The sequence below is a fragment of the Microtus oregoni genome, unplaced genomic scaffold (assembly GCF_018167655.1).
Source record: "Microtus oregoni isolate MIOR12 unplaced genomic scaffold, Mior012 000012F_ref0000307, whole genome shotgun sequence".
Classification (NCBI taxonomy): Eukaryota; Metazoa; Chordata; class Mammalia; order Rodentia; family Cricetidae; genus Microtus; species Microtus oregoni.
Genome location: NW_024543071.1, coordinates 5,380,724 through 5,667,938, shown reverse-complemented (window position 1 = coordinate 5,667,938; position 287,215 = coordinate 5,380,724). Strand labels below are relative to the sequence as shown.

At 47.4% G+C, this 287,215-nt stretch overlaps 1 protein-coding gene and 1 non-coding gene across 48 annotated transcripts; one reads left to right on the top strand and one right to left on the bottom strand.

The window, feature by feature from the left end:
* Nucleotides 1-60,113: 60,113 nt before the first annotated feature.
* Trnaa-agc lies at nt 60,114-60,185 on the bottom strand. Its single transcript has one exon. It is a non-coding gene; the product is annotated as a tRNA-Ala (tRNA).
* A 3,936-nt stretch (nt 60,186-64,121) lies between these two features.
* Nucleotides 64,122-252,043, top strand: Tcf7l2 (transcription factor 7 like 2). 47 transcript variants are annotated; one of them, XR_005975092.1, is made up of 17 exons: nt 64,122-64,866; nt 65,113-65,179; nt 65,410-65,534; nt 77,292-77,360; nt 139,269-139,370; nt 227,603-227,735; nt 229,800-229,902; nt 231,800-231,886; nt 236,998-237,138; nt 237,685-237,844; nt 238,220-238,327; nt 242,502-242,550; nt 243,123-243,173; nt 244,452-244,524; nt 245,176-245,248; nt 246,183-246,207; nt 249,876-249,918. XR_005975092.1 is itself a non-coding variant. In XM_041660827.1 (16 exons), exons 1-15 carry the CDS (start codon nt 64,678-64,680, stop codon nt 245,216-245,218), a joined length of 1,500 nt encoding a protein of 499 aa, XP_041516761.1. In that variant the 5' UTR covers nt 64,122-64,677; the 3' UTR covers nt 245,219-245,248; nt 249,876-250,012. The 47 variants fall into 47 exon arrangements, 42 of the variants coding, with proteins under 42 accessions (XP_041516761.1, XP_041516766.1, XP_041516763.1 ...); XR_005975094.1 differs by lacking the exon at nt 243,123-243,173 and having other exon boundaries at nt 249,876-249,919; XR_005975095.1 differs by lacking the exon at nt 77,292-77,360 and having other exon boundaries at nt 249,876-249,915.
* Nucleotides 252,044-287,215: the final 35,172 nt, after the last annotated feature.

The following is a 287,215-nucleotide window of genomic DNA, read 5'->3' as shown; positions in this document are numbered from 1 at the left end:
AATGTCCCCTCGTGTAAAGTCATCAAGTACACAGGACCAAATATGAAAGATCCTGAAACAAAAAAGAATCAAACCTGAGCCTGATCGTATGGCCAAGCCTGATCACTAATTAGGAAAAAGTACAAGGAACTGAGGACAGATATTCAGCAAAATTCAGATGTGGGAACCCACTGGGGAGGATGACTCAATTCGCTCAACAAAGGGAAGTCAATAAAAGGAAAAGGAGGAAGAGAAGTGTGTGTGTGTGTGTGTGTGTGTGTGTGTACATGTATATGTATATATATAAAGAGAATAGGCAAATTCTTAAAGACAAAAAGACTAAGGGTGGCCAGGGCTGGTAGGAGAGATTAAGAGGGCAGAGTGCCTACAGGTACTTTCTAGAATGCTAACAGTTTTCAGACTCTCTAGTCGGAAATTAGCTGCTCACCCAATCAGATCCTTTAAATGATGATTGCAGTTGGCTGTGATGAAGCACGCCTGTCCTCCCATCACTCATGAGTCTGAGGCTGGAGAATCACAATGTCTGGTCTAACCTAGGCTACATAAAGAGTTCATAACCAGCCTGAGCTACATAGTGAAACCCTGACCCAAAAGCTCAGGGATGAGAATGTAGTCAGTGATCGAGAGGTTGCCCAGTGGGAGCAGGAGGCCTGAGTTCCAGACAAACCTAGGACAGAGCAAGACCCTATCCCAAGCAAGCAAGGACTCTGAAGATGGCAATGACGTGAGTTTCACCTCATCACAAAAGAAAGGGAAGGGGCCAAAGAGAAGAAGGGAAACTACAGAGATATAGCAATCACAGGCAAATGTGTGGACTTCGTGCAGATTCTAATTCAAGTACATCAGCTGTAGAAAAGGAAAATGAAAACCACGTGGGCTGGAGGCCTAGCTCCATGATAGAAGATGTGATTAGCATAGGCTGGACTCTGGCTTCAATCCCCAGCACCAAAAAGAAAGAGAGAGAAACAGAGAGAAAGAGAAACAGAGAGAGAGAGAGAGAGAGAGAGAGAGAGAGAGAGAGTCAGATAAACACTGACTAGATTCCTATGGTATTTTAACAAATTACTGCTATATTTTTAAATTTGATAACATTATGGTTACTTTTTTAAAGAAAACTCTTGATTTTTTTTTTCAAAATACACGCTGAAGCAGGCATGGGGACACATGCCTATATTCCCATTACTCAGCAAACTGAAGCCAGAAGATCAAAAGCCCAGACTAAGCTACACAAAGTCAAAGCCAACCCAAGCCATGAAATAAAATCTATATGGAAAATATGCAATGGCTATGATGTCTGAGATTTGTCTTAAGGTATTCTGATGTATTGATGTTTGTGAGGAATTTGCAGGGCCAGATAAATGGAACAGACTGACCATTGCTTTGTAAACATTGAGACTGGATTGCTACTACACAGTTTTTTCTGCTCTAGTGCTTTTGAAATCCTCGCTAACAGAGTTAAAACTAAATCTGCAGGATTGATCAACCAACATTTAAAACATATTTAGCTTCCCTGGTGCTGAAAGGAATGCAAGGGAAAATGACAAGATGTGGTTTTCTTTCTCTCTCAGACCCACAAGGACAGTATGGCTGCTTGAACTCAGGACCGGGGAGCTTCAGAGTAATGGGAACTCACGGAGTCTTGGTCTGGTTTTCTTATGGTATGAATAAACGCTGGTCTGGGAATCATGAATGAAAAGGTCTTAAGTACGTGAGTACCCTGAGAATTCTACCAATGGCAACCTAACCAAAGAAAAGTAATCAAAAGTGATGTAATATGTCTAGTTAAGGACTGTTCATTTTGATAAAAATTATAACTTGTAACTCGAAGATAAAAATAAAAGTCAATACACATCAGCTAGAAAATGGTTTAAGATAAGGCTTTGTCTACAGATGAATATGAACAGTGTTATTAAGAGCTGATGTGGGAGTGATTTCTTATTAATAAAGAAACTGCCTAGACCCATTTGATAGGCCAACCCTTAGGTAAGCGGAGTAAACAGAACGGAATGCTGGGAGAAAGAAGCTGAGTCAGGGAGTCTCCATGATTCTCCCAATCCAGACAGACGCAGGTTAAGATCATTCCTGGTAAGCCAGCTCGTGGGCTACAGCAGATTATTAGAAATGGGCTAGTCCAGGTGCAAGAGCTAGCCTAGAAGAGGCTAGATATAATGGGCCAAGCGGTGTTTAAAAGAATACAGTTTCCGTGTAATTATTTTGGGTAAAGCTAGCCGGGTGGCGGGACATAGCCCGCCGCTCCGTATTTCAACAAAGAGCTTCGATGTAGGTGTGTGTTTATTAGCCTGGAAAGATGTGTCTGAGATGCAGGAACAGGAGGAGGTTGTCCTGACAAGGGGGTATGCTTTGTTTTTAAATATGTGAGAAAAGTTTGACAACCACTCTTCCTGGAGTGAGAGCATGCGTGTCCTCTGATGACTCCTAGGTTTCTCTCCGTGTTCCTACAGCTCCAGTGTGAGAAAAGGGGGTCTTCTGCACATGTGAATTTGGGGTTCTTTTTTCTTTCATCCCCAAGGATGTGATCCAGGTCAGGGAAAAGTAATTTAAAAACTACCTGGGCGGGGCTGGAGAGATGGCTCAGTGGTTAAGAGCATTGCCTGCTCTTCCAAAGGTTCTGAGTTCAATTCCCAGCAACCACATGGTGGCTCACAACCATCTGTAATGAGATCTGGTGCCCTCTTCTGGCCTGCAGACATACACACAGACAGAATATTGTATACATAATAAATAAATAAATATTTAAAAAAAAAAACTACCTGGGCATGGGAGAGCTGGCTAAATGCCCATTGCTATGGCCGAGGACCCGGGTCATAGTCAGCACCCACATGTGGAGTCCTAACTGTGTGTAATGCCAGTTCCCAGGAATCCAGTGGTATTCTCTGGCCTCTATGGGCTCCTACATGCATGCAGTACACACAACTCACACAGCCACACACACATACACACATATGTAAATATGTAGGGGCTGGAGAGATGCTCAGTAGTTAATAACACTTAATACTCTTATAGAGGACCACGTTGAGTTCCCAGCACCCAGGTCAGGCATCTCTCAACTGCCTGCTAACACCACCCTCCTCTGTCCGCTGCAGGCCCTGCACTCACTTGCACATACACACAGACAGTCACACATAAGCACAATAAAAGATTGAGAATTGAGTTTTTTTAAGTTTTACAAAATAAGTAAATATTTTTAATACCATTAACAAGAAGTCAGATATAAAGAGAAAAATGGGGGTAAATACAGACAGGAGGATTTTGTGTTATTCTAACATTTTTTGTGTGTTTTATCATAATTTTCTTTTACGTAGAAGGGTGTTTTGCCTACACGTGTGTTTGTGCATGTTGGGTGACTGTGGAGGCCAGAAGAGGGTGTCACACTGCCTGGAACTTGTATTATAGATGGCTGTGAGGTGCTCTGTGAGTGCTGGAAACCAAACCCAGGTCCTCTGCAAGCACAGCCAGTGCTCTTCGCGCTGAGCTATTGTTCTAGCCCAACTCTAATTTTCTAAAAATAAGTTTTGAGTAGTTCAAGAACTCTAAATGATGAGTTTTTATTTAACCGCAGTCGCATTGGCCACAAACACCACAAAATGGAACAAAGCGGAAAGCTGGGAGTATGAGCTCCGGGCATGCACAGCGTGTCTAGGAGCTGCGTGTGTGAGCCGCGGGGCACAAGCGTCATACCTAGTCATGTTAGCACTGTCCCGCAGTTTCATTCCTAGAGAGCCTTACCCGCTCTGTGGTAGTAAGGTGTTGGGTCTAAACTGGCCCAGTCCAGAGCATGTCTGTCTGTATGTCATTTTGTGTTAGCACTTAGTCATTCTGACTCTGTGCCAGCTGCGAAGCCACTGCTCCTGCCACACCTGGTCAGACTGCCTCCTGTGCCAGCTGCGATGCCATGCCACACCTGGTCAGACTGACTCTGTTCCAGCTGCGATGCCATGCCACACCTGGTCAGACTGACTCCTGTGCCAGCTGCAATGCCATGCCACACCTGGTCAGACTGACTCCTGTGCCAGCTGCAGTGCCATGCCACACCTGGTCAGACTGACTCCTGTGCAGCTGCGAAGCCACTGCTCCTGCCACACCTAGGTAGACTAACTCTGTTCCAGCTGCGAAGCCACTGCTCCTGCCACACCTGGTCAGACTGCCTCCTGTGCCAGCTGCGATGCCATACCGCACCACACCCATTGCCTTTCTTCCAGGAAGGAAGCAATGATTGGTTACTGCACTTAGCATTTTGAACTACAGTGTTTCCTTTCCATCAGCTGCTGCCTGACACCTTCTCATCCAGTCACTATGAGACCAGTTGGCTGTGTCTAGAATGCAGTTGGAGTGTCTGGAATGCAGAAACAACCATGAATACTCATGAAGTCATATTATGAATAGTACTTCTTTGAAAAATGAATAGTTTCTGGCTATCTGCCTGGAAATTGAATTCCTCCCCCACACTTCGAGTCACTTGGAGGTTGTCAAGAGCAGTGTTCTACCAACTACAGCCCGCAAGTGAAACCTAGGTCCTTGAGAAAGAGCAGCAAGTGCTCTTAACCACTGAGCCATCTCTCCAGCCATGGGTGGCTTTTGTTCGCTTGTTCGTTTTGTTTTTAAAACGATTCATTTAATTTTACAGAGTGTTTTACCTCTGTGTGTGTGTTGTGTGTGCAATGCCTACAGAGGTCAGAAGAGGGCAACACATTTTCTTGTGCTCGAGTTAGGGACAGTTGTGGGTACTGGGAACTAAGCCAGGGTCCTCTGTAGTAGCAACAAGTGCTCTTAATCACTGGGTCATCTCTCCAGCCCCTAAGTTTTCTATTTGTAAGTGGTGGAAAATATGGGAAGGAGAAGCCAACTTGTGACCTGAGACCTGAACTTCAGAGCCCAATGATGGCTTTATGTGCACAACCAAGCCTGTGTACAGGTTGTCAGTGATGGTTTTATGTGCACAGACAGGCCTGTGCACAGCCAGGCCTGTGCACAACCAAGCCTGTGCACAACCAAGCCTGTGCACAACCAAGGTTGTCACAGGTTGTACAGGTTGTCAGTGATGGTTTTATGTGCACAGCCAGGCCTGTGCACAGGTGATTACCAGTGATGACTTTATGTGCTCAGCCAGGCCTGTGCACATGTTGCCAGCGGCTGCCGCTACGCTACGCTGGCAGAGCTGAGTGGCTGTGACAGAGAGTGTGCCCCTCACATGGTCTAAAGTACTGTTCTAACCTCCTGTCTAGAAGTCGGAGATCTTTAGTCTAACAGAGCTGGTACACTATGTCACACGTTGCCTGGAAAGGAACTGTTCACCCAGCAGAAGCCTGAAACCATCAGCTGTGGGGCTTTGAGTCCTAGAACCCTCATTCCTTCATCCAGCAGAGTTTAGAGGGTGACAATCTACGGCACCAATTTTAAGACCTGGATTTATAGCAGTGTGTTTTTAAAATAAAACTCTGCTTCCTTTGAGGTGAGTTTCTATAGATAGAAAATGGACCCAAATAAGATGAAATAAGATTACTGCACATATGATATGCACTAATAAGGGAGAAGAAGGAAAATTTACCAAGACAGACACAGAGGGTCAAGGAGGGAGGGGTTAGCAATTTAAAGTTGGGCCAGGATAGGTGTATTGACATGACAGTATTCAAAGTAGAGCTGATAAAGATGAGAACATCGTAGAAATATCTACAAGAACATTCCAGAAACCGGAGAGATGACCCAGTGGGGAGGGACACTTGCTGTTCTTCCGGAGGACCAGAGTTCAATTCTCAGTGCCCATGTAACTACAGCTGCAGCAGAGCCAATGCCCTCCTCTCCCCTCCTCAGGCACCTGTATTCGCATGGCATGCACACAGAGACACACATACATATGCATGAATGAAAAAAATTTTAAAAATAAAAATAACATTCCAGGCACCAACAGTAAACAGAAACACAGGCCCTGCGGTAGCCCATGCCCACTGTAGTCAGTGAGCCATAAACTGAGGTCAGGGAAGCAAAAGGTGAGAATCCATTGTAGCGTTCTAGGCCATTTATTCTGAATGATTTCCACGTTTTTATTTAATATACACCTGAAATATTATATAACTACTTTCCAGAAAAGAGACACATCTGCATTCTTATTTTGATTTAAGGTTAAATAACTGAAATTCATAAGCATATACCTAAAAGTTGAGTAACAGAAAAAAAATATACAATGAGTGTTCAGCTAGCCATTAGTGTAACAAATCAGCCAAAAGCTCTAACCCTACTTCTGTGTGCGTTTATCACAATCAGCAGAACGCTGCTTCTGCTGTGGTTTGCCCTGTCATTTTGGTAACAGCAGAGACACTCATCAGCTAAGCTGGGCCTGGGAGGCACACACACAAAGCTCCATCCTTTCTCTATGTGATGTCTCCTTGTGGCTCTCAGTGTCTCTGACAACATGACCGTCCCGGATCGCAGAGTAGCAGGATCTATGAAAACTGGTTTAAGAGGGATTACAGAAGCTGCTAGAACTCTGAGATGCTGGATGCAGAACTGCCAGAGCATTGCCATCTGCCACACTGGAGAGATCAAAGCAAATCAAGAGGCTGGCCACTTTTCAATGCAAGAGCAACAGCATGGTGACCACAGATGGGCCAGGCAGCATCTCCGTACTTGGGGGAAAGTTGCTGGTGGCCATACCTGGAGATCATCAGTGTCAGCAAGAGCAGCCACTTCCCATACAGGCTCTCTAGGTTCCCTCCTCTCCTTCTGGCCATAGTATGTGCCAGGTATCAGACAGTTTGACTTGTGGGCAATTATTGATTAACTTTATATTCTTTGATCATGAGCTTCCCAAAGTTCTGTGAGCAGTTTTGAGGAGCTAGCCAGGCTAGCTATGTACAGCTCCCCACAGCCAGGGGCATCTTCCTCCCTGGATTTGTGATGCAGCTGCCTACTGAGTCCCCCTTGACACCCCCATCAGCAGCACCCTTATAGTCTAGAGGGAAGCTGGATTCACAATCTCAGCAAAGGAGATGAGAGGTGTATTCTGTGGGATCTTGGAAACAAGGAAGGCTCCTTCCACGAAAGAAGCTAACCTGACTGGTCAAATGTTCCCCCACCCATGCTGCTCCCCCAACTCCCCAAAATAACGAGAGTAGAGGTACCTGTGTTGGCTTCAGAAGCAAGCATTTCTTTCTGGAAATATTTCTGAAGCATTTACAGAGGAGTTCAAGATGAAGACAGTAGGAAGAATTCTCATCTGTCCGTCACCTACAGCCACAGTCCTCTTGTCAAAACGAAGATATTGCTGCTCTAACTATAAAAGTTCATTGAAGTTTATCAACTTTGGATCTGGTTAATTTTGGTGTGTGATCCTTATCTTCCTTCCAAGGATTTTTTTTATAATAAAATTTTCAAAAAGACATCATCATTAGCAGAAAACACATTTCCCTTTCCACTGCCCCCCCCCCGAATATCCCTCTGTTCTCCCAAGGTCCCCCTCCAGGATGCCACTGACATTTAGCTGTCATATCCTCAGTATCCCTAGTCTGTGGCTTTGGTCTTTCATGACCTTAATAGCTTGTGTAGGGCAGTTGCCAGGTGTTCTGTAGAGTGACTCTCAACTGTGGTGACTGGTATTTCTCAGAATTCCACTAAGGAATGGGAGCTGCTAGGACACTACAGAGCTGGTGCGCACTCTTTTGGCACTTGGTATCAATCTGTCATTTTATGAGTATTATATCATATTATGAGTATGATTGCATGTAGAATTTGGAGAACGTCCTCAGGTTCTGCTCTGACTAGTTTTTGTCACGGTGACACAAACTTCACCCAGGGAAGAGAAAATCTCAGCTGAGGAACTGCTTCCACCAGACTGGCCCATGGGCACATCTGTGGGGCATCTTCTTAATTAACGACAGGTGTGGGAGCCCAGCCCAGTGTGAGTGGTACCAGCCCTGGGCAGGTGGGCCTGTGTTATATGAGGAAGCCAACAGAGCAAGTCACAACAGTAAGCAGCCTTCCTCTGCAGTCCTTTCTCCAGTTCCTGTTTCCACGTTCCTGCTTTGGCTTCCCTCAGGTTGGACTGAAACCTGTAAGTCAGGTAAATCCTTTCCTTTCCCAAGTTGCTCTTGGATGAGGTGTTTACCACAGCAATAGACAGGAAACCAGACAGGTGTCATCCATCTTGTGTTTTGAGGCAGGATCTCTCACCGGCCTGGAACTCCCTAAGGCTAAGGTAGCTGACCCAGGGTCCTGCCTGTCTCTGCCTCCCAAACACTGTGATTACGAGCACACGTCATCATGCCAACCTTTGTTTTCACGAGGGTATTGGACTTGAACTCCGGTCCTGGGGCTTGCAAGGCAAGCCCTTTGTAATCACACCATCTCCCGAACCCTCAACCGATTTCCATCGCTGGTGATAAGAACCTCAACACTAATCTTCGTTAAGGTGTTATTTGTGGGTCTCTCCTGTGAGAGTAACTGTATTTCTATTTTCTCTGTGTTAGGGGAAAGTCACTAAGTCACATTCAAGAAAATGAAAGGAAGGAACCTCCAGGCCTTAAAAAACCCACCGTTTATTGGGCCCAGCTGTTAGAGCAGGGCGGGCGTGGGTCTGCCTTCTGACTTGCCGGTGACTTTGGGTGAGTCACTCAGTCCCCTAGAGGCAGGGTTTACTTTCCTCTTGTGAAATCCACCATGGTAGCCCTGCCCCACAGCCATCTCCCTGGGCTTTCGATGCACATGTCTAGAAACGCCCAGAGCGGCCAGAACCTGTCCAGTGAGCCATATTGATGACAGCAGAGGCCTCGGGCTTCTCGCATCACCAAGCCATGAGTGCCCCCACAGCAATAAGGCCATCGCTATTCTCATAGAAGGACCTCATGTTATAAACATGCTAGCAAGGATGCCGTGTAAGAGGGCACCGCAGGGGAACGGTTTGCAAAGTGAGGCACTGTTTTGCAAAGTGGATAATTCCCCTGAATTAGCCTTTTTGTACAAAGTCAGCTTTTTGCTTATTGGATTTGCTTAAACCAAAGGGGTTCTAGGAATTCCTTCCAAAGTACACACTGTTTTGGTGGCGACGGATCTGAGCAGACAAGCCTTCTCCTATAGAGGTGTTCTGTTTCCACTTATAGCAGTGGACTACGTCAGACTTGTCCATTACAGTCATGATGTCACAGCCCGGACGTTGGCTCTTCTAGTGGAGAACTCCAGTCAGTTTGTGTTTCTGACAACTCGATGTTTTCAAGAGTAGAACTCTGCTGTTTGGGGGCTCGAACAGAGACGGCGCGGGGGGGGGGCGGGGGGGGGGAGCTATGTATGTTTGCTTGGCTGGCCGTGAGCTTGTGATGCAGCCAAGAATGACCTTGAACTTTCTCCCTTTTTGAAAAAGGATTTCCTTTTTATTGTTTTTAATTTTATTTTTTAATTAAAATTTTTTCATCAAATATGTTTTGATCATATTCTTTCCCTCCCCAACTCCCCCCAGATCCTCCCCACCTCCCTACCAACCTCATGTTTTCTTTTCTTTCTTCTTTCTTTCTTTCTTTCTTTCTCTCTCAGAAAAATACAGCCCTCAGAAAATGAAAATAAAAACAAACAAAAACCAGTAAGACAAGAAATACCAAAATGAAACACCCCCCCGCCACACACACACACACAAACCATACAAAAGAAAACATGGAGTTTGTTTTGCATTGGCCTGTTACTCATGGACGTGGGCCTGCCTCCCAGTAGAGTTGATAAACCCAGGTCATGTGCCCCTCAGTCATGTCTGGAAGATGCTATGAAACACGACTTCCTATAGCCCAGGCTGGCCTTGAACTCTAAACCCCGCTGCCCCTGCTAGCCAAGTACGGGGATTTCGTCCACACCATCGCTCCTGGTTCATGCTATTTAGGAATTTACACCCAGAGTTTTTGCATGCTAGGCAGCTCTTTAGCAGCTGAGCTCCATCCTCAGCCCCTGGTAGTGTTTTTCTGGGGCCTGCCTCCTGGGGCTGGCTGTTTCTCTCCAAGCTTTGGGAACTCAAACCCATCTACATGGACCATGGCCCTGGGCAAGTGGCTCTGCTCTGGTACGACTCAAGGCTCTGTTCCAGGGATGCCGTGAGGATGGTAGTCCCTGGATCTCAGCACCGTGGAGGCACTGTCTCCTATAGTGATAGTTCATTTGTATTTTAATAAAGAAAGCTTGTCTGAAGATCAGGGACTAAAACAGCCCCACTGATCAGCCTTACAGACCAGGCAGTGGTGACACACACCTTTAATCCCAGTAGCCACACTGGTTTGCCATAGAAACCAGGCGGTAGCCGGGCGGTGGTGGCGCACGCCTTTAATCCCAGCACTCGGGAGGCAGAGGCAGGCGGATCTCTGTGAGTTCGAGGCCAGCCTGGTCTACAAGAGCTAGTTCCAGGACAGGAACCAAAAGCTACGGAGAAACCCTGTCTCGAAAAATAAAAAAAAAAAAAAAAGAAACCAGGCGGTAGTGGTACATGCCTTTAATTCCAGCCCTAGACATGGAATATAAGACGGGAGGAGACAGCTCTCACACACAGTCTCATTCTGAGGATTTCTGGAGGCAGGATCGCCATTTCAGACTGAGGTAGAGATAAGAACCAGTGGCTGGCTGCTTTGCTTCAGGTTGAACACTAATATCTGTCTCTGGATTTTTATTAATTGTGCTACAGTCTCCCACCCTGAGGAGCCCACTGCTAAGTCCTTGCCTTCACCCAGGGCCGAGAACTGACAAGCCTGGAATGGGCTGGTACAGAGCAAGAAAGCTATGAGGTCAAACCTTCACTGTCATCTCTGGAGACAGTTTCAGAGGCCTTTTGCAAGGTGACAGAGAACATTCATTCTCTATACAGCCTACACAGTAGGTATCATGTTTGTATTCTCTAGATGTCTGAAGATGGCCCAATTGTTTGACTGGGGTTGTGGGAAGGATTAAGTGTTTGTGAAATGTAAAGATTTTGAGAAGTCAAAAATTTTTAGTAACCACTTGACGTTGCTTTATTGGGGCATGAGAGGGGCGGAGTCAGTACCGGTACATCTGTGTATCTACGTAGTAGTCATAGATCTACACTTGACCAACAACTATTTCACTGTAGCTGTTTTATTTACTCTTTGAGAGTCTGCCGGACAACTCCCAAATAAATACACAGAGACTTATTTTTACTTGTTTCTAGCCAACATTTTTAACTTAAATTATTCCTTTTACCTTTTGCCTCTGGGCTTTTACCTTTCTCTAATCTGTATCCCTTTCCTTCCTTCATATTCCAAGGCTGGCTATGGGGCTGTGTACCTGTGTGTCTGTGCACCTGTGTGTCTGTGTACCTGTGTGTCTGTGTAGTTGTGTGACTGTGTGGCTGTGTGCCTGTGTGTCTGTGCACCTGTGTGTCTGTGTACCTGTGTGTCTGTGTGTCTGTGTAGTTGTGTGACTGTGTACCTGTGTGGCTGTGTACTTGTATGCCTGTGTGTCTGTGTACCTGTGTGACTATGTACCTGTGTGTCTATGTGACTGTGTACCTGTATGGCTGTGTGACTGTGTACCTGTGTGGCTGTGTGACTATGTACCTGTGTGCCTGTGTGACTGTATACCTGTGTGACTGTGTGTCTGTGTACCTGTGTGGCTGTGTGACTGTGTACCTGTGTGGCTGTGTGACTGTGTACCTGTGTGCCTGTGTGACTATGTGTCTGTGTACCTGTGTGGCTATGTACTTGTGTGCCTGTGTGTCTGTGTACATGTATGCCTGTGTACCTGTATGGTTGTGTGACTGTGTACCTGTGTGACTGTGTACCTGTGTAGTTGTGTAGCTGTGTGACTGTGTACCTGTGTGACTGTGTGACTGTGTACCTGTGTGACTGTGTACCTGTCTAGCTGTGTGGCTGTGTGACTGTGTACCTGTGTGGCTGTGTAGCCGGCTCCTGGCATCCTCTCTCCTCCTTTTATTATTCCTTCTCCTAGTTCTTCTCTTGAACCTAGATTTCTCTTCCTATTTATTCTCCCTACCTGGCAGCCTGGGCTATCCCTCTCCTGCCTTGCTATTGGTCATTCAGCTCTTTATTAGACCAATCAGGTGTTTTAGACAGGCAAAGTAACACGGCTTCACAGAGTTCAACAAATGCAACATAAAAGAATGGGACACATATGTTTTTCTTTGGGTTCTCCTTATTTAGCTTCTTTAGGATCACTAACTATAGGCTCAATGTCCTTTGTTTATGGCTAGAAACCAAATATGAGTGAGTACATCCCATGCTCCTCTTTTTGGGTCTGGCTTACCTCACTCAGGATAGTGTTTTCTATTTCCATCCATTTGCATGCAAAATTCAAGAAGCCCTTGTTTTTTACTGCTAGAGAAGCTAAATAAGGAGAACCCAAAGAAAAACATATAGGCATCCTCCTGAATATTAACCTTCATCAGGTGATGAAAGGAGACAGAGACAGAGACCCACATTGGAGCACCGGACAGAAATCTCAAGGTCCAAATCAGGAGCAGAAGGAGAGAGAGCACGAGCAAGGAACTCAGGACCACGAGGGGTGCACCCACACACTGAGACAATGGGGATGTTCTATCGGGAACTCACCAAGGCCAGCTGGCCTGAGTCTGAAAAAGCCTGGGATGAAACCGGACTCGCTGAACATAGCGGACAATGAGGACTACTGAGAACTCAAGAACAATGGCAATGGGTTTTTGATCCTACTGCACGTACTGGCTTTGTGGGAGCCTAGGCAGTTTGGATGCTCACCTTACTAGACCTGGATGGAGGTGGGTGGTCCTTGGACTTCCCACAGGGCAGGGAACCCTGATTGCTCTTTGGGCTGATGAGGGAGGGGGACTTGATTGGGGGACGGGGAGGGAAATGGGAGGCGGTGGCAGGGAAGAGACAGAAATCTTTAATAAATAAATAAATTTAAAAAAAAGAATGGGACACATCTTTGCATCATTAAATGAATATTCCACAGCATTAAAAAATAACACATTTTAACTAATATTCCATGACATCCCTCCTTTCCCAGATTGCTTCATTTTCTTTTATTATACAAAGAGGTTTAAAGATGGAAGCAGGGACTAGTGAGATGGCTCAGAAGTTAGGAGAACTGATCCTGCAAAGAACCCAAGCTTGATTCCAAACACCCACGCTGGGTGTCTACAAGCACCTCTCATGGCAAAGGGCACCTGCGCTCACATACACAGACCACCCTACACACACTCACACACTCATGCACGCACACACACACACACACAATTATAAAAGTAATAAGAATAGGTGGCCCATGCCTTTAATCTCAGATACAGACAGATCTCTGTGAGTTCAAAGCCAGCCTAGCCTACATAGTTCCGGGGCAACCAAGGCTACATAGAGAGACCCTGTCTCAAAAAACAAAAACAAAATACTAGTAAATTAAAAAAAAAATGGAGGTAACTCAATTTCCCAATCTCTCTCCCCTTTGTGAAGGACCAACAAATGCACCTCATCTCTGTTCTTCCTATTCCTTTACTTTCTCTGTCCCTCTGCTCATCCAAGCCTTGCCTCTACCTACCCCTACCTGGAAGTCTGCCCTCTTCTCTGAGTATCCAGCTGGTACTTACTTCAAGCCTCCAGTGGTCTCACGACTCATAGAAGACCCTTTAATAGCTGCTTTCACCCCAAATGCCACTTGCATCTCCTCAAGATGTGCCCCTTTGAATGGGAGAACATGGTATCTGCTTGTGATGACATGTTCTTTTCTCTGCGTCCTCTCTTGTCCAGTGCAGGGCAATGGTGTGCAGATACTTTATGGGACAGACCATCTACTCCTTTTCCCTCTGGCAAAGGATTTGATTTTTCTTCTTGCTGCCACCTCCTGTGCTCTCCTCTCCTGCCTCCAACCATCCTTTTAGGGCCAAGCTCACCCTCCTGAAAGGTCACCGTCTAGCTCAGAAGAGTGTCTGTGACCCGTAGCATCAGTGTCTTCTGCTTCTCTGACAGATGTTTGCTTTGAGGCCATCAGGACTGACACAGGGAGATGGTTTTCCCATGAGTGAGGCCGTGTACGAGGCCATCGGAGGGAGGGACGAGCCGGAGTGAGATGACAAGACCAGGAATCATGGGCAGATCTGAGCTCCTGGCTTCCTCTGTGTCTGAGGCAAGATGCACCTCTTTGGGATCTCCCAAGACCTCGTTCTCCGCTCACCACACCAAGCTCTTTGGATTGACCTTAATGTTTCCCTCAGGAGAGATGTTTTCTCCTGCATAAGCTATAGCAAGTGCTTCATAAATAGAGATTGCTGAGATGGGAGCAATATTTTAAAACAGCCAGTTCAAAAGGTAATAGTTTATTTTATGATAAAACCCACACAAACCAGAGTGGTTTTTCTTTTTCTTTCTTTTCTTTGTTTTGTTTTTTGAGATAAGATTTCTCTGTGTAACCATCCTAGAACTAGCTCTTGTAGACCAGGCTGACCAGAACTTACAGCGATCTGCCTGCCTCTGCCTCCCAAGTGCTGGAATTAAAGGTGTGTGCCACCACCGCCCGGCCAGAGTCCAGAGTGGTTTTTCACCTTGTTACCAAGTGATAAAACGTCAGAGAGGGATAGAAAAAGAGACAGGATGATGATTCTCTCTGGTTTCTTGCTCTTATCCCATGGACTATGGTCAGTCTGTTCTAACACACACTCACTCATACACACTACACACGCACTCACATACACACACTCACACACACCATGAATACATACTCACACAGGCACTCACCACACACCACACACACACCACACACACTACACACCACATACACACATACCACACACATACTCACACCACACACAGACCACATAAACACATACCACAGACACACACACCACACACACTCACACCACACACACTCACACCACACACACTCGTACCACCATCCCCCACCCCCATTTCCTGGTAAAGATCTAGGGAGTGAGCTCAGGGCCTCTCCCATACTCATTCAGAACCCTGTGCTGCATCCCTAGCTCCACCTTAAGATGAAGTGTCACTGGGTTGCCCAGACTGACCTCAAATTGTCCTTCTAAGCCTATAGCTGTGTGTCACCAGGCCTGGGTGAGTGGTGGTGGCAGCTCCTACCATCCCCTTTCTCTTTCCCTTTTTTTTCACTTTTGTTTTTGAAATGCTTTATAACTCAAGCTGAACTTCAACTCCAAATCCTCCTGTCTCAGCCTCCCGAATACTGGGATCACAGGTGTGCAAGGCCACACCTGGATGAATTATGGCTTTTTGACTGGACCTTGAACTCTAAGTTGAGGCCACCTGGATTCAGGTCAGTATTTTCATGCTTAAAACCTCTTTCTGAGATAAAGTATTTAGTCTTTCTAATCCCCACCTTCTTCAAAAAGAAAAAGTGCTATCTCTTGGGTTGTCATGAAGACTGAATGAAGCACACCTTTCTATAGAAAAACCTGGCTTTACCAGTCGGTAGTGGCTCCTTTACTTCTAGTGCTTGGGAGGCAGAGGCAGACAGGTCTCTGTAAATGCAGCCTGGAATACAGAGAGAGGTCCAGGATAACCAGGGATACTCAGAGAAAACCTGTCTCGGAAAACAAAAAGGAAGAAGGAGGAAGAGGAGGAGGAGAAGGAAGAAAAAGAAAAGGAAGGAAGAAAGAAAGGAAGGAAGGAGGAAGGAAGGAAGGAGAAGGGAAGGGAAGGGAAGAGAAGAGAAGAGAAGAGAAGAGAAGAGAAGAGAAGAGAAGAGAAGATTAGCTTAGCTTCATGGTGCTATCATTGCTAAAATGCTGGTATCACCTCCAAACCCTTTGTCCTTGGACATCCCATAAACTGTCATCTTCTGCTATAAGATGGGAACAATGTGAGTTAGGACAGAGCTACCCTGGTCAGAAAGAAGCCCTTCTCCATGCACATGAACCTCTGGTTCCCATCACTGCAACCAGCCTCTCCCAGGGATGGTGTAGCCTGTCTTTCTCTATGGACAGGGCAAGAGTAGAAGAACATACTTCCTGGAGTGAGACCGGTGGTTCAAACATCAGCTTGTCCCTCACAAGCTCCATTTGTTCCTATGGTATGAACAAGTGGGGGCTGTACCAGTACTGGTAAAGAAATCACGGACATTTTAGTAGGCCATTGGCCAACACAGCCAGGCTGTTTACTGAATCCCGGTTACGGTAGTCTTTCTGATACAGAACTTGCTGAACGTCAACTCGTGCACTTTGTACTCATGGACCTTAGACTAAGGAGGAAGAGAGCTACCATTTGACAAGTTCTAATAAAGCATGGTGAGTAATTCGACAGAGGAGAAGTGAGGAACTCGGACACTCACCGTGGAAGGCTCCATCACAGATTAGGTATTTGGAAAATGAGTTGACGGACTGATAGGAAGTCAAAGGGAAAGATAAAGAGCTGTGTAGCATCACGACCATCTTTTCTTTCATATCAATTGACTGAGAGTGCAGACCTAAGACAATCTGCCTGTGACCTTGCTCCAAACACAGCAGTTGGTTTAGGTTGGGGACTTCAGTAGCCTACGAGTTTATAATTGAATGAATAATTTGGTTTAGGATGTCTCAAGGAGAGCAGAGGTAAAAGACCCTTTCTTCCCCTACCCCCACCCCAATCTGACATAAAAAAAAAAGCGTTGATGTTGCTAGCATCTTCCTAGCTTTTTACCCATTTGGAAACCCAGAGTGTAGACAGAGCCAGTCCCACCTGGAGACCAAAGAAGGAAAACTGTAGAACCCAATATTATCACCCACTGACCTTTTGACTGAAGCACAAGTCAATGGGTCCCTATGGTTGTTTAAACCAGCTAGAGCTGAGCTCTCTGTTGTGCCAGTGAAACACACCAACCGATACGCAAGAGAAGAACAGTTTAAGAAAGGCTGAAGGGGACCGGAGGCATCCATTGTCTTTAACAACATGGAGGCTACAAGACCTGGCAAAGTCAATATTGGCGGCAGGAGCCTGAGAACAGGGAGAACCTGCTTCTACAGAACAGCAAAATGGGTAGAAGACCCCTTTAAGACATGAATGCTTGACTGTGCTTCAGGAGCCCACTCTAAGGTCTGGTCTCACAGACAGCTGGGATTCTCTAAGATTCCAAACACTCGTTGTCCCCCTAGCCACCCAAACACGTCCCACAAATCCTTTTCCCTATGTGGGTTCTCTGGTCACTGTAAATGGAACAACTGGAATAGGTTAGGATAAGCTAAATTTCCATCATAGGGGGCTAGTCAGATCAATGTTTGGCTCCTTTCTCTCCAAGACACTCACTGCTGCTTACTTGAGCCATTCCTGCTCATAGTCCTTGGAGAAAAAGATTCAATGGACAAGGTTCTGAGTTCAGCCTCCCATTTCTGAAACAACTGAGCAAACAAAGTCCTACACATTCTTGGTTCAGCAGATAAATGAACGCACACTAATGATCCCAACTCAATCCCCAGAACCCATAGGGTGGAAAGAGAGAATTGACTCCCACAGGTGTCCTCTGACCTCCACAGGAGTGCTATAACGTGTGCAACCCCCACACAAATAAACTTAATAAAATAACAGATCTGTGTGCACCCTGCCTAAGAAGGAGAACGCAAGGAGGCTCAGCGTTGAAGCTTAGGCAGGGCGCTGCACAAACATTCCACCCTTTACAAGCTCTAGTGGGTTCAGGTTTCCTTAACCGGGGTCTCTTCCAGTAAGTAAAGGATTCCAACCCACTAAAGTAACTATCACTCCCCGCCAGTAACTCCAGGAGCCCCGGCACTCTCTTCTTCAAGAAATGGCTCGTTCATCAGCTCTGCTTGTCACTGACACCCTTCAGTCTCTCCTTCCATGAGCTCCAGTGTCTGCCCTGGCTTCCAAGCACCAATATCTACCCTGGCTTTAGTGAGGGCTTTGGACTTCCGAGGTGTCTATGGCTAGCACTCACTAGTCCTGGCACTCCTACTGCACAGAAGGGCAGACTACAACATTAACCAGAGGAGCACAAGTCCAGGCTGCTACTCTGGGAATACAGCTAGCCACACTCCATGCTGCCCCCTTCATTACACCCCAAAGGACCACCTATTACTAGCTTACTTAGATGTTTGTGAACTTTCTGTTTGGAATAGATTTGCATTTATAGAAAAGTTGCAAAATAATCCTCTTATATCCCGCAACAAGCCCCAACCTAAACACTAACATTTTTTATAATCACCAACTAGCCAAAACTGGAAACACTGGACTGAAGATGTAGGGCTAATGCTAGCTAGCATGCCCAAGACTCTGGGTTTGAGCCTGGCACCACGCGAACAGGTGTGGCAGCTCATGCCTGCAATCCTGGTATTTGGGAGGTAGAGGCAGCAGGATCAGGAGTTCAAGGTTATCCTGGGCTCTGCAGAGAGTTCAAGGCCAGCCTGGGATACATGTGACCTGGTCTCAAAATTAAAGAATCAGTTAATTAATTAACATAGAAACAAAGCTTAGTTAATCTAGAGAACACACAGCTAAGCGAGCAGGCACATTGGCACACGTCTGTGATCCCGGAACTCTGAAGGCAGAGACGGGGCATCTGGCGTTTGGCCTAGAAAACATCTCTAGTTTCCTTTGAGATGATTTGAAGAGGGAGTACTGGCCAGTTTGCAATTCACAGGATAAGCTTTCCACTTGAATGTGTCCGATGTTCCCTCAAGATTAGGTTCAGGTTACATGTTTCGGGAAAGAATATCACCATGCCCTTTCCAGAGCATAGATTGAGTGGTGCATGATGTCAATTTATGTCATTACTGGGAATGTCAACTCTGATTATTTGATGCCAGTGGCGCTTGCCAGCTCCCCTCTCTGCAATGCCACTCTTCGTCCCTTTGCAGCAGATAAATGGGTGACTGGTAGGAAGAATCTCTGGCCCAGGAAAGCAGCTGCAGCTTCACTCTGGTTTTCTGTTCTTCTTTTGCTTCTTCATTTGAGACAGGTTGTCGTATAGCCCAGGCTACCCTTGTATTCATTTATGGAGGCAAGGATGACTTAGAACTTAGGCAAGGGTGACCTAGAGCTTCTGACCCTCCTGCTCTAACTTTTCAAGATATAAGGACTGCAGGTGTGCACACCACACTCAGTTCACAGTGTGGACCACAGATGTGCACACCACAGATGTGCATACCACAGATGTGCACACCACCACACACAGTAAACACTATGTGGATCAAAGGTGTGCACAACCACACTCAGTTCACAGTGTGGACCACAGATGTGCACACCACAGATGTGCACACCACCACACACAGTAAACACAATGTGGATCACAGGTGTGCACACCACACTCAGTTCACAGTGTGGGATCACAGGTGTGCACAACCACACTCAGTTCACAGTGTGGACCACAGATGTGCACACCACACACAGTTAACACAATGTGGATCAGAGGTGTGCACACCACACTCAGTTCACACACTGTGGACCACAGGTGTGCACACCACACTCAGCTCACAGTGTGAGATCAGAGGTATGCACACCACACTCAGTTCACAGTGTGGTGAAAACTGTTAGAGAAGGAACCCAGAGTCACAAACCAAGGTGAGGGAGGACCAGGCCTAGTCTTGGGCCACCTGTGTCCTTATCTGATGTTACTTTCCAGTCATTCTGGAGGCTGAAGCACGAGGATGGCTAACCCAGAGCTCACTGGGGCAGCGTGCTGAGTAAAAAGAAGTCCGGCTCAGCTCTGTGGCAGAACGCTCGCTTGCTTTGCGAGGACCCAGCTTCCATCCCTAGCCCGCTAAATTAACCTGAGACTATTCATCTGTATCTTGACCCGGTTCCCCCCTCCTTGACAACTGAGAAGTCCCAGTGGTAACAAATGTAATGACAGCACCTTCAGCAACATTGCCATCCTCACCACATCCTTCTGCTGCTGTGCTCCAGTTCTTTCTCATCCCCATGCTGGGTTTGCTTTTTAAAAGATCAACTTGCACCCTCTCTGATACCAGCGGTGGTGGTCCTCCTTTGAAGCCTTAGCAGGCAGGAGGCTGAGATAGACGCATCGTGGGTCCCAGGCCAAACTGGACAGCATAACAAGACACTGTTTCAGACAAAACCAGCAAAATGTAGCAAGTGGACAAATTCACTTAAATACAGAACATTCAGAAATACACACTAGCTCTCTGTGACTGCCAGTCAAGCAATGTGTCCAGCTGTAGTTAGCAGAGGACATGGCTGTGATAATCAAGTACCAAATGCCTTATGTTTTTATATATGGAGGGAGGAGCCACTTTAAGGCAGGCCCCAGGTCTGTAGCCCTACTACAGTCAGGGTCTGAGCTGATGCCTGAGGGCCCTGTTATTACAAGGGCCATGAGGATTCCTAGGGTCTGGGCTGCCGCCTGCGTCTGTGTTGTTGTCTGAGGGCCATGCTACAACTGGGGTCGTGCCAGTCTGGGTGGCCTACGCAGACATCAGAGACCACGGTGACACCCAGACCAGGTTGCTACCGAGGACCATGTCTGGGTCGGCGGTGCTGCTGTAGCCCGGGTCTGTGTTAAAATCCATGGCCCACCATGCCACCAAGGGGCATGCTGCAGCCAGAGCCATGCAGATCTGAGCGTCCTGCGCTGCTACCTAATGCCATGGTGATGTCCCCTGCAGAACTGCAGCTGAAGCCCATGTCTGGGTGCGTGACCCTACTACAGCAGGGCTCTGTGTTGATGCCCAAGGTTCCTGTTGCCATCGAAGACTACGTGGATGCTCAGAATCTGGTGCCATGTTGGTGTCTGAGGGTCACGCTGCCATTGGAGTCTTCCTGACCTGTGTTTCCACCCGGAACTAGGATGTTGTCCTGGCACAAGCTGCTGCTGAGGACCAGGTCTGGGTCCATGGTCTTGCTGCAGCTAGAGTTTGTGTTGTTTTGTCTGTGACCTGCGTCACCTTAGGGGGCTGAGGGCCATGCTGAGCTGGCCCTGCCCTTCACTGGCCCTGGGAAAGCTGGTTCTGACCCTCACAGGGTCAGCAGCAGCAGCAAGAGAGCTGGCCCTGACTCTCATGGGAGACCAGGCTCCCAGCACTCGGGAGAGATGTCCCTACCCCTCACTATGGCAACAGAGAGCTGGGCCTGATGGAATGGGCCTAGAGGAGCTGGCTTGACCCCTTGCCTGAGTGGGGGTGCCTACTGACCAGCTCAGCTACCACCTAGCTCACAGGTGGGTAATAAACTCAGGACCAAAGAGGCAAGATGGCCAACTCAGAACCTTCCCAAGGAGACATTGCACCTGCTTTTCCCACTGATGGGCACCATGGCAGCCATCTAGCTATCTGGAGAGTCAGTCTGAGAGAAGAGGGAGCCGGGAGGTGGGAATGCCTGGGCTGTGTCTTCCTCCCTTGGCAGTTAAGCTATCTCCTGGACTGTTCACTACAAGAACCGAGCTCGTTAAACAGTTTGGGTTAATAGTAGAAAGACTCCGCACAAATGGGGCAGTCTGTGGTCTCCTCACCTCCTGTGCACACGCATCCAGTCACTAATTTCTGCTCTCATGGGGGGACATCTGGTCCCAGGAGGTCCCAGAGCCTCCCTTCTGCTCCCTAAGCCAGGTGAGACCTCAGGGAAGCAGCCTGGCCGTAGCACCCAGGCTTCTGCGCGGTCTATTTATATGTGAAACCACTTGCGTTCTCCTAGTTAGTGGCAGATCTGCCTGTTTGATGTTAATGAGTTTGTGAACCCAACAAAAACATAAAAGAGGAGGCTCTTGCAAAGAGGGAAAATAGAAAATAAAGTGCCATCGAGATGGGATGGGCTCGAGATCTGCCTTGAAGCTCACCAGCCCCCTTTCTCTGGCTTCCCAACGGGGCCCCTTTCATCCAATGGAAGGAATCGAGATAAAATGCCAGTCTGGTGAATATCCCGCAAAACCAAACCACACTGATTAGTCTGGACAAAGAAAATGAAGAATTTGGCTGATCAAAGTGAGCTCGGCTCCCCCTTGAGCCTCACCCACCCCATTAGGCCTCCTGTGGACAAGAGAGACAGGTCTCTCCCCATCAGGAGTGCTGCCATGTTCAAGCAGCCCCTTGCGCGTGGTGAGAGTCTTAGCTGTCTCGTAATAACCCACTTTAGGACACAGACGTTCTGATCTGATATTACTAAATGAAAGTGGCTGCTTTCTAATCTGGGGAGAGTGGGGGCATTTGTAACAGCCAGAATCAAAGGCTGGGGCCCTTTCTGTTCCTAATTATCAATAGTATTTTATAATCTTATTAATATTGATACGCAGTATACTGAAGATCTGTTAAGGAGTAATGTATGTGGAAGATAATTAACAAGACCCGAGTCAGATCAATCGCTGATTTGACAGCCAACGGTGTGTGGCTTATAAATTATACATATTCTAGGTATTGCTCAAAATGTTTAAAGTTTCAGTCCAATCCTTCCGATCCAGCGCTCAGGGAAGACTTGAACCTAAAGGTACTGTCCCCAGCCTACTACAGCCTCCTCTGCATACACAGGACTTGCCTCCTTACTTAAAAAAATCAAAGGGTTCCCTTTCCTGCCAACTCCACACAAGGCATAAAAACACACCTCTCCCTTGTAAGGTGCAGAAAAACAAAAGGTGGGATCTTGTAAGGAAAGAGAGGATTAATAAAAGCAAGGCAATTTGCCTTTTGATTTCCAGAGGAAGGTAGCAGCTCAGTGCTTCAGGTGGCGGAATTCACGTTCTCCTGGATGCTGTTGGGACCGACATGAGATACTGGGCTACGGCGACGAATAACCTCAATTAACGTATCTGTTTCGGTTGACTCAGGAGCCCACACTATATTCCTGTATGTGTGCGCCTGGGGGTGCACACGTGTCCGCAAAGTTATCATAAAGGTCATAAGCAGCCCCAAGGACAACCCACCTATAACAGAAATGCCTTCGCTGCACCTGTATTCCCGAGGCAGGAGAATTACCACGAGTTGGAAGCCAACCTGTGTTACACAGGAGCTCCAAAGTAGCCCGAGTTACAGAGTGAGGCTCCACCTTAAAGAAAAAGAAAAGAAAAGCCATACCTGTGTTGCTCGCCCCTGGCAGCGAGGAGATGCTAGCTCCCACTGAAGAAGAGCTAGCTGACTCTGAAGAGGCCCTAAAGAGCTTTGAACTCTTCTCGCGGGTTTTGCAGAGGGAATTGTCTAGTCTGTGGCACAGAGACAGGCAGCCGTCTGTGAGCAGTTCCCCGCTTACCTCTGCCATCCGACGCTGTCTCCCCCACCTCTGCAGGCTGTGGTGAGGATGAAATGACAGCCTTCAGGAAGTTTGTCCAGTATCCAGTCACGCCGCCCCTAAGCCAGTGCTGGCTCCCAGTATACACAGAACAAAGCCAGCCTTGCTCACCGCACTCAGTCTCCCTTGCTGGTTCCTGTTGGCTTTCCCAGTTTGCTCAGTGCTCCAGGTGAGCCATTTGTCCTTCCCATCTGTCCCTGCCCTACCCTCTCAGGCTGTCCCTTCCCCTTTTCCCCAGGCCTCACCTTTTGGAAGCATCACAGTGAAGCCAGGTGTCACGTTCTCCAAATGGCTTCCCTGGTCTTCAAAGTAAAAGCTGCTTCTGGCTGCTAATCACGTTTTACCTGCAGTGGAAGCACTGGAACCTAGTCCACTCCCAGTGGGAAAATCCAGCTAGGGGTGAACGAAGACCCGCCCCCCTTCTCTCTCTCTCTGTTCTTGAGAGACTCGTGTATCCCAGGCTTGTCATAGATGATTGAGAACATCCTTGACTTCTGCCCCTCTGGCCCCATCTAGGCCAGAGCTGGGGGCCTGACCCAGGGCTTTGGTGCAGGCCTAGGCAAGCACACACTGCCCACTGAGCTACATCCCCAGTCTTTCATTTGGTTTCTGAGTAAGAATCTCACTACATATCCCTGGTTGGCCTGGAACTACTTCTTAGACCAGGCAGGCCTCAAACTCAGCAATCCTCAGCCTCTTTGGCGGCCTGGGTTATCGGCATGTATCACCTTATCTGGCTCACTGGTTTGTTTTCATCCCTTGTGGGATCCCACTCAATGTCTGAGGGTTGTTGCTGTTGTTTTGGTTTGGTTTTTTTTTGGCAGTGGGGGTTGGGGGCGGGATCCTAGCTCAAGAAACTGTCCCTCACACTGTGCTGGCATACTCTGTTGGCCTCTACAGTAGGTAGAGAACCGTTGTGACACACATGGCCACAATGACCAGAGGAGCTGTTGGGAGCCCAGATCCTGGGGTAGGATCTACGGACTGAATGTACTGTCTTGTTTTGTTTTGTTTTTGTTTGGGTTTTCGAAATAGGGTTTCTCAGTGTAGCCTTGGCTGTACTGGAACTTGCTCTGTAAACCAGACTGGCCTCAAACTCACAGAGATCTGCCTGCCTCTGCCTCCCATGTACTGGGATTACGGTGTGGATCAGCACAGCCCGGCCCTGAATGTACTGTTTAATTGAACTCTCCCAGAAGCCTCTTGGCATGGGTCTAAGATGTGCTTTGTCTTCTGATAACACACTGCAGACTGCCACGCCCCGTCTCCATCCTCCAAGCGTCCAGCTGCACCATGCTTCCCAGGCACCCTTGCAGTCAGGTGTAACCATGTGACTGGCTTCTGCTCAGTGAACTAAAGAGAACATTCGTCACTTTCGGACAAAACTTGCAGTACTTCATTCTCCAGTCGTGGTGGTCGGTGTGAAAGGTCCAGCCAGTGGTCCTGAAGGACCATAGGGCCACATGGAAGGCCACCTTCTGTAGACTCCTGTCGGGAACTGAACCCTGCTTTGTTAGTGCTGAGATTTAAGCTTCTCATTTGCACGAAGAGACCTAAACCTGCTTATTTGACTTCAGGAGAAAGATTATCAGGTGGGGATTGGAGGCTGGGACTTTAACTGGCACCTAGATGTCTCTGACTCCTGTGACCTCAACTACTATCCTATTCTGAGTCTCTGCTAAGAAAAAATCCAAACTTCCTACGTGTGTGTGGGGGGGGGGGGGGCGGGAACCAAGGTCTTCCAAGCAAGTCCAAGGTTTGGACTCTCCATACCTCTGAAAGAACTCTGCGCTGGGGGCTTTGCACAAGTGCTGACTTGTCACCCACAGGAGTGGAACGCACTCATGCGCCAGTCCTTGCCATCTGTGCTGTCTGTTGTAGAGAATTAGTTAAAGATGAACCACATTTGTTTAATGATGCAGAGATGTGTCGCATTCTTTTATGTTGCATTTGTTTAACTCTGTGAAGCTGTGTTATTTTGTCTGTCTAAAACACCTGATTGGTTTAATAAAGAGCTGAATGGCCAATAGCAAGGGAGGAGAAAGGATAGGTGGGGCTGTCAGGCAGAGAGGTTAAATAGGAGGAGAAATCTGGGAGGAGGATCAAGAGCAAGAATATTAGGGGCCAACCACCCAGGTAAGCAGCAAGCCATGGGATAAAGAAGGTATATAGAATAGAGAAAGAGAAAAGTCCACACTCAAAAGGTAGAAGGGATAATTTAAGTTAATAAGAGCTAGCTAGAAGCAAGCCAAGTGAAGGCCGGGCATTTATAAGTAAGAATAGGCCTCTGCCTCTGTGTGATTTATTTGGGAGCTAGGTGGTGGGCCCCCAAAGAAAAAAGAATAAAAATGTTTTTTTTTTTAAAAAAAAGCCAGGCAGTGGTGGCACACACCTTTAATCCCAGCACTCAAGAGGCAGAGGCAGGCAGATCTCTGTGAGTTTAAGGCCAGCCTGGTCTAGAAGCGAATTTCAGGACAGCCAGAGTTATTACACAGAGAAACCTTGTCTTGAAAAACCCAAAACAAACAAGAACAACAAAGGAAAACCAACAACTATACATCCCTTACTTTTCAACCAAGTCTGTAGGATGCTTTCACTGCTGTGGGCTTAGAGAAGGTAAGGACCTTGCACATGAGGAACAGTGGTGGCTCTCACATCTGGTTCCATCTGCTTCCAAACGGAGCAGTTAACCGTTCCACCCCATCCCAAGAAGGGAATACCGCTCAGGTCTGTTTCATTATCTATGGAGAAACACTCCGAGGAGATCCCAGCTGCTGTTGTAGGTCTGCCCTCCTTAGAGATGAATGTGACTCTGCAGTCATCCAGGTTGGGGCTGTGGCTATGGGATCACAGCAGGAGTCTCACCTGCTTGGGGCTGGGTCCCAGGAGGTGGGGTCCAAAAGGAAGCACAAGAGAGCGAGGGGGTGGAGTCAAGAGGCTTCGTTTATGTCATATCCTGTGAGTCAAAACAGTCCTTCACTTGCTCAGAAAGACGGAATATCAAAATAGTGTTCTTTAAAAAATCTTTACAATGGCAAATAAAATTCACAAGATTCTTCCATAGTAGAAAAAAGGCTGTTTAACAGGGCAACGGTGGGTAACAGATAATTCTGGAGGAACTGAGCTAGTAACAGCAAATAGGCATTCATTCATTCAATTACCATCTCCTGAGAAGACACAAGGCACTAGGCCCTCAGCAGAGGTAGTAGCCACTAGATAGCCCCAGGAAGAGCAGACCTTTCTGGTAGGGCCACAGGTCTGCTCTTGGTTTTGTCTGCCCTGCCATGTGGAGAGGCGTTGCTGACCTATGACCCTAACTCTGATCTGATGCGGATATGAATCAGTTCCCAGGCCCTGTACCTGTGCTGGCTCAGGAAGGAGTGGATGGTATCACAAGAGATACGGTTCTCCTACCTGGAGAAATTGCTTTACAGTGAATATCACCATCATCACTTTTGTTAAGGGAAGAGGGGTAGTCTATGTTACCAGGGTGTCCTTACCAGCCTCTTGCATTTGTAGAATGTAATGGTCTGCTCAGGCAAAGGAAGGAGGAGGGGTTAAATACAGGAGAGGGAGGAAAGAAGCCGGGTATAGGAAGGAACAGAATGAAGTTGCACCATATGATTACAGGGGCCCAGAAATCTCCCCATCTGTCCATCTGAAAACTGGAGAACCAGGGACGCTAACATAACATCAACAAGTCTGCATTCAAGACCTGAGAACTGGAGAACAAGTATGTAACTAACTTCTGGTCTAAGGTGGAAAGCCTGAGAGCCAACAGATCCCATCTCAGCCACAAGAGAAACGGGACACCACAGCACCGAAGGGAGCAGCTATGCCCTTCCTCCGTGCCGCTGACCTCTGGCCCTCAGTAGATTGGAAGAGACCGTAGTCGTTCCTAATCCTCTGACTCATGCTAGGCTGCTCTGGAAACACCTTCGGACACACCCAAAGCTCTCTGGGCACCTTTTAGCCCTATGGTGCTGACAACTGAATTAGTCTTCACATAAAGAGATTATGAGTTCCAAAGTTCTCCCGCTCTAGGTTCTCAGGAAACTTGCCTGCAGTACCCAGGACAGGGGCGTAAGAAATCCAGAACTTAATCCAAGGGCTAGCCCAAGCCACACCACTGGTGGGGGCTTCTAGACTCCCCGTTTGTGTGTGTGTGTGTGTGTTTAATTTGCAGTTTTATTTCTCTTCTCCCTGAGATTTTATCATCCTTATTTCTGTTTAGGGCATTCCCTTAGAAATGTTTGGATGACATTGTGGAAAGCATTGTATATATGGATGAAAATATCACATTGTACTCATAAATATGTAAGATAGTATATCAATTAATTTTTAGGAAGAGTTATCATAGCCTGGGCTGGCCTCAAACGCAATATGAAGCCAAAGATGACCTTTTGTGTCTGAAGCTTCATTACGTATATGTATGAGTGTTTGCCCGAATGTATGCTTGTAGACCCCATGAGAGCCTGGTGCCCACAGAGGTCAGAAGATCCCCTGAAGTGGGAGTTGTGGGTGGTTGTGAGCTGCCATGTGGATTCTGGGAATGGGACCTAGGTCCTCTGCAAAAGCAGTGAACACTTTTAACCCCTGAAGCCATGTTAATTTCTGATTCTCCTGCCTCTGCCTCCTGTGTGTACCACCTCGCGTGGTTTACATGGTACACGGGACCGATATCCAGGGTTCTCTGCAAGCCAGGCAAGAACTCTGCGGACTGAGCCGCATCACTACCCAAGTGAACATATTTTAATTAAAAATTTTGCTGAAAGACCTTTGTACTTCATGTAGTAGCTCACAATTTTCCTAACGCCCCCAAACAGATGGGTCTGTCACAGCCCTCTCCCACAGTGCTCGCTGAGGAAGGTAGAGCGACTATTTCAAGGTTACACGGCAGCGCAAGAGACTCTGACAAAGAAACCTGACCCCCAGTAGTCTACTGGGAACCAGCATGGGTGTCACTGCCCAGAACAGTCATGGCTACCTGTCTTTTACTACTGGTTCCTGCGGTGGACACTGTCTCCTCATGTTCTGAAAGGGATGTTCAGTGAATGACCCAGCCTAGGATGCTGAGCTCTGGCCTCCTGTGGGATGTCCCCTCATTATTGGCATGGGGGACCGGGTGTAGATGAGGCTGATGTTATCAATTATACATGATCCAAGGCTATAAGCCCCTGTGTCCAGGGAGTTGGTGGGGAGGGGCCTTAACTCCTTCTCTGCTGCCCAGAACTGCTAGCGGGTTTAGTTTAGAGCTGTGTTGGATGCCTCTGTCCTGGGGCTTGCTGGAAGTCTCTGTGGTAGACTCAGCTCCCTAGCCTTGAGCACTAGAAAGTGGCTCTTGGCTTTACACAGGTGTAAATCAGGCCATTAGCACCTCCCGCTTTGGCTGGGAGGTGTGCCCAAAAGGGGATTTAAAGGCGACAGGGTGGGGGCGGGGAGGAAACCAGCTCAATTTAATGTTTAACCTCTGTGACAATGGGATTGGTGTCTTCCCCACCCCCACCCCCACCCCCACCCAAGTAGCTTCTGTGGTGAGAGAGTCCATAAAATACCTCAGATAACAGAGGAACTGAACGGGAGGAACTGGGTGGCTAAATTATAGATCAGATTCGCTGCAGCTGGGAGAAAGCAACTCTTTAGTGGCCTTTGCCACCAGTCCTGTCCCTAGTCACACCCACCCTCCTTGGTCTGAGAGGAAGAAACCCCTGACAGTTCTGCACACAGCGTTAACCGACTGGGAGGTGGGAAATTGAAGGGAACATAACCTGGTTGGGGCATGAGAGAGGAGAGCCATTTCTGGTAAATAATTAACAGCAAAACATGTTTCCCTTGGAAAAAAAAAAGTACCCAGAAGAACTTTCAACTTCTCTAATTTGGAAAGTCAAAAGTTTAACTGGGCGCCAGGAAGCTGATGGGCAAACCCTACTTCTTGCCCCGTCATCCTGGCAGCGTGGGAGCTGTCACTCGGTTTGACCACCTCCCTCTCTGTAAGATATGAAGCCTAGGTGGCAGCCGCTGAAGGCATCCGGCATTTCTGGGGTATCCCAGGAAAGGAGATGGGGCCCTCAAGTCTCATCCTGAGTGCCAAAGACCTGCTCTGGTGGGTGTCGTAGAACCACCAAGTGTGCTCTCCAACTCCTGGCGAACCTTGGGGCCTGGGGCCTTTATTTTAGAATTCAGTCCACATGGGTTTAGGTCACTATCTGCTATGTAAGCTCACGCAAGTGGCTTACCCAGTCGGAGCCAATTGGCTTCATTATCGATCAGAGTTGAAACTGTTTTTACAGAATCGCAGCCTGAGTATCGTGTGCTTGCTGTGGGGGTGGGGCGGGATGGCAGATGAAGGCTCCTGGGCCACATTTTTCTGACACCTGTTTTTCTTTAATTAACTAATTTATTTATTTATTATTTTTAACTACAGCTCCAAGTTCGATTAGGGAACATTAACACCTGAAGCCACGTTAATCTCTGATTCTCCTGCCTCTGCCTCCAAGGCGCTGAAATTCTCTGTACTACCTCGCGTGATTTACGTGGTTTACGTGGTTTACATGGTACACGGGACCGAGATCCAGGCTTCTCTGCATGCCAGGCAAGAACTCTGCGGACTGAGCCGCATCACTAACCAAGTGAAAATATTTTAATTAAAAAATGACTTATTGTCTGTGACTGCTTCCCTGCTACAGTAGTGGACTTGCCCAGTGGAGATTCTGGGGCAGCAAAGCCCAAAATAAATAAATACTACAGATGATGTTACTAACCTCTGAGCTCAGTGAAGACATAACGTGGGGCTGGCTTAAGCACTTCCTGTCACGCCAGGCGTTCTCACTCTCACCTTGGTTCTTGGAAGGGTGCTGTTGACCCGCAGTGATGCTGAAACTCGTAGCCCCTGCCTCCACCTACAGTCTAATCCCCAGTGATGACCTCAGGTACAGTCCTCTCTTTGCTGTCGAGGAGGAGAGACTTGGTGGGCTCTGACGTTGGTGGACACCAAATCACTTGACAGATGTCAACCTGAGGTTGAGAAAGAAGCAAGCAGAGGTGTGAGTGGTAACTGGAGAGGCCTGAAGGCACAACTGTGGCCTCATCTCACCACAAACAGCTCTTCTCAGAGCCAGCCTTTGCCTGTGGATAAGGGATGCTAAGGAGAAAAGCCAGCTCCTTTCTTCCCCAGGCTGCCATCAGCTAGGCTGTGCAGGGGAGGAAGGGGAAACCTCCCAGCAAAGAGTAAGGAATCTCAAAACCCTCCCCTCCTGCGTTCTTGGACACAGTACTGGTGGCAACACTCAGTAAAGTTTCCCAAAGCCGGCCAACGTGACCTGTTGGATTTGGCAAGGCACATATTAAACCGCATTGGCTGATAGTGTCCTTCCTGTTGTCCAGTTTTGCGTTCTCATCAAGGAGAAGCTCACTCAATTCACGCGGCCACTCTTCTCTACACAGAGAATTGGGGAGAACATGTCTGTTCTTGCATCTAGGCAGCTGGAGTCGCCCAGAAGGCCTCCACACCCGATGGGCACCTCTCTTTCTTCCCTCCTGTGCACGGCCTCCCGTGCTCTCCAACAACTGGATTCCAGTGCAAAGCAGCTACAGGAACTTACAAGGGAGCACAGCCAGTCCTGGCTACTGATACCTCTGCTTGCCCTCCCTGGTGGCATCCTGGTCTCAGGCACTCTCTTCCTGGCATTTGTCTATCAGCTTTAAGACCACAATGCCCACACATCAGTCCCACAACACAGCCAGGATTACCAATCCAGGTTCTGTTCCCAGCACCCACACTAAGTGGCTCATGACTGCTTCTCACTTCGGTTTCAGAAGCTCCGATATCTTCTTCTGACTGCTGAGAGCACCTATGCACATCTGCACACATCTGCACACACATACAAAAGAAGATACACAAAGATAAAAAATTAAAAATAACTCTTTAAAAAGAAAAGCAAGAAAGCTTTTGGTACTGCGAGCTAATGTCTACCATGTGAAGGCTCTCCATGCATTAGTGCAGGGTTTCCCAAAGTCCAGGGATGGAGGTGGGATGGGTGGGAGTATTCTACAGGGTTAAACCTTTTCTTAGTACCTCATACTACAGAGCATTCTCTCTGTCTCTGTCTCTTTTTTCCCCACTCCTCTCTCCCTTCTCCCTCCCTCCCTCCCTCCCTCCCTCCCTCCCTCCCTCCCTCCCTCTCTCTGTGAATTGAACCCGTGAAGTTATTCATGCCAGCAAGCCTCTACCTGTACCCTAAGTATAAAATAGAATTTTTCATAGGAGCTATATGATAGTTGGTAGCTAATGGGATATACTTTGTAGGATTTTCTGGGGTCTTTGGTATGCTCCATGATTTTTATAAACAGAAAGTGTCCTGCGATGAAAAGCTTTTAATTCTGACTTTTCTACATTCAATTAATTTCTGCATTAAATTCTGACCGCTTCTACATTCTGACTTTTGGGACCACTCATAACCCAAGAGGCAGATAGTGTCTCACCTAGGTCACAGTGAAGAAACTGAGGCTCATATTGGTATAGAGATGTATGTTAGTTCTCAACTAGGAAATGCCCTGCCTGGTACTAGAAGCTGGTGCAAGGGTCAGCTCTTTGCCTCCATGTTTTTGTTTACTCAGGGTTAAGAGCTCTATAGAGTCCCCTGGGTGAGCTCTGTGGGCCTGTCACCTGCTCATTCAAACAAGACAAGGGGAGTGTTGCCCATTCTGAGATCTCCTCCAGGAGGGCTTCCCAGCTAGGACCTCAAAGGACCAACTTGCAACCACAGGAGAGAGTGGAGGAGGACAATGACAGAGGGGTCATCAGGGCAAGGAGGTCAAAGGGGCCAAAGGGCCTTGCCACATCTGTTCGTTGCTTTCCCCAGATTCCAATTCTCTCCCTCCCTCCCTTTCTCTTTCTCTCTCTCCACCTCTCTCTCTCCCACTCCCCCCTTCTCTCTCTCCCACCCCCTCCCAAATTTGGATTTGGAGACTAGTCATATTTCAACCCAGCAGCTCTGCCAAGAAGAAATTACGTTGAGAAAAGGAAGAAACAAAACAAGACCCTTTCCACATTGAAAGGTTGGCCCACACTCCTTCCCTCCTTCTCCCGCTAATGGCTGTCCCCGTGGCCTAGGCCAGGGCTCTGCTTTGTTCCCTGTGAAAGACACTGAAGAGCACCTGCTCAGCCCTTAAGCAAACAGTGCCATTTAAACCGCCGGCATCATCATCAGCTAAGGAGCCCCGAGAAACATAGTCCCTGGCTTCTGTTGGTTTTTGTGCATGTGTTTTGTTTTGTTTTGTTTTGTTTTGGGTATTTTGTTATTCTGCACACTTCAAAAGAGGTTTGGGTGGCCTGGGGGAAGGTCTGTCTTCTGAGTTCATTTCCATCCCATGTGTGGCTTTTGTGGACTTGCTGCTTCTGCCGGCTTATTGTTCTAGCTTCTGGTTTTAGGCTTCAAAATAAAGAGACTGGGTTTTAAAAAAGAAACGAATGTGGCTAGAACAGAGGTGCCTTGGGCAGCTAAATTACACCTGCAAGCATGAAGTCACCACAGCCATAGGGGTTAGGGATGCTTTCTTCAACCACGGCTGGGCTGAACGTTGACCACCAAATCCAATCATGGCAAGGCACAGGGCTTGGTGCTGACCCTTGACCCCTGCTCTTCCTCTCCAGGAAGGAAGTGGTATTGGTATGAAATAGACAAGTGTTTGAATCCCACTTAGGCTCCTCCTAGCCTTACCAGGACCTTGGGCATAAAATGTGACCTGGACAAGCATGCCCATATATATTGCCTTGGTTCACCTTCAAGTTCACCCGAAATTCTTTGTAACTGTGGACACTCCCCTCAGTCCAGCACTGAGGGGCTCTCTCTATTTCAAGACATAAATTTTCTCTCTGGTATCAAAAGAGCTTGCCCAGTCCTTGAGTCAGGTGTTCAGAGTGTCCTGGATTTGACCTGCCAGAGAAAGGTTCCTCAAAGAGCGTCAGTGACTGGCGGGGGAAAATCTCAGTCTTTTGGGGTGACACGCTGATCCTGAGATGATAGTTCTTCACTGGGTCCCCTGAAGAACCCTTTAAGGCCCGGGTGTCCATGCAGTGCCTAAAGTCTCCCTTCCCTCTTCACCTGTCTCCCCCAAGTCCTTGGCACGGTACCTGTATAGCTGATTATTTAACCCCAACAAACTTCAGTCCTCTTGTTGGCTGAAAGAGGGCAGCAAATGCCCCCTTACCAGGGTTACTTGGCAGTGGCACTGTGTAAACCTCACGATGGGAAAAGGTGGGCATGCCCATGCCCACTCTGTGTTCAATGGGAGGAGCGGGCATTTATGACTCTCACTAGTCCATGATCGTAGCGTTTCACGGCTAATATCTTATGATTAAGTTTCAGTATACACAGGCTAGCTTGGAAGCACATTCTATGCTTGTATCAACAGTCTTACGCTCCCATTTGGACCCCTATGACTCCCATAAAAAACAAGGGAAATGGCGGTCCCTAGGTGAGGAGACCAGCTCACTATTTGTCTCTCCTTACCTGTCCTTTCCAAGGTAGTACAGAAGAGCAGAGAGAGCTTGAATCCTGGCTCCTTCACTTAATAGCCATGCAAGTTTGAACAGTTTACTTGAAAATGCTGAGACACCAGTGTGCTGCCCTGAAGAACTGTAGTGAGATTAAAAGTGATATCCTTAGCTAGGCCCAGTGGCACATGCCTTTAATCCCAGCCTCCAGGAGGCAGAGGCAGGCGGAGCTCTGTGAGTTCAAGGCCAGCCTGGTCTATGTAATGAGTTCTAGGATAGCCAGGGCTATGTAGAAAGACCCTGTCTAACCTGGTCTATGTAGTGAGTTGTAGGACAGCCAGGGCTTTGTAGAAAAACCCTGTCTAAAAACAAACAAACAAACAAAAAACTCATAACTGGATTCAGACCAGCAACACGGATGACTGCTTTTCTCTCTCCCTAAGCACCTCCTGGATATGACAATAGAGTTCCTTCTATGTGTGGCCTCAGAACAGTCTCTCTCCACCAGTACCCATTTTTAACTTTTATTTATTTATTTGGATGGGGGGTGGCATGGGACAAAGTCTTGTGTGTAGACTTGGCTAGATAAACTGGAATTTGCTATGTGTACCAGGTTGACCTCAAACTCAGAGATCTGTCTGCCTTTGCCTCCCAGTGCTGTGATGAAATGTGTGTGCCTACCACACCCTACTCATACACATCTTACAATCCCCTTCCCTCCCTTCCTTCTTTCCTCCTCCCTCCCTTCTTCCTTCCTTTCTTCCCTCCCTCCCTCCCTTTCTTCCTTTCTGTCTTACTCTTAGTCCCCCGCCCCCTGCTTTCTCTTCCATCCATATTCCTTCAGCCCCGGCTGCTCACATTCGTTTTGCCCTCTCATCCTGCAGCACCATGCTCCTCAGACCAGTGTCACTGGACCCCTGAGAGTAGGTCCAGGAGACACCACACCCTGTAAACCCCATCTTTCATGGAGTATAAATTGGTGAGCTTGGATGGAGGCAGGAACAAGACCACAACTGAATTCACAATTTGTCTCTGAGTTTTACTCATGCTGGTTTATCAGGTTCATTTATTAAACTATAGGCATTTTGTCACACTGACCAGTTAAAATCAGCCTTGATGGGGTGTTGACACTACAGAAATTGGTAAACACTACAGTCCCCCTGAGAGCCATTTATTTTAAGCAAATGTTAGCATACCACTGCCTAAAATGTAGATAATACAATATAAGGGAGGAAGCCTTCCAGAAGTAGACATGCCCACAAGGGGTTCACTGCAGGGGGTGATGATGTCGTACCAAATGGCACTGATCTACAGTCAGGAATAAAATTTCCACAGAGGCTGAAAACTTCCCTGGGTACCATAGGCTAGTCTCAAACCCACGATCCTTCCACATCTGCCCGAGTTCCTGAGTTATATGTGTTATCCCTTACAGATCAATGTGTAGAGTGATCAGCCACAGATGCGTCATTTCTATCAAACCTGACCCCACAAGGCTCAGAGACCATTAAGGAAGAGGGGGCTGGAGCCCTAGGTCATGGAGAATGTGTGTGAGTGTGTGTGTGTGTGTGTGTGTGTGAGAGAGAGAGAGAGAGAGAGAGAGAGACCAGTGAGGTAGTTTAATTTTAACTTTAATTTTCTCTTCAATAGTGTCTCTGGACATGACCAGACCAGTGCACACACGAACTCATAGCACCTGTGGGTGCCAGCATGAGACCTGTTCAGGGTCAAGAGCAGTCCAGCGTGGATGGGGGAGGGGCTCATGAGGCACCACCACTGGTTGAGGAACCATTAACAGATGATGGTTTGGGGCGGGGGAGAAGAGTCAGTTTTCCTTAAGGGTGTAGCCCCTCATAGGTCAACCACACTCTAGTTGACACCCCATACCCATGAGTATAAGAGACACACTTTGGACTTGGTAGGTTATGGAAGAAAGAAAATGAGGAGAAGAAGGAGGAGCGGTGTAGGAACTGGAAGAGGAGGACAAGGAAGACCATGGTACAAAGTGGTGGTAGTAGGGGAGGGAAGAGGTGAGGAGTGGATTCTAGAGGAGTTAAGGGTGAGGTATGGGGTAAATATGGTCAAATACACTGTAAGAAATTCATAAGAGAATTAATAGACACACATTATTAAAAGCTAAGCCACAGGTGCTTGCCACCATGCCCAGCTTTGAGCTTAGTTTTCTGTCGGCTTTATGGGATTGATGGTGAGAAACTCCCCATGCCTGACTCACTGGGCTTGGGAGAACGACACAGAGGCTAGAAGACCCACTGGGCTCTATACGGGTCTGTCCTAATCGCTGTGGAAACATCTGGAAATCACAAGAGTGTGCTGTTTAGTGACCTGAGTGGATTTAATGCCACAGAGGATCTGCCTGAGAAAGGGAAGCCACACCAAGCAGTCATGGCGGGGCTAGACACCAAGCAGTACGGCAGTTCTGTCTATCCGTGTTTTTTATGACATCTAACCCAGGACCATGAGCTCAGAGAACTGACCAAAGTCATCACTGTGCCTTAGGTATCACCACAGAGAGTCACATCTCTTCTCTCCACCATTTGGGATGTTGTTTAAGACAGGATCTCACGAAGTAGCCCCAGCGGGCCTAGAACTCTATGTAGATCACACTGGCCTCGAACTCACAGCAAGCTGCCCACCTACTCTGCCTCCTGACTGCTGGGGATTAAAGGAATGCACCATCATAACTGCTAGGATCTTTTAAAAGTTCTGCTCTAGATTTCTTGGTGATTAAAGGTGTTTGCTATCAAGCCTGAGGATCTGAGTTTGATCCCTGGGACTTACAGGATAGAAGAGACTAGATTCTGAGGCTCGGGCTCTGACCTTCATGTACCCACACCTACGTGAGGAGGTGAGGACCTCCCTAAGAGTTTCTCCTTGGACCACTGGCTGAGTATCATTTTTAACGTCACCTCATCAACCAATTGTCCCTGTCACCTTCTCCAGCACCCAGCGCCACCCTGTCTTTTACCTGCTCGCCTGTGACCCTCTCAGGCTGCAGCATGTGGGTTAGAAGCCTCCCACTCCATGGCTTAATTGCAGGAAACTATGTGTATCATTTTCTCTAATGATTTAATAGTCTGTCTTCCCAAGTGAATGCTAATTCCCTGGAGGGTATGGAATGCGGTCAACTCACTGTTTCTCGGTGCAGCCCTGAAGCAGTCACGGAGAGAGAACTGGCCAGACTGAGACTCCATTGTCCACAGTGCACACAGTACCTCAGGACAACCAGGAGGGCAGACCACTAGTATGTGCCTGCTGGCTTCTTATAAGGATCCCTAGGCAGGAGGTGTAGACTGAGGAAACTGAGGCACAGCCGAGGGACCTGAGGCTAAGAGGGGTCAGCAACACACTTGCCCCAAGGCATGAAACAGGCAGCAAAATGTGATGTCAGACTTGGCCTCCTGCAAACCTGTGTCTAAAGTACCACAGGGTTAGAAAAAACAGAAATAAACCTGCAAGACTAATCAACATCACAGGGGTTTCTTCCAAGTAAGAAATTGAGAAACTGAGGCAGTAGGTAGCCAGTTCCTTCCAGGACGGTGTCAGGAGTTAGGTCCCAGTGAATTGCAAAGTCAGGAGAAGGGGAAGGGCCCTGCACAGTGCTAATAGAGCCTCAGAGGACACACTGGCTAGAAGACACTGGCAGCCATTGTTGGGAAATCTGGGTTCTGCTGACTCCTTGGTCCACTGGATAGGTTTGTCTTTCTCCACTCAGTAACTCAGTCCAAGACTCTACTTCATGGAGATTCTAGGGTAGTTGGGAATCTTGCTCTTACGCTGAATGACAGTGGCAAAATATTCCAGTTATAGCTAGCCAGAGAGTGGTCACTGCACTCGAAGGCCTGGCTACATGGACCCATGTGGGAGGTCCTTCTGTCTATGTGCTGCTTTTATTGGTTATTGAATAAAGAACTCCTTTGAGCCTATGGCAAGGGCAGAACAGAATTAGGTGGGAAAAGCTAAGCTGAATGCTGGGAGGAAAAAAGGGCGGAGTCAGGGAGATGCCATGGAACCACCACTGGAGATAGACGTACTGAAACTTTGCTGGCAGGCCATGACCTCATGGTGATATACAGGTTAATAGAAATGATTTAAATTAATATGTAAGAGTTAGCCAATAAGAAGCTAGAGCTAATGGACCAAGCAGTGTTTTTAAACAATATAGTTTCTGTGTGATTATTTTGGGCCTAAGCTAGTTGGCGGCTGGGAAGAACAAATGACCCTTTTTCCCAACAATGGACTATTAATGTGGTGGCAAGTCCTGCCTCCCAGGTGTGGAAGGAGCTAAGTGGGGTGTAAGTTCCTCCGTGCAGCTCGAAGGCCTTGGGGATACATGGGGTTCAAGGGACACGTGGATGTTGTAAATCCAAAGAAAGGACCAGAACTGAGTAATGCTGGAAGTCACTCTGAGACTGTCATCCCCCGCCCACCCCCGGCCTGCGGCTGTTCCCAGCATCTCCTTGGTTTCAGAAACAGCCACTGAGATCTAGATCAACCCTGGGAACTCAGAGTTCTTCTTGCTTCCTACTCCTCTCAGGCCCCGGATCCAGCTCAGTTGGCAGAGTGATTGTTTAACATGCTCAGAACTCTGACTTCTGTACCCAGCATGGCAGCAGCATCGAGCCTGTTGGCATGGGCCTGGAATCTCCACAGCGATGCAGGGAAAAGCAGAGAGAGCAAAGGTACAAGGTCACCTTCCACTAACAAGGAAGCTGGAGGCCACCCTAGGATATATGAGACCCTGTCTAAAAAATGAAAAGGGAAAAGATCTGGTATACAGCAGCATGTTTGAAGGCATCCTGGACCGCCAACCCTAAGAAGGAAGAGGGGTCTCCATCAAGCAGTTGGTCACTGTGGGAGGGGCCTGCTCCCTGGCACCCGCCCTCCTGCTCTGAGAGCAGTGACATTTCTTCTTCCTTCCCACAGACATCTTCCTGGCCTGCTCTGCTCCTTAAATCAAGCTCCAGACTGATTTGTGTGCTGTCCGGCGATTCGCACAGTCTGGCTATAACCAGATCCAAACGCCAAATAGTGAACTCGCTTGAGAAAGTGCAGTTTGTGGGCAACCGGAGAAGGGAAGATGCTAAGAGAGGTCAGGCTACCGAGCAGAGGTTAAATACTTTCATACTTCTGTGCTGCTCCAGAAACTTCCTTGAATTCTCATTAAAAAAAAAAAAAGAATCTCTGTAATCTGATGTTTTACCTCATTAAACGCTGCAATTTGAGAAGCAAGGAAAGTCCTGGGCTGGGAGCGGGCACCTGGCATAGGTCACTGTGCTGTGTTGCTGAGTCTGCTTTGCCTCCCCCCCCCCCCTCCCTGCTCTCTTCATGGGGAGGCTCAACCGAGGGACAGGGGCAGAGCAGGGTTTGCTCTGGCCTCCCAGGAGCCTTTTCGTCTCCTAACCTCACACCATAAAGCCCACTTCGGTTCTTTCTTCCATTCCTGCCCTTTACCGATAGGCCACCATATTGTTTTGTTTTGTTTTTTTAAATCTGGAAGCCATCTTTGTTTTGTCCCTCTCGCTGTCCAGGAGGATCCTGGGAGTTCACTTGCTAGCCAGGTTAGGCTAGGCAACTGGTGAACTCTAGGTTCAGTGAGAGACCCCTTCTCATGGAAATAATGTCAAGAGAGAGATAGGAGATATCCAGTGTCAATCTCTAGCCTTCACACACACACACACACACACACACACACACACACACACACACACACACACGGTGTGTGCAAACATACACAGGTGCACACATACATACACATTAGTTAAAAATAAAACTAAGCTAAATTAATAGCCACTGAACAATGCATTCTCTTAGCTTGGAGCCATCATTGTCCTTTTCCTAATCTTCCAACAGCCAAAATGGATAAGTTCAAGGTCACTGCCAAAATGTGGATATTGGTGTCCAGGGTGTATTTTTCTGTGGATAGGAAACTTTCCACCACCCTAATTCTCCAAGTACTGCGGTTCTTGGAATCTCAGCATCTCAACTCTGTGGCAATGGCGGCCTTTACTCAGGTGAGGCCGCTTACGTGTGACACACGCCTGTTGGAAACAGTTGGCCTTCCTCTGGTCTTCTTGCTTCCTATCACTTCTTCCTCTCTTCGTTTTCCAGATGCTGCTAGGGATTCAGACATCCAGACCTAGCTGTTGACCCAAAAGTGACTCCTAGTCTCTCCTGTGGCTCAGTGGCCATAATCAAACTCCCCCAAACCCCTTCATCCTCCACACACCACCTGCCCAACTCCCTCCCAGTTCTACCTAGGAAAGGTTTCCGCTTGGGCCTCAGACAAAAGCGTCTTTCTGAATAGACACGCAGCCATCAAACATCCTTGCGCTGCGGGTCTTAAATATCAGCCCTGCTTCCTTGACGGAGAGGGCCTATTTCCCACAATATGCTCACACGAATAGCAAGGACCCTAATGTGTCTTAATGAGGTGTTAATGAGGCAAAAAATGCTCTGGTTTGCAAGGGGGTTGGGCTGACCTTCACTCTGGTCTCAAAATAGGTTTAGTCCCACATCAGACACCATGCAATGCAGTGGGAAGGCCACAGAGCTGGGGGTGAAGATGACAGAAAGGTGGGGGTGTGCGTGTGTATGTGTATGTTCATACATGTGCCTGGAAAGGGTTTGGAACTTTTTTCTCATTTCTGAGACAGGGTCCCTTGCAGTCTACCCTGATGGAAAACTCAAAACATAGCCAAGGATGACCTTAATCTTCGGATCCTGCTTCTGCCTCTCTGGGATTTTACAGGAGAGCACCACCATGCCAGGTTTGGGTGGTGCTGGGGATCAAATGTGGCTTTGTTCACACCAGGCAAGCACTCCGCCAAGGGAGCTGCAGCCCCAGCCCTGTTTGGAACGGTCTCAGTCTGCCTCTTGTTGCTCTTGAAGACTTGCCTGTCAGCATGTCACGAGGCTCCCCATTGATACAAGTCACCCATATCCTAGCCCAAGACCGGCCACCACAAGGAGCTTCCTTCTGGCACTGTGGTCCTCTCTGTGCCCTTTCGCGGTACTTAGGCTGCCTGCCTGGTCGTGTTATGATGTCACTGCTGGCTTTGTTCTCTGAGATGCCCCGTGTTGCTCTTGAAGACCTGCCATGTTTCAAAACCTTTCTCTCTTTGTCCAAACCATGGTGGGGCAATAGGGAGAGAGCACTTCCGACCTCAGTGCACAGATGCTCTTTATGTTACCTTCCGCCTTCTTTCCTTTCAGATACGTGGAACAATCAGCTGCTTGGGCAGGTTCTTCTAAATGAAAAGTGATGAGCTTGTCTTCACGGGGTGGTTTAATCCTTCGAGGAAAAGAATTATATAAAACCAAGGCGGGGGGCTGGGGCACAGTTCCTTCCGTGAGCAGAATGCACGAATTGAGAGGTGGAGGCAGGAGGACCAGAAGTCTAAGATCTTCCCTGGCAGAGTATATCAAGTTCACGGCTGGTCTTGGCTACACAAGACCATGTATCAAAACAAACAAACCATTCAAAGTAGTATTGTTGTGACTGTTGTCTCATAATAGGGCATGAGCCACCATTAATTTGTGGGTAACCTGATGGCTCCCTTAGGGACATCAGAGGTCTCATGAATATTTACACCGTAAGTTGTGCTTGCCATCGGTCTTCATTCACGTTCTAGCAGGAGCCCACAGTGCGCTAAGTAATTCTCCTTTTCTAAGAAGTCTACATGTTCTAGTCACAGTCTCAGTTTTGTTGTTTTGGTTCCCACCTGATGAATTCAGTCTATGGCCATTCATCCACCTCTCCTGTTTGCTGATCCACCAATCCACTCGCCGGTGTTTGCGCCATCCAGCCAGTTCACACAGAGATACTTGGTGAGTCTAAGTTAGGTGCCTAACTAGGTGAGAGAAGACACAGCCTTATGAGGAATGTAGACGGAGAAACATAGGCTTACATCACAGTGCAGGGAAGGAATGCCCCTTCAGAAATATGGAGACCCCAGAGAATACGACGGAGAGCGGTAGAAGAGGGTGAGAGACAAACACAGCTGCTCCTAGCATTTCAAAACAAAACAAAACATGTCACTTAATTTTTTGTCATGGGTTCTGAGAATTCGAACTCGAATCTTTGGTAGCAAGTAGCACTGTTACCCACTGCACCATCCCCCAAGCCCCCTGCTCACCACACCCCCCCCAACACACCTTTTTTCCTACATAGTGACCAAACTAGGTTCTTTTTTTTTTTTTAATATTTATTTATTTATACAATGTTCTGTCTGTATGCCTGCAGGCCAGAAGAGGGCGCCAGACCTCATTACAGATGGTTGTGAGCCACCATGTGGTTGCTGGGAATTGAACTCAGGACCTTTGGAAGAGCAGGCAATGCTCTTAACCACTGAGCCATCTCTCCAGCCCCCCAAACTAGGTTCTTGTGCCTGCAAAACAAGCAGTGACTGGCTGGGCCCTCTCCCCAGCACTCCGTGGAAGCTTTCTGTTGTTGTTGTTTTAAATAGAAGTGAGCCTGTATGAGTTCACGAGCCAAATCAGGACCAAAAACACAGAGAAAGAAGACAGGCCAGGCAGTGGTGACACACGCCTTTAATCCCAGCACTCAGGAGACAAAAGCAGGTGAATTTTTGTGAGTTCAGAGTCACCTGGTTTCCAGAGAAGTTCCAGGACAGCCAGGGACACACAGTGAAACCCTGTCTTGAAAAACCAACCAAACGAATGAATGAATGAATGAATGAATGAGATGGACACTGACCCAGCTCTACCACCTACCCACTGTGTGATCAAAGGCGATTCTTGTTGCTCACACTCTTCTTCCTCTTCCACAGGACAGATGGTTCTAGCTCTCACTGTTCAGAGGGTGCAGGGAAGCATGCCTGTTAGCCAGTGACTGCTTCCAGCGCAGGCAATGACAAAGAGTTTGACCTCTTAGTGACCTGAAGGTCACACACATTGTATTTGTGAGCGAAAGGGTTAATGCCCTGAAAGGTGCCTCCTGACTTCTACTTCCGGGTATAACAATCCCAGAGAGCCGGGTCAAATGACACCAGGGTTTTCCTTTCCAAGCCTGTGGTTAGGGGCTGGCTCAGCCTGCCCCCACCTCCTCCTGCACACGAGAGTGGGACCCTTTAAGAAGGAGCCGGGTGGGACTGGATTTCTACCCCACTGCCTTAGCCCACTGTAGTCTTAATCCTTTGTTCTGCCCAACAAAGCTAGGAGGAACCTTGTGAATACAAGGACTGAACCCAGAGAGACTCCCCTAGAAGGATGCGGGTTTCTCCCCTTACAGTGGCATCACCTGGCTCTCAGGAGTTTGCTGGGAAATGTTGCTGAACAAATGAATGGAATGAATGAATGGCAGTCAAGCAGGAGGAATGTGAGGTCCCTGTCAGTCCAGACCACCACTTCATTCTCCTTCTTCCTTCTTCCGGTTCTCTTTCTGCTCTTCCTTTCTGCTCTTTCTAGGGGCCTGGGAAGGGGTGCTGCAGAAGTCTGGCATCCGTGACTACCTGCCCTAGGCCTGGAGAACAGGCACTGGCAGGATTATACCAGAGACACAGCACTGAAGATACGCCAGGTATCTAGATATGAGTGGCTGCAGACAGGCCTACCGAATGCAGGGCCCCATTTATCTGTTGGAAACAGCAAGGAATGTATCTTCGGAAGTAGGCAGCCTCCTCTTGCAGACCAAACCTCAGATGGATCACCAAAGGAGGAGAATGAAGGCCTCTTCCATATCCACCAAGTCCTCACGTCTCTGAGTGCCCTTGTCTGGGGCCTGAGGGATTAAAATATTAGGGAAGATTTGTTATGAAATGCATCAGATGAGCTTGTTCTACAGCCTGATGTTTTTCTCCCCCGACACAGGAAAAATAAAAGCACCTCAGGCAAGCAGGCAGAGATAGTGGACTTTGGTGGCTGAAAATACTGTAGCCGGCCCAGCTTCCTGGCTGTGGGTGGACATAGTAAGCTTTGGCGAGCCTACTGGGCTGCCTCCCTTACTCCTCCTTAGCTGCTGAAGATGTGAATCATACAGAGCTCAGATGTGCCAAGCAGTTTCATGACCACCGTCTGATGCTTCACCATATCTGAGTGGTCTTATTTACACTTAGGGCTCAATGGCCCATTGTGTACAGAAGCACCTGCCTCTCTGGGATTGAAAATCAAAACAACAGCAACATGACACCCACACAGTTCATCAGGAGAAAAACTAGTTGGGACTTTCGAATCCGCCATCCTTCATCTGGAAATGACCGCTGTGACAAAGATGGATACTTTTAGTTTCCAAATACGATTTCACATTGTTTTCTCATCCTTAAGGTGAGGTGGGCAGGGACGTTAACCCCCTTTCAGTGGTGGAGAGACTTACTAGGGCTGGGGCAGTGGGCTCTGGCGTCTTGCTCAGCTCCCAGCACTCTTCAGAGACAGTACCAAGTAATGCTGCTTGTGGCTGCCATTCAGGGAAAGGAATACGGAAGCTAGAGAGGATTTGTCCACAGGCTTCGCAAAAGAAAAGAGACAAAACAGGGAGGTTCCCCCCTCCCTGTCATCTCCCCCCTTTCTCTTCCTCCCTTCCTTCTCTAAATGAAGAAATAGAATTCCATTACGATAAAACAAGATCGTACTAAAAAAGTGGACTAAAAAAGCAACACACACATACATACACACATCAGCATGGTATTCCACACATCATCTAAGCGCTCAGGAAGCCGAAGCAAGAGGATTCTGAGTTTCAGGTTTGCCTGGGCTAATTAGTATGTTTAAAAACAATCAAACAAACAAAACAAATGCCTGATATGGTAGCTCACACCTGTAATCCAGCACTTAGGAGGCAGAGGCAGGAGGATTGCCACAAAGTTTGAGACCACCCTTGATTAGTTAGTTCTAAACTGGCTTAGGCTACTGTATGAGAGCCTACTTCAGCTTTCCTTTTTTGGAGAGGGTACGCTTCAAGAAAAATTAACCAGTAAATTCGGGCTGACCCAGGTGATCCTCAGCCAGGCTCTGTGAACAAAATTTGAAGAACCAGATAGTAGGTTCTATCTTTTCTTTATTTCTTATTCTGTTCTCTCTCTCTCTCTCTCTCTTTTTTTTTTTTTTTTGCGGGGCGGGGGCGGGAATTCGGACCAAATTGTTTTTATTCTGTCTCCAAAGCGACAGAGCCACTTCTGAAAATTAAAGCTTATTCATTCCTGACCTCAAGCCCCTCGGCCCAACATTTCCCAGCTGTGGTATCCCCCAAAGCCTTAGTGGGCCTGCACTCCAGTTTACTGTTGATTGGCAGGGAGGGCATGAATGAGCTGCAGACAGCCTGGACTCACCAACAGCACTTCTCCACACTCAGGGCACACTCAGGAATCCCACCCCAGCAACTGCACTTTCTGACTGCAGAGCCACACGCGGGCAAACGCCTGTCTGAGTTCTTTACCGCTTCTGCCAGAAATGCTATGGCCAGATGTCTGTCCCCAGTAAGCCACTCTATGGCACGTTACTAATTTACTAGATCAGTTACCAGAAGGTTAGGATGGTCACTCACGAGAAGTATGACAACAGGGTCCCAGGCTGACGCCAGCCAGACATCACTACAGGCATCACTCTTAAGAGTCTGAGAACTTCTGGAAGGGCCATGATCAGCACCCTTGTCAGTCAATCATCAAGGGAGGAGCTTGCTGATGGACAACATCTGTCCAGCCTTTAACGACTACTTTTCACCATGTCCACTGGGTTCTCAGTTGAGGTTTCACTACACACAAAGTGTCAGCTCTATTCATGCACATAGATGCCCAGCATGGCGGGGTTGATGGATAATTCACAGCTATGGCTAAGATCAAAATCACCTAGAAATGGAGCTTGTAGGAGATGGAAGAGGTTCCCGTCATCCTGTGCCTCAGGCTCTCCTGGGATGCAGCCTGGGTCTAAAGGGAGTTGTTTGGGAGTGTAAGTGGGCATGCGCGCACAGATGGTCTGTGTTGCCTGATTTTCTGGGTCCTCTGCAGAAGTGCGGGAAGGAATAAGGGAATCATGAGCTCAAGGAACCTCCTGGTCAGAGTTTAGAGGCTACCCAACGTCCAGCTCGTCCGCCAGCCCTTCTGAGTCACAGGCTACACAATTCAGGGTAAGACAGGCAGTGGATGGTACAGGGCTGAGGGAAGACAGGAACATAAGAGGAAGCAAAAGGAATCTCAAAAGGGCCAAGAGCCGGGCAGAGTCCCATGCTGCCAGCCCCACTTCTCTGGCTTGGCTCTGGGGCAAACAAGGCTGGAAAATTAGGTAGCAAGTCAAGAATGTGGAACTGCTACGGGAGCTCCTTCCGCTCCTTCAGCCAGGCAGCGAGATGTCTTTGTCATTTCTAGAGTTTGAAGTTTCTTAGTTCTTGTTTACTTAGGTAATATTATATCTTTTTGGAGTCTTTGATGGAGTTAAGAATAGTTAGTTATAGTTATAGTTTTCCTTAGTTATGATAAAGATTATTGTAACTTTTACTTGATAACTGTTTTGTTATATGTAATTTTGCTATGTTAAAGCCTTTTTTTGTTGTTTAAACCGAAAAAGGGGAAATGATGGAGGAAGGTCATTGGCTAATAAAGGCACTGCCCTGGCCCATTTTATTGGTTAGAGGATAGGTGGGAGGAGAAAGCAGAACAGGATACTGGGAGGAAGAGGAAGTGAGCTCAGAGTCTCGACAGCTTTCCTCTCAGGAGCAGACGCCTGAGAGAGACGCCATGCCCCGCTCCCGGCATGAAGCTCCGACCCAGGATGGACTAGGCTAGAATCTTCCCGGTAAGACCGGTTCTCACAGATTATTAGAGATGGGTTGATCGGGATGTGAGAATTAGCCAGTAAGGGCTAGGGCTAAAGGGCCAAGCAGTGATTAAAAGAATACAGTGTCTGTGTAATTATTTTGGGCATAAGCTAGTCGGGCAGGCGGCGGGGGGGTGCTGAGAACGCAGCCCTGCCGCCCTTATTACTTCATATGGCCTTTAAGATACCAGCCCACTGGGGCGTGGTCTCTTATACTTTAAAAAGCAAGGGGAACATGGCGATCTTTCTCTTGCTTCTGGTTCGCTTTCCAGCGGCTAGACTCTGTTTCCTGTTTGCGACGAGAGGACTGTTGTTTGGGACGGTGATCTGTAAATTTTTCCCCTCAAATAAATAACCTTTTTATTATCCCTAATTCTTAAGTGGTGTGGGATTGTTTTGCAGCTTCATGGAACTGTGCAGACACGGGAGAAAACAGGGAGGCCAGGAGCATACATACGCATGTGGAAGGCTGGCCCGGGTTGTACAGTAAGTACTTTCTTAAAACAATAAATAGAAATAAGCAGAATGGTATTTTCATGTACTCACACAATTCTCTCATGACTCTCGTTGGGGCAGTAGGATCCCAGGCTTCTGAGGGTGAGGAGCAGCCCAGCGTTCCTGGAAAGCTGTGATCCTGGAAAGCTCAGGCACGTGAACCGAGCTGGATTATTTGGAGATAAAGGAGACGATGGGAGTACACGGTCTCCACAGTCTGTACCATCACTTTCTAGCCTGGATAACTAACTTCACAGTATAGGAGGGTACCAGCCAGAGACCAGGGACTGGGCGTGTTCCTGGTGTCTAGCAAAATCTGTTCTCTTAGAGACCACGAACAGAGGATGGGGGCAGGGTGGGGTGGGGGAGAAGATAAAACGATTACAAATTTACACCCAAAATGTCCTGAACATTGGGTCAAAAACAAGCCACCACATTAAGACCTTGAAAAGGTAAAGACACTGCCATTTTGGAAAATAGTATGAAAGTCCCTCAGAAAAGTCAATGCGGGATCATTGTGGGATCCGCCAACCCTAGTTTTGAGCCTAGAAGAAGGCGATTGGAGCCAGTTAAAGAGGGATCTCCGGCTCTGTTGGCGATAAACAGTCATGATAGAGAACACTGGAATGATTCCTCTTCATTGTCAACTTGACTGGACCTGAAATCACCACGGAAACACACCTCTGAGCGTGTAGGTGAGGGCGTTTCCAGAAAGAAATAACTGCGGTAGAAAGGCCCAACCTGAAGGTAGGCACTGCAGGCCCATGGGCCAGGGTCCAAAGGACACGTGCCCAGAACACCAGCTCCCTGCTTCCCGACGGCAAATGGGACCAGCTGCAGGCCGTCCTGCCGCCATTACCCACCCCCACCTCCCACCAACACACTGGGCCACACCCTCAAAGCCTAGCTAAACACCACTCTCTCCTTAAGCGATGTTAGTAGGGTGTCTGGGCACAGTAATGTAGCAACGGCAAGCATGATTCACAACAGCCAAGATGCAGAATCAGTCAGACTGATTCTTCTACGAAAAGTGATATTCCCAAATAGTGGCTTATGTACGTAATAGAACACTGTTCAGCCTTGAGAAGAAAAACGAAAAGATTTTGTTACTTGGAAAAAACCGGATACAGCTAGAGAATTTCATTATGCGGGAGCTGGGGTGTGTGTCTCAACAGCAGAGACCTCATCTTGCACGCCTAAGGCCTCAGGCGCTGTCGCCAGCACCATGCGCAAGAGAACGTGGTGAGAAGCGAAAGGCTAGAAAGATAAACGCTGAACCGTCTCAGCTATATATGGAAGCTGAAGCAGACAAAGTCCTGGGAGAAGAATGGGGGAGGAGCTCAGAGTGGGTGGGGACCGGGCTCAGGGGGCGTGGCCGTCTTGGCGCCGAGCTTCTGGGCAGTGCCATGCTGCCAGGTGGCTGGAATTCAAGGCGGTGTGTCGCATGCTTCTTTATAGTTTTATATTTCGTTTATTTATTTTGTTGGGGGATGTGTGGGTGCTTGTTATGGTGTACACATGAACGTCAGAGGACAACTCGTAGGAATCAGTTCTCTCCTTCTACCGGGAGTCCCAGGAACTGAGCTCTGAGGTTCAGGCTTGGCAGCAAGCGTGTACCCACTAAGCCGTCTGTCTCACTTGCCTCTGTATAATGTATTTCAAAATGTAGGATTATAAAGAGTCTCATCATGAGGAAATGACAAATACCAGATTGCTTGGCTTGTTGACTAGATTCATTTGATCATTTCACAATGTATACGTTCATGAAAAGACCACACGGCGGCTGCTGGGGTGGGCTCAGCAGAAACATGCCAAGTAGGTTCGAGTCGGCACTGCTGAAAACACCTCATTGTGTTGCATAGGTTTATATACACAAAATTATTTGTCAATTAAAAATAATAAAGTAGAAAGAAAGCAGAGAGGAAAGGAGGGCGGGCCAAGCCTGGAGCTGCCTTCTCTGTTGGCTCTTCTGGGCCAGTGTGGTGGTTGCAGGGCTAAGCCTGTGTGTGGCAGGATTTGTCCTTACCTTGGTAAGAAAAACATTGCAGAAGCCCGGCTTTCTGGCCAGTGCTCTGCCTTGGGAATGAACCTGAAGTGAGGAGTGTCCTGGGGGCCTCTGATCCCACAGTGAGCGTCTCTTCTGTGGTTCCTCTCCAGGCTCATTGCTCCCAGAATGAAGACTGAGGCCGTGTGGTCTAGATGGCCGCTGAGCACCGTGTGCCCTGGGCAGGACCTCTTCTGGCGTTGCTGGGTTTTGCAGCACGCTCTGGGTCAGCCCTGGCCCTCTCTCCTTCCTCAGCCACGGGGTCATCCTCCAAGTGTCTTGTGTCATTTCCCACCGGCCTCCTTCATGTCCCATGTGCAGTTATCTGCAGCTGCGGAGCAAATCCTGCCAACACTTAATGGCTTAATATGACGATGGCATTATTCTGTTTGCAGATCTGCAACTTGGACCTGGCCCATTCTCTTGGCATCTGCTGTAGTGGCAGAAAGGCTGGAACCACCCGAAGCAGCTCTCTTTGTCAGGCCTGCCGTTAGCTGGAGGATTTCCATGTGGCAGTGAGGCTGCTGCCCAGCATGGAGGCTGGACTGCAAGAAAACGAGATCGAAGGGACTCGTGCTTAGCATGATGTCTGCTATGGTCACAGACCTGCTCACCTTGAAAGGAAGAAAGTGTGTCCCTTACCTTTCGATGGATGAGTAGAATGTTACTTCTGTAAGAAAAGCCATGGCTCACAGCGAGGCAGCCGTCTTTGGAAAATGCACTCTGCCCCACACAGCCGCTCTCTCAGGCCACAGGCCCTTTGCACATTCTGTGTCTGGTGCCTGGAACGGTCCTTCTTGTCTTCCTCTGACAGGAACTCATCCAGTTCCGCACTTCTCAACTGAGTCATTTCACCTGTGAAGAATTTCCTCAACTCAATGATCAGGTCAGCGCCTCTCAGTACTCAGAGGAAAGTTTTATGTATGTATATGTGCATATTGTATGTATATAAGTATGTGCATATATGTCTGTATATACACATGCACATTAATTATGTGTATGTGTGTATATGTGTATGTTGTATGTATGCGTATAAGTATATGCACACATGTGTGTGTGCATATTTGTATACCACATATGTATGTTATGTGCATATAGCATACATATGGTAAGCACTCAGGACAGCTGAGCCATCTCTCCAGCCCTGGTTCTGTGCTATTTTGTTCATATAAACACATACATCAGACCCAGATCCTCATGAGTGAGCCAGCTCTTGCTCCCACCCTGTTCTCCTTCCTACACAAAAGTACATGAGACATACTGTATGTCCATCCATGAGGAGGGACTGAGGGGGGTGCTGGGCAGAACCAAACACGGTCCAGTGTACTTAGGAGGCTTACAACCTAGGAGCTACAACTGTGTGTGTGTGTGTGTGCTTGTGTGTGTATATGTGTTTGTGTGCATAGTGTTTATGTATGCGTGTGTGTGATTGTGTGTGCATACAAAAGCGCACAGAACTGGGCTAGAAGAGAGTGCAGCAGCTGAGAGCACTTACTCTCGCAGAGGACGTGAACTCCGTTCCTAGTATTACACAGCCACCCGGAACTCCAGCTTCAGGAATTCCTCTTCCGGCCTCCTGGGGCTGTACTCATGTGCACACATCCATATGCACACACACATAAACACACTATGAAAAGTAAAATAAATCTTTTTAAAAAAGAGATAGGATGATTAATAGAGGAAGACACAGAGTGACTGGCCTCTGTGTGCACACTTACATGCATGTGTGTACATACATAAACAAGTGCACACATATACTGCACACATGTGTACACACATGTATGTCTACCTCTCACACGCACACACATACAAACCCAGGGCACTGAAATGCGTGGACAGCCATGTCTGCTTGTGGCGGCTGCGTCAAACCCCGCAGAGATCCGGAGAAAGAAATTCTGAACTTTGGACCAGAGTGGCCATGGTGAGACTGTGGCCCAATGCCCGGCCTCAGACCACTTGCAAACGCTGATGGTTTCCTCTCATTGGTCCCAGCCCAGCCGCCATAGGAGCTTGGGTGGAATTGGAGCGCTGGGGTTGACTGGGCCAACACACAGCTTTCAGGCGGAGTCAGAGGCAGCCCCCTGTCGTGACGTCACACCAGGATTTGCCCACATACTCTGCTGGGGCCCCAAGGTCCTGCCTGAGTGGGCAGACGTTCCACTTCAGGAAGTGAGAGCTTTAATTACGGAGAGGGGAAAAGGGCGGAGTCTAGCGGGGATGGGAAGTGTTTCCAGGAAGGACCCCGAGAAAGGAACAAAAGGTTAATAAGCAGGTCTGCTGTGAGATTAAAACCCCAGGCAGTTTGGGCAAAGCCAGCAGAGGATCTGCAGCCCTTCCCACCAGAAGCGGCTGAGGGCAGCCCAGAAGGGCGAGAAAGCTAGAGATGGGGTAACAACCGGCCAACCTGCCAGAGTTCCTCATCGGCCCAGACTCCTTCAGAGCGAGGGGACACAAGGGCTTGCTCCTTCTGCCCCTGGGAATGCTGGGAGGCTCCAGAAGAGTGAGGTGCTGAGCAAGAATTCTAACCTTTGGTTTGTGTGTCATGGTCCACTCTGGCAACCTACTGAAGGGAATGGATACCCCATGACCCTTATCTTGTTTCAAGGTCATTACATAAAACATGTAGACTTTCACCACCGAAAAACAAGGGCAAGCAAGGGATGACATATTAAACTTATTTTTCTGTCCCAACAACTGGATAACCAGAGGCTACAAAACATTGTCCTCGGAGAGAGGAGGAACAAGCTCAGTCAGTACCATGACACCTGCCGCTACTGCCTGGAGGGGAGAAGGAAGGTGGTTGTAAGGCCCTGAGGTGAGGCCTAAAACCGGGCAGAAGGACAGGTCCAGGGGGGCTGGAATTTGTGAAACAGAATACCAAAGAGGAGAGGCCTGTCCCAGAGGGAACCCTAGGGGGCCACAGGGTTTCCTTTAACTGAGACCCAATCACTGTGTGAGTGTGCTTGTGTTCATATGTGCATGTATGTGTGTGTGACTGACTATATGTGCATGTATGTAAGTGTGTGTGTCCCCATGTGTGTGCACTTTGAAAAGTCAGAGAATCTACACCTTAAAGGGTGCCGGATTCCTGGAGCTCCCCTGCAGGCAGAGCAGGAATGGGGAGCTCCACTGCTGGGATCTGAGGGGTCTTCTGCACAAGGCTCTCCCCAACTCCTGGGAGGCAAAAGTTAGTGGAAGGCTAACGATTTAATCAAGGCTGGCCCTAAGGAGAGTAGCAGACTTCTCAAGTGTCCGTCTTTGAGGAAGAGCTCCAGAACGGCTTTAAGGACATCTGATGGAGGAGCAGGCAGGCTAAAGGAATCCCCATGCTGGGTGGGTTTTCTGTGTAGGGCAGACATCTCCTTTTCTTCTTTATCCAAACCATTCTAGAGGCAGGTGTGGTGGCACATGACTGTGATCCCAGCACTCAAGAAGTCCAGACAGTAAGATCCTGAGTTCAGGGTCAGCCTGGACGACATACAATACCCAAGTTAAAAAAAAAAAAGAAAAGAAAAGAAAAAAAAGGAAACTCTTATTCAATGCTTGTAGCAGCTTTGATAAAAATTGGGAAAACTTGAAAGCAATAGAACGCCCTTTAGAAGGCAAAGGGGTAAACAAACTATGGTGCCTTCCTCCACATGATAGAATAGAAAAGGAACATAAAAGATAGAATAGAAAGAAAAGAACAGAGTTAGAAAAAAGGCTCAGAAGTGAAGAGCACTCACTAACTGCTCTTCCGGAGCACCTGTGTTTGATTCCCAGCACTCACATGGTAGCTCACAAACATCTGTATCTCCAGTCAAGGGATCAGACACCCTCTTCTGGCCTCTGCAGACACTGTACACATGCAGTGCACAGATATACATGCAGTCAAAACACCCATGCACATAAAATAAGTAAAAATCTTAAATAGAGTTATGGGGCCATGAAAAGAGATGGAAGAAACCTAAGTGCATACTCCTAAGTGAAGGAAGCCAGCAGAGAAAGGGTACACGTTATACAATTCCAGCTGTTTGATTTGATAAGAAGCCAGCAGATAAAAGGTACCTGTTATACAATTCCAGCTGTTTTTTAAGAAGCCCGCAGGGAAGGGTACACGTTATACAATCCCAGCTGTTTGATAAGAAGCCGGTGGAAGAAAAGTATGCCTTCTATGATCCCAGCTGTTTGATATCCAGGAAAAGGTGTGATAATGGACATAGTGAAAGAACTAACAGCTGCCAGAGCTTGGGAGAGAAGGAAGGAGAAGCAGAAGGAGCTTAGATTTTTAGAGTGATGAAGTTACTGTTTTTGAAATTATAATGTTGGAGGTGTGTCATTACCCATTTCTCCGTAGCCATAGAATGAATCCCACCACTTGGGAAGCTGAGGCAGGAGGACCATGAAGTAGAAGGTATCACGGGTTATACAGTAAGACTGTAAGATGGGCCAGGGAGAACCTTGCTGTGAAGTTATAGAGAGTAAGCTTGGGTGGAAGCAGGCTGCCTGGACAGATGTCTCAGATGTAGTACATACACCACTGTGGAAGAAGGTGTGTGTGTATAGGGTGAGGGAGGTATGGAAAAGGCTTGCATCCTCAGCTCCGTGCCCTCTGTTCTCCTTTATCAATGCTGGGGTCACAGATGCTTCCATACAGATGCTGATGCTGTGATAACTGTACCAATAAACTGTACCCTCTCCCTGTCCCTAAGGACTGTACGTGTGTGTTTGCATGTGCGTTCTTGTGCTTGAACACAACCTGGAATGCCATTGCTTGGGCATCATCTACCTTGTTTTCTGAGACAGGGTCTCTGCATGTCCTGGGATTCACCAAGCAGGCTAGGTTAGCTGGCCACTGAGACACAGGCCTCTGCCTGCCTCCGATTCGCTTGCACTGGGATTATAAGAATGAATATACTATTATTTTTTGTTTGACCTGGGTTCTGGGAATCCAGCTTAGAGCCTCATGCTTATAAGTGAAGCAAAAACTTTTAAAAGCCAATGCTGCAAGAAATATGAAAACAGAAGAAAAATTTTATTAGTTTATATTAGTTGTAAATTCACAACTACCGAAAGAAGAAATATATCACCAGATTTTCCTTGGGTAAATATATTTCAGAAATACTTGACTATTTTATGTTAAACTACAAACAATGCATTGGGCTCATAAAATTGGTTCCATATCAAATTTACAAATTACATAATAATGACAAAAGACTGAGTAAGAAGAAATAGAAACGCATCACTGTGAGGTTCTTATATGGATAGAAGGATGTGATTGTTTTATTTGATAATGATAAAGTTAACCATAAAACAATATCAAATGGCACAACAAAGAATTATTAGCTAACAAGCCAACAAAGGTAACAAAATGAAAACATAAAAATGCTCAAATAATTGAAAGGAAGAAGAAAATTAAGGAAAAAGGAACAAAGGAAACATAAAACAAATAAAACAAGCAAGATGAAAGACTTAAACCCAAACAGTTGATACTCACATTAAATATAAGTGATCAAAACTCCAAGTTAAAAGGCAGAGACTATCAGACTGAATTTTTAAGAAGCCAATTTTGTCAACAAATGCCTTCAAAACATAAATACCTACAACAGTAAAGACATAAAGAGATTAAAATCAAAAGTATTAAAAATATATTGTCCATGTTGGGGTCTGAGGGATGAGGAAGGATTGGGATGCATGATGCAAAATTCCCAAAGAACCAATAAAAAAATTATGTTTTAAAAAAAAGTATGCTAGGCAGTCGTACTAAAAAAAATATAATAAGTGTAAGATAAACATTAACAAAAGCGATCATTTAGAAATAGTGCAAGGCTGAGGATTGCTGCAGTTGGTAGAGCGCTTACCTAGTGTTCTGGTTTATCCCCAGCATCCCTTAACACCAGCTGTGGACTAGCCCTGGGCAAGCAGAGGAAGGCATATTAGAAGCTTAGTGTTATCCTTGCTGCCTACATAGTGAGTGTGGAGTCAGTTCAGTCTGTCTACATGAGACCCTGTCTCGTCCCAACTTGCCTTAAAGAATTGTAAGTCTTACATATGTTGAGTTTGCTTCTTGTTTCTGTTTTATTGTTTTAGAGACAGTTTCTTGTTATATCATCCAGGGCATTGAACTTGCCATTCAGTCTGCTGAGTGCAGGTGCATGCTACCACACCCAACATAAAACAGATTTAAATAAAAATCTAGAGATTTGATATGGGTCAAATCTTGCTTCATTTTTTTTCCTTTTTTTTTTTTTTCTCTTCCTAAGAGTAGCAATATCACAAGAGCCTGGATCTGAAGACCTTGAGACCAGAGAAGCCAGGAGCCACCTGGACAGGGCACTTGGACTTGGGCTGGCTTCTTCCTTTTTGACCCAGACTTCCTCCTTTCTCACCCATGTGGCTGGAGCCAGTGTTTCTCGGTGGCCTCCCTTTGAGAGCTGAGGCCGGATGGGAGTGTAGCAGCCTCCCTCCTTAGAGCTGGCAGTCTTTGCTGAAGGCTGAGCATTCTTCAATGGCTAGCCAATTGAGAGGGAGCCTTGGGGACTTTGGAAAGTTGTCCACTGCTCTAACTGGGTGGGAGGGACTTAGCTGGAGACACCTCTGAGGGACTGTCCCCTTCCTGAAGTCCAGCCCTTCAAAGGGAGGCTATCAGGCTCCTGCAGCCAGGGCCTGCTTGTCTTTGGAGGTCCACAGTTTAGCTCAGGGGGAGCTAGAGTTCTCTTGTTATCAAGTAGCTGCATCTGGACAAAGTTACCAGGAAGGTATGAGCAGGGATGAGAACGCAGGCCTCCCAGGTGCCAGGACTTGGGTAGTCCTGGCATTCCATGCCCTCTGGAGAGGCGAGGAAGGGAAAGGGAGACCGCCCTAGGAAACGCCACAGTCTACAGTAATCAAGGCTATTAATTTTACGTGCTCATTCCCTGAGTCATGATAACCCTCCAACGCAGTTATTGTACCTTCGCTTTATAGGCAAGGGAGGAGTCGGGTGATTTATGGGCGGGCCCAAGGTCACAGGTTTCCGGTCCTGCTGGTGAGGCCCCTTCTGCTGAGTGTGGGTTCTCAGCATGAGTGATGGGGTCTTGTTGAAGGAAAAAAAAAACCCAAACCCTCCCAGACCATTCTGCTACTGCCCTCCACTCCCAACCAGTGGGGGAAGGAGGGCCGGAGAGCCCCTTCCAGATAGAAAACCAATTTAGTAAGTTGAGTATGGTGGCGTTGGGGGTGCCGTACCAACAGCTGGGAGGCAGAGGGAAGGGGGATCAGGATTCAAGGCCAGCCTTTGCTACATAGTAGGTCTGAGGCAGCTAGGGCTTCCCCAGACCCTGACTGGAACGTGAACCATATACCAGGCTGTTGTCCACTAACTGCCTCGCCTGAGACCAGAGGGACCCCAAAAGGCTCTCAAAGGCATGTGGCAATCTCTTCCAAGGCCCCTAGCCTGGAAGAACACTGGTAAAAAGGAAGGCGGGACCGTGGCAAGGGGAGATGAGCTAACCAGAGGCTAAAGAGCTCACATTTCCCCAGAAACTTCTGGGCAGAGCAGCTGTTTCCCACATAGGGGAATGCCACCTCCAACCTCTGCAGTTTTGTTTGTTTATTTATTGAGACAGGATCTCTCATAGCCCAGGCTGGCCCCAACCTTTAGCTGTAGCTGAGGTTGTCCTTGAACTCCTGATTCTCTGATTGTAAAATGTGTCACCATGGTCTGCTTGTGTGGGGCTGGAAATGCAACCCAGGGCCTCGTGCATGCGGGCAAGTACTTCACTCAGTGATTGACATCCTAAGCTCTGCATGTCTTCTGACCACCAAAGGGAGTTACTACTGACCACTGTGGTAGGGGTTTCAAATACGGGTCAGTTTCAGCAGGTGCAGAGAAGGACAGCCCACTTCCCCACCGACTCCTTCCATCCCTGAAGTTTCCAAGGCTGGCAAGGCAGAGAAACTTCAGTGTCTAGTACACAATGATATTATAGGGTAAAACAGGGATTTGCTGGGGAGAGAACTCTGGACACCTCAGGAAAAAGGATAAAGGGAGGAGCAAATGCCTTTGAAAGAATAGATTTCTCTTTTTGTTGATATCCTCTTTATTATTTATTTATTTTTATTTTAAAAATGTATTTGCTGTGTATGAGTGTTTTTTTTTTGTTTGTTTGTTTGTTTTTTTGTTTTTTCGAGATAGGTTTTCTCTGTGGTTTTGGAGCCTGTCCTGGAACTAGCTCTTGTAGACCAGGCTGGTCTCGAACTCACAGAGATCCGCCTGCCTCTGCCTCTCGAGTGCTGGGATTAAAGGCGTGCGCCACCACCGCCCGGCTATGAGTGTTTTGGAAACATTTGTTTGTGTGCCATGCTTGTGCCCAGTGCCTGCAGAGGCCAGAAGAGGGCATCAGCTCTACCGAAACTGGAGTTACAGACAATTGAGAGCCATCACCTGGATGCTGGACACTAATCCTGGGTCCTCAGCAAGAGCAGCCCATCCTCTTAATCATTGAGTCATCTCTCCAGTATCAGAAAAATCCTGGGGACGATTCTGCTGTTGACTTGACCGGGTTCCAGGAACAAAGCAGGGCTCGGCTCAGGGCCAGGAAACTGGAGTTCAACTCCTGGCCTGGCCACTCAGTGGCTGCATGACACCTGGGTCTCTTGGAACCTGTTTCCTTACTGGTAAAATGTAATGAGTTTGTTTGTTCTCTGCCTCTGTTGGCCTTGTGGACAAGCCCCTTCTAGACAGCCATTCTTGCCTTTGGGAAGCTTGGGTACAGTGGTACTGGGGAAATTCATCACATATTTGTTACTTTGTTTCTTTTGTTACATTGTGTTGAGCTTGGGATAGAAACCACGCATCCTTAGTAGGCTTTGCCCCGTGACTGACCCTATCATTTACTTTTAAATTAAAAGAGTAAAATTGAGTATTTTGTCATGTATGTGCCGTGTGTGTGTGTGTGTGTGTGTGTGTGTGTGTGCGCGCGCGTGCAATTAGAAACACTCAGTTTCTCTGGCTCTCTGGGAACCTTTAAGGAATAACGATTAATGCTTTCTCGCCTGCTCAGGGTATTTACAGTGTGCCCTCAGGCTATGAAGAAGCCGAGTTTGCTCAAGATGACAGCCAACTGCAAGCTCTGTCATTGCTGAACCCTGTGCTGCAGGCTGCTGTCTGTACTGAGATCCAAAGTCACTCCGGACCGGGAACTCATTTCACTCTCTCCTCTCCCCCAGCCAGAAGGATGTTTCATTAGGAAACATGATCCACCCCCCCTCCCCAATGAACAGAGATAACTGAGATTTTACAGTAGAGAAAGGTGTTTATTTTGATCCACACTCCAGCGATTAAATCAACATGATTTTATCCTTCCTCTGAACACACGGGCTCGACGGTGCATGAATTCCTACGGGGCTCAAGCCCCAGACCTTCCCAGTCTGAGTCTAGGAGTCTCTTTTGTTCCAGCACCTCTTCTATCCCATGATGCTCTTGGCCAAAGGCAGGTGTGTCAGCCTACACCTAGATAAATTACAAGTAAACAATAGTATTGTCTTCTGAAATTTCACCTGCTCTGTCCCTTGAACATGTGTAAACCACCTTATGAGATTGCTCAACGCTGCCTGATGGTGTGTCTGACTCAATTTAAAGTGCCCACATTTTTTTTTTTTTTGTGGTAGTTGCTTTGGTTTGCAAGACACTTTTAAACATGGCACTGGGTCAGAGGGGGCAAAGATGCTCAGTGATACAGGATGGGATCATTGAAGCATTCATTTACTTATTTATTTAAAGAGGAAAGGAAAAGGAAATGCATGGGAGATGGGTATGATGGCTTCATCTGGAAACGAGGACCTGAGTCTGGGTTCCCAGCACCTGCATAAACACTGGGGTATGGTGATGCATGCTGGTTATCCCAGTGCAGGGGAAGTAGAGAAGAACAGGGATCCCTAGAGTTTATTCAAAAGCCAGCCCAGCCTAGCGGGCAAGCTATACTTCAATGAGAGACCCTGTCTCAAAAAAAACAAGGTGGATGGAGCCTGAGGAATGACCCTTAAGGTTGACCTTTGGCTCCCACATACACATCCCTGCACTGACACAAACACACACCCAACTCATACAAAGAAAATGAAAAGAAAACATTGGCATTTTCACATGTTAAACACACAAGCGATTATTCATTCTGAAGCCATCCGCAAGATCAACTTACATGGAACTTTTTCACCTTTTCCCCATCTTTTTTTGCTGCTCAGAAACATTTAGACCTACCCTATGGCAATGACTGCAAGGAAGGCTCTGCCCTGTATACCAGGCAAGCACAAATAATTTGGTACAAAAGCAGCCTGGCTCCTGTAGCCTGGCATTAGGGTAAGTATATCTTAAGGAAGCTCTTATGCAGACTTGGCTCCAGGCGATGAAACGTCACGGCCGTGTAACTGTAGCAAGTGAGATTTCTAGGGAGCAAATTAGTGAACAAACGTTTGCTAGCGATGGCAAGAAAGGAATCATACGCCACCCCAAAATAAAGCAAGTATTTCATTTATTGGCCTTCTTCTAATGCTATTAGGGTTAAAAGGCATCCTGTTGATAAAAGGGGTCTCTTTAGAGAGGACCGATGTCTTCTGGCTGCTGCTCTCATCACAGATACCTATAGCGGCCATGATCAGTTTACAAATGTGGGGGACACAGTATTTAACAAGTGTATACACTTCCCACTGGTCTCTGGGACATGGGACACCATTGTCCCTTTATTACCTGGATGGACGTCAATTGCTTTGGAAGTTGGTAGAACTCAGGGGAGGGCATGGGCAACTCACAGGAGTTGGTTTTCTCAATTTACCACGTAGGCTCTGGAATCTGAACTTGGGTTGTCAGGTTTGGCTAATCTAGTCTATTATCTATGTCTGTCTGTCTGTATGCATGTATGTATGTAGCTGTCTATCTATCTAATCTTAGGTAAGGTCTCCTGTATCTCTCACGCTGATTTAAACTCTGGAATCTGAACTCAGGTTGTCAGGCTTGGCTAATCTAGTCTATCATCTATGTCTGTCTGTATGCACGTATGCATGTATGTATGTAAGGTCACTGATTTAAACTCACTATTTAGCAGAAGATGACCTTGAACTTCTGATCTGCCTTCTACTTCCTGATGTTAGGGTTACAGGCAGGCGTCACCATTCCTCGCTGATGCAGCGCTGGGAGTTGAACCCAGGTCTCTTGCACGCTAGGCAAGCACTCTACCAACTGAGCTACACCCCAGCCCAGATGTCTGCTCCTATGTTGGCTAAGGGAGGAGCCTTCCTTTCCTGAACTTCCAGATGAATGCTCATCACCCACATGGGACAAAAGCAAACAAAAAGATCTCTCAGTGGAATCAGGACTTTGGCTTCTAAACAACCCCTCCCCCGCTCACCTTTATAGCTTCCTTGTACTTCTAAATGCTTTTTTTTCTTCCCTCAGTCAGCACACTCCCTGCCAAGATAAGCCCAACACAGTGGGTGACAGATCACCCATGTTACAGCTAGATCTGCAAGGGGAAATCGAACAAGAACAGAAACACACACATATACATGCGCGCACAAACACACACACAAATACACACGCATTCACACACATGCGGTCTCATGCACGCATAGGCTGATGTCAAAGGTCCTTGAATAGACTCTCATCTAGTGATTGGAGGAGCAGAGGGTTGCCTTCATTATGAAACCCCCGCTTCTAGATGATGCAAGCCAACCACCCTGGTAACCCCAGTATCACAAAGCCAGCCTCTTACTATGGCTTCTCTTTGCTGGGGTGCTGAGAAAATTTTGGTAATGACTGTAGTCTGGGAGAAAATGATAGACTCATGGGCTCTTTTGAACATAAAAAATGTAACAGAAAATATCTATACCTCATCCCCAAGGTGATGCAGGACAGAGAGGCCACAGGTAACACGGCTTGGTTTAAAGTCAATCTATTATTCCAGTTGCTAACCCCCTCCCTCCCCCCAGTGCCAAGAGGATGACTGGTGTAAACAACAGCCACCATCTCACTCCCATGGTTAGAAATCACACCCTACTCTCCTTGGCAACCTGGTCTTTTAGGGCGTATTTATTTATGTAACACACTTCATAAGTGAGGCTCTTCATACACAAACCTAGCTCTTCTGTCACTTACTCCGTAGACCAGGCTTCCGCCTCCTGAACGCTAGGTTTTCAGACTTGAGTCACATAGGGCTAGTTCAGTACTTAGGTTTTAAGGCAATATACAAATTAAAAAATTTAAAACCACAAAGAGAGAGCCAATAAAAGGAAGGCCTAGGCAAGATCAAGAAGACAGGCATGGAATAAAGAGGACAAAGGGTGGATGTAGGACAGCTTGGCACTTGGGGACCTGGGCTGGCCCAGGAAGAGACACCAAATGCTAAGAACAACATCTTCATCTATTCTGCCTACTCCCACATGCAAGGACCAGGATGTCCAAACGCCATGCAAGGCTCAAGCGACCATTAGAACCATTTTGATGTCCCTCTTGCATTTTTGTTATCTTTGCCAATTGGTCAGAATTAGGTCATTTAAACCAAGAGTCATCAGGGCTTAGAGAGATGGTCCCTCAGTGCTTGGACATGAACCAGCTGGAGTCTAAAGAGTCCTTGTCAAATCTATAAACCGCAGGTCCGCATGATGGGCTAACCTGGCTTTTCCTTTTTGAGTATTGTTTTACCTTGCTGCCGGCCAGTGGCAAGCCTTACCCTGATCTCCCCCGCCCCCCCCCCCCCCCCCCACTGCCGCCTTTCTGTGAACCACTATAAGCAGCAACAGGGACTGGAGGTCAATCAAGACCTTGAGGCTTTCTCTCCCCCAAGTCTTTTTATAGCATCATGCAATGAGATTAAATGTGGCACAAGACTTGTTATGGAATAACTTTTAATTGCTTAATTAAGTTGGAGATTGAAGGGACGATTCAAAGGTTTCCTATGAGTGAGAAAAATAAGGCTGTGCCAAACTAGATGATGGTATTGGTCACCGGAGAAAGTCCTTAGTGTTGACGCATGACGAAAATGCAGTATGTTAAAAACAATGACACTTTAACAACTTCAAGTATATTCATAAGCTTTTATTGTACAATCAACCCCCTAAGGAACACAGAAGACCTCCCTACTCAACCTGATTCAGGTCAGGGTTTGATTAAAATCCAAAAAGAACCCATCCTACAGGACAGACTTGTTCATTAAACGCAGACTCACTGTAGAAGTGTTCCATTTATGTCAACAAGCTCCAAACAGACTTGGCATAGTCTATACGGTACACGTTGTATACAGTTAGCAAGTGGGGAAAGCTGCAGCTGTATTGGCTGGATGTGGACTCTAAAGGTATCCAGAGGAAAGATCCAGAAAGGGCATCAGCCATCTGTACGTGGATTCAAGACAGGGCTGTGCTTCATGCTTAGCGTCTGTACTTGGTGTCTTGAAATATTCCCCTTTCTGTCTCCACTTTCCTCTTAGACTGCGCCCGCCGTCTGTCTTATTTAGTTAGGAAGTCTGAAGGTTAGTCCTACCTGCTGAGACTAATTAGCCCTCCACTCTGTGTCCCACGCAATCTGCCCAATGAAACGTACACATTTGTCTTGTTTTATTATTTTTTTTCCCGGGTTCTTTCTCCCTCCACTTCTGGTTTTCTGATGAATATGGAGGTTGGGAGCTGGTGGGATAGTGATCTCACTGTCTGCCTCCCCCATCCCATCCTTATTTTGCCTGCATCTTCCGCTTTAGTGTGCTAATGTGCCTGGGATTTTTTTCTTTCCGGTGCAGGGGAATTCGCCGGTCTTGTCAATCTCAGTATCATTATTTTCAGTTGTCTTCTTTCTGAGGCCTGAGCCCGTAGAACAGTTTCGTTGAAACCCCAAACTCTCTAGATATTACACGGCAAATTGGTTACTTTTGGAAATCTACAACAGATGCGCTTTTTAAAGGGGGAGGGTGGGCTAATTTAATGCTTTGTGGACCCCGGAGTAACATCACACCTAATAGTAAATTGACAATTCCTATTCTTTCTTTCTTTGGGGGTGGGAGGGATGGGGGCTTCTCTTTCACCTTGGAATTCCCAGTTCACTTCTCACTGTATACTTACAAGAAAAAGGACCTTCTCACTCTACCATCCAGGAACACTGTTTGGGAATCCGCCTTTCTCCTTTAACATAATTTTCTTCCCCATTTCATAGCAAATCAGTTTGCCCTCCCCGAGCCTAATAACCAACAGATACCTGTCTCAGAATTCTGGGCCTCCTCCCGCCTCCCCAAGGGCTTCTAGGCCAGCTTTGGTGACTGTCTCAGCTTCTGGGCATTTCCTCTCAGACCCTCTTGGAGAAAAACTGCAGTCCCACTCATCCCAGGGCTTGGTGAACTTTCACTTTTATTTTCCCTGGCGCTGTTAACGCCCAAACTTTTCACCTCCAAAGTCAGAACGGACTTTGGATTCTACATCACTTCCTACTTCCAACGTCAGTTAAAAAAAAAAAAAAAAAGAAAGAAGAAAACCCAAAACCAACAACTTTACATTTCCCTTAAGGATATTTTTAGTTACCCCAGACAAACCTAAAGTATTTGTTTTTTTGGATAAAACGCCTTCTTGGCATATTTAACCGAGTGGGTCCTTACATTTAATGACGTGACTCACTGTCATTAAAGAAAAAAGGGAGGGGAGCCCTTGTGGGTTAACCTCCTTGAATGTTCGTGGCCCAGCCCCTCTGCTTCCCCAGGTTTTCTCAGAGCAGAAGGGTGAGCTTTTTGGACCAGTTGTGTCTTATCCCGCCCCAGGGCGTCCGACTTCTCTGCGGGATTAACCATTGAGCACCCTGTCCCTACGTCCCACAGTCCTTCCCTATTGGTCCCCATCCTAGAGACTTCTGGCTAATACTTTTTCTGGGCCTCTCCCCCATCCCCGCCCCCCAAGTGGGCTTTCCTTCCGCCTTCACCGGCTCAGATTCCGGACTCGGTTGCCACCCCCTTCCCCTCCTCTCCCGGTCCGCATTGTCTTTCGGAACCCGCCCCCTCCAGGAGCGGGGGCCCGCACCGTCTGGGCGCCCAGCTCGCGCAGCGCGCACAGGCCGCACCCCGCTCGCCTCCCGCCGCCCGGCCCGCCCCGCTCGCTCTCCCGGCGCCCAAAGGATCATTGTTGGCCGCCCCCGCCCCGCCCACCCCGGCTGTTTATTTATGCACACGTCACCCGGCTCGCCCCGCCCCCTGGCATCTCATTAAGGCGAGTGTGTTCCTCTCGCCCTGTCAATAATCTCCGCTCCCAGACTACTCCGTTCCTCCGGATTTCGATCCCCCTTTTTCTATCTGTCAATCAGCGCCGCCTTTGAACTGAAAAGCTCAGTCTAACTTCAACTCACTCAAATCCGAGCGGCACGAGCTCCTTCGGTGTCTTCGGCTTCCCCCCCCTTTGCTCTTATATCTGACTTGTTGTTGTTGTTTTTTTTTAACCCCCGTTTTTTATTTATTATTTTTTTGCACATTGATCGGATCCTTGGGAACGAGAGAAAAAAGAAATCCAAACTCACGCGTGCAGAAGATCTCCCCCTTCCCCTCCCCTCCTCCCTCTTTTCCCCTCCCCAGGAGAGAAAGACCCCAAAGAAGGAAAAAAAAGTTAACCTTGGACTCGTCTTTTTCTTGCAATATTTTTTGGGGGGCTCGCAAAACTTTTTTTTTTTTTTGCTTTTCTTCCTCCTTCATTTTTCTTCCAAAATTGCTGCTGGTGGGTGAAAAAAAATGCCGCAGCTGAACGGCGGTGGAGGAGATGACCTAGGCGCTAACGACGAACTGATCTCCTTCAAAGACGAGGGCGAGCAGGAGGAGAAGAACTCGGAAAACTCCTCGGCGGAGAGGGATTTAGCCGATGTCAAGTCGTCGCTGGTCAATGAATCAGAGACGAATCAAAACAGCTCCTCCGATTCCGAGGTAGGAAGAGCCCCTCGGGCTGGCGAGGTTGTTCTTGCCGGTTCCCGGGCTCGGAGACTGGGGCTGGAAGGCGAGGCGGGTCGGGGTTGCGGGCGGCGGGCGGCACGGACGGTTGCCGGGGCTGCTGACTGCAAAAACTTGTAACCGTGTTTTTTCTGCACCCCTTTCCCCGCCGACCCTCCCTCCTCCGCACCCCCTCGGCGCGGCGATTGCCCCTCGCCCTCTCCACTTCGCCACTCCGGGAAGGCGGAAAGACGGCCTCCGCCTCGCTCCGAAAGTTTCCGAGATAAATCCCGGGAAAGTTTGGAAGAAGGTGAGTGTGCCCCGCGCGCCCCCAAACCGCGCGATCGCGTTGCCCCCCTCCCCGGGGTCGGCCTGGTGGGTACCCTCGCCCCTCTCCCTACCCACCCTACCCGAGTTCCCGCGCCGGCCGGGCCCCGGGGACGCGCGGGCCCTCCGGGGGGACACTTGCTAAAAAGTTTCTCCCGCTCTCTCCCGCGCCGCGCGGCCGCCGCCGTCCCCTCCGCCGCCCCGCCATGTTAGCGGCCAAGAGGCAAGATGGAGGGCTCTTTAAGGGGCCACCGTATCCCGGCTACCCCTTCATCATGATCCCCGACCTGACGAGCCCCTACCTCCCCAACGGATCGCTCTCGCCCACCGCCCGAACCGTAAGTGCCACCGCGTTCCCCGCCCTGCCCGCCCTGCTCGCCCGCCCGCCTGCCGGCCCCGCATGCCCTGCCCCTCCCCCGCCCCGCCCCTCCCCCCTCCCCTCCCCCCCTTCGCGGCCCGAACTCTCCAAACTTTTTCTCTGCCTTTTGTGGACTGGGTTTGTTTGCGCTTCGCCATGTTCTGGCTTTTCTTGTGCTTGCCTTGCGATTCGGGGAGCCTTTTCTTTCCCAGGCAGGGCTCTGTTGGGGTGGTGGGATGCCAATCTAAACTTTTAGTTTTCTTTCTCCTTTTTTCCTTTTCTTTTTCTTTTTCCTACTCCTTTCTTTTCTCTCTCTTTTTTTTTAAGCTCTGACTCCCCCTCCCCCTCCCCTTGCTTAGTGGTGTTTGTTTCTTGTCCCTGGGAAGAGGACTGTGTGGCTCTTTCTTCTCCCTCTCTTCCTTCCCTCTTCTGTGCGTCTTGGGCTTTCCCCAGGTTAACCCCTTGGTTGCTGGCTGGGAGGCCGGTCCCGGGCCGCGCAGTGCGGATTCCCGGTGCCTTTGGCTCCAGGCGCTGCTATGCCTTGCGCGCAGCCTTGACCCTGCGGAAGCGCCCGGCGCTGTCCCCAGCCTGTCGTTTTTGTAGCTTTCTAGTGGTGATCGCAGGCTCGCGGGCCTCCTAGCCCCTTCTTCCACGGGAAGGTCACACTTGCCAGGCTTGGTCCCCTTGCAGGCCCGGGGTTCCTGGGCGTGCTTTTCTCTGCAGACCCGGCAGGGCTTGGCTGCCCCACGCTACCTATCTGCGAGCTGTGCGTGTTGGGAAGGCCGATTTGAAGGGCTTCTGGGTTTGTGTGTAGTCAGGATGGCCTGTTTTAAGTAGACTTTTGTGTCAAGGGAAACTCGGTGTCTTCGGATGGGGTGTAGAGGCCTTCTTTTCCCTGACCAGCTAGTTCACCGTGGGCCCCTGGGAAGGGGGCAGAGGCCAGGGTGAGCGCTTTCAAGGAGGTGTAGGAGACTTGGGGATGCCTTCCTGTCTGGGGAATCGGCTTCCCAACTTTGAGGGGCCCAGGGCAGCGCGGGGTGCCATGCTCCTCGGGAGCTCTCTGCGGCGTACCTCTGTCACCCACCGTAGACATTTGTTCCTATTCTCCCGGGGCCTCTGCCCCCTGCCCTCACACCGTCCTCTGCTCCCCCACCCCAGAAAAAAAAAAGAAAAGAAAAAAGAAAAACCTGGATTGCGGAGCTCTAGACACATTAGCCCGGTTTGTGCCTGTCTTCCCGGGGTTGTCACTTTGCACCTCTGGCCGCGGTCCCTACCTCGTGTTTACACACACTGGTTTTGTTTTTCCTCTTTCGCTCATTCAAGGTGGCAGTCTGGAATAATGTGCTCACTATTGAGCAGAGCTGGGATTGGAGTCAGCCAAATCTACAAGTGTTTTTAAGCATTAAAATATTAACTATCAAGTTTAACTTGTTTTTTTTTTTCTGTTTTTTTTCCCCCTTTCCCTTTGGCTCTGGCAGAATAGCAAGAGCACGCTAGACCGGTAATTTTTTTTTTAGTGCCTAGGAAAGAGAAACAATCACCGCCCCTAGCCCCCCCAGCGCCCGTGCCTTCCTTGGAAGCCGGGACAGAGGTACAGCCTGACCTCGGCCAGGAGGGCCCGCGCTTTCCGGAGGCTGCTCGGCGGCCTCGGAAGCAGCGCCTGGTATTTTTCTTGGTAGCTGACGGGATCTTAAAGAATCGGAGTGTTAGCAAACGAGACCCACAACATTCCAAAGTAATCCTGGGAATTTCCTCCTCCCCCTTCTCCTCTCCTCCTTAGGATACAGACCTCTTTGGTTTTATTTTAAAATCCACTTAGCCACCCGAAAGGCCATCAGAATATTGAGCTTTGATGGCAGGCTTGTTGGCTTTCTTGACCCTTTTCAAACTGCACGTCCGTGACCGCTGGCGATCTGGCCACACCATCGCTTCAAACCCACACAGTTGTGCTGTGCTGTAATTAGGAAACAGGGAAATTGTTAAAGGCAAATAAATGATTTCCCGGGGAGACAAGGAAGGCTCCCAACCCACGGCCCCCTTTGTGGGCTTTGTAGGAATAGACAGCGTCTAGTTATTTTAATTGTGGACATAGCGGGTGGCCCTGTGCTGTGACATCAGACTGACTCGGAGAAGGCATTTCTGAACCCAGTAGGCTGTTAGTATTTGCATGTCAGACACCAGACATCTTTGTGCACACTGCCTCTGCTTCTTTGCTTTCCCTTACCTGGATAAGCTTGTATGCTACAAAATTGAAGTTATTTATTTAGGCTGCTGAGCAGAGCGTTGGCAAGGAGCTGCAAGGCGGTTGTATGTCCCTCTAGTGCCTTTGAACGCTTGGGCCAGCTTGCAATTCCAGATTCGATACAGCCCCGGGTGTAACACACAGGCCAGCCAGCAGTCCCGGGTCTGAAATTCTCAGGGTTTCCTAGGGTCTGGTTTTGTGTACGAGTTGTAAGCACAAATTCAGGATAAGCTCATTCATTCTCCTTCCTCCTGGCCAGGGCTCTTTTTGGTACATTTTCTGTAACTTGTGAGCAAGTACCAGCCAAAGGGCCGAATCCTTTAAAAAACAGATTCTCTGGAACCCCGGCTTCTGCTTTTCTGTTTAAGAATGTGAAGAATTAAGGAGTATCATTAGATTGGCTTTTGATGAATAATAGATCATCTCTAGAACAATCTTTTAATTACCAAAGAAGCCGTAAAGCCTGGTAGTAATGATTTTACTTTAAAACGACAAAGATTTCCTCAGAACGTTAATTTTATCTTTGCTACAGCAGTGGAAACGGCTTATGAAGAGGATACATTCAGATAGAAACACACATTAAGGAGAACTCTAAGTACAGGGGAAGGGCTGGAAGTGCCAATATTCTGATTCGGGTACCATTGTGTTCTGGAGAATACTGTTACAGGATTGAGGTCCATTGGTAGGGCAAGCTTAACTTTTCTGTTTTTCCTCCTGGCTTGCAAGAAATGGTCCTGCAGTGCTGGGGACTGCGACAGGCGTGAGGTGGCATTTCAGGGTATTCTCACAGCGCTTCATCTACCCAAAGCATTGGCTTTTCAGCACAACTGTTTGCTACTAGGTTGAGCAGATAAGTAACAGCATCTTGAATTCATTTTGGAGCATTTCAAGGAAATCGTGAGGGAGCCTGTTCATTGAGGAGGTTTTATATAGCCCGGCAATTTTTTCCCCCCGGCTTGTGGAAAAATGGATGTTTTCGACTTTCTCAAACAACATAATCCTTCCTGACACAAAAGATTGAGACCCTGGAGTGTGAGGGGTTAATGTTGGACCTTTCCTGTTGTCTTCCCACCCCCCACCTTCACCCCTGATTGTTTTGACAACACTTTTCAAAGTGTGACATTCCAAGCCCCTCCATAACAATGCAATATTACTGTGATTACACAGGTCGTTACATTTTAAATAGAGAACAATAAAATGCTTATCGCCTTGAAAAAGAACAGGTGCTCTCAGCCTCCTTTCGTATTTATGCTAATTGTTTTCATCTCCTTCAGAAATATTTATGACAGACATGTTTAGATTTTAATCTCAATGCAGCAAGTCTTCTATGCTAATCTTGTAAGTTAGGGTTTAATGTCTAGGCTCAGCGTTCACTCAGTAAGCATATGATTATAAATCTAGTATGTTTGTGCTTTGCAGTTTGGCTTCCTGAAACCCCAGAAACAAATGTGGGGTTTGGGAGTCTGAAAGTCTTCTCCAGGAAAACCATTTTGGGGAGATCTTTGCTACCATTTAGGGGACGCCAGCGTTGACTGCTGCCTTTATCTCAGATGTCGAAAAGATCTGGAGACTAACCATGCTGTTTCTTGCTTGGAGTTCTCCGCCTGAATTTTCTGTTTCCTGAGAGAGATTGCCTTTGGAGTTGCTGCTGGCTGTTGGCTAGCTTTCTGTTCTGTAGCCAGCTATGAAAAAGTTACAGGAAGGTTTCCTAGAGTGACATCTAGAACGCTGCTGCATTCTCTGTTAGTGGCACGGGGTGGCTGCAATTCTACATGCCATTTAAAGGGGGGGGGGCATTTAATGATTATACCAGAGGCTATGCTTTTCCAGATTAGGGTAGAAGTCTTTTCAAGATCTGAGCACCTTCTCCTGTCTCACAAGGTTCCCGGGTGCATAGGGAAAGTGTCTTCAGAGACCATCCATCAGAGAAGTGCTGGCCTGCTCTCTCCCATGCACATAGGGGAGAGGAGAGGAAGGATTTGTGTTTTTTTCAGATGTCACACAACGGGGGCTCCCGAATCACGTTAACAATGCACTGTAGAGAAAGGACAGCTGCAAATTTTTGTGTGGACTCGTGTTTAGGACCGTGACTAAAAACTCCCGAGGACCTTTCCCCCAGCTGTCTGGAAGTTATGTGGAAGTTGGTTTATTGGCAGTTAAGTATGGGACAACCTGGATTTAGCAGATGCTTTCTCCTGCACAGGAAGTAGATGACATTGTACTGGGGGCAGGGAGGAGACGAGGCAGGGAATGATTTACTCCCTTAAAAAAAAAAAATCTCGGCGTTGCCAAATAAATAAGCTTCCAAGGAAGTAGGTGCTAGCTAGATTTTTAGTCTTGGTGGGAGTGGAATTTGATGATATCTTTGGCTGCTTTTATAGCTTTGCCGACTCATTTCAACGTTTTGAAAAGGAGAGCTGACCAAGATTCTCTAGGGTTTTGTTTTGTGTGTGTGTGTGTGTGTGTGTGTGTGTGTGTGTGTGGTGGGTATCTGAGTTTCTTTAGGGAGTAGAAATTGGCAACCTTGTAAGTAAATCTTCAGCTTGGATTTATAATTTATAATTGAGCACATTTGTGAAGGAAATGGTTAATTTTACAACCAAAGGCGTGCTTGCGCCCCGACAGGGCCCTGCTGAAAGACATGTGCCCCAGTCCTTTGCTGGCAAGCTCCCCGAGTCATAAATCCACGGGCTTTATTTGCAGCCCATAACACTTATGAATGTTGAGATATTTGACGCCACGTTGCCCTTATGATATTCAAGGTCTGCAGACATTGGCAGTGGCTCAGATTTCTCTCACTAATTATAAGCAATGAGATGGGGGGGGGGGTGCATCGCAAGAGCTGTTCTCCCCTCTCCTCCACCCACCCCATACCTCTTCAGCCCCCGTTGACTTAGACAGGCATCCCCTTCTTTTGGCAGCAGACCTGTTCTTTGCTCTAAGCTATTGTTATATAGGTTTATAAAGAGCACTCTGAGGGCTGGGAATTCAGGGGACTCCACTCTAATGCTCTTTTCAAAAGCAAAGTTGCTTGGGGTGTTTGCTTCTTTCTCCTTTTCTTCTGCATTCCCCCTCTTTACTCTCTTAATCCCTCACTTTTCCTGGAGTCCACTTTGACTCTCCTGTGCATGTTTCCCACAATACTTAAGGAAACCTGATATGGGAGAATGGACTTTCATTTAAAAGATGTTCCGCTAGGCTAGAAGGGGAAATACACATTGTATAGTGTTCTGGTTGATACGAAGGCTTAGGAAGAAGTGAGGTACAGTGAGAAAAGCCTGTGAGAAGAATTTAATAGACAAGCAAGCAAAACAAAACAGAAACAGTTTATGGTGGGATGGGGGGTGGCACGCTGCTCTGTGGAAACTGTATCCAGCCAGAGGTGCAGAGGAAATGATTGAGAAGTATTGAAGAGCAGGGGGTGGACAGAATGGGCCTTGTGTGGGACAGGAGGACAGTGGGTGGAACCCTGCAGAGCTATGTGGCTTTTGCTCTGGGGTGAGAGACCGGCTGCAATCCTGTCTTTACCCATGCTGTTCTATCTGGCAACCAATATGTTTCCTATCAGTTACCCCCAAACATCTGGAGGTGGAGAGTCTGGCTGGAGAATTATCTGAGGTTCAGATCCAGCTGTGAGAGAAGGTTTAACTAAGTTTTAAAGAGTCAATTGTTTTGGCGAACATTGGGCGAAGTGGGCCACATAGTGCTGTTGTTGCTGCTGCCGCCGCCGCTGCTGTGTGTGTTTGTGTATGTGTGTGTGTAAGCAAGTGTGGGGACCGCTGAATGGTACAACCATTTCTAGGCAAATGCTTTCCCTCCAATCCAACTCAAGTTTAAAGACCCAGGCTGAAAGGTTTTATTTTCTAATCAATGGAATGCAGAAACTTACTAGCCCTTAGGGATCTGTGAATCCCTTAACAGCTCATTACAAGGACTGGGCTGTGGGATCTTTGAAGGGTTATCAGGCACGGTGTTTTTCCGCTTTTCCCAGGGTAGGTTTTTCTTCCTTAGGCACATCTGATTTTGTGTGGGTAATTCAGTTGTGATATATATATATATATATATATATATATATATATATATATATATGAATGAAGTGGCCCTAGATAGTTCATGCTGCAGTGGTAATGTCAGTTCTGAAGGAGTTAACAATGGCCTGCCCAAGTTTGGCATCATGAAAATAGATGTGAGGCCTGGTAGGCATTAGCAGGGCCCGGCACATTTACAGAGCCTAATTAGTACGCACTGTAATTGTTCATGGTCTGCCAGAAGAAGTAATACTCAGGAAAGCGGAGTCCCTCTCTTGCAGTCTCCAGTTTAAAACCGATAAATCACTTGCATATTTGTGTAGTGATTCAAATGGAGCTAAGACCTCTCCCATCCCAACATGTGGTAAATTGTAAAGTCAATGAATTGCAGATGTAGGGCTACAGTGAGATCCTCCACGAAATTCACGATGAATGGTAAAGAGTGACGCTATAAATATTTACTGAGAAGATAACTAGATTCCCCCGTACTGGGCCAATTATGATGTACTAAATATATTAGCAAAAATGCTTGAAAAAAATTGCGAGGATCCGTGTGGGTCTTTGGGTGGGTTTGTTTGTTTTAGAAAGTGAAATAGAGGCGCTGAGTTACTGTCCTGTCAGTGTGAGTGAGCCGGGGACGCCCATGGCATACCCAGGGAAGGACGCAGGAGAGCCACATTAATGCCAATTAATTCATTATGAGTTCTAACTCTGGAACGACAGCGCATCGTTCTGCGGGTGTTCTGTAGCAAATGTTAATGAAAGCTGCTGCGTTAAGAACATGCTTCAGCACTTCAGCCCACGTGCCCCTGTGTGCTGGAACTGTGGCTTCAGCTTCCCTCCCAGATGAAGAACTTTAATTATGTTTTGATGTTTAAAGCACACCAACTAGTCTCTCCTCAACCCAGGAGAGCCTACAGCTATCTGCACCAAGCTCAGCCCCTGCCTTTCTTTGCCAGGGATTCTAGCTCCAGGAGAAAAACAATGAAGGGAGCATCCCCGGTAGAGGCGCGGAGAAAACTTTCTTGAAGCGATTCTCCCGACCCCTCCCCCTTGTTTCCTTTTAGAGGATTTTGGTCTCAGGCAATGTTGCTAGTCAATACTTCTTTCCCCAAATGTGAGTAGGTGGGTGTGTATGAAAGCTGTAAAAGTTAATGACCCACGTCTGACTCATAGCTCAGGGTTTCAAGTTGAGGAGAAGTGGGGAATGAAAAGAAAGAAAGAAATTAATGAGGGTAAAGAGACATGCGCTGGAACCATCAATGGGACAGTGGGAGAGCCCGTTCTAAGGTCTGAGGGCGCGTTCTGTGGCGTGTGTTTTCCTGTGGTAGAATACCAGGAAGTGAGGAGGCACTGCCTTTGTTAGACGGTGGTTTTAGGGTGTTGCAAAGATTCTCTGTCTGGATCTCTGCAGGGATTGTAAACCCAGGAATCTACTAGCCATCCCCGTTTGCACCCCCCCCCCCCCAAGTGTGAGACTTCTCTGGCACTTTTTAAGCAGACAGCATCAGAATGTCAGGATGGGTGGAAGTCACCCAAGTCCTGGGCAAGAGTCTATTTTCCATTGAGTGAAAAGCCCCAGTTATTGTGGTGGGGTGGGGCGTGTTTATTTCTGCCTCGGTCTCCCCAAAAGGATGAGGACCTAAGACAAGGTCTCAGATAAACTATTAAAAACCATTTAAAAACTGGTGATGTGGAAATTACAGTTCAAGTGAGAAAAAGGCAGAAGGAAAATAGACCAAGACCCCAAGAAAACCCAAGCTGCTTAGGAAATGGATGAGTGAGTGCATACGTGCATGCGTGTGTGTGTGTGCGCGCGTGTGTGTGCTCGCGTGTGTGGGCATGCAAGTGCGCTTGTGCACATGTGCATACAGATAGATATGAGACAGCCAGGTGATTCATAAAACTGAAAAGTAAGCCTGTGCCCCGCCTCATCCCTTAAGTCACGTGGACGGTGCAGAAGTTCCTCTTCTCCCCATTGGAGGACTGCTGTTTTGTTTGTGGCTTGGAGCATGAGATTCCTGTGGTTGACAAAGGCCGTTTCCTCTTCTATCCCCGGGTATCTCTGATCTCCAGTATCTGCAGCATCAAATTTAGAGTCAGTGGTAATGATTAGAAATAAAGCCAGAGAAATCAAGATAGGGTAATAAGGGAAGCAGAGAGTGTTGCAAGCATTTGCCTAAACTGTCGACTCTTCCTGACTCTTCTGGACCAGACGGGGACTGGTTGCTTGGGTGCTCTAATAGGGAGGGGTGTCTGACTGTTATGACTTAGGAAGGGAAGGTGTTATTTTGTGGGGCTTCCTAGGAGGGAAGGAAGGAACCAAGTCTGCTGGCACCCTGGACCGTCCAAGGGGCGAGGCTCTTATCCTGAGCACCAGACACACCCACATAAGGAAGCCACAGAGATGGGCTGGGGAAGTGACTTGGAGCCTTCCAGGTGACCTGTACAAAACGGGTTAAACATTTTTAATCTCAGATAAGGCATAAGCCATCTTGCCCTGGACCTCTGTCTTCGTGTAACCTCAAAACACAGAGGCCTAAACAGGCTTTGTTTTCTCCTTTCTTACTGTGGGGGTGGGAGGCAGGAAAACAGGAGCTGGTTCGGGCTGGAGTGCCAAGTTCTTATGGAACATCTGCATTATATCTTTAAGAAGCTGGGCTGTAAACAAACAAAAAAGCCGCTTCATGATTTATAGGGAAGCAAAAAATACGCTGGTTACAGCCTGTGTTTCAGAAAAGCATTTTTGGGGACAGCGAGGGTAGAAACCCCAAGGAGAAACTAAAACATTTGGTATTCTTCGCTCTGGCTGGAGGGAGCCTAGGTTCCGAATTCTCTAGAACACAGTGGTTGGTGGCTGGGAGAAATCTTATTTACTGAGGGAGCCTTTTGCACTGGCTGGGGCTGGGAGTGGGTCAGAGGATTCCTGCACTGCTGGATATACCCTAAGGAAGTTACATTGTTTGGAGGTGTAAAAAACGGTGTGGGGGCGAATGTAGGCCCACACGGGCTTCCTGTGCAGGCACGCTTAACTGGAGGTAAATTGGTTCTTGATGTAGGCTTCTCTGCTAGTGTCTTTAGAAACTTTTGCGTGTGTGTGTGTGTGTGTGTGTGTGTGTGTGTATTTTTACTCTTTTAATTGCTGCATTCACTCCAGGCTCACTGGTGTTTTATGGGAAGGTGATGAATGCAAGGATTAAGAATGGAACTGGACAAGTGAAAATTGCGTTAGGCAGAGTCACAGTTTCATTAATTTATTCATAAGACGATGACTACATGAAATTATTTTCCACGGCATATCCGAAGTTATCAGGTGTCCATTCAGTTTTAATTGACAATATAAGATTCCTGTGGTTACCCTGAGTACAGATTGCCTGGGGCTCCGCAGGGTTTGTGGGAACAGAAGCTTGGACAAGTTTCCATTAGCTCTGAATTGGGCAATTGGAAAAGAGGAGAATAAAACCCTTGAAAGGAAGGACCAAGTTGTTACTGTTGCCTGCTCTGCTGAGGAGAGAGGACCCTCCTCTCAGACAAGAGCTGTTCCCTTGCAAGGAATTCCAAACTCGCAAAGAGACCTGTCCCCCACACAAAAGTTGTTTTAACATGGTGGAAAACTGTCCCAGTAATGAGTGAGATCCCGGCTTCCCTGACTGGGGTGGGTGGTTGGGGGACAAAGGGCACAGACAGACGCACCTTTCTTTTTGAGCCAATTGCTTTGGATGGGCTCCTTGAATGTGGTGTGGAGGGCTGTGTGCACAGAGGTTAAGTTTACTTTGTCCGTAGTAACTTGTATGAGGGGAGGGGTTTATTGCTCTGCTTTGGCATGTAGAGAGATTATTGTTATTTTTGCCCAACTTTAGTTTGTCTTCTTTTAATTTGATTACCATGTTTTGTTACAAAAAGCATACATCATTTTTAGGTTTTTATTTGTTTTTGTTTGTTGTTTGTTTCGAGACAGGGTTTCTCTGTAGCTTTGGAGCCTGGCCTGGAACTAGATCTTGTAGACCAGGCTGGCTTCAAACTCAGAGATCCTCCTGCCTCTGCCTCCTAAGTGCTGAGATTAAAAGTGTGCATCACCACTGCCCGGCTGTTTTTAGGTTTTTTTTTGGGGGGGGGGATAACTGTCGAGATCCTCTTCAAGTCCACTGTATCCGAAAAATGGGTACTTATTATATTACATTTTGAGTAATGTGGGTTTAGACTGTATTATTACAGTGTTGTTACATTTTAGTTCAGAATTTACGGGAATCTTTATCCTTTTTAAAAGCGCTAACAGATCCTATTGAATGACTTTCTTTCCAAGGAACAAGATAACAAATTAATTGAGTTTAAAACTCTGCTGCAGCCCTACTGGTACTTGAAGCACAGAAGGATTCTGATAACTTAGTTCTGAAGCAGTCATGGTTATAGTTTCTGGGGATAAAGATAATAATGTAGATGTCGATCCAAGTGTTTGGAGAAGGTACCCCAGACTTGCCTGCTACAGGAGTGGGTAGGCAGGGAATCTCTCTTGGTCATCTGAAGCTTCCTCGGCTGTCTGAGTATGGTGATGCATTTCAGATACCTGCCGAGACCCTTCTGTGATTATTGGGTCAATTATCAAATGTCTCAACCCTGGTGCCTGTTTATACCAGTGGGTAGCAGCCTAAGGGTAACACGCATCATTTGGGAGGAGGAGGATTTGGGGAGGAGTCTTGGTGTTTCTGTAGGGACTTTCCCTTCTTCAGTGGGGGGATGTGTATGTCTGTAGAGGGAAATCCTGGGTTGAGAGCCATGGTCCTAGGACTAAGGCAGAGATTCACTGAGAGGTGGTCCTTCCCGACCTGGGGCTCTTGGGTAATGCTTGGCTCGCTTTGAGGGAGGTGCAGATCACTAGAGTGCGGGTTGTGGAGATGATGCCTTAGAATCTAAAGGCTTAGTCATGGTGAAAGAATGTATAAGGTGCGGGGTGGCCCCTGAATTCCGTAGAGACATTTGTTTTCCCAGAAATAGATTTCTGTCTGAGAGCCAGGGTTCAGTTGTTAGAGATATGGGGCGGGGCTTGCACTTGCTGACCAGTGGCTGCTCACAGCACTCTTTCTGTCTTCCCTCTTGCCTGTGTGCCTGTGTGCAGCACCCTGTTCAGTTTTCCTTAGCCTTCTGCTCAGCACCCACCGACTTCCTCTGTGTCTTCATGGGCTTCCGTCTGCTTTCTGTGTCATTCCTGCCCCTCCTCCTCCCCTTTTCGATTTTTGAATGGGTGCTTAAAACAAAACAAAAACAACAAAAACCAAAACTAAAAACAAAAGCAACAGTTCAGACGAGTGTGATCCTCTCCTCCATAATGGTGCAAGTCCTCAGGTCTTGACTGAACGCCAGGGAGGCCGTTCGGTCCAGGGAGGTTTGTCTGCTATTCATGAACTGCTTAAGATGTTTCCTTGTAGTCTGTGACGTGAGCAGAACGCTTTGGTTTGGTTTCTTCCTACAGCTCCATTTTCAATCCGGCAGCAATCATTACTCTGCGTACAAAACGATTGAACACCAGATTGCAATTCAGGTAGGAGGCGCAAGAGATTCTGAAGCTTGAATTGCCAATGTGTAGGTCTCTTGTGTCTTTTTATTCTCTGCCTCCCCCACCCAGATGATGATGATGGTGATGATGGTGATGAGGTTGGTCATGATGATGGTGATAATGATGATGATGCCATTATGATGATGAGGTGGTGGTGGTTTGAATCATTGAGGGAGGTGGGAAGTCAAGAAGAACAGAAGAAATGTTGCTAAATGATTGAAAGTTATGAAAAGAGTCTGTGTTGTCTAAGACTGTCTGGATCAGGCATTGTGGGTGCTCAGACCCCACGTCGGTTGTGGTTACTGCATGCATTTTACAGAAGGAAGGGCCTTGCGTTGGGAGTCAAACAGGTTGGCGAATTGGGAGAGGAAGCTGGTGAGGAGGCCATGTGACAGCCGGGGAGAGTTGTTGCCTGTGGATCAAAATCATGGCCAATGGTGCCAAGAGTACCACTTTCGACCTGATCATCCCGAATGTTGATTTCTTTGGGGCCTCTTGATATACGACATGAGAAGTATTGGAAGGGAAAGGCGACAGATCCCAGCCCCTGATGAGTGTCCTGTTTCCTGCTCACGTAGTACTTCCATCCTTCTAAATCCAAAGGCTAAACAAACCCCAGACTAATATAGACATGGGGTTGAACAGCAGCCAGCAAACAGCCGCAGCGGAGTCAGGCAGACCAACTCGCTTTTGTCCCGTGGCCTGGCCTTGCTAAGAGGGATGTCTCATGGTGTCCCTCCCCGTACCCTCACACCGTGAGTGATCTGCGTTAATGCTCGACTGGGGAGCAGAAGTCTGACTTAGGGTCTCCTAGGTTGCTTTTGACTTGGTGAATGCCTACTTCCTGCTGTCTCTTTGGGAGGAAGCCTTTATAAGGTGGTGTGAGTGTGCTTGTGGACATGCATGCCTATGTCCAGATGAGTGTGGACATGTGTGCAAATGCACATAGGTGTGTGAGGGTACATATAAATACACGTATGTACATGTGTGTGTGTACTTGTGTGGCCTGGTGGAACTCCTGTTTCCCACCCATCCTCCTGCGTCTTCTTAACTTTGCCATTTCAAATCTGCTTCAGCCTCCATATTACTCTGAAATAGCCATTTGCCCCAGGTGAATGGAACTTCTCTCCAGCAAGAGGCATGACTGAGCAGGTCTTTCAAAAATGTGGTTGGTTCCTAGTCTTTTTGCATTTATTTCAAGGCTACAGTAGCTGTGCCTAGCAATATTGAGGCTACACTGTGCTTGGGTAAGGTACTGATTGCCTGTATGTCTCTCGACTGTAATCCCTCCACACCCAGATATTTTCAAAAGTGCTGTGTGTGATGTGCACGAAGCTCCGATTCTTTCTGACACGCTTCCTGTTGGAAGTTGCTTCCTTTTAAGGCCCAGTACGTCTTGCTTTTGGAAAACAGTTTAGACTCAGGGCTAGCTTAGAGAGCAAGTCTAAACCCCAGCCCTGGGTGAATGGGTGGATAACCAGAGTGTCCGCAGGCTAGGGAGGCCTACTCCAGCACAGGAGGGCTGGAGATCCTTGTTGCCTGGGGTGTGGGAATTGTCGAGACTGAAAAGGACAGTGATCCTTATCTTGGTGTGGAAAGGCTGGCTGGGGCCATGTCACTGGGAGACCAGCCCGAGAGCAGCCCAGCTGCTGGATCTTTACACCAGCGCTGAAGTGGCCCTTGTTTGAAGGTGCAGTTCATCTTTCTCCAAACCACCTGGCACGATGCGGGCCATGGGAAGCCCTTTCTCAGGAGGAAGATGGAGTGAATTACAGAGCTTATTGTTTGAAGGACTGAAACCATCCCTGTTCCTCCATGAACAGGTAGTATTGTTCTCTTCTGCTTCTGTTTGCTGAGGCCTGATGCCCGTGTGGGCAAACAGAGGGACATTTTATGGAGCCCTGGCTGTACGCTTTCAAAAGTGACCATTCTCCCTCAGCGTCTGCTCGACCAGCACAAGGCCAAGCCAAATGGCAGCTAGCTGTAGTTTTAGCGTGATCATCAAAGGATAAATGGTCAAAAACAAAACAAAAGAAGCAGAGGGAAAAAAAGGCAAAGCTCAGACAGAATTAGATTGTTTTCTGAATTCTCTGGGTGTTTCAGCAGCCGTCCGGGGTGGGGGTGGGGGTCAGATACAGCAGCCTTGGGGGGGGGAGACAGAAGCCTGGGAGGGGGACAACACCCTGGGTGGGGCGGGAGTCAGCAGCATGGGGTGGGAGACAGCAGCCTGGGGTGGGAGACAGCAGCCTGGGGTGGGGGACAACACCCTGGGCGGGGGTAGGGGGAGACAGAAGCCTGAGAGGGGGACAACACCCTGGTGGGGGGGAGACAGCAGCCTGGGGTGGGGCCGGCATCTCCTGGCACACAGAAAAACCGACCTGGCCTTCTCTCATCCCAAGCTTAAATCCAGCGTGATGCCGGGGCAGCCGTTTCTTCCCTGGAAACTTAAAACTGGCTGAACCTTAACAAATACTGTATTTCAGGAGGAGCTGAGCTTGCTGCTCTTCGCCAAGCTCCGTCCTAAAATAACCTGGTACTATGACACCGGGCATCACATGAGGTTCATTCCTCCCGCCCGCCCTGCCCTCCCCACCCCTTCTGTCATCTCAGCACTCAGCCAAGCTCACCACGGGTGTGATTCCACGGACCTGTCACTTTGTCCCCCAGTGTCACTCACTGTGCTGGGCACTTCCCACTTTTGGTTCCATTCTAGCTCTCTGTGGTTCTGACATGACAAGGGCAGTGAGAATGACCGAGAACACAGTATAACTGGACTAAAAATTAAAGGGGCATGAATATATGTACTGCTTGGTTATTATTAGCAGTGATAATAAATGGTTACTAAATTCTGTTGTGTGTGCGCGTGTCAGTGATGGAACACAGGTCCTCCTGGATGTTGAGTGTGAGCTTGTTCCCTGAGCAACATCCAGACCATTGGCTTTTTAAAAGTGCCACTGAGCCACACAGCACAGCCCACGAGTGTTTAGTAAGGAGGAGCATGGACTTACAATTGTGAGAACAGCCAAGAGGCCCCACCCATGTCACTACACGCTTGGGGGCTCATGCGTAGTTTAAGCTTTTGAGGCTATGTAGTCAGTCTGGCTAACTTAATGTTACTTTAGTTTGAAAGCATCTTGAGAGAAATATGAGGGAAAAGCATGGCTGTGTTCCAATAAAGCTTTATTTATAAATACAAACACTGGCTGGAATTGGACCCGGGGTGAAGCTTGCTACCCTCTGATGAAATACTCTTGTCTGCCTTGTTCTTCCCCCTTTCCAGTGTTGTGGCTTCCTCTCTCTCCAATCTGCAACAAGAATTCCAACAGTAGATTCCTTTAACTTGTTGTTTTTTAATGGGATTGTCCAGTAAATATTGTTCTGTGTTGTGGGATGCTTGGTTGCTTCCAAGTTTACACTATCCCTAATTTGGGACGAGTAGTTTTGGATTTCTTTTGGAGGAACGGCGGTGTCTGCGCCTGTTGTCCTACGCTAGCAAATGCACCTAGGGCTGGTGTTGGGTGTGCATGTGTAGCTTTGCATTGATCTTTTATAGCTAGAAGCCTCCCCTGGGACTGTTGAGTGTCATCTTTGAGATGTACGGTCATTAGTTGTGGGGAGCGTGAGTGGCATGTTTGAGGGGAGCGGTGACAGAGTGACCTTCATCAGGTCAGAGGTTACTTGCCCATGCTCTTCTGGGTCACCCCATCATGCGGGAGTCTGACCTCTGGTCCCAGCTCTTAGGACCACATTCCTCCACCATCTCTGTTAAATGGTGTCAAGGGCTCATGCGGACTCAGGAGGGTGACCCTGATTGCAAATGTCAGACTGAGCTGCCTCCTGGGGATGGCCTGCAGGTGGTTGTACACAGCTGGGCATCTCTGTAGCCTCTTCCTAAAGGGACCTGGTCCAACATCCCTACTCCCATCATGGTCGCAGCCTCCAAGAGAAGTTCTGTAACCAAGGCGGAGGGAGACAGGTCTTTCCTACGCCGCGAGGTCTTTCCCTGGGCTCTCTGAAGGGCTACTTGAAAACCAATTAAGCTTTGTTTTTAAGAGTGTTTTGGCCAAAGGTTGATGTTTTAACACGAAGTCAGATGTGATTCAGGGGGAAAAAGTGTTGCACCCAACAAAAACAAACCGCATCGACCTTTCGTGGTTGTTTCTCTTTGGAGATGCGAAGGGGTTTCTGTGTGTACATATGCACTCACACACATGTGCGTGCTCGTGTGTGTGGCCAAAGACAGCTAGGAGAGGATCCAGGAGAAATGGGCCTTTTTGTTTGTTTGCACAGCTGAGCCGTGAAGACTTTGCCATGATTTTTGCTTTCCCTCTTGTTAAACTTGCAAGATCTTGTGTGAGTTTTCCAAGGCCCATAGTTCTACGCCTCCTCAACAGGGATTCACTGGGCACCCAGAACCTCCTTCCAGAACATGGGTGCTGTTTGAAGTCAAAGCAGGCATGAAAAGCTTGTTCACCCCAAGGGTGTCTTGTCCCATAGACATGTGAGCTACTGTGGCTGGACCGCCTCGTTCTGCTCACGTGATGAAGATGGCTAGAGATTAGTATTAGAAGATCTGTTCAGAATTTATGAGGTGTGAGGGTTCCTGGTTGTTCCCTAATTTGGGGTTCTGATGTTGGTCTCCACTGTGGGTTGTTTTGTTGTTTGTTTGTTTTGTGGGTTCCCCCTCCCCCCAAGACAGGGTTTCTCTAGCTTCGGGACCTGTCCCGGAACTAGCTCTTGTAGACCAGGCTGGCCTTGAACTCACAGAGATCTACCTGTCTCTGCCTCCTGAATGCTGGTATTAAAGGCATGTACTATCATGTGTTCTTAATCTGTCGTCTTCCCTACTCTGTTTCCTGCCTTTGATTTCATATAGATGTGCAGAATGGGGCTCAGTGGAAACATTCCCCAAAATCAGTCCGTTTGAGCTAAAAAAGAAAACAAACCACTATTATTATTTTTAAACTTGAGACAGTGTCTCATGTGGCGCAGACTGGTCTAGAATTCACTACTAATCATGGCTGTGTTGAGCACCTAGCTTCCTGAGGTTGCACCAGGCCTGGCCTCCACGCTCGGGGCTTGGCGTAAGCACTTGTGTTAGACATGAGAGTGTGCAGCCTCCACTTCCACGAAGAACACTTGAGAGGCTGGCTGAGGTAGGTGAGTGCTTGCCTGCTCCTTTAGGAGTTTCCTTCACTGGGAATTTATTTGTGAGTAAAACAGACAAAACCCCCCGTTCTTGGCTACCTCTGTGCTGTTTTGAACACTGTTAAATGTCTGTTCTTTTATGTTGATTCAGTGTGTGTTTTGGTGTGTGTATAGCCTTGGAGATGGAACTTGTATGTCATGCTAGTGACAACTATACCTTTACTTGCTGAGCCATATACTGGCATCATTTACTTGCTGATACAGATACTGGCATCTAAGTACCATACCTTGCTCTGACCCAGCAGTCTCAACCTTCCTAACATTGTGACCCTTTAATACAGTTCCTCAGGTTGTGGTGACCCTCAACTATAAAATTATTTTCATTGTTGTTTCACAACTATAATTTTTGCTATGAATTGTAATGTCAATATCTGTGTTTTTCAATGGTCTTCGGCGATCCCTGTGAAAGGGTCGTTGGCTCTCAACTCACAGTTGAGAACCTCTGCTCTAACTGATAGACTTCCTGCTTAGTCTAAGACTCGTCCAAGAGTGGTTGTCATCACCATGATTATTGTTACTCGTGGTTCAGGGGATCGAACCCAGGGCCTCGCTCATGCTGGGGGCGGGAGTGTTCCATCTCTAGTCAGAACTGTGATTTTTCAGCTACCAAAGGTTGGAAGGGCAGCCTTAGAGGCTTCTGAAATTGATCTATTGGTTATTTATTGGAAGCTCTGACGCTTTCAAGTGCCCAATCAGAACTGAGGGCTGCTAATGTTCCCAGGTGACAGTGTCTTAGCCTGTGAGTGAGGGCTGACTACAGTTCTATTTCAGTGAGCTTTGGCCGGGGGCCTTTGCTGCCCAGGCTTCTGTGAAGAGGGCATTTGGTTCTGAAAGAGCAGCTGGGACAATGAGGTGCTTGGTGTGGGGTCAGAGGCGACAACAACGACAATAATAATAGCTCGTTTATTGAGTTCTGGCACACTGGGTCAAGTGTTGAGTGCTGTCTGTGGGTTGTTCATTGATTTCTCACTGGTGCGTGGAGGGGAGCTTGAGTGGCAGAGTTGCTGTTATTATCGTCACTACCCCATTTTGCAAATGAGGAAGTAGACACCTGACAGGTTATTTTCCCCATGGTCATCCAGGATTCCAACCTGGGGCAGTGTGTTTGGAGCAAGGCTGCTGGCATAGGTTCATAACCGTGCTCAAGGCCAAGGATGCACCTCAGAAGTGGAGAGCAGGCCTCGGGTTGGGTTCCCAGCACTAGAAAGACTAAATCGAGGGCTGGCCTGTCTTCGAGGCTGTGGCTGCCTTCCAGCTTCCTAGACTATACAGATGGCCCATGGGACCTGTGCTGCAAACACGTCCTGGGTGCTTGTCCCTGGAGGTTCCTGTTCTGTAGGACTGGGTTAGTGTGTCCTGAATTTGAGCCACTATCTCCTGGGAACATCTTGGAGAGCTTCAGAAGACTGGGATCGCGTGCCAGGCTCATGTTCTGTACTGCTGGGATTGGCACCTGTCTTGGTAGTTTAACCACGTTGTTGGGCAAAGCTGGGGCCCTTCTCGGGGTTGATAGAGAACCATGGCTCCAAGGCAGTGGTTCCCAGCTCTAGCAGCGCACCACAGGGAAGTGTTCAGAGCAGGACTCAGACACCTGACCTAGACACCTCGGTTAGTGTCCCCTGGGTGTCTGCCTGGTCTAGCATCTCTGGTGATAGCCTCCCAGGTGACTGGAGTGAAGCCTAGCAGAGGCGCTCTCTGGCCTTGCCATACTGGAGTTTACAGCAGCTGTGGGCATGTGGCTTCTCAGTACAGAGCTGTGCATGTATAGTCTTTGTGGTGAAGGAGAGTTGCATCAAGACCCTCTTTTGCCGGGGGTGCTGTGTGTGTGGGGGTGGCTGCTTTCTTTGAACTTGACTTCTCCCACACGGAGAAAAAGGCTGTCTGGATTCTGAGTTCTGCAGATGGCTGGGGTCTGTGGGATGGTAAGAGTCTGTTTTAGAAGGCGCCATCAACGGGGAACCTGTGGTGAGCACTGTCTCCTAGGTTAGAGCCTGTGGGGAGAGGTGGATCATGGTCTGGGAAGTAGAGCAGAGGCACTGGCCACCATGGCAGGTCTTGCTGAAATAACAGGTCTGGATTCTGTTGCTCTGAAGCTGGGCTTGGGCATGCATTTTTCAGACTAGCCAAAGCTGATATCGTCTCCAGGGCTATTCTTGGAATAGAGCAAGAAGCATCAGTTTTGATAGGCCAGGAAAGTGAGCGACACAGGGAAGCAGCAGGCTTCACTTTTCCCAGTCCAACACTGTGGTGGGAAGCGGGCAAGACTTGAGGGTCCTAGTGGAGCTTTATTTTTATGAGTGTCTTGCTTGAATGTTAGATTATATGCACTATTTGTATGCCTGGTGCCCATGGCACTCAGAGAGGACCTTGGGTCCCCCACAACTGGAGTGTGGATGGTTGTGAGCCACAGTGTGGGTGCTGGGAACCGAACCTGGATCCTCCCCAAGAGCAACCATCTCTCTCCAGCTCCTATGCTGCCTGTCTTTTTAAGTACAAGTTAATGTCCTGACTCTAAGTCCGCTGCCCTGAGCTGACCGATAGCCTGGCTTCCCCGTGCTCTGCCCCCCCACGGCTTTCAACTTCGGCTTGCTCTCTGTGGCGGCCTTCGCACCTGTTGAGGCTGCACTCAGGCTGCCCATTGTGAGGCGGGGAGAGACCAGCGTGTGTGTTCATGGAGAGGGTGGGCACAGTTCTAGCTGTCTTCGGCCAGAAAGTGAAAACAAATGTCTCTCCAGCTGTCCTGGTGTCCCCTTATGCACCACCGTGAGCGCATATGGAGTCCTGGTCTGTGGCAGGCAGCTGGCTACGTTTTCTCAGTATAAGAGAGGGTTTCTATATTTTGTTTTATGGTATTTATGTTTTTATAAAGCCCTTGACAATTTTGGGAGCTGCTTAGCTGAGCACTGAACTTTCTAAATGGCTTTTATCAGGCCTGACGCTTCGTTTCTGGAGTTGGATTGGGACAGCTGGTATCAAGTCCTAATCAAGCAGATAAGTGACTGTTGTTTCTCCCCACCCCCCTTTTTCTGTCTTCCCATTGCTGGCAGCAGTCTTATTGTGGAGGGTCCCACCCAAACCATTGCTTGGCAGTGAGTTTAGTGCTTAATAAGATTGGAAAGAAAGTTTCAAAGTCGCTACCTGTACTGTGTATCTTCTTATAGAAAGAAACACCAGCATCAGATGTGTGGAGTCTTTCAAGCATCCTCATAGAACCTTGGCTTTGAGGCATGTATTTGGAAAAGCATTGGTCAAACCAGTTTCCATGCAGGCTGAGGGCAGGGCTGCAAATAGCCCTGTCTGCATTGGTTGTTTGCTTTTGGAGGTCAGGGATGGGGTGAGTGGCAGAGGGGATGGGGCAGCACAGCTCAGTGTCCCAGCCTCAGGATCCAGGTGGTTCTTCGGTGCAGAGAACTATCCTGTGTTACCATCTCTGGCCTCAACGGAGCTCTCAACAGAGTCACTAAAAGTACTCCCAGAAATGATTCGGTGCTCCCTGGGGGTCAAAGTCACCTTTGGATGGGAACCACTGGCCTGGTGTAAGAGTTTAATGTGTGTGCCCTTCCACTGACTGATGCTACAGTAGCCCCGCCCCCCTGCCTTTGCATTTTTAGGGAACAGAAGAATTAGTGGGCATTGAGGGTGGAGTGGCATAGACAGCCTGGGTTTGAGTCTCGGGCATGCCAAGCTCCCCTCTCCTGATTTGTGGGGCTAATGGTGGCACCTGAGGTGGTTTCCTGAAGGCTGATGAGATACAGAATGGGAAGAGTTTGGCATGCTGCAGAGGGTGTTATGGTGCTGCAGAGGAGGATGCTTGCTGCGTGCAAGCTCCTGTCTTTGCTCCTCGTCTGCAGGTCTGGAGTCTGGCTTCTCCCCACACACAGTGTATATTTTTTATTTGCTGTCAAGAGCCTCACACATGATGAATTTGATAGCCTTGGCTATCTTCACTGGGTAACATAGATTTATGACTCCTGTTAGCTGCCGTTTGCATTTGTCTTATGTCACTTAAGGATTCTTCCTCAACTCCGTGACATTTGATAAGCAGGCAGGCCCTTTCTAGAGGCTGGCATTGTGTTTCGCTCATATCCGTGTCCCAGTAGTTGGAGATGCAGTAAGTGGACAGGAGGTTGTGCGCTTGCTTAGCCTGCATGGACATAGGTTCAATCCCAGCACGGTACAAATTGCATGCATCGATGGCCTGTAATCCCAGCACTCAGAAGGCAGAGGTCCTCCTCAGCTGCCAAGTGAATTCAAGGTTTACACGGGCTACATGAGATCCTGCCACAGACAGACAAACAAACCAGTTAATCAGCCGTTGACCCAAACCACATCCAGCTGAGCAGAAAGGAAATAATTTTGAGTGAGATGGGAGTAGGTCTGTGCATTCGAAAAAGCAGTGGAGTACTTGTCCAGATTTTGAAATAATAGCCCCTTTCTAACATAGAAAGGCAATAAGAACTTGTTTCTCATCTTCTACTGAATAATTTGAGCCAGGCATTCAAACTTTCTGTCAACTTGATGCTCTTTCCCGGGTTTTTCTCTTTGACTTCAGCTGTCCTTGTTGCTAATGGCTGTGGGTGCCGTGGTGTTAGTGAGTAGCCATGTCTAAGCTGGTTTGCATTTGTTTGACTGCTTTCTGGTTCCCAGAATGTGGTACTGGCTGGTTGTTACAAGCTCTTTTAGCCTTCTCTCTTTTGATTGTTCCTTTTGAAATGATGAGTAGTGATGTCCATGGGATCACACCATACTTCGAGGCTGTGACAGCTGTCAATCATCTTTGAAGAGGGCTTTGCTACATGTGGGTGCCTAAGTCACTTAAACTTGAGCCTTCCGCTCTCAAGTCCAACGCCTCCCTGAATTTCTGGGGCTGAGATGAAGCCTCAGAATGAATGGCCCTGGTTGAAAGCTGGACAATTTCCAAGACCTGAAAATGGATGTCTGCTGTTGTCCATCCTAGTGGGACCAGGAGAGTCTTCCCACTAGGTCTCTGGTGGAGACTGCCCTGTGTCCGTAGTTTCTCCAGGAAGCATTGCTGATGATTGAAATTGAAGAATCGCCAGGACAATTCATCTTGAGGAGCAGAGAGCATCGGGTGTGAGCCAGGCTGCGGGGAGCAGACATTGACATACGGGCGGTCATCAAACTAATTGTTGTTTGAATTACCTGTTATGATCCGATGACAAATCTGCCCCGCTCCTGTCACTGGAGCAGAAAATGGAGCTTGAATTGGCGTGATGTTAGCAAGTGTAAACCGTACTTCAACAAGATGGATAAACCCAATTATGGGGCAGACCTGTAGAGAGAAAATCCATTTAAATCTCGTAATGTTAAGCAGAGCTGTGTTTAATTCATTTGGACCAATTTGGGGATGATATATGAGTGTTGGTGAGCATTCGTCAAAGGGGTGACCATGGGGGAGAGGGATGTGCTGGGCTGTGGCCATTCTTGGTGAGGCAGCTGCGTGTCGGCCTGCACTAATGGCGGGGAAAACAGAATGACAAAAAGATGTACTCAGTGCCGCAGGGGAACGCGCTGCATAAATGAACCAATAAGGAAAACACGTGAAGCAGAAAGGGGATCTGCTTTTCCTGAATGCCACTGACAGTCAAAATCCAAAAGGACTAGAGGGCTCTGCCCGGTTTCCGGCCCAACACACCCCTACGGGCTTTTCCGAGCCTGTCGATGAGAGACCTAGGAAAGTTCATTCTAGAAAGCAAAAGGGGAGGGAGAGAGAGAGGGAGAGAGATTGTGTCAGGAGAGCTCATGCTTATTAAATATATATCTTGGAGTATTTCATTCTCTTTTGGAAAGTTAAAGGGGCTTGGAGATATATGCATATTTGAAGGTGTTTGAAAAGTCTTGCTTATTTAAAAGGAGTTTATTTTTGGTGACGTAGCTTTGCACATGGTAACTGCTTTACTAATTATGTAAATGAAAACATTGAAGTGAGGGAGGCGCTTTTCCAGCCAGACACCTGAGCTCCTCATGGGGACATAGAAATAAGGACCTTGTGTGACGGTGGTGGCACACACTTTCAATCCCAGCACTCGGGAGGCAGAGGCAGGAGGATCTTTGTGAGTTCGAGGCCAGCCTGGTCTACAGAGTGAGTTCCAGGGTAGCCAGGACTGTTACACAGAGAAACCCTGTCTAGAGCAGGGGAGAAAAGGAAAAAGAAAAGAAGGACCTGGTGCCCATTTTGTACTCTGGTCTCCCCTGGCTTGTCATTTTTCATTCCTGAGCGTTTGTTTAATTGTATAATAATGGATGGATTTGATTTACTATGTATTATTTTAAAGTTTTTTTAATGATTGTAATAGCATTTTACTTATTCTGTGTTATTCTTGGGTGTGCTGGTACACTCATGCTAACATGTATGTGTAGGTCAGAGGATAGCTTGCTTGTGTAAATTCTGTCCTTCCAGTATGTGGGCTGCAGGGTGGAACTGAAGAGGTCTTGGTGGAAGGTGCCATCGCCTGCTGAGTCATCCCACCGGCCCTATTAATTCAGCTTTTCTATGAATATATATTGTGTATTGAGCACATCCCCCTGGCTTTCGCTTTTTATTGGTCAGCGTTGCTGGCAGTGGTGTTCTTGGAAGCCTGTAACCTTTTTATATTTTGGGAGGAGGGATGAAGCCGCTGTAATGAGTGGCCCATACTTCTCCTTTTTCTTTTAGTTTGGGTGTTCTCTTTTTTCCCCTTGGATTAGATTGGGCTAGCAAACTGCCAGAGGAAGGAGGACTGTGCCTGGGCAGAGGGTGGTGAGCTATGCTCCATTGAGACCGTCTGCTCCCCTAAACCTAGTGTTTTGAAAGGAAGCTTCCCCTGTCGTCAGAGGACAGACCACCTTATGGGGCATGGGGGAGGCGCTTTGCTTGTTCCTGACAAATCTTTTTCCAGAGTATATCTGCTGGAGACTTCCTTTCTAGCAACAGTTTAATAACAAAAGGATCAGAACCTTGTGAGTAACATCTCAGCACTGAATTCTGAAAACGCGGCTCTGCCAGCCTAGTCACCAGAAGGTGGTAGGTAGGCTACTTGGAGGAATTTAAACTCCTTACTCCTCCAGAAAGTCCCCGGTACAGTCACTTAGCCCTCCCCTGGCTGTGTCCCATGGCAGGTCTCCAAATAGCACAGACTAGGGCGAACATATTTCGGCAAGCATGGAGGAAGTGAGCTTGCATACACCCCCCTCCCAATTTGAAGAAGTCTGTCTGCACTGGACAGTGGTTCTTGAAGGTGGGCTAGAGATTGAGTCGGGCAGAGAAGTGAGTTAGGCCTCTGGAAAATGGTTAGGGTCCGGAAGTGTGCCCCCTACCCCTGACTTCCTGCTTTCTGGTACCACAGCCAAGCTGAAATCTTGCAGCCACTTTCAGAGAGGAACCCTTGTCCTTTTGATTAGCTCCCAAGATATAGACACATAAAAAAGGGCTGGGAGTGAAATGACTAGAGAGATGGCCACGTAAGGGCTTTATTGATTTATGAAATGTGTGAGACTCAACTCGGGATTGTTCGAGGAGTCACCAAGTGCTAGACTTGATTCTTATCCTTAACACCGGAAGAGCAAACCTCCCCTGGTCCTTCCTCCTGCTCCTTTAGTGACTTCATTCTCAGGCTGGAACCAGACAGCCTTCATTTCTTCCTAATTCCTGGAGGAGCAGAGAGCTTCTCCATAATGACACAAACCAGCAGCCAGGGCAGCAAGCCGCAGTCACAGGCTCAATGTATCGAGACGGCTTTTGTTTTGTTTCTTTTCACCAAAGAGAAATTAAAGGAAGGCTGGAAAGTGCCCGAAAGCTAAGGGCGAGTCTGCCCCGCCACCAGTAGTTCTTGTGCACACTACTTTGGTTTGTGTTTTCTTTAAATGTGTCACCGCTGTCACAGCTCTGAGCGAAAGCAGATGACAAACGTCACTAGCAGAAGGCTCGGCTTGTGAAGCCATTTGTTATGAAGGACTGCTACTCAGCTTGAGTCCTTGAGTCTGGATGAAGCTTTGTGGGGATGGGGAGGGGTGAGAACAGGAGGGTGAGGGCAGGGGGTTCTTCCTTGCAGGACAGTCTGTCGTCGTGTCCCCCCCCCCCCCCCGCCCCCGTTCAGAAAGCAAAAAAAAGGAAAGTCTGTTTTGGTTGGGTCACTTTTCAGCTGGGTCAGGTTTTCTGGTCAATCTTCACCAGGAAGTAAATGCTCCTGGGTTGTTTCTCCTGACTTGACTCTTGTCATCCTAGGGTCCTTTGGGCATCAAGGATCTTGCTTCCTGTGTGGAGTTGGAGCCTCTGCTGCCCCCACTGTTAACTTAAGTGACAAAGTTGGAGTCGCTGGGTGACTCCTACACTCTGCTGGTTTGGGATTTTTGGGGCATGCCACTTAAAGGGACATGCCAATGGCTTAACTGTGACCGAAACCCAGGACCTGACGCATAAAAAGTGCATACTCAAAACCACAGGCCGCATGCAAAGGAGCGATGGTTTTGATTCTAGGCCTCGTGGCTCCCGTATCTCCGCTTTTACCCCAGGGGTGTATTTTTTTTATCTTTTGGTTTGACTTTTGGTTTGTGGCTTTCAGTCATCACCACCTCTCGAGAATCTGGACGTTGTGGAACCGAGGTGACCAGAACTGGTTTGAGAGGCTACCCAGGATGGTGGCAGAATATTTGTACAGTGGCAAGTCCATTGAGAGCCATTGTTTCCATCACAGGCTTCTCCCTCTGGGGTTTTCAGCCCCTCTTCCTGTGTTATGTCGTACCTCTGAGGATTTTAGTGGCAGCCAGGCTCGCTTTCCACTGAGTTTCCTGTTCTGTGTGTTTCCCGATTTCCTGTTGCCTTGTTGGCAGGTTATGTTTTCTTCATTAACTCAGCGTTCTCTGACGGAGCAGGGACCTTTCTCTTCACCCTAGCATCAATCATTTCCTACTTTGTTGCTTTTTGGTTAGTGCAAAAACAATGTATGTCATGAAGAGAGTCTCATCCACAGTACGTACACTGTCACTCCTGCCCAGCCACACTGTGTTCCCTGTCCCTTCTCCCTGCCTGCACTGGACTCCTCCTCCCAGTCTGTGTGTGTGTGTGTGTGTGTGTGTGTGTCTGTGTGTGTCCTAGGAATTCACCACCCTTGACCCGGAAGCACACGCACTTGCTGAGTCAGCTCTCTGCCTCTGTTTCTGTGTTTCGGAAGTCTCATGTAGCCCAGGCTGGCCCGGAACTTGCTGTGTAGTCAAGGATGATGGGGAATTTCTGATCCTCCTGCCTCCGTATCCCCAGTCTTGCCGAGGTTACAGACATGTGCCACCAGGCCTGTGCTCTCTCTCTCCCCCTCCCTGTCTCACTCTGTCTCTCTCTGCCGCACACACACACACACACACACACACACACTCACCCCTAGATTCCGTGTATGACAGAATGCATGCTTTCGTTATCTCTCTGAGTCAGGCTTATTTTTGCCTGGCACAATCTCCAATTCCATCCGCTTTTCTCCAGATGACGTGATTTAGTTCTTGGTTACTGCTGAACTTTTTTGTTTTGACATACGGTTGAAAATTTTAAGATGGACGGTGGCAGGATTGTTGTGTGCTGCTCTTTTCTGGTCTGAGAGAACTAAGTTTAATGAGAGGTCTGGCGTGTCGTGGAGATTGTTGGGAGATTCTGTTAGAGGTTCTCGCCTGTCATCTGACACGTAAGAACTGCGTACACCACTCGCTGTTCCCGAGGTGTGGACTTAGCTCACCGTCCTGTGCCACGCTGTGTTGGCCACCTGCGGCGCCCCTTCCCCCACCACATAGTGGTCCTGGCTCGGGAGTTACTTCTTTCTCAAGTGAGCGTGGTAGAGTTTCCCTTCCGAAGAGAAGGGTGTTATGGTGCCAGAGGCCATTCACCGTGATTTACCTCCCCGTGGAGCGTAGACAAAACAGCATCGAGTCGGGGAACTGGACTCAGAATCAGTCAACTTCTGATGGGCATGAAATTAGTGGCCGCAAGGCAGGAATTTGTGACCTTCTGGTTGTGGCGTCCCTTCTCTTTGCTTACAGTTCTCTTGCTCAAGTCTTCAATAACAACATAAATTTAAAAGCCGTTCCCTTCTGGTTCTTGAAAGGCAGACTTCTGGCTCCTGGCTTGTGAACTAACAGCACATTTGTTTCCGTAGGAGGCATTTTTCTCCGGCTCTTCTGGTTGGCCTCTTGTTTGTCTGAGTCTTAATGAGCATGTAACAGCTCCCTCCTCCTGCTGCTCTTCCAATTTGCCTCAAAGATACCCATGCTACTTGGTTAGCAAGGATGAGAGATCTGGGAAACTTGGCACGGATGCTCACTTTTGGGTCCCGGCACCTCTAGGACAAAGTGCTGGCGCCTCTGTAGCTGAGCTTGAGCCCTTAGCCCATGCCAGCTTGCGGGAACTTCCTTGTGGTTTTCTCTTGAGTGAGAAATCCATCAGTGGCCAGCCAGCTTGGGTCTGTTCACGCTTAGACGTGGGTGATGCTGGTGCGGAAAGGATTTGTCCAGGATGATTCATTTCTCCAGGGCTCAAAGAAATGATGTCGATTCTCCCCATTGACATGAAGGCGGCCATTGTCTCTTTACCATCTCCTGGTTCTAGACGTTAAAACCTCCCTGTTTGCAGATGGCTGGTTTTGAAACACAGTGCCTTAGGGACTGTGGCTGTCTGCTGCTTCCTGGAGATTTTCAGGGGTTCTATGAAGAGAGGGGAGTGAAATGTGAGGACCTGGAGGGCAGTCCGTGTCCATTGGATTTAAATGCTTCTTTCTTTATGACGTGTGTGTGTGTGTGTGTGTGTGTGTTTGCATGCTTATAAGTACATGTATGGCGTGGTGTGCTCAGGTCAGAGGACAGCTTGAGGGAGTTGGTTCTTTTCTTCTACCATGGGTCTCAAAGACTGAATTCAGTTTGTCAGGCTTGGCGGCCAGTGCTCTTGCTGTCCCCCCTTTGGATTTTCTGTCCATACTCTCTTCTGCTTGTCTTGTATGTGTGTCCGTAAAACAATAGGCAAGTGTGATTATCCCTTCTAAGATGGTAATACTAATAATAAAATAGTAATAATAACAAATTAGACTTGTGTACCAATCCCTTATTTTAATTAATTTATTTATTTTTAAGATTACATTCCATTTACTTATTTTTATTTTGTTTTATTTATTTATTTCTGTACTAGCCATACCTTGCCAGCTGCCAATGGCTGTGGAAATGGCTTCCATTCTACGCTGTGGTGCCAGGTATCCCGGCAGATGGCCTGACTTTCAACAGCAGCTGTGCTTGGCTACCTGAAATATCTTAATTTATTTAATCTAATATTCATCCTCTCTATACCCAATCAATACCCACACTGACCTGTTTCCCTAGGTAGCACTTGGTAAGACCAGGTATTTTCCTCTGGGAGAACCTCATTTTGTATATAATGGTGGCAGATGACTTTTAATTATGGGCATATGAAACTAGCTGAACTCTCCTAGATCCCCTCTCCAATGACCTGGCCGTGGACAGCTGACCTTGGCTCAGCTGTGAGATGCCTCTGTAGGATGTGTGCAGTAGCAGGGCCAACGAGAAGCCAGAAGAATGCTCTTGTGGCTTTAAAAGCTGTTCAGTAGGGGTTAGGAGAGTGGGTGAGTGGGCTAGCACCCACCCCACATGTCAGGGCCCTCCATTGACCTGTGCGGCCCATGGCCAGTTCCATCCCTGCCCTGAATGAGAGATGAGCCCCACTCTGCTGCTGCAGAATCTCTCAGGGTTGGAGGAGACAGCGTATAAACAGCCTGAACACAGTAGCCAGCACCAAGCCACAGTGGTTACTTCTGTCTGAAGGGAATAATATTGTACTCTTGGCCCCTACGACAGCTTGGGTTACTTGGTTCATTGCTCCTAGCAAAATAGATAAACTATTTGGTTTATTTTACTGTCTCTTTTCAGTCCATCTTTTCTGTGCCTTTCTTCTGCTTCTTAGAAGTCATGAGAGGGGAATGGTATTCTGCCTAAATAATGGATATCTAAATAGCGCTTTGAAATAAACTTCAGGCTCATTCCATCAAATGAAGTAAATTCATTTACTCCTAAGAATTTAGCTCCTGTTGGAGCCATCCCCTCCCCCAGCACATGTATAAACACATACATTGATCTCTTTCTTCTTTCTCTTGTATTACTACAAGGATCAGTTTCTTCTGGCTTAATTCCAGGAACAACATGCCTGTCTTTTTTCATCGTTGAGGAAAAACAGTCTGAAGGCACCATAATTCCTTAAATTGGATTTCAATTCTTGATCCCCTTATATTCAGTAAACAGAGTGTTCTATGAACTGTTGTTTAGGAGGGAGACACTGCCAGCCTTGCTGTTTGGAGTGTTGGAGACTTGTAGGCTGAGGCCGTAGGTGGGGGAGCCCTTAAGAGGTGACTGCTGACCTTTACAGAAGGTTGGGACCTTAATCACTTCGGAAAAAAATGCTGGCAAAAGTTGAGAAAGCTGTCTGGAGTTTAGCTTGGAAGAAGTGTGTGGGGGGAGTGTATGGTGTGTGTGGTGCATGCACACGCATGTGTGTGTGTCTTGTTAACTCTATTAGTGCCGTGGGCAGCTGCCGCGATGTCACTTGAAAGCCTTGAAATTCCTGTATTCAAATCAAAGGCATCCTGAAGCAGAGATAAAGGGGACAGTGTGATCTTCAAAGATGAGGGACTAAGGCAGCGGTGGGGGATATTTTCCTGGGTAATTCTGCCTCCCCATCCTTTTGTAAGGAACAGCTCCTTCTCCTTCACTGGCGGTTATGTGGGTACTTGGGCTCTGGTCGAACCGGCGGTTGCTTGTGGGTCAGGAGGCAGATGACTTGCAGCAAGCAAAATGGAACTGTTGGCTGCGTCTGCACTTGCTTCAGGGAGCTGGTTCTGTCTCTTGCTCCCTTTTCCTCCCTTCTGAGAGCACTGCCTTGGCACCTCCTCACCCAGGAACTGATTAGTTCTTGAGAGCAGCGGGCCAGTTGCTCACAGAGATGAGGTCAGCTTTGCTCTGGGGTCCATCAACTTGGATTTCTCATGCTTTATCTTATAAAGCCTAAATTAACAGCTGGTTTGGTTTGAGTTCTCCGGGATCTGACTAAGGGATTAGAGTCCATTCTCAAGTGGGTCAATCTAGTTTAATTTATTTCAGGTCTATCAAAAAAGATCAATCAAAGCTCTTTTGAAAGTAAAGCGATAATCGGTCTGCACACTGAGAAGTCACTGTTGCTGCGGCACTTGGTGGACACAGTGCTCGGGCCTCAGCTAAGGTGACGATAGCGTTTTCTAACCCCCTTCCTCGTGGCCTCCTTGCCACTTGTGGAAGTGTCACTTCGAGAACTTTGCCGAGATGGTGGCCAGGCAACCAGCTCCCTGAGCTTCCTTTTCTTTGGCTATGCAACAAAGCTCCTGGTTTGTAGATTTCCAGTCGGGTGTGATTTAATACCTGGAGGTGAACACGTCCAGCTTGTTTCATGTCTGTGGTTTCGCTCCCGGGCTTGGAGAGATTGCTGGGTAAAGATGCTCGGCAGACTCTTTCTCTCAATCTTCTTCAGCGAGGAATTACTTTGCAAGGCTTAAGATAGACGCGCTTTCTGCTGGGGTCGATCTTGACCTTGTGAGCTTGGGAGCTACAGACTGAGCCATGCATTCCCTTTGTAGTGCAGTCAGGGAAAACAGAGCTGAGCTGAGAACTTTCTAGGTGCACACGGTGTCCCCAGAGAAATGCTGAGACCGAAGAAGCCAGTGGCTGAGAACTTGACTGCAAGCTGCCAGACCTGTCTGTCCATCATGGCTGTATAGCTTTGGGGCTACACCTTACTCTGAGCTGGCACCCCCAATTTCTGTCTCCTTCTATAAAACAGGTGCAATAAAAGATCTTTCTCAAGTGATTATTGCCGAAATAAATTAGGCTATAATTTTTGGTTTTTATATAAAATAAAGCTACTTAGAGGCAGCTTTGAGAAACCTGAACCCTTTCTGAAATTGCATTTATTTATGTGTACATGTGTGTGTGAACATGTAAATATGTGTGCATTTGTGTGTGTGCAGGTGCATGAGTGCATGCTTGCTTGCATGCCTGCATGCTACAGTGTCTGTGGACTTCAGAGGACAACTTGGTTGGTTCTCCCATTCTACCCCTTGTGGGTCCCAGGGATCAAACTAAGGTCATCAGTTCCGGCAGTGAACTGTGTTGCCCACTAAGACACTTTGTTTTTATTCCCTCCCATGCATTAAGTAGGCTGAAACACTGTCTTTCTCCTCTCCCTTTTCCTCTGTCCCTGTGTTTTTTTTTTTTTTTTTTTTTAATGCTGCAGACTGGCCTGGATCTCTTTATGTAGCTAAGGCTGACCTTGAATTTCTCATTCTTCTGCCTTTTCCGTTGAGTGCTGGAATTATAGGCCTGCGCCACCATACCCGCGCCCCACTTCTGCAGTGCTGAGGATCGCATGTCCCATATGTCCTACGCATGCTAGGTGAGCCACACCCCTAGCCTCTGCCGTGGATGTCTGAAATCTGCCCCAGTGCCTAGCAAAGAAGTCAGTGCCGAGTTTTCAATTCGCTGTACTAGAATCCTCTTTCAGTTTGCGGCTGCGGAGGGAAAATCTGAGCACCTCGGTGAATCTGAAATCTCTGGTCACCACACATTCGGGAAGAGTCTTGTGAACCCTACAGGCATGCAAAATGGGTGTGATAAGGGTCAGCCACAGGTTTGACATTCTCCCGACTTCAGCTGCTATCATGGACTCAAGCAGTGAGATGGAAACACAGAACTTGCTTTTCTTTTGCTGGAGACGTAGGGCATACATTTTTAAAAAGCCCTGTGTGTGTGTGCGCGCAGATCTACATATATATGTAATGTCTGTGTACATCTCTCTGTGTGTAGTGTGTGTGTACATCTGTGTGTGTTTATAGTATATGTATACATTTGTGTGTTTGCAGTGTGTACATCTGTATGTGTAGTGTGTGTATACATCTGTGTGTATTTGTGTACATCTGTGTTAGTGTGCGTATGTGTGTGGTGTGTGTATACATCTGTGTGTGTCTCTGCATGTGTATATATGTGTGTGGTGTGTGTATACATCTCTGTATAGTATGTATATACTGTGTGTGTTTGTGTACATCTGTATGTGTAGTAGATGTGTATATAGGTGTATTGTATGTATACACACACCTCTGTGTGTTTATGTGTGTGTGTGTTTAGCCCCCACTAGGAAGCAATATTTATTGAGCAATATGGAGCCTGGAGCTATGGCTCAGTGATTAAGAGCACTGACTGTGGATTCCTAGCACCCACGTGGCAGCTCACAACCATCTACTTCAGTCCCAGGGAATTGGATGATGTCGTCTGTCTGCTGCTGACACCATGCATGCTTGTGGTGTGCAGACACAAAATAAATAAAATTAGAGAAAAGAAGGAGCTCTTATTTGTTCAGGCTTGTTGACTGTGCGCGTTAGGGATGATGTACAGTTGGTTAAGAGCAAATACTGAGCAGAAGAGGAGTCTGCAGTTCCTGTTTCGGCTGAGCCTGCCTCACCTCGACTCAGGAGATGCCAGATACCCTAGATGCTCTCCACCTGACTTCTTCACTAGCTCCTTTTGGAAACAGGCCAGCTGAGTGCCCACCTTCCCTGACCCCCAGTTTTCAAGGTGAGCACGACTGACCAATGACCCTTGCCTCAGTTTCTTCAGCTTGGAAACGGGCCCAGTATTAACTCAGGAGTGTGCATTAAAAGAGAGGAAGGACCTTAAAGTTTTCAGATCTTTTCTCTTTGTGGTTTTTCTTTGTTTCTGAGATGGGGGTCTCACTGTGTAGCCCTGATTGACCTGGAACTTGCTCTGTAGACCAGACTGGTTTCACACTCACAGAGATCTGCCAGCCTTTGCCTTCCAAGTGCTGGGATTAAAGGTGTGTGCCACCACACCTGCCGTGTGTGTGTGTGTGTGTGTGTGTGTGTGTGTGTGTGTGTGTGCTGATGCTGTGGGGCGTATGTAGAGGTCAGAGGACAACCTTGGGACAACTTCACCTTTCACCTTGTCTGAAACAGTCTCAGTAATGTGCACACCAGGCTAGCTGACCCGTGAACTTGTGGGCATTCTGTTTCTGCCTCCTGCCTCGCTGTAGGAACACTGGGATTATATACATGCCTTATCCAGTTGAACTTTGAACTTTATATGGATTCCTGGTGCGAGAGTCCTTGGTGGCTCTTGCTTTATATAGGGACTTAGGTCTTGTTTGTTCAACCATAATAGTAAAAAGGAAAGGTGACATTTTATTTGAGTGCTTAGCATGTCCAGTTTCTGAATCATCCTATGTATTTTCCTACCTGATGTTCACAATAATGTTATATATCAACTCTATTGGACAGTTGTTTTTTATTTATTTATTTATTTTTTTTCTGGATCAGCTTGACACTAGAGTTATTGGAGAAGAAGAGGAAATATTAATTAGAAAATGCCACCCATTTTGGTCTATAGGCAAGTTATTGGGGTGTGACTGATGTGGGAGGGCGTGGCTTACTATTGGTGATACCACCCCTCGACTGGTGGTCCTGGCTATAAGAAAATAGACTGAGCAAGCCGTGGAGAGCAAGCCGGTAAGCAGCATCTTCCATGGTCTCTGCATCCGTTATTGACGAGAGTTCTTTGCCTGACATCCCTTCGTGAGATGAAATAAACCCCTTCCTCCCAGGCTGCCTTTGGCCATGGTGTTTTAGGATAGTAATAAAAGCTGAAATGAAACACACACGAGAAAAGTGAGTTCCGAAGTCCAGGGTCTGTTGAGGTCCACATGGCTAGCACGTGGCTGAGATGAGACCTCAGAGTGTCTGAGGCTAGACCTCTTGCTGTGCTCAGGAGGGAGGCGAGGGAGAGTCTGCAGTTGGGGATATGTTAAGATTGCCTTTTTAATTCTGGATTTATTTTTCAAACCACCTAATGGCGGGTTCCTGTGTCTCCCAGAGGCCAGAACAAAATTGTCCCCCCTCCCAATAAAACAAGGCCTACTGTGTGTCCGGCCATTTCTGGATTTCTCCTTTGACTGGAGTGATTGAGGCCTCCCTTGTACCTCGCCAGACCCATGAGCTCAACATTGGGTCTCAGCCTCAAGCCCAGCTCTTCCTGAAACCCCTCCTCTCCTTCTCTGCCGGTGGGGGCTACCCAGGAGAAAAAGAAACAACCAAACCACTTTAGAAAGCCACACACTGGGCTTCCACTCTGCCTTAGCCACTGCCTGGGTTCATTTCCCCCTTTACTCTTGCTTGGGAGGGAAGGGAAAAAGAAGATACTGCTAATAATTGTGGCATGGCCTGTGATGGGAAGTTTTTCATTGACATGCTTGTGAGAGTTTGCAGCTTCATCTTTGGGCTCGAATGCAGCACCAGGCTTGCCTTGAGTGTCTGGAGCCTTTGATGCAGGTAGACCATATTATAAACAGGCGCGTTGCTATGGCGAGGACGGCAGTCCTTGCCTGCTGTGGGTAACCTTTCCCACCTTCTCGGACACAGCTTTAAAACACAGCAGCGTGATAGCGTTTCATTTTCTTTGGACTGAGGTGTGGTAGATGAGTTAGTGAGGACATTGAGATCTAAGTTCTTTTGTGATGATGTCTTTGGGAGGGGATGATTTGACTTTCTTAGCATGATGCGGTCCTTCGCAGATTGGGCTTCCTTCTGGTTTATTGAGAAATGTATGTTCTAATGGATGGGACGTGTAGTGGGGGTGGCAGGCAGAGGGCCAGGCTTTCTTCTCCTCCTTTCCCTGAGCACTTCTACGAATTCCTTGGCTTTGATGCCCCACATCTCTTACAGAGAAACCAAAGTTTGGGTTGGCACGGTACAGAAGTGATTATTCTTGGTAGGACATTTGCATTACTGCTCGTAGTACCAAGACAACGGCTTGCCTCTCAGTACTGCCTGTGGCTCGCCAGAGTGCCTTCTCCATCACACTGGGCACATAGGGATGGGAACAGGGACACTAATTTCATCCTATGACTCCCAGGCTAACTCAGATGAGACCCGCCTACTTGTTTATTCCTGTTCCTTGAAGGGACTTGTTTTACAGCAACCCTTCACCAATGCAGTTCAAGGTAGCAGCGTTCTTTCTCCACTTCCTTTCCCACCCTGCACCCCTGGCCCCACCATTGCAGAATCTCCGATTTCTTAACCATGGAGTTGATCTGATTCTTCAGTCTTTCGCATCTCCAAGCGTGTTCCTCACTTTTTAAATGGGGATGATGTTTCATTGCTCAATAAGTATCAAGAGTAACAGAATTTGATCCATGTTGGAGGTGTGCGTCATAGAAATAGGCCTGAACAGATGAGAAGTTTCTTTTATTTTATTGCTTGTGTTAGAACCCGGGACTGTGTACATGCTCAACCATTGGCCCTGGAGCTGGAGCCCTGGACAAAGAGCTCCTGTCTATAGTACCATACAACAAACACTCCTCCCTAAAACCTTCCCTGTTGAGATGAGTTCTGTGGCTTTCTCCTGGAATGCTTAGGAACCTTTTAGCCAGGCGGGGAATATGAGGGTCCAGACTGTGTGCACCTGGCTTCCTTGAGCACATTCAGGGCTCAGCTCCTTCCGCCAGCTAGTGGAACATTAGAGCGATTCTGCTGGTACATATGTTGTACTATGTTGTATGTTGTGACAGGATTAAGGTAGACTCCTGAGAGGGTCAGCGAGTGCCCAAGCCCCCCCTCAGGGTGAGGAGAGTCAGAGGCTGAATCTCTTCCTGCTACCAAATGGGCCAGGCTCAGAGACTGACAGGGCTACTGAGTTCTCTTCCAGGGCGGCCCAGCTACCAGCCAGGGTAGCATTATCTCTGGGGGCAGAGGTAATGCAGACTGCTGTGTCGTGTCCTTGGTGGAGGCCTCTGTCAACATGTTCAACCACAGACCATACAGTCCCTATCTGGAGACCACGGTCCCTATTTGGTGCTTTTCTGGGGAAGATACCTTGGAAGAAGAGTTTGTCTCTGTCCCATGTCCTATACTTTGCGGCTATGGGTTTGAACTCTGAGTCCCAGGAAGTCCTAGGAAAGCTGGTGCTGCACCATAGAGGAGGCATCACTGAGATGCTCCTGCACAGGGACCTGGGGATGGGATGCTTGAATTGACTTAGAAGTTTTCTGGAGGGTACCCTCCCAAGCTCACAGGCTTGTCTGAATGAGAGCTCTGCTTGCTTCTCTCCCCTTCCCCAGGCAGGATGCAGGCTCCCAGTGGCTTGTTGTTCAGGCCTGGGATTCAGAGCTATGAGATCTGATGGGGGCAGAGTGGTGGAGGGCCTGACTCTCTGCAGGGCATCCATGCCAAGCTCTGCCCATCCGTTCCCTCAGGTACTGGGGTTGGGCAACCTGTCAGTAGCATAGATGCCATTCCACACACCACCCTCGCCTCCGCTTCCCAGCTCTGGGAGGGAAATATGCCCTCTGGGAGACACCCAAGCCCTACAAAGGGAGCTTTGTTGGACCTGGAGGTGAGAATCTGTGGGTGTCGGGATTCCTGGGTTCGAGTTCCAGGCGTCTGCCAATAGCCTGAATGCTGGGCGAACGTTTCTGGAACAAGAAGCAGTGCGGCCCGCCCATCAAGTCCCGCTGGGCGCTAAGGTTGCATTTCCTCTGCCAAAGTGTGGAGCTCCTGGGAGGAGACTGGGCTAGACTCAGGGTGGGAGGGGCTGGGCTTCTGGTCCCTGGAGCATCCTGAAGAAGACCAGAGTTCAGAGCGGAGGCTTCTGAGGTCCTGGAGGGCAGGGCTATACTGCTGAGGCTTTTCTGTGTGCTGTCCCTCAGCTCGCTCCCAGTTGAGATTGGTCGTCTTGTATAGTGAAGCAAGTCTCTGGGGCAGGGCCTGGGAACTCTCTCGATCAGCAGTGTGATGTCCTGGCTATGGACTGTGTCCTGAATCGGGCCTCCGTGCTTACACGATGAGGTTCCTCAGGTGCGCCTGTACTCACGGGTGCCTGGAAGTTGTCCTAGCAAGCGTATGTACTCTCCCAGAGAAGGGACAGGCCAAGCTCACAGCTGTGTCTTCCTCCTTTTCTGTGGCTGTAACAGCTGTGTGAAGAAATGGAGAGACCCCAGGGCCACCCTATTTGAAGTGAATTTTAGTAGATTCAGAATTGTGCAGCCATCTAACTACAAAACATATTCCCCATCCCCTGTAGTCCCTGCCACAGACTGTGGATTTACCTTGTTTTAAAAATTATTTATTTATTAGCATGTGTGTGTTTGTGCATGTGCCTGTGGCGTGTTGTGCGTGTGGGGGTCAGAAGACAATGCTGTACAGTCAGCTTTCGCCTGTCTTTTTTGTTTGTTTGTCTTTTTGTTTTTTGTGTTTTTTGAGACAGGGTTTCTCTGTGTAGCTCTGGCTGGCCTGGAACTCATTTTTTTGACCAGGCTGGCCTCACACTCACAGAGATCCACCTGCCTCTGCCTCCCGAGAGCTGGGATTAAAGATGTGCACCACCACTGCCTGGGTTTGTTCTTCAATCTTGGCATAGATTCTGGGGATACAGTTTGGGTTGCCAAGCTTGCATTTTCGGTAAGCAAGTGCCTTTAGCCACTGTGCCAGCTGGGATTCACCTACTGCTGACATTTCTTATGAGCATTCGGAATCAGTGGGTGCGGGGCCTTTTATGTCTCGGTTCTCCCACTTTTGTTTTCAAGGCTCATCCGTGGGGCAGCATTAATAGTTTTTTGTTTCTTTTAAGGGCCGAATAGTCCATTATAGACAACACTGGTTTTGTTCATTCATTCGCTCGTTCATCTGTTGACACTGCTGTGGACACGTGTGCATACTTTTCTATGCAAGTGTGTTTTCGCATCCCGTGTCCATGCTTAGGAGTGCAATTGCCATGTCATGTGATAACCGTGTCATGTGATAACCATGTTGAACTTTTCCAGCTACTACCAGACTTTTAGAATGAATCTGTGATGCCCCAATTGTGTTAGGCAAGACAACAGTGATAGAAACAGTATGAAATTGCTCATTAGGAGATTCCTCCATTGTTTTAACTGAATGGACCCCCTCCACTCACCCACCCCCATCTACACACACACACACACACACACACACACACACACACACTCATGTAGACCAGGAAAGGCATGGCACACTGTCTTATACGGAAGCCTGGGTTGCTGTCAGAGTAGATGAGGACTCAGGGCTTATTCAGGGAAGTGGGAAACTTATGAAAAGCCGGACATGTCTGGGATGGAGAACAATCTATTATAGTCGGAGGTTGCATTTCCCGTTTCCCCAGAAGGAGAGCCTGGCCGCCCATGGAGGCAGCCACGAGATTCTTGTCCCTGGCTAGTAGTTGGTGGTTCGTTTTAGTTTTTGCTTCTACTATGGAGATGGGAGGCTGCCCCAGTTTGTGCAATTCATAAGGCACCCATGGTACAGGGGGAAGGAAAAGCTGGGGGTAGAGAGACCCCATCACGTGTGCTGGCACCTGCGCGGTACCCATGGGATTCACCCTGTGCCAGGAAGCTGGGGTGGATTCCTTTCATCTGGCTGTTCTGTGATGCAGCGTGTCTCCGAAGCCCACCATGGCCTGTGTTGGTTCACGCGGGCTTAGAGGTCCGTGGGGACATCCTATTCCCCAGACTCTCCTTTGCTTGCTTCTCTCCGTTGGTTTCCTAGAGTTGATTGAACCGTTACATCTTTTTTTATCTCTCTCTCCCCTCCCCTTGATGTTGGCCCCATAAAGGTAGGGGATGCCTATCATGGCTTTTTCTTCCTTGTCTCCGAACTCCAGAAACACTGTTGAAAATAAATGAGTTACTGAATTGTACTCTCAATTCCCAATGGTGTAGGGTGTAGCTGGGAGCCCCTAGGAGTAGAGAATTCTTTGTCCTTTCTCTTCCATTCCTTCCACCTCCATTGGGTAAACTGTTTTCAACGTAAAATAATGATTAAATGCTGTCCATAAACTTTGTGCCCAGCACAGCTGTGGACTCTATTCATGACCCTCCCATCCCTCTGGCAGCCTTCCAAGGTGGACTAAGGTCTCTAGAGACCCCCAGCAAGCAGACTGGGAAGGAGAACGCCTCCTGCAGGCCCTCTGGCTCCAGGGTCCTTACTGTCCTGTCGCTCTGACTGAAGGAACAGATGAGGAAGAGCGTAAACGGGGACATGGCACTTACCCAGGGGATCTGGGCCCTGCAGCTCATACCCACCACAGTACGGATGCTTTCATTATGGTGATGTGACTGAGGGAGGTGACGTTGTAATTCCTTACAAGTGGAGCAAAGACTATCCAGGTTCTAGAGGTCAGCATCTCTATGGCCTCTTGGGGGAGTCTCTCCTCCCAGACTGCAAGAGAAACTCTGGGTTCCTCAGAGCTGTTAGAATTCATCTTGAGGAATAAAATGGGGGTGGTTTGCTTAGCCATGGTTGTGGGGATAAGGAGTGGGAGGCAGAGGAATTTCATTTGATGCTTCAGGTTTGGTGAGAGTTCTGCTCAAGTTCCCCACGAAGTAATGAGGCTTCAGGACAGCTGTCAGTCAAGCAGTTACCAGGCTAAGTGCTCACGGACATTAGATGATCCAGTCGTAGCATGGAGCGCACGGCTTTTTAGAGGTGGCACAGGGAAGGCAAACAACTTGCCCAGTGTCACACAGCTGTGAGGGGCTGGCTGGGGCCCCGGACTGAGGCTTGTGTGTGAGTAGCTCAAACAGTGGCCACACTTCCTCCCATCAGTGCTTGGGATTCCTTTTGTAGACTAGGAATGATACACAGTATCTGGAAATGGTTTCAGAAATCTGATTGAAAAAAAAATTAAGCACTGTAGCATTTCCTTCAAGGTAAAGTTGGGCCCAGCAGTGCCAGAGCTAGCATTTATAGCTCTCCCCAGGGGGAGTCCCCTGTAGACGCTAATTAATTATTCTCATTATCTGTGTTGGGTCCTCTGTAGTCATTCTGCCTGTTCCCAAGGGAATGCCCCCAAAGTGTATTCTAGGCCTTTTCTCCACATGTGACCTTCTGGTCAGTGAGGCCATTACTGGGGGACCCCTATCTGTTCAAAGATTCACAATGCACTCTGTGGCCCCATGTCTTAGCTGTGTGTGCTCCGTAGAGTTAAGCGGGCAGCCTTTAGGAGACTGAGTGGCTCACACAGAAGCCCCATCGCCTGAGTTGCAGGGAGGCAGGGAAGCACCTTTTAGCACACTGGGCATGGGGTCTGAACAAGTCTGCATGCTGCTGCTGTCTTTGTGATGAGCTTCCAAGGCCTTGTTTTCATAGAATAGTAGCCTGGCTTCGATTGGCGCCTTTCTTTCTGGAAGCTCCAGGCGCTCTGTGGATACCGTCTCTGCTTTATGGAGGGAAAGGAGGAAGCACTCCGTGAGGTGAAGTCCTTGCTGTGGGGCTTGGGTACAAGTCACTGTGTTGTTGTTAGCCGATCTCTTGGTAAGGATGGGAAATCTGCATTCTAAGATTTAGTCACTTAGCACATAGGTGGGGATGTATCAAAATCACCTACGCCTAAGTAGTTCGCATTCTAGAGTGTGTTGCTACCTAATGGACATGAACTGTGGATCTGGGGAGCCACAGCCATCCAGGTCACTGGTAGTTTTGGCCACTTCTGGTTTGCTCGTGAATGCCCTTATCTCTGTTATGTGTAATGTAGAAAGGACTGGAGAGAAGCTGGGCTGGGATTAGGAGACATGGGGCTTACCACTGGCCATGACTTTCCCTTCTGTTGTCTTAAAGAGAAACCAGGCAGTCACTGTGTATGACCCCTAGGAAGCTCCCCTGAGTATCCCTCCACAAGGTCAGGGACAACTTTGGGTGGTACTCTTTAGGATCCTGGATACTCTGGGGAGTCCTGCTGCTTAAAGTAAGTCTGGACAGCTTTGGGGGACGGATAGCTGCCCTATGGGACTAATGCACCCTGGGAAACGTGGAGCTGTCTGAGCATCCTTTCAGACCTGGGCTGAGTCTCATGTCACCCCTCTTTCCTGTTTCCTTTTGCGAACAGGGCACAGGCACCTGCTTTTTTTTTTTTTTTTTTTTTTTTGGTTTTTCGAGACAGGGTCTCTCTGTGGTTTTGGAGCCTGTCCTGGAACTAGCTCTTGTAGACCAGGCTGGTCTCGAACTCACAGAGATCCGCCTGCCTCTGCCTCCCGAGTGCTGGGATTAAAGGCGTGCGCCACCACCGCCCGGCCGGCACCTGCTTTTTAAATCAAGGAGTATTACCCACTTAGGTGACAATGGCGCCTGTGGGTGCCAGTTCGCTGCTGGGTGCCTGGAACTTTCCTGTAAGCTCTGGAGAGGAAGGAAAAAACCCGGCACGGATTGAGACTGGGGCCTTTGACAAAGAGAAGTAGAGGCGGTCTGGATTTAGGACGTTTTGACCAGGAGTTCTGTTCCGCACTGGTGTGAAAACATTCAGTCCAGTGCTTGGTGAGTGACAGACGAGTATACAGCACTTCATTGTAAAGTCGGCTTTTGTGTGAGATGAGTTTGCTCAATGGTAAGCTAACAGAAGCGTTCTAGCACACTGAAGGCAGGCTAGGAGGGGCCACGAAGCTCGCCAAGTCAGCCGCTGTAGTAAGTGCGTTTTTGACGTGGTAAGTCAAGGAGCACTTGTCTACCCTTGAGTGACTAGGAGGGCTTGGCACAGTCTGGCCAGCCTCTTCCCCATCAAGGTGAGGACTCTTTAGACGTAGGGAAGCAGAGCGACATGCCTGAGAGCCTGCAGTCAACTGGTGGCCCAGAGCTGACAAATGGCTCGTAGCAGGTCGCCAGGACTATTAATCTGCCAAGTGGCATGGGGATGATCGCTTTCCTGGATGGTGTGTGCCACGGTGTTTGCTTAGGATGGCCTTGGCAGCGCTGCTGTTGTCTTAGCTCTGGCAAACCATCATCTGGGCCCGGAGGGGAGGCTGGAAGTCTCATTCTGCTAGAAGGCACGGCACACACCGTGTGTTGCACGGATTCCTGGGCTCTGTCCATGCTGCCCACGGCTGAAGGTTTACCATGTACATGTGGGAATCTGATGTGCTGGCATGCTGTGTCTTTTCCAGAGGCACCTCTGTTCTCCATCTGCCACCTCCCGGACTTCTACTGGACACCTGTGCCACAGTCTCTGAGGGTTCCAGGTGTCTCTAACTCCCTCTGAGCTGACATTCAGCGGGCATGACTAGCAGGTGCTTTTGGACAGTTCTGGTTCTTCCAGAGCCCCAGCCAATCGCCCCTCAGTGCAGGCACTCGGGGGTAGGAGGAGCAGGATGTTTCCTGTGCCTTGTGTATATGGAGGAGATGCCTTCCCCTCCTGCCTTGCCCTTGGCATGTGCTGGAGGGCAGGGGGCTCCTGCTTCAGACAGCCTGAGAACTCCAGGCTCATCTCAGTCGTCGGATGGCTTCTGTGAAAGCGGGGCCTAAAACTTTTATCACTACCGCTGCACCGGAGAAAGGCTTTCATTGGGCTGTCTGCTCCAACAAAGACTATTTTATTTATGTGTTTCCAAGCCCTTAAAAATTCTTTTAGGGCACATCAGTAGGGAGTTAATAGAAACTTTGAAAGAAGAAAAATGCCTGCAGGGTTAGTAGAACCCCAGCCAGCCAGCTTGGAGCTCAGTGCTGTTAGCCGATGCACCATGCTCAGAAGAGACTGGCTGGCTAGGCTGGGGAACAGCTTTCCCCATCAGAGAGGTTTTAATCATTCAGTATTTTCTCTTCTGCTTCTTTTGTGGTGAGGGAAGGTGATTTAACTTTTTTCTGGACTTGGTAGCAGCTCCTGGAAAGGACCTGTAGTCTTTTCATATGAAACTTAAAGGGTTGGAAAGATGACTTAGTCAATAGAGAGTCTTGTTGTGCAAACATAGGAGCCTGAGTTTGGATCCCTGGCACCCATGTAGAAGTCAGGTGCGTATCGCTTCACCTGTGACCCCCCAGCTGTGTTGAGTCCTCCTTCAGTGCCCACTGCGAGTTAGAAGAGCTGGTCACCAAGGATCTCTGTGGGGGCAGGGAAGTGGGCATGAGCTTCCTTGCTGTTCCTGGGGATTGCTAGTTCCAGGTTGCTTCATTAGTGGTTGTCAAGCACAGGTGATTTGTTCTACAGGGTCATTTGATGTTTTAGATGGCCAGTCTTGGGCAGAGTTAAGAGTACTGCTGCTGGATCCGCCTCCCATGGCACCCAAGGATGGGTGTCTAAAGGCTCCAGGAAGCAGTTGAATGCCTCTTAGGATTTTTTAGGACAAAGGATTGCATCTGCTTTATTTAGCAGCTCTAGGAAGTTGTCTTAGAAAAATGCAACACAACACTGGGGACTAGGGAGGTGGTTTGACAGCAGCGTGCTTACTCTGCAAGCATGAAGGCGGCAGTTAAGACCCCCAGCTCCCATGTTCAGTAGGAAAAGCTGGGCATGGCAGCATGGATCTGCAGCCTCAGTGCTGGGGCCTGGGTGGGAGGAGGCCCCTGGGAGCTGAGGAAGTCACTAGCCAGTCAGCCTAGCTTAAATGTTGAGACAGCCTGTCTCAACACAGTGATGATGATGATGACGACGACGATGGTGGTGATGATGATGAAGACATGACAGAGGAAGATATCCCGATGTTAGTCTCTGGCTTCCACGCGTGCCTGTGTGTGCAAGCATACATGCACATTCATAAGCGTATAGCCACAGACACACCACACATACACAAAGAGAAAAGTGTAAACACACACGCACACACACTAAAAACTACATATTTCCTTCATTTATTTGAAGGGTGTGCATTGCAGAGGAAATCAGAGTCATTACACTTTCAGGTAGCTGTGGCCATTTTTAACAATTTGATAAGTCTGTTTTGCTCATTTCTAAGTCTTCATTCTGAGCCTGTGCTCTTGGGGTGCCTGTGTGTGCCCAAACCAGAAGTATGTATTTCTTGTGAATAGATGTCAAAGGAAATTCATTCTGGGATTCTCACTGCATTGGAGACTTATGTAATGCGAGGCAGAGGCAGGCCTGATTATGTATGGGCAAAGTACTTGTGAACAATATCTCCATTGTACAATCCACAGAACATGCCTTTCTTCCACAGTGAATGTGCCAGCCGGCCTCATCCAATAAGGGCCTGTCTCTGTCCACCCCCCTTCCCCTCCCACCTCTGAGCAAACATTATTTGTTGTGGCCAATGTGGGATCAGGTCTTCATTTGGGGCATCTTTTGATGTCCTTTTCTGTGGGGGCTCACCTCTTTGCCCCCAGAGATCCCTTGGCTGCCAGGACATTTGTTTCTCGCCACTCATGTGGTGCCAATTGTGACTGTTTGGTGATGAGCTCTCCCCCGGGCCTCGGCACAGCACGGGGTGCCTGTCTGGTTGCACTTGAACTCTTTTGAGTTGCTCTTGGGCTCAGGAATAATGATCGTCCCACCCCTCTGTCTCTCTTCCCTCTCTGACCCCTTTTCCTAGGCAGAACCATTTGTTTGGTTGTTTTTAGTCTTGTTTCTCGTAACTTACCAATGCTTCATGGATAAGCTGGGGGAGCGGGGCTCATCTGTCAAGATAATCTACTTTGTTTGGGCTGCTGAGTACAGCAGTGGCCTATGGTGCCGCTGAGATTGGGAGCTGGGATTCTCATCAACCAAGTGGGAAACCCAGGGCTTCCGGTAGGGAGTTTGCTCAAGTTCCCTTGGGTGTCAGGCGTCAGCACCAGGATTGGAAGCTCAGTGCTGTTGGACACTGCCCACTCAGGAAGGTGTCCGTGTGTCCTGTGTAAGGGTGTTTAGATGGCTGCGCATCAGGCATGGAGAAGCTGGAGGGGTATGTCATTGGTAACAGGGACCATGGATCCTCTCCTTCCGTGCGGCGAAACTATCTACCTTTCAAGGCTGAAAAGATCAAGCCTTGGTACTGTACTTGTTAGTTTTTAACTCTTTACTCTTTGGGGGCTTTCCACCCAGCTCCCAAATAAATCACATACAGGGAGACTTATTTCTTTCTTGTGAGTGCCCAGCCTTAGCTTGGCTTGTTTGTAGCCAGCTTTTCTTAACTTAAATTATTCCACCTATCTTTTGCCTCTGGGATTTTACCTTTCTCTATTTCTGTGTATCTTTCTTTACTTCTCACTCCATGGCTTGCCAGGTGGCTGGGTGGCTGGTCCCTGATGTTCTCCTCTCCTTGTTCTCTTGCTCCTGTAATCTCCCCTTCCAGATTTCTCCTATTTATTCTCTCTGCTTGCCAGTTCCACCTATCCTTTCTCCTGCCTTTCTATTGGCCGTTCAACTCTTTATTAGACCAATCAGGTGTTTTAGACAGGCAAAGTAACACAGCTTCACAGAGTTAAACAAATCCAACATAAAAGAATGCGACACATCTTTGTATCATTAAAACAGATGTTCCACAGCTTAAACAAATGTAACCCATCTTAAAACAACATTCTACAGCATGGTTTTGTTGGGGTTTTCCATGCTGGAAACTTAAAAGATTGCGTGGAAAGGGGAAGTAGGACGCCCAAGGCATGTCAGATACTGTTGGGTTCTTTGTGGAGGAGATGGCATCGCTCCACTTTATTGAGGAGACCTTGCTTGAACTTCTGCTCGGAGAAAGGGAGACTCCAAATGAGCAGGAAGAATCTGGCAGGGTGCTTCGGGTCAGGAGGTGGGAACTGAGGAGTTCTGGAAGGATGGAAGGGTCTCTGTAGCCACATAACTGTCCCCTTGTCTGCAGGGTGTGTGTTCCATTGTGTGCCTGCATCTACGCAGTACTGAAGTACTGAGCACAAAGCTCCACCCTGCGTTCCCTACAATGCTCTAGTGTATGCTCTCTATAATGTACTCTTGTATGTTCCTATAATGCACTGTATGTTCCCCATAATGCACTACGCTGTCTTCCCTATAATGCACTACTGCACGTTCCCTATAATGCACTAGCTAGTGCATGTTCTCTATAATGCACTATCGTACTTTCCCTATAATGCACTGTATGTTCCCTATACTGCACTACTGCACACTCCCTATAATGCAGTAGCTAGTGCATGTTCTCTATAACGCACTATCGTACTTTCCCTATAATGCACTGTATGTTCCCTATACTGCACTACTGCACACTCCCTATAATGTAGTAGCTGGTGCATGTTCTCTATAATGCACTATCGTACTTTCCCTATAATGCACTGTATGTTCCCTATACTGCACTACTGCACACTCCCTATAATGCAGTAGCTGGTGCATGTTCTCTGTAATGCACTATCGTACTTTCCCTATAATGCACTGTATGTTCCCTATACTGCACTACTGCACACTCCCTATAATGCAGTAGCTGGTGCATGTTCTCTATAACGCACTATCGTACTTTCCCTATAATGCACTGTATGTTCCCTATACTGCACTACTGCACACTCCCTATAATGCAGTAGCTGGTGCATGTTCTCTATAACGCACTATCGTACTTTCCCTAGTATGCACTCCGTGTTCCCTGTATAACGCACACTAGTGTAAGTTCTCTATAATTCACAGTTGCTAAAGCTCAACTGATAAATTAAGGTACAGCAACAGGTCAAGAACGACAATAGCAAAACCAGAATAATTATAATGAGTCATTATAATAGAAGTTATTTAAATCTTAAAATTTATTTCTGGAATTTTCCATTTAATATTTTTGGACCATGACTGATTGGGGGTCACCGACACTTCAGAAAGTGAAGAAACACAGATAAGGGGGCACCGCTATCTGTATGTCAGGAAGCCGCGGTGGGCTGCTGGTGGGTGCGGAAGCCAGGGTGCACAGCTCTCTGCTTCTCCTTTCCCTGCAGGATGTGCAGTCAAAAGGACAGCACTGCTTTAAGGCCCCCGAGTCTTTTTTCAGATCAAAAGGTTAATAGGGTCATCAGCCAGAGATAGCAGCTGGCTGCGGTGACAGAATTCCCTTTTCAGAAACCCCACTTCTTCCAGCAAGGCCGCTCTGTCTCGAGCTGGGATGGCATGCCTCCTCTGCCAGCTGTGATTTCCCACGTCTGCAGACAATAGACACGGGGCTTCCCACACAGCTTGGAGGGTACTGTCAGGAGTGGGCCTTTGCACAGTTGAGCTCTTTCAGGCTGCTTCCTGATCTCGGGATATGGCTTCTGTGTAAAGTGTCTGTTGTGAAGGGGTTGTTCAAGGGAAGGGGGTGGGGTGGGGGCAGGGGTGTCTGATGATTTTCCTGACATACTTCCTGGTACCTGGGAGTTGCTGAGTCAACCATGGATGGATGAGTGGGCAGAAGGATGGATGTGTCAGTGGTGTGGGTGAGAGGATGGATGAATGGGTGAGTGGGTGGATGGGTAGATAGATGGATGAGTGTGTAGGTAGGTGATGGGTGGACAGATGGATGCGTGGGTGGAGGAGGATCTTAGTGTTTAAGCTGGTGTTCTTCATGGCCTGGCCCTGCTATTCAGTTTGTCTGGTGTCGCATCATGAAGTTGCTGGGGGTGGGATCCATCCCAACAGTTGCCATGGTGCTGTTTGGGGAGAAAGGTGGGTTCTTAGGGTGGGCCAGAGGTGAATCTGCTGCTGTTCCCAAGGTTACTGTGTAGGTGTAGCATCTCTTCACTATTTAATTCTCTCACAGTGGATGAGAGCTTAGAATGGCAACATTTTACTTCTTTCTCCTGTGTTCACCATAGGCGTGGCCTGCTGGGCTCCGCTCTGTCCTTTGGAAACCCTTAGCAGAGCACTGGTTCGTGACTGCATGGCCTCTCCTTCATGCCCTCCCTGCCTCTGGGATTGCACAGGGTTTGACATGGAACTGCTATGCTTGCCCTAGCAGCGAGCCTTACCCTAGCAGTGAGCCTTACCCTAGCAGTGAGCCTTGCCCTAGCAGCGAGCCTTACCCTAGCAGTGAGCCTTGCCCTAGGAGTTCCTGGCAGGTTGGAGAATGGCGAACAAGTCGTGTGCTCAGCGCTGGTCATGTTTCCCAGAGATGCCTGGGCAGAGAAAGGACGAGAAGAAAGTGCAAGGTGAGCTAGGAAGGGCTTTTGTTTATGGTTGGTGACTTCATTTTAGCCTGTTTCCTTCAGGCCTCTGGGCCTCATGTTATTGTCTAAATACCGAATGCAGTGGTCCAAGAATAACAGCCAAGCCTGGTGCAGGCTGTCCTCAGAGGATGAAGGAGGGAGGAGGAGGGCTCCATAGGATACGGCTGGGCCCTGACCGCAGGGGAGGAGGCAGGTTCTACTGGTGTCCTGGAGGAAGAAACGGCTGGATTTGCAGAGAATGAGGATAAATTTGGCCCTCAGGGCTTGATTCCTTTTAGAGACTTTTATTGTAAGAAATAAAATGGAACCCAGGAGGAGAGACAACTTGGGAAACAGCACATTCTGTCCATAGTGAGAGTCGTCCCACAAGAATTTCTCTATTTTATCCCGTTAGCCAAATTTCTGTTTCTAAAAGTGGAAAGGGGCCAGAGATAGGCTTGTTTTGTTTGCTCAGTTGAAATCTTGGGTTTTGTATTTCCAGTCCATTCTCGGGTGTCAACAGGCATAGCTAGGGGTGGGGTGCTCTGGAATCCTCTGGAGCCCGCTCTGCACAGTTCAGTGGTGGGAGCCAACACGGAACAAAATGCCAAAAATTGAGTGCCCATCTCCCGCTTCGCTATGCTTATCAGGGTGGCATCAGAGTGCACAGACCTGGATCTACGCTGGCATGGACGGGTCTGGATTAAGGACTGTCCCAGCCTTTCTTCAGGGGGGACCCATAACCCAGACTTTTTAAAAAAAAAATCTGTTTAAGTCTTCATCCAAAGCATCATCTGCTGGAATTTGAGGTGTTTCTTTATGTATAAGCATTTGTAGCATATCTACAGAATCAGAGTATAAGGCTCCGAGTTTGGCGGATGGCTGGAAACTCTATGCGGCTGCTGGCCTCTGCCCACCCTTGACCACATTTCCTTGTGCAGCTCCTCCAACCTCTTGCTTCCCTGTTACTGAGCTGGGCCCCTGTGCAGGCTCTCATCCAGGCTTCCTGGTCCTCTTCCTTCCCACCCTAGGTGTGTCACAACCTTAGGAGGAAGGGGAAGGGTCTTCATAGTCCCCAACCAAAGCTCGAGGTCAGGGCTGTGCTGTGTGATCTTAAACTTACATTTCTTTTCTATAGCGCTGGCATCTCTGTCACCCTGTGCTACCTGCTGTGATTATTCAGTTCAGCTTTCCCCTTGGTGCTTGGGACAGCAAGCACCCGGTTCCCCAGTCTGTTCACGTTTCTTGGGAGATGGGCGGAGGTTCATGGTGAATTCAAGACCCTTTGGAACAGGGTTTGGCTCTTGCAGGGTGTGTTGTGAGAGTGCATGACATCTAGCAAGACTGATTCCTTTTGGGGGGGTATTGTGAGTTCCAAGCACCTGCAATATATGTCCCTGATGTCTCTGTCACCGGTGACCTCATTCCTTCCCTGGCCTTGTTCTGTGAGCTGCCTGCCCACCCCAGGCCTCTCAGGAGCTGGTTCCCTCTCCTGCCTGCTCCTCTTTTGGCCAGGATTTTAACATATATCAGAGGCTGCTAGGCTAAGAGCTTGGGACTTCCCCTCACCACACTCAAAGCCTTTGATCTTTTGCTTTGGAGGAAACATCAAAAGGAAGGCTGAGGAAGACAGCCAGGCTGTGAAGTTCAACGTTCAAGTTAATAGCTTGACTGGAGGTTGTGCCGCGTGGCGACAGCATCACCGGGGCTGGAGTAAACAGTGATTCCACCTTGGTTTCCTGGACTTGCACTTAACATTGAAAACGGGCTTCATTTGCATCTCCATTGGATTCAGGCTGATCTCCCTCTTTCCTTCTCTCGGGCATGTGGGAATGTGGGAAAAGGGTGTGCACGGGGTGCGGTGGGGTGGGGAATAGGTCTGGTGAGGAGAGGGCTCCCAGTGTGATCAGCACCCTTGAAGCATCCGCATCCCGATGCTGAGGATTGCTGTCGGCCTGTCCTTCTGATTTCTGCAATTCATCATTGGTTCCCATTTAACTGGACGCTTCTAAATTCTGGCGGGACCCAGAGCCCGCCTGAGCAGGTGGCTTGGCTACTATTGGGCCTTGGACCTGAGAACTAGGAAGGGAATTACATTGAAAGCAACAGCGACAGCTCCATAGCCTGTTCTCCGCAGAGTCTTGAAGACACTTGTCTAGAGTTTGTTCAGTTTACAAAGCTCTTTAATGCTTTGCCTTAGATTTTCCTCCAAAACCACGTTTGAGTGGTTTCCTTTGTCTCCGACCTTGGTCTCTGACACTATTTGGTGTACGAGTCCCATCTGGAGATGGTCATCCTTGTTACACTGCCGTGGATCCCTTTCTGGGATGTATCCAGAATGCCCTTAGATTCCTTTCACTGCCTTTTACTCTTGCCCTCCTGGACTCAACTGTCTCTCTGATATCCTGTAGCCGCTTCCTCCTGCAGGGTCTTTAATCTGATGTCATCACGGTGGGCCAGAATTCCCACTAGATTTCCTTAGTATTTCTCTTCCTGGGAACACCCCTGTATGATCTTTGACACAACTCTATGCCACCTGGACTGTTATCATTTGATGTATCCAAATATTTGATTCATTAGCTCAGCCTTCTGTAGTCCTTGCCTTTTGGGAAACCACAGGTTTGGTGAGATGTTTGTTTGTTTGTTTGTTTTTTGTTTTCCTCTAATGCACATTCAACCTAAAAGACCCTTGGTGGCCATCACATATGTGGAAACTGCTTTTTTCCCCCTCCTTCTTTGGGGACTCATAATTTGGAGTGTCTCGTATTGCTGTGCTGATCCTTATGTCCCCAAGGCTGGCTGATGCCTTGGCCAGGTTAAGTGCTGAGTGCACAGGCCTACTCAGTGTGGACATCTCTGTACAGTGATGACTCCGGATGCAGTGGCTTCTGTCCCTTTGCTTGTCCCCATGATTCCGCATATGTGATTGCAGGGTAACCCTCTTTTCTAATGGGGTGTGGATACTGGCCTGGGCAAGCCTATGCTTTCTCTGAGTTGAGTTCCTTTTTGTAAGGTCCCCACACGTCCTTCCCACCTCTTTATCACAAGGAAATCCTCCGATGTTTTTGGCTCTGAAGACCCAGCTGCATTAATTTTAGATACCCAAGTATCACCTCGTGGGAAAGGCATCTCCTGCTCTCAGCAGACCAAAACTTGGAGAAATTCATTAGGAAATAGTAGATGCCAACCCCTAGGGAGGGATTCTCTTAAGCTCTGGGGACACATCCTGGCCAGTGAGGAAATGCTCCCTGAAAGTGGCCCCCCTGAGGGAGGTATTGCTGCCCTCCCAGGCCAGCCAGTGCCCACGGGACTTTGCTGGCAGGGTCTTCGTTTTTTGTCTCTGTTTAAAGCTGTAAAGGGCCATTGTCAGGTTTGTTTTGCTTCTCGGTTCATTTTCCTTAGAGGATGGTAAATTAAAGATAGCATTCCTGGACAGATTCTTTCATACATTTAAGAAAACCTGTTGCAGCTCCCCGGGGGAGCCAAAGGAAGAGATGAAAGGGTCTTCCAGCTCGCTCTGGAGCACGGACTGTTCTTCTTTTAGGTAATTAAGGAGACTGTAAAAGATGAGGCCTGAGTCCATTTACCTTTCGTGCAGGGATGGGTGCTGGTTCTTCAGCCCGTTGACCTGACCACTTCCCTCTGTGTCACACCCAAGGGCTACAGTGACTCCATTTTCATGGTTGTCCTTTCTAGTTGGAGAATGGCATTGGGAACTTTGCTGGCAGATTCTATCGGAGCTGGCTTCTGCGATTGCTCTTGGACGCCATTTGCTGGGGTAGGGCAGCTAGGCAAGATCCTTCACCCCCAAGGACAAGTGTGCAAAGCCCAATGTCTTTGTAGTTCTCTGTGATAGTAGCCCCGACTCATGGTGCCTCTGGCTTCCCAAGAGTTAGAACCAGGGTTCCCTCGACTTTCAGAAGATTGGAATCATATGGATAGGTTTCCTTCTATGTATGTATGTATGCATGCATGCATTTTTGTATTTATTTGTTTATGCATGTCTGTGTGCACATGTGTATATGTACATGTGTGCATATATGTGGCACTCAAGTGGAGGTCAAAGGATAACTTGGGTCTGGTGGTGGCACACGCCTTTAATCCCAGCACTCGGGAGTCAGATGTCTGTGAGTTCGAGGCTAACCTAGTCTACAAGAGCTAGTTCCAGGCCAGGCTCCAAAGCTACAGAGAAACCCTGTCTTGAAAAACCAGAAGGAAAAAAAGGATAACGTGGGGGTAGTTCTCTCCTTCTACCCTGTGTGGTTCCTAGGAATCAAACTCAGGCAATATGGTTCACCTCCTGAGCCATCTTGCCTGACCCTGGGGAAATATTTTATTTTTATTACTTTTATTTATGTCTGTGCATGTGTGAGTACGTATATATGAGTGTGGGAGTCCACGGAGGCCAGATTATGAGTGATGTAACTGAAACTAGGGAGTTTAAGACCTGGACCAAAGTCATCAAGTTAGTCAGCAGTAGGAGGTGGCTTTGAATGCAGGCTCCCTGCCTATAGGCCCACACAGTTCCCATCCTGAGGACACCCAGCTTTAGCTGATGCTTGATGGTCAAGGACCTGGAGGGGTAGAGTGGGAATCATTGTTCCTCAGAGACTGGAAAAAGTGTGATACCTGAACTTGGCAGATAAATAGAACTTTCAGACTTGCCAGAAGAAAGACACTGGCAAAGAAAGGCTTGGCATTCTGAGAAGGGCCAGGCAAGAAGAATGTTCTGAAGGCCATCTGGGCATCTCTCTCACAAATGTCTTTACTTCTCTGTACTGCCTAAACCCCGTGCTCCCCCAGCTCCTGTATGTCTCCTACACTCTCTGCAGTTACGGCTATTGCACGCTCATCGTGAGAGTTTTGTTAGTGGTCCCCAAACTCTGCTGCTCATCAGAATGGCCTAATGTCTCGATTGCACTGTGTTCCATTAAGTCAGACTGTTCAGGGAAGAGCATCCATGCAGATGTAGCATTAGGTGGTCTCCTAGTGACTCCTTCAGTCTGGAACTTTTGGGAAATAACTGCTTTCAGAGAGTGGGCTAGGTCCGGCTGTTGGAATGTTCACCACGGCTGAGTGCTCCATCGTAAACATGGGAGCCAGACCGTAGCTGGGTTTGGGAAGTATTCATGCTTTCTTAATTTGTCGAGCAGAGTTTGTTGATTGCCTGCAGTGGGCCAGGGATTCATCTGCGGGGGTGGGAGGTTAGGATGATGGTCTGAACTTGTGTGAAGGCCGCGGGGAAGGAAGAAAGGCTGGACGCTGAGAGCAGAGGCATTTTAGGAAGGAGATATGAGGCCTTTGGAATTACAGGTAATTTCGTCAGGACCCAAACTGAAATTTCTCTTCTCTATGATGAAAGGGCTTGCTGGGTGTCGAGCTGGCAGAGGGTCCATTAACTTGTAGCCAGTTCTTTCAGAAGCCCTATCATTTACATACAAGCACCTGCCTAGCTCAGCCGTTCGGTTCTGCACTTCGTTAAGAGTCTATCCAGGGAATATTTGCTTTGTGTATTTTGGGGTTAGTTTAAGTGCTTGAGGAGGATCGGAACATTTTTCTCTCATAGAACACTGATCTTCAGCTCACCGTATTCATAAATTTTTAACTAATCTGTGGGAAGTAGTACATGCAAAAGGTCCCCGTGTATTCAGGTGCCCCTCTCTCTGGTTCCCATATTTTGCTGAAACTTGGAGTCCAAAACCTGTTCTCTCTACATGTAAGAACGGATGTGTGTACCAAAAGGATGGGCCCAGAGGAGCCTGGTCTGTTGGTTGAGATTGGTAGAGAGGGTGTTACCGACTTCTAGGTTGACTTCCGGCTGAAATACTGCTGGTTGAAATCCTGAAGTGTGGGATGTCCTTGCTGTGCGTTCCTCTCCCAATGCTGTGTGACCCCATAGCTGTAAAGCCCCTGCCATGGATATGGCAAGGGACTGAGGTCCAGGGATCCTCCCTCAGAGGGTCCTTCACTGGTAATTACATTATGAATGTTTCTTTGCCTGGGACCAGATTTAGGCTGTCTGATGACAATTTTGCAAGGTTTCATTTCAAGGCCAAAGGTTTTTCTAGAATGTAAGTCTATGCTTGGTATTGGGTGTCAGCTCCAGAGCCTAGAAAGGCCTAAGTGAGTGGGCCCTCCTCCCTCAGCCCTAAGTGAGTGATCCCTCTTCCCTCAGCCCTAAGTGAGTGGGCCCTCCTCCCTCAGCCCTAAGTGAGTGATCCCTCTTCCCTCAGCCCTAAGTGAGTAGGCCCTCCTCCCTCAGCCCTAAGTGAGTGATCCCTCTTCCCTCAGCCCTAAGTGAGTAGGCCCTCCTCCCTCAGCCCTAAGTGAGTGATCCCTCCTCCCTCAGCCCTAAGTGAGTAGGCCCTCCTCCCTCAGCCCTAAGTGAGTGATCCCTCTTCCCTCAGCCCTAAGTGAGTAGGTCCTCCTCCCTCAGCCCTAAGTGAGTGATCCCTCTTCCCTCAGCTCTAAGTGAGTAGGCCCTCCTCCCTCAGCCCTAAGTGAGTGGTCCCTCTTCCCTCAGCCCTAAGTGAGTGGCCCCTCTCTCAGCCGTAGGCCCTCCTCCCTCAGCCCTAAGTGAGTGGACCCTCCTCCCTCAGCCCTAAGTGAGTGATCCCTCCTCCCTCAGCCCTATGTGAGTGGGCCCTCCTCCCTCTGCCTTAAGTGAGTGGTCCCTCCTCCCATAGCCCTTAAGACCTAGACTTGGGGGAGTTTGGAATCCCTGGATGTTAGCAATCCCAAGGGTTATTTTCTTTTCCTTTTCTTCTCATTCTTTACTCTTCTGTCTCGCAGAATTCTGCGAGCAATAATTAGCTAATGTTTTCAGAGCACTTTGAAATCCTCAGATGAAAGGCATCCCAGAAGCACAAAGTATTATTATTTATTATTAGCCTGAGCCAGAATGGGAGCGCACTCGGCCTGGCACTGTGTCTGGGCTCTGCTGGTCTTTTCTGCACGATGAGCCTTCTTTATTAAAAATCCAAAGCCAAGAAAGTGAGAGAGATTGGGAGCAGGGAGTACCATGTGCTTATGACAGAGCGTGGTGTCACCGGTTGATGATGGGCTGGGCTCAGGCAGGGGCTTACTGATGACACCTGCTTGCCTGATGGGAATGCATTCATGAGCATCAGGACCAAGCTACGTCATGCTTTATACATTTGCTTTTATTTTCCTTCATAATAAACTTAATGATACCCAAGGAATTTGTTTCCTGGGGAATTAGGTGTGTGCCCGGGTCCTAAGGGCAGGGATAACTTGTTCTCCTCTGACAGGGCGGAGTGTTCCTGCTCTGTTTGTGTAGCGCTCAAGAGTGGGTCTATGGTCCAGTTCTTGTGAGATGGTGGCAGGCCCAGGCAAGCACCCTGGAGCTCAGGCAGCATTAGGAGGCACCGTCGGGAATCCGTGGTTCGCGCCTGTCCATCTCAGGTGGCTTCCATTGGAGTTAAATCCGCCATTTGCTGGAGGTCGGGTCATCTGCCCTGGCCATGGAAAGGGGGCTTCCACTGGAGTTAATTCTGCCATTTGCTGGAGGGCGGGTCATCTGCCCTGGCCATGGAAAGGGGGCTTCCACTGGAGTTAAATCCGCCATTTGCTGGAGGGCGGGTCATCTGCCCTGGCCATGGAAAGGGGGCTTCCACTGGAGTTAAATCCGCCATTTGCTGGAGGGCGTGTCATGTCATCTACTCTGACTGCAGAAAGGGAAGACAGGAAGGAGTTGATTTACCTTCATAATGTCCTGCACCTGTACCCTCCCCTCATTGCCACCTCGCTCATCGGATGGTTATGCCCTTAATGCTACTGTCCCCTACACAGGAACTCCAGCATAAACGCCAGCAGCCTGGACTGCCTGTTAGCTCTGTGAGTGGGATCTGTTGCTGCCCCAAACTCACAAGCCGAGGACTGAACAGGGTTTTAGCTCAGTTTGCAGAGTTACTGGCGAGGGATTTATGTAGCATTACTTTCTCGCCCCATGCCCAGCCCAGGACCTTACATTTTTTTTGTCCCTTCTGCATGGGACATAACCAACAGCACGCAGATACTTGTCTGCTATGAAGCCAAGCTAGCCTCCTGAGCAATTCTCATGGTTCCCTGGGATTCATTCCTAAGACACTCCCAAACTGGAGAGACATGAGCCCCACTGGTGGGGAATGGTGTCCAGGCAGAGCCTGGGCTGTCTGTGTAATGTCCAAGAGCCAGCAGTGGCGGCTTGGCGAAGGGACACTCTGAGACGGGTAGAAACAGACATTATCCTATGATACAGAGGAAGAAGCAGGAGCCGCTTAACAGTGGAGCAGATGCTGGGCATTCTTGTTCCCTGTTTGTCCTGTGATGTGTTCTTTGTGAGACTTCTGCAGTCACTGAGAGGGGAAGGATTCTGCTTCATCTGGTGGGAGCCTGGCTGAGAAGCAGCCAGGGGCCAGCGTGGGGGTTCTCTTTGATTTGGTCCATTGCAGTTGAGCCAAGGGGAAGGCTGTTCTCCTGGACATGGTTTTTCCTGTCAGCAGACTTTCTCTTCTATGGTCAATGTCCTCCCTAATGGACAGGTGCCTTGTAGGTAGAATCTCCTAAGAAGATGTGTATTTATTGGTCTGTTCAAGCACTGTTGCCCTGGTCAGTGTATTTGAGAGGGCTGCAGAGAGTTGCACGGGGTGATGGTTAGTTAGTCAACACGTGGTTCTGAGGTGCGCATTGCAGAGCAGGCCCAGTGTTGGGTCACTGGACACGAGTTGCTCCTGGAGTCTCATCCTAACTGTGGAGGTAACAGACACATTTATGTCATCCGAGGTTGTGAAAATTACATGAGCTCTGCTCAGTGTTTGCCCAGAGTCTGCCACACAGAAGGTGTTCGGTGAAGAGTGCCTTGTGACTAAATTCCAGGCTGCCCTCACAGGTGTGTTGCCCTGTTTTCTGTTGTCTCTTTTGGACAGTTATGCTTCAAGCATGCTGGATTGAGCAGTGAAGTCTGCAAGCTGTTAACCTGCTGGTTGAAAGATGGGTGGAGGACCCCTGAGCTGTGCCTGCAGGCATTCTCCTGAGCCCTCTGGTGGAAGGACCCCCTTTGGGGTAGACTGTCCCCTGGGTAGCTCCTGTATACCAAGTGCTTGCTGGCATGCTGTGGGTTGCTGGGAAAAGGTACTTGAGCAGGATGTGGCTCTAGGAGGCAGCAATGCAAACTGGGAAGTCACTTCAGTCACCAAGTTTATGACAGGACAGGTAGAGCAAGGTTCACAGTAGGCACAAGAGTGAGGTACAGCCCAGTAGTTTTCCGGGGCTGGTGAGACGTGGGTCATGACATTGGAACCATCTTGGGTAGAACAGCCCTGCAGAGCGTTCTTGTACTTGACTCCTCTACCAAGTCACCTTTGTGGAAGATGACTAGAATGTCATGCACCTCAGACTGTGGGCAGACACAATGTGAAGTAAATACATTCTTGTGTTGACATTGCAGGGACCTCTTAACAGGCTCGAAGCTGCGGTTCTGGTAGGGTCTGGGGTGAGGCATTGGTCGATACCATCGGTCCTGCTTGTCTCTTGGTGATTTGACAATAGAGGGACGAGTCCTTGTTCGTCAGGCCTTCTGGGGAAGCAAATACAAGGTCTGAGTGGATACTGACCCTCTTGTCTCTGACATAGGACTCCTCTGAGGTAGCGTAATGGACCCATTTGGATTTTTTTTAGCCAAATTTAAATGTCATTTTTCTTGTTAGCCCTTCTTACTTCTTATGTCCTCTTTTATAAGTTATGGTGTTCAGAAAATCAAACATCATACACAACACGTCTTTCTCAAGCAGACAAAGGCTAACCTTGAACTCCTGACCCCCCCTCCTTCCCAAGTGCTGGGGTTACAGGTATGCTACCATGCCGGCGACAGTTAGCTGTCAAAATATTATCTTAGAAGGACCAAAGAAGCAAGAGTTTTCTGTAATCCTACCACCCAGAGGACAGTGTCAAATGGCCACACTTTCCTTTTTAAAGCAGTGAACAACAGGGCTTTGTGGACGTTGTCACATGGGTGGCCCAGCACATTTGCCTGTGAGTTTCAGCCACCGCTCCTTAAAGTCAGCTGAGTCATTCCGGTTTTAACTGGGATAACCTGGGGGAGACCAGTTTCCATTTGGTTGCAGACAGGGCCAGAAACCCTTGTAAGTTTCTTTGTTGTAGAACTTTGAGCTGTTGTTGTGCACAGTTGACACCTTTGCCCTTTTGTAAGAGCAGGGATGCTAGGTGGTGCTCGACGGCTGCTCTGACCGTGCTGGGGGAGCTGTGGTCTGAGCACAGTCTTTACAAGTTGGTATGGACAATGTGTTGTTCTCACTAATGAATCGTTGGAGCCTGAAGATAATGAGGTCAGCGAGGGCAAATGTGTCATCTTGCCATTCACGTTAGCATCTGTGTCACCTGCTATTAAGACCTAAGAACACTCCTGATTGACAGCTGGGGTAGAATGGGAGGCAGAAGCAGTGGCCTTCGTGCTAAGGGGCAGGCAGCCGGCTAGGACTCAGTGGGTGCCATCTTGGAGCCTGCAGAAAGCCTCCCTGTCCGTCACTGGGTGTGTGTGGACTCTACTTCAGGCTGTGTGGTGACCTTCCTGCCTGGAAGTCTGCCTGCAGCTCCCCCACCCCACCTCATTTCCAAGTCCCCCTTCTCAATGCCGCCATCCCTGCTTCAGGCTGGAGGACCAGGTTGGCTTTGCCTGAAGCAGCATGTTTTGCCACCAAGATGATGGCAGCAGATTCCAGTGCTACCTGTGGGGACAGCTGTGTTCCCACACTAGTGACGGTGTGAGCTTATGTGGTCCACATGGCTTTCAGTTGCCTCAGCTCTTTTAGTGCTCCCCACAGCCCTGGGGGCGGGGCATCATTGTCTCTGTTTTATAGATGTGGTGACCAAGACTCCGCTGGGTGGGGAGGGCATGTAGCATAGAGCAGGGAACCCTCACGGAGTCTGTCCTGAGGCTCTGCCATAACTGTTGCTTACCGAGGAGAAATTATTTTATAATTACAGAGTTCAAGGAGATTGAGTCCCTGCTCACTGCCATATAGCAAGTTGGGTGAGAACCAGGTGTGGCCATCCAGGTCACCTGACCCTCAGGCTCTGGAATGAATACACATTTGCTCAGTGTTCAGTGGGGCCTAAAGAGATAGTCCACACCTTCACAGGTCCTTGGTGAGAGGAGCCTGCACCTGCCCTTAGGACCCTCACATCCAATCCCAAGACTTTGGGCTACTTGAGCTATCTCCCACCTGTGTCTGAAATGTTCACTAGGGAAAAACTGGGTAGGATGTCACAGGGCGCTCCTTACAGCGAGACTGCAGATGTCCTAATCCTTTCGCTCCCTTGCTGTGCATTTTCCCACCACTCAGTTTCCCTTTTGGTTTCTGCCACTTAGAAAACAAACCCAACCATCCCTTCCCTTCTCTTCCCTACCCCTTTCTACCCAGATCTCCACTTTCTACTCCTTTTTTTCTTCTGACGGAGTCTTCATGGGAGCCCAGGCTCATTGAACTCCAGGCCCTCCTGCTTCAGCCTCCCGTGTGTTAGGGTCATAGGACACATGCCGCCACAACCCTAGGGAATGGATTTCAGATGGCATACTGCCCTGCTGGACGGCAAGAGGAACTAAAAGGTCTTATTGACACTATTGCCCAACCCATCAAATGTAGCAAATGTCAGCCTCGTAATAACAACTGTGCCCTAGGAGAGCTGGTTCTTGAGCACTGACCATGTGATGATGGGCAGCTTTTATCCACCATGTGATGGCAGAGTAAATCAAGGCTCAGGGGGCTAACTGTTCTTTTAGGAAGTTGTTGGTGGCTGAGAGTCACACAGGAGCTTCCCTGATTTCCCTCTGTAAGCCACACTTCGAGCTACATCCCCACATGGGTACATTCTGGGCATTTCCCCTCTCCCTTGGCTGGATTTTGCATTCCCCATGCTTGGCAACCATTGTCCATGCAGACGAAATCCATGCCAGGCTCTGGATTGAAAGGGGCTGGCAGTCTGTTGTGCACTGGGTGCTAAATGGTTGACCCTTGTTTTTATTATGCCTTATGGTGTCAAGCCAGGCCAGGGTACTCCATGATTTTTTGAATTTTTCTTCCCCAACTGTGTACCCTCCTTTAGACAATCTTTCTATTAGCTTGGATTTTTCAATCATATTGACATCTTGGAGGAAAGATGAAGAAGAGAAAACCTTGACCTATGGCCAGGGAGAAGGGTGACAAGTTTCCTTTGCAAATTTTCGTTCCTTTCCCCTTTTTTGTTTCTTGCACATCGCAGAACCTCTCTGGGTTGATGAGTTGGTGTGGTTTCTGCATGGCCGTGAACAGCTGCTGCTGTGTTGAACCCAGTGCATTGTGGGCCAGCTTGTGCTCCCATGTGCCTACTTGTGTCCTGGGTACTTGCTGTGTGCAAAGCGTGTTGGACACGAGTAAAACGCAGATGGTTTTGCAAACATTTGTACCACATCTCTAAGTGTGCAGGGCGGTTGCAGAAAGAGAGACAGCAAGAAAACGGGAGTGCTGGGCCTGCAGCTGAACTTGCGGTACCTGGGAATCACCCAAACACAGAGGAGCATCCCGCTTAATCAGAAGTCTGGGTGGATGAGCGGATATGGCATGGGGCTGGAAGAGCTGGAGGCTAGTTAGCTAGAATGTGTTTGATACTTTTTTTTTTTTTAAACCAGGGAAGTGTTCTGTCCCCTTGGGGCACTGTGCAGTGTATCTGTCTGGTACTTACTGCTTAGGTGATTGAGCATCTTGCAGTGGCTCAGGGGATTTTCAGATGATGCTGATTATATTAATTGAGATATAATAGTGAGCTAATATTATAATAGCTGGCATTTGTGGAGCACTCACCAGGCACCAGACCCCTTGCCAAGCCTTTGATTTCTACAAGATCCCCCAGAGATGGCTGCTTGTTTGTGTTCTCATTTTCCTGACAAGGAAGCCTCTGCTTACCTGCCTTTGGATGGTCCCCTTCAGTGGCCTTTCTTAAAGCATTCAGCTCTTCCGAATGGCAGCATTAGCGACTCAGTCGGTTTTTCTCAGGCGACTTGGGTCGAGCCTGCCTCCGAGTGCCTGCGAGCTCCTGATTCGTTCTCCAGCTTTAGGTACTGTTCCTAACAGTGGGCCCAATTAATCCAGTTGCAGAAGGTGGGGATGGCTCAGTGGTGCAGGAGCAAGGAGACTCTGCGGTGGCATGGCCTGGACTCCTGGGGTGTTCTGGGCACACAGGTGTTAAGGCAGCGCATAAATTGCCATTGAGGAGAATTTGCTGAGGCAGCACTTCTCTCGGCCGGTGTCAGTGTGACAGTCTCTGGGCTGTGTCTGCAGTAGGTCACTCTACAGGTCCATTAGATTGGGTGATGCTAACTCACTTGTAGCCCAGTAGGCACTGGGCCGTACTTGCCAGTTCTACAGCTGGGACTTCATTAAACTTCATAACCTGAGTGGTGCTGCTGCCTCCACTCGGGTGACTGGGGAACTTTAGACAATTGGTGTTGAATTCTCAAGGCCAAACTCATTTCTGAGCCGAAGGAGAGAAAGTAAGGTCTGTTTGAAACAAGGGAAGGAATAATTTCTGACTTGCCCATTTGTACGTGGGTAAGAAGGCTGGATTACCAGCTAGTTGCTGAATCAGGCACACAAACCTGGGCAGCCTGGCATCTGGGCAGAGTCTATGTGCATATCAAATGAATATTTCCTCCCAGTGATGAGAGCGTGTGTTGATGAACATACATGTGTAAGACTAGCTCATGCCTCATGGAGCCTAGTTGGTGGGTCAGCCACTCTTCCCTGACTCTTAGGTACCTGGTAAGAGGATGCTGTTACCACCCACGCTGCTATCCTCATGTTACAGGCAAGGGTTCAGAATCTGACAGAAGTAAAGATGTATGTCCGGGGCGCTGGAGTTACCAACCAGGAACCCAGCTTCCCAGTGAGCCCTCATACCCCTGGGTTTGCATGCGCTGCCCTTCTGTGTCATCCAAGACAGAATTAGGGAGGCCTCCTGCCTCCTGGCCCTGCCCCATTCCTCAGTGCTGGAGGTGGAACCCAGGGCCTCATGCAGGCGAAGCAAGCCTTTTACCACTGCTATGGTGTAGCCTCGACGCTAGAGAAATTTTAACTTAGATGTTTTTATTTGGCCTGATCCTTCTAGAACCTTATGCCAGTCAGCTCCATGATGGAGAGAGAAGGTGTGTGTGTGTGTGTGTGTGTGTGTGTGCTGGAGAGGTTGTACATGTGCACATGGGGACAGTGGTAGTTTGGGCCAGGAGAGCCCAGGAACCAAGTTGTGTGGTTAAAAAGGTAGATCTTGGGCCAAGTCCTCTTTGGCCTGAGTCCCCCACTCTGTCTTTGTCTGCTGGATTCCTGGGAGTTCTGGGAGTACATGGGACCAGGTTCTATGGTCATGACTGATTGGGATCACAAATGAACCAAAGCCTGGGAAATTCTCTTGCTACAAATAGTGAAGACCCCAGGGAGAAAGAGAGATCTTGGTGCTGTTGGACTTGAGTCTGCCTGTCCGGAGGACATACTGGTCAGCTAAGTGGTTAACTACTGATGGTCAATGCTCCTTCTCTAGCTAGGTTCTAAACCCTAAAGGAAGAGAAAAAGTTGATCTAAAGAGGCAATGTGTCCCCTAGAGCAGAGTGGTCAGCCCCTGCCTAAACAAGAGCATGAAGCTGGAACTCTGGATCAGGTTCCAAGTTCCTAGCTGGACCTAAGGCCAGCTCTTCTTCGTCTTCGGCTGGGTTTGTTCTCTGAGGAGGCAGGCGTGTGATGTGTGTTCCTTGTTGATCATGTGTCAAGGAGCTTGCTGTCAGCCATGTGCTGCCCCTCTTTGAAAGTCGCACTTAGAGCAGCTCCTGTGATCCTTATCTCCTTATCGCCCCCTTTGATTATAAGACCCATTGTTCTGCCCTTTGCTCCTCACTGTATACAGGCCCGGCTGTGTATACAATTAAAAAATCCTCAACAACCCTGTGTGTCTGAAGTGCCCGGAATCTCCCAGTGTTTCAGAGGTGACTTGGAAGTGAACAGAACTGTATTTCCTTTTCCCAATGAGCTTATTGTGCTCGAAATTTCTCCTGCTAGTTTATGAAGGGAAGCCACAGGCCGGGGCCCCAAGGGCACTTCTGAATGCAGCCTGCAACCCCGTCCCTTCCTCTGCCCTGTTACCCCATTAAGCCCGGCCCCAGACGCTCTGTCACCCCTGGGGCATAGCCCTGCTTCCTAGGCACTGGGTGTTAGCCTGCACAGAGCAGCTGGGTGGGGGCTCATCCTTGTGGACTGCTAGGAAGGAATTTGGGGTGACTGGAATCGGGGCAGTCTGTCTGTAGGCAGATCGAAATGTGTGAGCAGAGAGAACCATCCTGAGCCGTGTCTGGGGACAGAAAGCCCGCCTTCATCCTTGGGCCCGGTGGACAATTGAGACATTCAGTGTGCCTGGGAGAGCAGAGCGGGTCAGGATGGCCTAGCTGACCTGGTAGACCTCCCAGATGAAGCTCGCAGGAGAAGCAAATAGAGCTGGGGATTACTAACCAGGGGAACAACTGGGCCAGAGTCCTGGGAGAGAATGTTTATTTCCTTGCTCTCTAGGAGGGATTTGGAAAGCGCAGTAATCCTGGGTTAGGAGTAATTTGTTACAGCAAGACGATACTTGACTGGCAGGCTGCTCTGGCTGAGGCAGCAGAGATGAGCAGGCGGGGGGTAGGGGGCCCACAGAAGGTCAGACATCTCTACCCGGACCCGGGGCTCTTTCTTCTCAGTGCAAAATTAACCAGAGGCGCTGCTGACCCCCGGCTCCCTGGGTGTAGGGTTAGGAAGCATCCTTGCTACAAGCCGGTCACAGCTAGAAACCGACAATAAAAGTTGGGAAGGGGAGACCTCCTTGGAGCCACTGACCCCTTTCAGATGTGACGAGGGGAAAAAGTGCAAAGGAGAATACATTTAGGGCTGCGATTTCAGCTGGAATTGGAAGCGGGGCCGGTTGCCTTGTATTTGTTTCCTGTGCGGGCTGGACGAAGTGAGTCGCTTCTTTCTCCCACTGCCAGTTTGGGGCTGTCTTCTGTCATGGCGGATGGGGGGATTATGGTATGGGGAACGAGACTCTGCTTGGGGAAGTTTGAGCCTTGAGTGCCCCAAGACACAGAAATAAAGGAATTAAGAAAAGTTTTGATTAAACAAATCAGCAGCAACTGAATGATTTAAAAATTAAAATTATCTTCTCAGAAGAGCAAGACCCTATCACTCAGTCCCTCAACCTTTCAGGTCCCTTGTCTCTTTGAGAGACCTGTCGTTTTAAATCCCCTGAATAGTTGGAAGAAAAAAAAAATCTAAATATTAACTGTCTCCACTGTGTAATAATTTCCCCCCTTTATTTCATTTCTGTAGTTTATGTTTGTAAGTTTATTTTTGTTTTTTAATTTTTACATGGATTGATTGACTGTGTGCATACCTGCCATGATGAGTGTGTGAGATTGGAGGACAGTTGTGGGAGAGAGGTCTCACTTTCTGTGTGGGTCCTGGAGTCAAACCCAGGTGGTCAGGCGTGCTAGCAGTGTTTCAATCCACAGGGCCATCTTGCCTCTCCATCGTATCTGGGAGGAAGCTGGTGCATGTCTGACAGACACTTGGTCTGTTGACTTGGCCATTTCTCCAGGCATTTCCTGTGTGCCCTTCTGCCCTGTGCCCTTCTGCATGGTGTGTCTTTCTGCATGTGCCCTTCTACCTTGCTCCTCCATTCTCCCCAACAGCACCTTTCATTCAGGATGGACTGTGCCCTGTGGCTCTTGCTTTTGTGATTCCCTCCCCCGCCTTGCCAGAGACCCAGCCGACCAGCTTCCCCTTTCTCTGTCCCATCATTGATATGGTGTGGCTTGGAGGGGGAGCGTGTTCTTCCCTCCCCCCGAGTCTCCTGACTGTGGTGATGAGACACAGCCATCAAACCACCGGCACCTTATCTTAAAACAACTACTTTAAATTGGGATATTATTCCCGTACTTTAAAATGTATCTGTTTAAAGCCCACAGCCAGGGTTGGTCAGAGGGTCAAGCAGTCAAGAGCACTGGTGCCCTTGTGGGAGACCAGAGTTCGATTCCTACCACCTGTGACAGATGGCGCACAACCTTTAACTCGGCTCCTGGAAATCAGGTGCCCTCTTCTGGACTTTGTGGATGCCTTTATGCACCTGAATACACACACACACACACACACACACACACATACACACACACACACACACGTGCACGCGCGCAGAGAGAGAGAGAGAGAATATAAATCTTAAAAAGGTAGAGGACACAATTCATTGGTTTTTAGAGTGCTCACAGGGTCACTGGTTCTCTACTTTTGGGAGATTTGATCCTTTATAAAGAATGTCCATTTTTCCCTAGCTGGCATTCCCCCACCCCTTTCTCCTCAGCTCCTGTGTGTTTTATGTAAATGAAAGAATACATGTGTGTTGCTCCCTCCCCTCTCCCCCACCTTTTTGTCTTCCTGCTTTAGAATAGCATAGAATGTATCCAGGAGTGCCCAGGGTGTAGCATGCATAAGTATGCTGACTTTCTTATTGGATAATATTCTGTTTTGTGAGTGTAGCACACTTCAGCTATCTGGTTTTAGTATTCTACAGACTGAAAGGCGTGGTGCCTTTTAGTTCAGGACAGCCAGCCCACTGCTTAGCTCCTAGCAGTGCCCACGTTTGCTCCCTAGACTTCTGTGTTTTCCGGTTGATTTTTCTGTCTGCAGATGGCCTGTGTCTCTCTTGGCATGTTGTGGAGGCACAGGTGGTAAGTCAGACATTCCAATTAACTGTTCATGGCCTTTCTATAAAATAAAAACGGTGGTGGCTGCAATTGGTTGATTTTAAAATGAGACATCGTAAGTGTTTTCTGCCTAAAGGTGACCCTTCTCTGGTCTGCCTGTTCATGGGAGGTTCCTGCAGGGGCTCGCAGGCAAGAGGTCAGTTAATCAGTGGTTGGGGGGCTCAGGAAAGGACCCGTGTGGCTCTGGCTGGAGGCTGGATCATGATGTGGGAGAGCTCATGTCCTCTAAGCTGGGTCAGGGATTTGGGTACTTGAAACATTGACTTAGCATTCGTGGCTCTTTTCTCTGGTTGGAGCTTGGTGGGCATAGACACCCGGTAGAAGAGCAGGGAAGGCAGAGGGGAGTTAGGAGATGAGCCTGGAGGGAACAGAGAAAGGTGGTGGCCTGAAGCCCTGTGTCTGTGTCTGCCATGGGACCAGCCTTGTGTCTTCTAGTAAGCTGGGTCCCATTTGATTGGCCCGAGTTTTCTTCTTGTACAAATGCTAGTTAGTTCTCCATCCACTTTCCCTTCATTTCGCAGGGTTAGTCTTGATGTAGCGGTCACTGCTGAGGTATCTCAGCGGTGAGTATTGCTGAGTACTGTTCTGTTCCTGTGATGGAAGCCGAGGTATCTCAGCGGTGAGTATTGCTGAGTACTGTTCTGTTCCTGTGATGGAAGCCGACCACAGCATTTCATTCACCTTCTTTAAAATGACACATGGAAACAAAGGCTAATCTGTTGGGGCCTAGCATCTATCTGCACGTAGCTTTTTCTCTTGGTCATTTTCTGTGAGAAGTGGTACGGTGCTTTTAAGAGAAACTCCTTGAGTTTCCGCTGTGTCGGGTTTTATTACAGAATGAACAAAGCCAAAGCCAAGACCTGACCAAATGCTACCATCTCACCAGCTCTCGTGGCTCCATTCCTTGGTTGACTTTGGAGAACATTCAGCTTCAGGCTGGGGTAACTTCTCCTTGTGGCGTCCAGAGTGTGTGCTCATCATGCTGAATCCGAAACCGGAAAGCACAGATGCCTGCATCTCGTCATGCTTTATAGACAAAAAGACCTTTAAAGATAGAATTACTGTGGATTGTCTGCAATAGGTCTAGCTCTGGAGTTTGTAATCGCCTGTACCACTGGTTCTCAATCTGTGGGTCTTGACTCCTTGGCATATAACATAATTACATACAAATCATAACAGTAGCAAAGTTAGTTATGAAGTAGTAACAAAGTAATTTTATAGTGGAGAGTCACAAGTTCCGCAAATGGGGATCTGTGTTAAAGGGTGGAAACATTAGGAGGGTAAGAACCCCTGTCCTGTACCTTCTGCTGTGGAAGCCGTGGAAACATAACAGGCCTTACAGTGACAGCATAGAAGGCTCCGAAGGGACTTCTGGAACGTTCCATGTATTTTCAGTGTCAGTATAGTTGATGGATGTTAACTTTCTGATATAGACAGGACATTGAACAAACTTAATTTTATCACAACTGTTCACATTTTTACCATTGTGGATAAGCTGAGCTGTCGTGCTTACCAGGAAAAGACCTCCTTCTTCATAGGGGATGGCCTGGATTGTTTTCTTCCCATTCCCAAGAAACGAAGAAGGGTCAGAAAGGTTCAGTCTACTCTTGAGGAGTGTGTGTGTGTGTGTGTGTGTGTGTGTATGTCTGTGTAGTGTATGTATCTGTGTGAGCTATGTGTGCTTGTGTTTGAGTGTGTGTGTCTGTGTGGGCATGTGTGAGTGTCTGTGTGTGTGTTCTTCCTTACAGCCTGACCTCCTGAAGAGACCCAGAGATGATTGCTATTGAGAAGGTACTCCAACAGCCTGTTTGCTTATTTCTGGTACTTTCTTCTTTGAGCTAAGTGGCTTCTGGTGGTGTTTTCTTTAGTAAGGTTTGGCACGTAGTCACTTCTCTTTCTGTCCTGTGTTGCCCATTGGCAGGGGAGTCAGCATCTGGCCCATGCTGCTTTGAGGGGAGGACTTCATGATTTTGGACATGGTGGACCATGGGTGACCCTTCCCTCCCTTTGGGACGTGTCTGACATTTCATTAGAAACAAGACATTTGCAGCTTCCTGGTATCAGGGCACTAGGAAATCTTGTCAGTGGGGATCCATTGAGGGGCCACTGTGAAGATGGATCCAGACTAATTAGATTTCGTGAGAAATAGATTTTCCTAGTCAGAATCAGCTTGAGTTGCGAAGAGGCGCCTGTCACTTGTTTTTGCTAATTGTCTGGGCTGACTGCTGACTCTGGACCTTTCTTTTCTGGAAGAGGCAGTTTCACTTTCCTTGTCTTGTGTGTGCTTCTGTGCTTGTGTGTGCAGTGCTCATGGAGGGAGGCAAGAAGTCACACTCAGGTTTTCTTCCCAGGACCCATCCACCTTTTTTTAGACACGGTCTCTTACTGGCCTAGAACTTACTACTTAGGCCAGGCTGGTTGGTCCACGAGCCTCGGGGATCCTATGCCTCCCTCTTCACACGGGATTGTAAGTGCTTGTCACCATGCTGGGCCTGCTATGCCAGCTCCTGGCAGCGAATCCAGGCCCTTGTGTTAGCAAAGCTGCCACTTTACCAGACGGAGCCACCTCCCTAACCCCGAGCTTCACTTTCCCTGAACAAAGTATTTCCTCACTGGTCCCCTAACCACCTCGAACATTGTCTTTTGTGTAAGCCCGTGACCATTGGCATCTGTTGGTGGAGAGCAAAGGAGTGGGCACCATGGGGCCTTCATTCCAGCCTTGTCTTAAGGGAATGTTCTGGAGACAGGAAGTAGACAGTTGCTCTCAAAGCGCTGAGATCATTTCTCTGTGCCCTGAAGACAGCCCACCTGTTGCTCTCTTGGGGATGATCTGATCTGTTGTTACCTGATACACTGCCTCTGGGGAGTGGTGAGCCCTTCCCAGTCAGAACTGCTCAGTGATTTCTAGAACTTCCATCTTGACAGTAGAGGTAGGTGACGGCTTCGGAATGGTGGTCTGTGTGTGACTGCGTGCCTTGGACAGAGACCAGATTTTTGCTCTTGTTTTGTTTGACAGAGGCTCCCATTATGTACCTCTGGCTCTACCGGAACTTGCTGTGTAGACCAGACAGGCCTCGGATTCCCAAAGTCCAGCTACAATTCAAGGTGTGAGCCACACACAACATACAGCACAGGTTCTTTTATAATCCTTAAAACACAAGCCTGCCTGTGACATCTCAGTTTAAAATGCTGCCTTTGAGCCACGGGACACGCTTTCTTACATGACTGTATTAGAATGTCCAGACCAGTGCCCACGTAGCTCACGATTGGCTCGCATCTGTGTTCAGATGGTTTGAAAGTGAAGAATAACACTGCTTTAATTAGTGAATTAATTTCTTATTTTTGAGTTTTATTATTTATAAATGATTCAAGAAATCAAGAGAAGTCGTCTAGAGGCCTGGTATCCATGTCGCGTGGCTCAGATTCCAGCAGTCTGAGGTGCTTCTTCTGACCTCCGTGCCTGAACATGTGTGCCCTTATCCCCCACAGACTCACATAAAGGTGTACAATTAAAAAAATAAAATGAATTTAAGAAGAAAAAAATCCATGAGGAGAATAGTATCTCTAGGTACAGAAAGTTCAGATACCAGTGTCCTTTAAATGCAGTTTATTGGAGTGCATGGGCCATAACATAACACAACACAACACAACCTGACAAAACATAACACAACACAACACAACCTAACACAACATAACATAACACAAGATAATACAACCTAACACAACACAACATAACCCAACCCAACACAACCCAACCCAACCCAACCCAACACAACCTAAGGTAAAACATCCATGGATGTTTACCTAATGTAAAACAGCCTGGAGCTGCTTTCAAGTTACAACAGTGAGCATGGTCATGGACCACAGAGCCTGAGATAGTCACTATCTGATGAGCCCTGCCCTGAATAAATAAGGGGGTGGGGCCAGTCTCCGCTCGCCTGTCCATCTGTGGGAAGGGTAAATGAAAGGAAGTGCTGGGAAGCCTTGCTGGTGTGTAATTAAGGATGTGAACTTTCCTGGCAACTTTGTCATCTTTGTCACTGTGCTTTGAGTCCTGTTTGTTTAGGAATGTGCACCCGGGCCCCAGCAGGAGCTATGAAGGAGCAGGTTCTGACCGTGGGGTCCTGGAGATGCGGGTGACCCCTGGGGGCAGACTCTGGCCGGCTGGTCCGGTGAGGGGCTGGCGGCTCTGAAAGAGTCTGTTCGGAAGCTCTTCCCCGTCAGCTTAGATTTTTTCCTTTTGTTGGAGGAAGTGAAGAAGGAAGACAATTAGAAATGCTTACATTCTCTCTGTCTGTCTGTCTCTCTCTCTCTCTGTGTATGGAGATTATCAGTGAACTTTAAGTGTCTACTTCAATCACTATCCATATTGTTGTTGTTATTTTGAGACAGGATGTCAGACTGAACTTGGGGTTCCAGCATTTGGTTAGACTGTCCTGCCACTGCGACCCAGGGGGTGTCCTTCTTCCCCTACCTCTCCACACTGATTTTACAGGTGTGCCCTGGGTCTGAACTCAAGTCTTCACGCTTGCGTGGCAAGCGCATTACTGACTGAGTCATCTCCCTGGCTCTTCCTTTTTGTTGACGAGTCAGCAGGATTTTGAGCTCTGACTCCTTGCAGACCCTTGGCATTGTATGTATCCCTTGAGCCTTTGCCCACAGGTCCTAAACTTAGGCTTCAGCTCCTAGAGCTACAGCGTAGAACATGATTTGGAGGAGGGCCTAATGGGGCAAAATCAGAACACTATTATTAAACAAAAGATGAAATGCTTAAGCCAAGATGGCCTTATTAGCATTATTATTATTTTTTTGACTAAATGAAAGCTGAGCAGACCCGTTTCAGCAGTTCTCAATGTAGGAATTCCCTCAGCCCCGTTTGATTGCCGTTTGTTGAAAAGTTTAATGTTTTTGTAGGCAATTCATAATTTCCATGTGGAGTGCTCGAGAGGAAGCGAGCAGGAGCCCAGTGTTGTTTTTATTCTAGGATGGTGGAGATATTCCCCCCCCCCCCCCGAAGGATATAAACCTGCAGTGGAGCCTGGACAAGAGAGATGCTCCAGCTCTTCTGTGAGTCTCCATTGCATGTCCTCCTTTAGGAGAGCAGAATAGAATTTCTCACAGCTAAATGTCTCCAGGAAGGAAGAGATTTTCCTTTAGGCTGTAATTGTACCTAATTTCCTCCTTCTTCCCTTTATGTATTTATTTTCCCTATTACTCAGATGAAGGAACCAGGGAGCATCACTTTGGGAAGAAGTTAATGTCTTCCTTTAAAATAAAAATCCCAACATAAATGTTTGCTTTCCCAAAAGGAGCCCTGTCACCCAGCATGCTGGTTAGGACTCTAGAGTGAGCATGGATTTGTGGGTGCCTGGCTGCAGTGGTATCAAGTTGCGCCCAAAAGGAGCATTGGAGGCAGTCATTGGGGCGTCCCCGCCAGCCGGCAGGGCCAAGGGCTGCCCTCCACCATCTGGATTTGGTTAACTCTCTCTGGGCAGCAGGGGTGACTCTCATTTCCTCCAACCAGTAATGTTATATAGGCAGCGGGCCTGCGCTGCCCTGACATAATTGAAAATTATGTGTATTGGTAGGCTCAGAGCGCTGAAATGTAGGCTCATAAAAATATGTGGTGCAGGTAGCCTATGGAGATTGGAACACAATGAAGCTTTTATGTGCGCTAAGAATTAGAAGTCTCTGAGTTGATAGTGCATTCTGAGTGTGACAGTTCTTGCGTGGGTTCCTCAGGGCTAGCCTGTCATCTTAAACCAAGCCTACATGTTCTAATTCAATAGAGCTGGCATCAGGATGCAATCAGATCTCCTTTACAGATGGTCAGAGATGCAAACGTCTCCACTCATCAAACCCTCCCGTTGGAGCATAGCGGGAGGTGTGGGTGTGTCTGTTCGGCTTTGCAGTTTCTTCTGTGGGTTCTTGTGAGATGGAGAGGTAGTGCTGGCCAGGGTTCATTTCTGGTTGGCCTCAAGGAAATGACTCTATTGAGTGGTTTTGACCGAGGCAGCCCCTGTAGTTATGTGGCAAGTGTGAATGGGAAGAAGTCAGCGTGAGACAGGGCAGAATAGCTTCCCAGAGACTCTTGGCTCAGAGTCAGGACTGAGGATACCTTGGGAATTCTGTCTTCAGTGGTTTTAAACTTAGGGTTATCCTGGCTCCAGTTTGGAAGTGGTTTGGTTGTAAAGATAAATGGGAGGGTCTTGCTAGGATTCAATGCCTGGAATCCTAATTTCTTTCAATATTCAGGCAGATCTAATTTTCCGTCACAGATATGGCAACCCCTCCGATTAGTAAAAGGCAGCTAGAGATTGGTAGAAACAGCTTTGGTAGAAGATCTTGTCAGGCTAAAACTTTACCAGGGAGGGTTTTTGGTAAAAGTCTCCTAAGCTGTAGAAGATGAACCCACCATGCGTGGATCTAGGCAGGAAAAGCAGATGGCAGCTGTTGGGCTCCGATCACCCCGCCTTAGGTGTAACCACGTTTGGTTTTAGTTTGCCAAACAGTCATGTCTCTGAGCAACACGCTCTTGTTTTCAGATACCTTTGACCTCTCTGTTCCCACATGGAGTCTGAGCAAAGTTTCTTCCTGGACGGTCCTTTGCTGTCTTTTCTTTCTACAGAAGTCCTAAAGACATAGCTACATCTACTAGGTATAGTAGTTTGTCAGAAACTCTGCTATCTTTCTTGGCATTACCTGGGCATGGCTGCCCACATTCTGCTTTGAGCTAGCGGTATGTGTGCTAGCTGCCTCACCAGTATGCACTTCCCAAGGGCAGACATATCATGAGCCTCCTTATTCTCGGCAGGGTGAACAGACACAAAGCAATTTTCCATAGTGTTCATTGACTACACAACTCTGGAACTGAGTAGAGAAAGGTACTTGCCACCAAGCCCGATGACATGAGCTTGATCCTTCGAACTCTCATGGTGGAAGGGGAGAACGGACTGCCCTGCCGCGAGTTGTTCTCTGAACCCCGCCTGTGACCCACGACACCCCTCCACGTGCATTCATGTCTATAAAATGAATATTAAGACTAGTCAGTTTGCTTCAAATCTCTGGAACGATGAAGACTCCTCTTTATGTGCCCTCTAAGCAATGCTGACGCCCAGTCACCAGAGATTTAGAATCTACATGCCCTTAGGGGATCTGGAGCATCTCCACACTGAACAAACGATGTCGCCTCAGTTTCCCCATCTGTCAAACTAAAGAGGCATTAGGCCGGTTGGTCTCGTGCCATCCTCGGACCGCCGCTCTGTCGATTTCAACAGAAGTAGCTGGTTTTGTGCCTTCTCCTGCCCCAGGGAAAGGCAGGGAGGGATGTACTGACTCTCATGCTAACTCTGCCCAAATGTAAGAATTGCGCTGTTCTTTCGAAAAGACTGTGTAAATTGCACTGTGCCCTGGGTGTATGTCTACTGCCATGAAGTACTTCAGTTGTCGCATGTCTTGGGGTCAGTTGAGGAGTGCCGTGTGTGGTCATGACTGGACGCCCTCTGCGTGTAAAGGAAGTGAAGGATGACACTGTTTTAAAGATGAAGGCCGCCGGAAGAGCAGGGGGTCTAGGGGGTCTTCTAGGACTTTTCTGGCTGAGGTTCTGTTTTGGCTTTCTGTCTTCGCCCCTTCTTTGCTCTCCTGCACCCTTCTTCCCTCCACTGCCCATCTCATGCCTCCATCACTTCCCTCTGAAGAAGGTTGCACTATTGAACCCCCTTTTCAGGAGCCACCCCGTAAGTTACCTTGCAAAGACAAGACTGTGCCTGTTAGTGACGTTGATTTTCTGCATTTGAACTTACTCATACCTTTGCCTTTGCATGTTTTTAGATTGTTCTTTCCTTCTTTCTTTTTCACTTTCCAATGTAAATAATGCACACAATGCGTATTTCTTGGTAACTAACTTGCCTCCTCTCCTTCCCTGAATGAATTGTTTCCCTTTATTCCCAGTATCTGCAGATGAAATGGCCGCTGCTCGATGTCCAAGCAGGAAGCCTCCAGAGCAGACAAGCCCTCAAGGATGCCCGCTCCCCCTCGCCCGCACACATCGTGGTGAGTGTTTCTCAGTGGCACCCCTTTCTTGGGGGCAAACAGTAGATACTCTCCTTTTTTTTCTTTTTCTTTTGATTATGAAAACTTGTATCTGTCAGTTCTTTGAGAAAATGTTTTTCTGGAGATTAGCTTTGCGTATGGTCTGTGTGACAAGCTATTCCTCCCCCGTGACGGCACCACAGCGACTGTCACGAGGAAATTTCCCGAGTCTTCCTTCCCCATGTTGCTCTGTGTTCTGGGTTAGACGCTAGACTTGTGGGCGTCTGTTGAGAGGATGCATCCTCCCTGAATCAGGGGGAAACTACGGATGGTTCTGAAGCAGTTGTTTAGAAAAAAATGCATTTTAGGGGAAGAAAGGCTGCAGGAAAGATGAGGAAAAAAAGGGAGTCCTTGGTCTGAAATTTCCATCCACCCTATTTATCTTGATATGTACTAGAGAGTAACACTCTCCATGAAGACTGACAAATGATCTGAGCTGACTGACTGCAAGCCTAGAGTCGAAATGAACTTAGAAAGGCCCAAATTAAACTTAATCCGTGCACACATAGCTTTGAAAGCATGTGGGCGCCACACAGAAAACATTTGTTTTTGCTCAGACTACAGCATCAAGTCTGTGTCAACATATATTTTTAATGCACCTTCCTGGCGTATCGTAGGCTACGAAAGTCAATAAATTAGCCTCCCGAGAAGGTAGCTCAGCCTTATTAGAATATCTATTTCCTTCTCTATATTTATACCATGAGCTGGACTTCAGACATTTGAAATAATTAATGAAAGACATATTTTTATAATGAATTCATGACAGGTAGAATTATGCAAAGCAGGAGATAATTCATACATTTTTTATTTACGCTATCACAAATGTTACCCATTAGTCTGTTTGGCTTCTACATTACTCAGAATCTTTAAAAAATTGCAAAATGATTTAAAGTAGAAAAACCTTAAGATGCATTTTGTCAGATTTCAGGCCACCTCCTGATTTGGTAGCTTGGTCTAATTGATTATATATTATTGAATGAGTTAGGCCTCAGTTGGATGTGTGTATATCAGAACATAATTTATTTCTGTAAAACCGCATTTGGAACCTTGATTGGTGGAAATGTCTTAACTTCTCATGGTATAAATAGGGCATGAGGAAGAAGGCTGACAATTGCTAGAAGTCTTCCCTCTTCCAGCCCCACGGAATGAATGGTGAGGGCTGGAGATGATAGCCTTAGACAGCTTTAGGCCCAATCTGATATCAGGAGAGGAAACTGAGGCCCAGAGATGCCTTAAGTGAACTGCCCAATGTCACACGCCAACATAGAAGCTGGGGCAAAGGCTGGATCCAGCTCTTTGTGCCCTTTTGGGAACCTTCTGGTACATTCTCTGTTGTGAGAGGTGAGAGCAAGGCTGGTGGCTGGCTCTTGTTGACTGTAAGCTGCTGGTCATCAGCAACTGACGAGGGTGAGGGTGAAGAAGCTGCCGGTGTGGGTGCTGATTCAAGGTTTTCTGGAACATCAAATGCCATGTTAGAAAAGACAATCTTCACACGTGGTTATGGGACCCAAGCGTGTGATGCTGTCAGGGTTTACGGTCTCCTAAGCCGATGCATTCCCCAGCATCTGCCCAGACTTTGGAATTGATTTCTCTCCCCTTGGAAGCTCTCCCTAGAGGTTTCCCCACATTTTACCTGAAGACAAGAGAGTATCTGCAAACCTACCCCAGTTCAGAGTGTGCACAACTCTGGTAGTAAAGGATCATAGGCCATAGCAGCACTGAGCAAGACCCTCATCCAAGTGTGAGTGGTCACAACTGTCCCCTCTTGTCCTGCTTAAATCCGGCGAGAACAGCTGCCACAGCTGGGGTCGTCAGAGTCTTATTTCCTTGGTGGAAATGGACAGTCTGTAGATGGTGGGGAAGGGGTCTTTGCAGAACCAGTGTGAATCTTCGCAAGGGACTCAGAGGGGAAACTGAGGCTCCTTTTCCTCTACTGTTTTCTAGAAGGCACATGTACCATATGTCCACCACTCAGGAGTACCCATGTCATCTTTAAGGTTGGCCGTGGTCACAAAGCCTTGTTTGCTGACTGCTGTGCCCTTAGGGACCTGGGGACTAGTCATCTGGTGGAGGTTATAGGTTTGTGGGGAAAGGTGGTCCTGGGAGCTGAGGAGAAGGGAAAAGCTCTAAGTTCGGTCAACAGGAGACCACATTTGGAAAATACTTAATTATCTTCTCACTGGATACGGAGCTGTGTGTCAACCCAAACCACCCACACCACAGCGGGCGCAGCGGCTGAGTCAGCCCCGAGAACTTTCTGCACTGTGGCTCATGCATCATTTGGGTTTCTGTACGGCTTCACAGTGGCCGGAGGGGTTTGTTTGTGTTTGTGTTTGGTCACGAATGTCAGCTTTCCTCCTCACCCTCAGGTTTCCATCCTGTTAGACACAGTGTCGTCATATCATAGCACAGAACCAGACTCGTTTCAAAATAGCCTTCTACGGACTGTTTCCCAATTTCTTTGAAATCTGGGTTATTGTAACTCGTGGGCCGAGCTGTTTCCAAACGACTTCTGCTGTTTCGCTGTACAAACAGGGAAGTGTTGGGGTTCCTTGTCACTCCCTTGAGGTCATGACTATCAGATTGCTCAGGAAACAGCTTTCCCCAGAGCCTCCACCTGGAAGAGAATCCTCACCTGAGAATTTCAAGTATTTTTAGTCTGATTGAGTTTTTTTCCCCCCCATGTGGTGGGAGGTTGATGTGTGGGGGGCTGGAGAGATGGCTCAGCAGTTAAAAGCTTTCATTTACTGATCTACGGAGGACCACGTTAGGCGACTCACAGTTGCCTGAAACTCTAGTTCCAAGAGTCTGATACCCGCTTCTGGCCTCCATGGGCACCTGCAGACACATTACTCACCCAGCACACACGCTAATGTAATAATAATAATTAATAAACAACCTTAAAAAGTTAATGGGTGGAATGAATGTTCATGTTAGGACACAGGTGTGTCCTCACACTTCACAATGTGTGTTCATTCATCCATTGCCTGGAGCTGGGGTTAGAACCAGAGGCTTTGCTCAGGCTAAGCAAACATTTTGTTACTGAGCCACAGTCTAGTCCTATCCAAGAATGTTTAAGCTGATCCTCCCCCACAAAATATCCGTGCATCTTTTGCTGCATCTTGTTTATTAGACCCTGGTGATTCCCAATCTGTGTTCTGAGAAGAAAAGAAATTATTTCCTAGGGCTGCCTTGATTGGCTGGTGGAGACTCATCAGTCCCCTTGATTGGCTGGCCGATGACTCATCAGTCCTGTAAGGAGTCAGTCCTTGCTCCATCCCCCATACCCACTCTGCCCCACCACCCAGCCCTGACTTTGTAAAACCTCAGAAATGCCGAGGAGCCCGTTCTAAGACCCTCCTCTCTCCAATTCCATTTTCTCATTGGTTCCATTTTGCTTTCTCTGACATTTCTGAAATTTATATTCTAATTCTTTTTTCTTCCTCTCACAAGTCGAAGGAGGAAGTGCAGGCCTCTGCTGGGTGGTAGTGTCTCGTGCCAGGCTTGTACAGATTGCCTCCAGCTCCTGGAAGCCGTGGGGTTAGGACTTGCTCCCTGGGTATCACCCCCGGTGCCTTTGCTATACAAAGACTTTCATTTAACTTTCTTTGTACCCAGAAAAGAAAAAAAAAAAGATTCTAGACCCCAAATGGTGGTATTTTGGTCTAGCATGTGTCTTACAACTCAGTAAAAAGGCTTCAAAAGTTTTTACAATTTTATCTCGGGGGTTTCCTTTTGAAGTCGGCGTGCAGTTTTACCTTGGGGTGGATTCTTCCTGTCTCTCTGTCTTGGTGTTTTGTTGTGTAATGAGCATCTAAGAGTGGGATGGGAGAGCAGGCTGAATCCCAGAAAGAAAGCCTGCCAGACAGTGGTAATACACATTTTTTTTTAATTGCTTAAATGTTGATGGCAAGTGGAAATCTTACAAGATGTAGCATAGCCAGGAGGACCTCACACAGGGTCTCTGCCCTCCGTGCTGACATTTCCTAGGGACACAGGGCTCAAGGAACTGGGAGCTTTTTTTTCTACATAATCTAGGCGGACCTACTCCTTGCTAATTAAAAAACGACCTCAAGAACATTCTCTTTGTAGCAAAATACATGTGAAGGCTTCTAACTTTTTTTTTAATGTTCCCATGCTTACAGGGATCAACTACATGCCAGGAGGCTCTGTGGTAGAAAGATGTCAAGGCTGGCAAAACATTGTGGAGTGTACCTAGAAAGATTACAGGGCCCCTGCAGGTGTGACCAGGGAACCCCAGCTGTGACTAGGAAGTTGGTGGGGATTACGCTCCTGGACATTTAAGGTGGTTAAATGGTGCAGTGATAGGAGGGGTGACTTCTCGCCTTCTGTGACATGCTAGGCTGATGACGACAATTGTCACCACTTAATTGGGCATTTCAAAATGGCGAGTCTTGAAGATTCTAAATGTCCTTGTGTGGGGGTGTATTAAAGGGATGACAGAAGAGAGAATGAATTCGCGGGGTCCAGCTTCTAAGCCTGTCTACGGTGTACATGGATGGAAATAGCCCATCATAAGACATACATTTCTACATTTCTTATGAGCCGACAGAAGCTAGAAGTATTAAAACTGGGATTTGGATGATTTATGGAAGATGGCGTATGAAGCTGTAGAGAGGGCGAGAATAGGAGACCATGCTAGGCAGAAGGAAGAGAGTGCGTAGCTTCTAAAGGAAAGTAGAAGCAGAGAGAAACAGAGACAGCCTGGCTAAGGTAGAGACCCTGCTGCTGTGCCATCAGATCTATAAGGGGAATCACACAGGGTTTGGTGATTGTGTTACGCTGCAGGCCCTGGGGATGGTGGACATGGACAGAGTTGGATGGAACCGAAGGGGCCGGGAAGGGGTAGGTGTTTGGAGAATGCAATTCTCTGGGTGAAGCAGGTTTGGGATAGAATAGCTCTTTCGTTTCTTAGTTGAGAGATCGTGCTTCTGTTGATTCAATCATGGACTCGTTCACGGGTGCTGCAAATACGTTGTGGTTGTTCGCTGTGTGGGAAGAAGCCTTCCAGACATTGAGGAAAATGACACCAGTGGCAATCAGTAATCCCAATGATGCTACAGAGGATTGTACTGGGTGACGCTCTGAGTTCATTTGAGATGTTCCAGCCTTCTGCTGAGGGGTTGCGTTCACAGGAGGACTCAGGCTTCACTCGGGGTGGGAGTCAGGGTACGGAACAAGGCCCCTGGGCGCCAGCACCCCATCTTCCTGGTCCTGAGTTGACAGCTGAGAGAAGCTGAGTAGATGGGTTCTAAAACATTCTGGACACGCTAATTCCCAAACTGTCAGTGAGCATACCAGTGGGAGCTCCCACTCCCCCTGTGCCGGGGTGTGGCTCTAGGAACCCTGCCAGTTTCTAGAGTGTCTGAGATGTGGCTTCTCATGGTGGAGACTGTAGCTATTGCAAAGGACTCCTTGGCACTGTGCAGGACAGAATGTATGTGTACTTGTTTCTGTGGAGAATGGTGGCTTTTAGATGAGGAGCGAGAACCTATACTGAGTCTCCCTACCCTCCTGTGGACTGTCTTCATCCCCTCTGCTAAGTATGTATCTACCTTTCTTGTTATTTATTTAATCCACTTACCCGTGACTCAGCCAGGCTTTCTAGAACACCTGGCCTGTGTTTCCTGGTAACAGCTGAGTCAGAACCGTCCCATTTCACAGACAAGGCTGTACTGAGCATGTCTGTTCTGTCTATTAAACAAGCCATCATCACTGCACACTGCCTTGTGATTTTTATGAGGACAGTTAGCGCAGAGAACTAGACCCCCAGGCTTTCTTTTGGAGGGAAAAGGAGCCACAGATGGCATCACTGTGCTCTGAAGAACGTGTGTAGCCAAGTCCCCAAAGTACATTCTGGGCTGGGGTCATGGTGGAGTTCCAGGTCAAACGGCTAAATCATCCTTAGGTCCTAATGAATCTCCAGCGTTCTTGGGTTTTGGGTTCTGGTGTGGCAGCCGCCCACCGTGGTGGCAGAACGGGTGTCATAAAGGATTGTGTAACCTCTGTGGTAACCCTTCCTTCAGAGTAGATTCAAGGTTTAAGGGCCGTGGAATCCCATCTCAGGCCTCCTTTTGCCTCTGTGTTACAGCTTCCCTGCTGTTTGGTAGTTGACTCTCACCCTAGAGACTCTGGCATAGGAAGGAAGCATCCTAAGGAGACTGTTTAGGTGTTTGGTTTTGGCACCACATGGCCCCCGTGGGAGTGTAGTCCTCATTGTGCACTGGCTGAATGCAGTGCTTCACTCCCTGAAGCACTGGCTCCTTGTTGCCTATACATGCCGAAGATGCTGCTATCCTGACCCCAAGAACAACTTTTTTCCTTAGAATTTCCCTGTTTATCTCTTACTCATATCACTGGGGACTGACAAACCCCCGACTATTTAAGAATGGAAATTGCTCATATTTTAATTACAAACCATTCTACCTCGAGGGAGAATAAAGCCATTTGTTCCCAGTTCATGCACATTGGTGTTTCTCCCACACGTGTGTCTGTGTGAGGGTGCTGGATCCCTCGGGACTGGAGGCACAGACAGTTGTGAGCTGCCGTGTGGGTGCTGGAAATTGAACCCAGGTCCTCTGGAAGTGCAGTCCGTGCTTTCAACTGCTGAGACATTGCTCCAGCCGTGTGATAGGAATTTTTAAATGAACCTAGCTTCTTTTTTCATAGATTTTGTGCCTATTGTAGACAGTTGGAAACCCACCCATAGCCTCACCTCTCGGATATTTGTTTCCTTTTAGGTTTTTTCCTTCTGACCATGTTGATATTTCTTCCTAACATTCTGTAGCTCCCAGCTTCAATGGCTCCAGCTTTGTCTTTATTTATAACAAAAATTACCAAAGTCAGTAAGTACTTCTCCATGTCATTACAATTCTTAAGGCTTTTAATGACCCATCAGAGCCCCTAATGTGATTTTGCCCTGATTTATAAGATCGATGCCGTGTTGTTCTTCCTTTATGTCATGTTTTGTTTCTGCTTTCATTAGATCCCTTGTGGCAATGGTATTTACGTGTCTGTGTCCTTCCCTAGCTCTTTCCTTTTGGGGTAGATTTGGAGGAAGAATTTAGATAAAGGACAGAGTTTTAAGAATTGCTCTTGAGGTCCATAGCCATGAATTATCTTTCCGAGAGTCTCCATTCTGCCGGTGTCACTGCAGTCCGGAGACTGGGTGTCAGTTCCCATGGTCAGAATGGTTTAATTCTCCGGGGGGCATACAAAGGGAGAGGTTTATGTTTCCCTGGAAAGCTGGGCCCCTAACTCCCCTTGCCCCAGAACTGAAGCGATAAGGCCTCACCTTTCCTGCCTTCACGGTCTGTGCTACGCTTTCCCTGAGTCCCTCTTAGCCAGTCCTCTTAGCCAGTTCACGCAGGACATCTGCTTCTTCTGTGCTCCACCCCCAGTATGCTCAGCTTTTGCAGGGCTATTTCAGAGGCCCTGAGTGTACTGATAATCTTTGTTAATTAGTTTTTCATGTAATTATTTCTTTCATCTTTTTTTCCTTCCCTTGTTGAGACAGAATGTTACTGTGTAGCCCAGGCTGGCCTCAAACTTTCAATTCTCCACTGTGGAGATCTAGGGTTACAGGTGCATGCTGGTATGAGCATTTAGTTACAGTCTTGTTTTTAGAGGCTTTATCTCAGTGGGCAGAGTCATCTCAGAGGGCGGAGTCATCTTAGTGGGCGGAGGGTATTCATTTGATGCTCTCTGTGAGCTTGGTCAGACCTCCCGATTGGGTTGTTGGGCAGACACACCCACTTTTCAGAGAGGCCATTGGCTCCCCTGTGAAAGCTATACCCAGAGTATAAGGGGGAGGGCTGGCAGCCTGGCTTGGCTCTCTGCCATCTCTTCTAGCTGGGTCCTGGTGTGCTTTGGAGAAGCGTCTCTGGCAGATCCTGGCTAGCTAGTGTTTCCTGACATTTGTTTCCCAGAGTGTTTAATAAGGTTACTGGAAAAAAAAGATTCTCTCTTAAAATAGGTTTAGCAAGCTCTGGGTCTCTCTCTGGGCCTTGGCTCTGCAGGAGGCTTCAGACCTTTTTGTAGAAGAGGGGGTGCTTCTCTGCTGAAGTCTACTTAGCATAAAGGGACAAGATGGGAACCCTCTTTGTGAAGCCGATTTGGTTTCAGCACCTGCTCTGTTTACTGAACACAGGAGCCTGTTTTAAGTTAACACGGGTCTTAGAGCCCAGCTCGTGCTTTGGGCCGTGTTTATCTTTCCAGTATATAAAAAGTGTTCTTTCGGCATCCATCCATTCTACTTGTTGCTTCTTGCCTTGCTGATTACACTGTTTGGGGCCTGCTTATTTCTCCAACCAGACTGTAAGTTTCTTGAAGCCAAGGAGCCCCATGGTCCATTTCTCTGCATGTGGCTTCCTCCCCTCCCACTGTGGTGCTGTTAATTAAGCAGAAAACCAGTTTCTGGTAAAGAACTGGAGCTAATTTGGTTTGAATCCAGTGTGACTTCATCGTGCCCAGAGTGTTCGCAGTATCTCAGTTAGCCCATAGCTTCTGCATGTGTCTGCTCTCTCTCTACCTAATGTGGTAGCATGTTTTTGGAGAGATAATTTGGGGTTGTGACATGGGGCAGGGCTTGGCCAGGAACTTGAGAATCCATCCTTATACACTCCAGTTCACGGCCGAGCGTGTCTGATTGCTATGGTAGGACTTTCGTGGACATAGCTATAAGAAAGCTCCAAAAGTCAGAGTGTGGGGCTTCTGTCTCCTAATTTCCTAATTAGGGGTGCTCAAATGTGATACCCAGGGCTTGGTTATTGATGGGAAATGGTTGCAGATTGCTAATGTTTGCTCAAGTGTTTATGGGGTTTCTTTGTGATTGCAAGTTGTCTTTTCATCTTCCATAACACGGAACTATGTGTGGGAGTCAGTTCTGTCTACATACGGTGTGTGCGCACGCGTGTGTGTGTGTTCCTGATCCCTTTTTAACCCCTTACCATTGCTACATAGTCTAGTCTCACTTGTCTCTCACTTGGATGTGGCGCTGCCCTTCCCTCCCTCCCACATTTGTTACTTCCCCCCATAAATCCTTGAACCCCTGTAGTTGTTTCTACACTTATGATGGCCTTTGAAAACCTCATATATACCCCATAATATACTTCTGAAAATCTGGCCTAAATATCGTCTTAGGAAAAAGGCCCAGAGCAGCTACAAACAGACCCTTGTCTCTGCCAGTGGCTATAAGGTTGGTTCTGAGAACCAAGGACTGAGAATTGGCAGCCCCAGGCCAGTTAAGTCTGGACACCCATCATGCTTTCTGCAGCCTGGGCACAAGAAGTCGGTGTGACAATATGACCAATGTCTTGGTTGCAGCACCCTCAGTGGGAGCCACATACCCCTGGTGGTGTGCATCCGTAAGCCCTGCCTCACCCTGAAGCTTCTTGTCCACCCAGCTGCAGGCTCTTGCAATCTCAAGTCGCCACTAAGCAGCTCCAGACAGCGTGATGCAATCTGTTTTCCAGCCCAGACCCGCAGAGCGGGTGGATCTGGGCAGTGATTAAGTGTATCACTGAGGCAGTTTAATGAGCTTGAGATGGGGGTCTCCGTGGGTCTCAGAGCAATGAGGGGAAAGGCCTCCTCTCCAAGGGTGCAAGCTTCCTACTGCCCTTTCTCTTTCCATTTGTTTCCACTGAGTTTGAGGGTGAGGAAAACAATAAGCGGATAGGCAGGCTGAGGAAAGAAGGAGAAAACAGAGCCCAGCGCAGCCTCGGGCCTGGTCCATCGGAACTCTCCAGAGACTGGGTGGGTCTTGCGCCCTTATCTACATCTGCCTCATTCACTTTCTGTGGCTTTTGATGTTAGGGCCAGCTCAGGGTTAAGAGAGGTTGTCCACGGAGTGTTTATCCCTAGCCTTTTGCTACTCAAGGAAGAAGTTGGCCTTGATGGGCATAGGGACAGAAATAAAATGCATGGATAAACAAACATACCTCATAATGAACTGAGGACATGGCTAGGTTTCCTGGGAAACCTTGTTGGAACTCAGGAACAAAAATAGTGTTTTGTTTTGAGACAGAGTTTCATGCAGTTCATGTTCAGCCTCAAACTCATTGTGTAGCCCAGGAGACCTTGGACATCTGATCCTGCTGCCTGCAAGTCCCGAGTGCTGAGATTACAGGTGTGCACAGCCATCTCTGGTTTGTGTGGTCCTGGGGATCGAACCCGGGGCTTCTTGCATGTTAGCCAGACTTCCTGAGCTACATTGTGGCCGTGGCGTGCACGTGCCCCTGGCCTGGAATGGAAGGCTGCCATTTGCAGAGGGCTGAAATGGGTGCAGGGAGAATGAGTGGACAGCACAATTTAATTCTATGTACCAGCTCTGGGCCTGGATTATCCCAGGGAGCCAACGCCTTAGCTGGTGGTTTCCTGTTGCCAACCCAGTTCTGATGGTTATTCAAGCCTTTAGGCTTATGATGTCATTTTTTTTTTTAATTTTTAGTTTTATTTCTCTCAGTAAAAGTTCTGGGTCATGGACCAGGTCTGCCACGATTGCACAGAGAAGCCCTCAGGTGCAGAGCACACCTGCCTCTCCAAGGACAGTTGCTTTGAGCTGGTCTCAGAGTTCCTGTAGGAAGGGGACAAATCGGGCCCCACACCCACATGAGCGACTCCTACAGGGAGGCTTGTATGGGTATAGGAGTTTCTGGGATTTGTTCCTGTGGTCATGGGGAATTTTAAAAATGAAGTTTAGGTATTTTCACGAAATTCCTGATTTTATATTTTTAGATCTTCAGACTTTTTCTCTGGCATATTCATGGTTGCGGGAAAATTCTTTTCTTTTGTTTCTTTGTGACATTTACTTGCGTATATTAGAAACATTGTTTTCTGATCACAGATAATGGGTGGCCAGTGGAGAATTCTGTTATTTCTCTTTCACTTATTGTGACTACTTTTTTATCTTTTGGAGACTGTGTCCATTTTTCATGAAAACATCACATTGTACAAAGGGTGATACAGTCGCGAAACACGCAGACTGTTGTTCCCAGGCCCTGCTTGTCCCTGCTAGCCCCTTTGTGTCTGCCTGCGGTAGCAAGCACAGCGCTTCTGAGGCCTCAGATGTCAGGATTCTCAGGTCTAGGGCATGTGGATGGCTTTGGATCTGCCCTGGGGTGAAGCAGGAGAGCAAAGGGTAGCATCGGGCTCAGCGCTGCATCAGTGCCTTTTGGAGAATGTCAGAAACTCAGCTCCCTACCTGCAAATGCCCACAGAGATGTCATGGCAAATCGTCTTCAAGTTTTTGAGACAGGGTCTCTTTCTATAGCCCTCCGCTTGTCTTGCACTCCCTGTGTAGACCAGGCTGGCCTTGAACTCTCAGAGATCCTCCTGCCTCTGCTTCCTAATTTCCAGACCTCAGCCCACCACCAAGAGAAGTTAAGGCGGGAACTCAAAGCAGGGACTTAAAGGTGAGGCTGCTTGCTATTTCACACTGCATGGCCTTCCACCAAGCACCTCACTTCACAGTCAGGAAACACAGCAGGAACTATGGAGGGTGTTACTGCTGGCTGGCTGGGAAGCTAGCTTATACTGGCAGTTCAGGCCTGCCTACTTTGGACTTGACACAGATGCTCTCTCTCATCAATTAACAATTAAGACAATCCCTAACAGCCACAGGGCAATCTGATCTAGGCCATTTCTCAATTGATCTCCTCCTAGATGACCCTAGGCTCTGTCAGATTGATAGAGATATCCAGGTCAGATGGGAAAGGGGACACGTTTTCATCAGAACCAGACTGAAGATGCGCCAAGAAATGAAGTTAGGGTTAGGAGCTGGGCTATGGCTCTGCTGTCAGGAGCAATTGGCACAAGTCTCAATTCTTCCCACCCTTTGGTTACCTGCGCCATGATAAAACCAAACCAAACCAAACCAAAATATGGTGTTTCTAAAGAGGGTGCCGACTTCTCATGCTGCCTGGACGTTTAGTTTGGAAAGTGGTTTTCTTTTTCTTTCTATAATGCAAGTGTTTTATGGATCCATTTTGCTGTTTTGCGCAGATGTGATGATTCTCAGTTTGATGGATTTACCACAATATACGTTTATCGTGTGTGAGGCACAAGCTCGGGCCTCAAGCCAGTAACCGTACGCGAAGTTTGAGTGCGCGATTTAAAGTCTGGCCTGTGAGCCAGTGTGCATTTGGACATCTGTGTGGAATAAGTGAGTGGCAGAGGACATTTGTGAGGGAGAGGCAGGCAGCCATTGGCCTGGAGAGATGGGCTTGGGCTGTGAGGTGGCCAATGCTAGGCAGAGAGGCCAGCAGGGCTGGACTTGGCGAAGCCTTCCGCTGTCTGGAAGCCTGTATGAAATTTCCTGTACGGGTTTTCAGCTGGCAAGGTCTGGATCCTTCCGGACCCAAGGCCGTGTACCAAAATTCAGAACAGAAACCAAGTTGAGAGGTTTGCCGAACTTTTGGTTATGTTCATTTCAGGGCCACAGTTACTACAAGATTGCACAAAATCACAGGGCAGAGCAATGTCCTCTAAGGCTCTTTCCTGGTCCTGTTTTTTCTTCTACTATTAGACTTAATCTTAGAATTTACATGTTGATAGTTTTCCTGGTAGCAAGCTCACATCTTGTGTGTATACATGTGTATAGAAACCAAAGGCCAACCTTGTGGGGGGAGGACTGAGGGGGGTTCGTCCTTCTCTCTTTCTCTCTTGAGCCAGGGGCTCTCTTTCACTTGGCACTTGAGGACTGAGCTAGGTTGGCTGGCCAGTGAGCCCCGATGCCTTTCCTGTTTCTGCCCCCCAGCACTGGGATGAGAGGCATGCACCACCACCACCCGGCTCTCCTGGCTTTCTTATACGGGTTCTGGGGATGAACCAAATCAGGTTCTCTTGCTTATGCAGCAAGCACTTAACACACTGGGCCATCTCCAGCCCATGACCGCATTTTGATAATTGAACCGACACCTGGAGAAGATGCACGGGCCCTGTCTTGGGGGATGTTCACTGAACATTTGGTCAGATCTGGGCACTTTTCTCTTACCAGGTTTACCCTCATCAAACCCTTGGGAACTAGCTGTTGCCACTCCTGTTTTAGGGATAAGGAAACAGGAGAGGGAGACTCAGTTGGGAGGACGGTGTAAGAAAGGCCACACAACTGGAGGCTGAATTCTGACAGGTGGACTAAGGAGCTGTCGCCTCACTCTTTGGAAATGAGTGCAGGCAGAGGTGGGGCAGATCTCTGGACACCGTCCCCACGCTTGTGTCTGTCTTTCTGCTTTAGGACCTTAAGCCTTGTCAGAGGCAGATTGTTCCTCTGTGATGTGTTGAGGAAATAAGACTTTGTGAACTTATGAGCCTTCAATTCATCCCTAATTATATCCCTGTTAACCATGTGGGCCGATGCCTACAGACGTGTGGGCAGGTTACAAGTGGACAATTTGACGCACCTGTGACAGCAGTTTTTGTTGAGAGTTCTTCTCAGAGCATAAACCATGTGGAACTGAGAGGTTTACTTCCTGGTCGATCCTTGAGTCCTTCATAGAGTGTGCTTGCCTGGTCTCCTATCAAAGTTGGGTAGCTCAAGATGAGACCCCAGGTTTGAGTGGGTGTTGTTTCTTTGTTTCCTCTGTTCTCTAGGACAGGTGAGAGAGATTACTCCCTAACTCTTTACAAATGGAAACAGACTAACAACAGCATACAGAAAAGGACCAGGGACGGTGTAGCAACAGCCACACAAAGTAGCGATCCTTAGTCATCCCCTTGTATGAAGCCTGTTATTTTAAAAATAACAAAACCAGGGACTGCAGAAGCAGTTCAGTGGTTAAGTCTGCTCTCCCAGAGGACCTGAGCTTAATTTCCAGCACCCACGTCAGGTAGTTCACAATCATCTGTAACTCCAGCTCCAGAAGATCCAACATGTCAGGCCTCAGCGGGCAGGCTCCTGAGAAACACATACCCGCATGTACACATACACACCTACACATAATTAAAACCTGCATTCACATACACACACTCACTTGCAGACACACTACGGGCACACAAAAAGAATGAACAAAGCCAGAGACTTCTGTTGTTCTAAGTCCAGTCCTCATTCCTAAGCAATCACTTTGTTGAACTTCAGAGTCTATGTAGTTCAGTGTAGGCGCTTGTACAGTTGCCCACGTGTGCCAAATCTGTGGTGTAGCATAGTCAATGTCAGTGGTTTCCTATTTCAGGAGTTATGCAAATTACTCCTTTAAAAAAAATAGCCACTGTGTTTGAATTTCATGCTGTACATTTAATTTAGTTTTTTTCATTTCACGGCTATTCCATGTTCTACCGTAAGGCTACAATCCTAGTTTTCTTAGGCTGTATTGATGGCTCTTAGCTCACTTCCAGTCTTCTTGCTTATTTTGTCTTAAAGAATTGTGTGCTTAAGTGTCCGTATTTAAGTTTCTTTATCACATTAGTGCCTGGTGCCCTTGGAGGCCAGAAGAGGGCATCAGATCCCATGGAACTCGAGTTACAGACTGTGTGAGCTGCCTTGTGGGCGCTGGGAACTGAACCCCAATCCTGTAATAGCATCAAGTACTCTTGGGAGGCTCCTCAGCCACCTCTCTAGCCCCTGCTAACTGTCTCTTGAGATTACGAATTGTGCCGTAGTGACAGTCGTTGGGCGGCTGTGTGGCCATTAGCAGGCCTTTCTGAGGGTTTGTGGCAATGTAGAGGAATAAAGAGAGCATCTTTCTTTCTGGGGTTTGGTTTAAATTTGGATTGCTAGACTCTAGGATAAGACAGTGCTTCCAATGCAACAACTGCCCTTTTACTAATGTTCGTTCTTCCTTATGCAGTGGGATCTAATTTGTGCTTCTTTCACCTCTGAGCTTGCGTATCATATTGTATATTTATTAGTACACTCAATTTAGTCCTTTCTTTCTTGAAAAGAATCCAGTAATTCTCCATGGTGATGTACAGAAGCCCTGTATAGAAGTTGGAGGCAAGATGGTTAGAGATAGAAATACTTTCCCCTACTCCACGTTGTTACTGAACTTTGTAAAGTGAACTTTTTTTTTAAATAAGCAAATTTTAAATTTCAGTGCATTTGAACACATCAGTATCTTCTGTGTTTTTATTTTCTACCTCCAGATTGTAGCTCCAGATTTGGCAAATGCTGCACGAACTCTGTTGTTTACATGCATGTCCACATGTGTGCCTATATGTGTGTGTCCATGGGCATGTGTGTTCACGTGTGTGGAGGACAGAGGATACTTTATGTATTGTCATTCTCCTCTCTTCTCTACCCTCCTCCTTCTCCCCTCCCCTTCTGCCCTCCTCCCTCTTTGTGTTAACACCATAGTTTCTCATTGGCCTTGAACTTGCCCTGGTGGCTAGCTGGCCACCGAGTACCTATGACCTGCCTGTCTGTGTCTCCAGTGGTAGGATTATAAGCATCTTCCACACACCCAGATTTTTGAATGTGGAGTCTAAGAACTGAACTTCAGTCCTTGCGCTTTGTGGATTGGCATCTCCTCAGCCTCAGGAACTCAGGTTCGATCGCACATCTGCTACCTCAGCCATAACTGCAGAAGTCACCTTTCTTAGGCAGCTAAGCCAAGGAGTCTGTCAGAATGCAGAAGTGTGTCTGGGAATTCGACAGTGCAGGGACAGTAGGTAATGCAGCCATGTATTGATGAGGTGTAAGCCCCAGCACTGAGGCACAAGTGTTCTGATTGACTTGATAGGTCTTTCCTACAGCTCCATTTGAAGTAAGTGCTCATATTCCCATTTTAGAGCTAAGAAACCCAGGATCTAAAGAGGTTAGATTGTTATGTGGTGAGGGGCAGAGCCAGGGTTCAGATCAGAGTCTCTTGATCACAAGTCTTGGATGCAGCCACACCCTCTTCACAAAGATTAACTTGGAGTTTGAGTCCTGGCATCTTTCTAAGTTGTTAATTTTTTTTTATTTTTGAATCATCATCTCCCTGTGTAACACTGACTTGCATGGTTGTAGACCAGCCTGGCCTTGAACTCGCAGCAGTCTGCCTGCCTCTGCTTTCCGAGTGCTGAGATTACCTCAAGTGTTCTGGGTTGTTAATTTAAAAACATCTCTTGATTATTTATATATTTACTGTGAGATCACATGCCTGCGGAGGTGGGATAACAAACTGGGCTCAGTTCCTATTTTCTACCACTAGTAGATTCCAGGCCCTATCATGCCCCCTTTCCCGCTGAGTCATACCACTGGCCTTCAATATTATTTTTGATTTGAATCTAATTGGAAAGAAAGAGGGATATGGTGGAGGACAGGATGGAGAAGGGAAGGGCTTGAGACTCTGAGATTCAGCAACAGAAGCTAAGAGCCCCGAGCAGAGAGGGCAGTCCAAGAGGAAGAGGTCCTTATTTCATGCAACTGAAACATTAAATAAAAACCCAAATAATTACATCACGCAGGTCTGATGCAGAGTCATTAACTTCCCTGAATTATTGGTGTGTGTGTGTGTGTGTGTGTGTGTGTGTGTGTGTGTGTGTGTGTGGAGGGGGGAGTCAAGAAGTCTGGGAAGCTGTTTTTTGCCTATGGAATTACATTCCAGGGGACTCTGAGGATTTAGGTAACCACAAAAGCCATTTATTTCAAGTACACCACGATTTCTTCTGCTTTGATCCTAATCCATAGCATAATTAATAAATGGAAGGAGCCGGAGCATGGGCCTTTTACAGCGTGTACTTTTCACATGGCTTTGGCCTGACATGACTCACTTGCCACTTGGAAAAGCATCATCACTTCGGGTGGGCAGGCAAGACGGGGACGCCTGGTGGGCAGGCTAGAGCTTCTTCTTGGGGTTCAGGTTCCCACCGTCTCCCTAGCTCTGCCATCTAGGAAACATTTGAGAACACAATGACCAGGAGTGACATGGCTTCTGCTCTAAGCGCCCAGACCAGTTCTTACAGGGTCCATCTTTCTATTGGCCCCTGCCCCCCTTCTATCACTGAGGAAGAGTAGCTGCAGGCTGGTCATTGAGGGGGTGGTGGAGGAAGTCAGGCACTGGATGTCTGAAGGGAAGAGCTAGGTAATTGTTGCGGTTGTACCTTCTCCTCCCCAACACTAGTGGGGTGCCCCCTGACACGTACCCCCCAGCACTAATGGAACAGCCCCCGACACATGGGTTTGAAAGTGTATCAGAAGAATCCCCACACTTTTCATCCTGCTGGAGACAGGTGTGAGATGGGAGGGTACAGACACCCAGATATCGACCCAAGAAATACCATCGTTCAAATGGATAAATTAATAAACAATAAAACAGAAATGCTATTTTGACAGTTCGCAGCATGTGGCAGGCTCTGTGTGTGACAGCTTCCCCACTGTGAACCTCAGTTGTTAGTGTTACTCCCATCTGACAGGTAGTGAAACTGACATCCGGGGAAGAAGGTGACCTTTTCACGGATAGAGGTTAAGAGCGTGGCTGTGTTAGTGTGGTAGGAGCCCAGGTCTTGTTTGCTTTGCTGTCTTTCAGCTGGGATTGGGTGAGGCTTGACGCTCCTGGGAGGTTAAGCTGGGCAGTGGGGCAGAAGAAGCTGGGCCTGGGACTTTTCTAAGGAGCAAATTCATAAGCCCAGTCTGAACTCTGCAGGGCCCAGGGCCCAGATGCTCCCCTGCATGTGGGCACCAGTAGTGCCAGCCAGCCTGCCAAGAAGAAGCTCCCAGCTCCTGTGCCTTTCCCTCGGTCATCAGAGCCTCAGAACTGGGAGAAGGTGGTGGCTATAACCTTACCATCTTCCCTTTGACTGGTCTGGGGGAGGGTTCTGTTTTTTGACTAGGGTTGGGTAATGATAACTCAGGGCTGCTTGCAGGGCCTCCTCCTTTGAAAAGGGAGGGAATGGTTTTTTACTTTCAAATATGCTGTAAAACTATTACCACCAGGTGATAGGAGCTGGTGGTGGGAGGCCTGTTCCAGCAGGGATGAAAGAGGGTGTGAACGCTTTATCCCGGTACAAAGCGCACGGCGGGGAGATAGCCAGACCTGGGCTTGGAGTGGGTGAGGAGAAAGGTGACAGGGCTGGTAGCGACTGTGGCTTTGGACAGTTTGGGTAGAGTCACTGAGGCAACATGGGCTTGTTTGCTATGGTGCCCTGGGGCAGTAGGAGCCCTGAGCCTCATCTTTGGGCTTCCATTTCTCTGATTTGAATAGTGAGGGGATTCAGGGACTTGGGATTCCTGTGGCTTTCAGGTTGTGAGGAGTCTTATTTCCTGTGAGGAACTCTGCGTGTGTGCATGCGTGTGTGGACACCTTGTGTGCACTTGGGTGTGACTGCCTGCTTATATCCACCTCTCTATGTGTCCGTGTGTATGCACCGGTGTGGCGTGCCCACTGTTCGTGGCAGAACTGTGTATGCACCTGTGTATGTATATATACACCTGTTTGTGTATGTGTGTCCACCGTGTGTGCCTGTGCGAGAGCACCTGTGTGCTCTGTGTGTATACACACACACTCCTGTGCACCTTCCCCTAGGTGACTCTGGGCTAATGGGAGAGTCGATGTGCAGAGTGGTAGGACCGCCCTGCATTCCCTGAGCTACCGTGGGAGTAAAAGCTTGTGCTCTCCGTTCCCCAGACAGGAAGCAGGCTGACTGCTGAGTAGGTTTTCACAGACAGAATGTCTGAGCAGGCCCCAAACCTGCAGAAATCACCCCAGCCTTTGCCCATGTCCTTTAAGGATGGTGTGGGGGGGCATTTTTGGGCTGTGGTCGGAGGAGTACTTCAGGCAGTAGCCTGGTCTGGGTAAATTATGTTGTTCTTTGAGCCTAAAGCTTGGGTGTTTTGGAGGCAGCTGTGGATTTTGAAACGTTTTCTCCCTGCCAGTTTGAATGTGAGGTCATTCGGTACCTACTCGCCTGTACTCATTTTAGAGGAGTATTTTTGAGAGTCCATAAAAACACCCTGGCTTTCAAGGCCAGGCCACTTGTCGGGACTTCTCCTCCCTCCCGCCCACCTACCCCCACCCCTTTTTGACCAAACCATGCAAACATTGGTATTCAAAAATATTTTGTTACTTTTCTTGGCAAAGGATTCCAAGAAGGAATTGCAACAGAGTGTCAGAGTTAGGAGGCAACTTTCTGGGGTAAAAGGCGGGGTGCTGGGGAGGGGAAGTTTGGGGTTTGAATCAAAAACAGACTCCGAAGCTTTAAAATAAGCCAAGCGGAGCCCTTTCAGCTGGCAGAGCTCCGTGTTGCTGTGGGTCAGGCTTTAACGTGCCCAGTGGAAACTGACGGTGTGAGAACTGGGACATAAACAAAAATGTCGTCCCTGGGAGTCTTGTTCACTGGACAATGTCTCAATTGTTCCTCTGCCTTTCAAGGCAGCAGGGGAGGGTGGGATATTAACTGTTTACTGCCCGAGGCTGACGGAGAAACTGCTTAGAGAGAGGAAAAAGGAAAGACAGAAAACAACATTTGAAAAAAGATTGAAAATGTCAGTCAGTGATAAAACAACAGATTGCTTTATGTACTGTGTGCTGTTCACCTCTGTGCTGGGCACTCCTTGGAGGCTGTGTGATAGCCTGGTATGGTTTCTTAAGTCTGTGTGTTAGCTTGGCGCACCATAAGTTTTTTAGAGATCGCTGCCTGTAAGTAGCTGCTCCCTGGGCATGAGGCTGGAGTGTGGAGTGGAGGGAAGGAAGCAGGATTTCTGATAACAAGTCAGCTGGTAGATTTTGCTAGTATTTATTCTTCCTGAAAACTGCACCAGTAGACTTAGCCCCCCCCCCCCCCCGCCCCCAAAATTTCAAGTGATTGGAATTTAGAGAAACAAAACTAGAGTTTCAGAACTCCCTCATAAAAATACACTTAGTGCTGAAGAAAGAGAGAAAAGTAACTTTGTCTTGGAGGGAGCTGGAGGCACAAAGGGAGGCCAGCCTTCTATTCACACTTGAACTTGGTTGATTAGAGGAGCAAACAGCACAGGCTGCTGTATCGGCCTTTATCTGGGCAAAGTTCAAAACTCAACTGGTAATTATGTCCTCAGAAGCTTTGAAAGAGCTGTTGTTTCCACAGCAGAGACCAGACTCACTTCTTTAGGACAGAGTGCGCTTGGGGTGTTTGTTAGATAAACTCATTTTAATAAATAGGGGTCAGGGGAGAGGTTGGTCCTCTTGGAAGAGTTGGCCTCTGCCTGATAAAGGGCTGGCTTCTCTCGAGGGGAACTTGAGGCTTTCTCTCTGTTTAACTTTTCCGCAAGAATTTTGCAGGCAGCTAAAGTGAGCTTTGGCATCTGCTTCCTGTCAGACAGGAAGTCACTTCCTTCGCCAAAATTACAAGCTATGGCAGAACTCCCTGGCCACACTGAAGAGAGCATGTTTTTCCCAGAAGACCATGTTTCTAGATGCGGAAGTGTAAATTGGTACACTATGTGATCACAGAGCCCAAAATATACAGGGAAGAGCTTTGCTGGGAAGAACGCGTCCTACAGTAAAGGCTCTACTCAGAGTGGTGGCTGCTCCGGCCCTTGTGAGCGTGAGCTGTGGCCTGCCACCGCATGGAGAGGAGGCTGCGTCCCCTTGCCAAGTTCATGCGCAGGGAAGAGCCTCCCTCGGTTATTTAGGAGGCTGAGGTCTTCATGTTGGCAGCTCTATGCCGATAGCCTCAGAGGGTCAAGATCTGGAGTCCATTACTTAGCTTTATTATGAATCTTCCTCCCCCCTTAATTTATAGTGCAGGAACTCAATCGCGCACCTTGCCTTTGCCTGCCCACTACCTCTGATCATGGCTTCTTTCAGAGGACAGTTCAGCGAATTGCCTAAGGGTGACTGCAGTTGAAGTGTGTGTGTGTGTGTGTGTGTGTGTGTGTGTATACACGACGGCCAGAGGCCAACAGCTAGCATCTTCCTCAATAGCTCCCTCCCTTCTGTGTTGACACAGATTCTCACTGAACCTGGGACTTGACAATTGGTCTAGACAGGCCAGTCAGCAAGTTCCAGGGAGCAACCTGCCTCTGATTCCCCAGCGTCTTTTTTCTTTTTTTTTTTTTCTGGCATGGGTTCTGGGGAATTTAACTCAGGTCTTTATGATTGGGTTGCAAGTCCATTATGGACTGAGCCATCTCCCCAGCTCGGGGTCTTATCACATATGGTCCTTTCACTGAGCTGTGGACTGTTCTCCCACTCGGCTGGCGGTCTGAGAGGTTCTGTGTGGATGCCTGGGCATCCTTCCCCGCGAATCGCTCAGCGGCTAGACCACGTCTTGGTTTTGTGTGTCCTCTCTGCAGTCAGTCAGTAAAGTGGATGAGTGTCTCCCACGACTCAGCGAACTTTAGGCTCGGTTCCCTCTGGTGTCTAGTACTAATGAGCGCATTTGTAACGCGTGTTTCAGGTATTGGCTGGAAAGGCAGCTCGTAAATATTTCACACATTTTTCCTTGGTCAAGACTTCGGAGGAGAAGGAAGGCCTTGTCACCCTGGAAATTTGCTCCTCCCTTGAGATGAAAGGGCGGTGAATTAAGTGCCTGCTTTCTCTTTTTCCTCCTGACGGTTATTGATCTTCCCCTGGGACTGGACAGTTACATTCTGATCTTTTTCTTGACAAAGGGAATTCCCAGTTTGTTAGCTGGCATGCGCACACAGTAGCTGCTCAGTAGTTAGAAGCTGACGGTGTGTGTCCTCTTGAGAGTCGTTGTATTTTCTAGTCCCCCCTTCAGAGGTAGGGAGATAGTTCTCAAAGAATCGCTTTGGTGACTGTGGAGTGGAAAGAGCTTCAGAAGCAAAGAGGCAGTCACTGTCACAGTGGACATCTGTCTCTTGTTGCTGACAAAAGGTGACAGTTTGCTTACTAAACTTTTGCCAGGGAAGGAGGAGGGCACGGAGGGTACACGTTTAAAGTGTTGCCGTGGCTGAAATAGTCTGGGTGAGACATTCTGTGACAGCGGAGAAAATAAGTTCTCTGAAAATGACAGTGCTGAGAAATGCATTAGTATTGGTTGCTTTTCCAAGAGGGAAACCCAGAGAACACTGTGGGGGGCTGTCCCCCCATGCTGACGCCTTCCCAGACTGTGTTGAAACTGGTAACCTCCCATGCAGATGGACTTCCTTGGAACCTGGCTAAGTGTTACCATGTCCACGTTAGGTACAAGAAAAAGATACTTTTTTTAACCTAATGTACACCTTTCCCTAAAATCTTTGGCTCTTATTGACCCCTATAGAAGCAGGAATTCCTTTGTTTTCCTGGCCACGTTCCTGACATGTCTGGTTCTCTTCTGGACGTAATGCTATCTGTCACTGTTCACTGCCATCCTAACCCCTATTTGGGGGCAAGGATGGCAAGCAGATAACAGTTTTTAACAGTTTAGTCTTTCCAGGACAGATTATTTGGTTTTTGACGTCTAGGTGATATTCAATCCAATCAAGAGTCCATTTGGTGTTTGTATAAGCCAGGGAAGGAACTGAACCATGACCTGGAGGTCAGGGCTTTGTGGTTTTGTTATAATCCCCTTGGGGTCTGTGGCCTGTGGGATGCTTAGGAGTCTTTAATAAGTGAGGGAGGGTTTCATTTTGAGCTCTTTACTGCCAATGACCGAGTGATGAATCGGGTGTGATATTTCGTGAGAAATATCAGCACCCACACATATAGAGTGTGTTTGTCCGCATAGTCTGCAATCGATTGGTTGGCAACTCCACGAATTTCTTGCCTAGGAGTGGAGACAGCACTGAAGAAAAACTGAACCTGCAAGCTTGAGCATCAGTTCTTCCGCCTGCTGATAACCTCTGTTGTAGGGTTGCGGTTGCTGCTGTTTGTCTGGACCTGAAAACTTGAACGTCAGTTCTTCCGCCTGCTGATAACCTCTGTTGTAGGGTTGCAGTTGCTGCCGTCTGTCTAGGGCCGGCCTTCCTACCTGGACCCCAGTATGGCTAGAGCATTCTAGGTGACTCTGTTACGTTTCATGTGCTTAACTCTGCCTGGTTCCTCCTCCTCCTCCTCCTCCTCCTCCTCCTCCTCCTCCTCCTCCTCCTCCTCCTCCTCTTCCTCCCTTTCCCTGTGGCTGGGACTGAGCCCAGAACCTGTGCTCGTCAGCCAAGCCTTCTGCCCTGGAGATCCACTCCCATCCCTGGTTTCTTGAACAATGAGGTGTGACAATTTCATAGTAATGTCTGCATTGTTGACTGGATCTTAATGACCCTGGCGTGGGGGTGTGAGGAAGAGAAGCGGGAGGGAGCATGAAACCTGTAAACCATGTTGGACGGGGTATGACTTTGGCTCTGGTACCCAAAGCTGTCCGGTCTTTCATCCCCTCCCCCCTTTCTGGCTTGCTTCTCTTGAGAGCTCCTCGCCTCACTGATTCTGAGCCTCTTCCAAGGGGCCTGCAGGAGAAGAAAACATAACAGAAGAGAAAAGAACCAAGAAACCATCAGCGAAAGAGTCTTTAGTCAAGAGAAGGGAAATATGCTGAAAGATTTGCTAACTATGGTCTAGAAAGATGAGTGTGGACGAGATGAGAGAGGTGGATGGAGAGTGGGAAGGGGCAGGTTTTTGTTGAGTGAGCTGGCAACCTGTGTCACCCAGGCAGGTTGGAGGAGGTTCCTATAAGGCCTTGGTACATCTAGTAGATAAATCTAGAGAACTTCTGGGAGGAAGGAGGGCTGCTTATTGCTACCTGGAAAGATCAATACAGGCTTGAAGCTGGCTGGGACGGTCCCTTTTCGCTTTGCAGAGGGACTGTGCTCTTTGGAACAGGTAACAGGTTTCCAGGCAGGTATCAAAATTTTCTTACTCTAGGTTTTTATTCATTCATTCATCCATCCATCCATCCATCCACCTACCTACCTACCTCCCTATTTATGTTCTTTGGCTCGGGCTGGCTGCAAGAAGTCTAACTTGTGTCAGGGACAAGCCTCCTCCTTGGGGAGAGAGAGGGAGGGGCCAGGACGGGCTGGCTTCCAGTTGAGTTGTGGCCCTGGATACCTTTTCCAGCCAGGCCTGCTTCTTGCAGGAGGCTAGTGAGCATTTAACTGTAAGTAGTAGTCTGACATCTGCTTCTATTTTCCCCCTTTCTGCAGGCCAGACTGAAAACTTAATAAATTGTATGAAACCTAAGTAAGCATGGATGTTAGAGAACATTAAATAAATTACATAAGTATGTCTACCTGTAACACTTTTATAAGGTAAATGCATGCGGGTTAGTTTACCATAAATGTGCACATGAACTGAGCTTTATTCTAAAGCCCCCTTGTTGCAACTCAGCCGTTGTGAAGGTGGTGTAGTTCCCAGTTCTTTCCTCCCTTCCTGGCAGGCACCATCCCGGGCTTGGAAAATTCGATAATGATGCCGTAAGTACCCTTGTGTAAAACTTGTTTTTTGTTCCAAAACATTGCCAGTTCATGGCACATAAAACCACCACGATCCTTCAGCCAGTTTTCTTTCTCCCCAAATAAGGCAAGCGTTAATGAAGCGGCCTAGGGCCTGGGAAAATATTTGGTCATTCCAAAATTTCTCCTGTTCTTGGGGCAAACTCATAGATTGTTCAGCTCGAGTGTGCCAGTGTCTAGCCAGACGCTCAGTAAAACTTGTTTATTACCAATGACTTGAAACAACCTCCCATCTATGTAGCGGTCCGCCTTCCCGTGTCCACGTGTGTGACTGGGGAGCCTGGAAAGGGTGGCTAGATCACCCTGTTCTACAGAGAGGAAACTTCAGATCAGTTAGTTCAGCCTGACCTGTCTCTCAGGCCTGACAGCTCTGGCTTCCAATGACAGCAGACTCTTCGATACTCAACAGCTCCTTCTGGACCCCTGTGTGAGGCTGTATTTTCAGTAAAGTTGCTAGGGCAGCAACCTCCAGCCAGCTGTGGAAGCAACAGGAAAGCCTGTTTTGAATGTGGGGCATGTAGTTTCTAATTGGGTGTGTGAACACATTATAACCAGGCAGTTTGGAAGTCTTTTGGGCAGTCTGGGGATTGAGATAGGATATGCACAGATTTACTATTATTGAGAAGACTTTGTTCAAATACCTGATGTGTCTCTTTGTCTGGTATAACTTTGGGGGGGGGATTAGGTGGGGTGGGGTTGGGAATAGAACTTAAGCTTTGTATATGGTACAGGGGTATTTTGTCAGTGGGCTACCTCCCCAGCCCAGAACTGCTTTTATCTAGGTTTTTGAAAGTGTTTCTTGCCTCTTAACTTGCACAGCTCACACGGCTGTCTTGGCTCCTCCGCATACAGCTGTGGGCTGTCATAGTAAAAGTTGAATATGGGACCTTGGCTCCTTTCCCTATGAAGCACAGGCTGGCCATGACTCCAGAAGGGAAAGGCCACCGTGTCCAGTAAAAAGTGCTCTGGCTTTGGAGGTGGGCTTGCTTTGGAGATCTGGACTTAGCTGTCTCCTTGTGTGCCAGCTCGGAAAGTTGCTGATTGTCCAGTGGGCTTATCTGTGAAGTAAGGAAAGTTATAATTGCCTCCCTTAGGGGCTGCAGTTATGGGAAAGTGCAGGGGTCAGGAGCTCTCAACTGGGGATAGACTCGCTTTCCTTGCATCGCCGCTCTGGGTGTTTAGGAGTCGCTGTTCACGAGAGCTTGGCAAATGACAGGCCTTTGTGCAAATGCCAGCCTAGCGTCATTCTTCCCTCCGCCCCGACCCCAGACAGGGTTTCTCTGTGTAACACACCTGGCTGTCTCAGACCTCACTTTGTACCAGGCTGGCCTCAAACTCGTAGAGATTCACCTGCCTCTGCCTCCCAAATGCTGGGACTAATGGCATGTACCCCCGCTGACCAGCCACTAGTGGCTAACGTCATTCCTAACAGGCCTATGTCTTGCACACAAGCAAGAAACAGTGCAGAGTCCAGGGCGCAGAAGTACTCTCTTCAACACAGTGTTTTCTCAATTATGATGCATCTTGAATTGTAAGTGTTGCCCAGAGTAATATATTTTCAAGGAGAAAAGAAACACTGTGTTCAATTCGTATGGTTAGGACCCCTGTTGTAGAATTGTAAGAGTGCAGAAGCAGCCTTAGAACTGAGGCGGTAATGCTCCTCTGGGGATACATTTTGCAATCAACAGGCTGCTCTCAGAAGTGCACACTAAGGACGTTCCAACACGATTTGGACCACATGGGGTGGGGCTGGGGGCGGAGTCTAATGGACCAGTCTGAAGCTGTATTAAAAGAGTGACCCCAAAGCTGGAGTGAACCTAAGGGTCAGTCAAGCAGCTGGGAGGAGCCTCCCAACTGGTTTTGCAGGAGTCTATGAACAAAGGCTCTGCCATCCCAAGTTTTCATGTTTCTGACCACTTGGAGGAATCACCAGCACCGACAGAGGATGCAGTTAGATCGCTGCTTCTCCATAGGCACACCACTGGACACGGGTCCACCTACCTGCCTCCGCTCTGCCCATCTCCCCATGGGGAGGAGTCGGTCTGCAGTGTGAATGGGAACAATAACTGCAGAGTCCTCGCAGGGAGACAAAATCAGAGCATTCAATGCACTGCTGTTCTGTCAGGAAGAGTGGACCCGGCACATTAATTAACCTTTGTAGAAGTATGGCGGGTTTGAACATCTAAACAAAGGGGGCCCCAAAGAATATGCATTTCTGCAGTGAGTGACTCAGAATAAATCAACATAATAGCCCTTGGTTATTAACACATTATGTGGATTGGACAGCGATATACACTCTGAGGACCTTGAACTAAATCCACCAGCCAAGAGCCTGCCGTACTGGCTCCAGAAAGCCTGGAGTCCTGAGCGTGGATGCTGTCATACGAAGAAATGGGCTTCAGACCGCTCCCTGGCAGGAGAGTTTTCTGGGTCTAGTCAACCCAGAGTGAATTTTCAAATGTTTGCGCTGTAGCCCTGATTTGACTAACGTCAGATTAATTGGATCTTGGTTTCTAAATGTGGGTCAGTTGGGGTTGGAAGTGATTTTATTAGCAAGAACCTCCCTGTGACCCCTTCCACCCCCACCTTGAAACATGAGGCCCCACGTGCTCCTCTGTGGCCCAGGCACTCTGGAAGCTGCTGAGAAGCGACGTGTTTTCTCTGTGAGATTTCAAGAGAAGCAGTGCTAGGATTTGGTGAAATTATGTTTGGATTTCACAGAATTTCTCAGTGTGTTGAAAGTTAAATTCCAGGACAGAAGGCAAGGAGTGCTGGGCTCAGCCACTGGAGCCAGAATTCCTGTTGGAGCCTGACCCCTAACTTGCTGCAGGACCCTGGGCAAGTCTTGGCATGGTTTTCCTCAGGAAAAAAAAAAAAACATTCTTTTTTTCCAAAGGAAGAAGGGCTACCTAGTATTTTTATCTATCTATCTATCTATCTATCTATCTATCTATCTAATTTAATTTCTTAGAGCCTGGACACTTAGAGGCTGTGCTCTCTAGATGTTGTCTACAAAGTGGAAGACAGAGTGACGGGTAGAACCTCAAAGTCCAGGGAGAGCTAGGATTTTCTCTTCTCATAGTCTCCGAGGATCCTTAAGAATTCTTTTAATTGGGTCCATGTCTTTCTCTGTGACATGTACTACAGTTTTAAAGACCAGCTAGATCCTGAAGTCATTTTGAAAAAACACTAAAATGCCTTGTTAAAGTTTGCTGAGGACACTCAGTCCTAAGGGACTGTCCCTCTCATGTGGAAGCATGCTGGGTCAGCAGATCTCCTCAGTGGAACCACTTTGCATAGAAAAGGCTTTCTGCATCTGAACTGTGATCTGTCTACTCTTGGTTTTCTTCCTGTGAATACTTACCTGGGTGCTCTCGCACGGGGACTTAGTTAACTAGTGATGGTTAGCCACCAGAAGTCCCCTTTGGGTCATCCAGGCTGCTGGAAATGGGAACAACTCTCTGGGGAGCAACAGTTTTTAGTCGGGTGTGGGGGCAGTTATTATGAGAGGGTACGAGAGTCAGGGGCAGGACCCTCTGTCATGGCTGAGACCACTAAGAAGGACGTCAGAATTCAAAGTGTCCAGAGCTCAGATATTCACTAAACTGCTGCTGCTGGATGCCTGCCAGCCGGCCGTGAGAGGCCTTGGGGTGGAGGCGCTGCAGCTCAGCCTGTTTGAAGAACCACCAGAGGCGTTGCTACCAACCTTTTGTGCCTCCACATGGTTTTACATGACCTCACCTACTCTGTTACTTCCTGATTGTTGCAGGTTCACCCTGCTCCCCATCTTGGCCCCTTCATACTTTGTGCCCCAAGTCTACTGACACTCCACCTTGGCTCTTTTCCACTTTGTGAGTGCCCTGTAGCTATCCCTTTACCTTGGGCTCCCCACCCCCTCTCTCAGTTTCTAGACAAACAAACAAGGATACCGTCTTTAATTCTGGATGGAAGTAGCTGTACTTAAGCAGGACTGTGTTGCCTGTCGCTGTCCAGGCTTGGATAGCATCCAGTTATCCTGAGTTCTGTCACATGGGTATGACAGGGAGCCGGCTGTTTCTCAGGGGTTCAGAATGGGGCTGACTTCAAAACCAGGAGAGGTTAGTAAGTGAGGGGGCATTATTAATACCTTAGGATAGCTTAGGGGGGCAGTGTTTTGGTGACGTAGAGCTGTTTGCCACCTGCTTGCTCAAGTCAGAGACGCCTTCCAGAAGACTATGAAGAGCCCCCCTTTTCAGAGAGAATGGGAGAACTCTGGTAGACATGCTGGCCAGCTGTAAGCCTTGATTTCTGCAGTTGTCCTTCTGATGATTAACACTGGGGTTAGTCACCTTGTTGAGGTTCCTTCACCAAAGCTGATTCCCCAGAGCATCAGGACAAAGGGGACTCAGGTGACGATGCTTCCTGTGTGGGAGAGCTCTGTTTGCCAAGTTCTCAGTGAAGGCGCCAAGTTCAAGTTCTGAAGAAGCCGGATGAGTCATCCTGAGATGAGTGTGTCCTTGCTCTTGTCTTGATGCTTCCACATGGAGAGCCTCTGTTTCCTTGTGCACAGGGAGCGTGGGCCTAGGAGACACACAGGTGCTTTGTCACAAGGGATGGTTAGAGGCTTTGGGCTTGCTTACTCTGGGGCTTGCTGGCAGAGGGCTTTGTGTGTTTGCACTTGACTCTTGAGGATCCAGGTGTGTACTGAGGAGACTGTGGAGTCTTCAGGCCAACTAAGGATCTCACTGAGTGCCCTGGCGTCCTGTTGTGGGGTAGAGGGTTCTAGTAGGAACGGTGGGTTGGTATTAGCTCATAGAATGCACCAACCAAAGCCATGGGCTAGAGAGGAAACCAGGTGTTTTGTAATAGTCCTCTCCTGTCTACTGAACACATCTTTAAGACCTGGGAAGCCATGCAGTGGCACTGGTAACAGATTGAGTCAGAGACCTGGAAAAGTCTATACAGAAAAGAGATCTGATGCAGGAGGGTGATGAGTTTGAGGCTAGCCTAGAATACATAGCAAACGCCCGGGCAGCCTGAGCCACAAAGTGAAGCCCCATCTTTAAAAACCATCGAGTTCATTGGCTCTGATAAGCAACTGTTGAGAATGCCGCAGATAGATGTTCCCGTAGGAACACTGAAGTGTCATCCCTGCCTGGGGACATCTGATTGGTGAGAATTCTCTCTCCACTGCAGCTGTGGGTGGGGGCTGGGGAGTGGAGGGTCGGGGTGGGGGGGTCATTCTCTTGCGAGCTGGGGGTTGGTGGAACTCAGCCAGCGCTCAGCTCTCCTCAGCAGAAATCCAGGGTAGGGTGCTCTTTCGGCCTAGTGCGGTGCCATTTTTGTCTCAAGTAATGATTGAGGCTGGGAGGGGAGGTCATGGGAGAAGATGTGACATGTGTCTGTCGGGTCCTGTGACAGGTACATGGGAATGCATGCTGAGGGAGTTAGCAGGCATCCAGTTAGTTTACTTTGGTTAGCAATTGGTTTGTTTTGCATTTACTGGGGATGTGATGCTCGTGGTTCTGTATCCGGTATTTCCAAGGACAGGTGTTTACTTCCTCCTCTTACATATTATATGACCTAAGAACTGCAAGGGCCCCTACCTTTCTGTCACTTCTGTGGACGCTCCATGAGTTTCCTGGCTGTTTTATGGACGAGCCCTGTAAAATGCTGGACCTTGCAGACTCACCTTTGCAGCTTCCGTAGTGTGGCTTGGGTGTGTGTGTGCACATGTGTGTGGTAAACTAAGGTTTTATTCTCAGGTTAATGTGGGAACATCGTGGAACAAGATGCAAACATTTAATGTAAGACAAACAACCAGGGATATTTGTATATTTATGCTTACAACAGGTTGCTCCAGATTTCCATGAGAGGCAGTCATTTCAATCCTATAATCTGACATATAAAATGTTGATTTTTTTTTAAAAGAAGTTGGCCAAAGTCTCATTATTGAAGGGGAGAAAGAATGGTCTATTGCCATCTGCATTTTTATAGGAAACCCCCAAGGGAGAGGGTGTTTGACACGGACCCAGTCTCTGGATCGCCTGCCGTGTGCCAGGCGCCAGACCAGGCACTCTCTGTGTGTGACATCTCCGAGTAGACACCTCCTATCACTGTGGGAGGCGCCTGGGTCTCAAGTGCCTGTGTTGGCAGGAGATTAATATTAAAAGGTGGCTAAGGCAAGGGAAGGTGGAAGCTCCGTTTGCCACAGCGAAAGCAGGGTGGCTTTCTAAGTTGTATTCTTGTCGGCTTTGTTGAGATGTAACTCATTTGCCATACAGTTTACTAATGCAAACTGTACAATCTGTGGCCCAGGTGTGGGTGGGAGTAGTGTTGTTGCCACGAGCCCAGTCAGTTGTAGGATATTCACACCACTTACCCATAAGCCCACGGGTCCCTTAGTGCAGACTCCCCATTTTTCAAAATAACCCCAGTCATGGGTGACAACGGCAGTAGACCCTTTTCCTGTGGACCAGCCTGCCCTGAAATCTGTTCCTTTCACTTAGCAAAGTGAGGGTTTTGTTTTTTTTTTTTTTTTTTTTTCCGAGACAGGGTTTCTCTGTGGCTTTGGAGCCTGTCCTGGAACTAGCTCCTGTAGACCAGGCTGGTCTCGAACTCACAGAGATCCACCTGCCTCTGCCTCCCGAGTGCTGGGATTAAAGGTGTGCGCCACCACCGCCCGGCAAAGTGAGGGTTTTAATGGACACCTGGTCAGGCCAGCCTCTCGGTCCCGGATTTCTGGAAATCATTCTACCTTTGCTTCCCTCTCCTTGACCCCGGAAGACAGAAAACCCCCAAGGTATATTTCTGCGGGGCCTAGCGGGTGTCAGAATGAGTGCAGTGTTGCGGATTAGTGCTTCTGCGGGTGAGTGGTGAGGTGGGGCGTGTGTTAGCAGGCTGGTGCTTCTGCTGGGGTGGGGTGCATTCCTCCCTCACTATGTCTGTTCCCTGCTGCAGGTGCTCGCACTTCCAGGGAGCTCTTACCTCAGGGCTCTGCCGGGGCAGGGAACATGACACCTGTCTTCTGTGATGTAGGAGAGTGTGCAGTGTACAGATTCACCTGTGCAGAAGCCACCTCGGGGGCTCTGCAGAAACCTTCCCTGATCCTGCCTTTCCCTCTGCCACTGCCTTCTTCAGCTCACACTCTGGAGGGGGATCCTACCTTTCCTCCCAGAGCAGCAGCTGAGGGGAGTGTTAGTGGTGTTGGGACTGGGCCCCGCCCAAATTCTGCTGGTGCCTGAACTGACACTGAGCTGCACTGGAGACACTTGGGTGCTTTCGTATGAGCTAGCTGCCACCAAGTCCGTAAGCCTGTCCTCAGGAAATTTTCCCTGGTTAGCCCGGCAGGTAGGGGACTGTGGTAGAGGAGATGGTGCCATCCTCCTTGAGGCAGATGTTGCAAGCACAGACCCAGGGGGCGTGCTCGTGGCTTGCTAGCGTGAGGGTATCACTGTAGGTCAGGGCTGGCCTGGCTGTGGTGCTTGAGCAGAGTTATGTCTGTGCACTATCTGCAGCTCAGTCCCAAGCACATGCTTATTTCTGCTCCTCTGACAACTTGCTATGAATACATTTTTTCTACCCTTTTTTTTTTGAGACAGGGTTTCTCAGAACTAGCTCTTGTAGACCAGGCTGGCCTCAAACTCACAGAGATCTGCCTGCCCCTGCCTCCCAAGTGCTGAGATTAAAGGCGCCATTTTTCTACTTATGCACCTGCTTTCGTGCTAAGTACACAAAGGGAGCCAGCACACCCGGTTATGTTTGGGAAACTTGCATCAGATATTGGGGCGGCTCACTGGACAAAGTACTCACCTCCCAAGCGTGAGGACCAGAGTTTGGGTCCCTGGTTCTCATGTAGGTATGGTGGCCTACTAGTAACCGTAGCACTGAGGAGACTCAGCCAGGGGTCCCTAGAGCAGCCGGCTAATAGCGCTAGCTGAATCAGAAAGCTCCGGATTCAAATGAAAGACCCTGCCTTGGTATGTGAGGCAGAGAATGATGAAGAAAGACTCTTGAATCTAGTCTTTGGCACATCTCTATGTGCATGTGTGCACACCAGCACACACTGGAGCATTCATGTTCACACATGAATGCTTGACTTCGGGGCGGGGGTGGGGAGGAAGAGAATGAAGCAATTTCATTTTCTGTATACATCGTAGTAGTCATGGTAATGGATGTGAAATCTTTTTCGGTGTCTGCTGGTGGCCAGAGGGTTCGAAAGACAGAACTAGTTGGGCCTCTGCTTTCCTTCCTTCCTTCCTTCCTTCCTTCCTTCCTTCCTTCCTTCTTTCCTCCCTCCCTCCCTCCCTTCCTTCCTTCCTTCCTTCCTTCCTTCCCTTCTTCCTGACAGGGTTTCTCTGTGTAGCCTTGGCTATCCTACAGCTCACTCGGTGGTCCAGGTTGGCCTCAAACTCACAAATATCCACCTGCCTCAGCCTCCTGGGTGCTAGAATTAAAGATGTGCGCCACCACCGCCTGGCTGGGTCTCTAAGCAAGCAGCCTTCCAGTTTTCACTTGTGACCAGGAACAGTTTAGATTTCCTTTCTCCTTGGGTCCTAGAGAGAAGGGTTGCCATGGTAACCTGATTCACCCCCAAAGTCCGGGTTCTGGTGATCATGATTGTTTATATTTGCGTGAGCAGAGACCATCCCTGACTCTCCCTCTGCAACTGCTTCCTCTCCCACCTTGCCTTCAGTTCTCAGCTGTTAGCCTGAACCTGAGTCACCCTGCCAGGCAGCCAGGCCCCCACGCTTGCCGCCTTTCCTTGTGGCCCGGACCGTTCCCAGAGTAGGTAGCTGGCATAGTGTCCAGAAGCCAGCCCCACCCCAGGAATGGCGCTTTCTCTTTGGTGGGAGTATTCTGGAGTTGTGCCCTGGGTTTAGGGTCTGAGCACCCCACATCTCCTGCTGCTGCAGCTCTGTCTCCCCTTTCCAGCTGGCCTTTTGCTCCACAGAGGGGCGTGTACCCTTCGGTGAGAAGGAGGTCGGCATCTGACTCATACACCAAAGGTCAGCACGGTGGCCTGTGCCAGGTCTCCTCTTCCCTGGGCATGCACAGCGTCTTGGACCTTTTAGACACTTGGACTGACTTTATGCAGAACATTCTGGGTTTATGAGTTAGACTTGGGCTCGGATTTATTATTTTGTACTTTGGATTCTTCCTTTAAGAAGACCAGAGATAAAAATACTCTCCTTTGCCAACCATCAGCCTTGCCTCACTTCCCTCCAGAAAGGAGAGGATATGAGAGGATTAAGGGTGTGTGTGTGTGTGTGTGTGTGTGTGTGTAGTGTGTTACGGATAGGCAGACTTGGAAAGCTGTGGGTTTCAAAGAAGCATCTGCATACCTGGAACTTCACCCCGCTCCCATCTGTAACCTTACTCTTCTTGTTATTCTTAATTCTGTGGTTTCATACCTGGTAATTTACAGTATTGGGGACACTTGGACTCGTGGGGCTCAAGAGGTGGGTGGGCCATGGCATGTGCAGTATTTGGGTTTCCCGATTTCCATTGACTCTTTGGATTTGAACTTGAAGGTCGGAGGCTGGCTGCTGGCTCCCGCGGTGACTCAAGTCTTTGCCGGCCAGGGTGTGTGCGCGTCAGCCCTGGGCCTGTGAACATTTTCAGAACTGTACTGTTGACTCAGTGGTTTTCCAATGGGTGGTTGTGTTCAACAGACGGCAGCTGGACGCAGTCTGGATTGTCCCAGCTGGGCAGGGACTGCTGTGTCATCCAGGGGATAGAGGCAGTTCTGTTCCTCCACCCTTGGCTCCCAAACACGGAGAAGTATCCTCTGGACAATAGCACGGCAGGCAGTAGAGGAGCCCCACTGTAATAGAAGGGTTTATCGGGCAGCTAAAGAATAAGATGTAGAGAGATGCCTAGAACAGAACCAGTGTACAAGTGTGTAAATTTTAACACTCACAGTTGTTTTATACGCCTGAGACAGTTTAGTGGTTTGCTGAATATTATTTCCTTATTTGTTCATTTGCTTATTTGTTTTATTAAGACAGGATCTCATAACCCAGACGCGACTCAGAGTTGCTATTTACTTGAAGATAACTTTGAACTCCTGATATTTTTGCCTTTATCTCCTGAGTGCTGGGGTTCCAGGTGTGCCCCACCACATCAACTGGCTTACTGGGTGTAACAATCTGTTTCTTCTAGGGGCCCGGCATGGTGGTACACACCTTTAATCCCAGCACTCGGGAGGCAGAGGCAGGCGGATCGCTATAAGTTTGAGGCCAGCCTGGGACAGGCTCCAAAGCTATAGAGAAACCCTGTCTCCAAAAACAAAAACCAAACAAACAAAAAATCTGTTTCTTCTAAATGCATTTTGCTTTAGTATAAGCAAGAATATGGTGTGTGGGTGTGGGTGTGCGCACGCGTGTGTGTCTGTGTGCGTCTGTGTGTCAGGGTTGGGGGAGAACAAAGTTCTATTAGCTTCCTGTTTACCCAACATTCTTCTTAAAAAGAAAAGACCCAACCCCAGATTACCTTGCTAGGTACTAAAGCTTCCTCCATACCCAACAGTATAGTTGGGATCTGGGGCTGGCTCAGTTGGGAAAGTGCTCTCTGCACAAGCAGAAGCCCTGACTTCCATCCACAACACCCAAGTGAAAAGCAAGGCATGGCTGTGCACACTTAGAACCCCAGAGTTTGGGAGATGGAGATGGGCCCTGGAGTACACTGGCTGGCCAGCTTAGCCTAAATGATGAGTCCAGGTCCCAGTGACAGACTAAAGAGGAAGAAATGAGGGGGACGGCTCCTGAGGAGTGACCTATGGCTTCCACACCCACGTACAGACTCATGCACCTGCACGCTCATACAGAAAAATGAAAATGATAAATCAAAATTAAAGAATAGTTTTATGTTATCTTCTGGGATTCACGTTTGCTTTGTAAATCTTCTTAAGAGGGTGCGGCGGACATACATCATCAGTTGCCTGGCCCTTCCAAGACACGTCTGGGGAAGTAGATGAAAGGTGTAAATTAAGAAAAGCAAGTGTTTGTGGCTTCCACCTTAACCTTCTGTTACGTTAAATGGCTCTGTTGAAGAGGGCTGTCACGGCTCTTGAAAACTTGGGAAAGTCCAAGCCAGCTGTGCCATTAGTCACCTTTGGAAGACCAGAATGTTTGATGTGAAAATTATATGGGCACATCTAATTGCGTGCATTCTCACCCCATAAGATATGTACTAAAGGGGTGACACTTTCCCTCCCCTTCTTTTTAAGCTAAATTGTTTAATCTGAATTTCATAATATTTAGAGGAGTTCCAACGAGTCGGCTGCCATTTTTCTACGTCTTTTGTTTTGCCACACTGTCTGTGTGAGCCAACCACATACATCTCTAGACACCCAGGGAGAGCTGGCCATCCCTCCCTCCCTTATGTGGGGGATTGTGAGACGTATGACCCATAATTCGGTCTTCCTCTGAATGTCCCCAGAGCCCAGCAAGCAGGAAAGAAACAAGGAAACAAATCCACCCTGCGGGGGTTGGAGGAGAGAGAGAGAGAGAGAGAGAGAGAGAGAGAGAACCCGTGCTTCCTGTAAAATGGGAAGAATAATTCTTGTCTAGCCCGAGTCTCAGAGCCGTGCACACGTTTCCAGTAAAATGTGCTCAGAGCGAAATAGAAAGCATTCACGCAGAGATAAGATAATGGACAATTAAGTTAATTTAAACCCTAGCGTTAACGACTGATCAGTTTACACACACACTGTGGAGTTCACCCATCTAAGCCGAGCAATGGTTTTGATATATTCAATTTATGGAGCTGTTCAACTGTCACCACAGTGTTAAGCTGTTGTCTGTTTCCTCCTGACCAAAGCTCTCCGTAACATCCCTCCGTCAGCTGCCGCTCCTGTCCACGTGTTCTCCCGTCTCCAGACAACAGTCACTCTTTTCCTTCTGTGTTTCTTGTTTGAAGTCTTCATGTACCCATGAATATTACACAGTCTGTGATCCTTTGTGATTGGCTTCTTTCACTTGGCTTCATGCTTTCAAGCTCCATGTATAGCAGTACCTCATTCTTTACCTGACTGAGTAATATTCCATTCTATAGATAGATTGTGCTTTGTTTATGATAAATTTCAAAATTAAAAACCACCAACTAACCTCATGTTTCTTTCATTTTCTAAACCTTTTTCTTTTTTTTAAAGTTAAGGGATATTAGGGAACAATCATTTCCAAACCTACGAAGAGCCTGTGTCTTTCATATGTCCGTACCTCGGCAGAGGCTACCTAGGTGCAAATGCTGGATGGAGCAAAGAGACATCAACATCCAGTCTCTGAGGACTCAAGGTTTATAATCTGTGAAACAGTAACTGTTTTTGGTTAGTCTTTCCGTGGGTTGATTGGGTTAAAGTGTTATCTCCAGTGGCTGGAGCAGGCCCTGATAGAGCCATCCCTTTTGCGTCTGTGTTTTCTGCTAGTGATCCTTGCTGACATGCTAATCAGCCAGCTGGCAGCCAACAGTCTGAGGAGGTGCCACTGTGTCCAACCTGGGACTCTCCTCCTGCCTGGGGGTTCCTTCCTGGTTATTGTTCCAGGTGCTGAAGGGTTGAGAGGCATAGCTGTGTTTGTGTTCTGAGAGGTGGGGCAGAAGCTATCTGCTTTGTGGACATTGTATTGGAGAGAAGGCAGCTTGTAGCTTAGACCAAAAACAATCACACAAAAACTGTATTAATTAAATCACTGCTTGGCCCATTAGCTCTAGCTTCTTATTGGCTAACTCTTACATATTAATTTAACCCATTTCTATTAATCTGTGTATTGCCATGTGGCAGTGGCTTACCGGCAAAGTTTCAGCATGTCTGACTCTGGAGCGGCTCCATGGCTTCTCCCGACTCCATCCTTCTTTCTCCCAGCATTCAGCTTAGTTTTCCCCACCTAGCTCTAAGTTCTGCCCTGCTATAGGTTCAAAGCAGTTTCTTTATTGATTAATCAATAAAAGAAACACATAGATGGAAGGACCTCCCATACCAACATTGCTCTTTGGCTGAGTGTCTGGAGGCAGAGCCTCTCCTTTGGTTGATTGGCTGAAGGAAGGCGGGGTCTTGCTCAGGATGGAGTCTGCCTGGGTCATGTGCTCTGCTGGCTGCCCTCCACATTGCCAGCATTCGTGTCCTGTAAATGTGTTCTCTACTCACAGTGTACATGTGGTGCTGACTTGACTTTATAAAGCAGGGATGTGGTGGTCCAGAGGCAGGCAGAGGCAGACAGATCTCTGTGACCTTGAGGTCAGCCTGGTCTACATAGCAAGTTCTAGGCCACGTGGAACTATGTACTGAGATTATGTCTCAAAAACAAAACAACCACAACAGAAAAAGTTGTAGAGGGCTTGCCCAGCATGTACCAGGCCTGGCACCACATAATTCAGGATGATAGGGTAGACCTATAATCCCAACATTTTGGAGGTAGAGACAGGAGGATCAAGTCTGCACGGTCTGTCTCACTTCTACAATGAACCTGAGCCTGAGATCCTTAAGACTCTGCCTAGAACAACAATAAAAGATGGAACACCACAGGCACTAAAGCAACACAGAGAAACCCTGTCTCGAAAAAAACCAAACCAAAACAAACAAGATGGAACATTGTCTGATCCTTCTACACACACACACACTGCACACAGAGTCTCCTTTACTCATAAAAAGACAAGTATTTAATCAGAAGGAGGAGGTAGGTCAAGGCTTAGGCTCTCCAGATTCTTTTGTACCAGGATTCTCACTTCTCCTTTCCCATGTGGATGCCATGGACGACAGCGGTTGCAATGTCAAAAGCTTAGCCACATGTAGGCATTTCTCCCCAAAGCTGGCCTGGGAGAAAGAGCTCCCTCTATCCACAGCGAGTGCCATGGTGTTTGCTTTATCAGCTGGCCTCGTCAAGCTCTCTGCAGGAAGTTGTTCTGCAGCAGGTCAATGCTGAGGCTTGGGCTCGAGTGTGTCCTCCTTGTGTGTGGTCTTACAGGCACTGTTTGCTTACCTCAAGAGGTGACATTGCCCAGAGAAGGGACAATGGGTTACACATGGAGGTGAGGACTGGGAAAGTGACAGTAGCTTCGCTTCTCATCGGCCTGAGGTCGCATGGAGCCCCTCACAGAGAGCAGAGAGGAACACCGCGTGGGAGGTCAGCTAGGGTCAGCCAGGGTCTGGGTGTGAGACTTGATATTCCACCGGCCTGGGCCTCTTCGAACTCTATTTGCTGACTTTCATACGCTCTGACTGCTTTCTCAAGCCTGGGCAAAGCGGTGGCACCCACTTGAGCATGTTACAGGGTTAGAGATTATTGGGGTTGATAACAGATGAAAGAGTAAAAACACCCCTGTACTCAAAATGACTCCAATGACTCTCCCCCTCCTTTCCAAACCATCCCAACTCTTTACACACACACACACACACACACACACACACACACCCTCATTTCTGGTGTATGATAAAATATATCATATTTCCAACTTCTCAATATTTGATAACGATCTGTTTTCAAAAGATGGGGAGGGGAGAACAAGTTGTCAAAGCTTTGTTTTATCCAAGAAGGACCTTTGGGATGATGTCATGGGTTCAAACTCTTGAGTCTTCCCTGGCCATGTAGAACATTTATGTAGCAAAGTGGATCTTCGTCCTGTGTTGCCTTTTCTATTGAATACGGCTGTCTGCCTCCAGGTAGATACCTTCTTCGTCTATAATGGCAGTGACCAGAGAGAAGGAGGCCTAGGGCTCTTGGACTTGCGAACTAGCAACCTCATTGACAGGACACACAGAGCCCCTTGGCGGTCCTCATTGGCCAGTATGGAGCTTGGGGGCGTTCCAGAGTGCTGGGATCATTAAGTGTGAAGATGGCTTTGCTCCCATGCCTCTGTGGGAGTGCTCCCATTCCGTTTGGACTTTTGCCTCCTGTCTGTATTGGGGTACGTGAAGGCACAGGTGGACTTCATGCCCATATTCTTTGACCCTAGGGATGGTCACTCCATACCAGTCAATGCCAATTCTGAGTGGGGTGCTTGAGTGACAAGAGCATGTGCACTTAGAGAGGGAGAGGCCATGTCTATGGCCTGGACACTTGTCTGTCCTGACACTGAGACTTCTTGCTTCATGATCCGGTCCTGGCTGACCAGGCATGCAGTCCTGCACATGTGTGTACCCATTCACACTAGCTTGAGTTTCTGGAACATTGCTAGTGGAACAGTGTTGCAAGCGCTTGCATGTTAATGGTAATACCTTAGTTTGGGGACAGACTGGGCTTGTTCTTAATGATAAAAATGGTAGCTTGCCCAGAGGCCAATTACAGTTGCTCTGCCTCCACTGTAAGTTGTTAGAACATAGCTCAAATGTAATTAGTTCCCATTTAAGTTACCTCATCTCCTGAGGTCAGAATTGTTGATGGTGCTTATAAAGTTAGGTCAGCATGACCTGCGGAGCCCTGTGTCTCTCCAAGGTGATATTTATATGTACATACATGGTGGTTTGTTTGGTTGGATGGCTGCTGCTGTGTTCTGTTGGCCTTGTTTGTATGCACGTGTACATTTGTGTGTGTATATGACAGAGAGATGACCATTCCTCCCGTTAACTTGCACTACTTTGCTTGTTTTTGTAAACAGATCCTTGTTGGCGACTCTATTAAATGGCTTCTTTATTCCTATGAAGATATAACATTTTCTTCGAGAACCCTGAACTATTATTGTTTCTTTAAAGTCTGGGTTTCTGTTTTTTATTTTTCTCTTTTCACTTCTGCATCCCAGCCATATGGACCTGGGGAGGCTTTCGGATCTGCAGAGTGATTGCAAAATTCATTCCACAATCAAGTTCTGCTCTCACGTAGAGACTCATGAGCAGTCTTTCTACGCGTGCAGTGGACGAGAAAAATGGCCTCAGCCATCTATATTAGGGTTCTGTAGAGACAAAACCAAATGAGTGTTGTGTAGGGGCATAGAAAGTGATTTGCCATCAGGAACTGACCCACAGAGTTAGGCTGAGAGATCCGGCATATCAGACACTCAGGAGGACCGAGGGCTACATTCTAGTTTAGTCAGAGAACCCAGGACTAGCAAAGGAGGTGGCGTGATGTCCTTTTGAAGCCTGTTGTCTCTATGCTTAGGAAGGAGTTGTGTTTTATGCTCAAAGGCAATTGGGCCAGAGGAATTCCCCTCCCCCCCAAAAAAAGTCTTTATAATTTTATCTCCTCCTCCTCCAACAGGGTTTCTCTGTGTACCTCTGTTTGTCCTGGAACTCCTGCTATAGGCCAGGCTGACCTCAAACATAGGGATCCTCCTGCCTCTTCCTCCCGAGTGTGGGATTAAAGGTGTATACCACCACTGCCCTCATTTTCTTTCTTTCCTGTGTCAGGAACTAAACTAGGGCCTTGAACATGTCAGGCATCTGCTGAGCCATATCCCGAGCCAAGAATAATGTTTGAATAAATATCTGGACAGCCTGAGCACACTCCAGTCCAACAAACATGTAAAATTGATTAAAGACGCAGAGCCAATAGAAGGTACATATAGTACATGTTGTACATATAATAAAGAGTCTTCATGTAAGGAATTGGCTTGCACAGAGCTGGGACTTTCCTGGAGCCAAAAGTAAAGCTTAAACCTTCCTCCCCCACCTCCAGTCTGGTTCAGTTTCTTCCAGAGCGAACAGCTGTTGTCCAGTTTCACTCTGATATTGTTTTATGCAAAACATTTTGAATGTTTTAGCATTTTTAGAGCCTGTCATTTTGTTTAGTCTTGTTTTCTTTTAAATTGTTGTCTAGCTCTTTCCGTACTTCCCATTTATGGTGTATACGTGTGTGCCTGTGTGTGTGTGTGTGAGCGTGTGGGCGTTTCCCTGTAAAGCAGTTGATATATTTTAACTTGTTGGCCTCCGTTCTGTCATGTGATGTCGACTATCACCAGCATCTTACGGAAGAAGGCAGTAAGGTCACAAGGAAGTATGATATTGGAATATGCAAACACTGATGGACCCTGTGGGTGTCTCCTGCAGCTGTGTATCTGCCTAATGCAACTGCAGCCTGCCTTCTGTGTTAGCATGCCACCGTGCTACAGCCCCTTAATGTCATTTCCTTCTTTGGAAGACATCCCCTTCAGAAATCCACTCACATCCAGGCAGTGTTTCCCGAATCCAGGGCCATTGCCAAGGATAAGTGGCTCCCACTTCCGGATCCGTATTCTGTATTCCCAGTTTGGTCAGGGTTGCAGTGGTTTTGATGGGGACTCTAGAGGACGGAGGAGAGCAGGGTCACTCTACCAGTTTTGTGCGGCTGGTGGAGATTGATGGACTCTCAAGTGCCACCCCAACCCTGGAGCAGCAGGGAGCTCACAGGCCTTAGCTTCCTTTCCTACAGAGTGTCCCTCTTCCTCTTCTACTTTACCACCTACTGATGAACAATTACTGAGCTCGGGCTACAATGACCAGAGTGCTCTCCTCCCAGATCTCTTCCTCTCTCTTCATCCCTAAAGCAAGCTAGCCTGAGAAAAGGAGCATGCGGATCTATAACCAAAAAGTCCAGGGGAAGGAGACAGTTCAGTGGCTGGGTCCAGTTGTCTATGTTTCAGAATGTTTCCCAGGAGCCTTTGCTCTGCCATCCTCTGAGCTGACTTCCTTGCAGAGAAGCTTATTCAAGTCCAGAGAGATCTTATCTTTGCCCCTTAATGTCTGTGCTGTGGTTTCCAGTCGGCAGCTGGGGTAAGGGATTGCAGTGTGCAGGGTGGGTACACATTGAGTACACCTGCCCAGGCCTCAAGCTGGGGGAGCAATGCACTCTACCTAAGCTAACAGCTTCATGAACTCAGGTTAGTGTCTCCTAAAAAATTTAAGATTTTATTACTGGAAAAGCTGGGAAAGGCCATGAAACACAAAATGCAGAAACTGCTGACTCATTGTTCTTAGCCCCCTACTTGAGCTTCTTGCGCCTCCGCTACAAAGACCCTCCCTTCCCTAGATTCTTGTGGATGCCCAGAGTTTTCGAACACTTCCATGTTCTCAAGCTTTTTTTAAAATTTATTTATTTATTATGTATACAATATTCTGTTTGTGTATATGCCTGCAGGCCAGAAGAGGGCACCAGACCTCATTACAGATGGTTGTGAGCCACCATGTGGTTGCTGGGAATTGAACTCAGGACTTTTGGAAGAGCAGGCAATGCTCTTAACCACTGAGCCATCTCTCCAGCCCCCTGTTCTCAAGCTTTTAAGGAGTTTATAAAACTCACTCTATATTATGAAAATATTATGAATGAATATCTTAAAGACATTAGATAAAGTGGGGATAAGTTGAATCCTACAAGTTCAAAGCTGTTGGCTCCTTGAAGAGAGGGGCTATGACCACCGAGTTTGACTCTGAGATTCCCTGGCTCCTAAGCATAGAAGGAAAGATATCTATGGTTCTATGGTTATAGAGTGCTGTAGTGCTGTGTGTGTGTGTGTGTGTGTGTGTGTGTGTGTGTGTGTGTGTGTGTGTTTGGAGAGAGAGAGAGAGAGAGAGAGAGAGAGAGAGCGCGCCCTCTAAGAGGATAGCTGGCAGGGAAGCGTCCATGGATGGTGACAGAGACAATGTACTTGAAGGCAGCCCTAGCTCTTCGGATGGTTCTAGTGTTTCTTTGCCAAGCTCCCTTCTCCAGCCACTTGCCCCTGAGAGACTTGCTTTTTCGTGCTTGTTGCTTTGTTAGTCAGCGAAGTATAAGGAGATAAGCATTAAGCCCTCACATTGCTGGGCTCCTTTCAGATAAAGCTGGATAGTTCCTTGTGCTGCCCTTGAAGACAGCACTCAGGCGAGTCAGGGCTGTAGACAGAGCTAGGCACAGTCACCTCCACTCTAAAGCTGGTCCGAGCTCACTCATCTTGTGATCGCTCCATTTATCAGTGAGGGCCGTGGAGGCCTTGCTTCCCAGATGGACCCAAGACAGCTCTGTGATAGCAAGCCACGCTGCTGCTGGCCCTTGGCTGCTCTTCCTGGAAAGGTCTTCAGCTGCCAGCAGTTGATTGCCCTTTGTCACCTGGGGAGCTGAGTTTCCCTGTGAGTGTTTGCAATACCCCAAAGCAGCCCAGCGCACATGGATAGATGGCGTTGTGACAGCCTCGGAAGCTGCTCCAGGGTTGTGGCTCCCAGTCTTTATTTTTATTGATTTGTCTTCCAGAATTATCTGTAGTCATTTGGGCTGGACAAGTTTACTCAGTCCATCTTTTGCAATGAATATAAAAAGATAGAATTTCCCTCCCTCCCTCTTTCTCTCTCTCCCTCCCTCCCTCTTTCCTTCCCATGTGGGGTCACAGCTTCGGGGCAGAGCTCATGCATAGCCTGTACAAGACCCTGGGTTCAGCCCCCAGGAGCACTAGCCAACCACCCAACAACATGAAGCAAGTGGAAAGGCATTTGTTCCTTTCAGGGAGCTCGTCTTCACACCCTGCAATTCTATCTCCAAATTTTCTACCTTGTAAATGGGGCTGTAACAAACTTCTGACCAGGAATTGTGGGTCTACACAGTGGCCATTTGCTGGAGAAGACTACACACAGTCCATACTGTCCCTCTAGCTGTGTGACCTTGGGCACGCTCCTTAACGTCTCTGAGTCGGTTTCCTCCTCTGTGAACTAGGCAGAACACTCTTAGCCTGTGTGCTGGTTGTAGGAGTTAATGGAGCAGTCAGCACAACCTTGTATACGGGCCTGGATGGGGAAGGCAGTTTTTGGGACCAGATGCCTACTGAGTAGACTTGGCTTCAGCACACTTTCCTGAACACATGGGGGTCCTGATCTATAGAGGGGTCCCAGGTGGTGTTTTTGTGGCTTCTCTTAGGAGGCTGTAGTCTAAGGGAACAAAGGGGTGTTAAGACAGGAGCCCCAACAGCTCAGGAGTACAGTCATACATGAGAGTGTATGACGGCAAGGTATACACACATAGAAAGTATGTATGATTACAAGGTGCAAACACCAGCAAACCCACAAAATTTATCCAAATAGAAGCTGCAGCAAGGTAAGTTAAGAGAGAAGGCTCAGCCAGGTGGCTGGTTGCTTAGAGGAAGGAGCAACCGTCCGTGTACATCAGGGGATGGATGCGGTTAGGGCTGGGCATGGTGGAAAAAGAACATGGCAGGAAGGCCGCATGAGGAAGCTGTGTTCTAGAGGTCTCTCAGGGACCCCAGCTGCATGGCAGGGAGGCATGGAGAGTTCTGGGCTCCCATGGTTGTGGGGCACCTAGGAAAACGTGGGTTAGGTGGCGAGCCAGGCTGGGGCTGCTGTGTGTGCCTTGGGGAGTCTCTCCCGGCCACGCCTCACTCTGTTCCCCTTTCTTCCTGGCAGCAGAGCCCCCTCCCTTGCTGCACTCAGGGACATGCCTGTGAGCACTTCTACCCCCCCTCAGACTTCACTGTCAGCACGCAAGTCTTCAGGGACATGAAAAGCAGCCACTCCTTACAAAAGGTTGGGGAGCCCTGGTGTCTGGAGGTAGGTCTCGGAGCAGAATGACGGTATGAGATGAGCCAGCCCTGAAACGAAGCCACCCATCCAAAGTTTACCTCTCGCGAGGGCAGGGCCCATGCATCCACCTCCATCCCTGAATCCTCCTTGGGTCCCCTTTCATTTCAGGTGCCATGATGTCTGGCTGCTGACCACTGATAGGGAAGTCATAGCCATTAAATCACCACTTTACAAGAAGAGGGTGGAGGCAGTGCTAGGGAGGATGCGTGATGCCCAGCTGCCTCGTAAAGGCCACGTGACCCAGCATCACACGCAAGAATGTGCAGTATTCTGTCAGACTTGAATCTGGGAAGTCATTTCCTGGGATTCCTTATGACTCCCGGTGGAAGGGAAGCTGTCACCTCAACTTTGCCATTGCTACTAGCAATTAGTTGTCTATAGTATAGATTTTCTTTTCAAATTCACGGTGCTGAGAACTGCCCCCCACCCTGCAAGGTCCCTGGCTGGCAGAGGCAGGCATAGCCCAATGCCTGCTCACAGATGCTGTTCTCCAAGGACAGGAAGCATTGTTAATTTCCTTTAAATAATTCAATGTGATGTCAATACCCCACACGACTCTGGGCTCCAGAGTGACAGCTCTCTTCAAATTAGTTGTACCAAGAATAAAGAACTTCCAGAACATTCTTTTATCTTCAGGAAAGCAAACATCAATGCAGACTTTCAAAAAAAAATTAAAGTAACTCTTAGATTTAGATAGAAGATGATGTTTTGGTTTTCATGAATATTCACGAGCCAATTAGTGGAGACTTTAAAAACCGACGTTGTGTCCCTACTAGGTGCGGAGCTTATGCTATATGCTAGATGGTGCCTGGTGAGAAAGCAAGTTTCTCTAGTGGGCAGAATGGGCACCTGGAGAGATAGGGAGCACACACATATATGTCTTGCCTCTAGAGAGGGAAACAGTGGAAGAGATCATGTTAAAAACCCTTGTTCTTCTTAAGAAACAGTAGACAGCCATTTAGGAGAACCAGAGAGATATAGAAAAACATGTAGAAGGCACATCACCCAGACCCTCGCACGACCTGTAGATCGTCTTGTTTTTGACAAGTTTCTTGAGTCGTTCGTGTTCACTGATGTTGGGGTCTCACTGACACAGTTTTGCACTCTCCCCTCACCTGATGTCACGGCAGGGGATGTAAGACCCTAAGTCTGTGTCCTTGGAATTCCCGTGCTCTAACCTTACTCTTAGTCCAGGTGGCGCTAGAACAGACAGGTGTTCTGAGGCTTTGACCCTCTCCTGCTCTCTTGCCTTTGACATGCCCACTATGGGCTGTGCTTACCCTCTGACTACCTGGTGCGTGTGTGAGTGTGTGTGTTCAGCCGGTTCTGTGTGGCAGGGCGCTGAGGCCTCCACTCTGCAGTGGTTGTGATCTTAGCAGATCCTGCCTGGTCAGCTTCTCCTAAGGAAAGCAGCCCATTCTGACTCTCAAGGATAAGGCTATCCCACCAGGCCTGGCAGATAAGGCTAGCCCACTGGGCCCGGCAAAAGGTAGCTCATTAACCTTTGGTCAGAGTCGGGACAGAGATAAAGGAGAACCAGGTGCCTGTTTTGATACAAGGAAATAGAAACAGAAAGACTGGCTGTCTTCCTTGTAGCTTGAGATTTGCAGGAGCCGATTAGAACCCTGGCGCCAGTGACCTTGAACATTTCTTCTGTTTGTCCTTAGTACAGAAAAAAAAAATGTTTCCAGGTGAAGGATAAACCCACAGATTGTGAATATGCCAGGCACAAAGGTGCCGAGAATGAGCAAGTTACCAAACCGTTCTCTGCCTCAGTTTCTCTATCCTGTAGATAGGCAGTGTAAAAAGCCGGTTCTCTGCCTCAGTTTCTCTATCCTGTAGATAGGCAGTGTAAAAAGCCGGTTCTCTGCCTCAGTTTCTCTATCCTGTAGATAGGCAGTGTAAAAAGCCGGTTCTCTGCCTCAGTTTCTCTATCCTGTAGATAGGCAGTGTAAAAAGCCGGTTTGTGTGAGATTGCGAGCACAAACGGCAGACCCCACATGCCTGCCTGAGCATCATTTTGATGGTCTTGGTCACTGGTGGTCTGCTTGGCTGTGTGCCCTATACACTTTCCTCCCTTGCTTTCCGTCCCGCATGGAAAATCATGCTTAACATTGCTAGTACCTGATACTTCAGGAATTTTGGTGGAGTGTGAAAATCCTGACCTGTGGTGTGAGCCTTCTAGAAATGGCTCTAGGGAACTAGATGATTGGCAGTCAGCAAGCAGTAAGTCCCGAGTCTGTCACCTCTGTTGGCAAGGCTCTCGCTCCTCCTTGATGCAATGTTTGGATGTGTAAAAAGCCCGGTAATAGAATACGGGCCAGGCTTGCTCCGCTGGGTACCGAGGGAGATCCTTTGACATGTCTCACAGACTTCTTGCGGTCCGGGCACTACTGTAAAGAACTGTACTGCTGTATTAACTCTTTGGACCCTGACAGCAGCCTTAAGAGGCAGCGCTGTACACACCCCTTCTGCAAATAGGGGTAACCTGAGCCAAAGCCATGGAGCTGCTTAAGATCCCAAGCTAGAGAGCTGGTGCCGTAAAACACTGCTAATGACGGGACGTGCTGTTGTTCATGGTCCAGTATTTCCTCCATTTTCCGGAAGGAGGGTGCATTTGATCCTGTTGCCACCCTGCGCTCTTGGGAAATGGAGTAAATGTCCCGGTCAGAAGATCTTTCCCATCGTCTCCGATTAATAACCATTGTCCTCCCCTCTGCCTTGTTGTTCTGCTCAGGTCCTGACTTTTGCCATCTCTTCCTCCAGGGAATTCAGTAGATAGACCGGTTGAGTAAATATGACTAAGAAAGTCAATACTCACCTGGGCAGACATGAGTCACTTCTTTCTAGTTAGCTATTCGTGTCCATGTTAGAGCTGGCCACACAGCACACTGCCCTGGGGTTGCGAGGAGCCACAGGGATAGGGTGTGACCCCGCACAACTGCCCTCAGATAAGAAGGCTTTCCTGTAACTGCTTAGTCACTGTCGCTGCGGCCTCTGAAATACGGGCAAACAACCTTTGCAAATAGCTCTTTGTCAGAAGTCTTCTCTCATTCCCCATTTCCTTCCTCTTCGGGGGTTCACAGAAGCTTTCCCAGTCGGTGCCAGGGACTAGTAAGCTCCCTCTCACTCTGCCTCTCCAGTTTTTATTCTTTTTGGCTGACTTACCCCCTGACTAGCATTGAACCTGTTTTGACTTCATTTTTAGGTTGCATTTTCAAAAAGGGCCAAATGAGGGATTCCCTTATTCTTCAGCCTCGTGACCTGCAATGGAAGGGGGAAAGACAGTTTGGCTCCGTCTGCGAAGCCAGTGTAGAGACAGGGAGTTGACCAGTTGGAGAGAGGAAATGAAACTTCTCTTAGGTTTATTAGACCACATCCTATAAGTCTGTGGCTTCTTATAAGTCAGATTTCTGAAAAGCATGGTTCATGACTGGCTTCAGTTTTGCTTATTCGTCATTGAAAACTAATAAGGATATTACTTCATTTTCCGAGTTCTTCAGTGTTCAGCTGTATATGGCTGTGTATTAGGGGGGATGCTCTGTGTGTGTGCTGATTTAACTGCTATAACTCCAGGTTAGCAAGCATTCAGCTAGCCTCCCTCCCCCAAATAGAAGCATGGTCTGCCCTCTTATTAGAAGCAGCCTGAGTAACAATGTCAAATGCACCCCCTAAAGGCAAAGTTTGAATTGGGATGAACTTCCAGTGTTCCAAAGCTGAGCTCCAAAAGTCACAGGGGGACTCATGTTGTGTATGTATGTTCCCCACGTGTTTTGTGACTCCTAAATGTGGGGAGGACTTTTACTTTCTCCTGGCTGTCCATGCTAGAAGTGGGGACCGCTTGCCATTGCTCCCAATGAAACGAGGCTCTGCTCTGTGTTCCCCTGCTGTAGGCACTCGGCAGAGGGTGTCTGTTGAAAATCCTGGAGAGGCAGATTCTGGGATGGTTTATAAAGACCCCCACAATGTATGAGCCGTGGTTTCCTTATACAACCCAGGATCCTTCTGTACAGACACGGACCACCCATCTCCTCCCATCTATACTTAGTCTTGTCACTGTGGCCTTCTAGGCTAAGTACATGGTCCTCTGTCACTCTGAAGTCCCACCCAAGTGTTTCTCACACCTCAGTGAGGTCACATCCTAGTGTATGGGAATGTGGTGTCATCCCCCTCCACCCTCTGGTACTCACTGCCCACAGAAGAGGGCTGTCCCATGTCCTCTATCATTCCTTAGACTGAAAAGACCATGTCACCATGGATATTACTGTCGCCTTGGACACTTGTCTCCTACCCTGTGAGCTGGTATATGGGACCAGAAGTCCCTGTGTGTGGGACAATGATCTGAGGGATTCACCTGTGGAAGATGGCTGGTTCTTTGCCTTGTGTGAAGCCATGGGGGGTCCAGCTGATCCTGCTGACAGGACAGCCTTTGACTCTTAACATAGTGTCTGCCTCAGTTTCCCTCTACTGAGCTAGTCACGTATTTCCTCCACATCCCTGACAGAGGTCATTGATATAGAAGACTCAGGCCTCTGTGGGTGGCATTGGGCTTCCTCTTTTATAATTCTTTGAGGTGAAAGACTGACTGGTTTTTCATGGGCTAGGTTGCATCAAAAGAAAGTGTAAATCAGCACAAGACCCCTGTTCTTACCCCCTAATAAAATAGTACCTAATAAAAACAGTACCTGGGCTCTAACGTCATGTGCCAGTCTCCCTCCCTCCAGCTCCCCCACTGCCCATGTTGTATGTCTGGTTCTGTGTCAGCCTCTTTAGTGATGTCAGAGAAGCAGACATTTGGACTTGGACAGAGAGGGGAACCATGCCTACTCTGGAATGAGACTTTCTTGTATATTAAGGGTGTCACTGCGGAGCGAAAGCTCTTGGTGTCACACCCCACCTCCTGTGTCTTGTGAGCCTCATTTGAAAGGCATTTATTGTCTCAGCTACTGGTTTAGCAAGAACCTGTAAAAGAAGCTTGCTCATCCTCTGTCCTTCACACAAACCTTCCTTCCTCTGCCTTGTTTCTGAAAGGCCATTTCAAGTCTGTTTGCTTTAAAAAAAAGAAGTCAGGTGTGTGTGTGTGTGTGTGTGTGTGTGTGTGTGTGTGTGTAGGGGGAGTGTGTATGGGGAGGCGTGTATACCTGTTGGAGCATGTGTGCACTTGTATGTCTGTACATGTGTGTGAAGAAGCCTGCCATCATCCACGGGAACCTTTCCAGAGGCTCGCCACCTTGTTATTGAGGGTCTCTCACTGAACCTGGAGCTCACTGCGTGACCAGACATTCTGGGTAGTGAGCATCAGGACATCCCCTGTGTATACTGCAACGATGGACTTTTCTATGCAGCTGAGGATTTGAATTCAAGTCCTGAGGCTTGGGCTCAAAGAACCTAACTGAGTCATTACCCCCACATGGCCATACACTCTCAGTTTGGGGGTAGTGTGGTAGAAGTCACATGACCCTTGATGAAATCAGGATCAAGTTTTGGTTACCCTGTCCTGATCCACCGCTGGTCACCTCTGCTCGGGCTGAGAATGAGGATGAGGTGATTCTCATACAGCCAAAGTTTATATAGTTCTGTTCCAACCCACTTGGGTGTGTGTTTGTCTGAGCATACATCTGCCTGTCCCTATGTCTGTGGTGTCATACAACGTATGATCACTGTCACCCTTCATGGCCACTGCCACAGGAGAGCAAAGCCTTTCTCCGGAGGTGTGCATGTGTGTGCATGTGAGTGCATGCTCGCACGTGTGTGCATGTGTGCGTGCATATGTGTATGTGTGTGTGCATGTATGCGTGTGTGCATATGTGTGCATGTGTGTGTGCATGTGCTTGTGTGTGTGCATATGTATGTGTGCTCTCTCATGTGTGTGTGCCTGTGTGTGTGTGCGCATGTGCTCGTGTGTGTGCATGTGTGCGTGTGTGTGTGCGCTCTCACTTGTGTGTGCCTGTATGTGTGTGTGTGTGCCTGTGTGTGTGTATGTGTGTGTGTGCTCAGAAGCTTCTGTCTTGAAAACGCCAATTCCTTGCAGAAGGAATGCAGGGAAGTAAAAAGTGAAGACATTGGAGACAGATGAAATGAGACTTGAGAAGCAGGAAGAACTGGGGTGGCCAAAGGACACGTGCTGACCCAGTCCCCTCACTACTCAGCCATGCTGGGCACTTGGCCGACAGACCTGTAGGCCCCACCGAGAAACCCTGTCCTTGGTACTAGTGTCTCGTGTTGAGAGAAGTGGGTTTGGTGGGAGGCAACTTGATGGTACATGTGTTCTGCCAGGCGGGTTCGGGAGGGGTCCTGGAGGCCCCCAGTCACGGTGTTTCTGGTCTGCCTTCTGTCCACCAGGACCTTGGAAAGCCTGTGTTGAGCTGGGGTTTTGTGTAAGAGGTGAGAAGTCTTCTTGTCCCCAGAGAAATGAGAAAGTCCCTGACTAGAAAACAGACCAAGTTGTAACCATCTGTAGGGGGGTCCAGTTGTATGACTGTCCCTTGGACAGTCTTCATGTCACTTTCCTGAGAACCGCTGGGAAAGGTGGGTGTCCTTTGGGAGGATGACTTAGGAAGCATGGTGACTCTAAAGGAGCCATTTCCTGTCCTTCCTCTAGGGAGGGAGCAGTGCTCGGGGTTGGCTTGTGGACCTTCGGATGTAGAATATGCTTGCACCCAAGAAGAATGGGGGCCTGACCCCTAGGGCCCTGCCCTGTTTGGACTGCAAAATATTCCCAAATCAGGTTCCCCTGGGTCTCCCTCTCTGTGGGCTGGCTTGATTGGACCTCCTGCAGCTGTCTGTCTTCTTTCTATTCCCCCTCTCTGTGCACACTTGATTTGAAGTTGAAAGACAAAGTGTCTTTTGGGATATAGGATTAGGAAATTATTACATATATATACATATACCAACAATAAAATTTTCTTCTTTTTCCTCCCTCCCTCCCTCCTTGAGAAGATGTCAGTTTCTTCTCCTCCCCATCTCTAGGCCTTCTTGGCCACACAGAGGGCACACTTGCTTTGCCTTTTGGCTTCTTAGTTATCAGCTCGTCTCCACTGGCCGTTACTGCATTTCCCTGAGATGTTCCGGCCTGCACACTAGAGTGCCTTCTGCCACCTTATGGACTTGGGAGAACTCAGGTGGCATTGGTGATGGCGACATGTTATCGCTATCCACAAGAGGCAGCAGGGTGAAATGAAAGGGTCTTTGGGATATTTTCTGTTGAATTACCTGTGATTTGCCCATGCCGGGATAGATGGCCAGGATTTGGGCATGGTGTCTTCAGTGGATCTGTTGACCTAAACCTGCTTCTCTCAGGCTCTCTCACCTGTCGCCTTAGCTGGAAGAAGGGGAGAGTTGGGAGATGCAGGTTCTCCAACACGCCTGTCCGTGCCTGGGGAGACTTAGCTGTTGTTGCCCCAGCTGTTTGGAGGTTGTGCTTTCTAAGGGAGGAGCGGAAGGAGGGGAACCTATCTCTGCATTGTCCTCTTGGGAAATGATGAGAGGTGACCTGAAAAGTCATCTGCTCGGGGTGTCACACTCGAGTGAACCGAAGACGCTGCATTTGGCTAGGGAAGGTGAAAGCGGCCGCACATGTGCATGCTTGTGCAATCTAATTCCTGCTTTGTAATTACCTGGAGACCCGCCATTGCAGCCAAATGAGAAGTATGAGCGGTGACCCACGCAGGAAGCAGAGACTGGAGGGGAGGAGAAGGAGGGCGTCCAGAACGAGTTGTGGCTTTCCTGTTTCTTCAAACCCCTTTAGAAGCAGGGAAAGACGCAATAAGCATCTTCAGTACACGCCGCTCAGCTTTCGCACCGCAGCCTGCAGTCTCCCGGAGCGTGCGAGGGTCTCAAAGCTCTCATGAGTTCTAGTCACGGAGAAGGACGGGTACTGATGAGCAAAGAAAGGCAGCAGGTTACTGGGGGTAGGGGGACCTTTCAGAAGGGAGAATGAACACCATTTAAAATAAATCACAAAACAAAACAGATGGCTGCCTGGCAAGGGCCGAACCCAGCAGTCCCGGGTTGATGTGGGCACTGTAAGAAACCAGGTGTGACGTTCTGTTCTGTCTTGATTCTCACCTGTCTGTGGAAAGCGGAGCACAAAATTACCAGAGGTGCGCTGAGAGAGGTTGCCATTTGTCTGACTGACGTCGGGGTTTTGGAAATGTGACGTCATTTCTATAAACACCCACATGAGAAGCGCCACCTCCCCCTCCATTTGGATGACAGATCACATGTCAGGGCACGGAAAGATAAAAGCTCTAAATATTTGCTTTAGAAAAACGCAGCAAAAGATCCTCTCATCCTCCCAGCTGCAAGGCTGCAGTTCCGTTAACAAAAATGACCTGCCGCACGCAGCTGAAACCGCTGCCACCCGCTGGCCGTGATTGACAAGTGAGTCACAAGTGGACATGGTCAGCGGAGGCTCTACTGGATTTCTGGGGGATGTGGAATAGGAACCCCAGCTCCAAGTCGGCCATAGCAAAGAAAGACAGCCCTGCCTTCTTCCTTTCCTTTCTTCCTCTTCACTCTTTGAGTTGGGTATTTTCTCAGTGGATTTTCTTCCCATTAAAAGCAACTGCATGTTATTTGAATTTAGTAGTAAAGACCTGACGTTTTATGCAAGTTATGTTGATTAGGTTGGCTTCACACTTAAGATCCCCCTGCCTCAGCTCCTGCATGCTGGGAGCACAGGTGTGTGCCATCCCGCCTACTCCAATAAAGTTATAATTCATGCAGGCCATTGTGAAAGGGCGTCCTTAATAAGAGAGCCTTATGTGGTCTTGGTCCCTGGCAGTGGCTGGAGGGGTCTGCTTTATGGGTAATTGAGAACATGGGTCAGGACTCTTGAGTTCACCTTGACCTTGCGAGGAACTGGCGGAGTGACCAAGTTTACCTTATAGAACCAGGGGAATTTCCTGTTCCTGCCTTTGTTTGCCAAGAGAGTTGAGTTAGCAGGTGATGTGTGGAAACTGACATAAGTCTGTATTCTTTAATTGGTCCTCATCCCTTGTAGGACCTGGTAGGGTTTGATATCAATACTCCCTATTCTTTGGACATCTTCTATCTTGAGCTGGGTGGCATGTGACTGTAGTCCCAGCTACTTGGAGGCTCAAATGGGAAGGACCACTTGAACTCACAGAGTTCAAAGCCAGCATGGGGGACATAACAAGATCCCACCTCTTAAAAATCCGCGAACAGCCGCCCTGTAGACATAGCTCTATTCACACATATTCTTGCTTCCCCCTTCTAGCTCCCCCAGGGCACAAATACTCTCTTCTAACTTTGTGTATAAATAAAGTAATGGCTAACATTTACTGCACGCTTATTCTATACCCCAGGCTTTGTTTAAAGTCTGTTTCTGTATAATTCTCACTTAGTCCTCCCAGTCAGTAGCAGCTGTTTACTTTAACAAGAAGGAAACTAACACAGTTTTTATTTTATTTTTTTAATGATTCATCCCCGGTTCTGCTGAGAGTAATTGGGACCTGGAGATTGAAAGCCTGGGGCTTCAGATGTTTTCCAAGACAGGGTGCCCACCTCCCTCTGCCAGGACCCTTCTGCCCTGCAACACGGAAGCTGTAAGCTGAGCAGCACTTGCTCTCCAGACGCCCTGGCTGAGGATGGTTGGGACAGGAGGTTGGGAGAACAGTCTCTGAGCCGGAAGTTGTTCCGAGTCTCTCAGCAGTTGGCAACATCCAGTTTTGTTTTGTTTTGTGTGTGTGGTTTTATTTTTTAAATAATTAGAAACAGTTTGACTCTTGTTACCACCCACAGTAAAAAAAAAAAAATGCTTAGCTCCCTACAAATTAAGAGAGAAAGGGGGAAAAAAATAAGGCCACTTGGTGGAAGGCTGAGAGTAGTTTTGAGAGAGAGCACTGGACACTTGACTGCCAGGTGTGGGAGTGGGAGTCCTCAGTCTGACTCCTTTGTTACCTGTTGAGGTTCATGGCTTATGAAGGAAGGGAGTCTAGTGCCCAAGCTGACTCTGGGAGGAAACCCACATTTTTCTGTACTTATTAATGGTATGCCTTCTCTGTGGGTGTGAGCATTGAGAGCGCAAAGCCCATATTTGCACAGTGTGTGGTCCTCACAGGGCTGTGCTCCAGTGCTCACAGTGGTGGCCCATGAGGAGAGCAAAGAGGAGGAGGTCTTGGCACGGCAGCACCTTGTCCCATTGTATGGACTGAATCACTGAGGCAAGTTCCTTAGGGTTGTACTTCTATGGTCAGTCACCACCATTGCTTGCAAAGCAACCCAGGATCTGTGAACATTTATGGCTCCATTCACCCACCCTCCTTAGGGCTGACAGTGGCCAGAGTCTGAGCCGAGTCTCTCTGCCAAGCCAGACATGCCATCCACCGGACACCCTTTGCCCATGCTTCCTTCTGTTCTTCTAAGTGGTCACATGGGCAGAGGGATGACTGACTTCCTCATCCTCCTGGGGGATGGAGGACTTGCTGCAGGGAGTAGAGGGACATCCCACTTGAGGGCCCTGGGCCCCTGTGGCACTCTGAGCCACATTGCTTTGATTTCCATCTGGGATGACTCCTGTGGGGTGGCCTCCTCCTGCCATCCTGACTTGTTTAAGTTTATGCTTTGTTGGCAAGCAATTTTTTGATGCTATTCTTCTCATAGCCAGAGGCCAAGGTCCCTTGTGGAGCAATGCCTGAACTTAATAGTTTTCATCTGGATACTAGGGAGGGTATCAAGAGACAGGGGTGTGGTGGTGGGGGGTGGGGAGATCTTAGACACTACTCACTCCATCTCCCAGCCTCGTGGTTCTGTTTCCTTTTAGGTCACAGTATTAGGAGTAATCCCCCCCCCCCCCCCGAGGGTTGTGTTCCTTGGTGTTACATACTGACCCTATAATTGAAGGTCAAAAGACAAAGCTCCCTGATGGTCTTGCAGATGATTTACAAATACACATGCCAAAGTCCCTATTAAAGTTGGTCTGGAGTGTCTTGGCAATACCTGGCTTTTTTCCTGGCTGTTCCCAGAGTTTAGGCATCCACCTATATGGTTTGTAACCTTGGGTGACTGGGGGCCTGGTTCCCTGACCAGATTCTTAGGCACACAGAACAGTACTGTTTGAGTTTGGTAGATGAGGAGTAAACACATTGGAAGGTGTGGGGCACATGGGGACAAAGGGTACCCGTGATCTTCAAGTTCTGCTTGTCTAGACTGGACCTCCTCCCCAGTTTGGGCATGTGTCTGTGACAGGGATTGCAGCCCCAGGAGAACTGGACTCCAATTCACAGAAGGTCCTCCAGTGCTGGTACCGGTCTATCCTGAAGAGAAGGGATGAGAACAGAAGGGACCTTTCTACTTCCAGCTCAAAGTCATGGGCTGAGTAGTTAGTAGTTAGCTCACACTAAGACTCGTTCTTCTCTGAGGGGATCACCAGAATGAATTCCTCCGTCAGCTTCTAGGAGTCTTAAGCTCTATCCGTAGTCAGAGCCTTTACCTGTGTGAATGGTCTCAGTGTGAATAGACTCAGTGTGAATAGCCTCAGTTGTGAAGCTGTCAGGGAAAGCCGCATTGAAATGAGTAGGCAAATTCACCTCCGAAGCTTCTGGAATTGTCAGAGCTGTGATTCTGAACCGAGCCTGGATACCGTGAGGTCCGTTTCTCGGCTTCTCCAACTCTGTACTTCTGCAGTGACTGTGGCTCTTTTTGCCCAAGGCTTGCTGAGCCACCTCCCCAATTTCGCAGTTTTAGGCTGCATTTCCATCCTTGCCTCTTTAGCACCAAGCCTTTGCTCCTCCCCTCTTAGCCCACATCGATCCAGGGTGCATACCTGCCTGTCAGAAACAGACCCACTGGGTGCTGTCTGGCCTAAGCTTCTGAGCAGTCGGGCCTCAGACACTCTTAGAAAGCAGAAGTGACGTAAGAAGCGACCTGTTCAGATGAAAGCGAGCTGCCTGAGATTTTAGTCATAGGTTTCGTAATGGCCGTCCTCGTTTACTTGAAAAGGTTGTCTCCAGGACTAAAGATCCTTCAGGGAGATGAGGCCTGTCCTTCCTGTGAGTAAACAGATGCCAGCGAGATGATGGTCAATTGAATGTCACCTGACAGCTTAGGTTTATGTGCAAGTGGGCTTCAAAATTTGTCGGGCCTGGACTCCTAGGGAAAAGCAATAAAATAACTCAGACAAGGAAATGGTCTTATCAGAGTGACCTAAAAATCCAAAAGCACACAGTACAGGCTCCAGAGTAACTAACCCCAGCCAGAGTAGTTTTAATTTGTTCGCAGTAGCTGGTGGGTTGGAAGAAGTCTGTTGCAGAACCCCGGAATTGTTCAAAGGAGATTAACAATACCCGCCTACTTGGTCTCGCCACTTCCTGCATTTTGGAAACTGAGGCCCAGGTACAGAAGACGGCTGTAAGACTCCAAAGCCACATTGCCGGGCGATAAAGGAGCCCAGGACAGAAATAGGCCCTCATGGTTTTCCCTTCCCATCATGCCACTCCTGACTGATGACAGAGTTGCACCCTGTTCAGCAGCATTGATGTCCTGTGCCAAAGTGGAAGCTGCTTGGATGTGTGTGTGGGACCCAGAGTGTCCGCCAGGAGTTCACTTATTTTCCTCTTGAAATCATGACTTTTCTCATACCCTGGATGCTGCTGGGCCCGTCAGGAGGCTTTCAGTGGTGACGAGGGATGAATGCAGTCATCTCTGCTGAGAGACAGCTAGGAAGCAGGGACCTAGAACTTATGCATAAAGAAGACTAGGAATCCTGCAAGCAACGACGAGCCTTTTAGCAACACTTAGCAAGACAAGTCACGCATAGTGTCTCCCACCAGCATTCCGGAGGCTGAGGCAGGCGCGTTGCTATGACTTTGAGGCTACAGACCACATCCTAACCATTTATAAGAGAGATGTATATTTGTGTGTTTGTGCTACCTTCTTTCCCCGAGGACTGGTGCTTGGGAATTCTTCTAGGGTGTTGCTTTCTGGGATTTTATTACCAGCTCAGGAAAAGAGACCCTCTGAAAACAGCTTTCATCTCTGCATTACGTATAGGAAGTAGGATGGAGATCACCAAGGTAACCGTGATGCTGTCGACCAAGTGAGATGTTTCCAGCTTTGCTAAGAAGTCCATTCTGCTGTTAGTGTCTCATGTCGTGTAACCAGGAAGCAAGCTGATGCCCTGGGTTGAGTTCAGAAAGTTTGTTTTGACTGGTAGCCCGTGAAGAGAGCGAAGCCCTCATTACGTAATGTTCCCTGGGCCCAGAATGTCAGCCGGGCCCTGCTTGCCAGAGCTTGAAGAGCTGCTTGGGACCAGACTGAGTCCTACGAGCTATACCAGCGATTCAGCTTGGCAGGCTGAAGGGGTGGGTGGGTGTCGCTCTGAGAGCGAAGGATGGCTTATGCTGTTTCAAATATTAGCACTTTGTAGCACCATGGCTGTCCCCAAAGTGACTTAAGTAGCCAGCTAACTAAGTTGAGGCCTCATTAATCAAAGAGTACAACGCTGACTGTTGACTGATGGAGTCAAGACACCAAGGTATTCCGTTTGCGATTAGGAAGGAGAGTCAGGCTTTCAGGTCCTGGGAAATGCTTCCTATAGGAGCCTGTGTTGGCCAAGTGTGGCTGGCAGGGTCCTCAGTAATTAAACCGGCATACAAAGTCAACACCAGATTCCGCAATAAAAGTCGCAGCGAACCCCAATAAAAATGTAAAGTAAAAAAAAAAATATGGCCCACTTTCCTAATAAAAGATTCCAGAGTGTAATTTAGCCTCCGGTCTCCGACCTTCTCGGTCTTTATTTGGGCGCCTTTTACTCCTTTTCTCCCTCCTCCCCCAAAAGGTCCCTCTTGGTCCTCCTTATGGGACAAAAGATTCCCATTTTTATGCAGATGTCTTTAGTTGGAGGCAAAAATAATCCAGAAGCATGTTTGCACAGCCATGCTTAAACAGCGCGGTCCCTGCCCCCATCACCGAAAGGTTGCTCTTTGGCGGGATAGATGCCCTGACTGAGGTGAAGTGAGGAATCGCTTTTGTCCCTTCCCTGATGAATGGATGTAAAATGTTCACTGAACCTGGAAACACCTCCTTTTGTGCCCGGTGCCCCCCTAACACAGGCTGTTAAACTTGGGGCAATTGCTCATGGTGGGGGATTGAATGGGGCCATTGTGGGTGGAGGGGCTCACACTGAAGCCATTGTGGGTATAGAGATGTCATTGTTTTCCACGTATTAAGGAGTAGACTCTGGGGACCCCCAGGCATCAGTGTGCCCAGCCACTGTGCTGACTGCCCAGCATTTGTAGGTTTGAATTGTCCCCTAACCCCACCCCCCATCAGAAAGGCCTCGCAGGGTCTTCTTAGACAAGACATGCCGCGCTGCGCCCCCTAGAGGTTGCATGTGGTATTTCTTACACCCTGGGTCACAGGTTCTTCTTTTTTTGTCAGCCATCCTTTCTGCAGGGAGATCACTGTCAGGCATCAAGGGGGAAATGTTTGTTAAAAATCATTCTTCCACCTTAGGAATAAGAAAACTCCCCGTTCTTGCTGGTGGCAGCTTCATTCTGCTTTCCTCTGGCCATATGGCCTTCTGAGGCACTTCTGATCTTAATTGCAGCATTTGGCCTTTGTTTATTTAAAAATCAAAAGGCGGATAGGCTATTGATGGTTTATCTGTATTAATTGCAGCGCCATACCTGCCAACTGTCCCTTCGGTTAGTGAAGGAAACCGCTGCATCCCCTGCCAATACTAACACGGTGTGTTCAGTAGAGTAGGAATATTGTGTAGCTTTAGAATTGCCACATGGACATTTTCCACTTCGACCCTCTGTTACCTAGTGATGACTCCCAGGAAGGTAGATGTAAGGGTTAGGGAGCACAAGCAGCCAGGAAGTTCTTGAGTTCAAACCCCGAGCCTTCACTTAGGTTAACTTACAGGCTTGGAGGTATATTCTTGGCCACCTCGGCATTGGTTTCTGTAAAATAGGGACAGTAGTAGGGTTAATGTCCTGGGGGTGCTATAAGATTTCAACTACATGCTTAGGAAAGGTGATCCTGTATTTTACTTTCCTTGCAGAGGGTCACATAGGGCTTAAGGATTGTCAGCTGGAACTCCCGTTTCAGCTCCTGAGTAAGCAACTTATTGCAGGGGCACTCATCATGGTGTTCAGCCTGACTCACTGATTGTTTTAACATTATAACTAAACCACGGTTCAGACTAAATGTATAGGAAAGAAGATCTTTTCCAAATGGTTCTCGCTTGAAGATGTTGACAAACCATCGTAGAAGCTGGCCGTGTGACTTATGCTTCAGCCAACTGAAGCCAGTGAAGAGATGTCAGGAAACACTAAACACATTTGCTTTGCCTCTGTTTTTTAACAAGCATGGTAATTCTTGCCTTCTTCCTCTAACTGTGAGAAGCCCTGCTATTAGAAATGTCAGTTCTGGATCGCTGCAGTGTCCGCGTCTAGGTGTCTTTAGATGATGATGACCATTCAGGCGCTCTTGTAGGTTCTCACGCCTGTTTCGTGAGCCCATCTCTCTAGAAATAATGACGTTTAAAGAGGTGGGATTTAGGAGCTGTATTTAAAGAATTTTTAATTTCAATACTGAGATCTCGCCTTTTGTTTTCCACCCCCCTCCACACGCCTCCTCCTCTTCCCTTCCTTCTTTTATGATTCCATATTCTAGTAGTATTGTCTTTAGGTATAAATTCTTGCATCTTGCATTTATCAAGCATTTAATCAGTGTTTAGTTGGCTCTATGTATTTATACTCGGCATGGCAGGAAGCATGTTTTAAACTTACATACTTCATTGGCTTCGCAAGTGCTTTTTCTGACAGGCTTGGCTGCCTCAAAATTACAGTGAAGGCAAAGTAGATTCTAATTGCGGGCTCTCGACCCCGGAGCTTCTATATATTTTACCTAATTTAGAGTTGGGAAAGCAGCTAAAAATGTGTGTCTATGCCAGGCATTTAAGTTGTTGTAGTTTATAAAGCCTGGAACCAAACGTGAAAATGCTAAGCAGGACACACTAAGTCCTGGGTCAAAGAAACAAAAATCCAGGGGACTGGACAGACGGCTCAGTGGTTACGAGCGAGGACCTGGCACCCACATGCGGCTCACACCATGAGTAACTCCAGGTCCAGGAATCGACACTCTCGTGACTTCCGCAGGAACCAGCCACCCTTGCAGAACACTTGTACGTATAAAAATTTAAAAATCTAAAATATATTTTTGAAAGAGACAAAAATCCAAATTTGTATTGACATTTATGAATACTGCCTGTGTGCTGATATTTCTGTCCCCTTTGTAGACTAATTTTGCCAAGTGAGTGGGCTACACAAAAGGCTGAGTTTAAGTTTAAGGTAGACTTTGAGAACATAGGGAGTCTGGTTGTTGACGTTGAGTTCCGTGGCAGCCCATGGTTAGATAACTTGACAGCATAGCGTAGCATTTAGTTGTTTTTTTTTTTTTAACTTTTAAAAAGTTATTTTAAACTTGTGTTACCTCCCCGACCCCGACGTGTAGGCAAAGCAAGCTTTTCGTTCATGTTTTCCAGGGAACCATAATTGAGGGGAGCTGAGCTTTGGCTTCCGGTTCTGTTTGATGTTACTCAGTTGTGCCAGAGCTAACTTTCACCAGCCTGAGCCCAGCACTTGCCCTCAATTAATTTACTGATTTAGCTTTAGTAGGAAGAGTCTGTCTGGGTGCTGTTTACTAAATGTGTGGATGACCTGTTGCCCTTCAGGGCGGGATGGACAGACCTGATGCCCTTAAGGGCGGGATGGACAGACCTGATGCCCTTAAGGGCGGGATGGACAGACCTGATGCTTTTAAGGGCGGGATGGACCGACCTGATGCCCTTAAGGGCGGGATGGACAGACCTGATGCCCTTAAGGGAGGGATGGACAGACCTGATGCCCTTAAGGGAGGGATGGACAGACCTGATGCCCTTAAGGGAGGGATGGACAGACCTGATGCCCTTAAGGACGGGATGGACAGACCCGATGCCCTAAAGGGCGGGATGCGAGAGAGCTGTGAGCCTACCCCAGCAGCAGAGCGTTTCCTTTCTCATCTCCCTCCTAATTTTCCTCCTCTTCCTCCTCTTCTTTCTCTTCTCCTCCTCTTTTTCTTCTCCTTTTTCCTCTTCTTCCTCCTGCCTTTCCTCTTCTTCATTTATTAAAATTACTAACCAGCTATCATTAGATCAGTTCTTCCGTATTCTCTGAGCTTGTTTGCTTTTTTGTCTGCAAAATGGGGTTGCTGTCATGTGTGGCTTTATTTGGGTATGAGAAATAGTCTTCCCTCAGCTTCCTTGAAGGGATGTGCTAGGCAAAAACAAGATGGGTTTGAAACAAACAACCCACAGTCCAGACTGTTCCAAGATGCTTGGTTGCGTTCAAAACCAGTTTCCCAGTCTGCTTCAGGCAGGCAATTGCAACATGCCTTCCATCTGGGCCTAATGTAAGTGTGTTCCCAACTCCACACTGGGGCAGGAACCCTGGCAGGGCTTCACCTGGGAGAGCCAATGGGCGTTGTTGCTGTGGTGAGACATGCCATGATTTCATTTTACGTTATTATTCACTGGATGTGCCCATTGGGTGTCACCCTCTGGGCGTGTTTACAAGAAACTTAGGAAAGCAGAGGCTGTCACATCTGTTGTCTGCCTTGACACTGTATGGTGGGTGAGTTCACGCATGTGCTCGTAGGCACATACACATGCCTTTCTTCCCTGTTATCCAGCACTAATTTGGGGGATGGGGAGACATCCTGCATTAGCAGATGTCCTTCCTTCACAAGTCCCCTTCCTTCAGCCTGGAGAATTCCCCTGAAGCAGCTTGGGCTTAGGCATGTGTGCTCCTAATTTCTCAAATAACACATCTGCTATGAACAAGTCCCCATGCTTCCTTAAGTAAAGTATCAATCAGCCTACTGGTCTTTGGGATGCTCATTGACAATCAGCCTACTGGTCTTTGGGATGCTCATTGACAGCCTTCCTGAACTTCATGTAACACACAAAAGTTCAAAGTGTACAAAAACCATCATTTGTCCCTTAATAAAAACTGGGGACTTTCAGAATGGCATCATGTCTTCCCGCTATCCCTTGACCCCTGCTGTGATGACGATTGTGGTCTTTCTGCAGAGATGAGTAGTATGGTGTATTTCCAGCATCCGAGTCAAGACAGGGAGGTGAATTTGGCCAGGGACCACATATTTAGATTCCCCTCCTTATTTGAAAAAAAAAATGAAGAAGCATCTTTTCCATTTTAAAGCATTGCAGGTGTTTCTGTCATGACTGGCATTAAAAATGCCCATCCCCCAAATAACTTGTTAGTTTTGACTCTTGCTTCCCTTGGCAAGTTACACTGAGCTGAAGGGCCAATTCTCCAATTTTTGTCATTTAGCTATAATAATTCTTAGTTGGATGCCCCATGAATGATAGAAGTCTTTTGGTTCAGTAATCAAAACCCAACCCATGCCATGGCCATGCAGGGTTTTTTGTTTTGTTTTGTTTTTTCGAGACAGAGTTTCTCTGTAACTTTGGAGCCTGTCCTGGAACTAGCTCTTACAGACCAGGCTGGTCTCGAACTCACAGAGATCCGCCTGCCTCTGCCTCCTGAGTGCTGGGATTAAAGGCGTACAGAGTTTTAAGCATCACCTGTCCTTACATACAAAAATAATTCTGGTCAAGCACATTGGTGCAGAAATCCCCACAAGCCTGACTCCCTCAAGCAACTTGCTGTCCTTATGTAACTCTTCCCTGCCCTATACTTCATTAAGTGGACAGTGGCTTTGAATACTGAGTCTCATGAGTAGATTGTATTGTTACCTAGGAGAGGAGGAGAGCTGGCTGGTGGGGCACACTGCTGTTGGGTGAGGTCTCCTGCGGGGGGTCTGCGAGGACAGCCGTTTGTCCTCTTGAGAAATTATGATCCTTTGTTCCTATTAGTCTTAGCCCACACCTCTCCTGGTCTCAGAACAATTCGTGGTTTCTCCTTTTCTCCACCATCATTTAAAGAAATATTATTATAGATTGATGGCCTTGTAGGCACTGTAAACTCAAGGATTTCTGTTAGCTGACCACATTGTTTTTAAAATAAAGACTGGGAGGCAGCCGAACCGTCAAGTCGGACACAGATGTAAACGGTTCTTCTAAAATTTGGGTGCGCAGGCAGTCACTCCCTTTAAGTTTCCCAAGGATGATTTGACTTTTCAGAACCCATCACGTAGGTACAGTGTGACCAGCTGTTCAGGTCAAATACGGTCTTATGGTTGTTAAAATCCTGATGATGCCATTGAGTTCTGCAAAGGAACCCCTGATGAACAGTCAGGGATTGCTGCTGCTAACATCTTACTGGTTAGCAGTGTGACTGGCTAAGCTCTCGGTTAGTGTGTTTGTTCTGAGATTGCTATCTATCTATCTATCTATCTATCTTCTGTCTATCTATATTAGAAATGCTTATCAATGAGTTGAGCATTTAGAGAACATAAGTTTTGTTTTATATTTTCCAAAATAATCTGGAGAATTTCACAGAATGCCCCACATGTACTGGTCCTTAGTGTTGTGATTTCTATAGAAAATTTTTCTTTGCAGAGGGACGAGAAGAAAGTCCCTCACTGGGTGCCGTGCAGGTGCTCCTCACGAAGGCAATGGTGTGTGGTCTTTGGAGAAGCCACTGTGTTAGCAGGTCCGTGTTTTCCTCCAGCATTGAGTTTTGTCATTTCTAATGGTGACAATCCATCAGTCCACACAGCTCGAAATGAAGATAAATTGAATTAGTAAACGTGAGTTAAATGACTCATTGGTATGATTAAACTGTGACAATTTCTGGAGTGTGACCTCACAGGTTTAGTGGTGTTAATTGTAACAGCCTTTCATGGGAACATTTGATTTCATAAGCAAACAGAGTAAGTTATTAATTGTCAAAAATAAAAAAAAATCTACGTCAAGGCATGCATTTAAAAAGAATACACGTTTAACTGGCTCAGTTTGCTTCGGCTTATCAAGATGGAAATAGCTGAGAGGTTTCCTGGTTAATTCCAGGTTATATGGATTTGTAGCTACAGTTGCTTAAATCAGTGGTCTATCAAAATGGAGGCAGAGATAGGTGACATCCAGTAAATCTCAGTAAGTTACTGAACACAGCAGAGGACTCTGAGCGCGGCTGAAACGTTGCCCTCGGCAGAGGGGACCGAGGAAGGGTCCAGGAGCTTAGGAGCTGTGCGAATGGCAGGAGACACAGGACTCGAGACACAGGCTCAATTCAAATATTTTGTGAGATGTGGGCATGCTGTGTAAACCTTTTTTTTTCTTTCTTTCTTTCCTTTTTTTTTTTTTTGCCAAAAAGCATGTTTTCTCTTATGTCAGAAATGATCACAGGAATCCTTTTAATATTCATTTAAATAGTTCTTAATTGGCTTCAGCGAGTTTAAAGTTCAGTCCGAAGGTGAGATCTGAGCTTACTAATTAGATCGAATGCAGTTTGACTTAAGGAGCAGACTCCATAATTAAAGAATTCCGCATCAAATGTGCATTTTGAAAACATTCCTTTTCTCATCCTTTAGGTTTTTTTTTTTTAAATCTCCCTCGTTTATCACAAACAGGAATTTTCTCTTACAGAGGATTAAAAAAGAAAACAAAACAACAAAGCCTCTTGTGTGTCTTTTTAAAATCTGACAATCAGATTTTCAGCACAAACCTCTCGTTTGTCAGTTATTCGACATCTCCGTTCGGGTTTTTCCTTCATTTTTCTCCATCCGAGTAGAATTTTGACTTGCTCAGAACGCTGGGATGAACACAAGTTGTTGTCTTGTGTGTCCCCCGCGAAGTTGTTTGATGCTGTTGAAATGGAAGGCTGAAGTAGAAGGGGGCACTTAAGCAGTGAAGGGTTTTTCTTTGTAAATAATAGATCAAGAACACTGGATGTGTATCTAATGGAGCTGTGTGCGGCCTCGGTTTCAAGGACAGTGCGCGGTTTTAGAAACTGCAACTACCGGCCATCCAGTCTGCAACCTGTGGTCAGTTTTAAGCCTGTGTGTGTGTGTTTGTGTGTTTCTCTGTGTGTATTTGAATGGTTTGTTCAGATATCACATTTTATTTAGTAAACCTAAAAAGCAACACACCTCAAATAGTAGTAAAGGTATATTTATCTAGTCCCTTGCTATCAACTGCCTTCTGAAATTGTGGAATGGATTTATAGTAGCCAGGTCTGCCTCACTGAAATGTTTAGCAGAGTCTGTTTGGCTGTGGCATGCTTCGCCAAGAAAGGCTGGCTGGAGGGAGCCGAAGTGAATGCACAAATCACTTTGGCAAAGGAGCAGAAAAATTGGGTTGGTTATATTCTCCAATATTCTGTATCTTGACAATGATCATTTTTCTATGTCATTTTCTCCTCTGTTTTTGGAGTTCACAGATCTGTTCTTGTGTTTGCTACTGAGAAAATTACCTGTTTAGTACTCTGTCAGTGGTTACTGCACATAACTGCCAAAGGCACCACAAAGCTTTGTGTCCCCCGGATATGAAGACACCCTTTCCCACCATCAAAATATGATGCATAATTAATATTTACCACATATGTGAGTACACATGCATTTTGATATCTTAAATGTTTAGCCTCTCCAGAGTAAGATAGAAAAGTAAATGTAAAATGTGGTTGTCGAGTGAGAACCCATGTAAGGAAAACGGAAGCAACACCAGATGGCCTTCAATTGTTCCTCAGGAGCCTGTTAGTTTCTCTAAATTGAGCCGACTCTTTTTACGTATGTCTTTTCTAAGTGAACTCCAATTCATTTGAGTGCCCACTGCAATTATTAAGGGGTAAAAAGTAATTTCCTAAAATAAGTTTCCAAATAAGCAGAGGTCTAAATAAACAGATTTTTAAACCAAACCTTTTTCTTACAAACAATACTATGTGTAGGTTACTGTTGCTCCTGACCGTTTAGAAGAAAAGCATGCATCTTCTCACACCTAAGTGTAAAGTTTGTTCAGCTTACCCTTCCCGTTCTCCAAATCATTGATTATTGGATTTTAAAGGAAAGTGTGCGGAATGGGTGTGGTTTGATTTTTAACTCTGAAATTCTGGATGTACCAGGGCTTCATGCAGTCCTACCAGAAGCGTAGACAGCCCTCTGACAGTGTCTAAAGTGTCCTGTCAGAACATTACTTAATGGAATGGCTTTTAGATTTTAGTTTGTACAGAAGGGGAGATTGGCCACACTGTAGATCTCCCATGTAACTGCTCTGCAGGGAGAAAGGCTTGTCTTGAGGGGAAGCCAATAACTTGGGGGACATCAGTTCCTTCTTTTCCAATCTTTCATCCCTAAGTGTCACAAATTATTTATTTTATTAATTCGGTTCTTGCACTGTGGTGGTGGTTCCGAGGGGAACATGCGATCAGGAGGATGTACTTCTGTCAGATGCTGCAGCCTAAAATAGGCTAGTACATCCTTGAAGGGGTTTGTCATCTTTCTCCCTCTCCCTTTCCTTCCTCCCTCTTTCTCCTCCCAACAAATATAGCTAATGTAACAAATTATAGAAATGGATACAATGTATTTTCTCCTTTCTCTCATAGTATGTTTTGGTCATTTGGAAAGGACAAGGGTATTAGAATATGATTATCCCGATTTCAGGAAAAAAATGATATAATTTTTTATCTTACCAGTTCTCGGCATTCTTTGTGGTATGCGCTTAGTCAACGCTGGGAAAACCTCGTCGTGACAGCTAATAGATATCTCTGCCTCCATTGTTCAGACATTTCTGTCTTTTGTGACACTGGAGGATAAACAAGGAAGGGGATAGAAACAACTAAAAAATGTCAAAAGATCAAAAAATCAATGGGCAGCAGGAATGTGATCTGTGTACCAGGGCGTAGCTGCTCTTTCTCTTCTGCCACGAGTCTGTCTGAGGCGGTGTCCGGGGCAGCCACCAAAGTCCAGCCGGCTCTCTCCCTGGGAGATGCCACACGGCACACAAAGTGGGCACATTAGACGGCTCGCACACCACCCGCCCCCACCTCTCCGGAAATAATAAAATAACTCTAGGATTGTCTCCTAAGTCTCTATCTACAAAGCTAGGGATTTAGTTTGTTTATTTGGTTGGTTGGTTTGTTTTGTTTTTTGATGCTGTACTGTTTTTACTCTCAACCACTCCCTGATTGTCTTTAGTTCTGCCCAGCGGACTTGTTAAGAGATTGACTAATAGTGTTTTAGTTTTCTGGTCAGGGGTGAACCTGTGGCCATTTGTTTGTTTGATCTGAGAAGGAAGAGGTCACTAGGAATGAAATTGGTGATCATTTGGTAGATTGTGTGTACGGGATGAAGAATGTTTTGTCTCTACCTTGGCCAGTTTGAACTTGTTACAAGTTGAGCGAGTTGGTGGGGACAGTTGAGATATTATTTGAATATCTGTTTCAAATAATTCAGTTATTGTTAGCCTTGTTAGTTTTGTATGGAAGATGCAGTGCCAGTTAATTCCCCCAAAGCTCTTTTGGATTTGTGGCTATAGACAGAAGTTACCATTTTAATTCAGAAAACTTTTCAACTAGTTGGCTATCTGGGGTGGTGTGTGTGTGTGTGTGTTCACCGACACATTTTCCTTAATCATAATGAGAAACCGAGACAAGGGATCATCCATTCCGGGGAGATTGTTCTCTGCCAGGGAAGTTTGGTGCTAAGCCTTGTAGTTGCTGTTTGATAGGAAGGGTGGTCCGGGCTACATATTTTATAAACTTTCTATTAGAGTTGTGGCATGTTATCATAAAACTCAATTGTGATACTTTGTATTGCGCTCTGGGATGGAGAGATAGACATAGGATTAAAAAAACAATTTCTAGGCATTTCTAGATGATAAATTTAATTTTCTTTGCTATTTGGAGGTCTTCTTTGAAAATGCAATTGTAATGAACGCATTCAGGACTGGAGAATAGATTTCCCGTTGGCTTCAAATAGTCCACGTTATCAGACTCTGTCATTCGTTCCTTCCTATTTTCGGGCTGCTAATTGATGTTTTTGATGTCAGCAAGAAAATTGAAGAAAATGTCATGTGTGAACCAGTGCGGAAGTTAATAAGATTGACTTCGTTGACAGAATGTACAATGAGAGCAGAGACCGCATAATGGGACCACTGCGAATTCGTGTGCTCTCTTTGGAGTCAAAATTGACACCTCACGCTAGGCCAGTGGTCGATAGGAGAGATGGAACATTTGGGAAAGTTCCTAATCTCATTTTTCCCCCCTTACCTTTTGGTCTCTGATGGTTTTGTAGTTTCTCCAGCAGCTGCTTTTCCAGGGGGCTGTTGCTGCCGACCACGCCAGGCCCTCAGTTCAGGCTCCTGGTGCCCCCAACAATGCTTATTTCTTATGCTGTTTTGAGTTTGAAAGCAAAGGAGTCTTAGAAAGGTTAGATTAAGATGTGTCTTAGGGAAGGATATACTAATATCGGTCAGGGTCATTGTAGATGCTCGGGTTATGTGCAAGAAAAGCCCAAACGCAAATCCTCCCCTGAATAAAAAGATCTGTTGGTAGTAAGATCAGTCCTTGAACATAACAGAAGGCAGAAAAAGAATAAAGTTCTGAGCCACATGTCTCTGTCCTGGGGTGGGGAGCATTTTGGCCATGATGCCCTTAAGGTTTTAATTTTATTATTATTTATCAAGGTTTCAATATAATAGTTTCATTTTCTAGGAGAGTGGCAAAGTTTATTGGAGCTGTATGTATAATTATGGATTGGATTAGTTGAGTTTGGTTCAGTGCATCTGATTATCTTCTGGCCTTCAGGGAAATGCGCTAAAACCCTAATATGTCCAGTACCCCCAAGCGGTCTCTTTTTGAAGGCGCCGCACAAAATGTGGTCTCGACCAGCGCTCGGCCTCCAAGGATCTTCAGTGAGAGACATTATTCTTGGAATATCCAATTAATTCCACGGGCAGTGATCAGTTAGCGCTCCTTCCTCCTTTCTCGCCATTTGAAATGCTAACACAATGAATATTTTCTCATTGGTCTGTGTCCCTCGGCTAAGCTGTTGCCGCGGGCTGAGAATTTCATCGACTGATGAGACCAGAGGCTCCGCCAATAAAGGTTACAGTACGTGATTTGCATGCCAAGTGGGGTTTGGTTTCATGAACTTAAAAGTTCTTTAACTTTTATTTGACTTTTTTCTTTTGTTCAAAGTAGATTGAGGGGGTAGTATATTTGTGATTATTGAAAATATGAAAATTACCAGGGACCGTAGGCCACAACGATATTGTGGACCATAGTATGGGCGAGAAGATGGCCTTTGTGTTATTTATTGGCTTTCATGGAAAACAAGCAGAGCAACCTCAAGATCAAGTCAACAGAAAGAAGATTTGTGAATGTCACAAGCTGGCACGAGTCCCGCTAGACCCCTTCAGCAGTTTGACATTTTGGGGTGGTCCTGGGAAGACTACCTTGTAGCACATACAATGGCATTTGAGATGACTAGGGAGCCATTGAGCAGGACGTCTGGAGGAGTGAGAGATGTCCTTTGCTTTGGAGTGGTTGGTAAGCAGTTGGGTACCAGGGCTACTATTCCTGGAGGCCCCTCAGAGGCAGAACATCCTGTTTCCAAGGGTATGAGGAGGTGGTTATAGACAGCGGGTTATATCCAGCCCTTGAAGATGCCCAACAAACTCAGCACATGGCCACTGTAGGATGCCCATGGTGCCACAGATGAGACCATAACCCACAGGGCCCTAGCTTCAGGAATGTGGGAAGTATGCAGCCAACAGCAGCATTCATTGACTGTGTCTTCCAGGGTATCTTTTTCATCTTCTAACTCTTACAAATAAGTATTTTTTATGAAGTCGGGAGGCTCCTCGTTGATTTAAAGCCATCCTAGATGCCTTCTGGCCTCCACAGTAGTGTTTGACAGTGGGGTGAGGCGACAGTGGTGGTGGTAAAATAAAGGATGCTCTGTCTCTCTGCAGAATGTGGGGGTGGAGGTGGGGTGGGAGGGCAGAAGTAACGGAAAGCGTTAGCCTTGGGACCATTGTCATCTCCAGTCCTGGTAGTATTACCCGAGACTTGACAGATTTCCTCTGAATGAAAATCATGACTCCTTTGCCTGAATCGTTAGCAAAAGGGAACTGGCAGGGATCAGGACAGAAGGCCTGTCCCCTCTTCCTCCCCTCCTGCCCTCTTCCTTCCTTCCTCCCTTCCTTCTTCCTTCCTTTCCTGGCTGTCTGTGAGGAGCAAAGCAGGTGGCTCCCTGTGGCTGACTTTTCATGACAACATGCCATTAGAAATTGCCGTGCCGTTGATCAATCCTCTCGTCATGACAGGTTTGCCGCAAGGCCTGGCTCTTTGAGCGCCAGCACTGTGGCTTTTCCCTCCTTTTTTCCTGCACTAATTGGTGAAAGTTTTTTTTACTGTGCTAGTGGCAGAGGAAATTCTTTTGAACGTTGTCACAATCAAGTGTTGACTTCTTTAGAATTGCAAGTAGATTAAGTGGCTATCAACATGGGGGGGGGCACCAATGCAGTCACTCTCCACCACCCCCATTTCGTGATTTGAGTTGTATTGTAAAATCAGCTAATTGGATTTACACCCCCAACATGCGTGTGCACGCGTGCACGCACAACTGAAGGCAAGTATTAAGATTATGGCCCTTTTAAACTCCCATTATCTTTTACCGTGGGCTAGGCACAGTCCTGCTGTTTGGAATGGGGAGCACATGTTGCCATATTGATTGAAGAAAATACATCCATTACTTTCTTCCTATAATTAGTAGATTCAGAACAACCAGACCCCAAATGCTATAGAGCATGCTATTAATCAAAGGGTCACACAGGACTCCTGACTGTAGAGTATGTTTTACTAGAAACTACCCGTGTTCTTCTGTCCAAAATCAGCACACAAAGACGACTCTCTTGGCAAAGGGTTTGTTCTCTGGTACTGAGTCTTTGCTCAGATATCAGGAAGCTTACTCTTTCTGTTCTTGCTATATACCAGGATATTTTCAGCCGGTAATATTATAACTCATTTTATGCTTTATAAACCATACTGAAGCAGGGTTCATATTAATGCATCTTGGAGTGCAGGCCCTATTTTTATTTTCTGTGATTCAAAATATTGGCTAGGAAGTTGCAAAAATAAGCTGTGCTTAAGTACATATTCCCTGGCAACAACAAAAAATTAGCTTTTCGATTCAAAGCCGTTGAGATGGCTCACGTGAGGAGGTACTGGAGGTGCCGTTTCAGAGTCTGTGTGCTACAATCCAAGCCTTGCCGTCACATCAGGTAATTCCTAATTGGAAAACAGTAGTGAAGAGTGCGAAATCCCGAAACTTTGTGGATTTGTGACCTCCTTCCCCCCAAAAAAAGTCCTGCATAAAAATAAAAGATTTTTTTTTGTTTGGTATTGACCATCATAGGTAGCTAGTAACCACCTTCAGAAGGCTGCTTCTGCTCTGAGGCAGTGACTGACAAGGCAATGGGGCTACAGGAAAAGGCGTCGCCAGGATTGTTAGGGACATTTTTAGTAAATTAGGCTACTGTGCAAACAGGAAAGGTGATGGGACGTAGTGAAGTGTTGTTCAGAATTACCCAGACCGGGGACTCCCAGAGTGACCATAATCACCCAGTTGTTATGTTATAGGAGAGAGGAGAGCAGAGAGCCCGACTGCAGAACGCAGCAGTTCATATAATTAATTTTGCCATTGTAAAAATCATTTGTAAAATTTGCATTATTAACATTATCAAGTCACTGGTTGGTGAGACATCAGACATGATGAGAGTGAAGGGCAGCTTAGGGAGAATTGGGCTTTAAACCCTCAGTAGATCGGAGTTAGGATCAAAGGCGCTTGCTTTATGTGGCTGTGCTGCACTTTGAAGTCACGGCTGCACCTACAGCACTCATTTCATCAAGTTCACTGGTGTCTTAATAGCAGATCAATAAGTTTCAAAGTCGGAGAGTTAATTTGATACTAGTGCTGATGCGGTCGTGCTGGGGAAGCCGGGAGAGGCAGAGAAGGCTGCCTATTAGCAACTCGGTGCCGAGCACACAAAGATGCAGATTAAGGACGTGTGCATGCCCACAAAAAGGCAGGCTCGGGTCACAAATGGGGAAGCTGAGGATTGATAAAGCAAGGGGTTCTTAATTTAGACATCTCGGGCTGTTTGGAAAGCTAGTCCGTGCTGGTAAAAATCTGCAGTGAGATACGCACATGTGTTTGCTTGCACAGGACTGCATTTGGTAGATCATGAGCAATGCACGCACAGGCCTTTCTAAGTAGGGCTTTTGGGGCCCCACATTTTATTGCATAAAGCCCAATTCATAGATTTTATGGGACAGTGCGGGGAAGAAAAGGGAACTATCTATTTGTGGTTTTGGAAAGGCACTTTGAAGGAATACTTACATCACAAGAATGATTTGATATTTATCTGTTTTTGTAGTAGCATTGGAAATATCTCTTGTATTATGATAGATTCTTGTTCATGATTTGATACAGGGCCAAATTTACCCCCTCCCAAGAAGAATCGCTCAAAATAAGTCTGAACCTCCAGTCCCGTTCCTCCGTTATTGCCTGACTTCATGTGCGCTCGAACCGTGGGGCTCATTACGGACCGGACTGTGTCACACACCCACACACACACACATTTTGTCTCAGTTCCCCCCACTAGGAAGGTGGTACATTTTGATGATCCATTCTAAAGACTTGTCAGACATAAAGAAACGGGTAGATAAAGCTTTGGTAAATTGAAAGCGAGAAGACGAGAAGTTGGGGCAAAGTGGCATGTTTGTATGTGTGTTGGGTAGTTCTCTTTGTTTTTGATGGGATAAGCATAAACAATTGTGGAGTATGTGGTGGAGGTGACATTAGTGGCCACTGCAGGAGTAGGGGCTGTAAGGGTGGTTTTTTTTTTTTTTTTTTTTTTTTTTTTGGAAGGCTGTAAAGACAGAGTTCAAAGATGGGAATCATAAGAAAGTAAAACCTTTTTTTTTTAAAAAAAAATTGTGCAATAAGAACTTTGCCATCTGACGTTCAGCACAGGCCTCCCAGCATCGAAGGTCAGATTCACACCCTTTTCGAACAAAACTCTAATTTAGAATGTTCATCTAAGGGTTGATAATGGCATTAGAGGGCCGGTGGGGTGGTCAGTGGGTGTCGAAGATTAGCTCTGTGGCCAGGGTGGCTTTACCTAGACCCCCGTGATTCACTGGGTAGATTAGCTATCACATCTGTCATTTTATCCCTTTTACCACATTTAAAAAAGAAAAGGGGGGTGGAAATACCGTCTCGAAGACAATTTATGTGGAGCAAACCCGTGAGGCACACTCTGCCTGAAACGCTAAGAAATTGCTCTATCTGTATCCGTCTATATGTATGATTTCTTTATGCGCCCTGCCAGTCCGTGTGGCAGAGAGAAATAGATGTTGAAATGATTTGGGTGAATTCAAATAAGTTGGTTATACCAGGTAAGCTACAAGTTTTTCCCTTAATTCCTCTTTGCCATTCTTTTGCCTGTTCGTAGAGAAAGTGCTGTGTGGTCGTGATCTCCTGAGGCAGTTGCTGTTGGGCTAGCTGACTGTGCGGTTCATTAAGTTGCTGTTGGTTATTTCTGACCAAACTTTCATTTCCACTGTGTATGTGTACCCCAAATTAGGCGGGCTCGGCTCCTAGGAACAGGGAGAGAGCCATTTCTAATGGTGTTTCGGGATGCGCGGTGGGTGCCAGGGGCTTTCTCCGACTGGGGCTATTTCCTTGGTGCTGGCGGTAGGAGGATGCCACTGTGAAGGGGAACTTCAGAGTTTTGGTAAATGTAATGGTTCATCCTGAATAAAGTGAGAGAGACAGGGCTCGGAATCTGGGGAATACGGGGCGAAGGAGCCTCGCTGATGAAGGCGTCTCTTGTCAGATTTGTGTAGAATTATTTACTGTGCTGTCTTTCCTGAGCCGCCACAGTAAAAGTGAAGACATGGAAAATTATCCCAGATGGGACGAACTGCCCATTCTCTGTTCTTTTTTTTAAAAAGGAAAAGATTTCGGAGAGAAAAACTCGTCTTTTTCTTTAGAACAGTATGAATGAACTCTGGACAGCTGTCGAGAAAGATACGCAGTCTGCATTTTTTTTTCTTTAAAATTTAGCTTCCACAACTAAATAGCTTGAATAGTACATCTTTTCTCTTTTTTCCCCTTCATACATAATGATCTCTACTTCATTAAAAGCGTATTAATCTGGTTCCCAGTCCCCTGGGAGACACCTTAAGATGATGATATTGTGGGTTTTTTCCCCCCGAATTGTTTAAAAAAAAAATTCTAGCAGATTTGGTCCCTGTCAGTCAGAAATAATTGTGTTCTTAATCTTGTCCCTGATGGGTGACTTGGAGTTCAGCAACGGACCGGCTCCAATGACAAATACAGTATTAATATTCATTAACTGCTTTGACAATGCTAATTTTGATGCAGTAGTAAAGGGCCTTCCAAAGTTAGCGGCCAAAGCATCAGAGCTGCGCAAGGTGGCAAGATAATTTGTGCTGGTTTGCTGAGCTGAAGGCTTTTAAAGTCCATAGCGAAAAGCTAGGTACCACAAACAAAAAAGAGAAAGGGGGAAAAGTTCTGAAGCATTGGAAGGCAGGGCTGCGGAAATAATACGATCACAGTCCGCTAAAAAATTTGACACCTCTGATGCAGTTTCTTTGAGTGAAATTTCTACAAAGTTGCAACAAAAAAAGCATAGCATGGTAAGTCAGCACATTCTTGATTTTGTTTAATCTTTTTGATCTTTTCAATTATCGCTATTTGAAGATCAATAGTCATTTTTCCTACGATGCTTAGAAGACGCACAGCCGTGGTTTAATATGTGTTAGGACCATTTGCTTTAAAGAAACACGTCCACAAGTTTTGGTAGTGTTTTTTTTTCTTCCTTTCTTTCTTTTTTTAAAGTTAGTCATGAAAATTGTTCTACAGCGTTTCCTTGTGACTTCTCGTACATAGGAGTGTTTTTTAATAATGTAATTTGGTTTTTGTACTCCCTCTCCCACAAAAAGTAGAATTCAGCGAGATAATTAAGATCTAAATGTTGTCAAGAATTTTATAGGATTCTTTCAGGTGGGGGGGGGGACCTTGGGAGTGAAGTGGTACTCCAACTTTATCTAAATTCAGCTGGCTTCCTCCTCTTCCTTTTCCGAATGGCATCAGATAACCATTAAAGCTTAATTTCACCGCGGATCTGCGGAATGTCACTTTCACTAACTTAGGTGAACTCGCTCGGATTATTGAAACTGCTTTTATGCTTGCCAAGTCGGCAAACAAAATATCAGGCTTTGTTCTTTTGATTGAATGCTGGGTTGGGGGGGAAAAAGAGAAGAGGGAAAAAGCCCTGCCTTTTTTTATATATATATAACGCCCCCTCCCTCTTTTGGGGGTGGATTGTTGTGGAACCGGGGGAGATCCCGGTTATTGTGCGCTTCTCCGTGAATGGAACTGAGCCTGAGCATCCTGAGCGGCAAGGCTGCTGCGGGCTGCTCCTGGGAGCTGCCGGTGCTGCGCGGGCTGCAGGGCGGGTGCTGCGCGGGCTGCAGGGCGGGTGCTGCCCTCCAGCGGGCCTGGGCCATCCGTGCGGCAGCATGCCCGCGAGTCGGTGGTGGCAAGGACAGCGCGGCGACCCCTAGATGGTAAGCCATGTGCCCCGAGTGCCCAGCCTTGCATGCTCCGTGCCCTGCCCAGGCCATGCCTGCTTTCACTGCGCAGTAACTTTAAGATTGGTGTACTTTGACTGCTAAGGTCCAGGTGGACGGAGTTGTTTTGTTTTAGTCTCATTTAAAATAATAACAACAAAGATTAAAAGGAGAAAAAAGGGAGGAAGGAAGGGAGGGAGGAAGGAAGGAAAGGAAGAAGGGTGTCTTCATTCCACCTATTATTGTTCCATCTGGAAGTGTCTGCACTTAGAAGTTATCCATCCCTACACTCACGGGGTTTAGCGACAGTCTCCACCCTCCTGAGTCCCCCTCCTTCCCAGCCGTAAGTATCCTCATCGAGTGCATGCTCTTTCACCTTGTCCTGTGTGGATATGTAGGTTTGGGAGTCATGGAGAGACACATCTTTCCTGTAGGTAAATGTTTCCTATCTAGACATGTCTGCCTAATCCTCCAAAGTTGCTGTTCTGTCCTTGTAACTTCCCTGTCTGGCATCTCAGATTTCTTTATTTAAATCAGCAAAGCAAACTTTGCCTGGAGATGGGGATCACGGGACGTGGATGGACAATCTCTGGCCCCTGCTTCTTTCTCCTGCACAGGATTTTACGTAAATGCCCTGCTAAAAATGACTGTTCTCTGCTTTTGGATTGAGAAAGTTTTAGCTTTTTTTCTTTTTTAAGTGGAATGTTCTAAGCATGGGTGTGTATGTGCCAAGCTGAGGTGCTTTGAGGATTAGTTCTGGACAGTGCCCCTGGACAGCAAATCACCCTGAAGGAGTTTTCTTGGGAGAAGCTCTCAGTTTGCGGAGAATTGAGGGACCTCTTCTCTTTTAAAGGGGGAAGAAACTGGAGTCGGTTTGGCTCTTTCCCAATTTCCTTTTCCGTTGACCTTTGAGAAACCCGGGAAGTAAATTCCTAGCCCGCGTTACCATGCTGTTGGCAGCACTTTTGAGGTGATCCTTGCTGGGTGATCCGAGCCTGTCCATCAGCAGATAGAGAACTCGCAGTTTACTTAAGAAATTGCGGGGGCCACAAAAGCAGCTGCCGGGAGTGTGGTGGTCTTGGTGAATAGAGGGAGGGAAGGCAATTAGGGGACTTGCGGTTGGGGCTTTTTACTTGTCAGACTGGAACCTCATTGCTTTTGTTACTGCCTTGTGAAGGGAAATGTCAGGGTTTTGTTTTGGTATTAAGGGCCTTAAAGATTGCTGCTCCACACTTTCGCAAGAAGGCTAGATAAGTCCAGAAAGAGCCCACAGAGTGGTATTTTTTTTTTAAACAAGAGAATAAAAAATGAAGAGGTCCTGCTTTTTTGCTAGCCGCAAGCCCTTCCAATCCTTGTTTCGGTTGATTCCTTTTGGGGGTGGGGTAAGGGGGATTAACTTGCCCCATGTATTAACAGATCGCTTAAAGACCTACAGTTCTGTGGCCCTGGAGATAAACAGCGGGCCAGTTGGGCACTCTCTGCAATCTAGGGAAACCAGCTCCTTCTTAAAGTCAGGTGTCCTGAGTCCAGGAAACCAAATCCTGGCCACTAGTCTTGCTTTTAGCCAGGCAAACCTAGCTTGCAGACTAGAGCTGTGTGTTTGCTTTCAAAGAGCATGAGCTAATTCTGGAGTTCAGTCCATTAGATATTCTGTTGTGTGACTCAACACCACCCTGGGCAACACACCTCTGCATCCCCCTCTTCTGCCTATGCAAAGGGGGATCATTTTAGGCCTGTTCTATCTCAGGGTCTCAACTCAAATTAGGTTAAACTCACACCAATGTACCCGACCCTGGATCTTTTGAAGGCCCCAGGAAAAGTAAGTTAGGGGCAGCCCTTTTCCTTTACTTCTGTTCCCTCTCTTTCTCTTCCCTCTTCCTGGGAGAAAGCTCTGGTATCCATCAGCTAACGCAGTCTGCTTTCCTGTGCTTTCAAGAAGGTCACCTGAAAATCAGGCAGCCTCATACTCGGGGAAGGAAGAGAGGGTGGGCACGAGTGGCAGGCAGGGCCTTACAAGGTGTCACTTCCATGTCACCGTGACAAGAAAATATTCTTTCTTCCCCCTCCCTCTCTCCCACTGTAGCCCTGTCCCTAAGAAATTTGTTTTGAGGGATTTGACAATCTTGCAGGTAAAGTGCCTGCCTGCTGCCCCGGTTGATCATTTTCCCTCATGGCTGACCGTAATTTCTTTGCTACTCTTAGCTTTGTCCCTGCCACCCAAGGTGAGGGAGGGGGACTTTTCTTAGGTGTCCTGGGCTGGTCCGGGAGAATGGGCCTTCCCCGCCTGCCTTCATAGATCCTGGAGTGGTAAAGATTAGGAAGTTGAAGGAGGTTTACATTAAAAAACAAAATTAAATTGATGCTACAGCCAGCTGAATTAGATAACTAAGTGTTTTTATTAATTTATTTTTAAGTATTTTTTGTCAGGGAGGGTGTTCAGGGGGAAGGAACTGCAAAGCCGTCCTATGCAGAAGAAGTGAGTGTGTCCAGAAGACACCTCTGGCTTTTCTGGCTCTTTAAGTGAGCTGTGTAAAGGGAGGGGGGCTGGGAGGAAGAGGAAGAGTGAGAGAATCTGGGAGGGAGGAAGAAAAAAGCTGGTCTAGTCCCATCTTGAAGGTACAGAGAAAGTTTTTTTTTTCTTTTTCTTTTTTGAGTGGAGAGAGGGTAAGGCAGAACTATTATGTACCCCAGGGATTCAGTGTTAGTGGGAATGGAGGATTTAAGTGGGAAGGGAGGAGCAGTGGCCCCCGGGGTCTCTCTCTTGCAGCAGTTGGGCGCTTGGCACCTCAATTTGAATTGCTGGGTGAGTAGTGGTGTGTGTGTGTCCGTCCCTGTGTGTGTGTGTGTGTGTGTGTCTGTGTCCACACTTATGGTCTTGATCATGAGACCGGTGCTACCTTTTCCTCTTTAAAAGACTTAAAACAAAAACCCTCAGACAATGGGAAGCAGAACGAAACAAGCATGAATGAACGGTCGGCACAGGCTGTGCCCTGTCCCTGTGGGATTTTGCAGCATCCTTTTGGGGGAGAGGAGAAAGGGTTAAAAGAAGATGGGGAGGAGAGAGAGTCTGACTTTCATCCCAGTTCTTACAGCTCATAGCAAGTGAACTGTAGTGTCACCCACCCCAGAGGGCCGCTACCACAGGCAGAGAGAGGAAGTGGCCTTCTCCGTGGCAGGGGACCGGACCTTTCCAGGAGCAGGCTGCTCTCCACCGAGTGTGTGGCTCTTTGCATACTCAGTGCTAACTTTCTGCTGCTGTCTTGGGTTGCGTTTGCTTTCACTTTCCAGACTTAGATGCTGGCTTTTCCAGGCCCTGGTATTGCTGGTGGCATTTGTATTTTCAAAATTTAATTAAGAAAACTGTTTTTGGAAGGCTGACGGTGGGACCCAGGACAGCTCCTCTTGACGATGTGGTGCTAAGGGTACACTGTGATCCACTCCAGCTCTGGGTCGTACCTTTTGCCATAGGCAGTGAAAATATTTTCCTAAATCTGCAGGCAATTCTTTCATTATCTTTATAATTGCTACGATTTTTTTTTTCTGTTGTTGAATGGCCAAATAAAAGTACTTGAGTGATTGACCTGGTCAGATTGAAAAAAAAAAAAAAAACTGTTTGTTTTGTTTTTTGTTTGTTCCCGGAAAGAAATGAAGCATTATGCAGACTATGAGAACAGCTGTTAAAACCCCACTGATTGTCATATTAAAAGCTAACTTGGTAAATGGGTCTGTGACGTGGAACACGAGGCAATTACACGTGTGACCGTCCTTCTGCTGCTTCCTCTTGCAGCCTAGTCATGAACCTAGTCATGAAGACTGACAGGAATTGTGGGGACAGGGTGCTGGCTGATGCTGTGTGAGATCACCAGATTCCCAAAACATCTCTGTCCCTTGTTTGCACTAATGACTTAGAACTTTGTTGTCCTCTGGTTCAGGGAAGGGTTAAGCTTCCATTCTGAGAGTAGGGACTTGCTCTTCAGAGGCGGATTCTCAACTCCGTGATAAACAACCCTTATGTTGTCTTAAGCAGGCTGTTCTACTGGCGTTTTCTGGAAGCAGCCGAAATGGCAACCTTGCTTTCTCAACCCTCCCTTGGTGCTTTGGAGTTGGTGAGGAGCTCCACTGGGCTGTGCTCTGGAATTCTTTCTGTAATGCTGTGGAATGTGGTGGAGTCTTGTTATACTATCCAGTGCGTACTCCTACCCACATTGGAGGACTCAAAAAGTTGAGCGTTGCCACTAATCTCGGGCAGCCACCATGTCTGCTTCTGCTTGGCCCATAGTGACTCCAGGTCATTTCCAGGGGTTCGCTTTTTCATTCTACATGTCCTTTAAAAGAAAGGATGCCGAAGTTTGGGACATTAGCAGGGCACAATGGAGCAGCCGGCATCTCCATATATCTTCCTTCTGCATGTGTGTGTGACTCTTCCTGCCTCTGGGAGTCTGGGTTTGTGTTTGTTGGACCACATGAGCAGGCCTTCCTTCTCTAGGCTTGCCCTCCGAGGAAAATGACTGCTAATGAGCTCTATGAAGCAAGCATGATTTTTCCAACCCAGATCGAAATTCCTAAGGTAGTCCCTGGTGAGGGAGCCGTATGCGGCAAAAGGCATTTTCAGGCAGCTGTCCCTTCCTTGTAAGTAAACTCAGAAGGTGGTGTCAGATTTTGTTCCTTACTTTCCTTAAACTTCCCAGGATATAATAACCATTATGCACTTAAAACTGACTTCCAGCTGAAATGGGTGATTTCCTTTCTATTGTGTTTAGGGACCCCAGGTTTTGGGATTGTTGTGTTCAGGGGGATGGTGGCCTGGAAGTTGTTATTGTATTTTAAAGTTGTTTCCCATTGGAACATTTGGAGGACTTCACTTGGAATAGGTTAAATTTATTCCTGGCTCTTCTCGAAACAGCTGTATCCTCTTACCCAGTTCCCAAACATTCTCCACACGCCCAGACGGCCAACAAGATTGATTATGCTAACGCTAATCATTTAATACCCAAGTAGTGGAGAAATATTGGGTGGGAGGGTGGAGGTCGCAAATTCCTGGGAAATTACTTAGGGGTGAAGTGGCTACTCCTTCAGCTCTGAGACCTGTGAAGGACTAGAACTGCCCACAGACCCTGTTAAGAACGACGGTGCCGGAGAGAAGCAGGCAGGAGGAAAGCCCTGGAAATCTAGCCTGCACCAGTGGGCCAAAACTTAAGTGTGCAAATGTTTTAAAGGTTAGCTGGGGGAGGCATGGGGATGTTTCCTTCTTTATTGGAAAATAAATGAGAATGAGTGGCTATAAATTATGTTTAATGAACTGAACTGGAAGGGATTGTTGGGAGCCTATCTATGAGAGCACAGCTATGCTGAGTGGACCTGGGCTACAGTTCTGCACAAAGCCAGACACCTGGAGTACAGCTCTGTTTGCTAGGTTTGAAGCCCCCCTTTGCTTGTGTACCCCAACAGCACTGCTCCCCGGCTCCTTTCTAGGCATTACAAAAGGGTCACCAGAAACTGCTGAATTTGACTGTCTAGGCTCTCAGCTATTGAGACTGGCTGTCTGTTTGGAGTGCTAGCAGTTGGGTGATAATGGGAAAGCCCCCCCCCCCTTCCAGAAGGGGCCAGGTCTGAGGACGGTTTGGGCCAGCATGGTGTCTGTGCATCTGTGTGAGACTCTGAAGGAAACAGACTGCACCTCTGCCCACTCTCTGCCTTTCCTGCCCCGTCATCTCCTTGTGAGGAGAGTGTTAATGCCTGTGAGCCCATGAGAAACTATGAGTCGGCAGAATTTTATAGACGGCAGGGGGGATATCTGCATGGTTTCTGTCTAAATGGATGAGAGAGAGAGAGAGAGAAACACACAGAGGCAGAGATTGATGATTTACAGAATGAATAAGAAACACCAGCCATCACTTGGGCTCTCAGTTGTAGATGAAACTTGGCCTCCTGGTGGGTAGGTACTTGGCATAGCACCCGGCCAGACACGCAGACTGTGCATGGTCGAGGTTGGTGGCCATTTATTTCTCTTCTTCCTCTCACAGGCAGATCCTTTCTCATCTTGTTTCTCTTTGTAAAACTCAAACTCAGAGAAACCTTCCTTCCCCCTTTCGTTTATTCCCTTCAATTGCAGCATTATAGCCATGCACAGACACCTTGCACACAACGCAATGCACGATTAGCCAGGAGCAGAGCCCCTCAACTGAAAAGAACAGCAGTCACACACAGCTTGTGCTAACACCCTGGCCACAGTGCTGGGTCTTCCTGGCTGAGGGAAATGTGGAAAGGTCTGAAGAAGCGTGTTCGTGAGGAAGACCAAGCGTTCCTTGTTACATATGATGTTTGAAGATGCAAGATGCTAGCCAGCCAGTTTGGGATGAGGCAGCTGGTGCATGTCCCCGTAGCCTTCCTTACAGAAGGACATCTTACAGATGGTATTGCTTGGTGTTTGGGGTGCCAGTTGCTGGGGCAGTAGGGTTCCACTGGCTGACTGTCCTACCACCTTCTAACGCAAGGCCCGAGAAAAACGGCATCAGCAGAACTGCCCGAGAGTTGTCCATGGCTATAAACAGTTAACCCCTGCTCTCCTCACCAGCACTCTGTGTTACCACAGCGTGAAGGCTTAACCAGTCTACTGTGTTCCACGCAGCCATAGTAGACAGGGAAACGGGTGGCTACACTAGTGAACCCCGTTTGCACGGAAACCCGGTGCCCTGGGGAAGATGGGGTCGTGGACAGCTCTGGTATCCACACTGAGGGTAGGGAAGGCTGAAGAATGCTCCTGGTTGTCCCCTTTGTTATTCTGTGCTGGGCTCCTTCAAGGCGCTTTCTGGCCCCATTTTTCTTCTGCACAAGAAGGGGTGGTGGGGAGGAGGGAAGAGGAGGCGCCATTTGTTTCCACTGTTTTTGATTAATAGGCGGCAGAGGTGAATGGGGAGCTCCCGCGTCTAGGAGGTTGAAGAGTTGGGGTCAGAGGGTGGTTGTTGGAGGGACAGAAGGTCCCGATTTCTGAGCAGGGTTTGGAGGGTGAATGGTGCCTGGCAATGGTCAAGTTGCTGAACGCTAAACCTAAGGGCTCTTGAGGGGTCAAAGGGCACCCACAGGGTCACTCCCCCCACTGTAGCTGGATGAATACTCGCATGGGTGGATAGGCTTTGTGTGTTCTGAGGGCCACTGAAGAGTCTTTTCTTCACTATCCGTGCTCACTTGGAGTTTAATGAAGGAAACAAGGAGAGCCTCACCTGGGGCTTGGGAGTCTGTCCAGAAGAAAGCACAGAGCACCAGTGACAGGAACTTGGATGACGAGTTCTGGTCCCTCGTGCACACAGTGTTTGCCTCCTTTGCTGAGTTCAGGGTTTTAGATATCTTGTTTATTTTCTTTGGTTTCTTGTAAGCCCGGAGCTAACCACATGCAGCTCTTATCACCAAAACTCTGCCGGGCCCGGCTGTATTTGGGGAGCTGAGACAGCCTGTTCAAAGCCCTGGTTGCTCCCACCTTTACTCACCAGCCCCATGCTGGAAAAGCCCCTCTGAAGGAAGCCAGTGCAAGGGCTTGCCTGGTGGAGTCAGGGGTCCGGGAGGGGCAGGGGACCCAGAGACAGCCTGATTTTGCATTGGGTGACTGATTTCCTCTCAGTTCCGAAGCATCTGTGTTTAGAGGAGATTGACACAGGCTGATCTCCCAGGCTGCCTTTTGCTTGCTCCATCGGCACGGCAGTTACCGCCCCCAGCCACTCTGGTCTACAGGCATGAGAATGGTGGAGGAATTGGGGTGCCACAAGGTTTGGAAACACCACTCTACCAAGGTGTGCGAGAAATACGTGTTCACTGACGTGGGGAACAAATAACAGAGGCCAGCTGTTCATTATGCGTGCCGTGTGGCCGCACTGAGTCGATGTGACCGGTGGGCAGGGGTGCACATCTGGGCGCTAAGAAGCAGGGGTGGCTGCTCTAGGATGGTAACAGGGCTTTGGTGTAGCCATTGGTTGGTTCCTTTCTTGCTCTGGGACCAGCAAGACAAGGTGCTTAAAATGGCCGCATAGGTGAGTTCCTGGTAGTGAGCAGAATGTGTGGGGAGCTGTGGTATCCTAGCTTTGAAATGCTATGGAGAATCGGAGTATCTTACGGATATTTGGTTTCTCTGGTGGCACAGCCATGCGTAGCTTTGTGATGTTCTGAAGGTGTTACTGGTAGTAGGCTCTTCACTGAGTCATCCCTGACCGTCATGACCATGACCTTGAACATGAGCTAGCTGTCACAGATCTTTTGACCCAGGTCCTTTTACAGATCCACCACAGTGAAGCCGATGAACGGGTTTTACATTACAGGTGGCTGTCTTAAAATTCGGACTTTTGTCTATGAGGAAAGGGATGTAGAAATGTTGCCTTCCCTCTCAGCCCCCATGATGCGTTTTTGGGACCTTGACTGCGACCCCCCCCCCCCCAGTGAAGTTACTTTCCTCCCAGTGTCTAGAGTGAGCCCAATGTTGAAGATTTAAAGAAACGAGAGCTGTTCAGGGAGGCAGAGGGAATGGATTTGAATATCTTCCTTCACTCTGCCAGTCTGCTTTAAATGTTCTCATCCCGACTCTAGAGGACCTGTTTATCTCCATGTGTTTGTATGTTTTGTCATTTTTTTTTTATTGTGAGATCCTCCATGGCAGTCTTATCACTGGTACAGGAAAGTGATTTCCCCCCCCCCACCCTCCGTGTGCTATTCAAATATATTTGTTAAATACCACATATTTTAAGAAGGATGTGTGACTTGGGTAGGGAGGGCCCAGATCATCCACGCTCAATGTCTAGGTGGTGATTTCTTTCCCGTGTAACCAAGGGCGTGTTCTGAGGCTGCACTTGTCCCTCTGTGAGTTGAACTGGGAGATATTAGCCGAGTGGTTAACCAAACCATGTATATTATCTAGATTGCATTTGCCAAGTTCCTTTGTGTTTATTGTGTATCTGCCTTTGTGTAGGGCACTGTGCACGCACAATCATATTCAATCTTCATAACCCTGCAGGACAGGCACCCAGGCACGGTACGTCCCTGGAGGCAGAAATGAAGGATACTGAGGGGGTGGAAGGAGAAGAGGGTAGGGAGGGGAGACACTACTCGGCCAGGCTGGAGAAGCAGAATTTCCATCTCAGCCCTCCTGAAACTCACGGCTCTCATTCCCAGTGTCTGAGAAGCCAGCCTAAAATCCATCTTAAAGAGACTGCTGTGACTGAGATGGTGCCTGCAAGAGCTTTGGAGCGCCTGTGCAAACCATCCGGCACTCATCTCTGATTCTGAGTGGTTAGCATTGACGGAGCCCAGCCCTTCCAGAAACCAGGTCCTCTGGTTGATTGGCTCTGTCGTGTTCTACCACATATGCTTCAGTTTGGTGGCTTTCATGTGGCCTTTGAGATGGTACCTACTTCCTAGAACGGGCTGGACATTGCCAGGATTCACTGCCTTGTCTCTCAGGATAAGTGTTGTGTGGGCTAAGAGAGGTGGGCGCTCCACTCCGGAAAGAAGGTAACATGGAGAGAAAGGACCTTGGTCCAAGGCTAGAGAGACACAGGTGTCTACAGGAAGCAAGCCCTTTGTTGTAAGGGATCCAGGTACTGGCAGGCTGTGTGAAGGCAGACCCTGCTTTCTGCATATTTGATCATGGTGTTCTTCCTCTCCTGAGAGCAGCCTGGATAGACAGTGGGCCATGCCATGTCTGGGGACCTGCTGGTTATGTCGTCAAGGTTGTAGCCTAGTAGACTCCCATGTCACTGCTAAAGTCAGGTAGCACCTAAAGTTTTCATTTGTCTCCCACTCTCTCTACCCCCTGCTCCGTAGCACTACTGGGGAGTGTAATCTGGGCTAGGCTCTCGAATGATGCAGGAGCATTGGCTGAGCTTGGGCTTTGTTAAAATTACCTGGAGGACCAAGTTCTTCACCCATCTTACTGTTACCAAATATTGTTGTCATCTCTCCCTGTGCCCCATGCTCCCTAGTAATCCTGCTTAGAAAATAGTTTGGGATTGGTGACAGGACCACCGTGTCCCCTGTCAACTTTTGCTAATCAGGACAGTGACAATGAACCCCCACAGTTGATAAACACACCACATGTTTGGTCTGTGCATGCCTTCCCCATGTGCTGTCAAGTTGAAAATGTCCTTCCTTCCAAGTATTTCCCACTCCATCCCTGTCTGTCTCTTTCTTTTCCTCACCCTCCTTACCTTCTCCTGCGATGGGAACTAATCCCTTACTCCTCCTCAGTCATACTTGACAGAAGACTTTCCTGGGAGTCTCCTCTTGAAGGGCCCTTAGTACACTTAGTGCACTTCCAGGAGGAATGGCCACAGGCAACCCTTTGCTTCCAGACACCCCACCTGGCCACCACCCTGCTTGCTGACTCTGAGGCCACTCTTTTCAAACCTTAATCATTTTCATCTACAGAATGGTAGCCAGGTCCCTTGAGCAACTAGCCAGCTGTTTTTCTCTGGAAGAGTTATGGTTTCATAGGAAGCTCTAAACCAAGTGACTGGAGATGCTCTTTGGAGTCTTCTAGAAAGACTGTTTTTCTTTGCTAACGTGCCGTGGGAAAGTTATGCCTTTTGACGATGCCTTTGCCACCCTCAGCTTTGGTAGGAAGCTGCTCTTCCTGTGTTCTATGCCTTCCTCATCTATTTAAAAAGCCAAACAGGGAGGCAGGAGGGAACACGGGAAGAGAGCTAGCTGCTCAGTGGTCCCTGAACTCGAGGCGCTGGTGGGCAGTGCTGGAACCTGCCTTCTTTGCTTTTAATGCAATTCCTTTTCCTTGATGTTAATGCAACTTGTGCCCTTCCTAGAAGTAATAAAAGGAAATGAAGACACATTCTGAAATGAAACTTGACTCTAATCCATTCATCATCTAATACTAGCCTCTTTATCTTCTCTGGTACCTAATCTGGTTAAATGTCCCTGTTGTAGGATTTTAGTGAAAATCCCCTATTGGGAATAGGGTTTTTTGCAATTGGATTACTCTCAGTAAATGGCCCAGTAGTTCGCTTGTTTCAGCTTAATTTTTTTTTCCTTTGTGATCTTGCTGGGCTGAGTTATAGCACAGCATAGAAAGGGAGGGGCCAGAGCCAGGGGTGGAGAGAGGTGAGTGCTGGGGAAGGCCGGGAAGAGGGCGGTGAGGAAGGTTTGAGATGCTCTTATTTTCCTGTTTTCTGCCTCTCCTCACCATCTACCTTGCCCCAGCATACAAACACTTGTACTTTATTGGTTGGAACTGCCCATTTCTCAAATTCATACTGTTTATTAGCCCAATTCATCATCATCCAGTTAATTTATTAGCGGTCCCTGATGGCTTCCTAATGATTCAGGGCTGCGGTGATCTGCATAAAATATGCAGGTGCTGGCTGGGCCAGAGCAGCTGGAAAAGTTCAGTCTGCCATCCAGACTGAGGGAAAGGGTGGGAGCCTACTGTGTAAGAGCCTGTGGAGTTAGGGAGTGGGTCAGGAGGCTGGCTGCGCTGCTGGCTCTCCAGGTTTCTTGTAAATGAAGATTTCTTTTTGCCTGCCTTCACCTGTGAAGCCAGTCTGCCTCCTAGAGGTACTTGGGGTAGGCGATTCCACCCCACTGTGTGCATAACCCTCCTGAGCCTAAGAGAGTAAAGCTTCAACTTCTGACTCCCCTGCTCATGGGAAAGGTGCAGAACCTTGGGTTCCAGTGGTGGTGTAGAGGAACCTGAAGCAAGCCAGTGTGGGGAGCTCACTCTCTCCCGTCTTTAAATGGATTAGGGAGGTGGGATGGGCATAGCAGCTGGGAGGGTGTTGGGGCGGGGGAGACACACGCCCTTGCTCTGCAGTTGTAGGCTGGGGTGACCCAACTCACCATGCTGTCCTCTGTTCTCCCTCCCCCACAGTCGAACAAAGTTCCGGTGGTGCAGCACCCCCACCATGTCCACCCACTCACGCCTCTCATCACCTACAGCAACGAACACTTCACCCCGGGAAATCCACCTCCACACTTACCCGCTGATGTAGACCCCAAGACAGGTAAGTTGGGGAACTCTCAAAATGAAGGTCAGGAGCCTGGAGTGGGACGATGGAAGGAGTGGGGGTTGTGGGGGAATCTCAAAGCCTCGCCTGGGAGCCGAAAAGGGGGTCCAGCTCAGTTTGTGTGCTGGGGGCGGGGCCAGTTTTTCCCTCTTGTTTGGAGAGATCCACTTACAGGGTTAAGATTTATAACAAGGTTTTTGGAGAGGGTTGCTTGGGAAATCCATTTCTGCCCCCCTCCCCCGGCCAAAGAAACAAAGTAGCAATGGATTGGAAGTGTCTCCTGGGCACTTTGACCTTCCTGAAACCAACATCATGGTTTTGAAGGGACTCAGTCACTTAAGAGTGACTTGTTGGTGCATCCTTAAGGGGCCACATCACCCAGAGACTCATATTTCTTGCAGATTTCTTTGCATCTTTCTTCCATTTCAGTATCTTGGATGTTTTTGTTGTTGTTGTTGAACCCATTTTACAGATGAAGAAACTGAAGCCTAGGAAGGTTTCTCATGTCATACAGCATTTTCTTGAGCGAAGGTTACCACACTGTCCTCAACTTCTTGACCTATCCCTTCTTTCTGTTTCCCCCAAAGGGCAAATGGTGAGAGGCAGGGCTGTTTTTAGCACCCCCTACAGCAAGGTGCTGTGTGGCAGGCAGCCACTGCTCACAGGCGGGGGCCCTCTGAGCCCTCTCTGTGGATGCAGCCTGGCAGTTTGATTGGCTGGAGGAGGCGACCAGCCTGCCCCAGGCTCCACAAAGTACAGGGCTCCACTTGCAGCCGGCAGCATCTCATTTGAATAATGGTAGGCCAGGGAATAGCTTTTAAATGGTTATCGTAAACCATATGATTAACGTCTAAGGACTGTTTATTTTTCCTCTGCGAACATTCTTTCAAGTGTGCAAACGGCTCGGTGTAGGATCCAAGCCCAGCTAATCTGTTTGCTTTTTGTAATAGAGAGAAAGCAATGTCTGCATTAAAATATCACCCAGGGAGACTTAATTTACAGATTAAAAGCTTCCTGAATGAATTTCTTGAAAAATGAGATAGTTTTTAATGCACGGACGTTGCTGTCCTGTCCCTTCGATTCTGGGTTAATTCTGGCACATTCTGCACATGTCGCCTTCCACTTGACTGGGCAGCTAGGCAGAGCCATTCCTCTCAAGCCAAATTGCTCTCAGGACTCCACTTCGTGAGGATGGATGGCCAGATGTGCAGTCTGTGCCGTGAGGAAGTGAGCTGTGGTGCAGACTTTCTACATCCACTTCTGTGGGCCTCGGGCAAGGCTCATGGCCCCTCTGACCCATCAAGTACCATGGTGCCCACAGATGAATCTGCCGTTCAGGGAATCAGGCCAGAGTTGAGCACCCGAGGCCCGCCTTCTCCCTGTCTATTCAGGTTTGACTCCTGGGGCAAAGACACCAGCTGGCATTTGGTGGTTTCTCTTCATGGAGGAATTGGCCAGCTATGGGAGCTGAGTCTTTTGAGAGAAATCAGAGTCACCTCTCTGAACACTAACTTAGAATGAACTGCAAGACATGTCTATAATCACAGCACTTGGCAAGAGGCTGTGCGTTCAAAGTCATCGTGGGCTATGTAGTTAGCTCTGACTCAAAACGCTAAAATAAATTCATTAATTAAGTCTTACAAGTCTAAAGTATAACTCTCACATAGGCAAGGTGTTCAAAATAAAGGGTAATGGACCAAGTAACAAAGCAAAGGGCATTCATGATCATGACTCGCTCACCTACAGTGTGCCAAGCTTTTTAATTTTTTTTTTTAAAAAACTTGAAGTAATTACACAGAGCAAAAATAGCCAAGATGGCATCTTCCTGCTCTCATTCACTCAGCCACACCAGTCCACCCAGAAGGAGCTAACTCACTGTGCAAACTGGCGCTGTAGGAAAAGAAGAAAGCTGGGAACAGCCCTCTCCCCCAGAGTCAGCCATGGCCTCCAGCTGCAATTTGAGGAGAGACAGCCCCTTTCCTTATTCCTTCCCTGCTCCCCTCCCTCCACAGTCCCTCTTGCTCTTCCTGCGTACCTAAAACCCACTCCTTTTTCTCTCAGGAATCCCACGGCCTCCGCACCCTCCAGATATCTCTCCGTATTACCCGCTGTCGCCCGGCACCGTAGGACAAATCCCCCATCCGCTAGGATGGTTAGTACCACAGTAAGCAGCTCCAGTTTTTATTTCTGTTTTTGTTTCTTGCATGAGCATGCTTATTATTATTATTATTGTGTGTGTGTGTGTGTGTGTCTGTCTGTCTGTCTGTCTTTGTGTGTGTCTGGTATGTCTGTGTCTGAGCACGGGTGAGTCTATGTTGGCAGAGAGACAGCTGATGGGACAACACAGGGGAGATGCTGTCGAGGTGTCCTGTGGATTTGCAGAAATCACAGCATTTCAATGATCTATGTTGAAAAGGGTCAGTGGTCATTGGCACTCTGAACCCATGGGACCCAAAGATGTCCTGCAGAAAGCTAGTGAAATGCATTTTGGCTCTCCCCGCAGTGGCAACCCAAACTGGGCTCGTGTTGTTGGGTTGAGCTCTCTCTGTTTTAGGTGTTGCTTCTGTGGCAGCAAGGGATGGAAATAGGAGCAACTTAATGGCGAAATCTCAGGGTGAGATCTAGGTGAACTCTTGGAGAGGGAGTGGAGGTCTTTTCCTCTTCATCCCATGCATCCCAGCTACCATTTAACCCTTCACGCTGAAGGCAGATAGCAACAGTGCTGGGAAGCTCAGGTCATCTCTCCAGCGTCTCTGAGATTCCTGGCATGGCTAGTGCTTTAGCCTCCTATGCGGTTACAGAGTGACAAGGAGAGCCCCCCTGTTGGCATTCAGGGCCTGGGATGTTGACTCTAGTCTTGGCAGTGCCCAAATAATGTGACTGCCGCTTACAACTCAGAAGAATGATGTGTTTAGACACCAGAGCAGAAAGGCCTTTTGTGACTAAGCATACTTTGTGCCATGTAGCACATGCGTGGAAGTGCATGTAATGTTTGAGATTGTATATTTTTGTGCACCTCTTTCTCCATTTTATCAGCGACCTCTAGCTTTAGAAAGCACAGGGAAAAATCCTGGTGAAACTGTCCAATCTGGGTCTTATGGAAGACAGACTTTTATGGTCCTCAAGGTGATACAATTTTGGAATAGTGCCCCTGTTCTAGCTTTTGTTTCTCCTCCAGTTGATCAGAGCTTGCACTGTTTGTCCATCTAGAAACAACAGGTTGTGTTGCACAATAGCTATGCTAAGCACCAATTGTGGGTGCGGTTTCTTTGTCTTATTTTTGTTTGGTGAGGTAGATATGAGGGTTGGACCTGCTTCTTCTGCGGCTTCTCCACTGGATGAGGCTGAGCCTCAGTTGTTCAGTCATCAGATGGGGAGATGCCAAAGGCTAGATAAAAAGGAATAGCCAACTCAGACAGCCCTCTGTCAGAAGTTGTGTCTTTCATGAGGATGCTATTCTGCATGTTGCTGTATTTTTTAATTATTGTAATGAGGTGTGATTGTCTATTGGTTACCCACAATTCTTCTTGGGGACTCTCCCCCCCGGTAACTCTTGTCAACACTTGTTAATTTGACAAAAGGCTACAAATTAAGCTCTGTTAATTTAATGTTTTCTCACCGAGATCTAAATACCGAAAGAGGCCCAAAGCGCAACTGAAGTCCTTTGATTCGCTGTACTTTATTTTGGTATAAATTTACATTCATTATTGTTTTCCTTTGGATGTGTAGCCCTCAATTAGTGTGATGGCTCCATTAAAGCAAGCGAGACTTCGCCTTTAATTATTACAACAAAACACCTAGTCTCAGCTTGGGGAGAGGGTCTCTATTGACATAAGCAGAGGTTATAAAATTTAATTAGCCATTCCTATCAGATTTATGGCATTCAAATTGTTCTGTGTTTCTTCCCTTTGATCCTGCCTGTACAATCCCCAAGATTTTTGTTCTGATCAAATGAGAATAAAGCTTACTGTACAGAGAGAACTTCCCCTCTTCTTCATTTCCTCGTTCCCACCCCCGGCCTTATTTCTAGTCTCTCACTTTTTGTACCCCCTTCTTTGTAGGCAAGGTCAGCCTGTGTACCCAATCACGACAGGAGGGTTCAGACACCCCTACCCCACAGCGCTGACAGTCAACGCTTCTATGTCTAGGTGAGTTGCAGTGACCGCTCAGAAAGCCCCTCTAGACAGCCGCCAGGCCACCAGGGCCCATGAACATGTGTGGGTATATTAATATAAGCCAATATTCACTTGACTTCCCTCTACAAAATCCCAGAAAATTGCCTTGACCTTTCAAGGTAAGTGATTGCCTGTCTAAGACATTAGTAGTCTATCCGGATGTAGAGCAACATAGTGTCACAGATTTAGAAGGCAGTTGTGGGGCTGGGAGAAGCTCAGCAGTTCAGAGCACTTGCTGCTCACGAAGAAGGCCTGGCTTCAGTTCCCAGCACCCACGTGGCAGTTCACAACCATCTATAGCTCCAGTTCCGGGAATCCAGGACCCTCTTCTGGCCTCCTCTAGCAGCAGGCAGGCTCGTGGTGCTCATTCATGCAGGTGCAGACACTCACACACATAAAAATAAATAAATCTTAAAAACCACAGCAAAGTGTGCAGGGAAGGGATGTCTAGAGTGGGCAGGGCTTCAGGGAGAAGTGGCTAGAGTGGGTGGTGCTTCTGGGGGAAAGTAGCCAGAGTGGGTGGAGCTTCAGGGGAAAGTGGCCAGAGTGGGTGGGGCTTCAGGGGAAAGTGGCTAGAGTAGGCAGAGCTTCATGGGGAAAGTGGCTAGAATGGGCAGGGCTTCAGAGGGAATGTGGCTAGAGTGGGCGGAGCTTCAGGGGAAACTGCTAGAGTGGGCGGAGCTTCAGAGGGAAAGTGGCTAGAGTGGGCAGGGCTTAAGGGGAAAGTAGCTAGAGTGGGCGGGGCTTAAGGGGAAAATGTCTAGAGTGGGTGGTGCTTCAGGGGAAGTGGCTAGAGAGGGCGGTGCTTTTGAAGTCCTTGTTTCTCTGTTATCCTCTGCTGGGTAAGAAATAAGGAAGTGAGGAGAAGATAGCTTAATGATTATTATTCAGACATTTGAGAAAAAAAATAGATGGGTCTTTAGAAAGCTCAGATTTCAGTTCAGAGTCTGTAATAAGCTGTATCCTGGCCTCTTAGGGCAGCAGTGTCCAGTAGAAATGTTTACATTCCCCCCAACCTTTCCTGTCGATCACTTTAAGAAGATTGCCCCCTGTCCACTACAACCCCCATGGTGAAATTGTTTTTTACCACACGATATATTTATCAGTCATACTGTGTGCCTGTAGTATTCTCTTTTCTACACACTGCGGCCATGCCACAGCTGCCATTCTGATTTTCTGTTTTTCTTAACTTAGCTTTTACGTGTGCCGTGCATTTACACTTTGTAGCGCATATCAAGTTGAACTGAGCACATTTGAGGGACTTAAGGACACATGCCTGGTGGCCATGGTATTGTCCTCCCCAACGCTGCTAAATCTTTGAAAGTTGTAAAGAAATTATGCGTGCATCCATTCCTATAGACTCATATTTAAAGCATATATACTGCATATACATGTATCGCCAGGACTCATTTTCCTCTGTCTAATTAATTCCAGCTAATTTTTCAGTGACTGCTAGTTTATTTACAAACTGGTTGGCAGCAGTATGTTTAAGTAGTCACTAATTGCCCCTAATGATAGTTTTATTTTCTGTTCATCTGATTTTCGGTTGAGTTAATTAAATCGGTGGAGGTTTAGACTTTCCTGATGGGCTGAAGCAACCAATCCGTTTTGATGATGCCACGTGATTCAATTAGCATGCAGTACATGGCAAGGCTGCTGTCCCCCTGCCTCTGCCTCCATGCTCTGTGGCCAATGGCGGGAGCCAAAATGAGAGAAGGGACTGAAGGCCTGGAACGCCTTCTTCTCCTGCTTGCAGGACAGCAACTATTGTTTTGGATAGAGTGAGACTCACACCCCCGAGAGAGGCAGGCTAGACTTTAGAGTTATCCACAAGTATAAGCTAGGCAGGAAGATGATTTTCTGTATCCTCTCTGCTGGAGAAAGTAGAAAGGTTATACTCATTAAATGATGTCGTCACCAGCCCCTGTAAAGCGTGGGAACGAATGGGAACCCTCCTGGGAGGAGAGGGGAGGGGGCTGCTTGTGATCCTGACTTGGTCTCAGTGTTCACATGCTGCTCCCAACTCTTCCTCCTGCTTGTTTGTTCAGTGCATCCACAGGCGGAAAGCAACAAAGTAATCGTAGCATCGGGAGTGGGGGTTAAGCTTATTGATTGAATTATCATTAGGAGGCCAGCTGATGATTTATAGGTCGCAGAGTGTGGAGGAAAGGAAGGGGATAGCAGAAAGAAAGGTTAGGGGCTGGTGGTACATGGCGGGGGGGGGGGGGGGAGGTGGCCAATTCCCCAGGTAGGCCAAATGAAAGGTAGCTAGTTAAAAAAGCGTATACAGCAAATTAAATGCATTATTGTGGTAATGGGGCGACAGAAGTATAGGTCTATTATATGTATGGCAGTTATAGCGAATGTAGGCAGCTTGCCCTGTTCCAGAACACCCTTTGATATTTATTCTATTCAGCAGCGGGGCCAGGACTTCTCGGAATTAAGTGATGGGTCATTATACTTTAAACACCATGGAGAAGCCTAGATTGGCAATTAAACAGCTCTTGCTGACACTCACTTGTGCCACCCTGTGACCCCCTTTAGATTGAGATGTTGGAGCTCCGGGCCCTCAGCCTGCTAAATTGGGCAAGGCTCTTCTCATGACGAGAGCGGGCCCTGAAATCTGCCGGCTTCAAAGGGAGCGAGATCATGTATAAACCATAATGTGGGTGCACCGTGGCTCACAAAAAATAAGGCAGGAAGAGATGAAATGTTACAAGTGCAAGGGGGAAAATGAGAGAATAATGACGATCCTAATGCAACTCAAAGCGGGATTGTTGCACGGGAAAATGCATCCTACTGCTTGTGCATAAAATCAAGGCCGGCAGATGACATGCGGCTAACAGAAATGTGTCGGCACTGAAGCAAAGCAGGAGTGAGTACGAGAGAGGCCCCTGAGACAGCCAGAAACAAAAATTAGTTGTCCTTAACAAGTTAAGGTTCATCATTATATTCTGGCTCGGAGCCATGAAAGCAGACGGGGGTATATAATGAGCTGCTTAGAATTTTTTGAGGGTGTTTATTGCATTTCAGGAAGCGGTTGTCTGCAGGAAAGGGTGAAGGTGTGTGTACCTCGTGGGCCACACACTTACTCACGCGCAGTCTTTCTGCTGGTGTGCAGTTTTCACAGGAACCAGCGTGTGTAGAGGTCAGGGAACTCGCAAGCACCACCCACATCCCCCAGGCCTAGAATGTGCTCATCTTGACGCCTTTGCCTGGTATTTGTCTCTCTCCCTCGTATGTACACGTAGTCACATGTCACAGGAAAGTAACGTGTACTTGAGACATTCATAGGAAGACCTGCCAGCCCACCTGCCCTGCACTGAGGGACTTCCAGGAACGCATCTTCTTAACTTGCTTTTGCTCTGTGGCCTGGGGGCAGCAGGAGGAACAGGGTGTTAACTTGAGAACTCAAGGGTTTGCTTTTCCTTCCTTCATTCTTTCCTTCCTTCCTTCCTTCCTTCCTTCCTTCCTTCCTCTCTCCCTCCCTTCCTCCTTTCCTCCCTTCTTCCCCTTCTTCCTTCCCTCTCTCCCCCCTCCCTCCCTCCCTTCCCCCTCCCTCCGTCCCTCCCTCCCTCCCTTCTCTCTCCTTTTTGTTTTGTTTTGTTTCTAAGGGCACAGGAGTGGGGTTGGTTGTTACTCCCCCGCACACACAGTCTCTCTGACTACTGTTAAAGCATCTCATTGTTTCCGAACGCCAGCATTGCCTTAGTTTGCAAAGACTATCACAGTAGAGGGTGGGGGTTCTGAGGCAGGTAACTACAATGGCTCTGGGACCTCTGAAAAGATCAACATCCTTCATTGGGTATTTTTGTCTCTGTTAAGATGTACTGAGCCTGTTCGTTCTCTATTTTTTTGAAATCCCATTTGTTATAATTTATTTTTCCGATCCACTTATGAGAGGAACTCTGTAAACAAATACAAGATCCCTTTGAAATAACTGTCACCATGGCGCCTCAGCAAGACCCCTCTCGGCCGGAAGTAGCTTTCTCAAGAGCAGGGTGCTGGTCCACGCTGGTCCCTGGGTGACACTTTCCTCTTCTGGTTTGGCCTTATTAGAAGGGCAGCCATTACCTCGGGCCAACTTCTCTTCACCCCATTTGAGCAATCTGTTCTTCCCTCCTTTGCCCTTTCTCTAATCACTGTGTGTGACTTCAGTCGAGGAGGTGTTTTCCCACTAGCACAAACAAAACATGTCATTTGGCAGCCGTTTGTCCTATGGAGCTGAAATTAGCGTTTGTGTCCTGGCAAATTCGTAACGCCGGTCGAAGAACTGAAGTGTGTTCTGGGGACTTTCCCAGAAGCAAGGACTGTTACTGTCTTATCTGTGATTACGGTGTCTGTCATTTACAAGGATTTTGAATGCTGCGCAGATAACATATTAAGTAAAAATAAGAATCTTAGAGGAGAAAGGGCATACAAATCAGAATTCAGTGCTTTGCTGTGTGTATTTCCCCATTTTCCTTTAAAAAAGTAATTCAAAATGCCGTGACTTAGGATGGGCGTCACGCAGGAACTATCAGAATCTCTCTCTCTCTCTGTCTCACTCTCTCCTATCACTCTCAAGTAGTGGGCACAGCAACAAAAGAGAAAATGAAAATCTGATTGCTCTCCGTCACCAGAATGAGGCCTAACGAGGCATGCAGAGCGTTGTCGAGACATGCATATCCGTGTCAGCCACGTTAATGTTTTATTTAGCTGTCAGTACACAGCAGACGTTATCACCTGTCCTTCTAGAGCTGATCTGTGAGGATGCAGCTCATGCCTCAGAAATCAAGCGGACGTGCGATTTCTGGCTGGCCGTCCAAGCCCACTTTTCTGCCCAAGTACATCAGTTGAATTTGTCTTTTGCTAAAGATGTTAAAAATCATAATGTCTCATGTCAGTAGCAATAATGAAGGGGAAGATCGACTTTAATGACATTATGAGAATCATTATGTTTAATTTATCACTAATTAATGCTGGCAGGTTTCATATGCCCTGGGTTGCTTTCATGTGGATGCGTCTGCGCTTTTTTTTTTTTTTTTAAATTGTGTGTACACATCCCTCCTCGTTCATTCATTTGATTCTGACGATTTACACAGCTTTCTGTCTTCTAGGTTCCCTCCCCACATGGTCCCTCCCCATCATACTCTCCACACGACCGGCATCCCCCATCCGGCCATCGTCACCCCAACAGTCAAGCAGGAATCCTCACAGAGTGACGTCGGCTCACTCCATAGCTCGTAAGTGTTACAGTTGCTGTGTCATGCTCTGTGGCCTGGGTGATGGTTGCCACAGTGGCTGCTGCTTGGTGGCTTCCTGGCCACGGTCAGCGTCTCCTGCTTGACCCTTGGCAACACCCCGTCCCTATGGCCTCTGGCTTCCTATAAAGGAGGACGTGCTTGCTAGCAGGTCACACTGATTGTCACACTGTTTCCCGGATCAGAGATCTCCATGGTGTGTGTTTGAAGAGACGGGGGATGGCATTTGGAGCTTTGTTCGGCAAGCAGGACAGAACCCTGGGAAGTGGGGTCGGCCACCCTGTGCTTCTCCTCTGCCCTGGGAAAATGTCTGTTTGCAAATGGCGAGGAAGCAATCTCAGAATCTCTCACCAGCCCGGCCTCCTCCAGCTGCTCCTGGGCCGTGCTCTGGGGTGGAAACGAACTTTTTAACTTGAAACCGCCAGGCTTGGGTGGGAAGAGGAAGGAGCACGGGCTCTGCTTTGGGGGATGCTGATGCACAGTTGCTTACTGGATGGCATCTGTCCATCTCCTTCTGTCTCTATCCAGAAAACATCAGGACTCCAAAAAGGAAGAAGAAAAGAAAAAGCCCCACATAAAGAAGCCCCTCAACGCGTTCATGTTGTATATGAAGGAAATGAGAGCGAAGGTGGTGGCCGAGTGCACACTGAAGGAAAGTGCAGCCATTAACCAGATCCTCGGGCGCAGGGTAGGTGGCCCTCCGTGGAGAGAACCAGAGTGGGCCAGAAACCATGACAGGTGTCCCTTCACACCGTGCTCTGCCGAGCATGGCCACAACCCTGCCACTTTGAGGCCTTGTCTGGCTTCCACTGATCAAGATCATTGAGCTTTTGAACAGCCTTTAGGATACCACATCCCTCATCTTCCTGCGAGGACAGACGTGGTTTCTCTGGGTACCATTGTTAGTGTCAGGCCCCAGCAAGCATCAGTATCTGCACACTCTACCGTGTCTGCATAGACTCGGGCCCTCGTGGCATCGAGTCTCGTTTATCCGTTTATCGCCATGCTGCTGTTTGTGATGTTTCTGCCTGTCTCTCTCTCTCCCTGCCCGTGTTCTCTGCAGTGGCATGCCCTGTCCAGGGAAGAGCAAGCAAAGTACTACGAGCTGGCCCGGAAGGAACGACAGCTTCACATGCAGCTGTACCCCGGCTGGTCTGCGCGGGATAACTATGTACGTGGACCACTTTCTGGAGAATTCAGTCTTTCTGGGTATATATTGTATGTCTGCAAGGACCCGAAGGATGGGTTATTGCCTGCTTGAACCGGGCTTCTAGACCGTTCATTCTGTCCACTTGTAGGACCTGTCCCTGACCTCCAGTCAAGGACCTTGGCTTTCAGTGTGACTCTATTATATTAGCAGGAGGCAGGCAGGAAGCTGGCATCTGTGTTCCCACACGGGATCCTGGAGACTGATTTGGGGTGTCTGTATTTTTCTACCTACCTATTAGAAAAAGTAGAGCTCCAAAACACATTCAAAAGAACTGCATTCCAGAAATAGAGACCACACTAGATAGATGGGTGGGTGGGGCATTTTAACTCCTTACAGACCTTCCAGCAGGGAAGGGAAGCCTCAGGGAGGGAAACCCATTAAGCATCTGTCTGTGGCCAGCCAGGCTGTCACAGGAGCCCGTTTCACCCTGAGAATGGCATGATGGGAATATCTCTGAAAGTAGCCAGCAGAAGCCATCTTTTGGTAGGGAAGATGAAATGAGTCTGGGTTCCACAGAGGTGGGGAAGGATGTGTGTCACATGACACATCTGTCACATGATGTGTGTGCTTCTGAGCTCTACTGGCAAATTTTCTGTCTTGCTTCTTAAACCTCCTCTTAGTAGGGCTGTTGTCACTACCTGCGCTGATGGCACACAACAGATTTGCAGCTCCAGAGCCCTGTTGTCTCTCCCATCAGTCCTGATCCTGTGTTTACACAGCAGCTCTGAGTTCTGGGCGTCTTCCTTCTCCGGATAGGTAGCACGTCTCTTGCTTTGTCTCTTTGTTGCATCATTTTTGGTCTCATGAAATGTCTCTTCCATCCACTCTGATGTCAAATCAAACCTGTCTTGCTGCCAGCACAGGCTTCTTTTCCTCTTCTCTCTTGGAGCCAGCAGAATATTTTCCTGGTGGTGCCAGTGGAGAACCTGGGAGGATGACTCCATTCCATTGATATCATATTTCCAAGGGCTCTCTTTGAATTTCCTTCACTCTTTTCCCTCATAGCTGTAAGAGTGGAGCTGGCTTGCCTGCTGTCCATCAGGTGGACAAAGAGCCTGGACTGGGCTTTATAGCAATGCCCCTACCCATGACCCTTCAGGCCTCCCTGCCCAGACAGCACTTCTGCTCTTGAGAGAGCAGCCATTGTCACTAGCAGACAAGCATCATGAACTCTTAGCTTTGTGAGACCTTGCTGCTTGTCTTTGTGTGTGCTGCTAGGACGCCTTTCTTCTGAGCCCTAAGGGAAGAGAAGAGCAGTTGAGCCCTCCCAACCCACTCCCAGGTGACACTCCAGGGCTAGGCACCCTCCTATACATATTCCACCACATTATCTCAGGACAGCTGTCCCCCTGACTCTTGGGAGCTCTGGCTTGTTACACGTCCAATTCTGGAGTTGTCGAGAAGGCATCCCAGAACAGGATCCAGTTTCTCCAATAGCTACCATATCCCAAGGCATCCTAGGCACCTGTCTTCACAAGGCCTTCACATAAAAACTGCCCAGTTTGTGGACCATGGGCCACTTACACCATGGACAGGGTAGATGGTGCCCTCTGGGGTTGCACAGGATGAACTCAAAATCACAGCAGATTTGATGGCAGTGTCAGAAACATTCTGTTTGACTTGCAGGGAGTCATTTAGACACCATCCTAGACATTCTATGATGCGCTTCCTAGAGTTTTCATGGTCTGCAGGCCACTTGGCCTGACCTCCATTCTGCGTTAGGAGGTAGCCAGGACAATAAGGAGCCACTGAGTACATGAGGGGGCTACTTAGAGGCAGATTGATATCAGACTGCAGGAACTTAGCCTCCTGGGCACAGGCTCTCGGGTTTCAGTGTTTCCTTACACACGTGTGGGAATGCATGCGCATTCCTTCCTTCCATGCTCCAGAGAACACACTGGGGTCAGGAATCTCACACCTGAAGCTTTTGTGAGTTTGACCATGGTGGGAATTTGTTAGGATTCCTTTTTAACAAACTTGACAACAGAGGTTCTGCGGATAACTCTGGCTGCTGCAAAGCCCAGAAGATTCTCTTGGGAGATGTGTTCAGAACCAGCACTTCTTGCCTTTCCAGCCGAGTGGGGCTTGGAGCCTTTATGTCACCACCTTAGGGAAGTGTAGTGGAGGGAAACCCCATCTGGCTGCTCAGACTTGGCCTGTTCTTTGGGACCCAGGAGAAGCTAGCTGGTACCATGGTAACAGCTAGCTGACCCGGTGTCATAGCAGAGCATTCCTTCCTTCTTTTATTAAAGGTTGTATATGAAACTTGACTTCTTTCTCTCGCTCTCATTTCTTATGCCTTTTCTTTATCTCGTTACCTTTAAACAGGAAGTGGTCTTCCCTTGTCTCTTCATGTCTTCTTCCCATTAAACATTATCCCTATTCACCAGGATCTAGTGGTCTGTCTGCACTGCTCTTTGCTTGGCCATGACGTGACCTGCATTCCAGGTGTCAGTGCACAGCAGAGAATTCTGTAGGGACCATGAGATGGCCCTGGAGTGTGGACAGGAGCAGCACAGGCACCTTCAGGTTAGACTACTTCTCTTGAGTCTTTCTTCCAGCTCATCCTACCTACTCTGAGAGTCACATGGCCTGCTTCCATTGTTTTTCCTTTTGTGCCAAGAAACATAAAGGATCTGGTGCAGAGCTGCATAGAGGGCCAGTGTTCCCAGTGACCCAAACCCTGTACCCTCAGAGGGTAGAGCAAGCCCTCTCTGGAATAGCTGGGCTCATCCAATCCTGGCAACCTTGGGGTTGCTGCACATCCGTCCCTGTCCTTTTCTTTTGGGTGTCCCTGTTCCATCAAACCTTTAAGCAAAGGTGGCAACATTTACATATTCTGAAGCACACAGATTGATTTGTAAGACCACAGCTGCCTCACCTGGGCCAGAGAGCCTCCCTAGAACCCAGCAATAGGGCAGGGTGTCCCAGAGTCTTGCTCGCTCACTTGACAGGGTCAGGCTGTCAGGTGGTAATGACTTAAGGCCATCTTTCCACCCTTGAAATGTCTAAGAAGGGCTGCTACGGTAGAAGGCACAGTCCATGGCTGAGGACAATGCTTTCAGACCACTTGGGTTGGCACTCTGGCTCCTCTTCATGGTAGCTGTGCCACCTCAAGGCCATTGCCCAGCCTCTTTGTAATGTTTCCTCATTCATGACTCTGGAGTGTAAAGACACATGTACTGTGTAGAGCTCTTGCCTGTTGAGTCATGCCTGGCTCCTAATGTGTACTTGGCTCCTGGTTTTCCAGGGTTTGACTTGCAATTTCTCAGCTTCATGGTGTCATGGAAGCATGCCATACAACTGGTCTACTTTCCACGTGTAAGAAAGTATACAGTCAGTGGCACAAGCCATTCAATACTTTTCAATAAGTCAGGCTCCATGGTAGATGACTTTGCCCACCTGTAGGCTACCCTGTGTGTGTTTGCAGGGGGCTGGCTAGGCTGTGATGTCCTAACGCACTTGTGAGTTATGGTCTCTGTGGCCAGTGATGTGTTTGTTGGGGTAAGAGCATAGGGGAACACTTTCCCTTGCCTATGCCTGACCACCCTGTAATTTAGACAGAAGCCCAGGTGGCACTTGGTTCTCTCTTTGCTCCCACTCCTTATGATCCTTTAAGAGGAAGGATCGCACTACACTTCTGAAAGGAACCACTACTACAGAGAAGCTAGAGTCATTTCTCTCTCAACTCAGGACAGGGAAGCGGGGAAGGTTTGTCTTTCATAGTGAGAAGCTGTGGGGCAGGTAGGGCAGCTGTGAACCACTGTGGGCTTTGAGGTTTCTCTGTGTCCCTTGGGAGTGTGTCCCTCCTGCTGCCCAGCCTGCTCTCTATCCCTCCCAGAATCTCCCTTGCCCCTTTCACCTCCCTTTATGGAGTCAGACGTCCTGGGTCAGGCTGAAGAAGGGAGAAGGCCATGAGGTCTTTCCACATCGACCCTCTGGCCTTCTCTTTTCTCCAAGAAATGTGTGTCCTCCCAGCTAGGCAGAGTTCAAAGGTTGGATTCATGGCTGGCAGATTGAATAGACTTGGGAGATTAGTGGAGATAGCAAGCTTGTCCCTCTCGGCTCCCCTGCCATGTGCATCCAGACACCTCCCTCCTTGACCTAATTTCCTGCATTTCTTCTATTCATCTAGGGGAAGAAGAAGAAGAGGAAAAGGGACAAGCAGCCGGGTGAGACCAATGGTGAGTGATAATAGTCAGGGTGATAGAAGAAACATTAGTTGGGGGGCCACTCTTATGTCAGGCTTCCATCTGGGGGAGGCAGGAGGAATCCAAGGCCAGGACATTGTGGGGAACCCATCTTAGGGAGCCTTTTCTGTTGATGTGTTTTAATTAATTGCTTCATGATTGCCCTTTTAAAGCTAGTAACATCCATTGTTGCATGAAAAGCCCGTTGTAATTCTGGCGGAATGTGTTTTTAAATAACTGCCAAGCCGGTAACTAGAGAGTCCGCGGTAGGCATGCCTCTGCAGGGCTTTGGACAGCCTGCTTACGTATGTGCCTGAGAAGGGGTGAGGAGGGGCCTAGGGGACCAGGAGGGGCATGTGTGAGTGTTGGGGTAACTGGCTGTTCCTGAGTGTTCCAATGCATGCCTTTACAGTGGTAATCGTGCCCATTTTAAATTAAGGAGGTTTGCCATTCAGCGACAGAAACTAGAAATACTGCATAGGCAATGAAGGGCCCTTGGAGAAGGCCAGGCTTTACAGACAAACAAAAAGTTTGAAGAATTTGTGTAATTTGTTCTTTTTTTTCAGAACACAGCGAATGTTTCCTAAATCCTTGCCTTTCACTTCCTCCGATCACAGGTGCTAATGTCCTTTTGAGTCGTTAAAATAGTTGATAAACTGTTTTTTTCATTTTTCCTGCCATTTATAGTTTTATTAACATTAAACACGTATGACATTTGAACATCCTTTAAAATGATCATCTACACGGTTTCATTATGTTTCAGTAGATTTTTTTTTCCAGTTGCTTTGTTGGTTTTATTTATTTTTTATTTTAGCTTCTGTTTCATTGATTGATTGTTCCCATAACCGTTGTTTAAGCAGCGAAGACAGTGGCTTAGAGCGGAACTAACTGTGCAAATTGAATATGCAGTATTTCTTTAAAAGAGACTGGTGAAGAAAAAAATGGAAAAAATTTAGTAATAAACCTCCTTAATCTAATGGCTTTTTCCGTTGCCCCACTAAGTTTTCTCACGCCAGCATGCAATCGCACTATGATTATTTTTTCCTTTGCTTATTATTTATTTTTTTCGTTTGTTTGTTTGTTTGTTTGCTCTTCCTTTTGCTTTTTGACTTCATCATTTGCAAACCTGCTAGCGCTTCCTGACCATGCCTGCTTCCATGCCCGTTAGGAGCATCTAACACCTAACAGCTCATTCCATGGCCTCTTTACCCTTCCTTCCCTCTTAATAACAATGAAAATAGATTTAAAAAAAAAAAAAGAGAGAACGCCCAAAAGCTGCAATATCCCAATACCCACAACCCTTTTCTTTCTTTTTTTTCTTTCTGTTTCATTTCATTTCGTTCTGTGTTCATTTGTAGTTTTTCCGTTTGTTTGTTTCTTTTCAAAACTGTGGTACTCAGAAGAAAAAAGCATGTTACGAATCTAATTCCTTCCTTTGCTTTGTTTTCTTCTTTGAGAAAAAAGAAAATTGAGAGAATAAAAAAAAAAGAAAACAAAAAACAAAAACCAGAACTAAACTAAAAGAGGAAAAATAATGGAAAGAGCGAGTTCTTGGCTCTTGCCGTCCTGCGGCGGCTGGACCTGGATCTGACCGTCCTTGAGAAGGGATACTGCAGCTTTATTTGCCACAGCTAATTTCACAAGTTGAATAAGTGTGATTTTTACATTTTTTAATTAAAGAAAGTTTTTTAAAAAAGAAAGAAAAGTCAATATTTTGCTATTAGTAACCCGGTCATTGATTTATTCCCTTTTTTATTTTTATTTTTTTCTTGTTTGTATCTCTCTCCCCCCTCCCTTTCCCCTCTCTCTCTTTCTCTTACTCCTCCTCTCTCTCTCCTCCTCTCTCCCTGCCTCCCATGTCCTCCTCTGCTCGCTCTTTTCTTGAACTCATTCAGACCTGAGCGCTCCTAAGAAATGCCGAGCGCGCTTTGGCCTTGATCAACAGAATAACTGGTGCGGCCCCTGCAGGTGTGTATAGTCTCCCAGATCCGCTGTGCTGGTTTGCAGCTGTCTCTTCCGTTCTTCTCCCTCTGGCCTGTTGCTTTGTAGCTTTGTGTGTGGATCGTAGGAAACACCAGGGAGCGGGACACTGCCAGTGTATGGGCTCCACCAGGGATGTGCTTGTCTGCCAGCTGCTGCTAGCCAAAATGCCACTGTAAAACAGTGTGTGTGCCTCCTCAGGGCCGAGACTCAGATTCCAGCGTGCCCTCGACTGGGGAGTGTTGCCTGTCAACCCCCTTCCTGTGATAGCCCAGGATGTGCTCATCCTGGTCTAGGTAGAAGCCAATGACGTCACCCTCTCCCTTCCTCTTCTCTCTCTCTCTTTTTATTTATTTTTCATTGCTGTTTTTTTTGTTTTGTTTTTCATTTTTGTTTTTGTTTCTGGTTGTTGTTTTCCTTTGTGCGTGTGTGTGTAGTGTGTGTGTTTTATTGTTTTGTTTTATTTATTTATTTTTGGTTTGGCTCAGAGAAGCCCCTTCCTTTCAACCCCTTGATGAGGGCCAATTGTCAGGTAGAGCCAAGATGATGCAGAGAGCGGTTAGTGGAGGACCTAAGCCAACCGAGCACGACCCACCATTGTGTTGTATTTTTTTTTTTGTGTTTACCTTATGCTAACAGATGCAAATACTCCAAAGAAGTGTCGGGCACTGTTCGGGCTTGACCGACAGACTTTATGGTGCAAACCCTGCAGGTACATGACCATTCTGAGGCCTTGGGGACAATCAGAGCCTTCTGTCCTTCCGCTACTTAGTGGGTCGATTTATTTTGCCCTCATTCATGTCTACTTTCCCCCACTGGCATCAATGACTAATAAACTCTCCTTCTTCAGATTTTCCTTGCTAATTTCATACTGTTTCCTCCCTGCCCCCTATTCCTCCCTGTTCTTGTGAAGAACATGTCCCTGGTAGCAAGGACTGACAGCCATGAAGACAGGCACTGAGGATCTGGCTTGGAAAGCCAGTGTCCTGGAACTGGCCAGCTGGTGAATGGCTCGGTGCCCTGTTCTGAGCAGAGAGCCACTGTGCCGCCGCCCCCCCCCCCCCCCCCCCACAGGTGTGAAAGAGTCAGAACTGGAATTTGGCGGTGGTAGCATTCCCAGGCTCTTTCTGTTAAAGACACTGAGAGAAATGCATTGGGGCAGGCTGATTTCTAAAAATCCCCCCTTTTTTTTTCTTTCTCTCTCGCTCTCACTCTCTCTTTCTCCCGCCCCACTTTGGTTGTTCTATGTTTAAAACACGTATCTGTATGGAGGAGCTCGTTAGCGGACATTGTTTTACAGTGCTGAAAAAGAAGCGTGGCATTGAATGGCGTGCACCAGCTAAGAGCCTGTGCGCAGCAAGGGCTGCAGCCAGACACTGCAGCGCTGCCAGGCCTGCAGAGCAAACAGTCAAGCGTTACAATACGCAGGTGTAGTGTGGGTTCCCACACGCATCCGATCAGTCCAGAAGAGTCCAAATTGAGCCCCATGATCTGCCGGCAGGTCTCCCCACTTATGGCACTGGCAGAGAAGGTGTAGGTACTTCCTTCTTGGTGGAGGGAATGCGCTCTCGTCCCCATCTCCTTTCCTTTCCTTTTAATGACCACCTTTGGTTAAATTTGTTGTTTCTTTGTTCTGATACAAGCAGTCTTTGAATTTGGAATATTATGATGGTAGGTATCTCAACACCCCAAACACACATCCCTGTTCGTAGTGCCTCCCGCGTCACGTGTCCCTCTTCTCCATCCCCTTTTGCCGTGCTCCGTGTCTAGACGTTAGATCAGATGTTCATCCCATCACGTGCATGCCCACGAGTCTGCTGTGTCTTCTCTGGTGCCAGTGTGAGAGATGGCTGACCACACAAGACCCCAGGGGAGAGAGGGAGCATCCCTGACAGACAGCTACACAGATTCTCAGTACTCCAGAGTAAGGGAATTGGGCCCTAGACAGGCACCCAGCAGGAGAGCAGCTTCCTGTGAGTGGACAGCCCCAGGGACTTCCGGAGAAAGCCACATGGGTATGTTAGGTATTAAATTAGGGAGGTCAGGGACCTGCTTGCCCTCTGTAGGTAATAAGTTGGTTAGCACTTTATGAATGCCCAGGGTAAGACAGCGGAATACCCTGTCATAGCAAGTCACAATAGGAACCGTTGCCTGTGTCCCACAGGGAGACTGGTACAGGTCTCATAATTTTACTCCTGAATGGTTTATTTATGAACTTTTGTTTTTTTAGTATCAGATCAGTTGCTGCAAACTTAGCCTGGTCTTCTTCTTTAGAAACTATTACTGATGTAACAAGGATAGATCACCCGCCCCCACGCCCCATTCCTCAAATACAACCCATCTTTGCTTAAATCCATAATGGGTTATCATCCTCTCACAGAAATTTCTTGATACTTTTACCACCACCAACAATAACTTTTTAAATTGGGTTTTTATCTTGTTTTGCCAGTTTAAAATCCTTGTAGTCTCTTTGTCCTTGAGCGCCTTGGTTCTCTAAAGCACACGTTGGGGGCTCACTGTCCACAATGCACCATTTTTTCTTTTGTCAAAGAGACTGAGACATCCTTGGACAGAGGACGTGAAGTCCATCAGGTCCCTGTCACTTCCCAGCCTCCAGACCTCAGCCCCTAGAAAGTTCTAGCTGCTGTTTTTCTGTGCTTGGGGAGTCTTTTTTGTCTTTTGGCTGTAGATGTGTTAGCAAGCTGACTTCAGCTGTCCATTTGAGGAGGACCTTCCAAAGTAGGACCAGGAAGCATACTTAGAAGCTACACATGGGTGTTTATGAGATGCCTCTAAAATGGGGTGGGTCACAGTATGGAGCTTGAACTAGGAGCTACCCATTCTCCTTCTGCCAGCTGTTCCATTATACACTGCCAAACCACACTGAGCTGGGTGCTAAACTCAGTGAGACATTCAGTAAACAAGTCAAGCAAAAATCAATTAGAGAGAGAGAGAGAGAGAGAGAGAGAGGTGCTTGTGAATGGAGGCATTTTCTGACCCATCCAGATGTGCGTATTCCAGCTGCCCCACTAGGGGCGCGTCAGTCCACCACCACTATAGTCCCCCTGTCCTTTGTTCAAATGCTCCCCACACAGCATTTTCGAATGATTTGGAAAAGAGGGTGGGAAGGGCGAGGAGAGCCTTAGCAATGCTCCTAGCCAATCAAGACTCTAGGTTCTAATTTTATTTGGCATTTGAGGACATTTTAACCAAATCCTGTTTTGAGCCCACCAAGTTGCTTTCCCATCTTCTTGCCCCATCCTAACAGAGCCTGGAATGCTGGCTGCTTCATGCTCCCCTCTGGCTGTTCCTCACTCCCTCTCCCCCGCCTCTCCTCTGCCTCCTTTCTCCCCCGTTGCTGCCTCTGTTTGCTTACACCCTCCCCACCCTCATTTTTTTTCTTCCTGTTTTTAAAAATGCATGGAGACCCTAGTTTGTGAGCATGCTTCTATCTGCAGGCTAAGGTGGTTTAAAATGAAGAGGTTAAATTATTTGTTTCATTTCTGGGATGGGAGCAGAACCCATAGTCTGTGCTAGTCTGTCCAGAGAGAGAAAGGAAGCCTGCTAGACAGGGTAAGAGGGGACCATCCTTGTTCCCCTAGAGTTCCTTCTGGCCTACACAGCCCCAGCCCCACGGCCTGAGCCTCAGGGAGGCAGGGAGAACTGAGCATGCCCTCTTCCACCCTTTCCTCTTTTCCTTCCCTCCTGCCACCCCACAGAGTCCATGCCCCGTGCCCCATGCTCTGGGCCTAGACCACAGGAAGAACTAACTCATACAGTACAGTCCCATCCTTGTAAATGCCAGAGACACTGTCCTATGGGGGTTGCCTTCAAATAGGCAGCATCTTGGAGGTTCTTCAGTGACCAGTGGCTGACCAGTGCTCACACACTTGGTTTTAGATGGAGCAGTACTCACCTACCATTGTTCTGAGTCTTTGGATGAGCACTTTCCCAAGTCTGAATTGTCTTTACAGCAATAGTAGGTTGATCTCCAGGGTCCCTTTTCCTGCTAAGTAGATTCCCGTCAGCCAGCGATCAATGGTGGGCAAGGCTTTGAAGTCACATGCCTGATTTCTTGATTTGGTTTTCCCCACCTTATCCTTTGATAAAGTCAGAAAGGCTCTGAAATTCTCATTCCTCCTTCCTATACAAATGGGTTGTGGAGAGGGGAGACTATGGCTTTGGCATAGGACAGGTTTAGTCTTTCTGGTTCAGACCCTGATCCAAGCTCCCTCCCGGCCCCTCTTGCTGGCCATTTCTCTGTGACTGCCTTGTGCTATGTATTTCATTTCCTGACCTCAGCATAGGACAAGAACAAGGCACCCCATGTACCATTCTCACTCCGTGCGACCTTCTCATGAAGGGGTAGGGACGTCCCAAATCTTTAAGGGTGGGGAATAAAAAAATCAATTTTTTTTTAAAACGACCTTGAATCTTAATTTTATCCACAACCTGCAGGACATGTCAACCAGTTATTCTCGTACTTTTGAATCATTTTCTGTTTTTCTTACTCTCCTTTTCCCCTTCTTTGTTTACCCTCTTCTACCTGTTTTTTGGTGGTTCTTCTTATTCTTTCTTTATTTTTTTTAATTTACTTACTTTTTGGTTGGTTTTGTTTTTTTTAGTTTGTTTTGTTTTGGTTTTGCTCTCCCTCCACTCCCCTCCCCTCTCACCTGATTCTGACCTCTCGATTTGGTGTGGTTCGGAACAGACAAGCCCAAAAGCTCTCTGGGACCCACTGCCTCACGGTGGTGGTGTGTTAAAACCTTTAAGCCCCTTGCCTGCTCTGCCTTCAGCTATGTGGGCTCAGCAGTCAGCATTCTGAGAGTTTCATATTGATAAGAGGCCACTGGGGATGAACCTTTCTTTCTCTTTTAAATACACTCAGGCATCATTGGAGATTGGGGGTGGGGAGGGTGGGAAAGAATTGGGAGGGCAGGCAAGAAGATGTGATGGGAAAGGGAAGGTAATCTAAGCCCAAAGAGAAATAAAGTATGTTAGTCTTCGTGTAGATAAAAACCCTTCCCGATGAATCTGTGCCACCCTCTGCACTGACTTCCGTTAGTCTGCTCACATATATTCTGGAAGGAGTGGGGCCCTGGGTGTCCTGTGAGGATAGGACATGGGTAGGGCAACTCCTTTGCCAGAGCGGATGTAGACACGGGAGCCACACAGCCTCCTGAGTCCCCTGAAGTAACTGCTTTAATCGCTCCGTGCTGCCTGGCATGACCTGTAGGGGGCGTCCCTTGAGTGACATCAGCTTCTTGTGAGCATTGGCTAGCTCTCTACCTTGGCGTTTTTGCCCTTCATTCACAGATAACTCTCTCCCCTGTTTCTAGGAGAAAAAAAAAGTGCGTTCGCTACATACAAGGTGAAGGCAGCTGCGTCAGCCCACCCTCTTCAGATGGAAGCTTACTAGACTCGCCTCCCCCGTCCCCGCATCTGCTAGGCTCCCCTCCCCAAGACGCCAAGTCACAGACTGAGCAGACACAGCCACTCTCGCTGTCCCTGAAGCCTGACCCTCTGGCCCACCTGTCCATGATGCCACCGCCACCTGCGCTCCTGCTGGCTGAAGCTGCCCACGGCAAGGCCTCCACCCTCTGTCCCAACGGAGCCCTGGACCTGCCACCTGCTGCCTTGCAGCCACCCATGGCCCCCTCTTCATCGCTCACACAGCCGTCAACATCTTCCTTACATTCCCACAACTCTCTGGCTGGGACCCAGCCCCAGCCTCTGTCTCTGGTGACCAAGTCTTTAGAATAGCTACACCTCGTCCACCGTCCCCTGCTTGATTGACGTGTGTCCTCCTGGTTCTTGGTTTGCCCTTCCCCATCTTGGAAAGCTTTTGTTTCGTACTCTTAATTTTGTGCCTCTGTGGCTTACATGAGTTGATGTTTATCGAGTTCATTGGTCAATATTTGACCCATTCTTATTTCAATTTCTCCTTTTAAATATGTAGATGAGAGAAACCTCATGATTCTACCAAAATTTTTATCAACAGCTGTTTAAAGTCTTTGTAGCGTTTAAAAAATATATATATATACATAACTGTTATGTAGTTTGGATAGCTTAGTTTGAAAAGACTGATTAAAAAGCAAAAAGAAGAAAAAAAAAGAGAGAAGCCGTTTCGAAGCACCCTCCAGAAGGAGTTGGTTCTGTATTATTTGTATTAAATACGAGCTTGCGAACCAATCACTTTACATCGCGGTTTTGAAACCATGAGGGCACAATGAATGCAGTGCCGTTTCTTTCCTTTTCTTTCTTTCTTTTTTTTTCCTGTGTGAAACAACTTTTATTGTGATGTTACTTGTTATTGTTTAAATGTACAGAAACAAAGGGTTAAAATGTGTTAATATACCTTGTTCCATGGTGTTGTTCTTTTGGGGGGAGGGGGACGCTACTCAACAATGAATGGAATCAGAGCTGTTGGACCAGTAGTATTTATTGCTTTAGAGATTGCTTGTACCTGTACGTCCGTCCCTTTAAAATATGTTTTACTTTTTTTTGAAACTGTATAAAGTCCACCCCCTCTTAGCATAAGCATCTTATATATAACAACTCATTTGTACAAGGTTTTTAAGTTTATATATAAAATGTGTATATATTTTTTTGTTTTCTTTTTTTGACTTTTGTTTGTTTGTTTTTGTTTGTTTCTGTATGAAACCCAGATGCCACCAAATGGACATTGATAGTTGCATTAAAGATCAGTAGCATTAACGAAAGTTGCTTTAAAAGCCATTATGTAAAACAAGACTTGAACATTAGTGAGAGAATCTTAGCAGCTGTCTGAGCAGCCGTGGGAACCACCCTGTTTCCCCCCTGACCTCCTAGTCAATTGCCCTGTGCTCTTAGAACATGGACTGACCGCGTGCAAAACTTTTATGTGCCAAAACTCTCAGTGACTTTAGCTCTCTCCCTCTTTTCTGATGCTGTACTTTCCGTTCGCCATGTTTTGCTGTGATGTTACATAGATAGATTTGTATGTAGTTTTAATGTCACCTATAACAAAATGTGTTTGGTAGCAGACTGTCCAGAAAGCATTTTAAATGAAGAGGTCTAAACCCTTAAGGGCCAAAAATTCTGTATATTAGATTACTCTTAATGAAAAAAAAAAAGAAAAAAGAAAAAAAAAACCAGCTGCCGCTTTTATGTACGCATATTACATACAAGTAGGTGGTGAACTTAACACAGGAGAACCTAGGCATGCTGATGTTGTAAAATCCTGTATAAAGCCGAGACCTGTTCCTCCAGTGCCATCGTAGTTGACATGAAGCGATTGTAAAACTGTCTCCGGTTTTCTCTGGTTTATTAAAATGCTAACTATAACATTTTTTGTGAATACTTTGAATGTTTCCTAACAGTTGTGATGTTATTGTTCTGTTTTATGCTTATTCCGAGTTCATTTTGAATGGTTTGGAAGCCATTTTTGTAATGAATAAATGTCCATGCTGTACAGTATCTGTAGCATGCTGTTCTGGATTAATAAAAGCAACTTAGTATGTGCAGAGAAAGGCTTCTCTTGCTTCTGTGATTTGGGATGGCGGTGTCTCTTTCGGAAACTGGACTTTCCTGTGGAGGGACAGGCCGGGCTTCGGCTTGAGCTGGTGTAGTGGTATGCGGTGATGTGGCTGGCTGGGTACCTAAATGTTCTTCAGGGCTTCTCAACTCCCCCACCCTTGGTGAACGGTGAGTCCTGTGTACCCAGTTTAGGGTATGTCTCATTTGCAGTGAAGATGCCTGTATAAAGACTAGATCTAGGGTGTCGTTTCTGTATGACATTGAGTCACGATAAAGGCACAGATGTTGCTGGTTCGGCCCTCCCTTTCTCATGCCCTGTTCACTGCACAGTGAGAAACGGAGTTCAGTTCTGGAAAGGGTGCTTTCCTTCCCCCAGAGTGGACTTAAGGAACTAAATGCGTCCCACCTGAGGATGCTGAGTGTGAGAGTCTCCTGATTTGCTCATCACTGCCTGACGGAGGGAGGCAACGAATCCTTAAGCAAGCATCTTTTTCAAAAATTGGCATCCCACTCCCACAGCTGTGCTGGAGGGGAGGTAAGTGATTCGCCCAGCTCTGCAGAAGGTGTCTTGCTGTTCAGGGGACCCATGTTCTGGGTTAACTTCAAGTTGGCCACCATCACTGAGGAGGGTTGCAGAGATCTTTCTGTGGCCCCTGAAGTTCTCGCTGAATGAGAAGGAGGAACAGCCTTCTCTCTGTTGGGTGGCTGGGCTATTTGTTGTTCGTGTGTCTAGGATCTCTGTGCCTTCTGAGGGGGGCAATTTCAGCTACCCCAGAAGCCCTTCATGTGGCTCTTACTTAAGAACACCACGATGTTGGGTCAAGAACTTTGAGGAACCCTGCTTTGCTTGAGCTAGCTGTGTGTGACTTTTCTGTATTTTGTTTCTGCCCTGCTTTGTAGTCTGGTAAGGGAATTTCTGACCACTCTCCCCTACTGTATTCTCTATGCAGGGTCCAATTGACCTTTGAGAACAGAAATAAGAACACTGTGTGCTACTGATGGCAGTGTGCCAAGTTGTCCCTGCCCGTTTTCTCATTAATCCTACCACCACCAGTGGAAGACTCCCCTGCTGGCCTCTGCCTTATTTCTAACAATGAATTGAGAAATACAATATATCTTGTCAAAGGCAACAGTTGGTAGAAGGGGGAATTGGAGGAACTTCAGTGGAGACCTGGCTTCATGTCATGTTCTCAACACCAAGTTAAACCTTCGGGTGCTAGAGTTGTCCCTTCTCCCTGGCGGATAATATAGGACAAACCTCCCTTGCTTAGCTTACGCCTACCTCTATCTCACCAGTTCACTCTCAGGAAACCCACCTCACAAGAAAATGAAACATTGCTGCTCTTTATCTCTCTCTGGGATTCTGTGAGCCCAGCCTTTCACCAGCCCAGATAGAAAACCTCAGAAATCTAGACATGGAAGGTGCATGCATGTCACCCAGGGGTAACAGGCTCACTCGTAGCATTCATTTAACCTGGAACAATGGTCCCCTAAGAGTAACACCCTTATTAAGAAGGCTCCATCCCTGGCTGGTGTGCATTTTGCCGTATAAATGAGGTTTTAATTAAAGCCCTCTGGAAAGACCCTTAGGTAGTTTGAGGACTCTTGCCAGGTGGCACCTATGGCAAGAGCTTCAGACCAGAATTGGGATCACTGAGGAACTTAGTGGAGACTGGATTTCATGAAGCATTCCCAGCTGAGGTGACCCTCTTTGTTTCCCACCCAAGGGCTAGGTGAGCATCCCCATTTCCAGAAGAGTGATAAAAGCTAGACCCAAGATGATATGTGTCTGGGAGGAGCACCAAAGAGGTCCAGCTGGGGCTTTTTAGAGCTGGCCTCTTGTGAGTACGCTTCATCTGTGCTGTGATTGGGCTCACCATTCATTCATTCATTCATTCATGCCTCCAATGGCTGTTTCTTGGAGACTTATCTGCACTGGGGGGATTCCATGCCATGGCACATGTATAAATTAAGCCAGCTTTCTCCCCTTTCTTCCTCTCTTGAGTTTCCTCATGTGTCATCTTACAGTACACACTTTGGATAACGGTGACGCAAGAGGGTGGCTGAAATCTCGGCTCACATCTCTCATCTCATCTGCAGCAGCAGAGCTGTGGCCTGGGGGTTCATTCTATAAAGACAGACAGCCAGGTTTAGGCTTGGTGAGTTTCCCTGAAAGGACCTGTGTGGAAACAGCAAGTCTGAAGTTAGACCTGAGCCTCGGAGTTACCGCCATATGAGATCAACTGTGACACACGTGTAGACAGCTGAGTACCTGGGTAGATAGGCCACAGGGCAGAGTTGAACCACACCCTTAAGTGGATTTTTCTGAGCCCCCCCAGAGATGGGTCCTTTCCCAGTATATATGCAAGAGCATTTTCTTTTTACTGTTTTCTCATCCTTGGTTTCTGAATGAAGAGGAGGAAGGAGGAGGACGGAGGAAGGAAGAGGATAACAATGAAGACAGTTGACAATTGCATGGGTTGAGCCATTTTTGGACACAGCACTAGAAGGTAAAGAATCTTAGAAAGACTGCAAGAAAATCAAGTGTATGTCACTACGTATATTTTCCAGTATTGTCTGTTCACACCATATAGTGTTTTCCACATAATGGCTGTAAGCCACTGAAGGTCAGGAGATCAATGTAATGCATCAAGGTTAGCATTTTAAAAAGCAAGACAGAATGAGAAAGAAAATAGACTCTTTGTCATATGTGTTTGCTACATTATCTAAAGCCTTCCTTACTATGGTGAGAGTAAAACAAAAGCCAAGTCTGAACAATAGAAATAGCTGCAATACATTAAGATAATAATTTTAATATACTAAGTGCAATATTCACATGTAGGGAATGTAGTTAAGAGAAGTTTATTGATGGACAGATTTTTTGTCTTTTTTTCTTTTTTTCTTAATTTGTATTGAGCTCTACATTTTTTATCTGCTCTCCTCCCTGCCTCTCTCCTCTCCTTGAATCCTCTCCCAAGGTCCCAAGCTCCCAATTTACTCAGGAGATCCTGTCTTTTTTTTACTTTCCATATAGATTAGATCCATGTATGTCTCTCTTAGGGTCCTCATTGTTGTCTAGGTTCTCTGGGATTGTGATTTTTAGGCTGGTTTTCTTTGTTTTATGTTTAAAAACCACTTATGAGTTAATACATATGATAAGTGTCTTTCTAGGTCTGGGTGACCTCACTCAAAATGATGTTTTCTAGCTCCATCCATTTGCCTGCAGATTTCAAGATGTCATTATTTTTTCTACTGCATAGTACTCCATTGTGTAAATGTACCACATTGTCCTTATCCATTCTTCAGTCGAGGAGCATTTAGGTTGTTTCCAGGTTCTGGCTATGACAAACAAAGCTGCTAGGAACATAGTTGAGTACATGTCCCTGTGGTACAATTGAACATCCTTTGGATATATGCCCAAAAGTGGTATTGCTGGATCTTGAGGAAGGTTGTTTCCTAATTTTCTGAGAAATTGCCTTTCTGATATCCAAAGTACCAGTTTGCACTCCCACCAGCAATGGAGGAGTGTTCCCCTTACTCCACATCCTCTCCAGCATAAGTTGTCACTGGTGTTTTTTACAGGTGTAAGATGGAATCTCAGAGTTGTTTTGATTTGCATTTCTCTGATGGCTAAGGATGTTGAGCATTTCCTTAAGTGTCTCTCAGCCATTTTAAATTTCTCTATTGACAGTTCTTTGTTTAGGTGTTCACTCCATTTTTTATTGGATTATTTGTTCTTTTGATGATCAATTTCTTGAGTTTTTTTGTATATTTTGGAGATCAGACCTCTGTCTGATATGGCATTGGTGAAGATCTTTTTCTATTCTGTAGGCTGCTGTTTTGTCTTTTTGGCCTTGTCCTTTGCTTTACAGAAGCCTTTCAGTTTCAGAAGGACCCATTTATTAATTGTTTCTCTCAGAGTCTGTGTTACTGGGATTGTGTTTAGGAAGTGGTCTCCTGTGCCAATGCATTCAAGTGCACTTCCCACTTTCTCTTCTATGAGGTTCATTGTGGTTGGCTTTATGTTGAGGTCTTTTATCCATTTGGACTTGAGTTTTGTGCATGGCGATAGATATGGATCTATTTTCATTCTTCTACATGTTGATATCCAGTTATGCCAGCACCATTTGTTAAATATGCTTTTCTTTTTTCCATTTGATATTTTTTGTTTCTTTGTCAAAAATCAGGTGTTTGAAAGTGTGTGGATTAATATCCAGGTCTTCGATTCAGTTCCATGGTCCTGTATATTCTTATGCCAACATCAGGCTGTTTTCAGTACTGTAGCTCTGTAGTAGAGTTTGAAGTCAGGGATTGTGGTGTCTCCAGAAATTCTTTTATGTACAGGATTGTTTTGGCTCTCCTGGGATTTTTGCTTTTCCATATGAAGTTGAGTACCGTTCTTTCGAGGTCTGTGAAGAATTTTGCTGGGATTTTTCTTATAGGCATTGCATTGAATCTGTAGGTTGCTTTTGGTAAGATTGCCATTTTTACTATGTTAATTCTACCTTCACAAAAGCATGGGAGATCTTTTCACTTTCTGGTGATGGAAAGATTATTAACTTATTATACTAGTATTCTCCCAGATGGGTTGGTTGGGGTTCTGATCCTATGGATTCTACTTGGCCAAACTATTGGAACATTTCATACTCTGTTTCCTCTGGCAACTTCAGAGTGTTCACTAATTAATTATGCCTAGGCTAGGGAGATGGCTTTAGTGGGTAAGAACCCTCCCTCTGTACACAAGAACACCTGAGTTTGAATCCCAAGGACCCACATTAAAATCTGGGCCCCCATCTGTAACCCCAGCGCTGTGGAGTTTAGCGAGTCTCGGGAGCTCTATGGTCAGCCACCCTAGCTCAGATGGTGGGTTATAGATTCACTAAGAGATCCTGTCTCAGGTTCAGTAGGAGATCCTGTCTCAAGAGGGTAGTTGGGGGAGTTCTTTAAAGGAAAGATAGCTGACATCCTGTTCTAACCTCTGCATGGGTGGACATGGACCCTCATGCCTCTCTGTCTCTGTCTCTGTCTCTCTCTGCTTTAGACTCCTCTTTCACCTTGCCTATATTTCCCAACTGTGACTGACCGTAGAAGATTTTTGTAGAGGAAAATGCTTGTTGATTTGTTTATGAATGACTATTCACCGACACTGACATATGTCTTCAGATATATAAAGTTTGTGTGCGTGTTAGCCGCCCCCACCTTTCAGCAGTTCTGTATTAAAGTAGTATGTAGCATACACCGGTGAAGAAACAGACTTAAGTAAAATAGGGCCTAGAGATCAAGCTCCACTTATGTGCCCAGTGTATTTACCAGCTAGTTCTTCAACAATGCTACATAACACACTAGCCCCCAAACCAGAAGTCTACTAGAACAAGCACTTCTTTTTCTTGCTTTAATCTGTGTGGGGTGTGGCTCTGATGGCTGAACTTGGCTCTGGATGAGCTCGACTTGTGCTCAATGTGTCTCTTTATCTGAGGCTGTAGATAGTCAACTCGTTTCCCTAAAGTTACAGCAGAAATGACTCATCTTAAGACTGTTTGAAGTGGTAACATCCTTAATTCTGACCACAGTCCTTTGTCAAAACCTAAGGCTCCTCATACACCATGAGGGCGCAAAATCGTATCCTGCCCATGGATGACAGAACATAAAGGTCAAATGTCACAGGTCATGGCGGTATAATTCTATAAAGCAGGGATAACTACAAACGAACACTATCACTTAAGCATCGAATCAATCGCCTTTCTCGTCTTATTTAATCTTTCCAGCAGTTACCTGAGGTAACTGTAGTTCCTGATCCTATTTTACGCACACGTAAACTGAGGCTTAGAGATTCAAGTCTGTTCTGGCAGGTTGAAAAACAGACTTGAGAATGCTAGCTTCCTTATCTTTCTTCTAAACTCACAGAAGCACAAGCCCTAGTTCACCACACATATGGTGGCTGCTGTATGTTTTTGTAGATATGTGTTATCAAGTTAAGAAAATTCCTCTCTTAGTTTGCTAAGAGCATTTATCGCAGAGTCACTTGGAGGGACAAAGGACAAGCCACAAGGCAGCAGGTGTCTGCAGCGTGACACCACACAGAACTTCTGTGGTAAATTAACTCAAAAGAAAGCAAAACCTCGAACTTGAGACTCAGCAATTCACAAAGAAAGGACTGTCCAAAAGGCATATGGAATACGTGAATCCATGGCCATAGCAACGTCATTCATAAATGGCCCAAACTGATACAAGTGGACTGTCCATCTACCATAGAGTAGGTGAGTAGATTGTAGTTAATAGGAAACTGAGGGGCAGTTTTCATCCAGTGCCCAGACAGTCTTCTTTCTCTTCGGTCATCCATGCTCCATCCCACTAAAAAAGCTTACGGTGGTTTTGCTGAGATTATTAGGCTTCGGTCTCTGGGGACAGTTATCATCTTTGTTGTTATTGTTATCAATCTTTGGTAGGATTACAGAAAGACACATCCTTGGATTGTCTAGCATACTTTGAGCATCTGAGCCCCTCTCCCTGGTACCTACCTTCCTTCTCTCCCACCCACTGCCACATTTGGCTTAGAGTCAATTGTCTCCACTCACCTGTGACTAACAATCTTACAGTGAAACAGATCGATCCCAGCGTTTTCCTGAGCTCTGAGAAATACGTCACAGTGAGGCCAACCTAGGACATAGGTTCATTCAGGAGAAATGGGGATGTCCCATATGGTTCCTGTGTTCCATTACTACTATCTCTAGTAACGGTGGGATGTGTAGCCGTCAGGCGAGCAGAGCCCAGAGGTCTTCCCCTTTTGTTCCAGGAGCCTCAGCCTCCTCACCTGGTAGCCTAGCTGAGGCTTCATTTCACAGCCAAGGCCAACGCAGATTGCAATAGCGGGAGCAGCGAGATGAGACCAGGTAAGGACAGGTGAGGGCAAGGGGGGCCTCTATAGATACCAGGCTCAGGCCCCTGTAACGGCTGCAGTTCACCGACGTAGTACTACTGGCAGGACTTTCCATGTCTATGGCTCAGCCTTTGGTGAGTTTGGCCTGGGCAAGGCTGTGTCTGTGTTTGGAGGGAGGGGCCCTTGCCCAACCATACAGCATCCTCCCGTGCAGCTTATGTCTCCCTTCCCCCTTACATAATGGTACATTATACAACATCGCCAAGCAGGTGGTATTTTTAAAGACAGCAAGTGAGCATTTTTTTGGCCTAAATTTGGGAATGAAACAGATGGATTTTTAAGACGCTGGGATTTTCCTATGAATAGTAACCCTTGTTCTCTGTCTTTAAACACCAGTTTCTAGACCACCTCCAGCAACCAATCAGCACCCTGTTATTTAATTCTAACGAAATTCTTAGCTCTGTCTGCTGCTGCACGGACAAGTGGGGGGCACTGGATCAATTTCTGGAGCCAGGCTGACTTGCCAACAACAATTTTCCTTTTCCCAGAGGGCCTTGGAGGCCTGGAGCGGGTTCCAAGTTCCTTCTTTCCCTCCTGCTCCGGGTGGGCTCCGTGACAGCAGCCTGAAAAGGGTTATAGAGAGGCTGATAAAGGCTGGGTTTGTTGCGGCCCTCCCTGACACCCCCTCCCCCGCCACGCCAGTGAGCTCATGCTGGCCTCATTACGGCCGGTGCCAGGTTTTTTCCATTAACAGGTAATTGAGTAGAAACTAAAATAAGCGAAGTTTGTTTCATCCCTTGAATTTTCTTGCTGGGGTTTGAAAGAAAAACACTTTAGCATCGTTAGTGAACGAGTGTCCTTGAAAACGTATTTATGTTTTCCGAGTGATTTGTCGCTTGGTAGGTGTAATTAGCCCATTCCCGGGCCTCTCCCCTTCTTGATTTTACTCTTTAGGGGCCACTGTGTTCAGAGAGTTGGAGCTGCTTTCCTGGGCCCCAGGCTGGCCAGCACCTTGTGTTAAGAGTGGATGGGACTCCCTTCCATAGCACAGAGGGCTGTAGATGAGGAATGTCTGAACTAAGTTTGTACGTAGTGGATAACTGAGCACCCCCCCCCCCGCCCCGCTATCTCACGAGCATACATGCATGCATGCACACACGCAGCACACACAACACACACGCTCCCTGGTAACTCGGTGGAAGCAGTCTTAGTGTTTTCACCCAGAAGGCCCTGCTCTCACTTGGCCAGCTCCACCCTTCCGGACTTTTCTTCCTTCTGTGTGCTCTGGGTGGATAGGTGGTGGGGCAGGAGGATTGCCTCACTTGGTCTCTTTGCAGCTTTCTTTGCTCACAGGGGCTGACGTCTCTGTCTCTCTGTGTTCTAGCCACTTCTGCCTCTGCCTTTGGTTGCAGGAGCCTCAGCCTAAATCGCTGTCCACCTCAGGTGGTCCATGGTTAACAGCACAGGTCAGGCTAGCTCAGGCTAGCTCAGGCTGTAACAGCTGACAGCCAGCCCTTGAGGCCAAGTAGAGGGAGGGTGGGTGACCGTGGTGGTTCATGTTAGAAGTGTGGCTGAGTCCAGGGGCCAACTACTCAGGGCCTTGTGTCTGAAGGCCAATGACCGGGAGGAGGACACATGGCTAGAAATGAGAATAGAGACAGCTTGCTTAAAGAGAGAAAACACTTCTGAGAATGGTCTAGTTAGCTGAGGGAAAAGCTGAATAAAAAATGTTGGGCCACAAGCCACGTGACCCTGTACATGATATTCACATAGAACCTGTCTCTCTCCCCTTTGCACACTGGGAATTTTTCTTGAGCATGCTCTGTTTATTTTGTGAAGCCTGGGTCGGGAAGGGCTTTGAGTCTGTCTTTGGCAGCTAGCCCCTCTTACCTGTCAATCTTGATGTAGCTTCCTCCAATCTCTCTACTTCCACAGCCAGACCAGGCATTCCGAGGCTTTTCTGCACACCTGCACAGAAGCCTTTCTGAGGTGAAGTGTCCAGGAATTTGCAAGTTTATGATAAGCAAACAGCTCATACTTTTTAATTCATTTGTTATTTGAACAATGACATTAATAACTATCACTTGCATGTCCCTCTTTTGTGTGGGTGGGGAGTACCCTTAGAATAAAGATGAGCACAGGAGATGAGGTTGCCTTCTGCCTAGGGAGACAGACAAATGGCAAGCTGGTTCAAGGACCACTTAGGATTTTAGCAAGCCCACAGAGACACGCAGATGTTGGGTAACAGCCACTATGGGTGCAAGACAGCCCCTCGAGGAGATTTGCTTCAGGGCTGGAGATGAAAGGTGATCATATCTGCTCAGATTGAGCGTCCTGAGGCCATTACCCGCAGACCCTCACATTCCAGAGCTGAGGGCTTAGTGTCCGCAAGGGTTCATATGCTGGAGGCTGACTCCACCTGGAAAGGAAGTGAGTTGGTGGAGCATAGGTCACCGGGTCACTGGGGTACGACCCTCAGTGGGAACTGCTGCTCACTTTCCTAGAATAGTAGGCGTTTCAGGACCAGATCAGTCGTTCTAAAGTCAGACTGTCTCGTGTGCTTGGGATGTCTGCACGTTGCGGTCACCTTTTCTTCATGTAGTGCAGTCAGGATTCCCTTGCTAGACCCCACGATCTGCTGTTCAGACTCTCCAGTCACCTTCTTTTCATGTAACATTTAATTCTTTGAGAATTTCACGCACTGTATCTTGAGTATATCCAACTCCCGTTTCTACTCCCAAATTCTTCCCACATATCCCCCATCCTCCTCACCACCTTCATTTCCTTATCCATTTTCTAACCACGGCTATTCTGATATAGCAGTAGTGTATCTCACATGAACCCTCACAGTCTCCCAAAGATGTGGTTAAAGGGGACACTCTAGATGCTGACACCAAGGCCTGCCTCAGCTTTCCTGGAGAGCGAGAATGAGGTAATGGAGCTGGGGCCCTCAGATCCACGCGTCTGCTCTCTTCCTTAAAAACAAACAAATAAACAAAGCCTTACCGGAGTCGGTTTAGACACCAGAAAACTTGCTTAATTTAAGCACAGACTTGGTGAGTTTTAGGGAAATGTCGAAATGGCACAGCTGTTACCGCAATTTGAGTTGAGGACATTCCCATCACCCCGCGATCACTCTCTCTCCCTACTCCACCCAGCTCCCGACAGCCACTCATTGGCTCTCTCTGAGCGCCTGACTCCTCAGGCCTCTTCATATCTGTGTGGTCTCTGGCCTGGCTTCTTTCACAGAGCATGGTTTCTCAATCTTTCTTTAATTACCATCCACGCCTCTTCCAATTTAACATCTCCTTAAACATAGAAGTTAAAGGAAGTAACCACAGCTTTGTTGATTGGAGTTGAGCTTTAGAGGGTCTAAGCCATTGAAGTAGAGGCTAGGTGTGTGTGGCGGGGGAGGGTACGTGTGTGTGTGTGTGTGTGTGTGTGTGTGTGTGTGTGTGTGTGTGGTGGTGGTGGTGTGGTGTCTCCATGACAGAATTTTCTCTCTCCTCAGGGATTAGATCATGGTAGTTGAGAATATTTTTGAGATGTGTCCATGCTGAAGTTTGGGTCAGTAATGTTGTTACTTTCCCCGTGTTGTGGTGTGCCGTCCCCTTGGATACATCCTTCAAGCATTATCTTTAGGCTCCTCTCTCTCTCTCTCTCTCTCTCTCTCTCTCTCTCTCTCTCTGCGTGTGTGTCTAAGCTACAGGATGACTTGAGATGTCATTCCTTAGAAGCCAGCCCCCTTGTTCAAGACAAAAATCTCTCATTGCCTGGAGGTCACTGGTTGGCTAGGCTGATTGTGAAGCCACAGGGACCCATCTGTCTCTGCTTGCCCAGGGCTGGGATTACAAGCACACACTGTCATGGCTGGCTTTTATATCTTTTTTAAACATGTGTTTTGTGGAAATACTCAAGTCCTCTTATTGTGGGCTCTCTCCTTTCTCAGCTTTCCTGCGTTCCTTAAAACACTATGCTGCCCATTCCCCACTTAAGAAAGAACCCCACAGACATCTGAACTCTGCTTCTAGATGACGGACTCATCCTCAGTGCCTCAGTTTCCTCTTCTTCAGCTTACAAGCCATGTTCCTTGTGTAGCAGTGCTGCCGTGGCGGTTTTCTGAGATTCCGTCTGCCTTGTGTGTTGACTCAGCATTTATCTGTGGCTTTCGCTACCCTCTGCCTCTTCCATGGCTTACTGCCTGCTTTGAGATTTGCCCCACCGGGCTCCAGCCCCTCTTCCACCTACATCCCCGCGGATTATGTAATGTTTAGCGTTCTTTTGTTTCTCTGCTGTTATTCAGGTCAAGCCCAACATTGTTCCCTAGTAGGAATCTCAAGTATTTCTTCCCCTTGGCGCTTGTCTTCTGGTCTCAGCAGTTGACACCTTTCCAGGGTTCAATTGATTTCATCTGCTGCTAACGCCGTGGTTCCTCACACAGTGTGGTGGTGTGCTGAATGCTGAACTGAAAAGAGCACTGGAAAGAGAGCCCTAGGCCCATGCCTGGAGCTGAGCTGTGCTGAGCAAGTGGGCTTCGTCCCAGAGGGGTCCTGGGTTAATCCTTCCAGTGAAAGGCATCCTCATACACGTGTTGACTTCACAACAATCCAGGGTGAATGAGAAGTGGGCTTGAAAGCGCTTTGCAGAGGGAAGACCTGCTCTCAGGAAATAAATGACGCTGTTATGCCTTGCTGTATGGTATTTTCCTGGTGACACCTCCTAGTGCCTGCTGTGCGCTAGCTGTGGTGACCGCAACTGTGATGCCAGCACTATAAGGCTAGGGTAGGGGGAGCTGAAGTCCAAGACCAGTTTAGGCCACATATTAAAACCCCGTCTCAAAACAAACACAAATAAAAACAAAAGCTAGTACCTACCACATGCCTAGAATCTCAGAATACAGTTTTTTTCTCTCCTTACAATCGAAAACCATGAAAAGTAGGTACTTTGTCCAGGGTGTAAGATAATTTGAGAACCATAAAGAAGGTGGACACCCTGTGAACTGTGAGAGTAAAGGAACGCCAAACCAGCCAGGAGAGGCAGGCTGAGTCTTCTTAAACACGCTGTCTCTCTTCTGCCTGTTGATGTTTTCCCCAGGGATTGAACCGGGGGTGGGAATGGGGGCGGGGATGGGGAAGGTGGGGAGGTTGCACATTCAAAGCAAATGCTCTGCTCCTGAACTGCATCCCCCTGGTCCCTCTGTGAGTGACACCCACCAGGCCAGCTAGCCACTCTCTCTCTCTGCAGCTCCCTCCACCTTTGTTCTTTCCCTGTTTCTATGCATTGGGCCTAAGAGGAAGCCAGCAGGCCTTTCAGAACCACTAGGCCAAGCCTGTCAGCCTCCTAAGAACCAGCTGAGGTAACTCTTAAGAGAGAGCTCTAAAGGTAGATTGAGTGAGTCTGCGTCCCTGCTGAGCCGTGTGAGCCACACTCAGGGTCTTCTCTAAGTCTCTAAGAGGAAGCTGGGACCAAGTCACCACTTGTTCCTAGGAGGCTCAGATGAGAGTCAGTCACCTATGCCACACGTCAGCATGTAAGGCCTGGGCTGTAAATGCCGGCTGTTAACCTAGTGGCTGTTGCCTTACACTCTTTCAAGGAGGAGCAAGGAGAGCCCTGAACAAGAAGCCTCTGAAGAGGGGTCTAGCAGTTCCTGTAAGACGTGGTTGTAGATGGCCGCTAGACTTGGATAGGCAGAGCCTCTCCCAGCACTGACCTTCCCCAGAGGATCAAGTTGTGTGGCCTTAAAGGTGGCTTAATCTCTGTAGATTGATCCTTGCAGAGCTGACAGCAGAGATCCACAGAGAGAGGCCACTGGACAACACAAATGGCCTGAAAAAGATGAGATCCTCAGAGCCTATCTTTGTCCATCCCAGTGTCTGTGTCTGAACCCAGGACAGCCCTCGGAATCAAGTGTGTGACCTCAGGATATTCTCATTAAAAGCAGACAGTGCGGAACTAACCAGGTGGCTCAGCAGTGAGGTACCTGCTGCTCAAGCTTGAGGAACTGAGGTAGGATTACCATCACCTGCATAAAAAGCCGGACACGGCAGCATGTGCCTGTAACCCGGGCTCTGAATACAGGACGGTCCCTGTGAAATGTTGGTTAGCCAGTCTAGCCAGCTGGTGACCTCCAGGTTCTGTGAAAGATGCTGTCCCCCAAAATAAATGAACAGTACTAAGAAAAACTCCTGAGGTAAGCCTTTAGCTTCTACACACACACACACACACACACACACACACACACACACACAGATGTGCACACACATACACAGAGAGATGTGCACACATATACACATGCATACATATGTACACACACATGCACACACACATATACATATGTACACACATACACACATGCGCACACACATATACATATGTACACACATACACACATGCACACACACATATACACACTTATGCACACACATGCACATGCACACATACATCATGTGGTCTTGGAAGCAGGAGGAAGTTTTCCTCCCGACACATTTTCTTTTAGAGAGAAAGTACAGAAGTTGCGTGAGTGAGGGTGGGGCCAAGACGCTCAGAAGCTGTTAGTGCTTCGTATTCTCAAGCTGTTTTCCTTCAAAATGATTTCTCATCCCATCTCTTTCCTTTCTTCATCCGTCTTCTGTCAGAGAGAAACTGACTTCTTTCTTTGGCTGTGGTTTTGGCAACCAAGTGTCCAGGCCGGATCATTCCCTAGACGGTGAGCTGAGCTGGCAGACACCTAACAGCTAGCACTTCATGAGAGAAGACCCTGATCACTCCACTGTGGCCTGTGTCCAGCTATCCTTGTGCATGGAGTGGGAAGAGATGCTGAGAAGCACGCCATGATGTATTCTTGCCATATACACACAGTGCTGTGCATGGAGTGGGAAGAGATGCTGAGAAGCACGCCATGATGTATTCCTGCCGTATACACACAGTGCTGTGCATAGAGTGGGAAGAGATGCTGAGGAGCACAGCATTGTGCACGGAGTGGGAAGAGAAGCTGAGGAGCACGCCGTCGTGTATTCCTGCCATATACACACAGCGTTGTGCACAGAGTGGGAAGAGATGCTGAGGAGCACGCCATGATGTATTCCTGCCGTATACACACAGCGAGCAGACGTAACCCCAAGACCTTCCCAACCTTCCTAACACTGCCACCCTTAAATTCACCCCCTCATGTTGTGGGACCCCAGTCATAAAATTATTGTTGTTGTTACTTTGTAGCTATAATTTTGCTATTATGAATCATAATGTAAATATCTGTGTTTCCTGGTGATCTTAAGCAACCCCTCTGAAGGGTCATTTGGCCTCAAAGGGGTCACGACCCAGAGGTTGAGAACCGCTGCCGTAGAACGACGGTAAAGAGGGAGGAAGTGGTGAGTCTGGGCTGTTCTTACCTTTGTCGCCTTTCTGTACATGGAAGTTTGTATCATTTAATTTTTAAAACTGGCTTGTGAGATAACATTTTTGTTTTTGTTCAAGAGGCTCCACATAATTTATTACTGAGCCAACCAGCTCTCTCCTGCAGAGCAGATCAAAAGCAAATCAGATTCCCAATTTAAACATGACCAAATCTCCAGAGGTTAAGAACTTCCAGCTCCATCTGGTGGGGCTGCTAGTCTGCTGACGGCCGTGACTCAGCAGCATCGGGGAGGCCATCATGAGTGGATTCTTGACGACCCAGCTAGGTTCTCCTCCAGCAGCTTCCCTCACAGTTACCAGTTTTCTTTCAAATTTGTTGGGGGAATGGGATGGTTTTGCTCTTGTTTCTTGGCCAGGAATTGCTTGATTCTGAATCCTGTGTTGACTGCAAGCGTAACCATCTGCCCTGAGTCAGATCCATCAGCACCGAGTCCAGGAACTCTCCCCACCAATTGGAGCTATCCACCTTGTATGTTTTGCCCCTAGTGCTTGGCTTCCATGGCTGCCAGAGTGTGCCTGGGCACTGACTGACCTTGTACGTGCATTCTTTGCCACGTCCACCAACTCCCAAAGATGCTTGTGTTTGTCCTCTCTCAGTCTGGACAGCTCTAGAAAGAAGCATATTTACTGCTTGAGAACATTCTATCAACTTTTGCAAAGGGAATTTCCTGCTAAAGGAAAAGTACTTAGAGGTTCAGGGAAGCCAGAACGGGGAATTCCACTTTCCTTTGGGGAAAGTGTGTATGTGTATGTGTGTGTATTCTTTGCTGTGCTTTGGCATCTTGTAAGAAGAGCAGGGCATTGTGAGTAACCTGCACCACAAGGAGCAAGGTCAGAACCTAAGCCCCATGCAGGCTGATGACCACCCTGCGTCCTGGGCACTGTGCTGGGGCTGGATGGAAGAGGTGACCGGCGGGGGCGGGGAGCCAGTTGCTTTTAGTTTCCTGTCTCCATGTCTCACCTGTGATCCCCTGGGCTTCTGTTCACTCTGGGAGTGGGCTGGTGCATTATCCCGGAAGAAGGGCACCTGGGCTGAATGGGCAGCGTCTGATTTCTGAAGGAGCACTTTTCTGCCCCGTGACCACCTGGCTCCAGGGCCTGCGCCATTGTGGAGAGGACAAAGCTGACATACATCCAATCCCATGACAATCTTCTCTCAGCCCTTTCTTCTTTGTGATGGCTATGATTGTGCTTCAAACACACCAGTTCCTTGGGCTTGTTATTGCTGGTGAGGCCTTTTGGCCAAAGTGTGTGGGGGCGGCCTCTCCCTCCTTGCACCCCTTCGCCCTTATGGGCCCAGCCTCACTGCTGCTGTCTCTTTGACAAAATACATAAAACCCATACTGACCGGTTAACATACATGACATCTTTAAACTTTAATCCATTCTCCTTCCTTCGACGCGGCGGGCCGGCCTCTGAGAGGTGCCCGTCCATTGTTCCTCGTCAAAGCCTTCTTGAGTGGGTTTCCCACTGAGCTGCTTTTGTGTGACTCACATCAAGATTATAGGTAGCAGAGAAGAAAAAGCCGAGAAGAGAAGGTTAGCCCCTCATTTCAGACTTTAAGAAAAATCTACCAGCGGGTTCCAGTTGGAGTGGGTTACACACATGAAAGACCCAGTCCAAGCTGGGTCGCCGTGTCACAAGAGGAGTTTTTCAGGAGAAGAACACAAAACACAGATTGTCGTGGTCGCACACAGAGACATAAATTTAGGATCATGTTCGCCCTTCGCCTGAACATAGTTAGCTCTGATAATGAGGAACAATGAGCCGGAAGGAAGCCGCCAGACCGAGGAGTGAGAGCTGTGAGACTCGCTCCTTTCTGCGAGTCTGAATTCGCCTCTCATCCCTTCGCAGGGGCCCCAGACCTCCAGCTGCTTACCTCTGTCCTCCCACACCCTTGGCCTGGGGGCAGTGGCAGGGCACAATCTCAGCAGGTGGCTCAAGAGGTGGCTAATAAATAGAAGGACCCCAGTTCTGGAATCCTCCCCTCTGACTTCAGTTCCTGTACCCCGACCTTGAGTTGTGTACTGCAGACAACTTCCAGATGCTTCCCTTCCTGCTGCCAGGTCAGGGGGGTCCACATGTCCAGCTCCACAACCAGGTGAAGTTTCTCTCCGGCACAGCTCACGGTGAATACTCAACATTCTTGTCCTTTGCTGTTGATACAATCTTTGGGTTTACATTCCCGTTCTAAGACTGGAGAAAGCAGTTTGATAGTGAAGGTAAAGCTGTAGGTTCCATTTAAAAAATATGTGTGTGCGTGTGTGTGTGTGGTTTGCACGGCTTGACATATATGTGGAGGTCAGAGGACAATTTATGGGAGTCAGTTTTCTTCTTCCCCCATGCTGGTACTCAGGTCGCCTGTTGCGGGAGCTCCTTCTGCTCCTTCAGCCAATAGCTACTGAGATACCAGCCCATTGGGGCGTGGTCTCTCACCCTTTAACCTGGAGGGACTGTGTGGGTGCTGGGAACCAAACTCTTATATTTTTGGTTGTGAGCCTATCCTTTAACAGCTGAGCCATCCCTCCAGGTTAAAGGGAGAGAGAGACCATGCCCCAATGGGCTGGTATCTCAGCGGCTATTGGCTGAAGGAGCGGAAGGAGCTCCCTCAACAGTCACCATGCTTGGCAGAAGCATCTTTACCCGCTGAGCCATCTTTCTAGCCCTAGTAGTCTCATGTGAGCTCACTTCATATAGAAGTTCGTCAGCAGCCCCCTTCCCATGATTAAGGTACGCTGGCTGGGAAAGAGAGGATGACATATTCTAGGTGCCAGGCAGAGAAGTTGCCACAAAGTGCCCCTTCCACACACACAGGGGATATGACTTGACCACAACAGTAACAAACATACCATAACCTGAGGTAGGAGGTTGAAAGAAAATGACCTTTTAGTTAATTTGAGAAAGAGTCACTCCATACTCTACCATTCCCTAAGCGTCCTGGCAAGGCCACTTCTCTTGGCAAATGAGGCTTGGACCAGATGGTGTCCAGAGCAGGGCCAGTTTAGCTCCATGGTGCAACAGCTGGGCTTGCCTCTGCCACTTCCTGGCTGGTTGCCTCTCTGCATCTCTGTTTTTTCCCTCCTCCTCCTCCCTTCTCCTCCTCCTCCTCTTCTCCTTTTTCTCTCTGTTTAAATATAACTATGGCTTAATTTGTACATTGTAATATTTATCCTTTCTTGGATCTATGTCTGTAAATTTGACAAATGTATACAGTGTAAGATCACCCCCCCCCAATCAAAATATATGCAGAACCTTTTCTAGTCCAATTATATAGCCCCTATGCTCTGTCCACACCCCATCCCCAGGCAACTGTCAATCTTTTCTCTCCCTATGGTTTCCCAGATATGAGGACTTTCTATTGGTCTGTGGTCTTTCAATTATGAAAACATCCCATTTAACATGATACATTTGAGATTTGGCTATATTTTTCAGGTGCCAGGAATATATTCCTTTTTATTGCTAAGTTGTATTCTGGGGTACTAAAGAACCAATTTGTTTATTTGTTGATCAGCAGAGGGAAGTTGGGCTGTTTCCAATTTGGGGTAATCACGGGCTGTGTGAAATGTGTTGGGACATGATTTATTTCGACGGATAAATGCCTAGGAGTGCCACCTGGGTTGTGCGACCCGTGGATGTTTAGCTACGTAAGGAGCTGCCCTACTGAAGAAGGGGTCGGGGTGGCCTGCTGTGAGATTGTGTCTCGGGGTGACATCAGAAGTTACATCTGTAGTCTTACCAACCCTACACAAAAATCTACAGGCACCTGAGGAAAGCTGGCAGTGGGGAGGTGGTCCTTCCCAGGGGAGAGCACACCAATTGATTGTCCAGTGCCAAGAGGTCAGCAATGAAAACAGACACACAGTTAGCTGTGTGTGGACTCAACAGATTGTATTTAGGAATATATATGTGAGCATACATACGATAACAATGAATGAAAAAAGAGGCCATATAGATTTGAAGGGTGTGGTGAGGGGTTGAAGGAAGGGGTTTGGAGGGAAGAAATGGACACTCCCACCATCACCCCCAAAAAGAAAGAAACCTTGCTTCCCACGGTGATTGCACCATTTGCAGTACCACTGTGGTGCTCTGGTCACTCTGATTCCTCTGTAGTATTTGACACCCGTGTTTACACCTGTCAGAATGGCTAAAATAAAAAACACCAATGATAGCCTTTGCTGGAGAGGTTGTGGAGAAAGGGGTACACTCATCCATTGCTGGTGGGAATGCAAACTTGTGCAACCACTTTGGAAAGCAGTGTGGCCGTTTCTCAGGAAATTCGGGATCAACCTAGCCCTGGACCCAGCAATACCACTCTTGGGAATATACCCAAGAGATGCCCTATCATACAACAAAAGTATATGCTCTACGATGTTCATAGCACCATTGTTTGTAATAGCCAGAACCTAGAAACAACCTAGATGCCCTTTAATGGAAGAATGGATGAAGAAAGTATGGAATATATACAAATTAGAATACTACTCAGCAGTAAAAAACAAGGACTTCTCGAATTTTGCATGCAAATGGACGGAAATAGAAAACACTATCCTGAGTGAGGTAAGCCAGACCCAAAAAGAGGAACATGGGATGTACTCACTCATATTTGGTTTCTAGCCATAAATAAAGGACATTGAGCCTATAATTCATGATCCTAGAGAAACAAAATAAGAAGGAGAACCCAAAGACAAACATATAGGCATCCTCCTGAATATTAACCTTCATCAGGTGATGAAAGGAGACAGAGACAGAGACCCACATTGGAGCACCGGACAGAAATCTCAAGGTCCAAATCAGGAGCAGAAGGAGAGGGAGCACGAGCAAGGAACTCAGGACCACGAGGGGTGCACCCACACACTGAGACAATGGGGATGTTCTATCAGGAACTCACCAAGGCCAGCTGGCCTGAGTCTGAAAAAGCCTGGGATGAAACCGGACTCGCTGAACATAGCGGACAATGAGGACTACTGAGAACTCAAGAACAATGGCAATGGGTTTTTGATCCTACTGCACGTACTGGCTTTGTGGGAGCCTAGGCAGTTTGGATGCTCACCTTACTAGACCTGGATGGAGGTGGGTGGTCCTTGGACTTTCCACAGGGCAGGGAACCCTGATTGCTCTTTGGGCTGACGAGGGAGGGGGACTTGATTGGGGGAGGGGGAGGGAAATGGGAGGCGGTGGCAGGGAAGAGACAGAAATCTTTAATAAATAAATAAATAATCAAAAACAAAACAAAACAAAAAAACAATTTGAGCCGTTCTCCTAGGAGTGTGAACTTTGGTTTCTCATTGTGCCAGTCCGATCCAAGCGAGCTGATGCGGCCTATGCAGAATACTTAGCGTGGTTCCTGGCTTCCAGAGAGAGTTTGCTAATAACACAAGTGGCTTTATTTATTATTCTGTCCCAGCCTGACTCTTGCATGTGATGAATCTTGTGCATTCTGCCTCCCGAGGCCCCTTGCCTGTGTAACCATCAGCCTGTATTGGTCCCAGTTGTGACAGAGCTCAGAGAAGAGACCACTTTGTGTCCCTGTTTTAAATCAGGCTCTGTTTTGTCTCCTTGGCTCTGCAAAGGGACTGAGCAGTGGCTGCTGGCAACGGTCCAGGCCGGTCCCAGAGAACTCTGAGGCCAGGCTTTGGTGAGTGGGCCATGGGCATGAACCCTCCTGTGTAGCCTGAGGCCGGGGGAGGGGTGTTTCTTGGCCTGTTCCCACCCTGCTGCAGGGCTTCCTGGCTGGCTTGGCTTGCCAGGTCTGAGCTTCTACACAGAAGCACAGGGGCCTTACTCATGGTTCCCTATTAAACTTGGATTATCAAAACGAAAGTGGAAAAAAAATCACGTGGCTAAATGGGTCTGTCTTTGGGGGATGTGGCCTTGGAGGTCTCACAGAGTGAAACAAGCCATAAAGTCATCCTTTCAAAGCAGGGACCCTTGCCCTAGTCACAATGGTCACCCCTGGAGGCCTGATGTAGGAACATCCAGCCCCTCCCTGACAGCACTCCCTGGTAGCCTGACAGTTAGCAGCAGCCCAAGCTCCTGGGGCTTTGGATAGTTTGGCAGCAGGCCCAAAGATATGACATGCCTCGTTTAAATAATCCCGAATGCAAAGCCAGAAAAGTATGGGGTGGACGCAAAGCCATCAGGAGCCAACAGGATCCAGGCATTGAGCCATGTGCCTAAACCATGCAAAGGAGGTTAGGAGATAATGAGTGGCAGGCTCAGAGGTGCCAGGCAGCAGGCCGAAAGAAACCAGGCAGTGGGGTTGAGTGGCAGCTTAGTCCACCACACCAAGCAAGTGTGAGGCTCTGAGTTCAATCCCCAGAAACCATATAAAAAAAGACCCAGGTGCTGGTTTGTAATCCTATTGAAGAGAGGTGGAGCGAGGTGGACGCCGCAGCTCTCTGCTCAGCCAGCCTACCCTGTGTGATGGGCTCCAGGAAAGCTGTGGAGAAGCCCTGTCCCTGAAACAAAGCCAATGCCTCCTGGGGAGTGCGCCTGCAGGTGACCTCTGGCAGCCAAAAGAACAAGAACCTCCCTGCACACACACAAAGAAATGAGAAGTGAGCTCAGAGTATATTGCCAGGAACAAGACATGGAGGAGACAGGCCTCAAATCGCGTCTCAAGATACTGCTCTTTCTGGGCAAGCAGTTTCTAAGGGTGCCTTGTTACAACAAGCATAGCATAATGTGGGCAGTCCACCTGCGATCCTGGACCAGTACGATCCCCTTCACTCCTTCCACTTGACTTCTCAAGGCCATCAAATGTATTCCCACCTATGGGCTCTGCTCTGAGCATTCCGCTGGGGGTCACTGGGTTGTTGTCCTAGGCCACCACTGTGCCGGGGCAGGAAGGCCTAGCAAGAAGAAGGACTGAGCATTGTGTATGTGAGCCATACCTATGTAGAGGCCAGAGTTGAGGAGCGTTTGCCATGGGTGGGGAGAGGCTGAGCCTGCAGCCACATTGGCACAGGGAGAGCTGTCAACAAGAGATTGCCATCTATGGCCTCCTCTTTTATTCCAGGAAGAGGTGAGAACCCAGCAGGGCAAGACGTTGGCAAGATCTAGTCAGCCATTTGGTGCCAGGGTTCTGAGGAGACCAAAGGGACTGCTCTCTGCCATTGGCTAGATGGGTGGGTGTGGTACCACCGAAGGGCATTGGGGCCAGTGGCCAGAAAGGGAGCTTTGCAATTCAGCAGGGTATGGGGTGGACTTCGGAGGATCTAGAGACAGACGTCAGGGAAACAAAACTGTAAAAGGAAAGTAACTTGAACCTCCCTTGTTCAGCTTCTGGAACTTAGCCTTCCCTCTCCAGCTAAGCTCAGCTAGAGCCATAATGTGAAATATCACTGTTTAGGGTGCTGTAATAAAGTGCTATAGGTTGGAGGCCTGAAATGACTAAAACCACAATCAGAACCCTGGCAATATTCGGTGTCCAGGGAGAGTCCAGTCTTGGTTTACAGCTGGTGGTGTTCTTACTTCATGCCATAGCAGAAAGAGAGGGGAAGCAGACTCTTGTGTCTTTTATGAGTGTGTCCATCCTGTTCTTGAGGTTCCATCCTTATAAGATTGCAATTCAGTCAGGCTCTTTAAACCCTCACATTGAGGGACAGGGCTCCAACATTTGAATCTGGAGACAGAGACTGGAAGGGGAGACATGATGATTCCTTCCAGAACATTCTATGTATACATCCTCTCTCCTGGTAAACTGACTTAGATCTACAATGTTAATATTACCTGAGACAGATGCAGATGTTCATCACATTCATATGTGCTCTCCCATAGAATCTCAAACTTTATGGCCAACTCTGACGGGACATTTCCTTCACAGACCTGACAGGCATCTAGAAATTGGCACAAATTATGGCCACCTGTCTTAGGATTTCTCCTCTGTTCTTCATTCCCCTTTCACATTAAAGGGCATTCCAGTTTCTCTTCTTCATCATACCTCCTGTGGTGGTTTGAAAGAAAATGGTCCCCAAAGGGAGTGGCACTATTAGGAGGTGTGTCTTTGTTGGAGTAGGAAGTGTGTCACTGTGGGGTGGACTCTGAGGTCTCCTTTGTTCAAGCTTCACTCAGTGTGACACTCAGTTCACTTCCTGTTGCCTGGAGATCAATATGTGAAGCTCTCAGCTCCTTTTCCAGCACCGTGTCTGCCGGTATGCTGCCATGTCCCACCATGATGATAATAGACTGAACCTCTGAACTGTAAGCCAATTCCAAATAAATGTTTTCCTTTATGAGAGTTGCCATGGTCATGGTGTCTCTTCACAGAAATAGAGACCCTAAGTAAGACTCCTCCCTATATCTAATTCAGGAGTATTTTCTATCAGTTCTACTCTCTGAAACATTAACAAATCCAAGCAACATGGGTTCCTTCCAATGCAGGTCCACCCACTTCTCTATATCATTACAACATCTATTCTAGCTTAAGCCAACATCACCTTCTGCTTGGACTGGCAGACGAGCTTCCTAGCTGGTCTTTCTACTTTTGCTCTTGAGTTTGCCCCTCCATTCTATTTCTACATGATATAATCTCTAAACTTAGAAGAACAAATCTTATCACATCCCTGATAACCAATAGACCTATCTTGTTGCTGTGATGAAGTACATTGACCAAAACAACATAAAGGAGAGAGGGTTCACTTCACCTCACAGATCCAGGTGACAACCCCATCATGGTGGGAAAGTCAATGCAAAACCTGAAGAGCTTGAGGGAGTTGGCTATAATGCATCAGCAGTCAAGAAAGGGAAGTGCATGCATGCTTAGTGATGCACAGTTGGCTTTCTCTATTGCAAGCAGCTTAAGAGTCCCCATCCTATGGAATGGTTCTATCCATAGTTAAGATGAATCTTCAACATCATTTAATATAAGCAAGAAAATCCCTTACAGACATTCTCAGAGGCTAACCTTCATGGAGACAGTCCTTCATGGGTGTACCAGGAGGCTTTACTCCTAGGAGATTCCATACTATGTCAGCTTGATCGCATTAATAATTATACCCTCTGATGGACTTCTATTCTGCTTGATCCAAATAGAACTCCTGTAGACAGGTTTTTCTTTGGGACTCCAACTCATAAAGAAACATCATGAAGACTTACTCTTAATTATAGCTTAAGCTTGTCCCACTAATTATTATAACATAAATTAATTCATTTATATTAATCTATGTTTTTTGCCTTATGGCTTTTTACCTCTCTTCCATTGTTCACTCCTTGTTTCCTCTCTGCGTTTACTAGCAAATCCCCCTTTCTTCTTCCCAGAGCTCTCTCTGTCTGGAAATCTCACCAATACCTCTTGCCTAGCTATCGACCATTTAGTTTGTTTACTAAATTAATCGTAGTAACAGTATTTACCCCTTTTTGTCTAAATAAAAAGGAAAAGGTTTTAACTCTAATATAATAAAATTATATACAGTAAGAACATTTATCAGGTAATAATTACATTTATAATATCCAGTCCATTTGTATTTAGCAGGTTTGGAGAAAATACTCTAGTATCTATTCTATGAGTCCAAAGTTTTATAACTAAACTATTTTTTTATCATAACTTGTATTACCAACCCAAAACTATACTTTTAGACCTCAAAACATTTTTAGATAAACAATTTAAGCTTTTATGTCTCTCAACATTATACACTTTATTCCTCTTTTGTGAGTTTCTATTTTGAACTTAGTAACAAAGAAAACAGTAACTATAGCTATCTAGTCTTCAACACCATCAAAGACCCAAGGAGGGTATAATATTACCTGAGAAAATAGGAAGTACAGAGAAAACAACTACCAAAACTCTGACAAATGACAGAAACAACTGGCTGCCTGGACACTCACCCAAGGTTCCTCTGTAACTTTGAGTCATCTATCTTCGGCCTACAGGCCTAGAGTATGTGACAGACTTTTCTGTGAGGCAGGAATTTTTGAAGGACTGTCCTACCCTTGATGGGGAACCTCTATCAGCCAATGGCCTTTGAGAGGCTGGACTGGGTATTAAAAGGGGCATAGCCTTGGGTACCAAAAAAGCACATGGGTCCATCCATGCTCTCTCTCTCCCCACTGGCCACCCCTGGATGATGGATTCTTTTCCCATCCTATTCCTTTTCTTTCCCATTGTGATCTGTGAGTTCTCCTTTAATAAGTTACCCCTTATTATACCCTATTTGGAGCTAGCATGGGATTCCTTTATTTGTGTTCTCCCCGTCTGACACATTCCTCTTCATCTTCCACGCAGTGTGGGAATGAGTCCACACTTACCGGGACCCCTCCCCCTCACTCCTGCCACATTCCTGGTTCACCAGTCCAGGCACCTTTCTGACCCACCTGCAGCCCACTTGCCACTGCCTAGGACCCCGACTTTCCTCACTACAGCCTACCATTTTGCACATCATGTCTTGTGACTGAGGAGAAGCTTCGTGTGTCTTATTCTGGCCACCAAAAAACTTTCTCCCTGTACATAATTGCTTTAATTGTCCATAATAACTGCTTTTAATTTGTTAAACAAAGCATATTTGTCAGTATGTAAGTAGGCAACAACTCACGAAACCAAACCGGGACTGTTTGCCGTTGCTCACGTCTCTCCTCCACATCTCTGCCACGCAGCTGCAACCGTGACACCTGCTGACCAATAAAGATTACTGCATTTATTTACTAAAATCTCCTAAAGGAGGTAAGCGAATTGATAATTTGAAAGTTATATGATGACTGACAATATGACCATTCAGAAATTTAATAACTATTTTGCTTACACCATGAATGGTATTCTGCAAGGTTTATGTGATTTTCCTTATACATCCATTTATTTGATTTTGAGAATTAGCTTTGTTTTTCTTATTATATCCTTAAGAAAATGGTTTGATAACAGAAACAAAAATGAGACACTTTTAGAAATGATACAGTCTTTACAGATTAATCATGAACAGCCAGCCAAAAAATTAATATCATTGAAAAGAATAACATTAATTTGACAGACAAAATTCAATCCATGTCAAAGGGTGCTGAGAAATTATCTGAAAAGAATTCTTACAGTTGAATTTAACAATTGAAATCTGTTGCAAAATTATGATTGGTTAATGGATAGGGTATCCCTCCAGAAAGGCAATATGTATACCATCCAAATAATGTCCAAGGATAAGATGTTCTCTTTACTGGACAAATTTCATACTCTGGAATCATATGTGCAGAATAAGGACCAAAAGCTAAATGAATCAATGAGGGCGCTAGAACTGTAGGCTGGACAGGAGATTAAGACTTTACAAAAGGCAGTGGTAAAAAAAAAAAAAGATTTGAAACAAGTGAGAAATTTATTGGAACTGATGAGTAGGAAGAGAAGGTACAAGAACAGGATTTAGCCTTGCCAGTACATGCCAGAGTCCGGGATGACTTACCCAGAGTTTTAGCTGCTTATGCAGTCATCTCCTCTGAGAAGCCATCTGGTACTAAATACCTCAAGTATTCAAAGAGAGTAAATGGCAACCTATAGGTATGAGCAATCTAAAGAAATTAAGCAAGCAACATATGGCTTGCATTCACCATTTGTTTGGGAAATGGTGAAAATGTGAGCTTCAAGTAATTAGGCCACCTCACACAATTAGTTTCAGCAGTCCACAAAGATGGACCACAGCTGCTATGGAAGTGTTACTAGTGAGAAGAGGGAAAAATTTCAGAACAATGGGGAAAAGCAAAAAGGACTTAAGTTTTCCCAAGTTCAAATTCTTGGTAAGGGCTATTATTCAGACCTATAAGATCAAGCTCTATATGATGAACACATCTTGTCCCTGTCCCACACAGCAGTTTTAAATGCTTGGGACAGGATTCAAGAACTAGGAAAAATAATTGAATCACATACCAGGGTTAAACAGGGCCAGAGAGAATCCTTTACTAACTTTTTACAAAGATTAACTAAGGCTGTACAAATAGGAGTAACAGACCCAGAAGCTAGATGAGTACTTATTGAATCTCTAGCTTTTGGAAATGCCAACTTAGAATGCAAATAGATAGTTGGGCTTTTAAAGTTCATATCAGCACCAATGGATTAAAGTTTCCTGCATACAAGAATGTTGAGACATTTGACTATAATACTGAGGCTTGAGTAGGAAAAGCAATTTCCATTGGTATGAGGAGACATTAAAATGCCAAATGTTTTAATTGTGGTAGAATAGGACATATATAAAGGGATTGTAGGCAAGAAATTTCTAGAAATAATGTCTCCTCTGGAAAAGGCAAAAATAGACAATCTCAATCTGGAATATGTAGGAGATGTGGCAAAGGCCAACATTGGACCAATGAATGTAGATCAACAAAAGACTGACAAGGCAACCCAATACCATTGGGAAATTCCTTGGGGGGGGGCTCTCACAGGCCTCTAGGTCAAACGTGGTCTAGTTATTCTGTGGAGAACATGTCTTACCAGGAAAATTAAAAAATCCAGGGCATACTGTAAAAAGCATACTGTTCTGGATGATGGAATAGATATGGAGGATGGGTAAAAAAAACTCCAGTAGGAAATAGAAAACATATATTTTGGCAGACTTCTATAAATGATAAAAGACCAAAGCTAAGAATGAGTATAAATAACATTGTAATTGAGGGGTTACTATACACAGGTGTGGATGTTACTATCATTACTCCAGAATCTTGGCATCCAGATTGATCTCTTCTAGAGGCAGATGTTCAACTTTTAGGGACTGGAAACCTGTCTTGTGTAAAGCATGCTGCTCTTGGCCCAGGGTATCCCTTCACACTGACCTTTGCTGTTCTAATCTCACCATTTTAAGACATTGGCACCAGCTGTCTCCTTCCTAAGATACTTCTGATCAGCCACACTCCACAGAGCCAGCTCTTCTAGTGTTTGTCGGTTTTTCTCTGTTTTGTCCTGAGAGAGGCCTTCCATCCCTTGCCTGACCTAAGGTGCCCCCTAGCTCAAGCTCAACCATGCTAGTCTCTAATGGTCCTACAGCTGCCATCATGACCCCTTCATTCACCATCATGTGTTATTTTCTGTCTTTTCCTGTAGGGGTCAAACACTATGACAGTAAATAACTTACCTTTCTCTTCTCTGTGTGACATGCACTTGGCAGAGGGCCTGGCCCGCTGAAGGTTCTCAGTAGATTTTTTTTTTTTTTTTTGCACAAATAGGTACAGTAATAGAAGAAGGAACCCTGGACTCATCAATGGAGACCTGAGGTCTCATCCTTTACTCCATGTCCCTGGGAAATACTACTAACTTATTCAATCAATGCATATTTTCTGAGCCACTATTCCAAGGTATAATGGGTGTTAAGAAGTGGTCTCTACCCCCAGAGAAGATGAATGAGAAACAGTTAATCATGGATATCAGGCACCAGGAGACACCAACAGGGGGCCACTTTCTTAGCCTAAAGAAAAAGATAGCTAAATTGATACCCCAAAGATGAGCAGTTATGGCAAGACTGGGCCGGAGAAGGTCACAGAAGGTACAAAGACCCCAAGAAGACAGAGAGAAAACAGAGGGGGAGGAAGCAGCAGTGTCTAGACACAGAGCAGCAATAGAAAGATGAAAGGCAGAAGAGGGGAATGTAGGGAGGTGGGGAAGGGAGGGAGAAAAGGAAGAGGAAAGAATGAAGGAAGGCAAGAGAGAGGAAGGAAGAGAGAAAGGAGGAAGAAGAAGAGAGAAGGAAGAGAGGGAGGAAATGAGGGAGGGGAAGAATAGAGGGAGAAAGGAGTGGGGGAAAGGAAGGAACCAAAAGGGCAAAGTGACAGAGAAAATTTTAACCTTGTGTTCAAGACCCTTTTATTTGGAAGGTGGGAGGAGCATGGAGAGATTCCTATTCTGTGCAAAACCTCCTCTTGTCCTGGTTCTCTGATCCCCAGGACATGATGTCTTGCTTAGGTAGTATTGTATCTTGCTGGAGTCTTTGATGGAGTTAAGAATAGTTAGTTATAGTTATAGTTTTCCTTAGTTATGATAAAGATTATTGTAACTTTTACTTGATAACTGTTTCGTTATATCTAATTTTGCTATGTTAAAGTTAAAGCCTTTTTTTTTGTTTGTTTGTTTGTTTAAACCGAAAAAGGGGAAATGATGGAGGAAGGTCATTGGTTAAATAAAAAGAAACTGCTTGGCTCTCATTGGTTAGAAGATAGGTGGGAGGAGTAAACAGAACAGAACGCTGGGAGGAAGAGGAAGTGAACTCAGACTCCACAGCTCTCCTCTCGGGAGCAGACGCCTCAGAGGGACGCCATGCTCCCAGCTCCCAGGCAGATGCACGTGATGAAGCTCCGACCCAGGATGGACATAGGCTAGAATCTTCCCAGTAAGCACACCTAGGGGCGCTACACAGATGATTAGAAATGGGCTAAATTAATATGTGAGAATTAGCCTAGAAGAGGCTAGATAGAAATGGGCCAAGCAGTGATTAAATGAATACAGTTTGTGTGCTGTTATTTCAGGCATAAGCTAGCTGTGCCAGTGGCCGTGGTGCTGGGGACGCAGCCCTGCTGCTCTTATTACTACAGGAGTGTATTTTGAAAGTCCCCAAAGGTCCCCTGGCACCTCCTGTCATGTTGCCTCTGCTCCAAGAACCTTCTAGAGGCCATTAGCACCTATGTTTGCGGACAGAATCTGCTCTGACTTCAAGCATTTTCTTTCTCCATCCACTGAGTTGAACTACATGTTTCTCAGCAGAGCCTAACTGGCAGTTAACTTGACCTGGCTGGTGCTGGGCTCTGGGAAGCAATGTCTGTGTTGTTGAAAGGACGCAGCAGACAGCCCTGTGTGTATTGAGGAGGCCTTGTTCCCCTGAGCTTTCAGTGACAGGCGTTTTATTTGTGCCACACCGTTAAAGGATTCCTGTGTGAGGGTCTGCTTTGGCCTCTTTGTGTCCCTACAGCGAACCCTGCAAACTGCATCCTTTGCGAAGACTAGAAATATGCTCTCTCATTGTGCTGCAGTCTAAGGAGTCAAAGTTCATGGCACCAGGATGTTCAGGCTCTGGTGAGGACTGCTCTCTGCCTCCAAGAGGGTCCCCTGGAGGAAAGGGATGGTGTTATGCTGGAAGACTGTGGGCAAGAAGGATGGAGTCTTCCCTCAAGTCTTTTGGTAATACACTTAACCCCACTCCTGAGGATGGAACCCCATGACATAATTTTCTTCCAAAGATCACTCCTCTCAGTGCTGATTTATTAGGATTACATTCTACTTGAATTTGGAAGGAGCATGATCATTCAGTCCACTGAAGAGACGATGAAGTAATTGTTTGACTTAAGCTCAGTTTAGGACCTCTCCCTGCAGCTTTCTTTGAAAACATGTGTGCTCTTGGAGATGGCTAGATCCTTTGCAAGAATATAAAGCAAAAAAATAGTGGTGTGTTCTTGGGACTCACTAATGTGTGTGTGTGCATGCACACACACATAAGCATGTTCATTTGAGTACACATGGGTGCATGTGTATTTGGGTTCATGTGCACACGTGCATGTGTGTGCACACGTGCATGTGTGTGTTTGTGTGTGTGTACATGGGCATATTATTTTGTGTGCTGTTGTGACTAGAACATTACCAACTAGCTACATCCCCAGCAGGGCTATCTGCTGTTGGATGATTTCTGCTTCTGCCTAGTCTGTCTCAAATGAATTCTGTTTGTTCTGGAGCTGAGAAAGAGACCCTGAACCTTGCATTTGCTAGGCAAGCAGTCTACCACTGAGCAAAATCCTCAACTATCCAAATGAACTTTCAAGGAGTATTCCTATGGGTTATCTCCTCCATCTGTAAAAGATGCAGAAGGAAAATAACTGAAGAATTTTGTTTGCAAACCCAGAGGCTCAGTGGTGCCATCTATTGTAACTAGCATCTAACCTCCAAGCATCTTGTTCTGTATTTTTGTGAGAGAATCTGTAGCTCAAGCTAGCCTCCAATTCATGATACCCTTCCTGCATGCTGGGATTACAGGCACGAACAACCACTCCCAACTCACCAATAATCTTAAGGGCAAGTACTGAACAGCTGTCCTGCCGGAGCACACAGCACTCTAGGAGTGGACGCTTGAGATCTGTTCTCTGAATGCAGGAATTATATTGTAATATAAACAAGGATATGTACACTATTCACAGAGAAGCATTGGGCATATGTCATGGATGTCATTCTTGATCAAGCAAAGTGGCTTCTGATGATCAGGACAGTTCCCATTTTCTTTTCCTAACACAGTTTTCAAATGACCGCACAGCACCATCCAAACCAACTGGCAATATTCATATTTCATGGACTCTGAAATTGGTACTGGTGTTTTCAGCCTTACTGATGACACTGTGATGAACTAGCTTTTGTTTAAACCTGTGGGTACATTCTCTTTTCTTTTTTTATTGATCCTTTGTGAGTCTCACATCACACATCCCAAGCCTACTCATTTCCCTAACCCTCTGTATCTGCCCTCACCTCAAAGAAAATCGAACATAAAAATAAAAATTAAAATGCAAATTAAAGAAAGAAAGAAAAATCTTGCAGTTGAGGCTGCGGTGTTGTGGGTGCATTGCCAAATTATTTTGTCGCAATCAACTTTTGGAATTGGCTTCACTCACTGGAGGAGAATGGGCACTTTCTAAGGTTTTTCTTACATTCTACCGAAGTGTTTTATAGAAAGGTGCTTTCGATTAAAAATCCATAGATAAGAATGTCTGTCTCCTCCCTAAATAACTAGATATTATTCAAGTTACAAGGCTGTAACAGTTTGTTAGATGATACCATAGATATTTAAATATGCCCATATTAAAACACAGAATTTCATTCTCTTCCTAGTGAACTTAAACTTTTATTTTCGTATCTTACAATCAAAGGTCCAATCTCACACAAGATAAATTCCAGAATGTTCAGGACAGCAGCCATGTCTCTGTTCCCCTCTGAAAACCATGTCTTCTGGGATGCAGGGGTGACAAGAAGCTCAGTTGGTAAAGTAGGACCTGAGTTTGATGACCCAAAACCTACGTTAAGAAAAAATAGCCTGGGGTAAGAGGTAGAGAAAGGAGGATGTCTGGGTCTTACTGGCCAGCCAGTCATGGAATCCATGGGCTTCGGGTTCAGTGAGAGACTGTCTCAGATAAGAGATGGAGACTCATGAAGGAATGCCCACTGTAAGCCTCTAGCCTCTGTACACATGCACACATGGATCACATGTGAGTGGTAAGCACACACACACATGCACACATCACATCCTCTTAAATTATGTTATTTTTTTTAATAGCTAAATGTTGCCATTATTTAAATGTTTGTTCTCAGTCCTATGCTTTTCCAAGCCTTTCACCATGCTGGGAGCACTTTTACTTTGAACATTATAAAGCATGTTTCAGTGGCTCAGCCTGCATGCAGACAATGATGTCTCATCTGAAGCTTCCTGAAACATCTGTTTGCACCAAAAAATATGTGTACTGAAATATCCTTTGCGATTATTGCCAAATTGCATTTTAAAAAGATACTAATGACCTAGGCATGCCCATTTCATTCATTCTCGTAGGCACAGGTGGATCCGTTCTCAGTTTTTATCAGATTGTTGGGTAAGATTGATATAGCAATGGTTTTATAATTTTGCTAGTCGAGTTGAGTGCCCTTATAAAAGGATGTGCGTCACCTGTTACATTCCTTGTCAGTGTTGAAACATTTCTAGTGACATTCCCTTTTTCTTCTTAAATTGCTTTCAAAAACTCACATTCTTAATATCTTCAAATTCCTCCTTTCCCATTTTTTCTCATACTTGGCCTTCCAAAAGTCCCAAATGGATCTGTAAACAAAAGCTCATTGCTCTTAGGATAGAAAGGTAACTGTTATTTTGGTATTTCCATTATTGCCCTCTGATTGGATTCGCTATCTTCCCTTTTCTTATTATTCATCTCCCTCTTTCACAGCATGACTTCAAGTAACTCCCAAAGAAGGAATGCAAGAAAAGTGAGAAATTCTAAGTATTTGCACGTCTGAGAAAGTCTTTGCTATGCATCTTTCCATGTCACCTTTTCTGGTACAGAATTATGTGACAATAATAAAGACCTTCCTCTGTCAACGGATATGCATTGATCCGATGACAGACACGGCGCCAATTGGATTCTTGAACAATCTTTCATTTTTCCAAGATTACCTGAAGGATCTTTCCTTTATTCTTGATATTCTGAAATGTTACACTTGTTTGACAGTATGTGGTTTTCTCACTCATTCTGTCAGTGTAGGTTGAATATTGTATACTGGAATTTGGGGAAATTGGACCATTTTCTCTTCTACTGGTCTTCAGTAATTCTTTATAATCTACTGTTGAAAAGAGAAATTGTTCTAATTTAACTCCATTATATCATCTCTCATATATAATATGTGGGTGTTTTAATCTCAACAATCATATTTTCTTATATTTTTACTTATTATTATTACTATTTGTGTGTGTGTGTGTGTGTGTGCGCGCGCGCGCACTCAGGCATGAGCATGCCACGGTGCACATGTGGAGACCAGAGGATAACTTTTGGGAGTCAGTTCTCTCCGCCCACCAGGGAGACACTTTCAGCCCTTGATCCATCTCCCTGACCCTGTATTTTTATCTTCTAATCCAGTTCTAATCCCCAACTTCATTTCTTTCTTTCCTCAATGGCTTCTTAAGATACCAGTGAGCAAACCTTTCCTTCTGTTTCCCAAGCTAATACTATTTTGCAAGTTTTCCTGTTACCTCCCTTTGTCTTTTCCTTCCTTTTCCACTTTTATTTCAATTCATATTCAAGAATGGGTTACAGAGGAAAAAACCTAATGTGGTCCTTGTACAACCTTACTATTTGGAGTTCATCCCTTTTATCTTGTCCATCCATTTCCCCTCTTTGGATGGGGATTGGGGCTCCCTTTCCTGAAGGTATCTTGTTAGCCTAACAGTAAATGCCAAATGTCTTAAGGGTCTGTTAGGACCTGATGAAATCACCAAGTATTTATCCTTAGTGTGTGACTTTCACCTGTCAGGTTTGCATCGTCCCTCCCTCCTCTCTCTCCCTCCCTCCCTTCTTCTTTCCCTTCTTTTCTGAGACACAGTTTTACTACTCAGTTTAAAATGGTCTTAAATCTGTGATCCTCCTACTTCTGCCTTCCAGGTGCTGGGAACCTTGATGTTTATCAGCATTGCCAGTTTCATCCAGATTTTAGAAGTATGTCATCTAACTTCTTAATGTTTGGGAGTATTTTACTGGATATTCTATTTTTAGATTTATAATTTAATTGTGGTCAGATAACATATTCTGATTTTAATCCTTTATTTGTGTTGACATGTTTTGACAGCAGCAAGTGTTCTTTGTTGGCAGATTTGTCTCATGCCCTTGGCAATCAGTACCTTACATTGTTGCTGGGCACAGCACTCTTGAAAGTCACTTAGACGGGGGCTGTGTTGCCAGGGCTGTTTACAGTATATGTTATACAGTTATTTTTATTGTGTGAAAGAAGAAGTGGTACAGGGAAGTACTAAATATGAATCAAAATTATACATTAGACCGCTTTTCTTTGGGAATCTACTCAGTTTATATACTATGAAACATTGCTATCCAACAAACAAATTTGCAATTGTTGTGTCTTTCTGACAAAAAAAGTCAAACTTTTTTTTTGTTTGTTTTTTTGAGACATCCTTTCTCTGTGTAGCTTTGGAGCCTGTCCTGGAACCAGCTCTTGTAGACCAGACTGGCCTCAAACTCACAGAAATCTGCCTGCCTCTGCCTCCCGAGTGCTGGGGTTAAAGGTGTGTGTCACTACCTCCTGGCTAGATTCATACTTTTAACTTTGAGAAATGTTCCTCCCTTTCTCACATAATGCTCTTTGTTCTTGAAGTCTACTCACTGTGCAACAAAATAGTAACTTGTCTTCTTAGAAATATTATTTGTTTGAAGTTATTTTTAGCAAATTATTTGGGATTTATGTTTGAACCAAGTCTCTTATTGACAACATACAGATAGGTTTTACTTTATTATCCTTTTCTTGATTTTAGATATTAGAGTTTCTGTTTATTTGTTTGTTTTGTTTTTGTTTTTGAGACATGGTTTCTCTGTAACTTTGAATCTTGTCTTGGAACTAGTTCTTGTAGGCCAGTCTGGTTTGGAACTCACAAACCAGTCTGGTTCTGCCTCTCAAGTGCTGGAATTAAAGGCATGTGCTACCACCACCTGGTGGTTTTAGAGTTTTTAATCCATTTACATTTATTGTAGTTCATTTCATGACTGGATTTTATGTTCATTTTCCTATTTGCTTTTGGTTTATATCATCTGCTTTTGGTTTCTCTGTTTCTTCTTTCTGATTTTATTTTGGATTTATTGATTATTATCAGAATTCTACTTTTTTTTTGAGACAGGGTCTTACTGTGTAGTTCAGAATGGCCTGAATCTCACTGTAGAACAATTTAGCCTTAAAATCACAGAGATCTGCCTGACTCTGCCCCCTGGGTAGTGGAATTAAAGGCCTGTGCTACAATACCAGACCAGAATTCCATTTTATTCTATTTATTTAAAAATATTTTATACAATTACTTGGAAAGAGAGAGAGAGAGAGAGAGAGAGAGAGAGAGAGAACTGAAAACAGAGGGAGGTTACACATTCTCAAAGCCATTATCAGAGATGCTTTCCATACACTTTTTTTGTTAGATTTTTAAAATTATGGGTATATGTGTGTTATGTGTGTTTCTCTCTGGGTATGCACATATGTACACACATGTGTAAGTGCCGGAGGAGGCCAGAAGAGGACTTCAGAGTCCCCGTGTCAAAAACAACAAGCAGAGGAAGAATACTGGAGAATCAAAGCCGTGAAAACAAGGCAGATTTATTTTAGATTCTGCAGAAGCTGAGAATTACCCTGGGCAAAAAGCAAAAATGGATGCTGTGCCTCTTTGGTGCAAAACAGTGGTTTTCTCGCTCTAATCACAC

Coding starts and splice junctions, on each gene's coding strand:
- Tcf7l2 (XM_041660809.1), top strand. CDS start 64,678: ATGCCGCAGCTGAACGGCGGTGGAGGAGATGACCTAGGCGCTAACGAC. Junction 227,736..229,799: donor TGATGTAGACCCCAAGACAG/GTAAGTTGGGGA, acceptor TTTTTCTCTCAG/GAATCCCACGGCCTCCGCAC. Junction 238,328..242,501: donor GGTCTGCGCGGGATAACTAT/GTACGTGGACCA, acceptor CTATTCATCTAG/GGGAAGAAGAAGAAGAGGAA.